Genomic DNA, 244,592 nt, shown 5'->3' with positions numbered 1-244,592 from the left:
ATTTGATCCCACAAATGAAGGTGAAGTGTTAACACTCTTCTCATCCTGCTTCTCTACTACCTCTCCTCTTGAGCCTATACCCTAACAAGTAAGTAAATCTCTGTCTCCTGTGCTCATCCCAACCTTAACTAACATCTGTAATCTCTCTCTCTCTCTCTACTGGTATCTTTCATTCACTGTTCAAGCATGCACTGATTACTCCCATTCTAAAAAAACAAAATTCTGACCCTAACTCTCTCTCAAACTACCGTCCCATCTCTCAGCTCCCATGTCTCTCTCTACTTGAGAGACTTGCCTACACTCGCCTCACACTTTCTTAAATCACACAATTTATTTGACCCACTTCAGTCAGGCTTTCGTTCCCAACACTCCACAGAGACAGCACTGAGGAAAGTAGTGAATGATCTGGTCACTGCGAAGTCCAAAGGTCATTACTCACTTCTTATTCTTCTAGATCTCTCTGCTGTTTTTGACACTGTTGACCATTTTTTTCTCATACAAACACTACAATCCCTAGGTCTTCAAGACACTCTCCTCTCTTGGTTCCTATCCTACCTATCTAATCGCTTCTTCAGTGTTTGCTTCTCTGAATCCACCATCTCTTTGTTACCTCTTTCAGTTGGAGTACCAACTGAATCTCAATCTATACCCCATCTCTTGGGAAACTAATCAGCTCTTTTGAATTTCAGTATCATCTGTATGCAGATGATACTCAAATCTACCTATCCTCCCCAGATTTGTCACCATCTGTATTGGGCCGTGTCACTGAGTGCCTTTCTGCTGTTTCATCTTGGATGTAATCTCGCACCTCAAACTTAATATTTCCAAAACAGAATTACTTATACTTCCACCGGCCAATAGTATTTACCAACCTGATATCTTTTTTTTTTTTATAAACTTTTTATTGAGACATCATTGAAATCGCATTATACATTGTAGATGTACAAAGTGTGCACAATACAATATTATAAGAGGATTACAGTTAGAGGTTATATAGCAATTTCACATATAGCATACCACAGGGACTTTTGCATTAAAAGCAAGTGATCTGTATCTATAGGGGGAGCCGCCACAGTTGTCCATTCCTAAACCAAAGATAGAGGCTGATCCTGCGCAGCCATTCTAGTTAAATACCACGTAGTGTTCTTGAGGCTGTTATGAACGTGTAGCCGTGTAGTGGGGGGCAGAGTGGATATATAAGATTCCCAGAGATTGAAGAACTTGGCTACCTGGTTACCTCTGTCAACAATAGCCTCCACCCAGTCCATCCTGAATATATGGTGAAGTTTACTCAAAAATAATGGTATCTGTGGTGGCGTGCTATCCCACCACCCTTGTAAAATAGTTTTTTTCCTGGCCGCACTAAGGGCTATCAGTAGTTTTTTACATTCCGGTGGCATGCGAAGAGTGGGATCAATGATACCCAGAACTGCCCATTCAGGAGTAATGGGCACATAGGTTATTAAATTAGCCTCCGCATACCTCCTAATGAGATGCCAAAAATATTGTACAATCCCACAAACAATGATATGTGTCAGCCTCACTCTGGTGGCATCTTGGGCAAGAGTGTGTTTCCGACGTTCCCATATGGTAACGACGTAGCAGGGATAGATAAGTGTTATGATACACATTAAGAAATAATTCAGTGTACATGCTTGCTGGGAGGACCTTTCGGGAGTATAGTAGTGCTTTTTCCATTGTTGGTATGGTCAATCCAGGAAAATGAGCCAACAATTTGGACATGCCACCCGTCACAGTAGCGTGATCTAATATTGTCCTCAAAAAAGTGTAATGTATGGATATGGCCTTGTGTTTCAGTACTGGGTGCTGTAGGAGGCTGTCTAGAGGGTTAGTCGAATCCCCCTCCGCAAAATGTGTAAGGATATGCCTAACGTAAAATTGTGTTTGCATAAATGGAAGGGGGGACGAGACCACCACATCATGTTTCGTTGAAACCTCTGAGAAGGTGAGCAGATGGTGGTCCTCCACCGATACCAATGACCGCATCGATATTATACCAGCCTCCCCCCATGTTATAAAGGGCTGGGCAGCCATGCCATCCAGAAACTCTGGGTTTTTAATTACGGCAAGTGTAGGGAGTAGTATTGATTCAATTTCGCGTTGTGGCGCAATATATGCCACATTTTCCTAGTAGACCACAGAAGTGGGTTAGACAGTCCGGGATCTCCCAATCGTGTTGATGAAGAAAACAAGTCAGACCCACGTGCCAAAAAATTCTGTTCGAAGGATGTGTTTGTATATACAGAGCTATTTTGCAGCCAATCTCTCAAGTGTCTCAGAAGCGCAGCATGGTTATAAACAACATCTGGAAAGTTAATACCGCCATTGGATTTGGGTTGAGCAAGTTTATGCAAAGCAATACGTGCCCGGGCACCCTTCCATATAAAGGTTCTGATTAGCTTGTTAATCGTTTGGACGTCCAGTTTGGTCAGCAGTACGGGAAGTGTTTGCAGTGGATATAATATGCGCGGTATAGCCATTTTTAGCAGGTTAGCCCTGCCTAGATATGACAGTGGAAGACGTTCCCATCCCTTGATATCGTCAGTTAGAGTATGTATGGCCTTACTGACATTGAGTTTGTAAAGTTCAGACAGATAGCGTGGCACCATAACCCCCAAATATTTAATATGAGTGGACACCCAATGCAAGGGAAAGTGTGAGGACCAACTCGGACATGTCACTACCATATAACAATAGCGCTTTAGATTTGTCCATATTGATACTAAAACCTGAAATGCGGCCAAATGATTGGATCATGTCAAGGATCAAGTCAAGGGAAGGCTCAGGGTCAGATATATACAGAAGGATATCGTCCGCAAAAGTGGACAGCTTAATTTCCTGTCCACCCACCTTTATACCCCGAAAATCTGACCAATCTTACAGTGTCCTAAGCAATGGATCGAGGGCCAGATTAAATAGCAGCGGCAACAGAGGGCATCCCTGATGGGTATCCCTTTCCAACAGGAACCGTTGGCCCCTGATTCCATTTATCAATAAAGAGGCAGATGGTCTGTCGTAGATGTATCGTACATAATTAATAAAGCCCGTATCAAAGCCTCTTTTCTCCAACACAGTAAACAAATGGGGCCACAAGACCATGTCAAAGACCTTATTGGCATCAAGGCTAAGGAGCATGTTCGAGTCTGCACATGGAAACTGGGATGCCGTCACCGCCATACGTATTGCTTTAACCGCATGTATACTAGTTACAAAACCCATTTGTGTTGTGGTGAGTATATCAGGAAGAATGGACTGGAGCCGCGTCACCATTATCTTGGCCAGTAGTTTGTAATCAACATTTAATAGACTGATTGGTCTGTATGAGGAGAGAAAATTGGTGTCCCTAGCCGGTTTGGGGATAAGTGTAATAAATGCCTCATTAAATAAAGGTCCTTTCATGTATAGCTTGAAACAATTCCAGTAGGGCAGGGACAATCTGGGCCTGTAACATGCGGTAGTAATCTCCCGACAGGCCATCTGGACCCGGAGATTTACCATGAGGTAACTTGGAGATAACAGTGTTCATTTCCTCCGTCGTTATTTTTCCTACAAGAGCTTCTCTCTGGTCTCGAGTAAGAGGGGGCAATACCTCATCTGTTAGCAGCTGGGATTGTATATCAGTATCTGTTTGTGTCGAGCTAAACAAGGATTGGAAATAGGATTGAAATTGTTCCACTATTTCCTGAGATTTGGTGATAATACAACCAGACCTGGGGTGGTGTATAGTGGTAATAACATGTCGTTTTTTGGGAGGCCAGGAAATGACCGCCAGTAATCTACCAGCCTTATTGCCCCATCTATAAAATTTATTCTTGGTAAAGTCTAAGGAGTGTTTTGCCTGGGTGGCTAAATAAGCTTCAAGCATGCACCTAGCCTGCTTGTACTCAGTAAGAGTAAGCCCTGTTGGAGTGGAAGTGTATGTTTGAAAAGCCGTGGACATTGCCTCTTTTAACGCAGTGTATTCCAATTTGGATTCCCTTTTTTTCCAGGAGACATAACTAATAATATGACCCCTTATCACTTCCTTAGAGGCGTTCCAAAAGGTATCAGGTCTAACCCAGTAATCTATATTTTCATCTACATAATTAGTCCAATGGTATGTGAGGTACAATTTGAAATCCTCCGAGTCTGCCAAGTATTGTGGGTATCTCCAAATACGATCAGTCGAGTGCATATGGGGGGGGGGTTAATGCCAGCGTGACAGGGGCATGATCAGAGATCAATATGTCAAGTATATCCACCACAGCAACCTGGGATATTAAGTTATCAGCAATTAAGAACCTGTCAATACGAGACAACGTTCCATGTGCCAGTGACAAATGGGTATGTGTTTTGTCGGTTGGATGTAACAATTGACCGAAAGTGACCTCACCGCTGAGCAGAAAGTTCCCACCATTGGTTACAATGGAGCGCATAGGCGCTACATTGTAACACTGCCGCGTGCTGCCTGTCAGTCAGTACAGGAGCACACAGCCGATCAGAAGGGTGCCACAACGTGGCGCTCCCTGATTGGCTGATGGAACCCACTTAGACAGAAGTCAGAGTGGGTTTCTGGCAGTCGGGGAAAGGGGACCCATGTGAAAACATGGGTCCCCTTTCAGTGCGTGGCTCGGGTCTCCGTTTTTTAATTTTAATCAAGTACCTGGATTACAAATGGATTTTACGAGGAGCCTGGTGAGTATAATTTATTCAACAGGTACCCCAAGGATTCTACTGGACAAGAGGACCGACCTGCGTGGGGGCATAGGTAAGTATGTATGTATGTTTGTGTGGATGTATGTAATAAAACTTTACTTTCAAGGTGTGTGTGTCTTGTCTTTTTTGGGGTATTTTTTTAGTAATAGTACTACAGGTACCAGCGGGCCCGTTTTTCCGCCGCATGCTGGTACTTGTGGTTCTCCAAGTACCAGCATGTGGGGGAGGCTTGCTGGGACTTGTAGTACTGCTACTAAAAACAATATCTTTACATTTTAAACAAAGGCTATCAGCCCCCCATCCGCAGCCCATTGGATGGGGGGCACAGCCTCGGGCTTCACCCCTGGCCCTTGGGTGGCTGGGGGGGACCCCTTGATTGAAGGGGTCCCCACTCCCCCAGGGTACCCCGGCCAGGGGTGACTAGTTGGGTAGTTAATGCCATGGCCGCAGGGCACTATATAAAAGTGACCCCCGGCTGTGGCATTATCTGTCCAGCTAGTGGAGCCCGGTGCTGGTTTTAAAAATACGGGGGACCCCTACTCTTTTTGTCCCCCGTATTTTTGAAACCAGGACCAGGCGCAGAGCCCGATGCTGGTTGCTTAAATATGGGGGAACCCCTGTAATTTTCGCCCCCATATTTCTGTAACCAGGATCGGTTCAAAGAGCCCGAGGCTGGTTATGCTTAGGAGGGGGGACCCCACGCAATTTTTTTAAAAAAAATTAACAGTTTCCCACCCCTTCCCACTGATATACAGGCACGGATCTCATGGATCCGTGCATGCCTATCCAATCACGGCTCAAAAAAGCAGGTCTGTTTTTTTTAGCACTTTTTTACGAGTTTTTAATTTTTCACGGCAGTGTTTTTTTTTTTTTGCTTTGCACTTCTTAGTAAATGACCGAGATTCATACTTAAACAGCCGCGTTTTGACCGATGGTGTATTCATTCGTAATTTTTTTCTTGGAATTCCCAAAAAATACGAATGCCCTCATCACTGCCGTGATTTGAGTTTAGTAAATTACCGAGATGACACTTTGAAGAAAAAACGGCATCTCGGTTAAAAATCGGGACCTTAGTAAATATACCCCCCTGTTTCCATAGCCTCTGTTCTCCTCAAACCTTTGTCTGTCCTACCATAAGGCGACACCTTCTGGCTCTGTATTGGGTGGGTTACATTAAAGGGGCTGACTACAGAACACTTTCAGATAGACCTACTTTAACATGTCCAGGCATGTCCTCTAGCACACAATAGATGTTAACTAAATGAACCTTAATTAATCTGATTGTGTGGCCTGGAATCCATTGTGTGGGGAAGAATGAGGGGGGTGTATGGACTGACATCTGAGACTGGCTGTATCTCCAACAGTAAACAAACAGGTTATCAAAGCAGTCACATGGGGGGGGGGGGACGACGACATTATTTTACAAACTATAATACAATAACCAGTACATTCATATATACAGGTATACATCTTCATATGCATTCTGAACAAAACATCAGGCTAGACATATTTTTCCCTGATAAACACAAACACATATAACAGAGGGATAATGTTTCACAATAGTATGTGATGTCCAGTTCTATTGGGAATCCAGGCAGCATGCTGTATAGGTGATAACCAAGTTCTGGCTTGTCTCTTTACACTAACGCACTGAATCCAGAAACAGGCTGGCAAAAAGTACTCAAGAGCCAGCTGGGGCTGCGTACGTTACACTGTCTTCCATCCTCTTGGATTGCCGGAACTTCGGGACTCAGGACTGGATCCTCCTCACAACAGATACGAGTCTACGAGGATGGGGAGCTCTCACCCAAGGTGCGCAGTTCCAGGGAAGGTAGTCTGCCCAGGAGGCCCTTCTTCCATTCAACATTCTGGAACTTCGGGCTATCCACAATGCTCTGCTTCAGGCGTCTCCTCTACTAAGGGATCGGGCAATTCAGGTGCAGTCAGACAATGCCACGGCGGTGGCATATATAAATCGACAAAGAGGGACAAAAAGCAGGGCCTGCATGCGAGAAGTGTCAAGAATACTCCTTTGGGCAGAAAAACATGCAAGAGCGTTGTCCACAATCTTCATTCCGGGAGTGGACAACTGAGAGGTGATCCTCCTAAGCCGCCACGACCTCCACCCGGGGGAGTGGGGATTATACCCTCAGATGTTCCAACTGATCGACAGGTCGGATTGCCCACAGATCGACTTGATGGCCTCTCATCTCAACAATATAGCAATTAATGTTCTATTAAAAAACATTAAAGGAGCGCTGTTTACAGATCAAAAATCATTTAATAATAAATAAAAATGATTTTTTATCTGTAAACAGCGCTCCTTTAATGTTTTTTAATAGAATATTAATTGCTATATTCTTGTATCAGGCATCCAGGTGCCCTTTAGGAGCTGCTATTATATTGCTTAATTGTCAATCAGGTGTGCTTTTTAAAGTTTACATTTTTTAAAAATTCCAGCGCCCGATATAAAGGAGTAGGGACCCTCAGGCGAACGCAGTGGATGCACTGACTTATCTTTGGCCTTACCAGCTGGTCTACCCGTTTTCTCCGATCCCTCTGATCCCGAGGGTGCTCAAGCGGATCAGACATCAAAGAGAGGAAGCAATCTTGATTGATCTGGATTGGCCCCGAAGGGCGTGGTACACGGCTATTCTGGACATGACTGTACAGGACCCTTGGCCTCTACCACTAAGGGATCTTCTTCAATAAGGACCCTTCGTCTACCTGGACTTACGGCTGCTTAGTTTGATGAAATGGAAGTTGAGCGGAACAGCCTAGCTCACAAAGGGCTTTCCAAAAAGGTCATTGCCACTATGGTACAAGCCAGAAAACCTGTGACGTCAAAACACTATCATAATATCTTGCGGAGATATGTCTCTTCCACTTAGGAAGGTTCCTGTTTCCTGCAGCCTGGAGTAGATAAGGGCTTACGTCTGGGATCCATTAAGGTCCAGATTTCAGCTCTTTCCATCTTCTTCCAGAAGAAGTTGTCTCTCTTGACGGAAGTTCAGACCTTCTTGCAAGGGGTGCTTTATATACAACCTCCCTTTGTGCCCCCTATAACACCTTGGGATCTAGATGTTATGTTACGTTTTCTACAGTCTTCCAGGTTTGAACCTCTGGTGATGGTAGAAGACAAGTACCTCACGTGGAAGACGGTGATGTTACTGGCCCTGGCTTCTGCTAAGCATGTCTCAGAATTGGGGGCCTTGTCGTGCAAAAGTCCATACTCATACTCGACAGCAGTTCAACCTATTGTGATTCTGTCAAGTTCTGGCACTGCTTCTATTCCAGATGCATTGGATGCTGTATGAGCCTTACAGGTCTATGTCAAAAGGACGGCTCACATCAGAAAGATGGATTCCTTGTTGCTGCTGTATGATGCACGTAAAATGGGTTGCCCTGCTTCAAAGCAGGCCATTGCTCATTGGATTAAGCTTACTATCCAACAGGTTTATGTGTCGGCAGCCTTACCGGTTCCACAGTCTCTGAAGGCCCACTCTAATAGATTGGTGGGTTCTTCCTGGGCGGCTGCCCGTGGAGTCTCGGCCCTACAACTATGCCGAGCTGCTACCTGGTCGGGGACTAACACCTTTGTGAAGTTCTACAAATTTGATACCCTGACCAAAGAGGATACCCAGTTTGGGCAGGCGGTGTTGCAGTGGTCTCTGCACGTTCCCGCCCGTTCTGGAAACTTTGGGACATTCCCATCATACTAATTCTGTCCACAATATCCCTTATGGACTACAAGAAAAGGATTTACCGTTAGGTATATTAAAATCCTATTTACTCCCTTGGTCTGCGCGATACTGCCCTCTCCTGGCTGTCCTCCTACGTTTCTGACGGTTCCTTCCGTCCCCCCGTCCCCCACTTCCTCTAGCAGTCAGTGTCCCCAAGGTTCTGTTCTGGGCCTCTCCTTTTCTCTAGCTAAACATCCTCTTTATCTCTTCCTGAATGTCCCAGCGCTTTCTTAAACTTATGTGTAACGCTGAGCTGATCATCTTCCCTGCCTCCCGCATAAATTCTCCTCCCATAATTATCTATTGATGGCACTACTATCGCCTCTAGCCCCCAAGTGCGCTGTCTTGGAGTAATCCTCGTCTCCTACCTCTCCTCCACACCACACATTCAGCACCTCTCACAGTACTGTCATTTCCATCTCAAAAATATTTCAGACCCATTCTCATCCAGAATGCTACTAAAACCCTCATCCACTCACTGGTCATCTCCAGATTGGACGACTGTAATCTCCTTTATGGCATCTCTGACATACGCCTCTCTCCACTCCAATCTATCCTCAGTGCTGCCGCCCATCTCATCTTCCTCACCAAACGTACAACATCCACCTCCCCTCTCATGCAGGACCTTCACTGGCTCCCCTTCCCTTTCAGAATACAAATCAAGCTTCTCACATTCAAAGCCCTCACCCACTCTTCTCCCTCTTGCATGTGTGACCTCATCTCTCTGTACACTACCACCCGTCCTCTTCTCTCTGCTAATGCTCGCTGCCTCTCCTGCCAACTGATTACCTCCTCCCGGTCCTACCTATTTTGCACGTGCTCTCCCCATCTTACTCTTCACAAAACTTCAAATGGGCTCTCAAGGCCCACTTCTATACCAAACCCAGCCAACTGTCCTCCTAACCCTCTTATCCGCGCTCAGTCTTCCGTTTCTATGTCACCCTGGTGTGTTAGCCCTATCTACAGTAATAATACAGGGACATGACTGGGGAGGTGAGGGGATCTGGGAGTGTCACAGTGACATCACTTATATCTATAGTAATAATACAGGGCATGACTGGAGAGGTGAGGGAATCTGGCAGTGTTTACAGTGATATTGATGTCTCCCCCATTTTGCAGGGTTGCAAAGTAGTGAAGAAGACATCTGTTGAGTGTGAGACACCCAGCAGCCATCCCCGTATGTCAGGTGGACTGAGCAGAACTAAGAGCCCCATCACGGTGCCTCCACCTCACTCACTGATACACGAGAGGCACAGTGACCAGAAGATCCTATCAGCTACTGACTGGAGAAGTGACTGCTGGGAATGGGACATTATACAGTAACACTGGGGGACGTGTCTGTGTGATGACTAGAGAGGTGACTGCTGGGAATGGGGCATTATCCAGTAACACCAGGGGACGTGTCTGGGTGATGACTGGAGAGGTGACTACTGGAAATGGGACATTATACAGTAACACCAGGGGATGTGTCTGGGTGATGACTGGAGAGGTAACTGCTGGGAATGGGACATTATACAGTAATACCAGGGGACGTGTCTGGGCGATGACTGGAGAGGTAACTGCTGGGATTGGGACATTCTACAGTAACACCAGGGGACGTGTCTGGGTGATGACTGGAGAGGTGACTACTGGGAATGGGACGTTATACAGTAACATCAGGGGACTTGTCTGGGTGATGACTGAAGAGGTGACTGCTGGGAATGGGACATTATACAGTAATACCAGGGGACGTGTCTGGGTGATGACTTCTGTAATAAGTGTTTATTACTCACCTGTGCTGATATCTGTTGGGATCTCCTCCTCCTTACACTGCTAATCACCCCTCACATACGTCTCTACTTCTCCCTCTATATCTTCTGCGTATATGGAACGTATGGTGTAACTAGATCTGACTCCTGTCACTCTCGCCAGTAATAATGTTACTTATACATTTCCTTTTCTGTATATGTAACGTATGGTGTAACTAGATTGGACTCCTGTCATTCTCACCAGTAATAATGTTACTTATATAATTCCCCTTCTGTATATGGAACGTATGGTGTAACTAGATCTGACGCCTGTCACTCTCACCAGTAATGTTACTTATACATTTCCCCTCCTGCATATGCAAAGTATGGTATAACTAGATTGACTCCTGTCATTCTCACCAGTAATAATGTTACTTATACATTTCCCCTTATGTATATGTAACGTATGGTGTAACTAGATCTGACTCCTGTCATTCTCCCCAGTAATAATGTTACTTATACATTTCCCCTTCTGTATATATAACGTATGGTGTAATTAGATCTGACTCCTGTTATTCTCACCAGTAATAATGTTACTTATACATTTCCCCTTCTGTATATGTAATGTATGGTGTAACTAGATCTGACTCCTGTCATTCTTACCAGTAATAATGTTACTTATACATCACTTTCCTCCCAATAGAACTCACAGAACTTTACACTCACATTTACACAGAGCACAAGATACACAATAAGTAGAACAGAATAAAGACCTCAGCATGTGGGATGTATATTTAGGAAGTGAAGGAACATTAATGAAACATGTGAGTAACAGTCATCAGTCTGTTTGTGGTCTCCAGGGTGGAGGTCTCTTGGACTGTGCGAGGCAGCAGGTTCCATGGTCAGGGCTGCATAGCTAACAGATCAACCACAAATGAAATACGGCAGATTCTTGGTACTGCTGGTAACAGTCTGAGGGGAAGAGGTAGGGAATTCCAGAGAAAGGGAGCAGCACGTGAAAAATCTTGGATAGGAGTGGGAGGAAGTAATCAGAAGACAGGCGGGTCGGCGTGCATTAGCACATGGACCTGTTTCGCTAGGACCGAGTCACAGCCAACTGGCATCACCGACACCTGGAGCTCAGCTAGACATTTAGTATTGGTATTGTTTTCAGTACCCGGAGCAAAGACAGGTTATCTGCATAGTAGAGGTAAAGGAGGACATGACGTCTTATTATTTCACCCAGTAGCAGCATGTATATTGTTAAAAAAAAAAAAACACAGGACATAGGATAAAACCTGAAGGAACAATGCAGGGAAATGGTGAAGATGAGTATACTCCAGATTAAAATGGTTCCCCAGCTGTGTGATGTCTACTGTGTCCAACAAGAGCTGATTTATTAATCACTCAGAGCATGCAAATGGCTTCACACCTCTGTGAGTTCTCTCATGTTGAACAAGATGTGATTTCCGTATAAACCCTTTCCCACACTCCGAACATGAAAATGGCCTCTTACCTGTGTGATTTCTCTCATGTCTAACAAGATGTGATTTCTGTATAAACCCTTTCCCACACTCAGAACATGAAAATGGCTTCTCTCCAGTGTGACTTCTCTCATGTGTAACAAGATATGACTTGAGTGAAAAACCTTTTCCACACTCAGAACATGAAAATGGCTTCTCTCCAGTGTGACTTCACTCATGTTGAACAAGATTCCATTTCAGTAAAAAACATTTCCCACACTCAGAACATGTAAATGGCTTCACTCCGGTGTGACTTCTCTCATGTATAACAAGATATGACTTGTGTGAAAAACCTTTTCCACACTCAGAACAAGAAAGTGGCTTCTCTCCAGTGTGACTTCTCTCATGTTGAACAAGATTCGATTTCAGTGAAAAACATTTCCCACACTCAGAACATGTAAATGGCTTCTCTCCGGTGTGACTTCTCTCATGTCTAACAAGAGTTGATTTCTGTGCAAAACATTTCCCACACTCAGAACATGAAAATGGCCCCTCTCCGGTGTGATTTCTCTCATGTTGAACAAGACATTTGTGTGAAAAACGTTTTCCACACTCAGAACATGAAAATGGCTTCTCTCCGGTGTGACTTCTCTCATGTTGAACAAGATTCGATTTCAGTGAAAAACATTTCCCACATTCAGAACATGTAAATGGCTTCACTTCAGTGTGACTTCTCTCATGTATAACAAGAAATGACTTGTATGAAAAACCTTTTCCACACTCAGAACAAGAAAATGGCTTCTCTCCGGTGTGACTTCTCTCATGTATAACAAGAAATGATTTCCGTGTAAAACATTTCCCACACTCACAACATGTAAATGGCTTCTCTCCGGTGTGACTTCTCTCATGTCTAATAAGAGTTGATTTCAGTGCAAAACATTTCCCACACTCAGAACATGATAATGGCTTCTCTCCGGTGTGACTTCTCTCATGTCTGATAAGAGTTGATTTCACTGCAAAACATTTCCCACACTCAGAACATGAAAATGGCTTCTCTCCGGTGTGACTTCTCTCATGTTGAACAAGATGTGATTTCCGTGTAAAACATTTCCCACACTCAGAACATGAAAATGGCTTCTCTCCGGTGTGACTTCTCTCATGTTGAACAAGATGTAATTTCCGTGTAAAACATTTCCCACACTCAGAACATGTAAATGGACTGTCACCTATGTGAGTTTTCTGATGTATGACATAATTTGATTTGGATGTAAAACATTTCCCACACTCAGAACATGAAAATGGCTTCTCTCCGGTGTGACTTCTCTCATGTTGAACAAGATGTGATTTCCGTGTAAAACATTTCCCACACTCAGAACATGAAAATGGCTTCTCTCCGGTGTGACTTCTCTCATGTTGAACAAGATGTAATTTCCGTGTAAAACATTTCCCACACTCAGAACATGTAAATGGTCTGTCACCTATGTGAGTTTTCTGATGTATGACATAATTTGATTTGGATGTAAAACATTTCCCACACTCAGAACATGAAAATGGCTTCTCTCCGGTGTGACTTCTCTCATGTTGAACAAGATGTGATTTCCGTGTAAAACATTTCCCACACTCAGAACATGAAAATGGATTCTCACCTGTGTGACTTCTCTCATGTTGAACAAGATGTGATTTCCGTGTAAAACATTTCCCACACTCAGAACATGATAATGGCTTCTCTCCGGTGTGACTTCTCTCATGTTGAACAAGATGTAATTTCCGTGTAAAACATTTCCCACACTCAGAACATGTAAATGGACTGTCACCTATGTGAGTTTTCTGATGTATGACATAATTTGATTTGGATGTAAAACATTTCCCACACTCAGAACATGAAAATAGCTTCTCACCGGTGTGACTTCTCTCATGTTGAACAAGATGTGATTTCCGTGTAAAACATTTCCCACACTCAGAACATGAAAATAGCTTCTCTCCGGTGTGACTTCTCTCATGTATAACAAGAAATGATTTCGGTGCAAAACATTTCCCATGGTGCAGCTATAGAACAGGAAAACACTGTATCTACTTTCAGAGCTGTAACAGATGCACCAATATCAGAGTGATCAGGAGAACATTTCCCAGGATCAGAGAGATCAGCTGATAGAGCTGGATGTACAATTGGGGTAATGAGATTAGTTCCTGGAGAATCCTGTCTACTGTCATCTTTTATTTCACAATCCGGGGATAACATTAGATGTCCTTCTGAGATATTCCTGCATGTGTGTCCATCTGCTGGAAATAAAATACATTTTGGAAATGTGAATTTTCATAAAACAATTAAAATCTGGTAAAGATCATGATCAAAACTGGAAAATTACTATAAAATGAGTAGACAAGACCCAGGGTGTTACATGGTACAATATATAATTCTCTAACAGACACTGTATCCAGTACTGTATTTCTGGGATTGCTTTTATATTTATCTTGAAAATAATACTAGGAAGCTTGGACAGGAGTGTTACTAACACTGAGAGAACATGTGGTATTACTAGAGGTGACATAGGCTGTGCAGTAATATAACATCACCTGTGCATACATTTAGGTAACACTGAGATCATGTGGGATTACTAGAGGTGACATGGGTTGTGCAGTAATATAACATCACCTGTGCATACATTTAGGTAACACTGAGATCATGTGGGATTACTAGAGGTGACATGGGCTGTGCAGTAATATAACATCACCTGTGCATACATTTAGGCAACACTGAGAGATAATATGGGATTACTAGAGGTGACATGGGCAGTGCAGTAATATAACATCGCCTATGCATACATTTAGGTAACACTGAGATCATGTGGGATTACTAGAGGTGACACGGGCTGTGCAGTAATATAACATCGCCTGTGCATACATTTAGGTAACACTGAGATCATGTGGGATTACTAGAGGTGACACGGGCTGTGCAGTAATATAACATCGCCTGTGCATACATTTAGGTAACACTGAGATCATGTGGGATTACTAGAGGTGACATGGGCTGTGCAGTAATATAACATCGCCTGTGCATACATTTAGGTAACACTGAGAGATCATGTGGGATTACTAGAGGTGACATGGGCTGTTCAGTAATATAACATCTCCTGTGCGTACATTTAGATAACACTGAGAGATCATGTGGGATTACTAGAGGTGACACGGGCTGTGCAGTAATATAACATTACCTGTCCATACATTTAGGCAACACTGAGAGATAATATGGGATTACTAGAGGTGACATGGGCAGTGCAGTAATATAACATCGCGTGTGCATACATTTAGGTAACACTGAGATCATGTGGGATTACTAGAGGTGACATGGGCTGTGCAGTAATATAACATCACCTGTGCATACATTTAGGCAACACTGAGAGATAATATGGGATTACTAGAGGTGACATGGGCTGTGCAGTAATATAACATCGCCTGTGCATACATGTATGTAATACTGAGATCATGTGGGATTACTAGAGGTGACATGGGCTGTGCAGTAATATAACATCACCTGTGCATACATTTAGGCAACACTGAGAGATAATATGGGATTACTAGAGGTGACATGGGCAGTGCAGTAATATAACATCGCGTGTGCATACATTTAGGTAACACTGAGATCACGTGGGATTACTAGAGGTGACATGAGCTGTGCAGTAATATAACATCGCCTGTGCATACATTTAGGTAACACTGAGAGAAAATGTGGGATTACTAGAGGTGACCTGGGATGTGCAGTAATATAACATCGCCTGTGCATACATTTAGGTAACACGGAGATCATGTGGGATTACTAGAGATGACATGGGCTGTACAGTAATATAACATCGCCTGTGCATACATTTAGGTAACACTGAGAGATCATGTGGGATTACTAGAGGTGACATGGGCTGTGCAGTAATATAACATCACCTCTGCATACATTTAGGTAACACTGAGATCATGTGGGATTACTAGAGGTGACATGGGCTGTGCAGTAATATAACATCGCCAGTGCATACATTTAGGTAACACTGAGATCATGTTGGATTACTAGAGATGACATGGGCTGTGCAGTAATATAACATCGCCTGTGCATACATTTAGGTAACACTGAGATCATGTGGGATTACTAGAGGTGACATTGCATGTGCAGTAATATAACATCTCCTGTGCATACATTTAGGTAACACTGAGAGATCATGTGGGATTAATAGAGGTGACATGGGCTGTGCAGTAATATAACATCGCCTGTGCATACATTTAGGTAACACCGAGATCATGTGAGATTACTAGAGGTGACATGGGCTGTGTAGTAATATAACATCGCCTGTGCATACATTTAGGTAACACTGAGAGATCATGTGGGATTACTAGAGATGACATGGGCTGTGCAGTAATATAACATCGCCTGTGCATACATTTAGGTAACACCGAGATCATGTGGGATTACTAGAGGTGACATGGGCTGTGTAGTAATATAACATCGCCTGTGCATACATTTAGGTAACACTGAGAGATCATGTGGGATTACTAGAGATGACATGGGCTGTGCAGTAATATAACATCGCCTGTGCATACATTTAGGTAACACTGAGAGATCATGTGGGATTACTAGAGATGACATGGGCTGTGCAGTAATATAACATCTCCTGTGCATACATTTAGGTAACACTGAGATCATGTGGGATTACTAGAGATGACATGGGCTGTGCAGTAATATAACATCACCTGTGCATACATTTAGGTAACACTGAGATCATGTGGGATTACTAGAGATGACATGGGCTGTGCAGTAATATAACATTGCCTGTGCATACATTTAGGTAACACTGAGATCATGTGGGATTACTAGAGGTGACATGGAGTGTGCAGTAATATAACATCACCTGTGCATACATTTAGGTAACACTGAGAGATCATGTGGGATTACTAGAGGTGATATGGGCTGTGTAGTAATATAACATCGCCTGTGCATACATTTAGGTAACACTGAGATCATGTGGGATTACTAGAGGTGACATGGGCTGTGCAGTAATATAACATCGCCTGTGCATACATTTAGGTAACACTAAGAGATCATGTGGGATTACTAGAGGTGATACGGGCTGTGCAGTAATATAACATCGCCTGTGCATACATTTAGGTAACACTGAGAGAACATGTGGGATTACTAGAGGTGACATGGGCTGTGCAGTAATATAACATCTCCTGTGCATACATTTAGGTAACACTGAGATCATGTGGTATTACTAGAGATGACATGGGCTGTGCAGTAATATAACATCGCCTGTGCATACATTTAGGTAACACTGAGAGATCATGTGGGATTACTAGAGGTGACATGGGCTGTGCAGTAATATAACATCTCCTGTGCATACATTTAGGTAACACTGAGATCATGTGGGATTACTAGAGATGACATGGGCTGTGCAGTAATATAACATCTCCTGTGCATACATTTAGGTAACACTGTGCGAGAACAATCCAGTTGAAAAGGACGTGAGTGAAATCTTCCGAACTGAAGCGTCACCATTGTGCCTAAGAGACGAATGCACAAATGTACTGAGACTGTGCGTGGCTTGAGCACTAATTGTACCAGATGACGAATAATCTGTACTTTCTGTTCTGGTAGGTAAATTCTTAGATTTACCGTATCGAGAATCATACCTAGGAATTGAAGTCGTTGAGACGGAATTAGATGTGATTTCTTGAAGTTGACTGAACTAGTCCATTGTACGTTAGCAACGCATGTTGGAGGAGCATCTGTTAAGACGGAGCTTTGATGAGCAGATCGTCCAAGTACGGAACTATTATTACTCCCAGGGATCTGAGATGAGCTATCATCACAGACATCACTTTGGTGAATACCCGAAGAGCTGACGAGAAGCCAAACGGTAGAGCCTGAAACTGGTTATGGTTCTGCCGTATTGCAAAACGCAAGAACCTCTGATGAGGTGGCCAAATCGGAATGTTTCAGTACGCATCCTTGAGATCTAGCGTAATCATGAATTCCTGTGGCTCTAAACCTGCAATTACTGACTGCAGAGATTCCATCTTGAATCTGTAGTGAGTGACGTACTGATTGAGACCCTTTAAGTTCAATATTGGCCTGACGGAGCCATCCGGCTTTGGTACCACAAACAGACTGGAATAATAACCCTGACCATGTTGTTGTACAGGGACCGGAATCAAAATTGCTGAATCTAGCAGGGACTGAATGGCAATTTGCAGAACCGCCCTCTTGTCGTCCAACAGAGGCAGTCCTGTCTTGAAAAACCGCAGTGGCGGGAGACAGTCGAACTCTATTTTGTAACCTTTAACACTAAATTCCGGATCCACCCATCTGTGGATGTCTGGAACCACACCAAATGGAATGTCTGAAGGTGTGCTCCCACAATTGGAGATCTGAAATGGGCTGGGATCCCGTCATAGCACTGGCTTGTCGGTGACCTTAGCATCCTGACGACTGGTGTTGGTTTGTTGGAAACCACGTGCTCGTCTACCAGGCGTGGCTGTTCCTTTACCTTGGCCTCGAAAGGGCTGAGGTCTAAAGGATTTGAACGCCGGGCCAGAGTATTTCCGTCTAGGTACTGTTGGAGGCAATGGTAGGAAAACAGACTTTCCTCCAGTGGCCTCAGAAATCCATTTGTCCAATTCAGGACCAAACAACTTCTCACCACCATAAGGTAACACCACTATACTTCTTTTGACCTCTGCCTCTGCTTGCCAAGAACGCAGCCAGAGTGCTCGTCGTGCTGTAACGAGCGACGATGAAAGGCGAGAAGTGAGCTGACAGACGTCAGTAGAAGCTGTACATAGATACTCAGCAGCTTCACAGATTTGGTCAGCGAGAAGTATAAGGTGATCGTCATGTAAGGCAAACTCGAGTTCTGTTATCCATACCATTAGCGCCTTAGTTACCCAAATGCCAACCAACCCAGGTCTAAGCAACACTCCTGCTGCTATATACATGGATTTTAGCATAGCTTCTATTTCACGGTCTGAAGGGTCTTTAAGCGTAGTAGCAGTTGGTACTGGTATGGTTAATTTCTTCGTAACTTTTGACACAGACGAATCCACCAATGGCGAATTCTCCCATGTAGATGTCACAGACTCTGGAAACGGGTAACTGGACTTAAATCTGCGAGGTGTAGAAAACCCTGTTTAACCATCTTATTAAGAGATTCTGAAACAGGAAAACACATTGGAGATCTCTGTCGTTTAGTAAAGACGACTTCATCATTTGTCAGAGGCTCCTCAGTTTCTGTAAACTTCAGAGACTGACGTACCGCTCTGATGAGATTATCAATGTCTGGGCTGTCAAAATCTTCAGTATCTGACTGCTTGTCCACCTCGCCCTCCTCACTGTCATCTTGCGCAGTGAGGTCAGGCATAGAATCATCAGAATGCAACATAGCAGAAACTGGTAAATCATAAGACAAATTTAATTTTTCCCTTCTATTCAAAATGGACTTGGACCTTTGGCAAGGCTGAGACCCCTCCGGTAGTTCTGGCGGTCTCACCCTAGACTCAGATCTTGCCGCTTCCTGCACTTGTCGAGCGGCGGGCAATTCTGATTGCAACCCAGCAATGACATCTGTTAGCATAGCCCATGGAGGGTTGGGAAATGAAACCGGCTTTGAAACCGGAGCGGAAATCGTATTCGTAGCTGAAATCACAAAACATACTGTACATGTGGTAGACCCATCCGGTAACACACTCTTACAGACATTGCAGTGAAACTGCTTTTTAGTTTTTGCTGGTGTCTTACTCATTATGCAGACATTACAATATACAAAGACAGACAACTTGCACGACTCAGTAAAATAGTACTAAGGTGTGTCTATATATATATATATATATCTGGGCAAGTGCAGTGCACGTGGCCAGTACTATATGAAATCTGATCCCAAATTCCCACTAACACCCCTGCGCCTCCGGTGGAGTAGTGTTGTAGGACAGGATCTTCCAAACTGAAAGAGAAACAGGATTGAACAGGAAGCATGGTTAAAATGGCCCCCATGCCATGCTTACACTAATAATCACAGGTCAGGTTATAACACACATTTAAAGTCTACAACCTGTAACCAACTGCATTAAAAAGCAACCCCGTTACTATAGGCTTAAAAGCCAATGTAATTATACCACAACCCCTGCAGCCTTGCCTTTCCATGTAAACATACTCTCTCCCCCCCTTTGCAGCCGCGCTGCTGTGAGAAGACTCGTCCCCCCCTCCCCACTGTACTCCGAGTACCGTCGTGATCCGGAGATCTTGAAGGGAGCCACTACGCTCCCTACCCTGTTGCCGCCATCTTCACATCGGCTCCACGCTTGCCAGGGGCCGATGACTCTTCAGCTCTGCAAGGGGTTGGCGGCATGCTGCTGGGGTGAGCGTTCCCCTGCGGCTGGCAGCGATCTATCCCCTCTGGAGCTCAGTGTCCAGTCAGCGGAGATAGTGGCTCAGACCCCGCAGGGCGGACACTGCTCCCCCAATCAGTCCCTCGATGCAGGGAGGCTGTTACCAGCAGCCTCCCTGTAATAAAACAAACTCTAAAATTTTTTTTACTACAGAAGCTCAGTAGAGCTCCCCTAGCTGTGACCGGCTCCTCCGGGCACATTTTCTAAACTGGGTCTGGAGGGGGGGTCCTGGTGTGAGGAGCCAGTCCACACTGTTGGACTCTTGGGGTGCCGGTGGCTCCTGGTGGGCCCGTCTATGCCCCATGGTACTAATATGGACCCCAGCATCCTCTAGAACGTAAGAGAAAAGTGGTTTATATACAGACCGGCGTGTGCTAATAGTGACACTCTCAGGGCATGTAATACCATAGGCAGGGGTACTGCGAACACACAGTGACATGATGTGAGGGGGAGAGCAGGAGTATAATAGGGGCTGATGGGTCCTGATGTATGAGATACACCAGAGAGAGTGGGGAGGAGACTGGTCAGATCTCTGGGCTGGTAACACACAGTGACATGATGTGAGGGGGAGAGCAGGAGTATAATAGGGGCTGATGGGTCCTGATGTATGATATACACCAGAGAGTGTGGGGAGGAGACTGGTCAGATCTCTGGGCTGGTAACACAGTGACATGATGTGAGGGGGAGAGCAGGAGTATAATAGGGGCTGATGGGTCCTGATGTATGATATACACCAGAGAATGTGGGGAGGAGACTGGTCAGATCTCTGAGCTGGTAACACAGTGACATGATGTGAAGGGGAGAGCAGGAGTATAATAGGGGCTCTTGATGTATGAGATATACCAGAGAGTGTGGGGAGGAGACTGGTCAGATCTCTGGGCTAGTAACACACAGTGATATGATGTGAAGTGGAGAACAGGAGTATAATAGGGTCTGATGTCTCCTGATGTATGAGATACACCAGAGAGTGTGGGGAGGAGACTGGTCAGATCTCTGGGCTGGTCAGTGGCATGATGTGAGGGGAGAGCAGGAGTATAATAGGGGCTGATGGCTCCTGATGTATGATATACACCAGAAAGTGTGGTGAGGAGACTGGTCAGGTCTCTGGGCTGGTAATACACAGTGACATGATGTGAGGGGGAGAGCAGGAGTATAATAGGGGCTGATGGCTTCTGATGTATGAGAGACACCAGAGAGTGTGGGGAGGAGATTGGTCAGATCCCTGGGCTGGTAACACACAGTGACATGATGTGAGGGGGAGAGCAGGAGTATAATAGGGGCTGATGGCTCCTGATGTATGAGATACACCAGAGAGTGTGGGGAGGAGACTGGTCAGATCTCTGGGCTGGTAACACACAGTGACATGATGTGAGGGGAGAGCAGGAGTATAATAGGGGCTCTTGATGTATGAGATATACCAGAGAGTGTGGGGAGGAGACTGGTCAGATCTCTGGGCTAGTAACACACAGTGATATGATGTGAAGTGGAGAACAGGAGTATAATAGGGTCTGATGTCTCCTGATGTGTGAGATACACCAGAGAGTGTGGGGAGGAGACTGGTCAGATCTCTGGGCTGGTCAGTGGCATGATGTGAGGGGAGAGCAGGAGTATAATAGGGGCTGATGGCTCCTGATGTATGATATACACCAGAAAGTGTGGTGAGGAGACTGGTCAGGTCTCTGGGCTGGTAACACACAGTGATATGATGTGAGGGGGAGAGCAGGAGTATAATAGGGGCTGATGGCTTCTGATGTATGAGAGACACCAGAGAGTGTGGGGAGGAGACTGGTCAGATCCCTGGGCTGGTAACACACAGTGACATGATGTGAGGGGGAGAGCAGGAGTATAATAGGGGCTGATGGCTCCTGATGTATGAGATACACCAGAGAGTGTGGGGAGGAGACTGGTCAGATCTCTGGGCTGGTAACACACAGTGACATGATGTGAGGGGAGAGCAGGAGTATAATAGGGGCTGATGACTCCTGATGTATGAGATACACAAGAGAGTGTGGGGAGGAGACTGGTCAGATCTCTGGGCTGGTAACACACAGTGACATGATGTGAGGAGGAGTATAATAGGGTCTGATGGCTCCTGATGTATAAGATACACCAGAGAGTGTGGGCCGGAGACTGGTCAGATCTATGGCTGGTAACACACAGTGACATCATGTGAGGAGGAGAGCAGGAGTACAATAGGGGCTGATGGCTCCTGATGTACGAGATACACCAGGGAGTGTGGGGAGGAGACTGGTCAGATCTCTGGGCTGGTAACACACAGTGACATGATGTGAGGGGGAGAGCAGGAGTATAATAGGGGCTGATGGCTTTTGACTTCCCCACTGGGAAAATACATACTCCTCATTAGTTTGTACTGACAGAGGAGGGTGTAGGATAAGAGATTGTTGTAGTGACTGAGCAAGGAGAATATGTGACTCTTTTCTGTAATAAGTGTTTATTACTCACCTGTGCTGATATCTGTAGGGATTTCCTCCTCCTTACACTGCTGATCACCCCTCACATACGTCTCTTCTTCTCCCTCTATATCTTCTGCCTTCATATCAGTCACATACGTCTCTTCTTCTCCCTCTGTATCTTCTGCCTTTATATCACTCACATACGTCTCTTCTTCTCCCTCTATATCTTCTGCCTTTATATCAGTCACATACGTCTCTTCTTCTTCCTCTATATCTTCTGCCTTTATATCAGTCACACACGTCTCTTCTTCTCCCTCTATAGCTTCTGCCTTTATATCAGTCACATACGTCTCTTCTCCCTCTATATCTTCTGTCTTTATATCAGTCACATACGTCTCTTCTTCTCCCTCTATATCTTCTGCCTTTATATCAGTCACATATGTCTCTTCTTCTCCCTCTATATCTTCTGCCTTTACATCAGTCACATACGTCTCTTCTTCTCCCTCTGTATCTTCTGCCTTTATATCAGTCACATACGTCTCTTCTTCTCCCTCTATATCTTCTGCCTTTATATCAGTCACATACGTCTCTTCTTCTCCCTCTATATCTTCTGCCTTTATATCAGTCACATACGTCTCTTCGTCTCCCTCTATATCTTCTATTTTAATATCAGACAGACGTTCTACCTAAAAAAAACAAAAAACACTATAATGACATTTGCATACAGTCAGACTAGACTGAGGTGAAACAGTATAATATCAGTGTATAAGACACACAGCTCCTCTACAGATCATATAGTGATGGTCACTTTGGTATATTGGGGAGACCCTAAATCCCACCTACCTGATCCTCCTGTGGGATTCTGTGATTCTCCTCTGTACAGTCCTGGGAATACAGAGGACGGGGACATCTCTCTGGGGTATCTCTGTTACTGGGTCCATCTGTAGGAGACACACAGTGACTGAGTACAGTGTATATATGTGATTATCAGATAATGTGTGTATATAGGGGACCCCATACCTGCTCTCCCCTGTACAATACATGACAATCTCCTCTTACCCAGTGATGTGAGGAGCCGGTGATTCTCCATCATCATGTCCTTGTACAGACCCCTGTGTTCTTCCATACACTCCCCCTCCTGCATGGAGACATGGACACCTTATAGGCACCTGACACACACAGTGATAGAGTCATCACCCAGACACATCCCCTGGTGTTACTGTATAATGTCCCATTCCCAGCAGTCACCTCTCCAGTCATCATCCAGCCACGTCCCCTGGTGTTACTGTATAATGCTCCAATCCCAGCAGTCACCTCTCCAGTCATCACCCAGACACGTCCCCTGGTGTTATTGTATAATGTCCCATTCCCAGCAGTCACCTTTCCAGTCATCACCGAGACACATCCCCCGGTGTTACTGTATAATATCCCATTCTCAGCAGTCACCTCTCCAGTCATCATCCAGACATGTCCCCTGGTGTTACTGTATAATGCCCCAATCCCAGCAGTCACCTCTCCAGTCATCACCCAGACTCGTCCCCTGGTGTTACTGTATAATGACCCATTACCAGCAGTCACTTCTCCAGTCATCACCCAGACACATCCCCCGGTGTTTCTGTATAATGCTCCATTCCCAGCAGTCACCTCTCCAGTCAGCAGCTGAATGATCTTGTTGGTGAGTTCCAGGATCTTCTAGTCATTGTGTCTCTCATGTATCAGTGAGTGAGGTGGAGGCACTGTGATGGAGCTCTATGTCCTGCTTAGTCCTCCTGACACAGGAGGACGGCTGCTGGGTGTCTCATACTTACAGAATGTCTTATTCACTACTGTGTAACCCTGCGAAATGGAGAAGACATCAATATCTCTAAAAACTCCCAGATACCCACACCTCCCCGGTCATGTCACTGTATTATTCTTATAGATATAAGTGACGTCACTGTGACACTCCCAGATACGTGCACCTCCCCAGTCATGTCATATTATTATTATTATAGATATAAGTGATGTCACTATCATGCTCTTAGACCAGCTCACCTCCCCAGTCATGTCCCTGTATTATTACTATAGATATAGGTGATATCACAGTGACACTCATAGAGCCCCTCACCTCCCCAGTCATGTCCTTGTATTATTACCATAGATATGTGATGTCACTGTTATGCTACCAGATCCCCTCACCTCACCAGTTATGTCCCTGTATTATTTCTATACGTATAAGTGATGTCACTGTGACACTACCTGGTCCCCCTCACCTCCCCAGTCATGTCTCTGTATTATTACTATTGATATAAGTGATGTCACTGTGACATTCCCAGATCCCCTCACCTCCCCAGTCATGTCTCTGTATTAATACTATAGATATAAGTGATGTCAAAGTGACACTACCAGACTCCCTCACCTCCCCAGTCATGTCCCTGTCTTATTACTATAGATATAAGTGATGTCACTGTGACACTCCCAGATCTCATCACCTCCCCAGTCAAGTCCCTGTATTATTAATATAGATATGTGATGTCACTGTAACACTCCCAGATCCTCTCAGCTCCCCAGTCATGTCCCTGTATTATTACTATAGGTATAAGTGATGTCACTGTGACACTCCCAGATCTCATCACCTCCCCAGTCAAGTCCCTGTATTATTAATATAGATATATGTGATGTCACTGTAACACTCCCAGATCCTCTCACCTCCCCTGTCATGTCCCAGTATTATTACTATAGGTATAAGTGATATCACTGTGACATTCCAAGGTGTGTGATATACATTTGCTTCATACTGCTCCAATTATCATCTGTTACACATGCCTGTGATATTATGGTCTCTGCTTTAATATATCCTAGAATGTAAGCAATATTTTCAATCTCCACAATTACATATAATAATAATAATAATAATAATAATAACAACACTAAAGGCTGCACCCCAGTATAAAAATAATAACATGTCTTTATTAACAGGACACCAGATTGCTCCTCCCGTACAATAATAATAATAACAGGACACCACAGGCTGCTTACCCTGTATAATAATAACAGGAAACCAGAAGCTGCTTCTCCTGTATAATAATAATAATTACAGGACACCAAATGCTGCTGCTCCTTCTGTATAATAATAATAATAATAATAACTGGGTTCCACAGGCTGCTCCTCTTGTATTATAATAATAACAGGACACCACAGGCTGCTACTCATGTATTATAATAATAACAGGACATCAAAGGCTGCTCCCCCTGAATAATAATAATAATAATAATAATAACAAAACACCAGAGACTGTTCCCCCTGTATAATAATAATAATAATAATAATAACAACAACACCAACAAGACACCACAGGCTGCTCCCTCTGTATAAAAATAACAACAACAAGACACCACAGGCTGCTTCCCCTGTATAATAATAACAACAAGACACCACAGGCTGCTTCCCCTGTAAAATAATACTAATAACAATAGGACACCAAAGGCTGTTTCCCTGTATAATAATAATAATAATAATAATAATAAAAGGACACCAAAAGCTACTCCCCCTGAATAATAATAATAACAACAACAACAGGACACTACTGTTATGATTCCAGTACTTCTGACCAGAGGAGATCTTATGACAGAGGCCAGAGTACTGGAAGGAAATGCTGGTTACGGGAGCGGGAAAGCCTAGTAACCCCTGGCGCCCTAACTCCGTTGTCTCGCCCGTGTAATCAGAAATCCCCTGCGAGACTATGGTTGCTTGAGCCCATGGCAGCCGCGTTTGAAGGGCGGATTATGTCTGCCCAACTCCGATGCCCCCTCAGGTCTTAATGGGAGACAAAGGGAAATCCGAGACAGGGTGATAACAAGGGGCCCTCTGACTAAGCAACCAGGCCAGGGGCTACAAGCTAACTAACTTAAACCAGAAGTATGTGCGGACAAACTGCCAGGGAAAAGGACAACCAAAAATCCACTAATCCGTTACTCCTATCCAGCACCGCTGGATAACAGAGTGGATTTGTGGGAGCGGAATCCTCCGCAAAAGCTCCGAAACACAATATAACCAAATAATAAATAGTAAGCGGTCAAGCCACAACACACGGCTACGCCGCGACTCACGAACACCACAGGATGTTAAAGGTGCTCGGTCTGGACTCCAGGAAAAGATGACAACTTCCGAGTACTGGACCACTGAGGACAGGAACGACCGGATAGAACAGGACTGGAAAACTCTCTGCAACTGACACAGCAAGCAGGAAGCTATTACCGGCGTCTGTGAGAAGTCCTGAGAGTGCCTTTAAATGGGAACCCTCCAATCAGGAGCCAGACAGGGCTAATTACAACATGCCGTGCAGCTGCATGCTGCACGGCCAGGAACCAGTGAGGTGATTAACTTAGACCCAGCAAAGGGGAACGCGGTCCGACAGTGGCGTCCCCGTTGCTAGGGTCTGTGCGGCTCCGTGCGCCCGGCGTCTAGCGTTGCTAGGGAGCCGGCGGCTGTCCGCATGCGGCGTCCCTAGTTGCTAGGCGTCGGGCCGCACTGACGAGCGGACCCTCGGCGCCTAACAGTACCCCCCCCCCTTGAGGAGGGGTCAAGGAACCCCTAAGGCCAGGTTTCTGAGGAAATTCTCGAAAAAATGCCCTCGAGCCTCGGGGCATGGAGATCCTGATCCAGGACCCAAGACCTTTCTTCTGGACCACAACCTCTCCAATGCACCAGAAAATAAAGCCGACCCCGGGACAACTTGGAATCGAGAACCTTCTCCACCAAGAACTCCTGCTGACCCTGTACATCTACTGGTGATTTCCCCTGAGAGACCTTTCGAGGAAATCTACTGGAAGAAACGTATGGTTTCAACAAGGAGCAATGGAACGTATTTCCTATCCGGAGAGTTCTTGGTAAACGTAACCGGAAAGCAACTGGATTGATTTTTTTTATAATATGAAATGGTCCAATAAATTTGGGGCCCAATCTGGCTGAGGTTTGTCGAAGTTTAATGTTGCGAGTCGACAACCATACCCTATCTCCAACTTTAAAAGTGCAAGGCCGCCGGAGCCTGTCAGAAAAAATTTTCTCCCGAAATGCCGCTTTTCTGAGAGCAAGGTGCACTTTTCTCCAAATGAGTCTGAGATGAGAGGTCAAGGTCAGCGAGGAGACAGAGGAATGTTGAAAAAAGGAATTAGCCCTGGGGTGAAAACCGAAAACTGTAAAAAATGGAGACACATTGGTGGAGGAATGACAGGCATTGTTGTAAGCAAACTCCGCCAAAGGAAGAAACTCGGACCAATCATTTTGGAGTTTGGCCGAGTACAAACGCAAATACTGTTTTAATGATTGATTAACTCGCTCAGTCTGCCCGTTGGATTGGGGATGGTAGCCGGACGTTAAAGACAATTTCATCTTTAATGAGGCACAAAAAGACTTCCAAAATTGTGCAATGAATTGTGGACCCCGATCAGAAACAATATCAGTGGGTAATCCATGGAGTCTGAAAACATGGCGGAGGAACAAAACTGCCAATCCCTGGGCAGATGGCAGTCGGGGAAGAGCAATGAAATGGGCCATCTTGCTAAAACGGTCCACTACTACCCATATGACTCGGCATCCGGCTGACAGAGGGAGGTCTACCACAAAATCCATGGAAATATGAGACCATGGCCCGAGAGGAACATTTAAGGGCATAAGTTGACCGATAGGCAAGGAACGGGGAACTTTATGCTGTGCACAGACTTGACAAGGAAAAACAAACTCCTTAATGTCTTTGGAAAGACCAGGCCACCATACTGAGCGGGAGACTAATTCCAAAGTCTTAGAGATCCCCGGATGCCCGGCAACTTTGCTATCATGAAACTCAGTCAAAACAGTTGCTCCTTAAAACTCAGGGACATAAAGACGACCAGCAGGAGTATTTCCAGGAGCTTGATGTTGAAGCTGCTTTAACTGGGTGAATAAATCTTGTGTGAGACCTGCCCGAATGACTGAAGACGGAAGTATGGGAGTAACAGGACTGTTATCATGAACTGGAAGAAAACTGCGTGACAGGGCATCCGCCTTGGTATTCTTGGAACCTGGCCTGAAGGTGATAAAAAACTTGAAACGAGTAAAAAATAAAGCCCAACGAGCCTGCCGGGCATTCAGCCGCTTAGCTGATTCGATGTACTGAAGATTTTTGTGATCAGTCAAAACTGAAATGGTATGTGTTGCTCCCTCAAGCCAATGCCTCCACTCCTCGAAAGCCCATTTAATAGCCAGTAATTCCCGGTTACCAACATCGTAGTTGGATTCAGCAGAAGAGAATTTCCTGGACATAAAGGCACAAGGATGTAATTCTAGAGAGTCCGGATCCTTCTGAGACAGGATAGCCCCTACTCCAACCTCCGAGGCATCAACCTCAACAATGAAAGGCAATTATGGGTTGGGATGTCTGAGGACTGGGGCTGAGATGAAGGCTTGTTTCAAGGCCTGAAAAGATACTTCAGCTTCACGTGACCAGTTGGTTGGATCCGCTCCCTTCTTAGTCAGTGCCACAATGGGAGCAACCAGGTCGGAAAAAGAATGAATAAATCTTCTATAATAATTCGCAAACCCTAAAAAGCGCTGAATTGCTTTTAAGTTGGTGGGTTGCGCCCAACTAAGGATGGCTTGGAGCTTCTTTGGTTCCATACAGAATCCCCGAGGGGAAATAATGTACCCTAAAAAGGATACCTCCGTGGCATGAAATTCACACTTCTCCAGCTTGGCATATAGGTAATTTTCACGTAATTTTTGAAGAACCTGACGCACCTGGGTAACATGTTGTTCAATAGAGTCAGAATAGATCAAGATATCGTCTAGACGACTACGAATTTTCCAAGAAAATCACGGAGCACATCGTTAATGAGATCCTGGAAAACTGCCGGAGCGTTAGACAGGCCGAATGGCATAACCAGATACTCGTAGTGACCCGATTGAGTACTGAATGCCGTTTTCCACTCATCTCCTGACTTGATTCGGATGAGGTTATACGCTCCTCTCAGGTCAATCTTAGAAAAAATCACAGCCGAACGTAGCTGATCAAAGAGGACAGAAATCAGCGGCAAAGGGCAAGTATTTTTTACTGAGATCTTATTCAAGGCTCTAAAGTCAATGCAGGGTCTGAGTGATCCATCTTTCTTCTCCACAAAGAAGAAGCCTGCACTTAAAGGGGATTTAGATGGCCTGATAAATCCTTTCCCTAGGCTCTCTTTAACATACTCATTCATGGCCACAGTTTCTGGTCCGGACAATGCATATAACCTTCCCTTTGGCAATGTGGCACCAGGAATTAGCTCAATAGCACAATCATAAGGCCGATGGGGAGGCAGAATGTCCGCATTGCCCTTGGAAAATACATCAACAAAATCCTGGTATTCCACAGGAATGGGTGCGGGAATGACAGCAGCAATTTTGAGGGGAAGCGTAATACATTCCTTATTACAGATGGTACCCCATTGTGAGATCTCCCCCGACTGCCAATCAATGATGGGATTATGAAAGGCCAGCCAAGGGTGACCCAGAACCACTGGAACTGCTGGGCAATGGGTAAGGAAAAATTCAATTTTTTCGGAATGAAAAGCTCCTACCGAAAGTAGAACAGGGGGTGTACAGAGAGAAATAACCCCATTGGATAAGGGACTCCCATCTAAACCATGCATGGTGATATGCCTACCCAAAGTTAACTGAGGAATACCTAAGGCCTTGGCCCACGTTAAGTCCATAAAGTTCCCTGCAGCTCCACTGTCAACGAAAGCCGACACCGAAGAACAGAGGCTGCCAAAGGAAACTTTAGCTGGGACTAACAGGGAATTATTCGAGGAGATAAGCTGCAGACCAAAGTGAACCCCCTCACAATTCACTTGGTCGAGGCGTTTCCCGACTTGTTCGGACAATTACGGGCAAAATGTCCTTTACCCCCACAGTACAAACAAAGCCCAGAATTTTGCCTTCTGGTTCTTTCTTCAGGAGACAGCTTGGAGAGACCCATCTGCATGGGCTCCTCTATGTCCACAGGAATGGAAAAGACACAAGGGGTAGACCCGACAGGTGCTCCTTTTTCAGCCCTCCGCTCTCTGAGACGACGATCAATCTTAATAGAAAGCTCCATGAGTTTATCGAGAGTCTCAGGAGCGGGATACTGAAGGAGACTGTCTTTTATAGACTCAGATAAGCCGAGGCGAAACTGACTGCGCAGGGCTGGGTCATTCCATCCACAGTCGTTCGACCAACGGCGAAACTCCGTACAATAAATCTCTGCGGGATTCCTACCCTGTCTGAGAGCACGTAACTGACTCTCGGCGGATGCCTCTCTATCAGGGTCATCATACAATAGCCCTAAAGACCCCAGAAAGGCGTCTACAGACAACAATGCCGGATCCTCTGTTCTTAAACCAAAAGCCCAGGTCTGGGGATCCCCCTGAAGTAAAGAAATAATAATTCCGACCCGCTGAGATTCCGTACCTGAGGAGACTGGTCTTAAACGAAAATAAAGTTTACAAGACTCTTTAAAATTAAAAAACTGCTTCCTATCACCAGAAAAACGGTCAGGCAAATGCATTTTCGGTTCAGGAACGACCCTCGGGGAAGTCCGTAAAAGATCTTCCTGTGACCTCACCCGAAGGGAAAGATCCTGAACCATCTGAGTAAGTTCTTGAATCTGGCTAACTAGAAGCTGGCCAGGATTTGGCCCTAAACCAGTGGGATTCATGAGGCCGACAAATCTTCTAAACTGAATAAGGGAAAAAATCAAACCCTGTTTAATTTTAAGTTTTGGTCTGGCCGGTAATAATGTTATGATTCCAGTACTTCTGACCAGAGGAGATCTTATGACAGAGGCCAGAGTACTGGAAGGAAATGCTGGTTACGGGAGCGGGAAAGCCTAGTAGCCCTAACTCCGTTGTCTCGCCCGTGTAATCAGAAATCCCCTGCGAGACTATGGTTGCTTGAGCCCATGGCAGCCGCGTTTGAAGGGCGGATTATGTCTGCCCAACTCCGATGCCCCCTCAGGTCTTAATGGGAGACAAAGGGAAATCCGAGACAGGGTGATAACAAGGGGCCCTCTGACTAAGCAACCAGGCCAGGGGCTACAAGCTAACTAACTTAAGCCAGAAGTATGTGCGGACAAACCGCCAGGGAAAAGGACAACCAAAAATCCACTAATCCGTTACTCCTATCCAGCACCGCTGGATAACAGAGTGGATTTGTGGGAGCGGAATCCTCCGCAAAAGCTCCGAAACACAATATAACCAAATAATAAATAGTAAGCGGTCAAGCCGCAACACACGGCTACGCAGCGACTCACGAACACCACAGGATGTTAAAGGTGCTCGGTCTGGACTCCAGGAAAAGATGACAACTTCCGAGTACTGGACCACTGAGGACAGGAACGACCGGATAGAACAGGACTGGAAAACTCTCTGCAACTGACACAGCAAACAGGAAGCTATTACCGGCGTCTGTGAGAAGTCCTGAGAGTGCCTTTAAATGGGAGCCCTCCAATCAGGAGCCAGACAGGGCTAATTACAACATGCCGTGCAGCTGCATGCTGCACGGCCAGGAACCAGTGAGGTGATTAACTTAGACCCAGCAACGGGGAATGCGGTCCGACAGTGGCGTCCCCGTTGCTAGGGTCTGTGCGGCTCCGTGCGCCCGGCGTCTAGCGTTGCTAGGGAGCCGGCGGCTGTCCGCATGCGGCGTCCCTAGTTGCTAGGCGCCGGGCCGCACTGACGAGCGGACCCTCGGCGCCTAACAACTACAGGCTGCTCCCCCTGTATAATAATAACAACAACAGGACACCACAGGTTGCTCCCCCTGTATAATAATAATAATAATAACAGGACACCACTGGCTGCTCCTCCTGTATAATAATAATAATAATATCAGGACACCACAGAATGCTCCTCCTGTATTATAATAATAATAATAATAATAATAATAATAACAATAATAATAAAATAACAGGACACCACAGGCTGCTCCCCCTGTTTAATAACAGGACACAAAAAGAAATAAATCTGCACAGAATATAACAATTATTTTACAATGAATTAGAAGTATTATCGTTAAACCAACATGAAAGCCTACTAGAATGATACATTCAGCAAACGGTTGGTGGTGCTCCCGGAAGATAGTTATGACAACTATGAAACAACAAAGTATGGTCCTTTAAAGAGAACAAAGGACCAAAAAAAAGCAACTATAAGCCTTTTCCTGGGCACACTTGAAAACCTGAAAAAAAATTTGGGAAATTATGAAATTATTAAGACATAACTTTTATTAATGTATACTTTAAGAGAAGACGAGAGCTGGCATCAATAATTAAAGAACATGGGTGTTCACATGTACTAATGTACCTGTTATGGGCAGAATAATGATTTAAGTGAGCGAAAATAAATAAAACCTCATTCACAAAGATAAATCATACAGATCCTCTATGATCGGATTTTTATATGAGTGAGGTCACTACCTCGAGTCCGATATACAGGTACACCACCGATTTTACGGCAACCGATGATCCGGAACCTTTTTTAATCAGGACAATTTTGATTTGTCCGGATTAAAGGGGGTTAGGGACATCCTTTAATCTGGAACATTTTCTGTGCATGGGCGTAACACGCAATACGCGCAAGTGTCATTGGGAACAGCTTCCACGGACACTGCAGGTGACACAGCAAGCATCAGTGGGGCTGTTATGGCGTCCACATGGGCGGAACACACAGCCTGAGCCTGATACCTGTTTTGCTTATAAACAGTTTTGCATACACTATTGTGTTTATTCATTAATTAATATACTGTAGCATATATTTTACTAATTATTGCTTTAGAAATGTTCTGAAGGTGCAAAATTAGTTTCCACCGTTAATCCGGCAAAATCGATAATCCGGCATGGCACTGGAACCGAGGATGCCGGAAAATCGGTAGTGTACCTGTAATCTGATAAATGCTGTAACCTGTGACCAGGTTAATGCACTGGGTCCCAAAGTGTTTTAACTGCTGGAGAGTAAAATACCTACGGTACCTAGTATTACCTGGTGGTTCCCCATCCAGGTACTGACCAGGCCCTGCAGTGCTTGGGTTCCAAGATCAGACGAAAATACAAACTCCCTCTCCCACCAGCCCAGGAAGAGGTTGGCGTACATCGGGGCACAAGCTCCCCCCATCGCTGTTCCTCTTACCTGGGTGTAGAATAGGTTGTTGATAGTGAAATAGTTCTTGTTTAATACACATTGAAGAAGTTGGAACAGAAAATAAGATTTTACTTACCGATAAATCTATTTCTCGTAGTCCATAGTGGATGCTGGGACTCCGTAAGGACCATGGGGAATAGCGGCTCCGCAGGAGACAGGGCACAATAATAAAAGCTTAAGGATCAGGTGGTGTGCACTGGCTCCTCCCCCTATGACCCTCCTCCAAGCCTCAGTTAGGATACTGTGCCCGGACGAACGTACATAATAAGGAAGGATATTGAATCCCGGGTAAGACTCATACCAGCCACACCAATCACACCGTACAACTCGTGATCTGAACCCAGTTAACAGTATGATAAATACAAAAGGAGCCTCTGAAAAGATGGCTCACAACAATAATAACCCGAATTTTTGTAACAATAACTATATACAAGTATTGCAGACAATCCGCACTAGGGATGGGCGCCCAGCATCCACTACGGACTACGAGAAATAGATTTATCGGTAAGTAAAATCTTATTTTCTCTGACGTCCTAGTGGATGCTGGGACTCCGTAAGGACCATGGGGATTATACCAAAGCTCCCAAACGGGCGGGAGAGTGCGGATGACTCTGCAGCACCGAATGAGAGAACTCCAGGTCCTCCTCAGCCAGGGTATCAAATTTGTAAAATTTAGCAAACGTGTTTGCCCCAGACCAAGTAGCTGCTCGGCAAAGTTGTAAAGCCGAGACCCCTCGGGCAGCCGCCCAAGATGAGCCCACTTTCCTTGTGGAATGGGCTTTTACTGATTTTGGCTGTGGCAATCCTGCCACAGAATGTGCAAGCTGAATTGTACTACAAATCCAACGAGCAATCGTCTGCTTAGAAGCAGGAGCACCCAGCTTGTTGGGTGCATACAGGATAAACAGCGAGTCAGATTTTCTGACTCCAGCCGTCCTGGAAACATATATTTTCAAGGCCCTGACAACGTCAAGCAACTTAGAGTCCTCTAAGTCCCTGGTAGCCGCAGGTACCACAATAGGTTGGTTCATGTGAAATGCAGAAACCACCTTAGGTAGAAATTGAGGACGAGTCCTCAATTCCGCCCTGTCAGAATGAAAAATTAAGTAAGGGCTTTTATATGATAAAGCCGCCAATTCTGACACACGCCTGGCTGAAGCCAAGGCTAAGAGCATCGACACCTTCCATGTGAGATATTTTAAGTCCACAGTGGAAAGTGGTTCAAACCAATGTGACCTTAGAAAACTCAACACAACATTGAGATCCCAAGGTGCCACTGGAGGCACAAAAGGAGGCTGTATGTGCAGCACCCCTTTTACAAATGTCTGGACTTCAGGTACTGAAGCCAGTATTTCTGGAAGAAAATCGACAGGGCCGAAATTTGAACCTTAATGGACCCTAATTTTAGGCCCATAGACAGTCCTGTTTGCAGGAAATGAAGGAAACGACCCAGTTGAAATTCCTCTGTAGGGGCCTTCTTGGCCTCACACCACGCAACATATTTACGCCAAATGCGGTGATAATGTTTTGCGGTTACGTCTTTCCTGGCTTTGACCAGAGTAGGGATGACTTCTTCTGGAATGCCTTTTTCCCTCAGGATCCGGCGTTCAACCGCCATGCCGTCAAACGCAGCCGCGGTAAGTCTTGGAACAGACAAGGCCCCTGCAGTAGCAGGTCCTTTCTTAGAGGTAGAGGCCACGGTTCGTCCGTGAGCATCTCTTGAAGTTCCGGGTACCAAGTCCTTCTTGGCCAATCCGGAACCACGAGTATAGTTCTTACTCCTCTCCTTCTTATGATTCTCAGTACTTTTGGTATGAGAGGCAGAGGAGGGAACACATACACTGACTGGTACACCCACGGCGTTACCAGAGCGTCCACTGCTATTGCCTGAGGGTCCCTTGACCTGGCGCAATATCTGTCCAGTTTTTTGTTTAGACGTGACGCCATCATGTCCACCTTTGGTTTTTCCCAACGGTTTACAATGAGGTGGAAGACTTCTGGGTGAAGTCCCCACTCTCCCGGGTGAAGGTCGTGTCTGCTGAGGAAGTCTGCTTCCCAGTTGTCCACTCCCGGAATGAACACTGCTGACAGTGCTATCACATGATTTTCCGCCCAGCGAAGAATCCTTGCAGCTTCTGCCATTGCCCTCCTGCTTCTCGTGCCGCCCTGTCTGTTTACGTGGGCGACTGACGTGATGTTGTCCGATTGGATCAACACCGCCTGACCCTGAAGCAGAGGTTTTGCTTGACTTAGGGCATTGTAAATGGCCCTTAGTTCCAGAATATTTATATGAAGAGATGTTTCCATGCTTGACCACAAGCCCTGGAAATTCCTTCCCTGTGTGACTGCTCCCCAGCCTCTCAGGCTGGCATCCGTGGTTACCAGGATCCAATCCTGAATGCCAAATCTGCGGCCCTCTAGTAGATGAGCACTCTGCAGCCACCACAGGAGAGACACCCTTGTCTTTGGCGACAGGGTTATCCGCTGATGCATCTGAAGATGCGAACCGGACCATTTGTCCAGTAGATCCCACTGAAATGTTCTTGCATGGAATCTTCCGAATGGAATCGCTTCGTAAGAAGCCACCATTTTTCCCAGGACCCTCGTGCACTGATGCACTGAGACCTGGCCTGGTTTTAGGAGGTTCCTGACTAGCTCGGATAACTCCCTGGCCTTCTCTTCTGGGAGAAACACCTTCTTCTGGACTGTGTCCAGAATCATTCCTAGGAACAGTAGACGTGTCGTTGGAATCAGCTGCGATTTTGGAATATTTAGAATCCACCCGTGCTGACGTAACACTACCTGAGATAGTGCCACTCCGACTTCTAACTGTTCCCTGGTCCTTGCCCTTATCAGGAGATCGTCCAAGTAAGGGATAATTAAGATGCCTTTTCTTCGTAGAAGAATCATCATTTCGGCCATTACCTTGGTAAAGACCCGAGGTGCCGTGGACAATCCAAACGGCAGCGTCTGAAACTGATAATGACAGTTTTGTACTACAAACCTGAGGTACCCTTGGTGAGAAGGGTATATTGGGACGTGGAGATAAGCATCTTTTATGTCCAGAGACACCATATAGTCCCCTTCTTCCAGATTCGCTATCACTGCTCTGAGTGACTCCATCTTGAATTTGAACCTTTATATGTAAGTGTTCAAAGATTTCAGATTTAAAATTGGTCTCACCGAGCCATCCGGCTTCGGTACCACGAACAGCGTGGAATAATACCCCTTTACCTGTTGTAAGAGGGGTACCTTGATTATCACCTGCTGGGAATACAGCTTGTGAATGGCTTCCAAAACTGCCTCCCTGTCGGCGGGAGACTTTGGTAAAGCAGACTTCAGGAACAGATGAGGGGGAAACGCCTCGAATTCCAGTTTGTACCCCTGCGATACTACCTGTAGAATCCAGGGATCCACTTGCGAGTGAGCCCACTGCGCGTTGAAATTCTTGAGACGGGCCCCCACCATGTCTGAGTCTGCTTGTAAAGCCCCAGCGTCATGCTGAAGACTTGGCAGAAGCAGGGGAGGGCTTCTGCTCCTGGGAAGCGGCTGCATGGTGCAGTCTTTTTCCTCTTCCTCTGCCCTTGGGCAGAAAGGAGTGGCCTTTTGCTCGCTTGTACTTATGGGAACGAAAGGACTGAGTTTGAAAAGACTGTGTCTTTTTCTGCTGATGTGAAGTGACCTGGGGTAAAAAGGTGGATTTTCCAGCCGTTGCCGTGGCCACCAGGTCCGATAGACCAGCCCCAAATAACTCCTCCCCCTTATACGGCAATACCTCCATGTGCCGTTTGGAATCTGCATCCCCTGACCACTGTCGCGTCCATAATGCTCTTCTGGCAGAGATGGACATTGCACTTACTCTTGATGCCAGGGTGCAAATATCCCTCTGTGCATCACGCATATATAACAATGCATCCTTTAAATGTTCTATAGTTAACAAAATATTGTCCCTATCCAGGGTATCAATATTCTCAGTCAGGGAATCCGCCCATGCGACTCCAGCACTGCACATCCAGGCTGAGGCGATTGCTGGTCGCAGTATAACACCAGTATGTGTGTATATACTTTTTAGGATATTTTCCAGCCTCCTATCAGCTGGTTCTTTGAGGGTGGCCGTTGCCAGGGGACGGTAACGCTTCTTGTTTAGATAAACGTGTGAGCGCCTTATCTACCCTAGGGGTTGTTTCCCACCGCGCCCTAACCTCTGGCGGGAAAGGATATAGTGCTAATAATTTATTAGAAATTAGCTGTTTTTTATCGGGGGAAACCCACGCTTTATCACACACCTCATTAATTTCATCTGACTCAGGAAAAACTATTGGTAGTTTTTTCACACCCCACATAATACCCTTCTTTGTGGTACTTGTAGTGTCAGAAAGGTTCAATGCCTCTTTCATTGCCGTGATCATGTAACGTGTGGCCCTACTGGACATTACGTTTGTCTCGTCACCGTCGACACTAGACTCAGTATCTGTGTCTGGGTCTGTGTCGACCCACTGAGGTAACGGCCGTTTTAGGGCCCCTGACGGTGTCTGAGACGCCTGAACAGGCACTAATTGATTTGCCGGCTGTCTCATGTCGTCAACAGTTTTTTGCAAATTGCTGACTTTATCACTTAATTGTTTAAACACAATCATCCAGTCAGGTGTCGACTCCCTAGGGGGTGACATCACTAACACAGGCAACTGCTCCGCCTCCACCTCATTTTCCTCCTCATACATGTCGACACACGCGTACCGACACACAGCACACACACCGGGAATGCTCTGATAGAGGACAGGACCCCACTTAGCCCTTTGGAGAGACAGAGGGAGAGTCTGCCAGCACACACCCAGCGCTATATATATATACAGGGATAACCTTATATAAGTGTTAATCCCTTATAGCTGCTGTTTTTTATAGTTATCTGCTGCCAAAATGCCCCCCCTTCTCTTTTTTACCCTGATTCAGAAGCAGGACTGCAGGGGAGAGTCAGGGAGCCGTCCTTCCAGCGGAGCTGTGAGGGAAAATGGCGCTTGTGTGCTGAGGAGATAGGCTCCGCCCCTTCACGACGTCCTTATCTCCCGCTTTTTCTGTGTAAAATGGCAGGGGTTAAAATACATCCATATAGCCCAGGAGCTATATGTGATGTATTCTTTTCGCCACCTAAGGTATAATATTGTTTTATTGCGTCTCAGGGCGCTCCCCCCCTAGCGCCCTGCACCCTCAGTGACCGGAGTGTGAAGTGTGCTGAGAGCAATGGCGCACAGCTGCGGTGCTGTGCGCTACCTTAGTCTGAAGACAGGATGTCTTCTGCCGCCGATTTCACCGGACCTCTTAATCTCTTCTGGCTCTGTAAGGGGGACGGCGGCGCGGCTCCGGTGACCCATCCAGGCTGTACCTGTGATCGTCCCTCTGGAGCTAATGTCCAGTAGCCTAAGAAGCCCAATCCACTCTGCACTCAGGTGAGTTCGCTTCTTCTCCCCTTAGTCCCACGATGCAGTGAGCCTGTTGCCAGCAGGACTCACTGAAAATAAAAAAACCTAAACTAAACTTTTATTCTAAGCAGCTCAGGAGAGCCACCTAGATTGCACCCTTCTCGGCCGGGCACAAAAATCTAACTGAGGCTTGGAGGAGGGTCATAGGGAGAGGAGCCAGTGCACACCACCTGATCCTTAAGCTTTTATTATTGTGCCCTGTCTCCTGCGGAGCCGCTATTCCCCATGGTCCTTACGGAGTCCCAGCATCCACTAGGACGTCAGAGAAATTGGTGAAAATCATCCATTCCCTACATTCTCAGAAAGTATTCTACCGCTTGGATGCCAAGGTCATGTTTGATGCTTGTATATAACGCCTCAACATCAAGGCTCATGAGGAGATGTGTTTCTTCCAAATGTATATCACTGATCTTTCTGAGGACATCAGTTGTATCACTGGTATATGATGGGAGTTCTAAAACGTAGTCCCTAAGATGTGTGTCCAAAAATGTGCAGGCTCTTTCTAGTAGGCCGCCGTTTCCTGAGACTATGGGCCGACCAGGGGGGTCCCGGAGATCCTTGTGGACCTTTGGTAAAAGGTAAAATGTAGGTACTCGAGGATTATCTACCGTTAGATAGTCCTGCTCTGACTTAGGCACTTATAGTGCCTTCGTGATATGCCCTGTTTATGATATTCATATAGAGTTTAGTGTACCTTTCTGTAGGGTCAAAAATACTCTTCTGGTAGCACGATTGGTCGTCCAGGTGTTTCTTGGCTTGTTTGAGATATAATTCTGTTGGCCAGATCACAACATTTCCTCCTTTATCCGATGGTTTCAGAACTACGTCGGTCCAGGTTTTGATCTCCTGGAGCGTCCTCCGTTCGTTCGGTATCAGATTATCTGCAGGGTGACGGTATTTCTTATTCAGATATAATCTGTCCAAATCCCGTGTAACAAGTTCGGGAAAACTTTAACCTCTGGGCATAAGGAATCCTTGGGAAAAAGATGGATTTTTTCTTCAGCAAGGGTCTCGTTTGTTGTGTAGTGGGAATTGATTCATTAGGGTCAGCAAGTTCCTCCAATGTGGCCAGAGCTAGCCTTTCTTGTGACGATAGATTTTCCAAGTCAGAGGGGGATTCCGATGTTCCTGTTCTCTCTGTAAAACATTTTACATGTAATTTCCGGTTTGCTCACTGTACTAGATCCAGGTCTTTATCTCTTACCCATCCTACATATCTAACTCTCCCCCCCCCCCCCCCACCCACACACTTATTCAGAATCCCCTAATTATCCATTTTGGTAATTAATTTTTATTATCTATCTTTTTTCCTTTTTCCCCTCCTCCTTTTCTCCCCCCTAACAACCCCCTTTCCCCCCCACCTTTCCCTTTCTTTCCCCCCACCCCCTTTTTCCCAAACCCCCCCCCCTGTAGGTACATCACACCTACAATTCCTCCGGATTTAATATAAATAACCATATCTTGCTCCTAATAAATGACACCTAATCTGACATGTATTCATAATCTGCAATCCCTGTAATTGATACGTTTCACTTTATACTCACCATACAAAAACTATTTTTTTAAATCTCATATTTCCCCCTTTTTTATTTTATTAATTTTTAATTATTAATTTCCTTTTTAAGTTGTATTTTTTATTCTTATTTCATATATATTAATTTTCAATATAGGATTTACTATCCTCATTTTCTGTTCTCCAAACTTAATCAGTTTAGCTGGATAACAATTTAATTATACTCTTAATGATATACTGCTTAATCAATTAGTTCTAACTTGTTGAAATCTATTCTCAACCTCAGGTGATGTAGCTAACTTAGATGCTTTCCCTACCTCTCCCACTAAGTTATAGGCTGCGCCCTTACATAAATACTGGCAGTGGGGAACTCCGAGAGCAGGCGATCATGTGATCAAGCTCTCGGAGCGAAACGTGCGTCACTTCCGGTTCCAGTGCCCGAACTTCCGGTCACACAGACCGCGGCCGCCTCACTCCTCGATTCCTGCACTGTCCACCAGTCTGAGGGTCTCCTGAACAGGTTGGGTAAGGAAACTGGTTCTCCTTGCCCAAACCACAGCTCCCCCGTGTTCTCCCATAAGGTCCACCATATGCTTCCCCGGCTAACAGGTGAAAGCTGATTATCTCCTGTTATGTAATGTATTTAGACTCTTATATTTTTTGTGCATAACATCTCTTTTTTTGGTGCATGATTACTGGGTAAGGGGTGAGAAAGAGGCTGCAACTGTAATTACTATACTAAAACCAATATCAGAGAATGAATTGTACTGTAGACACTTTTTTTTTTTTATTGTTTTGATTATTGTGGGCACCACAAAGCCCTCCTGTTGCTCAGGCTATTTGAGAGCATAACTGCAATAGAGTTTGAGTTTGGGAATCCTAACCCCAAGACCCCACAGTCATTATTACTGCCTCAAATCACCACTGACTAGATCCCTCAGCAACAATCTAGCAATTTATTGTATTAACTTGGTATTTATTCTGTGATTGACATTCTGGGTCCCAATACAATCGGTCAACGGTGCGCCTAGGAGACAGACTTACCTACGGTCAGACCGCACTGAGTATGCCCAAACTCGTCTGATCTTGGAACCCAAGCACTGCAGGGCCTGGTCAGTACCTGGATGGGGAACCACCAGGGAATACTAGGTACCGTAGGTATTTTACTCTCCAGCAGTTAAAACACTTTGGGGCCCAGTGCATTAACCTGGTCACAGGTTACAGCATTTATCAGATTATATCGGACTCGAGGTAGTGACCTCACTCATATAAAAATCCGATCATAGAGGATCTGTATGATTTATCTTTGTGAATGAGGTTTTATTTATTTTCGCTCACTTAAATCATTATTCTGCCCATAACAGGTACATTAGTACACGTGAACACCCATGTTCTTTAATTATTGATGCCAGCTCTCGTCTTCTCTTAAAGTATACATTAATAAAAGTTATGTCTTAATAATTTCATAATTTCCCAAATTTTTTTTCAAGTTTTCAAGTGTGCCCAGGAAAAGGCTTATAGTTGCTTTTTTTTGGTCCTTTGTTCTCTTTGAAGGACCATACTTTGTTGTTTCATAGTAACAGGACACCACAGGCTACTCCCCCTGTATAAAAATAATAACAGGACACCACAGGCTGCTCCCTCTGTATTATATTATGATTATTATTATTAACAACAACAACAACTGGACACTACAGGCTGCTCCCCCTGTATAATAACAACAACAACAACTGTACACCACAGGCTGCTGCCCCGGTAAAATAATAACAGGGCACCACAGGTTGCTCCCCCTGTATAATAATAATAATAACAGGACACCACAGGCTGCTCCTCCTTTATAATAATAATAACAGGGCACCACAGGCTGCTCCTCCTGTATAATATTAATAACAGGACACCACAGGCTACACCCCTTGTATAATAATAATAATAATAACAACAACATGACACCACAGGCTGCTCACCCTGCATAATAATAACATCAATACACCACAGGCTGCTCCTCCTGTATAATATTAATAACAGGACACCACAGGCTGCTCACCCTGCATAATAATAACATCAATACACCACAGGCTGCTCCTCCTGTATAATAATAATAACAGGTCACCACAGGCTGCTCACCCTGCGTAATAATAACATCAATACACCACAGGCTGCTCCTCCTGTATAATATTAATAACAGGACACCACAGGCTGCTCACCCTGCATAATAATAACATCAATACACCACAGGCTGCTCCTCCTGTATAATATTAATAACAGGACACCACAGGCTGCTCACCCTGCATAATAATAACATCAATACACCACAGGCTGCTCCTCCTGTATAATAATAATAACAGGTCACCACAGGCTGCTCACCCTGCGTAATAATAACATCAATACACCACAGGCTGCTCCTCCTGTATAATATTAATAACAGGACACCACAGGCTGATCCCCCTGTATAATAATATCAGGACACCACAGGCTGCTCCCCCTGTATAGTAATAATATCAGGGCACCACAGGCTGCTCCCCCTGTATATTAATAATAACAGGACACCACAGGCTGCTCCCCCTGTATAATAATAATAATAATAATAGGACACCACAGGCTGCTCCCCCTGTATAATAATAATAATAATAACAGGACACCACAGGCTGCTCCCCCTGTATAGTAAGACGCCATTACCTGATCTCCACGGACACTGGGAGGCTGCAGCAGTCGATGAAAACACACTTCCGGTATGTGGAACGCACAATCCGGAAGTAAGGTGGAACGCACAGGCTGAAAGTAGTGTATGATTGGCAACGGCTGCTACCTGGTTACTGGCCCCTCCCCTCCTCCACACCACCCACAGCCCAGCACTCTGTAAACCTTCTTACCATACATGTACTCAGTGCAGGAGGCCGGCGGCCATTTTCTTGTAGACCAGAACGGCAGCAGCTGCAGCAGCAATAGGTTCCCTGGCCGTGTAGTGACGTCAGGAGCGGCGGCCATTTTCCCCTGGTCTGAGCTCCGCCTTCCTTCTATCATTCCCACAAGGCAGCAGGAGCAGAGAGCAGCCATTGCTGTGTCTGGCAGCAGGTAATGATATTATTATTATTATTCTATAGGCTGAGCAGCTCTGGTGTCAGGTTCTGTACTACAGGGGGAGCAGCCTCTGGTGCCTTGTTATAGTGCAGCTGGAGCAGCCTCTGGTGCTGCATTATCCCTGTACAGGTGGCTGACACTCTAGTGTCCTATTACTGTAATACAGGTGGCGCAGACCCCGCCGTTACCGTAATACAGGGGACGCAGACCCCGCAGTTACCGTAATACAGGTGGAGCAGACCCCTCCGTTACCGTAATACAGGTGGCGCAGACCCCGCCGTTACCGTAATACAGGTGGCGCAGACCCCGCCGTTACCGTAATAAAGGTGGCGCAGACCCCGCCGCTGCCGTAATACAGGTGGCGCAGACCACGCCGTTCCCGTAATGAAGGTGGCGCAGACCCCGCCGTTACCGTAATACAGGTGGCGCAGAATCCGCCGTTTCCGTAATACAGGTGGCGCAGACCCTGTCGTTACAGTAACACAGGTGGAGCAGACCCCGGCGTTACCGTAATACAGGTGGCGCAGACCCCGCCGTTTCAGTAATATATTTGTCTCAGACCCCGCCATTACCGTAATACAGGTGGTACAGACCACACCGTTACCGTATTACAGGTGGCGCGTATCCTTCCGTTACCGTATTACAGGTGGCACAGATCCCACCGTTACCATAATTGTATACACGGGACATTACAGGTGTTGTGTCCAGTGGCATTGTGCTGTACAGGGGGAGTGGCCTGTGTTGTCATAATATACAGAGGTAGCATCCTGTACTGTCATAGTATACAGGGGGAGCGGTCTGTGTTGTCATAGTATACAGAGGTAGCATCCTGTGCTGACATAGTATACAGGGGTAGCGGCCTGTGTTGCCATAATATACCGGGATAACATTTTGTATTGTCACAGTATACAGGAGGAGCCGCCTGTGTTGAAATAATATACAGGGGTAGCATTCTGTGTTGTCATAATAGACAGGAGGAGCAGCCTGTGACATCCTACTCTACAGGAGGAGGAGCCTATGGTGCCCTGTTGTTGTTATTATTATTATTATACAGGAGGAGCAGCCTGTGGTATCCTGTTATTATTATTGTACAGGGAGAGCAGCCTGTGGTGTCCTGTTATTATTATTATTATTATTATTATTATTATACAGGGGAAGCAGCCTGTGGTGTCCTATTATTATAATTATACAGGGAGAGCAGCATGTGGTGTCCTGTTATTATACAGGAGGAGCAGCCTGTGGTGTCCTGTTGTTATTATACAGGGGAAGCATTATTATTATTATTATTATTATTATTATAGAGGGGGAGTAGCCTGTGGTGTGCAGTTATTGTTGTTATTATTATTATTTTTATAATACAGGAGGAGCAGCCTTTGTTGTCCTATTATTAATATTATAAAGAAGGAGTAGCTAGTCGTGTCCACTTATTATTATACAGAGGCAGCAGCCTGTGGTGTTTTGTCATTATTATTATTATTATTATTATTATTATACAGAAGGGAGCGGCCTGTTGTGTCCTATTATTATTATTTTTTTGCAGATGGAGCAGCCTGTGGTGTCATTTTATTATTATTTTAAAGGAAGAGTAGAATGGGGTTTCCTGTTGTTGTTATTAGTATAATACAGGGGGAGCAGGTTTTTGTGTATGGTTATTATTATACAGGGACAGCAGCTTGTGGTGTCCTGGTATTATTATTATTATTATTATTATTATTATTATACATTGGGAGTGGTGGTGATATCACAGTGACATCACTTATATCTATAGTAATAATACAGGAACATGACTGGGGAGATGATGGGGCCTGGGAGCATCACAGTTACATCACTTATATCTATAGTAATAATACAGGCACATGACTGGGGAGGTGAGGGGATCTGGGAGCATCACAGTTACATCACTTATATCTATAATAATAATACAGGGACATGACTGGGGAGGTGAGGGGATCTGGGAGTGTCACAGTTACATCACTTATATCTACAGTAATAATACAGGGACATGACTGGGGAGGTGAGGGGGATCTGGGAGTGTCACAGTAACATCACTTATATCTATAGTAATAATACAGGGACATGACTGGGGAGGTGAGGGGATCTGGGAGTGTCACAGTTACATCACTTATATCTATAGTAATAATACAGGGACATGACTGGGGAGGTGAGGGGATCTGGGAGTGTCACAGTGACATCACTTATATGTATAGTAATAATACAGGGACATGACTGGGGAGGTGAGGGGACGTTGGAATGACACAGTGATTTCACTTATATCTACAGTAATAATACAGGGACATGACAGGGGAGGTGAGGGGATCTGGGAGCATCACAGTGACATCACTTATATCTACAGTAATAATACAGGGACATGACTGGGGAGGTGAGGGGATCTGGGAGAGTCACAGTTACATAACTTATCTGTAGTAATAATACAGGACTAGTGTTCACTCCAGAAATAGTGTTAGGCAGGGTCCTGGACTGCGGTGGCATATGTGTGCGCGTACGGCAAAGTCACGCGCGCATCCGAAAAGGTTCGTTGCCATGTAAAATAGGGTTCGTGGCCATAAAACATAATTTAAGTGGGTGGTGCAGCCCACAGACGTTACTGCAGGGGATGTGGGCGGCCGGCATCGTCACTGTTGGAGACGTTCCCAGCACCTACGATGTGCTGGGCTTTCCCCAAGCTCTCTCCACTAGCATGAATGGATGCCGTGCGCACGCGCAAGGCATCTTTACATGCTGAGAAGGCAGGAAGCGGACAGCAGTTTTATCAGGATGCCGCAGAAAGGGCAGGACGGATTTTGCCCTTAAAAAATCGGGCAGGGCGTGGCGCCCAGCTAAAACAGCCTATCTTGAACACTAAGGGACATGACTGGGGAGGTGAGGGGATCTCAGAGTGTTCAGTAGCATAATTTATATCTCTAGTAATAATACATGGATTTGACTGGGGAGTTTAGGGGATCTGGGAGCATCATAGTGACATACCTTATACAGGGACATGACTGAGGAGGTGAGGGGGTTTGGGAATGTGACAGTGACATCAGTTATAGATATAGTAATAATACAGGGACATGACTGGGAAGGTGAGGGCATCTGAGAATGTCACAGTGACATCACTTATATCTCTAGTAATAATACAGGGACATAACTGGGGGGTGAGGGGGATCTGGGAGCGTCACAGGGACATCACTTATATCTCTAATAATAATACAGGGACGTGACTGGGGAGGTGAGGGGATCTGGTAGCGTCACAGTGACACCACTATAATAATAATGGGACATGACTGGGGGGTGAGGGGGTCTGGAAGTGTTGCAGTTACATTACATATCTATATTAATAATACAGGGACATGACAGGGAAAGTGAGGGGATCTGGTAGTGTCACAGTGACATCACTAATATCTATAGTAATAATACAGGGACATGACTGGGGGGGTGAGGGGATCTGGGAGTGTCACAGTGACATCACTAATATCTATAGTAATAATACAGGGACATGACTGTGGAGGTGAGGGGATCTGGGAGTGTCACAGTGACATCACTAATATCTATAGTAATAATACAGGGACATGACTGTGGAGGTGAGAGGATCTGGGAGTGTTACAGTGACGTCACTTATATCTGTAGTAATAATACAGGGACATGACTGGGTAGGCGAGGGGGATCTGGGAGCGTCACAATAACATCACTTATATCTATAGTAATAATACAGGGACATGACTGGGGAGGTGAGAGGATCTGGGAGCGTCACAGTGACATTACTTATATCTATAGTAATACAGGGACATGACTGGGGAGGTTAGGGGATCTGGGAGCGTCACAGTGACATCACTTATTTATTTTTCATCCACTAGGGGGCACTGTAGTAGTCTTGGGATATGGACAGTGTGTTAGCAGATATAGACACATTTAAATATTTAAATGTGTAACCCTCTTCCTCCCTCCATACTTCCAAGATGCCTCAGTGTTTGTTTTTTTTGCCTTCATCAGGGAAGGTCACAACCGGGAGTCATTGCAGGGTTTACTTTTACTTTTTCTAAATATTTTTTCTTGTATCAATCACACTCCCTTCCCAGCTTATTAAGAAGTGTGGGTCCGGGAGTGTGTGCTGCTGTTGTGCAGGGAAGGCTTGTTGGTGCTTAGACACAGAAGCCTCCCATAGACCTTCATCAGCGTTAGCTGATTCAGCCATGGCTGCAGGAGCTGATGGAGCTTAGAGAGAAGCCCCGTCAGAACCTCCCCATTACACTGAGGTAAGGAGCGGGTGGTCAGCTTATGCTGCCGCCGCTCTGTTGGACCTGTTTGTTGCTGTGATTGTGGGGCAGTTAGCTCCTGCTGCCGCCCCTCCATGTGCGGGGAACGTGTTTTGCACGAGCTGCTTACTAAGGTATAGCTTTACTGGCTCAATCTCCCCCGCTTCCTGGCTGCCACCAGCGGTCAGACACATACTGCCACTGGGCTCCTGTGTCGCTCCACACCAGCCTGCTCCCTGGCACCAGGCAGCACAGCTCCAAACAGCGCTGCCCTCTACAATCTGCCCCTGTAGACAACTGGGAAGCGGCTCCCAGCAGAGGTCACATAATGCTGCCGCTGGGCACCTGTCAGGCTACACCTCGTGGCTCCAGAGAAGCGGCTCCCGGCAGCGCAGCTCCCAGCAGCGGACAGATCACACTGCTGCCACTGGACGCCCGTCACATCACACATCTACCCCGCTCTCCGGCTTCCACCAGCGCAAAGACCACGGTGGGTAGCTGCTGCAGGGCACCGTCACTCAGAGCCGGCACTTGGTATACAATGCGAGGGGGTGTGGGTGGAAGAAGCTAGGCGCGGCTCACTGCTTTAAGCATTGGGCGAGGTCATGGCGGTCCCTAGTTCAGCGGTTCCCCTAAATATAAGGGATGGTTTCCAGGGCTATAAGGGACATAGGCTATTATGCCTAGGTTATTAGTGCTTTTTGGGTGTACATGGGTTTTACATCTAGGGTATAGTCAGATGTCTATATGTTTATAAAAAAAAAAACACATGCTGGGACGCCGTTTTCACACAAAGGTTACACACCTACTTCCTGCTTCTTCCTACAGCAATATGTCAGTCCTACAACACTCGGCCACTGGAGGGGGCAGGGGTGTTTAGTAGAGATGAGCGGGTTCGGTTTCTTTGAATCCGAACCCGCACGAACTTCACTTTTTTTTTCACGGGTCCGAGCGACTCGGATCTTCCCGCCTTGCTCGGTTAACCCGAGCGCGCCCGAACGTCATCATGACGCTGTCGGATTCTCGCGAGACTCGGATTCTATATAAGGAGCCGCGCGTCGCCGCCATTTTCACACGTGCATTGAGATTGATAGGGAGAGGACGTGGCTGGCGTCCTCTCCATTAGAATAGATTAGAAGAGAGAGAGAGAGAGATTGTGCAGACAGAGTTTACCACAGTGACCAGTGCAGTTGTTTGTTTTAAGTTAACTTTTATTTAATATAATATATCCGTTCTCTGCTATATCCGTTCTCTGCCTGAAAAAAATGATACACAGCAGTCACACAGTGTGACTCAGTCTGTGTGCACTCAGCTCAGCCCAGTGTGCTGCACATCAATGTATAAAAGCTTATAATTGTGGGGGAGACTGGGGAGCACTGCAGGTTGTTATAGCAGGAGCCAGGAGTACATAATATTATATTAATTTAAAATTAAACAGTGCACACTTTTGCTGCAGGAGTGCCACTGCCAGTGTGACTAGTGGTGATCAGTGCCTGACCACCAGTATAGTAGTATATTGTTGTATACTATCTCTTTATCAACCAGTCTATATTAGCAGCAGACACAGTACAGTGCGGTAGTTCACGGCTGTGGCTACCTCTGTGTCGGCAGTCTGCACTCGGCAGGCAGTCCGTCCATCCATAATTGTATTATATACCACCTAACCGTGGTATTTTTTTTTCTTTCTTTATACCGTCGTCATAGTCATACTAGTTGTTACGAGTATACTACTATCTCTTTATCAACCAGTGTACAGTGCGGTAGTTCACGGCTGTGGCTACCTCTGTGTCGGCAGTCGGCAGGCAGTCCGTCCATCCATAATTGTATTATAATATATACCACCTAACCGTGGTTTTTTTTTCATTCTTTATACCGTCATAGTCAGTCATACTAGTTGTTACGAGTATACTACTATCTCTTTATCAACCAGTGTACAGTGCGGTAGTTCACGGCTGTGGCTACCTCTGTGTCAGCACTCGGCAGGCAGTCCGTCCATCCATAATTGTATTACAATATATACCACCTAACCGTGGTTTTTTTTTCATTCTTTATACCGTCATAGTGTCATACTAGTTGACTTGTTACGAGTATACTACTATCTCTTTATCAACCAGTGTACAGTGCGGTAGTTCACGGCTGTGGCTACCTCTGTGTCGGAACTCGGCAGGCAGTCCGTCCATCCATAATTGTATTATAATATATACCACCTAACCGTGGTTTTTTTTTCATTCTTTATACCGTCATAGTGTCATACTAGTTGTTACGAGTATACTACTATCTCTTTATCAACCAGTGTACAGTGCGGTAGTTCACGGCTGTGGCTACCTCTGTGTCGGCAGTCGGCAGGCAGTCCGTCCATCCATAATTGTATTATAATATATACCACCTAACCGTGGTTTTTTTTTCATTCTTTATACCGTCATAGTGTCATACTAGTTGTTACGAGTATACTACTATCTCTTTATCAACCAGTGTACAGTGCGGTAGTTCACGGCTGTGGCTACCTCTGTGTCGGAACTCGGCAGGCAGTCCGTCCATCCATAATTGTATTACAATATATACCACCTAACCGTGGTTTTTTTTTCATTCTTTATACTGTCATAGTCATACTAGTTGTTACGAGTATACTACTATCTCTTTATCAACCAGTGTACAGTGCGGTAGTTCACGGCTGTGGCTACCTCTGTGTCGGCAGTCGGCAGGCAGTCCGTCCATCCATAATTGTATTATAATATATACCACCTAACCGTGGTTTTTTTTTCATTCTTTATACCGTCATAGTCAGTCATACTAGTTGTTACGAGTATACTACTATCTCTTTATCAACCAGTGTACAGTGCGGTAGTTCACGGCTGTGGCTACCTCTGTGTCGGCACTCGGCAGGCAGTCCGTCCATCCATAATTGTATTACAATATATACCACCTAACCGTGGTTTTTTTTTCATTCTTTATACCGTCATAGTGTCATACTAGTTGTTACGAGTATACTACTATCTCTTTATCAACCAGTGTACAGTGCGGTAGTTCACGGCTGTGGCTACCTCTGTGTCGGAACTCGGCAGGCAGTCCGTCCATCCATAATTGTATTACAATATATACCACCTAACCGTGGTTTTTTTTTCATTCTTTATACTGTCATAGTCATACTAGTTGTTACGAGTATACTACTATCTCTTTATCAACCAGTGTACAGTGCGGTAGTTCACGGCTGTGGCTACCTCTGTGTCAGCAGTCGGCAGGCAGTCCGTCCATCCATAATTGTATTATAATATATACCACCTAACCGTGGTTTTTTTTTCATTCTTTATACTACCGTCATAGTCAGTCATACTAGTTGTTACGAGTATACTACTATCTCTTTATCAACCAGTGTACAGTGCGGTAGTTCACGGCTGTGGCTACCTCTGTGTCGGCACTCGGCAGGCAGTCCGTCCATCCATAATTGTATTACAATATATACCACCTAACCGTGTTTTTTTTTTCATTCTTTATACCGTCATAGTGTCATACTAGTTGACTTGTTACGAGTATACTACTATCTCTTTATCAACCAGTGTACAGTGCGGTAGTTCACGGCTGTGGCTACCTCTGTGTCGGAACTCGGCAGGCAGTCCGTCCATCCATAATTGTATTACAATATATACCACCTAACCGTGGTTTTTTTTTCATTCTTTATACCGTCATAGTGTCATACTAGTTGACTTGTTACGAGTATACTACTATCTCTTTATCAACCAGTGTACAGTGCGGTAGTTCACGGCTGTGGCTACCTCTGTGTCGGAACTCGGCAGGCAGTCCGTCCATCCATAATTGTATTACAATATATACCACCTAACCGTGGTTTTTTTTTCATTCTTTATACCGTCATAGTCATACTAGTTGTTACGAGTATACTACTATCTCTTTATCAACCAGTGTACAGTGCGGTAGTTCACGGCTGTGGCTACCTCTGTGTCGGCAGTCGGCAGGCAGTCCGTCCATCCATAATTGTATTATAATATATACCACCTAACCGTGGGGTTTTTTTCATTCTTTATACCGTCATAGTGTCATACTAGTTGTTACGAGTATACTACTATCTCTTTATCAACCAGTGTACAGTGCGGTAGTTCACGGCTGTGGCTACCTCTGTGTCGGAACTCGGCAGGCAGTCCGTCCATCCATAATTGTATTATAATATATACCACCTAACCGTGGTTTTTTTTTCATTCTTTATACCGTCATAGTGTCATACTAGTTGTTACGAGTATACTACTATCTCTTTATCAACCAGTGTACAGTGCGGTAGTTCACGGCTGTGGCTACCTCTGTGTCGGCAGTCGGCAGGCAGTCCGTCCATCCATAATTGTACTATAATATATACCACCTAACCGTGGTTTTTTTTTCATTCTTTATACCGTCATAGTCAGTCATACTAGTTGTTACGAGTATACTACTATCTCTTTATCAACCAGTGTACAGTGCGGTAGTTCACGGCTGTGGCTACCTCTGTGTCGGCACTCGGCAGGCAGTCCGTCCAACCATAATTGTATTATATACCACCTAACCGTGGTTTTTTTATACCACCTAACCGTGGCAGTCCGTCCATAATTGTATACTAGTATCCAATCCATCCATCTCCATTGTTTACCTGAGGTGCCTTTTAGTTCTGCCTATAAAATATGGAGAACAAAAAAGTTGAGGTTCCAAAATTAGGGAAAGATCAAGATCCACTTCCACCTCGTGCTGAAGCTGCTGCCACTAGTCATGGCCGAGACGATGAAATGCCAGCAACGTCGTCTGCCAAGGCCGATGCCCAATGTCATAGTACAGAGCATGTCAAATCCAAAACACCAAATATCAGAAAAAAAAGGACTCCAAAACCTAAAATAAAATTGTCGGAGGAGAAGCGTAAACTTGCCAATATGCCATTTACCACACGGAGTGGCAAGGAACGGCTGAGGCCCTGGCCTATGTTCATGGCTAGTGGTTCAGCTTCACATGAGGATGGAAGCACTCACCCTCTCGCTAGAAAAATGAAACGACTCAAGCTGGCAAAAGCACAGCAAAGAACTGTGCGTTCTTCGAAATCCCAAATCCACAAGGAGAGTCCAATTGTGTCGGTTGCGATGCCTGACCTTCCCAACACTGGATGTGAAGAGCATGCGCCTTCCACCATTTGCATGCCCCCTGCAAGTGCTGGAAGGAGCACCCGCAGTCCAGTTCCTGATAGTGAGATTGAAGATGTCAGTGTTGAAGTCCACCAGGATGCGGAGGATATAGGTGTTGCTGGCACTGGGGAGGAAATTGACCAGGAGGATTCTGATGGTGAGGTGGTTTGTTTAAGTCAGGCACCCGGGGAGACACCTGTTGTCCGTGGGAGGAATATGGCCGTTGACATGCCAGGTGAAAATACCAAAAAAATCAGCTCTTCGGTGTGGAGGTATTTCACCAGAAATGCGGACAACAGGTGTCAAGCCGTGTGTTCCCTTTGTCAAGCTGTAATAAGTAGGGGTAAGGACGTTAACCACCTCGGAACATCCTCCCTTATACGTCACCTGCAGCGCATTCATAATAAGTCAGTGACAAGTTCAAAAACTTTGGGTGACAGCGGAAGCACTCCACTGACCAGTAAATCCCTTCCTCTTGTAACCAAGCTCACGCAAACCACCCCACCAACTCCCTCAGTGTCAATTTCCTCCTTCCCCAGGAATGCCAATAGTCCTGCAGGCCATGTCACTGGCAATTCTGACGATTCCTCTCCTGCCTGGGATTCCTCCGATGCATCCTTGCGTGTAACGCCTACTGCTGCTGGCGCTGCTGTTGTTGCTGCTGGGAGTCGATGGTCATCCCAGAGGGGAAGTCGTAAGACCACTTTTACTACTTCCACCAAGCAATTGACTGTCCAACAGTCATTTGCGAGGAAGATTAAATATCACAGCAGTCATCCTACTGCAAAGCGGATAACTGAGGCCTTGACATCCTGGGTGGTGAGAAACGTGGTTCCGGTATCCATCATTACTGCAGAGCCAACTAGAGACTTGTTGGAGGTACTGTGTCCCCGGTACCAAATACCATCTAGGTTCCATTTCTCTAGGGTTGCGATACCGAAAATGTACACAGACCTCAGAAAAAGAGTCACCAGTGTCCTAAAAAATGCAGCTGTACCCAATGTCCACTTAACCACGGACATGTGGACAAGTGGAGCAGGGCAGGGTCAGGACTATATGACTGTGACAGCCCACTGGGTAGATGTATGGACTCCCGCCGCAAGAACAGCAGCGGCGGCACCAGTAGCAGCATCTCGCAAACGCCAACTCGTTCCTAGGCAGGCTATGCTTTGTATCACCGGTTTCCAGAATACGCACACAGCTGAAAACCTCTTACGGCAACTGAGGAAGATCATCGCGGAATGGCTTACCCCAATTGGACTCTCCTGTGGATTTGTGGCATCGGACAACGCCAGCAATATTGTGCGTGCATTACATCTGGGCAAATTCCAGCACGTCCCATGTTTTGCACATACCTTGAATTTGGTGGTGCAGAATTTTTAAAAAAACGACAGGGGCGTGCAAGAGATGCTGGCGGTGGCCAGAAAAATTGCGGGACACTTTCGGCGTACAGGCAGCACGTACAGAAGACTGGAGCACCACCAAAAACGCCTGAACCTGCCCTGCCATCATCTGAAGCAGGAGGTGGTAACGAGGTGGAATTCAACCCTCTATATGCTTCAGAGGTTGGAGGAGCAGCAAAAGGCCATTCAAGCCTATACAACTGACCACGATATAGGAGGTGGAATGCACCTGTCTCAAGCGCAGTGGAGAATGATTTCAACGTTGTGCAAGGTTCTGCAACCTTTTGAACTTGCCACACGTGAAGTCAGTTCAGACACTGCCAGCCTGAGTCAGGTCATTCCCCTCATCAGGCTTTTGCAGAAGAAGCTGGAGACATTGAAGGAGGAGCTAAGACAGAGCGATTCCGCTAGGCATGTGGGACTTGTGGATGGAGCCCTTAATTCGCTTAACAAGGATTCACGGGTGGTCAATCTGTTGAAATCAGAGCACTACATTTTGGCCACCGTGCTCGATCCTAGATTTAAAACCTACCTTGGATCTCTCTTTCCGGCGCACACAAGTCTGCTGGGTTTCAAAGACCTGCTGGTGAGAAAATTGTCAAGTCAAGCGGAACGCGACCTGTCAACATCTCCTCCTTCACATTCTCCCGCAACTGGGGGTGCGAGGAAAAGGCTCAGAATTCCGAGCCCACCCGCTGGCGGTGATGCAGGGCAGTCTGGAGCGACTGCTGATGCTGACATCTGGTCCGGACTGAAGGACCTGACAACCATTACGGACATGTCGTCTACTGTCACTGCATATGATTCTATCACCATTGATAGAATGGTGGAGGATTATATGAGTGACCGCATCCAAGTAGGCACGTCACACAGTCCGTACTTATACTGGCAGGAAAAAGAGGCAATTTGGAGGCCCTTGCACAAACTGGCTTTATTCTACCTAAGTTGCCCTCCCACAAGTGTGTACTCCGAAAGAGTGTTTAGTGCCGCCGCTCACCTTGTCAGCAATCGGCGTACGAGGTTACATCCAGAAAATGTGGAGAAGATGATGTTCATTAAAATGAATTATAATCAATTCCTCCGCGGAGACATTGACCAGCAGCAATTGCCTCCACAAAGTACACAGGGAGCTGACATGGTGGATTCCAGTGGGGACGAATTGATAATCTGTGAGGAGGGGGATGTACACGGTGATATATCGGAGGATGATGATGAGGTGGACATCTTGCCTCTGTAGAGCCAGTTTGTGCAAGGAGAGATTAATTGCTTCTTTTTTGGTGGGGGTCCAAACCAACCCGTCATTTCAGTCACAGTCGTGTGGCAGACCCTGTCACTGAAATGATGGGTTGGTTAAAGTGTGCATGTCCTGTTTATACAACATAAGGGTGGGTGGTAAGGGCCCAAGGACAATTCCATCTTGCACCTCTTTTTTCTTTTATTTTTCTTTGCGTCATGTGCTGTTTGGGGAGGGTTTTTTGGAAGGGCCATCCTGCGTGACACTGCAGTGCCACTCCTAGATGGGCCCGGTGTTTGTGTCGGCCACTAGGGTCGCTAATCTTACTCACACAGCTACCTCATTGCGCCTCTTTTTTTCTTTGCGTCATGTGCTGTTTGGGGAGGGTTTTTTGGAAGGGACATCCTGCGTGACACTGCAGTGCCACTCCTAGATAGGCCCGGTGTTTGTGTCGGCCACTAGGGTCGCTTATCTTTCTCACACAGTCAGCTACCTCATTGCGCCTCTTTTTTTCTTTGCGTCATGTGCTGTTTGGGGAGGGTTTTTTGGAAGGGACATCCTGCGTGACACTGCAGTGCCACTCCTAGATGGGCCCGGTGTTTGTGTCGGCCACTAGGGTCGCTAATCTTACTCACACAGCTACCTCATTGCGCCTCTTTTTTTCTTTGCGTCATGTGCTGTTTGGGGAGGGTTTTTTGGAAGGGACATCCTGCGTGACACTGCAGTGCCACTCCTAGATGGGCCCGGTGTTTGTGTCGGCCACTAGGGTCGCTAATCTTACTCACACAGCTACCTCATTGCGCCTCTTTTTTTCTTTGCGTCATGTGCTGTTTGGGGAGGGTTTTTTGGAAGGGACATCCTGCGTGACACTGCAGTGCCACTCCTAGATAGGCCCGGTGTTTGTGTCGGCCACTAGGGTCGCTTATCTTTCTCACACAGTCAGCTACCTCATTGCGCCTCTTTTTTTCTTTGCGTCATGTGCTGTTTGGGGAGGGTTTTTTGGAAGGGACATCCTGCGTGACACTGCAGTGCCACTCCTAGATGGGCCCGGTGTTTGTGTCGGCCACTAGGGTCGCTAATCTTACTCACACAGCTACCTCATTGCGCCTCTTTTTTTCTTTGCGTCATGTGCTGTTTGGGGAGGGTTTTTTGGAAGGGACATCCTGCGTGACACTGCAGTGCCACTCCTAGATGGGCCCGGTGTTTGTGTCGGCCACTAGGGTCGCTAATCTTACTCACACAGCTACCTCATTGCGCCTCTTTTTTTCTTTGCGTCATGTGCTGTTTGGGGAGGGTTTTTTGGAAGGGACATCCTGCGTGACACTGCAGTGCCACTCCTAGATGGGCCCGGTGTTTGTGTCGGCCACTAGGGTCGCTTATCTTTCTCACACAGTCAGCTACCTCATTGCGCCTCTTTTTTTCTTTGCGTCATGTGCTGTTTGGGGAGGGTTTTTTGGAAGGGACATCCTGCGTGACACTGCAGTGCCACTCCTAGATCGGCCCGGTGTTTGTGTCGGCCACTAGGGTCGCTTATCTTTCTCACACAGTCAGCTACCTCATTGCGCCTCTTTTTTTCTTTGCGTCATGTGCTGTTTGGGGAGGGTTTTTTGGAAGGGACATCCTGCGTGACACTGCAGTGCCACTCCTAGATGGGCCAGGTGTTTGTGTCGGCCACTAGGGTCGCTGAGCTTAGTCATCCAGCGACCTCGGTGCAAATTTTAGGACTAAAAATAATATTGTGAGGTGTAAGGTGTTCAGAATAGACTGAAAATGAGTGTTAATTATGGTTATTGAGGTTAATAATACTATGGGATCAAAATGACCCCCAAATTCAATGTTTTAAGCTGTTTTTTAGGGTTTTTTGAAAAAACCACCCGAATCCAAAACACACCCGAATCCGACAAAAAAAATTCGGTGAGGTTTTGCCAAAACGCGGTCGAACCCAAAACACGTCCGCGGAACCGAACCCAAAACCAAAACACAAAACCCGAAAAATTTCAGGCGCTCATCTCTAGTGTTTAGTAGGTGGCACAGTGACCATCATAGATTTCCTCTATGACACAGTGCGGTGCACGTGGTATTATAGACACTACAGTTATTTTCACTGAGTTGTGCGGACGTTGTCTCACTGTATTATTGTCTGTCTGTCTGCATGACAATATGAGAAACAGCAGCTTGTCTGTGATAACTGTGAGAATGCCTGATTTGCAGTCAGAGTTGTCCGCTGCACGAAAAGACCGTGAGGCGGCTGAGTCTGATTCACGGATAATACCGTGTGAGCAGCCAATGTGGGCTCAGGATGTTTCTAGAACTTTGCTGGGTTACAAAGTCCATGTATAGTTCAATTTCTAAGAATGGTCATCGTTTGTCTCGTAATCACATTCTGACGATTCAATGCCACATCTGATATCTCAGCATTGGGTCAGGAGTCAGATAGTGAGGTCACTAATAGCCCGAGCTATGATGATCTCATTAGAGCAGTATGCCAGCTGCTAGGTTGCACTGAAACATATGAGGTTTTATTGCTAGCAGACTATGGGCGACTGTGTGTTTTTCTTATTCATATCTCTTACTAAGCAGTTAATAGAAGCATGGCTAAATACAGTTAAACACTTTTCTGGGACAAAGCGATTTCTGTCTAAATATCTTTTCCCACAGGCTATGACAACTAAATCGCCATCGGTGGAGTCTTCAGTTTATAAACTTTCACTAAAATTAACTATTCCAGTCCCAGGTGCAGCTACGCTTAAATACCCCTCGGAGAGTAAGCTGGAGGCCATGCTAAAATCCATGTATACAGCAACAGGGGTGATGCTTATACCTGTTTGAGTTGGAGTTTGGGTTAACAAGGCTGTAGTTGCATGAAACAGCTCAGGTTAGGCCTACAACAGGGTTTTTCCTCAGACCAGCTTATATTTCTTACCGATCAGTGCTTTTCAATATCTTTATTGGTGACATTGCAAATGGGATTAAAGGGAAAGTATGCCTTTTTGCAGATGACACAAAGGTATGCAACAGGGTAGACACACCAGGTGGGGTAAAACAAATGATTGAGGATCTAGGTAGACTAGAGGAATGGTCAAGAGTCTGGCAATTACAGTTTAATGCCAAAAAATGCAAAATCATGCACTTGGGTCTCAAAAATCCTAAAGCTAAATACAGTATTAATGGCACTATACTGGAAACTACTGAGGAGGAAAGGGATCTAGGAGTCACTATTTCAGATGACTTAAAGGCAGGTAAGCAATGTAACAAGGCAATGAGGAAGGCTAGTCAGATGCTTGGCTGCATTGGGAGAGGAATCAGCAGCAGAAAGAAAGAAGTAATAATGCCACTGTATAGGTCATTGGTACGGCCTCATCTAGAATACTGTATTCAGTTCTGGAGGCCATATCTTCAAAAGGATATTAATACATTAGAAACTGTACAAAGGAGGGCAACTAAAATGGTGCATGGCCTACATCACAAAACATACCCAGAAAGACTAAGAAATCTCAATATGTATAGTTTGGAGCAGAGAAGAGAAAGGGGGGACATGATAGAAACTTTCAAATATATGAAGGGTTTTAACAAAGTCCAGGAGGGAAACATTCTCCAAATGAAGAGAAGCAATAGGACACGAGGACATGCACTGAGACTGGAGGGGGGGAGGTTCAGGGGAAATTTGCGGAAAAATTATTTCACAGAAAGGGTAGTGGACAAGTGGAATAGCCTCCCATCAGAGGTGGTAGAGGCTAAGACAGTAGAGCAATTTAAACATGCATGGGATAGACATAAGGATATCCTTACAAAGAAATAAGGAACAAATAAGGTTAGTGATAATAAAAAAAAAAATAATATATAAAAAAAAAAAAGGGGCAGACTAGATGGGCCAAGTGGTTCTTATCTGCCGACAAATTCTATGTTTCTATGTTTCTATGATCACATTTGTGAATTGGTTGAGTATTTAGGTACGGCTTCGTTGGACGTTGGACAAGTTTGTTCTCGGCTTGTGGCCCGACAGCCGCTGTGGTTGCGTTCTTGACAGGCCGCCATGCAGAGGGACGTGATTTTCAACAAACCACTAACCATCGTCAGGACTCAAGCCAGTGGCATGACGGGCTTCCAGCCCATCTCTGCTCTTCAGTTGTGGGAGCACACCTTCAGAAGTTTCCCTTCGCGTAGTTTCAGACATCACAGATGGGGGGATCCGCAGTTTTGTTTTAAGAGGTTTCAATGAGTTTGACTGTCTATCACCGATGCAGTTTTTCAAGACAGGTCTGCCTGTGTCAGCAGACAAGTGGGCAGGTCTGCAGACCGCTGTTCAGTCTCTCGTACATTCATCAGTTTTGGTTCAGGTTCCAGTACACCAACAAGGTCAAGGGTTTTATTCCAATCTTTTTGTAGTATCAAAGCCGGATGGCTCAGTCAAACCAATATGGAACCTAAAGGGGTTCAATCGGTACGTCACTACACATTCAAGGTGGAATCCCTACGGTCAGTGATTGCAGGTTTAGAACCACAGCAATTCATGATTTTGCGGGATCTCAAGGATACGTACTTACACATTCCAATTTGGCCACCACATCCGCATCTGGCGTACTTAAGTTTGCAGTACGACTAGCGCCTCGGGTATTCACAAAGGTGATGTCTGTGATGATAGTTCATCTCAGATCCCTGGGAGTGATAATCGTTCCATACTTAAATTACCTTCTCATCAAGGCTTCGTCTCAGCAAATTCTTTAACATGCCTTACTGTTGTACAGTGTACTAGTTCAGTATGGTTGGATTGTCAAAGAATTCAGTTTTAGGAATGATTCTGATTACGGTGGATCAATGCATTTACCTGTCACAACAGAAAGTACATGCTATTCATCATCTAGTACTGCTAGTGCTCAAACCACGGACAGTCTCGGTGCATTTGTGCATTCGACTGGTAAGACAGATGGGGGCATCTTTCAAAACACTCCAGTTCGGAAGATTTCACTCAGGTCCTTTTCAACTGGATCTTCTCGCACAGTGATCTGGCTCTCATCTACAAATTCATCAGATGGTTCGCTTGTCTCCAGGACAATATCATGTGGTGATGTCCGGCCCAATTGAGGATTCAAGCAACCTCTCGCATGGCCATGCGACTTTGAGTCCATCCCCTTTTTGTTGATGTATGCAACTTCTGTTGCGTTGTCCAACTGAACCTGAACAGTCTGAAACAGGAGCAAGTGAACTGCCTGACGCAGAGTGTTGTAAATTGCCCTGAGTTCCAGGACACTGATTGCCAGTAATCCTGTGATAATGAGCTGCTGAAACTGGCTTCCTAACACGTAACATGGTTGATATAACCAACTGTGGAATGCCCTCTCGTCTTGAAAGTGGTCTCAACAGCCACCCCATAAAACGCAGTCGCGCTAAATCGGGGTAAAAGAACGACCCCTGCTGTAGTATAACTTGTAAAACAGTATTTCTCTCAGCCTTAGCTTCGGCAGGGCGTGTTGCACAATTGGGTGCCTTGTCATGCAAGCCACTGTATCTGGTATTTCATACTGACAGAGCGGAACTTTGGACAAATCACGCTTTTCTACCACAGGTAATATCTTCTTTCACATCAATCAACCAATCACAGTTCCTGTTTTTCAGAAGATTCGGGTACTCCAGCTACATTGGATGTGGTACGTGCACTCCGCGTTTATGTAGCCCGAACATCAACTGTACATATAACGATACTTTGTTTGTTCTCTATGATGCAGTCAATATAGGTTGGCCAGCTTCCAAACAGACCATGGCCAGATAGATTAACCTGACCATTCGTCAGGTACACTTTCATGCTAGTCGATGGGAACGTCATGGGCAGCAGGCCTTAGAGCTTCTACGACACAACCTTGCCATGCAGTTACATGGCCATCAGTGCAGACGTTTGTGCGCTTTTACAAGTTTGATAATTCTGCGGCATCAGCTTCTAGCTTTGGCCGTCTAGTGTTACTGGTGCCAAACAGCTCTTCCACCCAAGGGGGAAACTTTGGTAGGTCCCAAAAGTACTCCAGTGATCCCTAGTGGATTAGAAAGAAAACAGGATTTTGATACTTACCAGATAAATCCTTTTCGTTGCACCCACAGGGGCACTGGACACCCACCCAGAGCAGTTTCACCTGGCTGGTGGTCAGTTCAGTAGTTCTTATGGTAACACATTTTCACCGACCTGTTCAAATGTGAAGGTGATTGTTATCTATTGTTGTGTCAACTTTCTAATTGTCCGTTATGTATCACTACTCTTGTGGCTCCACATACAAAATCTCAGTGCAGGAAAAAGGTTTGAAGTCTGGAATTGGATAATTCTGATGATGGACGCAAGTCTCAAAGGTTGGGGAGCAGTGGTCCAACATTGTCAGTTTCAGGGTCTATGTTCAGACCGAGAAAGATTACTGTTAACCACTGTCCTGGAACTCTGGGCAATTTACAACGCTCTGCGTCAGGCAGTTCACTTGCTCCTGTTTCAGACTGTTCAGGTTCAGTCAGACAACGCGACAGAAGTCGCATACATCAACAAAAAGGGGATGGTCTCAAAGTCACAAGGCCATGCGAGAGGTTGCTCGAATCCTCAATTGGGCCGAACATCACCACGTGATATTGTTGGCGGTCTTCATTCCAAGAGTGCACAACTGGGAAGCAGATTATCTCAGTCGGCAGGATTTTCCTCCAGGAGAATGGGCCTTACATCCAGAAGTGTTCCAGATGTTAGTCCAACGGTGGAGTTACCCAAAGGTGGATCTAATGGCTTCTCGCCACAATCATCAGACAGATATGTGTCCAAAACAAGAGATCCAAAGACAGTGGCAGTGATTGCTCTCACCATAGCGTGGCCGTATAGCCTTGTGTATCTATTTCCATTTCTCCAGCTTCCTCGGTTGCTAAAGTGGATCAAACGATAGTCCACGACCGTCATACTAGTGGCGACTCGTTGGCCTCGGAGAGTGTGGTTCTCGGATCTCCATGGTCTACTCGCAGATGATCTCTGGCTGATCCCGCTATGTCCAGACCTACTACAGCAGGGGTTGTTCCTTTACCCCGATTTAGCGTGGCTGCGTTTTACAGGGTGGCTGTTGAGACTACTTTCAAGATGAGAGGGCATTCCACAGTTGGTTATACCAACCATGTTACGTGCTAGGAAGCCAGTTTCAGCAGCTCATTATCACAGGATTTGGCGAGCGGTTGGTGTGAAGCTAGGATGTTTCCGACATATTCTTTCAAGTTATCCCATCTTTTGCTCTTTTTACAGACGGGGTTAGATGAAGGACTATGTTTCGCGACACTAATGGTGCAGGTCTCTGCCTTGTCAGTTTTCTTTCAAAGGCGTTTCGCTCTTTTGCCAACAGTTCACAATTTCCTGCAAGGTGTCCTTAGAGTTCAACTTCCATTCATTCCACCTACAGCTCCATGGGTCTTGAATGTAGTTTTGCATGTTTTTGCTGTCAAGTTTTGAACCCTTGCAACTCGTGAATGGTAAGTTTATAACATGGAAAACCATGTTTCTCCTAGCCTTAGCTTCAGCAAGGTGTGTTGCACAATTGGATGCCTTGTCATGCAAGCCACTGTATCTAGTATTTCATACTGACAGAGCAGAACTTTGGACAAATCCTGCTTTTCTACCACAGGTAGTATCTTCTTTCACATCAGACAGCTCTTCCGCCCAAGGGGGAAACTTTGGTACATCCCAAGAGTACTCCAGTGACCCCTAGTGGCTTAGAAAGAAAACAGGATTTTGATACCAGATAAATACTTTTCGTTGCACCCACAGGGGCACTGGACACCCACCCAGAGCAGTTTCACCTGGCTGGTGGTAAGTTCAATAGTTCTTATGGTAACACATTTTCACAGACTTGTTCAAATGTTAAGGTGATTGTTATCTATTGTCATGTCAACTTTCTAATTGTCTGTTATGTTGTGTCAACTTTATAGTTGTCCGTTATGTTATAATGTTATATGTAATTCTCCGTTGTTCATCCTCTCTGTCGCTCCTATTTGGCTCAGCAAAAAAACAATAAGGCATCTTGGGAGTATGGAAGGGGAAGGAGGGTTACACATTTAAATGTTTAAATGTGCCTATCCCTGCTATTGCACCGTCCATATCCCAAGAGAACTCCAGTGCCCCCTGTGGATTCAAAGAAAATAATTTATCTGGTAAGTACCAAAATCCTATTTTCTCTGACGTCCTAGTGGATGCTGGGAACTCCGTAAGGACCATGGGGATTAGCGGCTCCGCAGGAGACTGGGCACAAAAGTAAAGCTTTAGGACTACCTGGTGTGCACTGGCTCCTCCCCCTATGACCCTCCTCCAAGCCTCAGTTAGATTTTTGTGCCCGGCCGAGAAGGGTGCATTCTAGGAGCTCTCCTGAGTTTCTTAGAAAAAGTTTAGTTTTAGGTACACAGTTTACAGAGCCAGAAGCAAGAAGAGGTCCGGAAAATCGGCGGCAGAAGACATCAGTCTTCACCAAGGTAGCGCACAGCACTGCAGCTGTGCGCCATTGCTCCTCAGGCACACTTCACACTCCGGTCACTGAGGGTGCAGGGCGCTGGGGGGGGGGCGCCCTGAGCAGCAATAAAAACACCTTGGCTGGCGAAAATACATCACATATAACCCCCAGGGCTATATGGATGTATTTTAACCCCTGCCAGAATACAGCAAAAAGCGGGAGAAAAGTCAGCCGAGAAGGGGGCGGAGCCTATCTCCTCAGCACACGGGCGCCATTTTCCCTCACAGCTCCGCTGGAAGGACGTCTCCCTGACTCTCCCCTGCAGTCCTGCACTACAGAAAAGGGTAAAACAAGAGAGGGGGGCACTAATTAGGCGCAGTATTCATAAACAGCAGCTATAAGGGGAAAAACACTTCTATAAGGTTATCCCTGTATATATAGCGCTCTGGTGTGTGCTGGCATACTCTCCCTCTGTCTCCCCAAAGGGCTAGTGGGGTCCTGTCCTCTATCAGAGCATTCCCTGTGTGTGTGCTGTGTGTCGGTACGATTGTGTCGACATGTATGAGGAGGAAAATGGTGTGGAGGCGGAGCAATTGCCTGTAATGGAGATGTCACCCCCTAGGGAGTCGACACCTGAGTGGCTGAGCTTATGGAAGGAATTACGTGACAGTGTCAGCTCTTTACAAAAGACGGTTGATGACATGAGACAGCCGGCTACTCAGCTTGTGCCTGTCCAGGCGTCTCAAAAGCCATCAGGGGCTCTAAAACGCCCGTTACCTCAGATGGCAGATACAGACGCCGACACAGATACTGACTCCAGTGTCGACGATGAAGAGACGAATGTGACTTCCAGTAGGGCCACACGTTACATTATTGAGGCTATGAATTTTTTTTTACATATTTCTGATAATACAAGTACCACTAAAAAGGGTATTATGTTTGGTGAGAAAAAACTGCCTGTAGTTTTTCCTGCATCTGAGGAATTAAATGAAGTGTGTGATGAAGCGTGGGTTTCCCCCGATGAAAAACTGATAATTCCTAAAAGGTTATTAGCATCATACCCCTTCCCGCCAGAGGATAGGGCACGTTGGGAAACACCCCCTAGGGTGGATAAAGCGCTCACACGTTTGTCTAAACAGGTGGCACTACCGTCTCCTGATACGGCCGCCCTTAAGGAACCTGCTGACAGAAAGCAGGAGAATATCCTAAAATGTATATACACTCACACGGGTGTTATACTGCGACCAGCAATCGCCTCAGCCTGGATGTGCAGTGCTGGGGTGGCTTGGTCGGATTCCCTGACTGACAATATTGATACCCTAGATAGGGACAGTATATTACTGACTATAGAGCATTTGAAAGATGCATTTCTATATATGCGTGATGCACAGAGGGATATTTGCCAACTGGCATCAAGAGTAAGTGCGCTGTCCATTTCTGCCAGAAGAGGGTTATGGACGAGGCAGTGGTCAGGTGATGCTGATTCCAAAAGGCATATGGAAGTATTGCCTTATAAAGGGGAGGAGTTATTTGGGGTAGGTCTATCAGACCTGGTGGCCACAGCAACTGCTGGGAAATCCACATTTTTACCCCAGGTAGCCTCTCAACATAAGAAGACGCCGTATTATCAGGCGCAGTCCTTTCGGCCCCATAAGGGCAAGCGGGCAAAAGGCTCCTCATTTCTGCCCCGTGGCAGAGGGAGAGGAAAAAGGCTGCAGCAAACAGCCAGTTCCCAGGAACAGAAGCCCTCTCCCGTTTCTGCCAAGTCCTCAGCATGACGCTGGGGCTTTACTAGCGGACTCAGGCACGGTGGGGGCCCGTCTCAAGAATTTCAGCGTGCGGTGGGCTCACTCACAGGTGGACCCCTGGATCCTTCAAATGGTATCTCAGGGGTACAAATTGGAATTCGAGACGTCTCCCCCTCGCTGTTTCCTAAAGTCTGCTTTACCGACGTCTCCCTCCGACAGGGAGGCGGTATTGGAAGCCATTCACAAGCTGTATTCCCAGCAGGTGATAATCAAGGTACCCCTCCTGCAACAGGGAAAGGGGTATTATTCCACGCTGTTTGTGGTACCGAAGCCGGACGGCTCGGTGAGACCTATTTTAAATCTGAAATCCTTGAACACTTACATACAAAAGGTTCAAATTCAAGATGGAGTCACTCAGAGCGGTGATTGCGAACCTGGAAGAAGGGGATTATATGGTGTCTTTGGACATCAAGGATGCTTACCTCCATGTCCCAATTTACCCTTCTCACCAAGGGTACCTCAGGTTTGTGGTACAGAACTGTCACTATTAGTTTCAGACGCTGCCGTTTGGTTTGTCCACGGCACCCCGGGTCTTTACCATAGTAATGGCCGAAATGATGATACTCCTTCGAAGGAAGGGAGTTTTAGTTATCCCTTACTTGGACGATCTCCTGATAAGGGCAAGATCCAGGGAACAGTTGGTAGTCGGGGTAGCACTATCTCAAGCAGTGTTGCGGCAGCACGGTTGGATTCTCAATATTCCAAAATCGCAGCTGATCCCGACGACACGTCTTCTATTCCTAGGGATAATCCTGGACACAGTCCAGAAAAAGGTGTTTCTCCCAGAGGAGAAAGCCAGGGAGTTATCCGAACTAGTCAGAAACCTCCTAAAACCAGGCCATGTGTCAGTGCATCAATGCACAAGGGTCCTGGGAAAAATGGTGGCTTCCAATCCCATTCGGCAGATTCCACGCAAGAACTTTCCAGTGGGACCTGCTGGACAAATGGTCCGGATCGCATCTTCAGATGCATCAGCGGATAACCCTGTCACCAAAGACAAGGGTGTCTCTCCTGTGGTGGTTGCAGAGTGCTCATCTTCTAGAGGGCCGCAGATTCGGCATTCAGGACTGGGTCCTGGTGACCACGGATGCCAGCCTGCGAGGCTGGGGAGCAGTCACACAGGGAAGAAATTTCCAGGGCTTGTGATCAAGCCTGGAGACATCACTTCACATAAATATCCTGGAGCTAAGGGCCATTTACAATGCCCTAAGCCAAGCAAGACCTCTGCTTCAAGGTCAGCCGGTGCTGATCCAGTCGGACAACATCACGGCAGTCGCCCACTTGAACAGACAGGGCGGCACAAGAAGGAGGGCAATGGCAGAAGCTGCAAGGATTCTTCGCTGGGCGGAAAATCATGTGATAGCACGGTCAGCAGTGTTCATTCCGGGAGTGGACAACTGGAAAGCAGACTTCCTCAGCAGGCACGACCTCCACCCGGGAGAGTGGGGACTTCACCCAGAAGTCTTCCACATGATTGTAAACCGTTGGGAAAAACCAAAGGTGGACATGATGGCGTCCCGCCTCAACAAGAAACTCGACAGGTATTGCGCCAGGTCAAGGGACCCTCAGGCAATAGCTGTGGACGTTCTGGTAACACCGTGGGTGTACCAGTCAGTGTATGTGTTCCCTCCTCTGCCTCTCATACCCAAGGTACTGAGAATTATAAGATGGAGAGGAGTAAGAACTATACTCGTGGCTCCGGATTGGCCAAGAAGGATTTGGTACCCGGAACTTCAAGAGATGCTCACAGAGGACCCGTGGCCTCTACCTCTAAGAAGGGACCTGCTCCAGCAAGGACCCTGTCTGTTCCAAGACTTACCGCGGCTGCGTTTGACGGCATGGCGGTTGAACGCCGGATCCTAAAGGAAAAAGGCATTCCGGAAGAAGTCATTCCTACCCTGATCAAAGCCAGGAAGGATGTGACCGCAAAGCATTATCACCGCATTTGGCGAAAATATGTTGCGTGGTGCGAGGCCAGGAAGGCCCCAATGGAGGAATTTCAACTGGGTCAATTCCTGCATTTCCTGCAAACAGGAGTGTCTATGGGCCTAAAATTAGGATCCATTAAGGTTCAGATTTCGGCCCTGTCGATTTTCTTCCAGAAAGAACTGGCTTCAGTTCCTGAAGTTCAGACGTTTGTCAAGGGGGTGCTGCATATACAGCCTCCTTTTGTGCCTCCAGTGGCACCTTGGGATCTCAATGTAGTTTTGGGGTTCCTAAAATCACATTGGTTTGAACCGCTTAAATTTGTGGATTTGAAATATCTCACATGGAAAGTGGTCATGCTGTTGGCCCTGGCTTCGGCCAGGCGCGTGTCAGAATTGGCGGCTTTATCTTATAAAAGCCCTTACCTGATTTTTCATACGGACAGGGCAGAATTGAGGACTCTTCCTCAATTTCTCCCTAAGGTGGTTTTAGCGTTTCTCCTGAACCAGCCTATTGTGGTACCTGCGGCTACTAGGGACTTGGAGGACTCCAAGTTGCTGGACGTTGTCAGGGCCCTGAAAATATATGTTTCCAGGACGGCTGGAGTCAGAAAATCTGACTCGCTGTTTATCCTGTATGCACCCAACAAGCTGGGTGCTCCTGCTTCTAAGCAGACTATTGCTCGTTGGATTTGTAGTAAAATTCAGCTTGCACATTCTGTGGCAGGCCTGCCACAGCCAAAATCTGTAAATGCCCACTTCACAAGGAAGGTGGGCTCATCTTGGGCGGCTGCCCGAGGGGTCTCGGCTTTACAACTTTGCCTAGCAGCTACTTGGTCAGGGGCAAACACGTTTGCAAAATTCTACAAATTTGATACCCTAGCTGAGGAGAACCTGGAGTTCTCTCATTCGGTGCTGCAGAGTCATCCGCACTCTCCCGCCCGTTTGGGAGCTTTGGTATAATCCCCACGGTCCTTACGGAGTTCCCAGCATCCACTAGGACGTCAGAGAAAATAAGAATTTACTTACCGATAATTCTATTTCTCGTAGTCCGTAGTGGATGCTGGGCGCCCATCCCAAGTGCGGATTGTCTGCAATACTAGTACATAGTTATTGTTAACTAAATCGGGTTTATTGTTGTTGTGAGCCATCTATCCAGAGGCTCCTCTGTTATCATGCTGTTAACTGGGTTCAGATGACAAGTTGTACGGTGTGATTGGTGTGGCTGGTATGAGTCTTACCCGGGATTCAAAATCGTTCCTTATTGTGTACGCTCGTCCGGGCACAGTATCCTAACTGAGGCTTGGAGGAGGGTCATAGGGGGAGGAGCCAGTGCACACCAGGTAGTCCTAAAGCTTTACTTTTGTGCCCAGTCTCCTGCGGAGCCGCTAATCCCCATGGTCCTTACGGAGTTCCCAGCATCCACTACGGACTACGAGAAATAGAATTATCGGTAAGTAAATTCTTATTATCTATGGTAATAGTACAGGGACATGACTGTGGAGGTGAGGGGATATTTACAGTGATATTTATGTCTCCCCCATTTCACAGAGGTGTGAAGAAGACATCTGGTGAGCGTGAGACACCCAGCAGCCATGCTCATGTGTCAGGAGGACTGAGCAGGTCCCAGAGCCCCATCACGGTGCCTCCACCTCACTCACTGATACATGAGAGACACAGTGACCAGAAGATCCAGGAACTCACTAACAAGATCATTCAGGTGCTGACTGGAGAGGTGACTGCTGGGTAATGGGGCATTATACAGTAACACCAGGGGACGTGTCTGAGTGACTGCTGGGAATGGGACATTATACAGTAACACCAGGGGACATGTCTGGGTGATGACTGGAGAGGTGACTGCTGGGAATGGAACATTGTACAGTAATACCATGGGGTGTGTCTGGGTGATGACTGGAGAGGTGACTGCTGGGAATAGGACATTATACAGTAACACCAGGGGGCGTGTCTGGGTGATGACTGGAGAGGTGACTGCTGGGAATGGGACATTATACAGTAACACCAGGGGACGTGTCTGGGTAATGACTGGAGAAGTGACTGCTGGGAATGGGACATTATACAGTAACACCAGGGGGGGTGTCTGGGTGATGACTGGAGAGGTGACTGCTGGGAATGGGGCATTATACAGTAACACCAGGGGATGTGTCTGGGTGATGACTGGAGAGGTGACTGCTGGAAATGGGGCATTATACAGTAACACCAGGGGATGTGTCTGGGTGATGACTGGAGAGGTGACTGCTGGGAATGGGACATTATACAGTAACACCAGGGGATGTGTCTGGGTGATGACTGGAGAGGTGACTGCTGGGAATGGGACATTATACAGTAACACCAGGGGGCGTGTCTGGGTGATGACTGGAGAGGTGACTGCTGGAAATGGGGCATTATACAGTAACACCAGGGGATGTGTCTGGGTGATGACTGGAGAGGTGACTGCTGGGAATGGGACATTATACAGTAACACCAGGGGATGTGTCTGGGTGATGACTGGAGAGGTGACTGCTGGGAATGTGGCATTATACAGTAACACCAGGTGACGTGTCTGGGTGATGACTGTATCACTGTGTGTGTCAGGTTCCTATAAGGTGTCAGGATGTCACTGTCTATGTCTCCATGCAGGAGGGGAAGTATATTGAGGAACACAGGGGTCTGTACAAGGACGTGATGATGGAGAATCACCGGCCCCTCACATCACTGGGTAAGAGGAGACTGTCATGTATTGTACAGGGGAGAGCAGGTATGGGGGCCCCCTATATACACACATCATCTGATAATCACATATATACACTGTACTCAGTCACTGTGTGTCTCCTACAGATGGGCCCAGTAACAGAGATACCCCAGAGAGATGTCCCCGTCCTCTGTATTCCCAGGATTGTACAGAGGAGAATCACAGGATCCCACAGGAGGAACAGGTAGGTGAGATTTAGGGTCTCCCCAATATACCAAAGTGACTGTCACTATATGATCTGTAGAGGAGCTATGTGTCTTATACACTGATATTATACTGTTTCACCTCCGTTTAATCTGACTGTATGCAAATGTCATTATAGTGTTTTCTCTGACGTCCTAGTGGATGCTGGGTACTACGTAATGACCATGGGGTATAGACGGGCTCCGCAGGAGACTGGGCACTCTTAAAAGAAAGATTAGGTACTATCTGGTGTGCACTTGCTCCTCCCTCTATGCCCCTCCTCCAGACCTCAGTTAGTATCTGTGCCCGGCCAGAGTTGGTTGCACACTAGGGGCTCTCCTGAGCTTCCTAGAAAATAAAGTATTTGTTAGGTTTTTTATTTTCAGTGAGATCTGCTGACAACAGACTCACTGCTACGAGGGACTGAGGGGAGAGAAGCGAACCTACCTGCTTGCAGCTAGCTTGGGCTTCTTAGGCTACTGGACACCATTCGCTCCAGAGGGATCAAACACAGGCCCAGCCTCGGTCGTCCGGTCCCGGAGCCGCGCCACCGTCCCCCTTGCAGAGCCAGAAGACAGAATGCGAAGTTGAAAATCGGCGGCTGAAGACTCCGGTCTTCATTAAGGTAGCGCACAGCACTGCAGCTGTGCGCCATTGCTCCCTCTGCACACCACACACTCCGGTCACTGATGGGTGCAGGGCGCTGGGGGGGGGGCGCGCCCTGGGCAGCAATTAGAGTACCTTACATGGCAAACCGCACATAATACAGTTTTAATAAGCTGTATATGTGCATTAACCCCCGCCATTATACATAAAAAACGCGGGAGAAGCCAGCCGATGAAGGGGCGGGGCTTCTCCGCACACCGGCGCCATTTTCTACGGCTGTGTCGACATGTTTGATGAGGAAACTTATGTGGAGGTGGAACAGGTGCCGATAAGTGTGATGTCACCCCCTGCGGGGACGACACCAGAGTGGGTGGATATGTGGAAGGTATTAACCGACAGTGTCAACTCCTTGCATAAAAGGTTCGATGACAATACAGCTTCTCAGCCCGTGCCTGCCCAGGCGTCTCAAAGGCCATCAGGGGCTCAAAAACGCCCGCTACCTCAGATGGCAGACACAGATGTCGACACGGAGTCTGACTCCAGTGTCGACGAGGACGAGACTAATGTACAATCCACAAGGGCCATCCGTTGCATGATTACGGCAATGAAAAATGTGTTGCACATTTCTGACATTAACCCAGGTACCACTAAAAAGGGTATTATGTTTGGGGAGAAAAAGCAACCAGTGGTTTTTCCCCCATCAGATGAGTTGAATGAAGTGTGTGAAGAAGCGTGGGGTTCCCCCGATAAGAAACTAGTGATTTCTAAAAAGTTACTGATGGCGTACCCTTTCCCGCCAGAGGACAGGCTACGTTGGGAGACATCCCCTAGGGTGGATTAGGTGCTCACACGCTTGTCAAAAAAGGTGGCACTGCCGTCTCAGGATACGGCCGCCTTAAAGGAGCCTGCTGATAGAAAGCAGGAGGCTATCCTGAAGTCTGTATATACACACTCAGGTACTATACTGAGACCTACAATTGCTTCAGCATGGATGTGTAGTGCTGCAGCAGCTTGGTCCGATACCCTGTCAGATAATATTGATACCCTAGACAGGGATACTATTTTGCTAACCATAGAGCATATTAAAGACGTAGTCTTATATATGAGAGATGCACAGAGGGATATTTGCCGGCTGGCATCTAGAGTTAATGCAATGTCCATTTCTGCCAGAAGAGTATTATGGACTCGGCAGTGGACAGGTGATGCTGATTCTAAAAGGCGTGAGGAATTGTTTGGGGATGGTCTCTCGGACCTAGTATCCACAGCGACAGCTGGGAAGTCAATATTTTTACCTCAGGTTTCCTCACAGCCTACGAAAGCACCGTATTATCAGGTACAGTCCTTTCGGACACAAAAAGGCAAGCGGGTCAGAGGCGCTTCCTTTTTGCCCAGAGGCAGGGGAAGAGGGAAAAAGCTGCACCAGACAGCCAGTTCCCAGGAACAAAAATCCTCCCCCGCTTCCTCTAAGTCCACCGCATGACGCTGGGGCTCCACAGGCGGAGCCAGGTGCGGTGAGGGCGCGTCTCCGGAACTTCAGAGACCAGTGGGTTCGCTCACAGGTGGATCCCTGGGTTCTGCAAGTGGTATCTCAGGGATACAAGCTGGAGTTCGAGTTCACTCCCCCTCGCCGTTACCTCAAATCTGCCTTCCCGGCTGCTCCCAAAGAAATGGAGGTAGTACTGGACGCTATTCACAAGCTGTACCTCCAGCAGGTGATAATCAAGGTACCCCCCCCCCCCCCCTTCAACAGGGGCGGGGTTACTATTCCACAATGTTTGTGTTACCGAAACCAGACGGTTCGGTGAGACCCATCCTAAATTTAAAATCCTTGAACACTTATATAAGGAAGTTCAAGTTCAAGATGGAATCGCTCAGGGCAGTTATTGCAAGCCTGGAAGAGGGGGATTTTATGGTGTCATTGGACATCAAGGATGCATACCTGCATGTCCCCATTTACCCACCTCACCAGGAGTACCTCAGATTTGTGGTACAGGACTGTCATTACCAATTCCAGACGTTGCCGTTTGGTCTGTCCACGGCACCGAGGGTATTTACCAAGGTAATGGCTGAAATGATGATACTCCTTCGAAAGAAGGGAGTTATAATTATCCCGTACTTGGACGATCTCCTGATAAAGGCGAGGTCCAAGGAGCAGTTGCTAGTCAGCGTAGCACTATCTCAGGAAGTGCTGCATAAGCACGGCTGGATTCTGAATATCACAAAGTCGCAGCTGATTCCTGCGACGCGTCTGCTGTTCCTGGGTATGATTCTAGACACAGAACAGAAGAAGGTGTTTGTCCCGGAGGAGAAAGCCCAGGAATGATCATCTCTGGTCAGGGACCTCCTGAAACCAAAACAGGTGTCGGTGCGTCACTGCACGCGAATCTTGGGAAAGATGGTAGCTTCTTACGAAGCCATTCCCTTCGGCAGGTTCCATGCGAGGATCTTCCAGTGGGATCTATTGGACAAGTGGTCCGGATCGCATCTTCAGATGCATCGGTTGTCAGCAGTGTTCATTCCGGGAGTGGAAAACTGGGAAGCAGACTTTCTCAGCAGACACGACCTCCACCCGGAAGAGGTGGGGACTTCATCCAGAAGTCTTAAAGCTGATTGTACACCGGTGGGAACAACCACAGGTGGACATGATGGCGTCACACCTCAATAAAAGGCTAAAAAGATATTGCGCCAGGTCAAGGACCCTCAGGCGATAGCTGGGACGCTCTGGCGACACCGTGGGTGTACCAGACGGTTTATGTGTTCCCTCCTCTTCCTCGCATACCCAGGGTACTGAGGATAGTAAAAAAGAGAGGAAGAATTCCAGCTGGGTCGATTCCTGAACTTTCTATAGGCAGGGGTGACTATGGGCCTAAAATTGGGGTCCATAAAAGTCCAGATTTCGGCCCTGTCTATTTTCTTTCAGAAAGAACTGGCTTCACTGCCTGAAGTTCAGACGTTTGTTAAGGGTTTGCTGCATATTCAGCCACCTTTTGTGCCTCCGGTGTGGCACCTTGGGATCTCAACGTGGTGTTGGATTTCCTGAAATCACATTGGTTTGAGCCACTTCAGACCGTGGAGTTAAAATATCTCACGTGGAGGGTGGTCATGCTGTTGGCCCTGGCTTTGGCCAGGCGGGTGTCAGAATTGGCGGCTTTGTCGTTTAAAAGCCCATATCTGATTTTCCCTATGGACAGGGCAGATCTGGGGACTCGTCCCCAGTTTCTCCCTAAGGTGGTATCAGCGTTTCATTTGAACCAACCTATTGTGGTGCCTGCGGCTACTAGGGACTTGGAGGATTCCAAGTTGCTGGACGTAGTCAGGGCCCTGAAAATCTATGTTTCCAGGATAGCTGGAGTCGGAAAGTCTGACTCGCTATTTATCCTGCATGCACCCAACAAGCTGGGTGCTCCTGCTTCGAAGCAGACTATTGCTCGTTGAATCTGTAGCACGATTCAACTTGCACATACCGTGGCTGGACTGCCACATCCTAAATCTGTAAAAGCCCATTCCACAAGGAAGGGGGCTCTTCTTGGGCGGCTGCCCGAGGGATCTCGGCTTTACAACTTTGCGAGCTGCTACTTGGTTGGGTTCAAACACGTTGGCAAAATTCTACAAGTTTGATACCCTGGCTGAGGAGGACCTTGAATTGCTCATTCGGTGCTGCAGAGTCATCCGCACTCTCCCGCCCGTTTGGGAGCTTTGGTATAATCCCCATGGTCCTTACGGAGTACCCAGCATACACTAGGACGTCAGAGAAAATGAGAATTTACTCACCGGTAATTCTATTTCTCGTAGTCCGTAGTGGATGCTGGGAGCCCGTCCCAAGTGCGGACTCTCTGCAATACATGTATATAGTTATTGCGTAACTAAAGGGTTATTGTTATGAGCCATCTGTTAATGAGGCTCATTATTGTTTCATACTGTTAACTGGGTATAGTTATCACAAGTTGTACGGTGTGATTGGTGTGGCTGGTATGAGTCTTACCCTGGATTCCAAATCCTTTCCTTATTATGTCAGCTCTTCCGGGCACAGTTTCCCTAACTGAGGTCTGGAGGAGGGGCATAGAGGGAGGAGCCAGTGCACACCAGATATAGTACCTAATCTTTCTTTTAAGAGTGCCCAGTCTCCTGCGGAGCCCGTCTATACCCTATGGTCCTTACGGAGTACCCAGCATCCACTACGGACTACGAGAAACAGAATTACCGGTGAGTAAATTCTTATTTTTTCACCTCAGTTTAAACTGACTGTATGCAAATATCATTATAGTGGTTTTTTTTTTGTGTTTTAGGTAGAACGTCTGTCTGATATTAAAACAGAAGACATAGAAGAAGAAGAAGTGACTGATATAAAGGTAGAAGATATAGAGGGAGATGAAGAGACGTATGTGACTGATATAAAGGCAGAAGATACAGAGGGAAAAGAAGAGACGTATGTGACTGATATGAAGGCAGAAGATATAGAGGGAAAAGAAGAGACGTATGTGACTGTTATTAAGGCAGAAGATATAGAGGGAGAAGAAGAGACGTATGTGACTGTTATAAAGGCAGAAGATATAGAGGAAGAAGACGAGACGTATGTGAAGGGTGATCAGCAGTGTAAGGAGGAGGAAATCCCTACAGATATCAGCACAGGTGAGTAATAAACACTTATTACAGAAAAGAGTCACATATTCTCCTTTCTCAGTCACTACAGCAATCTCTTATCCTACACCCTCCTCTGTCAGTACAAACTAATGAGGGAAATGTATCTGCCCAGTGGGGGAGTCAGGAGCCATCAGCCCCTATTATACTCCTGCTCTCCTCCCCTCACATCATGTCACTGTGTGTTACCAGCCCAGAGATCTGACAAGTCTCCTCCCCACACTCTCTGGTATATCTCATACATCAGGAGGCATCAGCCCCTATTATACTCCTGCTCTCCCCCTCACATCATGTCACTGTGTGTTACCAGCCCAGAGATCTGACCAGTCTCCTCCCCCCACACTCTGGTGTATCTCATACATCAGGAGCCATCAGCCTCTATTATCCTCCTGCTCTCCCCTCACATCATGTCACTGTGTGTTACCAGCCCAGAGATCTGACCAGTCTCCTCCCCACACTCTCTGGTGTATCTTATACATCAGGAGCCATCAGCCCCTATTATATTTCTGCTCTCCCCCTCACATCATGTCACTGTGTGTTACCAGCCCAGAGATCTGACCAGTCTCCTCCCCACTCTCTCTGGTGTGTCTCATACATCAGGAGCCATGAGCCCCTATTATACTCCTGCTCGCCCTTCACATCATGTCACTGTGTGTCACCAGCAGCCATACTGTTTGCTAGCAGTACCTATGCCTATGGTATTACATGCAAGGTATTTCCTGAGAGTATCACTATTAGCACACGCCGGTCTATATATAAACTCCTTTTCTCCTGCAGGGTTCACAGCAGTATCCACAGGATATACATTGGGATATGAGGTAACGTCAGCATATTGGCACCAATGATCAAAAGCTTTCCGCCTCCCGGAATGCAACGGGCCAGTCCCCTATATCCCTGCTTTCTGGCTTAGGCAATTCAGTTTTTTTGTTGGTGTGGCAGGAGCCGGACAACGATCTTTGGGTTGCTGATTTTGGCAGCCCTAAGCTTATTTCATTTATTTTTATAGTCTTACATTTCTTAAGCGAGTTTTCTGAAAAGCATCTTACACGTACCTCAGAAAGAGTTACTCCAACAACTCCCCGCCAGGTCGCAACAACACTAACCCACGTGTACAGTGCTGTTTCGGCGGAAGTCTGTGTTGGATGTACTAGCAAGTCCAGCTGACGTTAACAGGCTGTGGCCGGAGCACGGGAAGAAGGTAAGGCGTCAGTTCCGCATAGCGTGGGGGGGGGGGGACTACCGAACAGTTGCTGATGCGGCTGCCACCTCGGTACACCAGTGCTAGGTTCCAGGGATCATAGACTCCAGGGATTAGTGTGAGGCCTGGGTCCCTGGGGTTTAAGTCAGCAGTGGGGAGTAAGACGCTCCCCTGGTCACCCCTCCCCCGGTTCATGACCAGTTTCCTCCGAGTTTCCTGCCATGAACTGATTTGCTGCTTCCGTCTGAGATGCTGTGTTTCTAAAGGACCCAATCGCAGCATAGGCGCCTGTGTGACTGGTGCATTTGTCTTCACTTGGGCGTCTATGTTCACTGTTGTGTGCACTTGGAGTTTGTGTACACTATTTGCGTCTGGATCCACTCAGCATTCACTAATGTATTGGGTACGAGGAGTTGGATAAGTGCCTGATGCATATGAGTCTGTAAACTATTGCCGTTTCTTTCGCTGTGTGACTGAATACGTTAAGTTTCCTATATAAGGTAATGCAGTAATATGGTTCTCCTACATACTTGAAATGTATCTGTAGTTGGTGATGTGCTCATGTTGCTTATTATACTAATGTATAACTTGTGACTGATTGCTAGTGTGATTGCTGACTTTACTATTTCTGTCATGTATACAGATCCTCAGTGCTGGTGCAAGGCAGGGAGGAATCGGATTGCATGTCACTTTAGCAAGCTATTAATTGATTTCAGTCACAAATTGTGTAGTTAACACCATACAAATGTGTGATTTGTTTATCATGTCTAAGAGCAGCAAGGGTGAGGAGGATACACTCTCCACAGCAGCACCAACACTGATTTCATGTTTGTCCTGCAAAGCTGGGTTAACCTCTCAGGATCTGGTGCAGAATGGATTATGTGCAAATTGTTTTAGCTTTCACCAAAGCCTCCTGAATAATCCTAGGCAGGCACACGTTCAGATGGAACCCCCATGGGCTACGTTTGCACAGACATTATTTGGTGTAGCTGAGCGCATAATGCCAGCTCCTATACCAATGATAGGTTACCCTGTTAACCCTTACATGCAACATTCCCCCTGGGTTTTATCACATCCAGTCCAGGAATCTGCAGCCTTTCAACTAAAACGGACTGAAAGGCCTGTGGAAGGTAACATGAAACTACATCTTCACAGTCTACACATGTTTCAGATGGGGACACTTCGGAGGATGAGGATTCCTCGCATTCTGGGTCTGCATACAGAGACGAGGATGAAGGTCCCAGCTCAGTGGATATACCTGAGCTAATTAGTGCTGTGAAAGCCTTTCTATCCTTATAGGAGGCAGCAGAGCCCTTTGTTAAAATCCAATGCTCCTGTGTTTAAACATCCCAAAACAGTCAGAACTGAATTTCCGGGGTTAGAACAGCTGACGGAGATTATGCAAGAGGCTTTGGTCACACCCAGTAAGAAGTTTAGAATTTCATGGAAATGGAATTCCCATTATCCTCTTCCAGCTGGGGACTGTTTAAAAAGGGAGTGGCTCCCAAAGTAGATACACATGTCATTCGATTGGTTCGAAAATCTAGATTACCTCTGCCTTCAACATCATTATATGATTGTTACGGATAGAAAAATAGATGTTTTTTTAAAAACAATCTTCTCATTGTCTGGGGTAATTGTAAGACCAGCCATAGCTTCAGCCTGGATGGCAAAAGCAGTGGCGGCCTCGGCTGATGCATTGGAGGATGATGTCTCATTGGCATCTAGAGAGCAAAACTCCCATATTGCACATGTTTATGGAAGAAGCAGCCTTGGACATGAGTACTATTGTCTCTCAAGCATCAGCCTCAGCAGTAGCAGCTCACAGAGCGGTCTGGCTACGTACATGGAGAGCTGACTCCGAGTCCAAGGAGGTTCTAGAGTCTTTACCTTTTATTGGAGATATTCTTTTTGGTAAAGAATTAAACAGTATTTTGTAGTCAGAGGCAGACTCCAAGAATGTGAAGTTTCCTTCAACCCACAAATCCAAACCTAGGTTTCCAGCTTTTCGGCCCTTTCGGACCCAGGGAAAAGCAAAAGGGAAGGGTTATGGCAAACAGTCCCAATCTGACAAGTCTGGTAAGACTAAAAAGCAATTAGCAGAGGGCCTGCTTCCAAGCCAGAAGATAAACCGTCAGCTTGATGGTGTGGTCCTCCACCTGGGGGACTCCAGGGGGGTGGGAGGCAGACTTCATCATTTTGCACAGATCTGGCAGCAGTCCACCACAGATGCCTGGGAGCAAGAAGCGGTTTCTCATGGTTATGCGTTTGCCTACAAGAAACACCCTCCACAAAGGTTCTTTTGTACCAGCCCATCTTCCGTAGAAACGAAGGCCAGGGCCTTACAACAGGCAGGTCAGAAGTTGCTTCAATCTGGGAGGATAATTCCAATTCCCTGTGCGCGCGCAACAAGGACAAGGTTTCTATTCCAACATGTTTCTAGTTCAGAAGCCAAATTGGTCATTCCGGCCCATACTCAATCTCAAGGTGCTGAACAAGTACATTTGGGTGCCTCTGTTTCATATGGAGACTTTACCTTCCATTATTTTGGCCATGGAGCTGGAGGATTTTATGGTATCCCTTGATATCCAGGATGATTACCTGCATGTTCCTATAGCACTGTTTGCTATCCTCCAGCAACACTTTCAGTTTCAGGCCCTACCATTTGGACTGGCTACAGCTCCCAGAGTGTTCACCAAAATTATGATGGTAATGGCGGCTTATCTCCGTCGACAAGGGATAAGGAGTTTTCCATACCTCTACGACCTATTAATCCTGGTGCAGTCTCAGGAATTGCTTCAGTGTCACAGTTGACTCATAAATTGGGCAAAGTTGTCCCTGGTTCCAACGTATGACTCACTTGGGGGCTGTATTGAATTCTGGTCTTCAGAGAGTGTTTTTACCTCTGAACAAAATGACCACAATACAGTCAAGGATTCAGGAGCTGCTACAGAGTCAAAGGGTATCCATTCACGCAGCTATGCGTGTGATGGGATCAATGGTGTCGACATTCGACATGGTGGAGTATGCTAAATTCCAAGTGGAATGGGTTATATCAGATAATAAAAACTCAGACTATGGTCCTTCCTCTGTAAGTACGGAGGTCATTAGCCTGGTGGCTACAGACATCCCATCTGGACAAAGGAAGACCCTTTCGGATCTCAGATTGGGAGGTTCTGACAACGGATGCCAGTCTTCAGGGCTGGGGAGCAGTGTCAGAAAAATGTTGCTTCCAGGGGCAGTGGACCAAGGAAGAAAGTTGCCTGCTAATAAATATATTGGAACTTCGGGCCATATATATGGCACTCATTCAGGCAAAGGACTTTCTGTGGGGGAAACCAGTTCAAATTCGCTCGGATAATGCAATGGCAGTAGCGTACCTCAATCATCAGAAACTCGCAGCCAAAAGGCAATGAAGGAGGTGAGCCACACGTTACGGTGGCACTAGGAAGCGGAATTTCTCAGTCGACATGCCATTCATGCAAACGAATATGGCATGCTTATATTCAATGGTGCAGTGCCAGGAAATTTGACCCTAGGTCTTTCAGAGTTCCCAGAGTCCTAGCATTCCTTCAGGCAGCAATAGATAAAGGTCTACAGGTGGCTTCCTTGAGAGTTCAGGAGTCAGCATTGACGGTGTGGTTTCAAAAGAAAAATGCTAACCTGCAGGATGTTTGCACTTTTTTCCAAGGAATGCTTCACATCCAACCTCCATTTGTTCCTCCTACAGCGCCTTGGGATCTAGGTATAGTCCTAAAGGTGCTTCAAATTGTTCCATTTGAACCACTGACGTAAGTGGATCTTAAATGGTTGACAGCTAAGATTCTCTTTCTACTCTGCTATTGCCTCAGCTAGAAGAGTTTTAGATTTTGCGACATTGTTGTGTTGCCCTCTTTTTCTGATATTTCACCCAGACAGAGCGGTTCTCAGAACCAAATCTGGTTATCTTCCTAAGTTGGTGTCTAAATTCCACCTTAACGAAGAAATTGTAGTCCCAGCCTTCCAAGGGCCAGATCTTTCTGCGGGAGATGCATCTTTGGACGTAGTCCGGGCTTTAAGGGTCTACGTGGATCGTACCAGTGCCATCAGAAAGACAGACACTCTTCATTTTCTACGGATTTCACGAGAGGATTGGCTGCTGACAAGCAAACACTGGCGAGGTGGCTTCGGATGACGATTCAGAAGCATATTCTCAAGCTGATATCCCTAATCCAGCTAGTGTCTCTGCTCACTCTACTCGTAAGGTAGGTCTGTCATGGGCAGCACAACGTGGTGCTTCAGCAGAACAGATATGTAAGGCAGCCACATGGTCTTCCATTAACACATTCATTAGACATTATGCCTTTGATACCTTTGCCTCTCAGGATGCTACATTTGGGCAAAGGATTCTCCTTTCCAATCTGGAGCGCCCCCTCCACGAAATTGATTTGGGACATCCCAATGTATATTCTGTGGATATTACTGTGGACCCTACAGGATAATTATGTAGTTATGGTAGACTTACTGTTGATAACTCTATTTCTCCTTGGTCCACTGTATCCACAGGGATCCCACCCTGACACACCTGATTTGAGGACCCTTACACTTACTAACCTCTTCCTTCTTGTACGGAAGTGTGTGCATGTGTCTTCTTCTCGCCTGATTAGGGCTCTCTATGATGCTCCTGCCTTGAGCTTTGGAAAACAACTGAATTTCCTGAGCCAGGAGGCGGGGATATAGAGGACTGGCCCGTTGTATTCTGGGAGGCCAAAAGCTTTTGATCATTGGTTCCAATCCGCTGACCTCATATCTCAATGTATATCATGTGGATACTGTGGAATTAGGAGAAATAGCGTTATCGACAGTAGGTCTACCATATCTACATATATTTCTGGCATGGTGCGGCTGCTTGCTGGGGCACATGCTCAGGGTTACTCATGCCACATGATACAAAGCTTAGGAAATATCTGGTGCAGCCCCTGTCATGTATTCACATGCTCCTGTAGCAGCCGGCCTCAGGGAATTGGCTAATGAGCGGCTCCTGTTACTGAGTTGGCAGCATCTGAGTCTTGCTACCGTCGCCTTAGGTATATAATAAATTTATTGAGCTTGTGTGTGGGAACCAGCATTCAGAGTCCTGCACATTCCCTGCTGATTACCTGCCCCCTGGCACTTGGATGACGGCCTTCTGATCCATGGCCTTAAGGACACACCAATGGTTCCTAATGGAAGTATCTTCAGGAGCGTCCACGTCTAAGTAGGAGGACAGGGCCTCTTGCAAAAACTCTAGTGCCTTCAGCATCCATTAATATATAATCCTGGAATCTCCAAGGTGGTAAAGGAGGAGTAGCGGGAAAAGGCGACCAGGACCCTATCAGAGGGGTGTGATCAGACCATGAAATTACTGTCGGTAGAAAAATTCAAGTGACCAGGTTCTGGGATACAATGTGATAAATATGGAGACTGACACAGGACATTTCATAAAGGATAAGCATTTATTTCTCTAAGTTACAACAATGAGAACCTGGAAATAACAAGTTATACTCAGTTACAATAATAGGAAGAACAAATTAGATACTCAGCTCTTATCTCAGATGTTTCATGATCTGTCCCAGATGATGGTCATCAATTACGTAGTTTAAACAATATAGTTCAGTCGCCCCCAGGGTCCCCCTTTAATAACATCATTTATCTTATCCTGGACAACTGTCCCCTTTCACCTACTTATGTATACAATATTCCAAACATCTTACTAGACACTTTCCATCTGAGATACTGATAATAGGAAGATATATCTATTATAATCAGCCAGCCTAAAAGCTGTGTATATTCTTCCCACTAATCCTAATAAAATGAACATATATAGAGCAGTGAGGACATACATAAACAAAATGGAGATACACATGGACAAAATGGCATCTAAAAAGTAGTAACTAATTGTGAGGATACGGATTCTCAGATCACTCAGGTAAACAGTTTAGTAAAGTGGCAAATGCCCTTTATTGTAAATATACACACACAGTACACTAAAACAGTAACTATTACATGCCAGGATGGTATCTCACTAGGTCCCCACAATAGTATAGGATTACAGATGTATGCGGGAGTATCTATATAGCAGAGCCACCAAGTCTGCACTCCCAGGAAAAGCTTGTCATCCAGTGTCCACAATGCGTCTAGACAATCCTCACTCAGCACACTGGCAGCCTCGTCCTCAGTGCATGTCCAGTAGCCTTTTTGAAACAAGAGGATAACAACCATGCTTCTAGGCCTCAGCACATTGGAAGCGCTATCCTACCAGTAGCTTTCAGAAGCAATACACCTCATTCCTCTCAGGTCAAGAACTCCACACTCTCTGACCTTCTGGCCAGATCTCACCTCAGAAGAGCCTACTCCTCTTGCCTCCCCTGTCTTTTTATCACTCAAGCTGGTCAGTCAGGAGGTCACAGAGGACGAGACGAGGTATCTGGGCTCCTGTACACAATGGGGTATATAGGATCAGATTACCTGCAGCTCCATACAGAAACTGTTTACTACTGAACCTACTCCTAATCACATCTGATTGTATAGCTAGGGGACTTACATTACAATGAACTGATGTAACTAATGGAAACTACTGAGGAGGAAAGAGATTTAGGAGTCACTATTTCAAGTGACTTGAAGGCAGGAAAGCAATGCAACAAAGCAATGAGAAAGGCAAGTCAGATGCTTGGTTGCATAGGGAGAGGAATCAGTAGCAGGAAAAATGAAGTGATAATGCCACTGTATAGGTCATTGGTACGGCCCCATCTGGAATACTGTGTCCAGTTCTGGAGACCCTATCTCCAGAAGGATATAAATACATTACAGAGTGTACAAAGGAGGGCAACTAAAATGGTGCATGGCCTACATCACAAAACTTACCCGGAAAGGCTAAAAGATCTTAACATGTATAGTTTGGAGGAGAGAAGGGAAAGGGGAGACATGATAGAAACTTTCAAATATATAAAGGGTCTTAACAAAGTTCAGGAGGGAAACATTCTTCAAAGGAAAAGACGTATTAGAACTCGAAGGCATACATTGAGACTGGAGGGGGGGAGGTTCAGGGGAAATTTAAGGAAAAATTACTTCACAGAAAGGGTAGTGGATAAGTGGAATAGCCTCCCATCAGAGGTGGTAGAGGCTAAGACTGTAGGGCAATTTAAACATGCATGGGACAGGCATATGAATATCCTTACAAAGAATCAAGGTTAAAAAAGGGTTGAGATTGCCTAAAGGATAAAATAAAAAACGGACTAGATGGGCCAAGTGGTTCTTATCTGCCATCAAATTCTATCAAATTCTATGTTTCTATGTAACTATGTTACTAACACTCTGGCATACAATCACACACATTGCACACAGTATAACCAAATAACCTGCATATTCCTAATATAACAGATAAAACATAACTGTACAATATAATAACACAATACAATACAATATTGCCTAGCATATGACTAATAACATAATGGCAATTAGTGGAGTCCATGGTTAGGAACAGGGCTAGGAAAGTAACCGCGTGTATTTCACCACTGTGCGACACAATGTGTCGTCACACTATCACCCCATAATGAAATATATTAATGCAAGGGATCAATTGTAATGACCTAGAAGGAGGTCTATTCTCTAATATGACCTGTGTACAGCAGAGTAATAAATGTAATCACGCACACCTGGATGTCTAACTCTCCGAGTGTTATAGAGGTCAGATTCAGCTAATAAAGGGAGCATGAGGAAGCTAAGGAACGGGCGGCATTACTGGTCTGTTCATCAGTAGTGGAGGATCTATCAAGATGAGGGTCTGTAGCAAGAGTAACATCTCCCATAAGGAGAAGTGCAATTTCTTGTAGCTTTTGAAAAACAATATATAAGAAATTGGGGCTGTCTGGCATTAGCGGCATAGAGAGAAGTGAGGGTGACATATTTATAATGGATTTTCCCAACTAGAATTCAATATCTACCATTGCAATCCACCCACTTGCTTTCCAGGTGATAGGGGCAGGATCTATTAGAAAGGATGGCTACACCACAGGAGATATAGCAAGTTATTGGTAAACTGAGGGGCAGAGTGCAATGGAACATGTGATTCCTGAATGGCTACCACCGCCGCCTTCTGGTCAGTGAAATATTTTATTGCAAGACGTCTCTTATGAGGAGAATTAAGACCTTTTACATTAAGAATTAAAAACGTCACCATGATAGAGATCAGATCTTGGTATGAAACATCTAGGATCATCTGTGTAAAGTCCAATAGAGTCTGTAGGGCGTGTGCATACTTCAAACTATCATAACAGAAAAAATAAAATAGGGAACAAAAATGGAAGACAAACAGAAATAGCGTCCATAAAGGAGCTAGAGATTCCGTCACTAGGGTACCGTGACAGAAAGGTAGAAAAAGGTGGCGGTCGGGCCTAAAAGGGAAACCCACCGACTACCCCAAGTAGCCATGCGAGAGTGCAAAATCTAGTCATCATAGTAACAACTGTACAAAGAAATATCAAATCTCAATGTAACCAATGTGTCCAAAGGAGGTAAAGGCCAGGAACATGGCCTGATATTCAATTTAGGTTCTACCAACACCTTTATAAGGGCAACAGGATGTTAGACGAATCAGTCATGCTTTGCCTGAACACCCAAACATTCTAGAAAGGTATTATGAAACGTAAGACTAGAAAGTATATCAGACCATATACTATATAGCAATTAAATAGCACAGGAAATAAAGAGAAACAGACACGCTTTAAACCCATAATAAGAATAAATAAATCTGACCCAAAAATAGATCCATGCCCAGTAACTTAGTCCCAGTTGGCACATGTTACAGTAGGAAACAAACTCTGAGTGTCTCTTGCAGTCTTACAACTTAGCATATTGCTTCAAGACGGAAGTCAACTCATCCGGGATTGGTTTAGGTAAAGTGTCATGAAGGACTGTCAACAGAAAAATCCCACATTTTCAGAATAGCAGGGCCATCCTCGGGTGAAGGTATCACTGTGAAGGTGCCATTTCGCATCACAATAATCTTAGTAGGAAAGCCCCATTTGTATTGCACATTTCCTTGGGTGGAATAGACGCCTTTTGGCCAGCGTCACAGAAGAAATATCTGGAAATATCTGCAGATTATCCAGACACTCGGCTGTGGATGAGGAAGACAAAGCAGACTAGAATGTGTTCTTTTATATGAAGAAAGTGGACCCTGAGCAGAGTGTCCCTCGGTGCTTGGATAGGGGTCTGTTTGGGCTTTGGGAGTCTTCAGTGGAAGCTTCTGAATAGAGGACCGTGGCATGATCATAAAGCTCAGAATTTGTAACAGAATCCGTCATGCCCATTATTCTGATATTATTTCTCCGAGACCTGTCTTCTAAATCAATTACTTTATCACGAATAGAGACCGGGTCTTCCTGAAGGGTGTCATGTGCTGAAATCAGATCTTTGTGAGACGCAACAATCTCTTTCATCTTAGTCTGTACGAGTGCCAATCTCACTGATACCGGACCTCAAAGCTTGAATATTAGAGTTAAATTCTGAGGTTATTTCAGTCCTTAAATGTAGATAACACAGAATGTATAGAGCATAGAGTAACAGGACCATCTAGTGTGTCTTAAGATGTTTTCAGCCATTACAGCTGGGCTGTGCGTCTGACAGACAGAGAGGGGGGGTTGCAAATCCCACCCCTACATTTCCCTTCAGCACACAAAAAAATTACCTGTAACCATACCTGAACCTATCTGGTAATAGAAATTCAGAGAATAAGTTTACACATGTTTAAGCTGCTGCGTCACTTCACGGCTTCTTCGATGTCAGCAGTCCTAACACTACATAATGGCAGTGCCCACATAGTGCCATGTAATTTGTCACAGTAGGCCTCATGATAAAGGCTATTACTAAAACACACCCAGACAGAGAGCTAACTTGCCCAGGAGCCACCCCCAGGATCTCCCATGGGTACTACAAGGAACAGCATGCCTTCCAAATACTGCTCCCATTCAATGCCTCTCGCACACAAGCAGACAAACAATGGTAAATGCTCGATCATTCCTGGAGATAATTATGTATCAGGTACTGGAAAGGGGCAGGGTTCACAGACAAACAGACAGAGAGGGGGGGTTGCAAATCCCACCCCTACATTTCCCTTCAGCAAACTAAAAAATGACCTGTAACCATACCTGAACCTATCTGGTAATAGAAATTCAGAGAATAAGTTTACACATGTTTAAGCTGCTGCGCCACTTCACGGCTTCTCCGATGTCAGCAGTCCTAACACTACATAATGGCATTGCCCACATAGGGCCATGTAATTTGTCACAGTATGCCTCATGTGCGTCTGACAAGAAGAAGCAGATGATGTTGTAGCGGTCTTAGAAGGACCACCTGAATTTGAGGTACCAAAGAGATGGACAGGTGGGCCAATTTGGTACCTTTTAACCTTTTTTGGAGGCATGTTAAGCCGGCTACAAAGAGACGGACCTCTCAGAGATAGGAAAATACAAACGATCTATAAATAAAAGGAGTACGCTGTTAGGAGGTTACATCAAGATGACACAGTTCAAAATGACATTCTTAGTCGGGATGACAGGGGTAGCCGAGCCAAAATTTCAAGTAAACATGATGTAATGCAACTCAAATAACACAGTAATGACCGAGAAATTCCACTAGAGGTCAGCGTGATGTCAAAGTCAGAAAAATGTCTCAATGCACGTTGCCATATTTGCACCGCACACTGGTCCGTGCTGCGCATGCGTACGCTCTCCCGTGGAAGCGCATACCCGCAATAGCGTGCACTCGCACGCGCAGTATGCGCATTTACGGTAGAGTTTATGTGATCGTAGCGTGCGACTCATTAGTTACAAATGTTCACAATTAATGTAGTTTATAGATCATGTTCCCCTCAATAGTTTCTGTAAGTTTGGTTTAGATAGAATGTCCCTGAGCGGAGGAATCCCTCTTTGTATTGCACGAAGGGTCTAACAGGAGTCATACAGCAGTGTTTGGTACCCATCGGAAGAGTATCTAATTAGCAATATTCCGGTGTTGGTTTGGAGCGTATTAATCGCTCGTGCGAATAGTTATGGACATAAGAAGTTTATGTCCATTCCTATGATTTGCACATACTCAGGTATGCGGCGGGAAACCCAGTTCCCCACCCACCTGAGCTGTTGGAAATCAGCACAGCCCACCTGTATGAATCAACCTATGACCTTTGGTTACAGTACAGGGCCGAATTCCTGTGTCCAATAAACTGTAGGATTGTAGGGACTAGGAGATTGCATTGTGTGTGGGGCATAAATAGGCAGACCGACCACATCCAGCTCTCACTCTCTCATCAACGGTTATCTGCTGATAATCGGGAGCTGGATATCGAGGCGCTGGCGATCATACCCTTTGTGCGTAAGTTCTCTCCATAATCATTGTCTTTCTGCGAGCCAATCTCTCTCTCTCTCTCTCTATCTCTCTCTCTCCTCTTTTTCTCTTAAATACCTTATAGTATTATAGTATTGTATCGTATTGCATTTAGGTCAGTGTAGTATTGTCTTTCTGTATTTATTGTTTAGTTCTGTGGTTAGGAAGTCTCTGTTATATTGTAGTGTATCATATGTACTGTTATCCCCTTTTACAAGTATATTAGACATAATACAGTTAATAGGCCTTGGAAACCTAAACCAGTATCTGTGTATTTACTATAGTGTTAAGTGTTCACTTGAGCGTCGGTGACGCTCAAACAGCTTTGTAGATAGTCAGGTTACACAAGGTTGCATTTACACCCTGTATTCACATTAAGGTATTCTGTGTGTTTCATCGGTATAAGGTTTAACATAAAGGTATAGTGTTGTGAGCGTCTGCACCGCTGGTGACCTCCTCGTGGTCTCTAGCGTATGCTACGTTACAGCGAATCTTTCCCCTAGACATAACCAATAACGTGTCCTGTGATCACTGGGCCGTGAGCGAACGTGACGCTTGAGCGTCTCGCCTACGGCTGAGCGATCGTTACGCAAATAGCGTATCATTACGGTACTTCTTAAGTAAACAGCGTACAGTGTTCTTAGCTTCATAAGGGTTGTTTATACGACAAAGGAATTTAGCATTGTCAATTGCGGGCTCGTCCGGTCCTTTTCACATCTGCACTAGGTAGATCAGCAGACATTATCCCCCAGCAAAAGGGTGGGAGGTTGTCTCGCAGTTGCTGACGGGATAAGCGTCTGCTTCGCTTAGGTAAAGAGTGCTGAAGGAATCCGGTAACCGGAAGTAAGAACAAAACGCTTGTGTCTTTTTAAAACTGTTTATTTTTCTTTTGTCTTGCGTACGCACGCATATATCTGCATTTCTATTTCATTTTTTTCGTATATCACTATTCCTGTTTGCCAAATTTTATAGTTGATAGAAAGGGCTAAAAGGAGATTTGCTGTTATTTAATAGTAGAGGTAATAGTTAAAGTATAGAACAAACACACGGTTTGTCTGAGATACAAGGCAGTCAGTGTGGATTGCGGTAGATGATCAGGGATCATCTACATTGATAAATAAATATATTGTGTTACGGTGGATCCTTTGCATTGCGTACACGTGTCGCTAACAAAGACTAGCGTACGCAATCCAAAAGGCAGACGCACGCAGCGTTCATTACGCAACGTAGCGTCTGGTTACGCCCACGTAGCCCAAGTCACGAAAAGCGATAATTAGCGCAAAGCGATAATTAGCGCAAAGCGATAATTAGCGCAAAAGCGATAAGTAACGCACAGCGGTAGATAACGCGAAGCGGTAAATAACGCAAATCTGTTTTTAGAAAATCTGAAATTTAGTTTAACAGATCCTGCTCCTAATTGGTAACACTCTTGGCCTGAAGACAATTTCTGCGCAGAAATAGATATAGAAACAAAAGTGTACATGTGTTGAGTGAGTGTGTTTTGTATACAAAAGTTTATATAACTTTAAGGTGGAACCAAAAGGAAAGTCGGGTACTCGTTAAGGAACATACGTGTAAGTGACATATACGGTGGCCAGGGAGGCATCTCTGGTTAAATAATATTTGAGCATTAGAGTATAGCGGACCATAAGGTAACAAGACCAGGAGGTCATAAGGAACAAGACCAGGAGGTCGTAAGGTAAAAGGTCCGCTATAAAAGTCCAGTGGCACAACGCCTGGGGTGTTGGTGCAGAACCCATATAGGCCATACAAGCTCTGGTTGAAGGAATCGCAGCCGAAAACATCGATTCCATTGATCTTTCAGTACATGACAAGTAGTGCTCGTATACTGAACGATTGGACCGCACGTTATTGTGTGCAGTAGTTAGTAATCTGACCTAATACCATTAGAGTAAAGTGGTCACAAACGCTATCTGTACATTCTGACGTGATTTGTGTAATTTTTTATTTTTGGAAGGGAAGTTCGCTGGTCACTCAGGAACTATCTAACAACCCCAACTTTACTGGAAAGAGTAAGTGTCCTGCGGGTAACCCTCATATGTTCCAGTAAACTAAAGGTTCACAGGGGCCCTGGGTTGGGTACCACAGCTCTGGTTTACAGTGATTGCGGCACAGGCCAACGTGGGCGAGAAGTAAGTGGGGTACTTGATAAACCACCACCGCCGGCCTGCCCAAGGACATCTTGGTTTGTTTGTAAGGGTTCGCTGAAAACCTTGAGATAAAAGATCCAAGGAGGAATAAGCAACGCCTACAGATTATGGGGGCCATTTGTTCCGGTAGGGGGCGATCAACCCAGGTTCAGGTTGATTCGGAGGACCGACCAATTGGGTCGGCAAGATACATTATGTGTGAAAAATACGGTAGTCACACAGAGGTTTTATGTGATGAATGGCAAAGAATGACTGTACAAGACAGGGACAAGTTCCCAAGAATAGGTAGCTTCAGTCCAGAGGTGTTACAAAATTTAAGGAGGAGGATAAGTCTCGTTGAACTAACGAAGAGACAAAATAAACATTATGAATATTTACAGTTATGGCAACAGGAAAGTGAATTACAAAGAGAGTCTATTGACTTTTCTGACTCTTATCTTGAGAGGAGAGACATGGCATCGGGAGAGGAGTTGATTGCGGAGAGAAAAGCACAAGGGTGGAACAATAAAAACGCTCTTAGCAACTGTAATATAGATTATAAGAATAAGTGTAATAAATGTAACAATGATTATTGTAATACTGTTGAATGTACAACTATTAACCTGTGCCAGTTGCACCCCATGTCAAACCTCCCTCAGGAATACAAACAAGACAGTGAGCCCAGAACGATGTCAGCACCTCTTCCAACAACCATCACAGAAGCCATCCAGGTGGACACGACCAAATGGGTAAAGGCAATAATCGAACCCCCTAACGGAGGGTCAGGTGAGGTCGTGTCCACAGGTACGTACAATGTTTCATATCACGCACAAACAGATGTACCCCATATTGTAAGGCCAACACAAGATGATGGAACTGAGCTCAATCTGGCCAGGGTGATCTCAGTCCCCAATGGGAAGACTGACGATCAGGGAATCATTCCCGTCAAGGACAGTGCAATGCGCTGTCTCTTGTCCCGGACCGAATTGAGATCAATTGTGTCTGAATTTCCTGATCCTAGGAAAAATCTAGCCAAATGTCAAAGGTTTATAAAAGAACTAGGAAACGCCACAGAACCCACCAACAAAGAGTGGCGGACAGTGCTGAGGGCATGTTTGCCCTACAGGGTTGACCCTGAAAAGTTCATTGCTGATTGTAAATTAAACACAGAGGTACCTTGTACGGAGGAACACAATCAGGAATGTATTAGGCAGATTAACCGACAGTTAGGAATATATTTCCCAGCTGCTGTCAAGTGGAATGAAATTTTCTCCATAAGACAAAACGAAAGGGAAAATGTTTCTAATTATTTCAATCGAGCACTGCAAATAATGGCTGGAAACACTGGGATCACGGACATCAAGACAAATGCACAACATAGAAGAATAGCGGTTAAGGTATTAATGAATGGTTTAAAAGATGAATTAAAAACAAGGGTACAGACCACCAACCCAAACTGGAGAGATATCTCGGTGACTGCACTAAGAGAGGCCGTCATCAATCAGGATCAGAATATCACCAGATACAGAGAGTCACAAAGAGATAAGTTAATGGCAGCAAAAATACAGGCCCAAACCACAAGACCACCCCAACAAAAGCCCCACACCCCTGCGAGAAATCCAGATATGGTAGTCTGTTACCATTGTCATAGAAAGGGACACATTGCAAGAGATTGTAGATCACGAGAAAGACAACGACATAATCATGGTATCCAAGGAACCAGGTAGGTACAGGGAAAGCGGTTGAGGGTGATGAGCATCCAAACGTTTGAGGAGGCATCAAATCAACCAAAACCCCAGGCCATTGGCACATGGAGGAACTTAAGGAGTTGTGATCTGTGCAAAAGAGAACTGCAATAACCCACATAAAGTTAGACCCCCTAGACATGAAAATGAGCAAAAGTTATGACACACCAAATTACAAGCAGGGATCATATAGGAAGAATTTTGGGCCACACCCATAATATATAGCTAGGAAAGGTGATTATTAGGAATGGAGGCAAGCCTGAGGTAACGGTTAATAAATTGGGAGGTCATTCACTGAAGACACAGGAATGACCAGGTTAAACGTTGTAAATGTATTTGTGAAAAATGTTTTTTCTTTCTCTCTCTATCCCCATCTCTGACGATTATTGGTAAGAATTCAAACATTGCATATTCGCTTGGTCCTTGCAGAAGTCTACCAAACCCCAGCATGACCTATCCACCACAATGTATTCTGGCCAGATACAGACAGTGGAATAATGCAAGTGCTGGTGGGGAGGGACTGCTCAAGGAAACCATTAGACACGTAGATACGACAGCCTAATAAGTCTGACAATGTTTTTCTAATGCTAACAATGTTTTCTTAATGTTGACAATGTTTAAAAATGTTTTGTTTCTCTTTTCTCATTGGTGGTTATTGTCGAGTTATGTAATGTATATATGCACATGAATTGTTCTCTATCTCTTTTGTTTTTTTGTTGTCTCTCTCTTCCCACTCATGTTTCCATGGTTTAAAGATGGTATGTCACCCCTAAGTGTTAACCAATGGTAATGCCAGATTTTTGCTCCTTACAGAAAGATCGTCGGTTAGGAAGGAATATTGCATCACCAGAATGATCGTTTTTGAAGACTGAGAGACAACACCTTTGAGAGGACAGCAGAACAAGAAGAACAACAAGATGAGAGAACTTATTATCGTAACGAGTTCTCTCCCCCTCAAACTGATTTTCTTATACCCCATTTACAAATTTCTTCTTTTCTCCTCCTGTAAGATGGACTTGCCCCAAGAGACTGTGATATGGATTTTTCCCGTTAACCATGATGTTGACCAGAGCAGTCTGTTTCGGTGAGAGTACCAGTGAGGTCGAGAAAGGATCCAGAAAGGTCCTGATGACTGAGACGGAGGTGTAAAATTCCAATAGCAACCCAATCACCAAGCAAAGGCGAGTACCGGGCACGATCTAACAACCATGTTATTTGTAAACAACTGTGAAGGAATGTTAGTTCAAAAAGAAAGTTGTATCTGTAGGCTCTGTAACAAAGTAATGCCAATCCAGTTTTAATATCCATATGGACCGGCATCCATTGAGTGACTATCACTCTCTAGTGGGTAGCGTGTTAAACCAAACAGATTGTTGGGTATGCTCTCAAGTACCTCAGGGACACAGCAAATCAGGGCTAGTACCATTTCCTTTAACGTTAGGGGAGGTACTTGAGCTAAGTGGTGGGAGACCGGTGGACCGGAGGTTTAACATCTCCAGCCCTCCTAGTTTGAAGCTCCACCAATACCATGTGGATAGGTCCCTCATATGTTTTAACATCTCCAATCCCAGAAAACCGGGAAATTGGGAAGTGTCATGGAGCAACCTTACCATGACCTTTTCACACAGAACAGATAGAATGCCTACAGATACAGAGCTCGTACGCCACATAGCCAGTAGAGGAAAATCTTTCCGGTATCGATATACCTTAGGAAATAGGATTACTAGAGTTGGAGAGGTATCACCAGGATACTGTGCACATATCGTACAAACTGATACGTGCATTAGACAGATGGAAGAATTAGGGTCAGGAGATTTCACCTGGAAGGTTTGTAACATGGTCATGTCCTTCTCCGTCCCTTATGTTCTCCCCGATGATGCATATTTCATATGCGGGAGAAAGGCGTACAAGTGGCTTGCCCCAAACTCTGAAGGATTGTGTTATATTGGAAAAGTATTGCCTGAAGTAATGACTGTTACACATGACAAAATGAAGGACATACACCGTGGTGCCCAAACTCCTTATACTCACACTCACTACGAGCACCTTGTTAAAAGACAACTGTCAGAAAGGTTAGAGCATCCGGCCTCTGATCTTATCCATGAATCCACCGGGATTCAGGTTCTGGTAGCGTTAGATTTCACTCGCACCGCTCGAGGTGTGATGAATTATAGATACATTTCCGCACTCGCCAATTTGTTAGATAATATCACTGAAATGTATGATGACACGTTTAGATACACTGGAAGAGAACTTCAAGCTTATAAAACAGAACTAGTTCAGCATAGGATGATTCTTAATTATCTTACAGCAGTAACAGGCGGATATTGTGTTACATTGGCAACACAGTACGGCATAAAGTGTTGCACGTATATCACAAATAGCACCGAGGATCCGGTAGAGGTCATAGACCAAAAGATGGACGATATTCTGCAATTAAAGTGGGAATTTCGTCGAAAACACAATCTCACCCTTGCTGCTGTAGGTAATGAGCTGACTGGTTGGGTGTCATGGTTGAACCCGCGAAATTGGTTCTCCGGTTTAGGAGACTGGGCTCAAGGAGTCATAATGGATGTTGGAAAGTTTCTCCTATGTATTTTGGGTGTCGTTATATCGTTTGGATTGATATTTAGATGCGGGCAGGCTTTGATGAGGTGCAAGCAAAGTACGAAAGTGATGAGCTTAAGGAGTGAGGAAACTGTAATTAACCTGGATTTGATTTATGACCCAATGATAGAAACCAGAATGTGATGATGTAATGAGTATACGGTCCGTCTTTCACCCATTTCTATGTTTTCCTCCGAGGTACAAAGACCCACGTAGACGAAGGATTTGATGAGCCAAGGGGCCGACAACGGAAAGATGGAAAGAAGAAGAGCAGACGACCTGATATACAAGATTTTGATGGACAATGCCATGGGTACCCCAGTTTCCCTAGGAACTTTAAAATCACGCTAGCCCAACATTTTTTGTAAATCCATGGACGTTGTTTGCTTTACTCACGATTTATGAGCAAAAGCACAAAGAAGAAGACTCCAATCAACCGACACCAATCAAGACCCCAATCGACGAACGTACATTAGCCTGACATAGAATATCATTGCATTTTTCGTAAGTGTTCTTTATCTTCATCTCTGCAACCCTCAGGTAATAACACACATAGTCGATAGGGAATACAGGCACAGATAGCAGCAACCACATACCCCCCCCCAATTCATGTATCATCAACTAAAATGTGCATCCCCATTGTGTTACAACCACAGCCGAAATGAGCTCGGTAGAGTTTGACAGCCCATCCACAGACCTGTACCACAGGATAAGAAGGAATTCAAATGTATACTTCGCAATACCTCGAAGCTTGATTTACCACACGTACGGCACGATGATACATGACCCTCCAAACATGGACTCATACACACATGCTTCTACTTTCTCACTAGGTCATACCCTCTTCACACCTACTCCATTCTTCTTCCTTTCCCCACCATGGAAATCAATTAACCCCTGACTTACATTTTTCTCCTTAAATATTTTGTGGCAGTTATTATTGACTGCCAAAGGGTGGACTGTCAAAGTCAGAAAAATGTCTCAATGCACGTTGCCATATTTGCACCGCACACTGGTCCGTGCTGCGCATGCGTACGCTCTCCCGTGGAAGCGCATACCCGCAATAGCGTGCACTCGCACGCGCAGTATGCGCATTTACGGTAGAGTTTATGTGATCGTAGCGTGCGACTCATTAGTTACAAATGTTCACAATTAATGTAGTTTATAGATCATGTTCCCCTCAATAGTTTCTGTAAGTTTGGTTTAGATAGAATGTCCCTGAGCGGAGGAATCCCTCTTTGTATTGCACGAAGGGTCTAACAGGAGTCATACAGCAGTGTTTGGTACCCATCGGAAGAGTATCTAATTAGCAATATTCCGGTGTTGGTTTGGAGCGTATTAATCGCTCGTGCGAATAGTTATGGACATAAGAAGTTTATGTCCATTCCTATGATTTGCACATACTCAGGTATGCGGCGGGAAACCCAGTTCCCCACCCACCTGAGCTGTTGGAAATCAGCACAGCCCACCTGTATGAATCAACCTATGACCTTTGGTTACAGTACAGGGCCGAATTCCTGTGTCCAATAAACTGTAGGATTGTAGGGACTAGGAGATTGCATTGTGTGTGGGGCATAAATAGGCAGACCGACCACATCCAGCTCTCACTCTCTCATCAACGGTTATCTGCTGATAATCGGGAGCTGGATATCGAGGCGCTGGCGATCATACCCTTTGTGCGTAAGTTCTCTCCATAATCATTGTCTTTCTGCGAGCCAATCTCTCTCTCTCTCTCTCTCTATCTCTCTCTCTCCTCTTTTTCTCTTAAATACCTTATAGTATTGTATCGTATTGCATTTAGGTCAGTGTAGTATTGTCTTTCTGTATTTATTGTTTAGTTCTGTGGTTAGGAAGTCTCTGTTATATTGTAGTGTATCATATGTACTGTTATCCCCTTTTACAAGTATATTAGACATAATACAGTTAATAGGCCTTGGAAACCTAAACCAGTATCTGTGTATTTACTATAGTGTTAAGTGTTCACTTGAGCGTCGGTGACGCTCAAACAGCTTTGTAGATAGTCAGGTTACACAAGGTTGCATTTACACCCTGTATTCACATTAAGGTATTCTGTGTGTTTCATCGGTATAAGGTTTAACATAAAGGTATAGTGTTGTGAGCGTCTGCACCGCTGGTGACCTCCTCGTGGTCTCTAGCGTATGCTACGTTACAGCGAATCTTTCCCCTAGACATAACCAATAACGTGTCCTGTGATCACTGGGCCGTGAGCGAACGTGACGCTTGAGCGTCTCGCCTACGGCTGAGCGATCGTTACGCAAATAGCGTATCATTACGGTATTTCTTAAGTAAACAGCGTACAGTGTTCTTAGCTTCATAAGGGTTGTTTATACGACAAAGGAATTTAGCATTGTCAGTGATCACAGACGTGAAGTACTCAGCACAGAGAGACACAAATGGAAAAATATATTCAGTGAATAAATCCACAAAATAATATACTGTGAGGTTGTAATCAGAGTGTAATGAGCTGTACTCAGACGATACTTGATACTGTGCTCTGCATGTAGACTGAGAGGAAGTAGATTATAGTGGTACCATATAAATAGAAGGTAGTTTCACCTCCAGGCAAATGCCTCAATTTAGTGTAGTGACCCCGGTCCAGCCATCACAACACTTTTTTAGCAGCTTATATCAATTTTACACCTTATTGAAGGCAGAAGTCAAAGCATGCGATGGCCGGGCACCAGGATCCAAAATGACAGTCATCTCACTTCCCAATATCACCGCCGGGCTCCACTGACTATGGGCAGCCCGTTCTGTCCCCAGCAGTAGCGGAATCTGCGCACCCGTGTGAGTGTGAGAGCAAGTGATCCCGACTGAGCGAAAAGCGCCTTCAAGTCAGGTGTCAGGAGCGTGCAGGAAAACTTGGGCACACTTAGCCCCAGAATACAGCCTGTGGCATCAGCGGCGTCACTAGGCTGCGGCAGTGAACGGTGCCCGGAGGGAGCGGCTTTAGGGCAGTAGGAGTGGTGGACCTAATAGATTGGGTCTTGGTACCAGCGGCGGCTAAGAGATATCAGGTAGGTTAGATAAGAAGCCACTTAGTGAGGAGATCTCCATAAAGCACGCCTGGATGGACCACACCCCTCTTTTTTATTATTTTATATACTAACAGGGGTGACAGGTGTGGTACATCCCTGCAAAGGCAGATCCAATCTCTTTCTCATCAGACTCTGCTGTCTTCCCTGCACTCTCACTCAGATGTTCACTGCTGCCAGTAGCACACGTATGAGAAGCAGAAGTATGGCTGCAGCTGTATAGATTCTGATATGTAATTCTCTGTATCATACTTACCGTACACACATCATCCTTATTACTATGGAGAGTATAGAGTTAAGACACTGATGATGGGGTGTAACAGTGTATTATAACCTATCAGATGATGATGATTACAGTGTATTATATGGTGTATTGCATGTAAAATACCTTGTTCCACACACCTACTCTGCTGTAGCAATATACCTTATATAAGGGTGAGTAACACATGTACAGGCTTACCAGCGTATGAGCACACACATAAAGGAATGCTACCTTACCAATGCTTCCAGGAGTAACGTTAGGAGACATTTCTCTGATCTATCAACTCATATGACTGATGTTATTGTTCATCTAGAGTCTACGATATGTTCCCCATCTATTGTTTTACATTGGTGCTGACATAGGACTTGGCGAGTGACTACATCTCTATTGATGTTTCATGGTTAGTTATAAGAGAGAGGTATATCTAAGTCTTATTATAATATTATATTTGTTATTGTGAGTATTCTCAGGAGGGTGGACACAATGATAGTCTGAGACACAATATTATAAAGCCTTCATTAAAAGTTATGTTTTATTATACCCACACATTTACAATTAAGTGTCCCAGAGAGTCGTCTTATCCTATTGTTTACAAGATTAATATTGTTACAAAAAATGTCACATTTCCATAATGTATTTTATTTCCAGCAGATGGACACACAAGCAGGAATATCTCAGAAGGACATCTAATGTTATCCCTGGATTCTGAAATAACCGATAACGACAGTAGACCGGATTCTCCAGGAGATAACCCCATTACCCCAATGATACATCCAGCTCTATCAGCTGGTCCTTCTGATCCTGGGAAGTGTTCTCCTGATCACTCTGATATTGGTGCATCTGTTACAGCTCTGACAGTAGATACAGTGTTTCCCTGTTCTATAGATGCCAAATGTTTTACACAGAACACAAAGCCTATTAACCCACACACAGGTAAGGCAGGTGGAAGGCCACTGATATGTTCAGAGTGTGGGAAATGTTTTACATACAAATCACATCTTGTTATACATCAGAGAAGTCACACAGGTGAGAGGCCACTGACATGTTCTGAGTGTGGGAAATGTTTTGCACGGAAATCACATCTTGTTATGCATCAGAGAAGTCACACAGGTGAGAAGCCGTTTCCATGTTCTGAGTGTGGGAAATGTTTTACACGCAAATCAGATCTTGTTAAACATCAGCAAAGTCACACAGGTGAGAAGCCGTTTCCATGTTCTGAGTGTGGGAAATGTTTTGCACACAAACTATATCTTGTTAGACATCAGAGGAGACACACAGGTGTGAAGCCATTTTCTTGCTCTGAGTGTGGGAAATGTTTTACACAGAAATCACAACTTGTTACACATCAGCAAATTCACACAGGTGAGAATCTGTTTTCTTGCTCTGAGTGTACGAAATATTTTACACGGAAATCAGATCTTATTACACATCAGCGAAGTCACACTGGTGAGCAGCCATTTCCATGTTCTGAGTGTGGGAAATGTTTTGCAGACAAATCAAATCTTACTAAACATGAAAGAAGTCACACAGGTGAGAAGACATTTTCATGCTCCGAGTGTGGGAAATGTTTTACATGGAAATCACAACTTGTTACACATCAGCAAAGTCACACAGGTGAGAAGCCATTTCCATGTTCTGAGTGTGGGAAATGTTTTGCACACAAACCAGATCTTGTTAGACATCAGAGAAATCACACAGGTGAGAAGCAATTTTCTTGCTCTGAGTGTGGGAAATGTTGTTTAAGTAAATCACATCTTGTTACACATCAGAGAAGTCACACAGGTGTGAAGCCATTTTCTTGCTCTGAGTGTGGGAAATGTTTTACACAGAAATCACAACTTTTTACACATCAGCGAAGTCACACAGGTGTGAAGCCATTTTCTTGCTGTGAGTGTGGGAAATGTTTTACACGGAAATCAAATCTGGTTAGACATAACAGAAGTCACACAGGTGAGAAGCCATTTTCTTGCTCTGAGTGTGGGAAATGTTTTACACAGAAATCACATCTTGTTATACATCAGAGGAGTCACACAGGTGAGAATCTGTTTTCTTGCTCTGAGTGTACGAAATGTTTTACACGGAAATCAGATCTTATTACACATCAGCGAAGTCACACTGGTGAGAAGCCATTTCCATGTTCTGAGTGTGGGAAATGTTTTGCAGACAAATCAAATCTTACTAAACATGAAAGAAGTCACACAGGTGAGAAGACATTTTCATGCTCCGAGTGTGGGAAATGTTTTACACGGAAATCACATCTTGTTTCCCATCAGCAAAGTCACACAGGTGAGAAGCCATTTCCATGTTCTGAGTGTGGGAAATGTTTTGCACACAAACCAGATCTTGTTAGACATCAGCAATGTCACACAGGTGAGAAGCAATTTTCTTGCTCTGAGTGTGGGAAATGTTGTTTAAGTAAATCAGATCTTGTTAGACATCAGAGAAGTCACACAGGTGAGAAGCCATTTTCTTGCTCTGAGTGTGGGAAATGTTTTGCATGGAAATCAGATCTTGTTAAACATCAGAGAGGTCACACAGGTGAGAGGCCATTTCCATGTTCTGAGTGTGGGAAATGTTTTGCACGGAAATCAGTTCTTGTTATACATCAGAGAAGTCACACAGGTGAGAAGCCATTTCCATGTTTTGAGTGTGGGAAATGTTTTGCACGGAAATCAGTTCTTGTTATACATCAGAGAAGTCACACAAGTGAGAAGCCATTTCCATGTTCTGAGTGCGGGAAATGTTTTGCACACAAATCAGATCTGGTTAGACATAACAGAAGTCACACAGGTGTGAATACATTTTCTTGCTCTGAGTGCGGGAAATGTTTTGCACACAAATCAGATCTGGTTAGACATAACAGAAGTCACACAGGTGAGAAGCCATTTTCTTGCTCTGAGTGTGGGAAATGTTTTGCATGGAAATCAGATCTTGTTAAACATCAGAGAAGTCACACAGGTGAGAATCAATTTTCTTGCTCTGAGTGTGGGAAATGTTGTTTAAGTAAATCAGATCTTGTTAGACATCAGAGAAGTCATACAGGTGAGAGGCCATTTCCATGTTCTGAGTGTGGGAAATGTTTTGCACGGAAATCAGTTCTTGTTATACATCAGAGAAGTCACAAAGGTGAGAAGCCATTTCCATGTTTTGAGTGTGGGAAATGTTTTGCACACAAATCAGATCTGGTTAGACATAACAAGTCACACAGGTGTGAAGCCATTTTCTTGCTCTGAGTGCGGGAAATGTTTTACACAGAAATCACATCTTGTTACACATCAGAGAAGTCACACAGGCATTTCCATACTCTGAGAAATAAGCTTTTGTTGCACACAATAGACCACGCAGGTGAGAAACCATTTTGATCTTCTTGAGTATACTTATCATTGCCATGTAATGTTCCTCAAGATTCTGTCCTATCTCTTATGCTTTTTGCAATATACATACAACAGGTCCTTCTGATAGAAGCTCACCAACAAAGGGCAGGGCTACAGCTCAGCTTTGCAAACCAAACAGACTTAAGCTTGGGGGTTCAGAGTAACAAAATGCTGATCATGTGCGGAATCTTGGGGGTAAATTTACTAAGATGGGAGTTCTATTTAAGATGGGATGTTGCCAATAGCAACCAATCAGATTTCAGGTATTATCTTCTATAAGGTGCTAGATAAATGAGAAGTAGAATCTGATTGGTTGCCATGGGCAACATCCCATCTTAAATAGAACTCCCATCTTAGTAAATTTCCCCCTTGGTGTCCTGGATGGTGGAGTGATACTTGGGGGGTATTCAACTGTTTGAAAAGTCAGGTGTTTGTTTTTTCCTATCTACTAGACCGGAAAAAACACCCCCAACCAACTTTTCAAACAGTTGACTTCCACGCTTAGACATCAAATATCAGCCACAATCAGATCCTCATCTGAGGAACATAGCCAGACTCCAGCACTTATTTCCCTCAGAAGATCTACCTACAGTCATACATGTATTTTTTATCTTCACACATAGACTACTGCAATGTCCTCTACCTGGGTCTCCCAGCAAAAGAATTGCACCGCTTGTAGCTTGTACAGAATGCAGCAGCCAGGCTGTTACCTAACCAGCCCGTTCCTGCCACATAACACCCATTCTCTGCTCCCTTCACCGGCTGCCTGTAAGATGGTGACTCTATTACATAATCTTACTGACTCTCCCAGCCCTACATGACCAGGGTCCAAGGTACCAGAAGCAGCGCCCTGTTCGGTTCCATCTGCAGATGAAGGACTGTAACTAGCAGTATCAATTCCCCAAGCAGTGCTGAGATGTCGGGTAGGCGGCACCTTTGCATTAGTGGGGGCTGCTGGAGCAGTGTCTACATAGGTAATATTGTCTCCAAGCAGCGCTGAGGTGTCAGGGGAGACAGGGCGGATGGCTGCAGTGCGGTACCAGGGGCTGCTGGAGGCAGTGTCTATGTGGGTAATCATGTCCCAAAAAAGAGCTAAGGTGTCAGGGAGACAGCGGGTGGCAGTAGTGGAAGGAGACAGGGTGGTGGCAGTAGAGGGGTAGACAGGGCAAGTGACCGTAGTGGGGGGATACAGGGCGGTGGCAGTAGTGTGAGAAGATGGGGTAGTGGGAGGAGACAGGGCAGGTGGTAGTAGTGGGGGAGACGGCGAGTGGTAGTAGTGGGGGGGAGACAGGGCGGATGGCCGCAGTGCAGTACCAGGGGCTGCTGGAGGCAGTAAAGAGGTGTATGGGTCTCGCACAGAATCAGTTGATAATTAGACTTAATGATGATTATGCTTCCTTATTTCTAATTAATCCCTTGTATGTGTTACTGTTATTTGCTGTGTCAGCCTTTATGTGTGTTCTGTGTAATAATCCTGAAAGTAGTGCTGCTACCGATCTCATATCATTTGTAGTAACTTGGAAAAGATGAGATATGAGGTGCACTCTGGAAGCTTATAGGGGGTTAATCAGAGATGAACGCAGATGTGACATCATGCAGCCCCTGAAAAATGGTCCTAGCCCACCCGCGTTAACCCCTCAGGGATGTGACCGCAATGTGTGCATGTATATATTACCACCACCAGCAAACTGTTGCGAGACGCTATTGCGGCTGGTTCTGAATGACCCCCATAGGCTGTTGTGCAGAGTAAAGTATTTTTTAAGTTTAAAATATAGAGAAAAATCTGTGTATTAAAAATATGAAATAAAGTTGTTTAAAAACAAAAGATTTCCGTTGAGTCTTTTTATGTGTCTGTATTATCTTATTTCCAGATAATTGTCGCTATGGTGACAGAAACAATTTCCTGTTAATGTGTCACTTGTAGTGTTACTTTTGTGTCCACATAATATCAGTGTTGCTGTGTATAAATATCCCGTCTGGTGTGTAAAGGTGGGTACACACGTTGCCATTGTGACTGTGCAATTTCCCTTGAACTGGCCGGAGCCCAGAACCACCAATAGTGACTATGTACTTGTGATTGTGGCTATGTCTGATTGTGTGCTCGTGTGAATAGTGGGGTGTATATAGATATCTTATTTTTTTTTAAATAAATGATGTCTGTTCAAAGGTTCAGTTTTTTTTTTTTTTTTTTACTTGTAGGTGAATTAGGGTTGTTGTATTGTCGAAGTCAAAAATATTACATACACACCACATGCAAACACCAAACCGAGTGGCCTCTGCGTGCGCGTAGTCACCATGTGTACGCATCCACGCACGCTACGCACACTGGTTCACGTATTGACACGTGGTATGAGTATATACGGTAGCATACGCAATCGCACAGAAAAGCCACAAAGACATATTCAATATTCTATTTATATAGTGCATAATTTACACATAGTCTCCACACACATTTCCAGCAAGTTACATATACTCAAAGGATAGAATAACAGAGTCATTCAGGATGTGAGGGGATGGAGTAAGGTTAGTACTTAGTGCTTGGTATCCAGATGTGCAGTATCTTGAGATCTACATTCCGGTTGCTATTTGCAGTTTATAGCATGTTTCTGTGCATAGATATGTGCAGAATTGTACTATTCACAAATACTGTAAATACTGTACTCTTGATATTCGGCGGGAACCAGGGGTGAACACCTGCAAGTACACCTGGACCGGACCAAGCATCACCCATTCATTTAAACCAACCTATGACCCCTCATGTACTGTAAATGACCTGCCCTTTGACCTATGAAAGAAGCGCTTACACTTCCCATTGTACTGTATTTGGACACATTGTATAAAGAGAGTCCTCCTGACTAGGCTCAGTCTATTCTCTGAAGGTCATCTTGCTAAGACTGACTGAGGACCGGATCCGGGAGCGCTGGTGAACAAACGTATGTACTATTGGTTGTAGCTCTTCTCTGTAATATTGTATCTTATCTGTATATTTTGAGTAAATACTGTTGATGTGTTGGACCACAACATTACATGTAACTACTGGTGTCGCATTCCATTGTTTGGGGATAAGGTGTAGTCAGCCACACGGGTCACTGCATTGTGCGCATAGCGTGTTGGCGTGTATATGCAACGTGCATACATATCTTAGCGGTTATTTGCTTACGTTATGTGGCTGCAGCGGCCCGAACCACAGTGTGATACAGTATTGCTTTTCCTTGTAAATTAATCAAACTTTACAGTATTTAAATAAACTTATCTGACCCTTGCCTGGAAACGTCCATGTATGAAGGTATGGGAGATACCTGCTGCTGTCCCTTCTACTTACATTTGGGAGGTCCGGTTGTTTTGCGGGAATTAGCAGCAAATAGTAAATGATACATTGGCTCCATAACGTCTCGCTGACCCTCTGATTATTACAAAAATATGTTACACAAAATGACATTTGCATTACCAACCATTAATTAAACAAGAAAAACACAACACAATAAAAAAAAATGATACACAAAAAATAGAAGAAAATCACCAATTCTGGTCTGGATTCATTGACTCTATCAGGAGAACAAGAGACTTCTTAAAAAGGACTATGCCAACAGCAACCAGTAGAGGAATCAGGCGTATCCCACAGAATATCAGTGCTGCCACCAGTGTTCGCAAAAACGCGCTATAGCGCGTTTTTTACCCGGTATTGATGTTCAGGGACTCACTTTTCCAACATGCGCGAGTCCTCTGGGACGCGCTCCGCTGCAGCCAATCCCTAGCCTGGCAGATTGATTGGCGTGACGGCACGGCGCCGGCGGCAGGCTTTAAAAACAGGAGGTGGAGCCTTGCCGCCAGTCAGGACATGATAGAGCAGCTCCGTGGCAGCGATCCTCTGTGACGGTGGGTAACAGTCGGCTGGGGAGGGGGTTTGGCTTCTGAGTGCTACCAGTGGTCCGTGGCCAGGGAGAGAGGGGTTGGGTGCTCCGCGATCTCATGGTAGAGATTAGCTTTAAGCGGTTACTAGTGGCGTGGGGAGAGGGGGGCTGTCTGTTCCCGCGGTGGGGGCTGGTTCAGGGACGGCATTACAATGAGTCTCACTGACTCATTAAATGCCGCGACCAGCGCTGCGCCTGTTCGCCCGCCCACCACCAGTGCCCCAGAGCCCGTGTGTTAAAACGGCCACTGCACAGCCAGTCACTCGTGTCCTGTCTCCCGACCAGTAAAAGGTCCGCTCTCCTCCTCCCACTCAAATGCTGCCTGTGTCTTACTGTACTTATTTTACTAATCTAAACTCCCCCTCTATTGTGCTGACACGGACACCGGGCTGGAAGGGGAGGACAGGAGCCGCTCTCTCAGCCCTTGCCTACTTCTATTACACCCCTGCATACCTCCCAACTTTCAAGGATTGCCAAGAGGGACTTCGGCACCCAGCGCCGAAAAGGGGGCGTGTCTACATAAAACAGGCGTGTCTTTGCATAAAGGGGCGTGGCCTTGCGGCAATTCCACGATCGCAAGCCACGGCCCCCGTTCTGGTTACTATGGCCCATGGGGGCATGGCCAGCGCTCAGTGAGCTGCTGGCATGCCCCCAGTACCTCTGTCTCCATGAATAGAAGCTGTGTGCACATGCGCACAGCGTCTATTCACTCTGCTCTGCTGTGAGTGCAAGAGCCTCCCAACTGTCCCTCCCCTGCCCCCACCGTGGGACACTGCTGCCCACAGATGGGACAGCGGGACCATCTCACGAAAATCGGGACAGTTGGGAGGTATGCCCCTGTCCTGACCGTCCCCAGCGCCAAAAGTCCGTCGAAGGAATGTGCAGAGGCACTGGCAGCCATGTCCATGTACATTAACAGCCCCAGATTATATACACCACTGACTTCAAGCAATGTGACAGTAGTAGAAGCCCCTCTCTCAATCACTCCCTTTCCTCTGCCTCCATCTATCCCCTCCTTCCTTTCTCTCTGTCCGTCTCGTTCTCTCTCTGTCCGTCTCGTTCTCTCTCTGTCCGTCTCGTTCTCTTTCTGTCCGTCTCGTTCTCTCTCTGCTCGTCTCCTCGTTCCCTCTCTCTCTCTGTCCGTCTCCTCGTTCCCTCTCTCTCTCTGTCCGTCTCCTCGTTCCCTCTCTCTCGCTCTCTCTGTCCGTCTCCTTGTTCCCTCTCTCTCTCTCTGTCCGTCTCCTCGTTCTCTCTCTCTCTCTGTCCGTCTCCTCGTTCCCTCTCTCTCTCTCTGTCCGTCTCCTCGTTCCCTCTCTCTCTGTCCGTCTACTCGTTCCCTCTCTCTCTCTGTCCGTCTCCTCGTTCCCTCTCTCTCTCTCTCTGTCCGTCTCCTCGTTCCCCCTCTCTCTCTCTCTGTCCGTCTCCTCGTTCCCCCTCTCTCTCTCTCTGTCCGTCTCCTCGTTCCCCCTCTCTCTCTCTGTCCGTCTCCTCGTTCCCTCTCTCTCTCTGTCCGTCTCCTCGTTCCCTCTCTCTGTCCGTCTCCTCGTTCCCTCTCTCTCTCTCTGTCCGTCTCCTCGTTCCCTCTCTCTCTCTCTCTCTGTCCGTCTCCTCGTTCCCTCTCTCTCTCTCTGTCCGTCTCCTCATTCCCCCTCTCTCTCTCTGTCCGTCTCCTCGTTCCCCCTCTCTCTCTCTCTCTGTCCGTCTCCTCGTTCCCTCTCTCTCTCTCTGTCCGTCTCCTCGTTCCCTCTCTCTCTCTCTGTCCGTCTCCTCGTTCCCTATCTCTCTCTCTGTCCGTCTCGTTCTCTCTCTGTCCGTCTTGTTCTCTCTCTGTCCGTCTCGTTCTCTCTCTGTCCGTCTCCTCGTTCCCTCTCTCTCTGTCCGTCTCCTCGTTCCCTCTCTCTCTGTCCGTCTCCTCGTTCCCTCTCTCTCTCTGTCCGTCTCCTCGTTCCCTCTCTCTCTCTGTCCGTCTCCTTGTTCACTCTCTCTCTCTGTCCGTCTCCTCGTTCCCTCTCTCATTCCCTCTCTCTGTCTGTCTGGTTCCCTCTGTCCGTCTCCTTCCCTGTCTCTCTCTGTCCGTCTCCTTCCCTCTCTCTCTCTCTGTCTGTCCCGCCCCCTCTCTCTGTCCGTCTCTCTTCTCTGTCACCACACTGTCAGTCTCCCCCCTCTCAGTCAGTTTCTCTCTTTCCCCTACACCCACCTCACTCTCTTCCCACTACACCCACTGATTGCAAAATATGCGCTATAGCACGTTTTACGCACTACAAGCGGAGAGGTCTCTAAGTGACCAGTGCGTCTCTGCTAATAATACTGTTTCAATGCCTCTCTTGCCATCAAATCACCACTGGTAGCTTCTCCCCATTCAATCGCGCTGCCCGCATCTTCTCCCCATTTAAAGTGTATAACGTGCTCTGCCTGGCTCAGTGTGTGTATAGGTGGGTCTACCTGGTGAAATGTATATAACGTGCTCTGCCTGGCGCAATGTATATAACGTGCTCTGCCAGGCGCAATGTGTATAGCTGGTTATACCTGGCGCAAAGTGTATTATGTGCTTTGCCTGGCGCAAAGTGTATAACGTGCTCTGCCTGGCACAATGTGTATAGGTGGTTCTGCTTGGTGCAATGTGTATAATGTGCTCTACCTGGCGCAATGTGTATAATGTGCTCTGCCTGGCACAATGTGTATAACGTGCTCTGCCTGGCACAATGTGTATAACGTGCTCTGCCTGGCACAATGTGTATAACGTGCTCTGCCCGGCACAATGTGTATAACGTGCTCTGCCTGGCACAATGTGAATAACGTGCTCTGCCTGGCACAATGTGTATAACGTGCTCTGCCTGGCACAATGTGTGTAGGTGGTTCTGCTTGGTGCAATGTGTATAATGTGCTCTACCTGGTGCAATGTGTATAATGTGCTCTGCCTGGCGCAGTGTGTGTATAGGAGGTTCTACCTGGTGCAATGTGTATAAGCGGCACTACTGTGTGGTGTAATGTAAATTGGCACTATTATGTGGCCAAGCCCCTTCCCCACAAAGCCAGACGCCTAAGTTTTTGTTTTGTTGTTGTGTTTTTATATTTGAATCATTAATAAGATTAATAAGAACCTTCATTCCGATGGCACCCACAAAAGGACAGTTAGGACCCTAATTTTTAAAGGTGAGGGGTCCCTGGGACCCACTTTTTTTTCGGCTCAGCGCGATCACTGCTGCCACCATACATTGGGGAGAGAAGATGAAGTGCAGATTTCTGAACAGTGCTTTTAGAAGGAACACAAGAAGTGCATAGATCACAATGATCAGAAGTCCTGGACACTGAGGTCAAGAAACCAACGCTGTGGTTCTAATGACCTCAATGCAGATTACTTGGAGCAAGAGACTAGGGTAAGGGCAACAACATTTTTTTTAAACAATTAAAAATCCGGTTTGAAAATAAAAAACAAATTTAAAAAACGAGGATCGTCCAGTACAGAGGACTGTGTACTCAGCATGTCTAAGTACATACCACTGGACGACACGCTGGAATGGAAGGAGGGGGTGGGCTGTATGGGTCCTTGCGTAAAATAGCTAATCTGTTGAGGAGGGTTTCCCGGCACATAATGCATGGGTTGGTGATGTGGGTGCACATTTGGGAGACAGCACATGGCAGGTGGTGTTATCTCACACGTCTCAACAAGAGATTCATCATTGTGCATGAGGTAGCATCAAGAACCAGACACTTGCAGATCTTTTGATCCTCCTTCATCAGTCGCATCTCCACCTCAATGTAATTGGCAACAGATTGCTCCAAGTCCGGAGACCTATATAGAACCTCATGAGTAAAAAACTCTGCATGAGTAAAAAACTGTTGTGAGCTGGGCGGGGCAGAAGTGGTTTTTCGGATGACCTCCACTGTTTTGGGGGTCATTGCTGTGGCGTTGGGTCATCCACTTCAGTTGCCTCACTCATGGAAGGCTTCACTTCCAGCTCCGGTGTAATATTCTGCAATATAAAACAAAAATGAACTCCATGTAAAAATGTGTGTGTACAATACAATACAAATGTGTGTGTACTTACCAGATCCAGACTCTCCGATGCCTCCTCTTCCACAAGAGTGGGAGAATCCGGATCCAGATTACACTGTGACCTTAGTCTTGGCTCTTGCTCTAAAGTGAATTTCATGAGGTGATAATACCACAGCGTTGGCTTGTAAACCTCATCTGTCCCAGCTCCAGAATGTTGTGATTCCATGTACTTCTTGTAATCCTACAAAAACACTGGAAATTTGCGATGTTCTTCTTTACCTAATCTAGGTCTGCAGCGCTGTTCCTGGCTCTACTGTATCTGATCAGCTGGTCATATGCCCGATTCCTCTGTGTCCTGTTGGCATAGTCCACACTAATTACACACCACAGGCACCCGTTCTCGTGATACAATTCAATGAATCCAGACCAGAATTTGTGATTTTCCCCTGCTGACATATCTGTGGGAAAAATATTATACACAATTTATCTACAAAGTACAAGTGTAATGTACACACCTGTGTCACACAACCTGTATAGTAATGCACAAACAGCAACTTGAATTGTGAGCACACAGCTGAAAATTAAAACAAATCTGCAGCACCGTTACACATTATTACACACCGTTATGCACATTACACATTATTACACACCGTTATGCACATTACACATTATTACACACTGTTATGCCCATTACACATTATTACACACCATTATGCCCCTTGCACATTATACCACACAGCATAATGCCCATTACACATTATTACACATCCATAATGCCCATTATACATTATGCCACATACCATAATGCCCATTACTTATGCCACATCCCGTAATGCCCCTTACACATTATTACACATCCATAAGGCCCATTACATATTATGCCACACACTGTAATGCCCATTACACATTATTACACACCGTAATGCCTGCGATCGCTTTCATCGTAGAAGCCATCGCTCTCCGGCGACCCCTGTTACCCTGCAGCAACACGCCTGCGCATTGCAATGTGTTGCTGCCCTGTCACCGGGCAGCAACACGCCTGCAAATTGTGGGTTACACGCTTGCGCAGTTCAGACCCGATCGTACTACTGTGAGAAAATACAGCATGTGAACAGGTCTGAATGAGGATCATGGTGCGATATGTGCTAATTTTTTTACCATTGTGACTATATAGTCATCGCACCGTGTGTAATGTATACAGCTTTATTCCTTCTACACGAACAGGGAAAGAAAGGTTCTACATAATATCTGTATTCAGAAGGCTACAGCCAGACGCAGGACAGCAGTACTACATGAGATGATGAGCAGTAATCTATATGTTCCCAGAAATTCCCCTGAGATGACAGGACACATGGATAATGTCCCTGATCAGAGGGTAGAACTGTCAAATACTGTGTCAGAGACAACTTTCTAAAGGTATATATATATATTCCTGGACAGTATGTATATACACGGGTATGTATACATGATACCCAGATGATTCTATATAATCACAATATAACGGTGATTTCATATTCATCATTATCTTATCTATTATATTCACCCATTCTGTATTCAGCATATATAGGAAAGTATAGTCATATGAAAATGACAATATTCTATAGCGCAGTCTAGAAATCCCGCTGCATTACATTAGGTAGATACGAGTCACCCGTCTCATACATGCACAAAATACTACCATATGTATATGCACTTAGAGACGTTACAACACAGATATACTTAGCACCCTGTTATTCTTGGGATGCCACAAATCCACAATCCATCCATCATATCGCTCCAGACATATGAAAAATAAACACAACAATAAAAATAATATAGTGCAGTATTTCTGATCACAAATGTCCTAAAGTATAGCCACTTGGTGTACAGAGCAGGGAATACACTGTGAACCCGTTTCCAAGAGGTTTTCTTCCACCAATCGTTGCTCCCCTTCAATCAACAGGAAAGACACCACGTGTACCACCAATACATATATGTGCTGACATTGAGGGTAATTCCAAGTTGATCGCAGCAGGACATTTTTTAGCAGTTGGGCAAAACCATGTGCACTGCAGGGGGGGCAGATATAACATGTGCAGAGAGAGATAGATTTGGGTGAGTTCAATCTGCAATCTAAATTGCAGTGTAAAAATAAAGCAGCCAGTATTTACCCTGCACAGAAACAAAATAACCCACCCAAATCTAACTCTCTCTGCAAATGTTATATCTGCCCCCCCTGCAGTGCACATGGTTTTGCCCAACTACTAAAAAATATCCTGCTGCGATCAACTTGGAATTACCCCCATGGAGCTTACTTGTAAGACAACTTGGTAAAAGTGCATACAGGTATCTTTTCCCTTTCCTCTCCTCCGGTGTTTATGGCTTACACTGCATAAGTAATTATCCGAATGTCAAATGCTTAAAATATTGATATTTAAAAAATATTAAAATATAAAAAGATACAGGGACATTTTCATCTTTTTCTCATCAGCTCCAAACGGTCAGATTATAACATCGTCACCATTCCCTGGAGAGTGGAATCCCGGGATAATCTCACCCTCCTGATGGTTCTAGACCAACAATGTGCTGGCAAGGCTGATGTACTCTGTCCTGTTTGTCACCACTCCCGACGCGTTTCCACGCTCCTGGCGTCTTTGTCAAGGAATGGTGACAGACTAACATTCATGCAATTTATACCTAGTGGACGGAAAGGAGTCACCGGAAGTAGCCATTTTTTATGTGACACATATGTAACTTCCCTATTATGTCCAACTTCCATACTACGTCATTGGGCATTTACTCATTATAAAAATACATCCCAAAATATTATTTTATAAAATCTGTATTATAAATATAGATAGATTTTTAATCCCTAAAACTTCTTAAACATAATGGCGATTATATGACGTTTTTCTTTCCCCTCATCTTAGGGCGGACGTTACGTCTTTAGTAACATCTATTTGGCTCCTATCTCCACTTCCTCCATTGGGACAAGAATATCATCTCAATCAATGCCATACTGGTGGAAGTGAGGTCAGTCCTTAATCCTTAACTAAGGGTGGAAGTGAATACTCCTCCATATTATAATAGGGGTGAGCCGGTCAATACCTAAAAAAAAAATGATAATAGATATATGGGCGAGTGTAGAACGGTATGCCGGCGGCCAGGCTCCCGGCGACAAGCATACCTGTGCCCGACCGACGGCATACCGACAGTGTGGCAAGCGCAAAGGAGACCCTTGCGGGCATGGTGGCATGCTACATGTGCCACGCTATTTTATTCTCCCTCCAGGGGGGTTGTGGACCCCCATGAGGGAGAATAGCTGTCGGTATGCCGGGTGTCGGGATCCCGGCGCCGGTATACTGTGCGCCGGGATCCCGACATTCGGCATACTGAAGACCACCCATATGGGCAAGTATGACGTTCTTCTTATAGTTCAACTAAGGGCATAAATTATATCAATAAGTCCTTCTATTTAATACTAGATTCCTCTTCCTCCATTGAGACGGAAGTTCCATATCGATGAATCACACTGGCGGAAGTGACGTCACTCCCTGACTAAGGGCGGAAGTGACATCACTTCCCCCCCCCCCCCATCCCTTACTAAGGGCAGAAGTGATGTCACTAACCCACATCTTACTAATGGGGGAAGTGGTGTCACTCCCTCCATCCCTTACTAAGAGTGGAAGTGACATCACTCCCCCATCCCTTACTAAGGGCGGAAGTGATGTCACTAACCCATCCCTGACTAACAGCGGAAGTGACATCACTCCCCCATCCCTGACTAAGGTCGGAAGTGATATCACTCCCCCATCCCTGACTAAGGGTGGAAGTGATGTCACTCCCCCATCCCTGACTAAGGGCGGAAGTGACATCACTCCCCCATCCCTGACTAAGGGCGGAAGTAACATCACTCCCCCATCCCTGACTAAGGGTGGAAGTGATGTCACTCCCCCATCCCTGACTAAGGGCAGAAGTGATGTCACTCCCCCATCCCTGACTAAGGGCAGAAGTGATGTCACTCCCCCATCCCTGACTAAGGGCGGAAGTGACATCACTCCCCCATCCCTGATTAAGGGTGGAAGTGATGTCACTCCCTCATCCCTGACTAAGGGCGGAAGTGGTGTCTACTCCGTGTTTTGATAAGAACAAACTTATCATAACAGAAGAAAGAGTATTATTGCCCATTTTGTTTTAAAAGCGGAATAAATCACAATTTCTATAGGGATAATGACAAAATAATAAAAAGCAAAAACGCATACCAATTCGCTATGTGATAAGAATCACAGTAATAAACCATTGGATATATATGTAAAATTAATACATTCAAAAGGGTCCTTACTGCTTTATACATATTCACTAAAAGATGAGTATATATAGATCCTATTAATAAAAAATATAAAAAGGATCACCTAACTACACTACTCCTAGAATACAGCTAATAAAATCTGTATATGCTAATTCAGAAAGAGGTTTGAGAGTCTCGTGATTCCACTCTCTCACATGTATCATTTATTAATAAATTCACAAAAACCATTTGATTTCGAAATCATGATTTAATCCCAGTGGTTGTAAGGTTTTAAAATAAAAAATCATCCTCGTTTCATTTTTACGTAATCTATTATCTCTATCGTTTGCTCTCCAATTATTCTTTGTAATCGCTAATCCACAAAAATTCTTCATTCCTTTTAATGATTGATTGTGGATCTTCTTAAAATGTAATGAGAATGGATGTCCTTCATTACCCTTATCAATATTACGAGTATTTTCTGCCCATCGTACTTTTAATGCTCTCTTCGTTTTACCTACATATAATTTATTACACGTGCACTCAATCATATAGACTGCATAGTTGGTGTGGCAAGTAATAAAATCCTTACATTTGAATACACCCATAGATGTTTCTATTTCAGTTAACTTGGTGTTTTTATTAGGACATGCTTTACATAACTTGCAATCACCACATCTATAGAAACCTTTATTTCAGGGTAAAAATCTAGTTCTATCCATCGGGAGGGAACTCTGAACAATTTTATTCTTAATTGTGGGGGCGCTTTTGTAAATAAATTTCAGCTTTTCTGGTAGGATGGATTTTAAGGTTGGATCTTTTAATAGGGTGGTCCAGTTTCTTCTTCCTACTTGTTCCACCTTTTTATATTGTCGATTGAATTGAGTGACAAAAGCCAACCCATCACTTTCATCTTTATCTAAGGTAACTTTCTCCTGGGATAATAACATATTCCTATCATATCCTTCCACCTCTTTAACTGTTTTATTTAATTTATTTTCATCATATCCTTTTTGCTCGAATTTTGAAACCATATCTGAGGCTTGTTCCTGAAAGTTATTTAAGTTGGAGCAGTTCCTTCTTAATCTAACCATTTGCCCCGTAGGTATATTTTGTAACCACTGTGGCACATGGCTAGTATCCGATCCAATATACGTGTTAGAATCTGTGGGCTTACTATAAGTACTGGTAACATATGAATTGCTTATGCAGAAAGTCAGATGTATGTTGACATTGTTCTCATTTAGATGTGCACAAAAGGCATTAAGACTATTTCTATTTCCCCTCCAGATGAAGAGAATGTCGTCTATGTACCGCCACCATTGCACCAAGGGAATCATTCCGAGTTGTTCGCTAGCAGATTTCGGTCACAGCTATCAGGAAAAAAAATGGCAATACTGCGCATGCGGCACAATGTGCACGCGCGTCATACTATTACAACAAACGATGTAGTTTCACATATGTGTGAGGCGCGTGAGATAACACTTGGGATAAGGTTGGTTTATTATCCTCGCTGTGCTATCGCCCCTCGGTGTCTGATGCCGGTAGTCTGGCTTGTTAAAGCCTTTGTTGTGTAATGATTGACATCTGCCAATGAAATGCAATATCCTGAACCGGTTCTGGAACCTTTACTTATGATTATATGAAATGGAGGAGGCATACATATACAGTGTATTAATGCAGAAATCACTATTGTATGAATCACTTATATAAAGTACCGTGGTGCAAAATCATTCAGTTCATGTGAAAGTTCCGTGCACTCAGCATCTAATGCGGAGATGAATGAGATATCCAATGATCACTATCGGTGCTAGAGACCGGCGTCCCGTATCTCTACAGTGGCTACAAGTCTGTGTAATCTTGAGCGCTACCCCGGGAGCTTGCGTCCTGCACCTGGCTCGTTGCTGCCTGGGGAGGGAATGAGCTGGCTTGGGCTCTGCAGAACCTTTTGACGGACACCCCCCCCCTCACTTGCAGAGACATAGAAACATAGAAACATAGAATTTGTCGGCAGATAAGAACCACTTGGCCCATCTAGTCTGCCCCTTTTTTTTTTATATATATTATTTTTTTTTTATCACTAACCTTATTTGATCCTTATTTCTTTGTAAGGATATCCTTATGTCTATCCCATGCATGTTTAAATTGCTCTACTATCTTAGCCTCTACCACCTCTGATGGGAGGCTATTCCACTTGTCCACTACCCTTTCTGTGAAATAATTTTTCCGCAAATTTCCCCTGAACCTCCCCCCCTCCAGTCTCAGTGCATGTCCTCGTGTCCTATTGCTTCTCTTCATTTGGAGAATGTTTCCCTCCTGGACTTTGTTAAAACCCTTCATATATTTGAAAGTTTCTATCATGTCCCCCCTTTCCCTTCTCTGCTCCAAACTATACATATTGAGATTTCTTAGTCTTTCTGGGTATGTTTTGTGATGTAGGCCATGCACCATTTTAGTTGCCCTCCTTTGTACAGTTTCTAATGTATTAATATCCTTTTGAAGATATGGCCTCCAGAACTGAATACAGTATTCTAGATGAGGCCGTACCAATGACCTATACAGTGGCATTATTACTTCTTTCTTTCTGCTGCTGATTCCTCTCCCAATGCAGCCAAGCATCTGACTAGCCTTCCTCATTGCCTTGTTACATTGCTTACCTGCCTTTAAGTCATCTGAAATAGTGACTCCTAGATCCCTTTCCTCCTCAGTAGTTTCCAGTATAGTGCCATTAATACTGTATTTAGCTTTAGGATTTTTGAGACCCAAGTGCATGATTTTGCATTTTTTGGCATTAAACTGTAATTGCCAGACTCTTGACCATTCCTCTAGTCTACCTAGATCCTCAATCATTTGTTTTACCCCACCTGGTGTGTCTACCCTGTTGCATACCTTTGTGTCATCTGCAAAAAGGCATACTTTCCCTTTAATCCCATTTGCAATGTCACCAATAAAGATATTGAAAAGCACTGGTCCAAGTACAGATCCCTGGGGTACTCCACTGGTAACATTTCCCTCCTGTGAATGCACTCCATTTACCACAACTCTCTGTTTTCTATCCTTCAACCAAGATCTTATCCATTCAATAATCCTAATATCCAATCCCAAACTTTCAAGTTTATTTAGCAGTCTGCGATGTGGAACTGTGTCAAAAGCCTTACTAAAGTCAAGATAAGCTATATCCATGGCTCCACCTTTATCCATCACTTTAGTCACACAATCAAAAAAGTCAATAAGATTTGTTTGACATGATCTCCCCCCAGTGAATCCATGCTGTTTGGGATCCAGTAAATTGCCGGATTTGAGATGATCTACAACTCTTTCTTTTAAGAGTGTTTCCATCAATTTCCCTACTACTGATGTAAGACTCACTGGTCTGTAGTTGTTTGCCTCTTCCTTGCTTCCACTTTTGTGCAGTGGGACTACGTTTGCTCTTTTCCAGTCCCCTGGAATTTCTCCTGTAGCTAATGACTGGTTTTGTTCTCCTTTGAGTGCCTAATGACCTTTTGTTCTCCTTTGAGTGCCACCCATCTGTCCTTTCTGCTTGCGATGTTCCTTACTGTGCTGGTTCCATTTTTATACACCCGGCACCAGGGCTTCTTAGGAGTATCAGTGTCCTTAATATCTGTTCTTCTGGGTGACTTTGTGTCTGTTTTGTTACGATTCCTGTACTCCAGACTGGAGAAGATCTTATGGCAGAGATCTGAGTACAGGAATGAAATACAGGTTGTGGGAGCTGGAAAGCCTAGTAACCCCTGGCACCCTAACTCCGTTGTCTCGCCCGTGTTATCAGAAATCCCCTGCGAGACTATGGTTGCTTGAGCCCATGGCAGCCGCGTTCGAAGGGCGGATTATGTCTGCCCAACCCCGATGCCCCCGCAGGTCTTAATGGGAGACAAGGGGAAGTCCGAGACAGGGTGATAACAAGGGGCCCTCTGACTAAGCAACCAAGCCAGGGGTTACAAGCTAACTTAACTAAATCAAAAGGTATGTGCGGACTAGCCGCCAGGGAAAAGGACAACCAAAGATCCACTGATCCGACACTCCTATCCGGCACCGCTGGACACCAGAGTGGATCTTGTGGAAGCGGAATCCTCCGCAAAGCTCCAGAACACAATATAAACAAAATAATAAATAATAGCGGACAAGCCGCAACACACGGCTGCGCCGCGACTCACGAACACCACCAGATGTTAAAGGTGCTCGATCAGACTCCAGGAACAGATGGTAACTTCCGAGTACAGGATCACTGAGAACAGGAACAAACGAACAGACCGGGACTGGGAACTCTCTCTGCAGCAGAATCAGGCAAACAGGAAGCTATCACCGGCGTCTGTGAGGAGTCCTGGGAGTGCTTTTAACAGAGAGTCCTAATTAAACAATCCAGAGCAGCTGGCCCACTGCATGATTCCAACTGACAAAATGCAATCAGCAGCCAGGTGAGGCTGAACACATGGAACAAGCTGCAATAACACAGACTAACCAGCGGCAGCAGACAAGAGCATACTAAAACAGAGCAACAGGAAATCCTGGCATGCAAGACAACTTAATAAACATGAAATACCTAACAAAAATGCAAAACAGGAATGAGCCACAGCCGTGGCTCATAACATTACCCCCCCCTTGAGGAGGGGTCAAAAGACCCCAAAATTCAGACTATCCAGAACAAGGGATACAAAAAAAAAAAACCTGACACATTGGTCTAACAGACCAGAAAACAAAAAACAAGCTGTAGCAACAACTTGTAACAGTGCCCTCCCCTTGATGGTGGCCACTGGACACAAGACAAGGAAAAAAAAAAATCTCTTTTTTTTTTTTTTTTTTTTAATCAAGGCAAGAGTCAAAAATTATTTCTTTTTCTTCTTCTTCTTTTTACAAAGCTCTTTAGGTCTGACCAAGGTAATTCCCCAAACATTGTCTGAACTGACGGTACCACCCAGCAAGGCTGCGTTCAAATCAGAGACAGGTCTCTTACCCTTGGGAGCTGAACTTTCTGGTAAAGTACTATTATTAGAAGAAGAAGTCAGAAAAGCACATCCTGCAGTCAAAGCAACGGGCTGGGACTCTTGTGCCGAGTTTACAGTATTTGGTGGACTCTCAGCAGACAAGACGGGTGACTTAGAGGAACCTGAACCAATTTCTTTGGAACCGTATCTTTTAACAATTGCATCACAGAATGCTTGGGGATCCTGAAGAATGGGATCTTCAGCTTTCATTAGGCTGGTTGCCCACTCAGAAGGCTCTCCTCTAAAAGAATAAATCAGATAGAGCCCAAGGTTTTCTGAAGTGATGCCCAGAAATGGTCTAGACAACATAATAGTGTAATAGTGTTTGAAAAGCGCCATAAATTGGGCGAAGTCCCCATCAAAGGTTATGGATGTTGAAATATCAGAGTCCGGATCTGTTTCCTTTTCATCTGACTGACTGGAGTGCTTTGCTAAGACCTGGTCACTATTGACCTTACTCGAGGCTGAGACTCTCTGAACCCCACCCGGGGCTGAGACTTTCTGAACCCCACCCGGGGCAGTGACTTTCTGAACCCCACACGGGGCAGTGACTTTCTGAACCCCACACGGGGCAGTGACTTTCTGAACCCCACACGGGGCAGTGACTTTCTGAACCCCACACGGGGCAGTGACTTTCTGAACCCCACCCGGGGCAGTGACTTTCTGAACCCCACCCGGGGCAGTGACTTTCTGAACCCCACCCGGGGCAGTGACTTTCTGAACCCCACCCGGGGCAGTGACTTTCTGAACCCCACCCGGGGCAGTGACTTTCTGAACCCCACCCGGGGCAGTGACTTCCTGAACCCCACCCGGGGCAGTGACTTCCTGAACCCCACCCGGGGCAGTGACTTCCTGAACCCCACCCGGGGCAGTGGCCTCCGGGAACCCCGCTGGGGCAGTGGCCTCCGGGAACCCCGCTAGGGCAGTGGCCTCCGGGAACCCCGCTAGGGCAGTGGCCTCCGGGAACCCCGCTGGGGCAGTGGCCTCCGGGAACCCCGCTGGGGCAGTGGCCTCCGGGAACCCCGCTGGGGTCAGCACCTCGGATTCTTTTACTGGGACCGGGCCGTTGGCCTCCCTGACTGGGATCGGGCCACCGGCCTCCCTCTCTGAGTCGATAATTATCGAAAGTTCTTCCGTGACTATGACTTCCGGGACTTTTGCTGAAGCAATAACGTTCAGATCCTCCACTAATGCTATGCTTCTTAAGTTCTTTCCTGGGGAAGCGACTTCTAGACCCTTCTTTGGGGCTGCGTCTCTCGAGACCCCACTTGGGGATATTATTTCAAAGATCCCTTCTGGGGTTTTGCTTCTCGAGTTCCCTTCAAGAACTATGGTTTTAGATACCCTTTCTGGGGTTGCGCTCCTCAAGTCCCTACCTGGGGTAACAGCTTCTGAGACCCCTTCTGGTATGGAAACCTGAGCTACAATATTTGATTTCCCTCTATAAGCTTGGGTATCGGGTACCGCTCCAGCACTCTGGGCATCGGGTACCGCTCCAGCACTCTGGGCATCGGGTACCGCTCCAGCACTCTGGGCATCGGGTACCGCTCCAGCACTCTGGGCATCGGGTACCGCTCCAGCACTCTGGGCATCGGGTACCGCTCCAGCACTCTGGGCATCGGGTACCGCTCCAGCACTCTGGGCATCGGGTACCGCTCCAGCACTCTGGGCATCGGGTACCGCTCCAGGACCCTGGGCTACGGGCACCGCTCCAGGACCCTGGGCTACGGGCACCGCTCCAGGACCCTGGGCTACGGGCACCACTCCAGGACCCTGGGCTACGGGCACCACTCCAGGACCCTGGGCTACGGGCACCACTCCAGGACCCTGGGCTACGGGCACCACTCCAGGACCCTGGGCTACGGGCACCACTCCAGGACCCTGGGCTACGGGCACCACTCCAGGACCCTGGGCTACGGGCACCACTCCAGGACCCTGAGCTACGGGCACCACTCCAGGGACTTGCAACTCCGCTTCCACAGGAACCTCAAGAGAGGAGAGAAACATTCTCTTTTGATTCCTGAATCTATAATGGGGCTCCCTTGCCCAAGGACCCCAATTATAGGACAGAGAGCTTTTTTGTGTGGGTTGTGTGACAAGTACCTCTGCCACAGTAGAGACAGGAGTAGGTCTTGTATCATGACTCAACTTGGACAGAGGGCAAGACTCGTCACCACACTTTGGCTTGCGCAACTCACAGGTCTGCAGATAATGGCCTAAACCCCCACAATATAGGCATAAGTTTAAGTTTCTGCGACGCAGACGCTCCTCTTCTGAGAGCCTGGGCCGCAGAAAACTTTTAAACTTTTTCTCTTCAATTAAACCAGAGGATTCTCTTGTCACCATACTGTGAACAAGAGTCTCTTTAGAGATAGATGTACTCTCAACGACTTCTGGCAAAATAAGCAAGATTTTAGTCAGAAGGTTTTGCAGTTGCTTTAGGGATTGCTGAAAAGCTTCTAGTCGCTCTGGTCTCAAAGCACTGAATACAGAGTTCAGGGCTGCAAGAGATGCCTGCAGGGCTTGCATAGTAGACATAGGAGGAATAAAAACTAGACAAGACAAGACAAGGCAAGACAAGGCTAGGCAAGGCTAGGCAAGGCAAGGCAAGGCAAGACTAAATTTTGCTAAACAAATCAAGACTTTTTTTTTTGTATTTTTTTTTTTTAAAACACCGGACTGGATTCTAAACACCGGACTGGATTCTAAACACCGGACTGGATTCTAAACACCGGACTGGATTCTAAACACCGGACTGGATTCTAAACACCGGACTGGATTCTAAACACTGAATTCTATACAGGACTGGATTCTAAACACCGGATTGGATTCTGCACACTGAATTCTAGACAGGACTGGATTCTAGACTAGACACTGGACTGGGCCAAAAAAGAAAAAAAGTTTTATTTCTTTTTTGTGGTAGGGCCGGTGATAATGTTACGATTCCTGTACTCCAGACTGGAGAAGATCTTATGGCAGAGATCTGAGTACAGGAATGAAATACAGGTTGTGGGAGCTGGAAAGCCTAGTAACCCCTGGCACCCTAACTCCGTTGTCTCGCCCGTGTTATCAGAAATCCCCTGCGAGACTATGGTTGCTTGAGCCCATGGCAGCCGCGTTCGAAGGGCGGATTATGTCTGCCCAACCCCGATGCCCCCGCAGGTCTTAATGGGAGACAAGGGGAAGTCCGAGACAGGGTGATAACAAGGGGCCCTCTGACTAAGCAACCAAGCCAGGGGTTACAAGCTAACTTAACTAAATCAAAAGGTATGTGCGGACTAGCCGCCAGGGAAAAGGACAACCAAAGATCCACTGATCCGACACTCCTATCCGGCACCGCTGGACACCAGAGTGGATCTTGTGGAAGCGGAATCCTCCGCAAAGCTCCAGAACACAATATAAACAAAATAATAAATAATAGCGGACAAGCCGCAACACACGGCTGCGCCGCGACTCACGAACACCACCAGATGTTAAAGGTGCTCGATCAGACTCCAGGAACAGATGGTAACTTCCGAGTACAGGATCACTGAGAACAGGAACAAACGAACAGACCGGGACTGGGAACTCTCTCTGCAGCAGAATCAGGCAAACAGGAAGCTATCACCGGCGTCTGTGAGGAGTCCTGGGAGTGCTTTTAACAGAGAGTCCTAATTAAACAATCCAGAGCAGCTGGCCCACTGCATGATTCCAACTGACAAAATGCAATCAGCAGCCAGGTGAGGCTGAACACATGGAACAAGCTGCAATAACACAGACTAACCAGCGGCAGCAGACAAGAGCATACTAAAACAGAGCAACAGGAAATCCTGGCATGCAAGACAACTTAATAAACATGAAATACCTAACAAAAATGCAAAACAGGAATGAGCCACAGCCGTGGCTCATAACATGTTTCTCCAACGCGTTTCAGCTTGCTGGCCTTCCTCTGGGAGTCTGTGTGATACACTGTTCTCTGGCATAAGTGAGGATAAGTAGCCATCTTGTGTGTGGGAGCATTTACTGTTGGTACTTCCTACTTACATTGTGATTGTTTTTTCTAGATGTCAATCAATGGTTCTACTGTGGATTGGTTATTACTACTTGGATTGTGATTGGTTTTTCTAGATGGCAATCAATGGTTCTTCTAGTGTTGTAGATTTCTTGATACAAGTAAATCACTGAAACTGTTTGCTACTAGATGTCACATGTTATACATAAATCCCTGATGTTCTTGCAGTCTGGGTTGAACATTGCATGTGAATATGTAACAGAAGACTATATTATGTTCCTCCAATAAGTGTGAATGGAATAAAATAGTCTAATTTTGTGCCTGTATTCTGTATAAATGTATTATTCCTATCAGAAAGGTGTTACCTGGGTGTTATATATATAGTTACTTGGATACTAGTGGGCTTAGAGAGAGTTTTTGAACCCAGGATATAAAGATATTATCTTCATATACAAATTATGGATCGTACTTCATTGTCCTGGTTGAGGCCTTTGGGTGTTCGGGTCACCATGTGGACTATCATACGCAGTTCCTCCCTGTTGATGGTGAGTATGTAGTAGGGAGGCCAATCCCGGGATCGGGATCCCGGGATTTGGGCCCAAAAATGTTGGGATTTGAATCCCGGGATTGTAGCATCCAATCCCGGGATTATACTGCGCATGCTCGGGAGGGTGGGCGTAATTAATACTACTTACTAATATTAGGCGGGTGGCAGCCATGAACAAGTTGAACGCGGCGGCACTTCAAATGTAGCGCCGACCGCCAGCCAATCAGAGCTGGCGGAACGGCAGCCAATCAGGGAAGTTGCAGCGACAGCCAATCAGGAGCGACTGATGTGGCCGCTTTCCTGATGGGCTACCGGTCCACCAGCTCTGGTTGGCTGGCGGCCGGCGCTTCATTTGAAATGCCACCACGTTCAGTGTGCTCATGGTTGCCGCCCGCCTAATAGTAAGTACTATTACTTACACCCACCCTCTCTCCCTCCGTGCAGTCAGTGGTGCTCCCTACAGCCTTCCTCCCTCCCGCACCGCTACTAACCCTCCCTGCCGCGACCTACACCCTCCCTCCTGAGTCCCGCACCACTACCTACACTCTTCCTTCCTCCCGCATAGCTACCTACACTCTCCCTACCTCCCGCACTGCTACCTACACCCTCCCTTCCTCCCGCACTGCTACCTACACCCTCCCTACCTCCCGCACTGCTACCTACACACTCCCTACCTCTCGCACCGCTACCTACACCCTCCCTCCAGCGCTGCTCCCTACAACTTTCACTGATCCCTACTGCAATCCCGGGATTGACCGTTTTTCAATCCCGGGATTGAAAAAACGGCCCAGGATTGGCCTCCCTAGTATGTAGTCACCCCCTCTCCAGTTTTTCTTAACCTCCTTCTGCCCTGTGACCTTGAGTAGTGTGAGATTTGATTCATGATGTTCTTTGTAATGTAAGGAAAGTTGATGTTCTTCCGAACCTTTTTCTAATATTCCGTATGTGTTCGTTTATTCTCATTTTGAGTGGTTGTATAGTCCTTCCTATGTATTGTTGCGGGCAGGGACATTCTAACATATATATAATGCCCTTGTTGTGACATGTTAAGTTGTCCTGTGTGTTACATTTTGTGGAATGGGAAAAGAGGATTTTGGTACTTACCGATAAATCCATTTCTCTGAATCCACTCGGGGACACTGGAACAGCTTATACAGTAGGGGTGTGAAGCTTGCAACCGGAGGTGTGGCACAATCTAAAAATTAGCATTGTCTGCACAGCCGGCTCCTCCCTCTTCATGCTCCACATCCCTCAGTTTGGAAAGTTTGACAGAGAGAATAGGACATGAGACTCCAAACCAAGGGTGAGGAGCCCACTGTACAACAAATCAAACAGCATCCAAGAACTCTTTAACAAGAACCTTGAACACAGCAGGTTGACAGCACCAAGGCGGGCATCCAGTGTCCCCGAGTGGATTCAGATAAATGGATTTATCGGTAAGTACCAAAATCCTCTTTTCTCTTTCATCCACTAGGGAACCCTGGAACAGCATTATACAGTAGGGGACATCCCAAAGCTACTCCCAAGGGTGGGAGTGCTATTAGTGGCCTGCAAAACTAAGCGTCCAACTTAGAATCTCTGGACGCAAACGTCTCAAACTTGTAGAATCTTGTAAATGTGTGTGCTGATGACCACGTTACCGTTATGCAAAGCTTAGTAGTAGAGGCGCCTCTGGCAGCCGCCCATGAGGCACCCATGGATCTAGTGGTATGGGTACCAACCTGAATCGGAACTCATTCACCACAGGATACATAAGTCTGCCTAATGGTAAGACTAAGCCATCTGGCCAGGGTCTGTTTAAATGCTGGCCAACCCTTCTTTGGACCATCATAAAGATCAAACAAATGGTCCGACTTTTGGATGGACAACGTAACCTGTACGTACTGTCAAAGTCAGAAAAATATCTCTATGCACACTGCCATATTTGCACCTCATTCAGGTCCGCGCTGCGCATGCGTACGCTCTCCCGTGAAGGCGCATACCCGCAATAGAGTGCACTCGCAGGCGCACGATATGCTTATTTACGGTAGAGTTTATGTAATCGTAGCGTGCGACTCATTCGTTACATATTTTCAGTATTAATGTATTTTGTAGATCATGGTCCCTTTGATAGATTCTGAAAGTTTGGTTAACATAGCATGTTCCTGAACGGAGGAATCCCTCTTTGTATTGTACGAAGGGTCTAACAGGAGTCATACAGTGGTGTTTGGTACCCATCGGAAGAGTATTTAAATAGCAATATTCCGGTGTTGGTTTGGAGCGGATTAATCGCTCGTGCGAATAGTTATGGACATAACAAGTTATGTCCATTTTCTATTATTTGTTCTTATTTAATCATGCGGCGGGAAATCTAGTATCCCACCCACCTGAACAGTTGGAAACAGTCACAGCCCACCTGTATGAATCAACCTATGACCTTTTGTTATGGTACAGAGCCGAATTCCTGTGTCCAATGAACAATGGGATTGTAGGGACCATTGGATTGTATTGTGTGTGGGGCATAAATAGGCAGGCCGATCATATCCAACTTCACTCTCTTCAACGGTTCTCATTGCTGATAATTGGGAGCTGGATATCGAGGCGCATGCGATCGTTTCCCCTTGTGCGTAAGTGTTTCTCCGCAATTGTATTTGTCTTCTTGTGATATTGAGCCAATCTCTCTCAAATCTCTCTCTCTCGTCTTCTCATCTTCTCTTATTTCTCCTTAAACTTAACTGTATTGTATTGTATTGTATTTCCTGTATAGTTATCTGGTTAGTTGGTTTATGTTATATTGTAGTGTATCATTTGTACTGTGTTTCCCTTTTACAAGTATAATAGACTTAATACACATAATAGGTTTCGGACCCTAAGCCCAGGTATCTGTGTATTCTTTATAGTGTTAAGCATTTCCTGAGCGTCGGTGACGCTCAAGCAGCTTTGTAGTTAATCAGGTTACACCAGGTTGCACTTACACTTTGTCTCTACACTAAAGTATACTGTGTATTTCGTTGTTAAAGGTATAGGTATAAAGGTTTAACGTTGTGAGCGTCTGCGCCGCTGGTGATCTCCTCGTGGTCCCGAGCGTCCGCTACGCCATAGCGAATCATTACGTTAGTTAACAACCAATAGCGTGCCTGCCTGTGATCTCTTGGCCGTGAGGTAACGTGACGCCTGAGCGTCTCGATCACGGCTAAGCGATCGATACGCAACTAGCGTACCCTTACGGTACTTCTTACGTAGATAGCGTAGAGTGTTCTTAGACCTCATAAAGGGTTATAAGTACGATAAATAATTTAGCTTTATCAATTGGCGGCTCGTCCTGTCCTTCACATATCTGCACTAGGTAGATCAGCAGACATTATCCCTCAGCAAAGGGCGGGAGATTGTCTCGTAGTGCTGACGGGATAAGCGTCTGCTTCGCTTAGATAAAGAGTGCTGAAGGAATCCGGGAACCGGAGGTAAGAACAAAACGCTAGTGTCTTTTAAAACTGTTTATTTATTTTTCTGTCTTGCGTACACACGCACGCACATATATATATCTGCATTTTCTTTTCATTTTCGTATATCACTATCCTGTCTGCCAGTTTTATAGTTGATAATAGTGCTAAAAGAGATTTGCTGTTATTTCATAGTTTAAGAATAGAGGTAATATAGTTAAAGTGTAGACAAACACATAGTTTGCCTGGGAGATAAGGCGAAGTCAGTGTGGTTGTGCGGTAGATGATCAGGGATCATCTACATTGATAAAAGTATAAATTGTGTTACGGTGGATCTTTGCTTTGCGTACACGTGTCCCTAACAAAAGACTTGTGTACGCAATCCAAAAGCAGATGCACGCAGCGTATATTACGCAACGGAGCGTCCGGTTACGCCCACCTAGCTCAAGTCACGATAAGTTGATTTTTAACGCAAAGCAATAAATAACGCAACGCGAAAAGTAACGCAAAGTGGTAAATAGCGCAACAGGCGATAAATAACGCAAGTCTATTTTTGGTGTCCGAAATTTAATTAACAGATCCTGCTCCTAATTGGTAACACAGCTGGGCTAAAGAAAAAATTTCTGCGCAGAAATAGAAATAGAAGCAAAAGTGTACATGTGATGAGTGAGTGTTTTCATACATTTATATAATTTGGAGGTTGAACCAAAAGAAATCACCGAGTACTCGTGAGGAACATACGTGTAAGTGACATGCACGGTGGCTAAGGAGGCATCCTTGCTTAAACATACAATTTGAGCATTAGAGTATAGCGGACCAGGAGGTAACAGACCAGGAGGTCATACGACAGCAGACCAGGAGGTCATAGCAAACCAGCAGGTTCAGGTACAGTAGACAAGGAAGTCCGCTATACAGTCCAGAGGCACAACACCGAAAAGGGTTGGTGCAACACCCATATAGGCCATACAAGCTCGCTGAAGGAATTCGCAGCCGCAATTTTCGATTCCAATTGGTCTTTCCATACATAAGTTTAGTTGCTTATGTACTGAACGATTGTACCGCACGTAATTGTGTGCATTAGTTAGTAATCTGACCCAGTACCATTAGAGTACAGGGGTCACAAACGCTATTTGTACATTCTGACGTGATTTGTGTAATTTTTTATTTTTACAAAGGGAAGTTCGCTGGTCACTCAGGAACTATCTAACAACCCCACCTTTACTGGAAAGAGTAAGTGTTCTTCGGATAACCCTCGCATGTTCCAGTAAACAAAAGGTTTATAGGTGCCCTGTGTCGAGTACGCCAGCACCATATCGGTGTGATCAGGTCGTATTGGTCGGCGTGGGCGAGCGAGTGAGGTGCTCGGTAAACTTCACCGCCTACCTATCGTGAATATTTTGGTTTTCTGTAAGGGTTCGCTGAAAGACCCTGATATAGAGATCAGAGGTAGAGCAAGCAACGCCTGCAGATTATGGGGGCCAGTTGTTCAGGAAGGGGGCGATCAACCTCGGTTCGGGTTGACCCTGTAAACCGTCCAGTAGGATCGGCCAGGTATATAATGTGTGAGAAATATGGAAGTCACACAGAGGTTTTATGTGATGAATGGGAGAGAATGACGGTACAAGACCGGGAGAAATTCCCCAGAATAGGTAGCTTCAGCCCAGAGGTGTTACAAAATTTAAGGAGGAGGATATGTCTCATAAAATCAACAAAGAGACGAGTTCAGCATTATGATTATTTACAGTTGTGGCAACAGGAAGGTGAGATACAGAGAGGTTTGGCTCAGGCGGCAGGATCTGGCTCTAACAGAAAACTGATTGCCACGGCCCCGCCGCCACCATATATATCGGGAGAGAAGTTGATTGCGGAGAAAGACGCACTAAGGTGTAACACACAATCACTTAGTAACCATGTAAATGTTAATGATAATGTAAACCCATTAACCCATGCAAGTATTAACCCGTGCAAGTTGTACCCTGTTTTGAACTTTCCTCAGGAGTGTGATCAAGAGGACGAAGCGGCAACAATTTCAGCGCTCTCTCTAGCGGCTACCATAGCAGAGACCACAGTAGGCACAGCTCTACCCACGAGATTAGCAAAGGCCCCTAGCGGAGGGATAGGTGAGGTCGTATCGACTGGTAAGTACGGCACCATGCATTATACTGAAACAATTTCACCACAAGCTGTAGAACCGACACAGAATGAGATTGTTAGAGTTAACCCTGTTAGAGTAATAGCAGTTCCCAATGGGAAAACAGATGTATCAGGAGCCACGCCCATAAGGAACATTGCCATGTACAGCCCATTTTCCCGAATGGAATTAAGGACCATAGTGTCTGAATTCCCTGACCCTAGAAAAGATTTAGTTGCCAGCCAAAAATACATCACAGACCTAGGAAACACTTTAGAGCCCAATAATAAAGATTGGCAGATATTGCTAAGAGCTTGTTTACCCTCCAATGTCGACTCAGCTCAATTCTTAGCTGATTGTAGACTAGACCTGGATGTACCTCTTACAGATGTGTACAACAAAGATAACGTGAAAACGATAAACTTACAGTTAAAGGAGTATTTCCCAGCAGTTGTTAAATGGAGCAAAATATTCTCCATTAAACAAAAGGAGTCTGAAACGGCAGCAGAATATTTTCACCGGGCACTATTAGAAATGGCAAAGTACACTGGTATAGAGGACATTAGGACCAATCCTAACCATCAAGAAGTAGCAGTATCTGTACTGATGGATGGTTTAAAGGAAACATTAAAGGCAAGGGTGCAGACCACGCAACCATGTTGGCGAGGTCTGTCAGTGTCCACTTTGAAAGAGGCTGCGATTGATCACGACCGAAACATCACTAGACACAGGGAGTCGCAAAGTGATAAGTTAATGACAGTAAGTATACAGGCCATGACTACAAAGCAGCCTGCGTATGTACCACCAAACCAGAAGGGTAAGTCAACTGTGGTAACATGTTATTTTTGTCACAAACAGGGACACTATGCACGAGATTGTAGATCAAGAAATATGCAAAACTCTTACCAACCCCCTAGACAATGACATGACACACGACATTGGGAGCAGGGTCCACAGAGATGGAGTTATGAGCCACATACAGGGGAAACAAAAAGATATCCTCCGAACAGAGATTGGCATGCCCCTGGTAGTTCCCAGCTATCTCCCTCACAAGTAGTTGCTGCCAGCGGGATTTAGGCAGGTCACCATACCCAATAGGGGTGTGGCCATACCTGTAATCTGCAGCCAGTAAAATTGATTGCCAATCTTGGAAGTGAACCCGAGATCGCAATTAATGTAGCTGGTAAAACTTTAAACTTTCTTGTAGACACAGGGACGGCCAAGTCAGTGATAAATTCGACAGTGGGCATGAGAACCACTGGTAGGACAATTCCAGCCATGGGAGTAACAGGAGTAGTCCAGCACTACCCTGTTAGCAAACCAGCCGAGATTACAATAGGGCCTTTGCATACCAAGCATTCCTTTTTGCTGGCTGCATCGGCACCAACCAATCTCCTGGGAAGAGACTTACTGTGCAAAATGGGGTGCGTCATTTATTGTACTCCTGAAGGTGTATTCTTGGACATACCTGAGAATCACGCTCAGGAAGTGCGAGACATGTTAGACTCCCCATCAAAATTAATGTCACATACCATTATGACAAATAGGAATCCATCCCAAGTAGAAGAGATGACATCTCAGATACCAGAGTCACTTTGGACAAAAGACGGACAAGACACTGGATTAATGGCAAATGTAGCTCCAGTAGTTGTACAAGTAAAAGATGGTAGGATAGCTCCAAAAATCCCACAGTATCCTCTGAAGCCAGAGGTGGAGTTAGGAGTTTTCCCAGTAATAGAGCGCTTGCTACAACAGGGCATTTTGGTAAGAACGTCCAGCACTGCAAATAGTCCCATCTTCCCTGTTAAAAAGAGTGGAGGGAGGGGTTACAGGCTAGTGCAGGATCTAAGGGGGATTAACAAAATAGTTGAGAGTCAGTTCCCCGTAGTGCCAAATCCAGCTGTCATCCTTATGCAAATCCCTCCCACTGCCAAATTTTTCACTGTTATTGACCTCTGCTCCGCTTTCTTTTCGGTACCTCTGCACCCTGACAGCCAATATTTGTTTGCATTCACATACAGAGGAGTCCAATACACGTGGACTCGATTACCCCAAGGTTTCATAGATAGTCCAAGTATATTTTCCCAGGCTTTGCATGATTGTTTACAGTCTTTCCAACCAGAGAGTGGATCAGTATTGATACAGTATGTGGACGATCTACTGCTGTGTTCAGATTCACTGGAAGCATCTCTGAAGGATACGAAACAGCTTCTGTTTCATCTTTCAGAGACAGGACACAAGGTTTCCAAAGACAAGTTGCAATTATGCCAAACTAAGGTAAAATATTTGGGACACTGTCTAACACAAGGACTGAGACACCTGACCGCTGATAGAATCCAAGCAATTAGAGACATGACTCTGCCACAAACCCAGCAACAGATCAGAACATTCTTAGGAATGTGTGGGTATTGCCGTAATTGGATCCCAGGGTTTTCCATTTTGGCGTTACCTTTGCAAGAAATGGTCTCCTCAAACAAACCTGATCGGATTTCGCATACAGACGAGTCTGAGATGGCATTTGAGAGACTCAAACAGTGCCTAACGCAGGCACCAGCATTAGGTATGCCAGACTATGGGAAACCCTTTGAACTATACGGAACAGAAAGTGCTGGTTGCGAAGATGTCGTGCTAGGCCACAACCTCACAATCCATACGCCACATGCAGTATCAGCCTTATTGAATTCTGCCCAAACCAGACACGTCTCATCAGCGCGGTTTACAAGATGAGAATTGGCACTAATGGCCCCCGTAAACATCACCATAAGGAGATGCAGTGCATTAAATCCTGCAACATATCTCCCAGGTGTGCCTGGTCAGGCACAAAGGGTGGAAGCTGAGAGTGATGGGGAAGGAGGATTTAATACAAAGGAAGATACACATGATTGTATGGAATATTTGACCCAAAATTTTACCGCAAGGCCTGACATCAGTGACAACCCACTGGAAGACGCAGAACTCACGTTCTACACGGACGGTAGTTGTCATAGACAGTCAGACTCGGGAGACTTGTGTACTGGATACGCAGTCGTAGATGACCAAGACACCATAGAAGCGGAACCGCTAGGCCCACCTCACTCAGCCCAGGTTGCTGAACTGGTCGCCCTAACCAGAGCATGTGAATTGGCTAAGGGTAAGTCAGCCAATATCTACACCGATTCTAGATACGCGTTCGGGGTAGTCCATGATTTCGGAGCCCTATGGCGCCTCAGAAATTTCATGACGGCAGCTGGTACACCGGTAGCGCATGCAGCTCACATAAAAAGGCTTCTAACAGCGATACAGGAACCCGACAGAGTGGCTGTTATCAAATGTAAAGCACATACATATAGTCAAGACCCAGTATCACTTGGTAACAGCCGAGCAGACGAAGCTGCTAAGTTAGCAGCTGCTACCCCCATACAGACAGACACCACACAACTGATGGTATTTAATACCATCAACACACAGAAGTTGTGTGAAATGCAGAATTTGTGTTCCACACAGGAAAAGGCAGTCTGGAAGGCAAAGGGATATGGCCAGGAGTCCTCAGGGCTCTGGACGGATGGACATGGTAAACCAGTGGCCCCCAGGACATACCTTCCGTGTCTGGCTGAAGCAGCTCACGGGCTGACTCATCTAGGCAAGGAGGGGATGTGCAAATTGGTAAGAGCATATTGGTGCGCCCCAGGATTCTCCTCTCATGCGAGTAAAAGAGCAATGTCATGCCTTACTTGTTTGAGAAAGAATATTGGAAAAGCAATACCTACAGAACCATCCCATATCCCACCTGCCGGCGGCCCTTTCCAGGTAATCCAAATTGACTTTATACAATTACCCCCTTGTCGGAATTTGAAATATGTACTTGTTTGTATAGATGTTTTTTCGAATTGGGTCGAAGCATTTCCTGCGGCTACAAATACCGCTATGTTTACAGCTAAGAAAATTGTGCAGGAATTTGTATGTAGATATGGTATCCCTAGAATAATCGAAAGTGATAGGGGTACCCATTTTACAGGTGATGTCTTTCAAGGAATGTGTAAGTTGATGGGAATTGATAGCAAGCTGCACACTCCGTACCGTCCACAGGCGAGTGCGAAGGTCGAAAGAGTGAACAGCACTATTAAAAATAAATTGAGTAAAGTGATGACAGAGACAGGATTGACATGGCCAGAAGCTTTACCCATTGTTTTGTACAGTATCAGAACCACTCCCAGGTCCCCTCTTAATCTGTCCCCTGTTGAAATCTTGTTTGGTCGACAACCGCATGTCATGATCAACCCTCAGGATGATTTGAAATGTAACAATGAAGTAACTGTAAAGTACTTGATTAACATGAGTAAACAGTTGAGGAATCAAAATGATAATCTGAAGTTGGTGATTCCTGATCTACCTGATAGTAATTGTCATGACATTGAACCAGGGGATTATGTAATGATAAGAAATTTTCTACGCTCAGGTTGCCTTATTGACAGATGGGAAGGACCATACCAGGTCTTATTGACTAGCACTACAGCATTGAAGGTTGCTGAAAGAGAGACTTGGGTCCATTCATCCCACTGCAAGAAGGTTGCTGATCCAGAGAAGTCCCGTGATAAGGAACAGACGGTAGAGGTTGTATCACTGGAGTGTCTGTTCCAGGAGGACTGAGGCGGCACCTGAGCCTTGAAGACCAAGAGCTGTTGTCGACTCCCCACTCCCTTTTATTGTTTTTCTCCACTTCCCATCCCCTCTCCCTTGAAATTTCTTTTTCCCCCTTCTCATTCTTCTCCATTTCCTCCTCAAAGATGGACTTGCCCCAAGAGACTGTGATCCGGAGTTTCCTGTTGACCATGATGTTGACCAGAGCAGTCTGTTCCGGCGAGAGTACCATGGAGGTCGAGAGAGGTTCTGGAATGGGTCCTGATGATAAAGATGGAGGCGTAGTTTTCCAAGATCAACCTAACCAACAAGCAAAGGCGAGTATCAGAAAACGATCCGATAGCATTGATCATAGAAGAAATTGTGACGGATTGTTAGCTGAAGAAAACTGTATCTGTAGGCTTTGTAACAATGTCATTGAGGATGGGTGTATAAAGAAATGCCAATCCAGTTTTAATATTCATATGGACCGGCATCCATTGAGTGACTATCACTCTTTAGTGGGTAATGTGTTAAACAAAACAGATTGTTGGGTATGCTCTCAAGTACCTCAGGGACATAGCAAATCAGGGCTAGTACCATTTCCTTTAACGATAGGGGAGATACTTGAGTTAAATGGTGGGAGACCGGTGGACAGGAGGTTTAATATCTCCAGCCCTCCTAGTTTGAAGCTCCACCAATACCACGTGGATAGGTCCCTATTATGTTTCAACATCTCCAATCCCCGAAAGCCGGGAAATTGGGAAGTGTCATGGAGTAACCACACCATGACCTTTTCACACAGAGCAGATAGAATGCCTACAGATACAGAGCTTGTACGCCACATAGCCAGTAGAGGAAAGTCTTTCCGGTATAGGTACACCTTAGGAAATAGGATTACTAGAGTTGGAGAAGTATCACCAGGATACTGTGCACATATCGTACAACCTGATACGTGTATTAAGCAGATGGAAGAATTAGGATCAGGAGATTTCACTTGGAAGGTGTGTAATATGGTTCTGTCCTACTCCGTCCCATATGTTCTCCCCGATGATGCATATTTCATATGCGGGAGAAAGGCGTACAAGTGGCTTGCCCCAAACTCTGAAGGATTGTGTTATATTGGAAAAGTATTGCCTGAAGTGATGACTGTAACACATGATAAAATGAAAGACATACATCGTGGTGCCCAAGCTCCTTATACTCACACTCATTACGAGCACCGGGTTAAAAGACAACTGTCAGAAAGGTTAGAGCATCCGGCCTCTGATCTGATCCATGAATCCACCGGGATTCAGGTTCTGGTGGCGTTAGATTTCACTCGCACCGCTCGAGGAGTGATGAATTATAGATACATTTCCGCACTCGCCAATTTGTTAGATAATATCACTGAAATGTATGATGACACGTTTAGATACACTGGAAGAGAACTGCAAGCTTATAAAACAGAACTGGTACAGCATAGAATGGTTCTTAATTACCTCACAGCAGTGACAGGCGGATATTGTGTTACATTGGCAACACAATACGGTATAAAGTGTTGCACGTATATCACGAATAGCACCGAGGATCCGGTCGAGGTCATAGACCAAAAGATGGACGATATTCTCCAATTGAAGTGGGAATTTCGCCGAAAACACAATCTCACCCTCGCTGCTGTAGGTAATGAGCTGACTGGTTGGGTGTCATGGTTGAACCCGCGAAATTGGTTCTCCGGTTTAGGAGAATGGGCTCAAGGAGTCATAATGGATGTTGGAAAGTTTCTCCTATGTATCTTAGGTGTTGTCATATCAATTGGCTTGATATTTAGATGCGGTCAGGCTTTAATGAGGTGCAAACAAAGTACAAGAGTGATGAGTTTGAGGAGTGAGGAAACTGTAATTAACCTGGATTTGATTTATGACCCAATGATAGAAACAATGACGTGATGAAAATGCGATTATACGGTCCGTTTCTTTCACCTGTTTTTCTGCTTTTTCTCCAAGATAAAAAGACCCCCTTGGACGAGGAAGTTGACGAGACGCTATACAGACAACGGATTGACCAAAGAAGAAGTTTTGACCATTTGAGAAACGGACATTTGATGAACTTTGCCAAGGATCCCCAGTTTCCCTAGAATTTTTAAACTTACGCTAGCCCAACATTTTCTGTACATCTAATGGCATTGACAAAGCTTATTGCTCACGCCTAAATGAGCAAAACAGCGCAAAGAAGACGACTTTCAACTGATACCGAACAAAACTTCAACGACAGATGTACATTAACCTGACATAGAATACCACTGCATTTATCCATAAGTGTTCTTCATCTTCATCTCTATAACCCTCAGGTAATGACACACATAGTCGATAGGGAATACAGGCACAGATATCAGCAACCACATACTTCCCCCATTCATGTATCATCAACTAAAATGTGTTTCCCCATTTTGTTACAACCACAGCCGAAATGAGCTCGGTAGAGTTTGACAGCCCATCCACAGACCCTTAATACGGGATAAGAAGGAATTCAAATGTATACTTCGTAATACCTCGAAGCTTGATTTACAACACGTACGGCACGATGATACATGACCCCCCAAACATGGACTCATACACACATGCTCCTGCTATCTCACTAGGTTATACCCTCTTCACACCTACTCCTCTCTCCTCCCCTACCCAACCATGGAAATGAATTAACCCCTGACATATATTTTTCTCCTTTTGAAATGTTTTAGAAAGTGGCAGTTATTATTGACTGCCAAAGGGTGGACTGTCAAAGTCAGAAAAATATCTCTATGCACACTGCCATATTTGCACCTCATTCAGGTCCGCGCTGCGCATGCGTACGCTCTCCCGTGAAGGCGCATACCCGCAATAGAGTGCACCCGCAGGCGCACGATATGCGTATTTACGGTAGAGTTTATGTAATCGTAGCGTGCGACTCATTCGTTACATATTTTCAGTATTAATGTATTTTGTAGATCATGGTCCCTTTGATAGATTCTGAAAGTTTGGTTAACATAGCATGTTCCTGAACGGAGGAATCCCTCTTTGTATTGTACGAAGGGTCTAACAGGAGTCATACAGTGGTGTTTGGTACCCATCGGAAGAGTATTTAAATAGCAATATTCCGGTGTTGGTTTGGAGCGGATTAATCGCTCGTGCGAATAGTTATGGACATAACAAGTTATGTCCATTTTCTATTATTTGTTCTTATTTAATCATGCGGCGGGAAATCTAGTATCCCACCCACCTGAACAGTTGGAAACAGTCACAGCCCACCTGTATGAATCAACCTATGACCTTTTGTTATGGTACAGAGCCGAATTCCTGTGTCCAATGAACAATGGGATTGTAGGGACCATTGGATTGTATTGTGTGTGGGGCATAAATAGGCAGGCCGATCATATCCAACTTCACTCTCTTCAACGGTTCTCATTGCTGATAATCGGGAGCTGGATATCGAGGCGCATGCGATCGTTTCCCCTTGTGCGTAAGTGTTTCTCCGCAATTGTATTTGTCTTCTTGTGATATTGAGCCAATCTCTCTCAAATCTCTCTCTCTCGTCTTCTCATCTTCTCTTATTTCTCCTTAAACTTAACTGTATTGTATTGTATTTCCTGTATAGTTATCTGGTTAGTTGGTTTATGTTATATTGTAGTGTATCATTTGTACTGTGTTTCCCTTTTGCAAGTATAATAGACTTAATACACATAATAGGTTTCGGACCCTAAGCCCAGGTATCTGTGTATTCTTTATAGTGTTAAGCATTTCCTGAGCGTCGGTGACGCTCAAGCAGCTTTGTAGTTAATCAGGTTACACCAGGTTGCACTTACACTTTGTCTCTACACTAAAGTATACTGTGTATTTCGTTGTTAAAGGTATAGGTATAAAGGTTTAACGTTGTGAGCGTCTGCGCCGCTGGTGATCTCCTCGTGGTCCCGAGCGTCCGCTACGCCATAGCGAATCATTACGTTAGTTAACAACCAATAGCGTGCCTGCCTGTGATCACTTGGCCGTGAGGGAACGTGACGCCTGAGCGTCTCGATCACGGCTAAGCGATCGATACGCAACTAGCGTACCCTTACGGTACTTCTTACGTAGATAGCGTACAGTGTTCTTAGACCTCATAAAGGGTTATAAGTACGATAAATAATTTAGCTTTATCAGTACATCCACAGAGCTCTTACAAAGGCCAAAGACATGTCCCCATCTGCAACTCCATGAAAAGATGGGACCGCAATTGGCTGGTTCACATGAAAATCCCGAAACGACCTTAAGAAGGAACTCTTACATGATAAGGCTCCCAACTCAGGGACCCTTCTGGCCGAAGCTAGGGCAAGTACTAACGTGACCCTCCAAGAGAGATATATAATCTCTGCTCTCTCCAAAGCCTCAAAGGTTGTTGATTTTAAATATCCCAACACTAAGTTTAGGTCCCACGGAAAAGAGGTTGTATCCTCAGAACCCCTTGCAAGAAAGTTTGAACGTCCTGTAAGGATGCTAAACGCTGTTGAAATAGAATGGAGAGAGACGGAAACTGCTTCTGTAAAGAACCTAATTTTAGCCCTCCATCTAAAACAGGTTTGGAGGAAACTTAGAAGTCAGGATAAGTGGAATTCTTTCGAATCCCACTCCCGATCCTAACACCAGTCCATGTATCTCGTCCATATTCTGCAGTAGTGCATGGCCGTGACTAGCTACCGAGTGGCTATAATCGTAGGAATGGCTGCTCTTTATATCCCTGTGTTTAAGATCCGGGTTAAACGCAGCTTGTTCAGGTCTGGGTGGAGGAACAGCCCCTGAGATAGCAGGACTTCTCTCTGAGGTAACCTCCTGGATTCTTTCGCTCATAGCCCCGGAAATTCAGAGTACCAACTCCTGCGTGGCCAATCGGGCGCTATTAGAATTTCCTAACTCTCTTTCCCATTTCGCCCTAACTAGAACTCTGGGTAAGTTGGAAAAATGTAAACCCTTCTGCAACACCAAGGAAGTGTCAGTGCATCCACTCCTTCTGCTGCTGGATCTCTCATGCTGGCCAACATACCTGTGCAGCTGATGGATTATTTCAAGAGGCCTACCGCCTTCTCAATTTCTGGATGCATGTCCTGGCGACTAAGCTAATCTGCTTCCCAGTCCTACATTATTGAAAGCATGATGATGTGCCTTTCTACCTACAATGAGATCTTTGTGGCTACTTCTAATGCCATCTTGCTCCTTGTTCCGTCTTGACGACTTATGTACACCGTCATTGTGAAATTATCTGACTGCATCTTCAAGTGACGGCCCATCACTAGGTCTTCGGCTAAGAGAAGTTGCATTGTAACTGCACTCAGCTTGAGAAAGTCTATGGGTAGACTGCTCTTGTGACATTCATCTTGTCCTGAAACTAATGTTCCTCTAGGGCAGCACGCCCATATCTGAGACTGGCATCTGTTGTGAGGATCTTCCATTCCCAATTGCCGAATCTGTTACTTGCTGCGAAATTTATCTACAACTACCACCACTATTAGGGTCTGCTGCACTGTAAAGCCTCCAAAGACAGCACCATTCTCCGGAGAAGTTGTACACAGCGGTGTAGGAAACCTTCTGTGCCTGTAGTACCGGAGCCACCAACCTGTGTATGTCCTGGATCTTGCTACTGTGTTCAAGATGAGGCCTAGAAATTGAATCTTTTGAGTTAGCCTTAGGTCGGATTTCTTGAAATTTACAATCCACCTATGCTGAGTGAGACATTTATGAGTCGTGTCAGCTGCGATATAGAAACCAGTGCGAACCTGCTGTCACGATCCGGATACTGAGACACCATTTCCCTTCTGGATGTACGTCCTCCATAGGCCTCTGCTGCCACTCCTGTCTCGCTGGGCGCATGTTATTCTGCTATTGCGGCCTACATCGCAAGTGTTGCACCTTTCCTATAGTACTTAATTCCCCTTCTTTGTTTGTTCATGGGCGCAGCCATGTTAGACTCCAGTCACATGACATTATTCCTCCTATCCACGGTGCTGGAGCCTTGTCATAATTGCTCAGCCAATCCCTGCTATACAGCAGGTATAAATATCCGGTCCCAGCTCCCAAAAGATTGTCAGTGCTTTCATTGTCAACAGTGTTTCCAGCCTACAAGCTTCACTACAGATTTTCTCCTGCAATTCCATTCTGCAGATCAGCCTGACTTCCCTGGTGATTACACTCTGCAGTGTAACCCGACTCTCCAGTGTTAACCCCCTACAGCCTACTTTGGATTCCTGTGTTTGAACTTTTTGCTTTGCAGTAATCATCCTTCATTCTTCAGTTCCTACGCACTCCAGTTTCATTCCTCATCTTCCAGCGAACCACAGCTTCATTCCTCATCTTCCAGCGAACCCCAGCCTCACTTATTGTTTACAGGACTTTCTTCCATATTCCAGGTTACTGGCCTTTACCGGTGACTTTATATTATTCTTTTGCACGTTATTTGACTTTTTATTTAATAAAAGCACTTAAGGAATTCCCAGTTGTCGTGGTCACGCCCTCGGGCATTCTTTGCTGCTGTCAATACGCATGTCCAGGAGTCACATAGCTCCTCCTAAATTTAAGTACCCGTCAGCCCCTACAACTGAGGCTCCCAGTCACGGTCCCCAGCCCTCAGTTGTGACAGTAAGCACTGACCTAATGGATCCAGCCGGAGACCAGGCTCAAGCGCTTAGGCTGATACAAGAACTGGCAACACGCCTTGAACGTCAGGAGGCTGCTGTAGGCCATGTTGGTCACTGTCTCCAGGACCTCTCCTCCCGGCTGGATGAAATTCAAGCGGCCCTCCGTGGATTAGGGGCGTCCAGTGTGTCGACTCCAGCGCCTCTGGTGGTGTCCCCACCCACCATACCTGTTCCTGCTCCCTATCTTCACTTGCCAACTCCTGCTAAATATGATGGATCCCCTAAAGCCTGCAGGGGTTTCCTAATCCAGTGCGAGATCCAATTTGAATTGCAACCCAGCAGTTTCCCTACTGACCGCATTAAGGTGGCATACCTTATTTCTCTACTCACTGGTGCCGCTCTAGACTGGGCCTCACCTATATGGGAAAGGTCTGATGTCTTGTTGTCATCCTATGCCAACTTTGTGGCAACGTTCAGACGAATTTTCGATGAGCCAGGTCGAGTGACATCAGCTTCCTCAGAGATCCTTCGACTGCGTCAGGGGACGCGAACTGTCGGTCAGTATTTGGTGCAATTCCAGACCTTGGCATCTGAAGTCTCCTGGAATGATGACGCTCTTTATGCAGCCTTTTGGGGAGGGCTATCCGAGCGTATCAAAGATGAGCTCGCTGCTAGAGACTTGCCTTTAACTTTAAACGAGCTCATTTCCCTATGCACTAAGGTCGATTTACGGTTCCGTGAAAGGGCTGTTGAACGAGGAAGATCCACATTTCCCAGGATTCCTACGGTTTCCATTCCTCGTCAGCCATCTCCGTCTCGGGAGGAACCTATGCAGATAGGTTACTCTCGTTTATCTCAGGCAGAGCGTAGTAGACGTCTCGCTGAGCGTCTCTGTTTGTATTGTGCCGAATCTTCTCACGTTATCAAGTCCTGTCCCAAGCGTCCGGGACAACCTCAAGTCCTAGCCCACCAACGAGAAGGTCAGCTAGGAGTGACGAATTTCTCTCCATTTCCAAGTAACTGCAATCTCTCAGTTTCTCTGCAGGTGGCTCCGCGTACAAAGAATCTCACTGCCTTATTGGATTCTGGAGCAGCCGGAAACTTTATTACAGAGAGGTTCGTTAAGCAGTGGTCTCTTCCCACTGAGAGACTGTCATCACCGATATCTCTAACTGCCGTGGATGGCAGTAGGATTCCTGAGGCGGTGATTACCTCCAAGACCCTACCTATCCGTCTGAAGGTAGGGGACCAGCATACAGAGTTGATTTCTTTCCAGGTTATCCCCAGGGCCACCCATCCTGTGGTCCTAGGCCTTCCATGGCTACGTCTGCATAATCCTCAAGTTGATTGGAAGTCGACCCGTATCCTGGCATGGGGTCCTTCCTGTTCAGAGACCTGTATCCAAAAAGAGCTTCCAGTTCGCATATCCTCCTACAAGTCTTCTGATGTCCCGTCTCCTCTGTGCCAAGACTCCAAGCTACAGTTTTGTCCAGGGTCACCGAATCACAAGGCTGATGCTCTTTCCCGCTCTCGGGAGCAAGAAAATGAGTCTGAGTCTACTGACAAGCATTGTATTGTTGATCCAGTGGCGTTCTCCGCAGTGAGTATGGACTCTATGCCCCCGCCAGGGAAAAATTTTGTGAAGCCGGCTTTCAGGAGGAAGCTCTTGCATCGGGCTCATTCCTCTCGCTTTGCCGGACACGTGGGCATACGCAAGACCTTAAAATTCGGCTCCAGGTCAAATTGGTGGCCGACCCTAAAGAAGGACATTGCTGAATTTGTGGCCTCCTGCCCGAAATGTGCCTGGCACAAAGTATCCCACCAGTTACCCACTAGGCAACTGGTTTCCTTGTCTGATCCTCATCGTCCGTGGTCTCATCCCTCGATGGATTCTGTCATGGATTCCCCACTTCCAAGTTGGTACAAGTCTTCATCCAGAAGTTCCATTCCAGATGGCCAGGTAAACTTAAGAAGTGTCCTGGGGCCACTCCTAAAAGGGGGGGTACTGTCACGATCCGGATACTGAGACACCATTTCTCTTCTGGATGTACGTCCTCCATGGGCCTCTGCTGCCACTCCTGTCTCGCTGGGCACATGTTATTCTGCTACTGCGGCCTACATCGCAAGTGTTGCACCTTTCCTATAGTACTTAATTCCCCTTCTTTGTTTGTTCATGGGCGCAGCCATGTTAGACTCCAGTCACATGACATTATTCCTCCTATCCACGGTGCTGGAGCCTTGTCATAATTGCTCAGCCAATCCCTGCTATGCAGTAGGTATAAATATCCGGTCCCAGCTCCCAAAAGATTGTCAGTGCTTTCATTGTCAACAGTGTTTCCAGCCTACAAGCTTCACTACAGATTTTCTCCTGCAATTCCATTCTGCAGATCAGCCTGACTTCCCTGGTGATTACACTCTGCAGTGTAACCCGACTCTCCAGTGTTAACCCCCTACAGCCTACTTTGGATTCCTGTGTTTGAACTTTTTGCTTTGCAGTAATCATCCTTCATTCTTCAGTTCCTACGCACTCCAGTTTCATTCCTCATCTTCCAGCGAACCACAGCTTCATTCCTCATCTTCCAGCGAACCCCAGCCTCACTTATTGTTTACAGGACTTTCTTCCATATTCCAGGTTACTGGCCTTTACCGATTGTGAACCTAATTATCACGTGTGACTTTATATTATTCTTTTGCACGTTATTTGACTTTTTATTTAATAAAAGCACTTAAGGAATTCCCAGTTGTCGTGATCACGCCCTCGGGCATTCTTTGCTGCTGTCAATACGTATGTCCAGGAGTCACATAGCTCCTCCTAAATTTAAGTACCCGTCAGCCCCTACAACTGAGGCTCCCAGTCACGGTCCCCAGCCCTCAGTTCTGACACCTGCTCCTTGAGCAATGAGAGTCATCTGGAATGGCCGGGAGTGATGTTTGAGAGCTGGCCTAGATCAGCAGATCATCTAGATAAGGTATGATTGTGACCTCTAACAGTCTTATATTTGCAACCGTTATCACCCTGATCTTTGTAAAAACTTCTCGGGACTGATGATGCATGGAATGGTGAGGCCCCAACTGGTAATGACCTTTCACCAGTATGAATGGTAAGTTAGCTTGGTGTGGAGTCCAAATCAGGATAAAAAGGAACGCATCCCTTATGTCTATAGACACCCTGAACTCCTCCGGGTCTACGCCTGCAATGACCGATTGGATTGATTCCACCTTGGATCTGTAGGCCGTTAGAAACTGGTTAAAAAAAAAAATATTAAAATTGAGTATTAGTCTGTTCCTCCCTTGAGAGTAGGGATGTGTGTAACAATGACTGAATTTACTGTCAGCAATGCATTTTCGTGTGAATGGCATGACCGCTTGTGTGTTGTCAAGATCTACTTTTAATCTAGGGAGATAAACCCTGTTGATACAAAATTCTCTTTTCAAGTCTCGGACCCGGTCTCCCTTAGCCGTTCCAACCCTTACCCCCCATAGGAGGTCCAAGGTGAAATGTGTAGAGACCAGATTACTGGCTGTTGGGAACAGTCGTTATCCGAGACTCCTTCAGCATAACATTGAGCGTCAGACTAGTAGAATCATGGACCAGAGTGACTTCCACTGTTGGTATAGTTCTATGATACTTGGTAGGCAGAAGATCTGATTCTTCTGAATTTCATTTGACCAAGAAAAGTTTCCCCTCCCAGGGAAATCACTTTCCAGCCCGGTAACTATAGCCTCTGTACAGAAACACAAACTACCTAGGTCCATGTGAGAAGGCCTTGCAAACAGAAGTTGGATTCCCATGTCAATTCCAACCTACATACGACCCGTCTTTTTCAGTGGGACTGCAATAATTTAAGAAAGTCCCGTGAACAGAATAGGCAGGGGTGAGGCCACCCTCGTTATGGGATCCTTTCCCCTTCTGTGGAATCCAAAATTCGGTTTGTTAACTCTCAGATATGCTGTGCTAGGCACAATCTGTATTTGTGGAAGCATTTACTGCCTGTATTTATTTACGCTAGTATCGGTACCCTCTTCGGTATGAGAGACAGCCCCTTGTTCCACTCCTACTCTAGGGTAGGAAGGGGTGTTATTATAGGTTTCTGCCATTTTGTTATACCCGAGTGATGGAGTCATTTTATTTATGAATTCCTCCTTCCTCATTGCTTCAGATGGGCTCGCAGCCATACTCAAATGTTGAAATACATGTCAGGTCTTGTTTTCCTAACCCTGACGTGTCACTGCCCCCGGTTGTGTGTCCATAGTGAGCTGTCGCACACCCCATGGCTGTTAACTTTAGTGCTAATTTATTTAAGCAACCAAAGCAATCCTTGTGGTCTTATTTACCTTAAATAAACATATACAAAGCGCTCAGCCGATCTTTACCTATTAGAAAAGGCGAAGAAAGACTGTAGAAATATTTGGAGCGTTGAACAATATTTTCAAACAGCGAGAAATCTTTTTTTATTTCTGGTATAAAATAAATAATTAATATAAATACTCATTCAACTGTCACCCACAAGACCGCCAACTGTTGTACAGATAGAGTTGTACTGGGTGACAATATCAAACGCTCCCTTCTCCTCCAGACCTGTCATCAGTGTCCATTGGAGGTATTATACATATACACCCACACACACATAAATACATATATATATGTACACATACACGAACATATAATTAGATGGACACAAAGGTAACTGGAGTTACCCTGCTGGTAGTAAATCTTAGCGTTCTTGGTTTGTGCATTGGATGCTGAAAATGCACCTTCCACACAATACCTTGCCTGTCATCTTTATAATAGGCAACGGAATACGTTGTAGATGACGGGAACAAACGTCCAGATGATTCATCTGGCTGGATTTCCTGAGAGATAGCAAGAAAGAGAGAAAACCAAAAACAGTTATGTTAGACAACAGCCTCATTGCAACCCCCGCACGCCCAGCTGTGGTTCAGATCTGAGGTCGGGGCTGATATCCAGCCGTTCCCTGTATTTTCCCAGGATCTTTGTGTTAGAAGTCCTTTGGAAATATATAAAGTATAAACATGCTTGATTTAAAATGACATGGAAATCCTCTGCATCACACACCTATCTACAAGCAACCATAAGAGGAGGTGTATTTCTATACTGACCCCTCCCCCTATTCTAACCGGTCAAGAAATATGGCTCCACTATGGGGGGCGCATAGCTTCCCCTGTTTTGCATCTTGGCGCCTCTTAGCTTTTTTTAAAGATTGCGACCACTGAAATATTACATACAGATCATTACATTTAACCCCCAGCGCCTTCCTGTCCTGGCCCCAGACTCCTTAAATAACATTGGAGCACTGGAGACACACACCTGGGTCCATATATGCAGTCAATCTACACTTGAGCCACTGAGCATACCTGTCAGCGCTCAGGCTCTCCGCTCCCAACCGCGTATTGCCCCTCAAGCCGGGTTCCCCACCACCTCTTCCCGGACCCTCCACGTGACTGCCGGTGGAAGTAAGCAGAGCTGTGAAGAGATCCAGCCATGCACTGTTCGAGCGGCTTAGCAAGAAACTGTGGGTGCTGCAGCTGGCAGCCGCAGCATACCTATACCAGTCTGACACAGAGCCGGAGGGTGGAGAGTAGGAGTGGGGGACGCCGCCATGCTAGCCTGTCCGGATCTGGAGGAGGTAGGGGTAGTGGTGGATGCTGCGCTGCTAGTCTGCCTGGCTATAAAAAGTTAAGAGTCATAGGCAGCAGCGCAACTTCTGTATAACCTTTCCTTCAGATATACAAACTATCTACTCATAGTAATGATGCGTCGGATTCTTCCTGTGGAGATAGATCCCTTTAGCAGGGATCCTTGTCTCTCTATACTTAAGACTCTTGTCCCTCTTTTGTTAGGTGGATGCAGCCTGTCTTTCTTCTTCTGGGAAAGCCTGCACCAGCCTCTAATTTAGGAGGGATTGGTCCTGTCTTCCCTCAGTATAGCCTGCACCAGCCTATGATTTAGGAGGGATTGGTCCTGTCTTCCCTCAGTATAGCCTGCACCAGCCTATGATTTAGGAGGGATTGGTCCTGTCTTCCCTCAGTATAGACTGCACCAGCCTATGATTTAGGAGGGATTGGTCCTGTCTTCCCTCAGTATAGACTGCACCAGCCTATGATTTAGGAGGGATTGGTCCTGTCTTCCCTCAGTATAGCCTGCACCAGCCTATGGATTTAGGAGGGATTGGTCCTGTCTTCCCTCAGTATAGACTGCACCAGCCTATGATTTAGGAGGGATTGGTCCTGTCTTCCCTCAGTAAAGCCTGCACCAGCCTATGATTTAGGAGGGATTGGTCCTGTCTTCCCTCAGTATAGCCTGCACCAGCCTCTGATTTAGGAGGGATTGGTCCTGTCTTCCCTCAGTAAAGCCTGCACCAGCCTATGATTTAGGAGGGATTGGTCCTGTCTTCCCTCAGTAAAGCCTGCACCAGCCTATGATTTAGGAGGGATTGGTCCTGTCTTCCCTCAGTATAGACTGCACCAGCCTATGATTTAGGAGGGATTGGTCCTGTCTTCCCTCAGTATAGCCTGCACCAGCCTCTGATTTAGGAGGGATTGGTCCTGGCTTCCCTCAGTATAGCCTGCACCAGCCTATGATTTAGGAGGGATTGGTCCTGTCTTCCCTCAGTATAGACTGCACCAGCCTATGATTTAGGAGGGATTGGTCCTGTCTTCCCTCAGTATAGACTGCACCAGCCTATGATTTAGGAGGGATTGGTCCTGTCTTCCCTCAGTATAGACTGCACCAGCCTATGATTTAGGAGGGATTGGTCCTGTCTTCCCTCAGTATAGACTGCACCAGCCTATGATTTAGGAGGTATTGGTCCTGTCTTCCCTCAGTATAGCCTGCACCAGCCTATGATTTAGGAGGGATTGGTCCTGTCTTCCCTCAGTAAAGCCTGCACCAGCCTATGATTTAGGAGGGACTGGTCCTGTCTTCCCTCAGTAAAGCCTGCACCAGCCTATGATTTAGGAGGGATTGGTCCTGTCTTCCCTCAGTATAGCCTGCACCAGCCTATGATTTAGGAGGGATTGGTCCTGTCTTCCCTCAGTATAGACTGCACCAGCCTATGATTTAGGAGGGATTGGTCCTGTCTTCCCTCAGTATAGACTGCACCAGCCTCTGATTTAGGAGGGATTGGTCCTGTCTTCCCTCAGTATAGCCTGCACCAGCCTCTGATTTAGGAGGGATTGGTCCTGTCTTCCCTCAGTATAGCCTGCACCAGCCTATGATTTAGGAGGGATTGGTCCTGTCTTCCCTCAGTATAGCCTGCACCAGCCTATGATTTAGGAGGGATTGATCCTGTCTTCCCTCAGTATAGCCTGCACCAGCCTATGATTTAGGAGGGATTGGTCCTGTCTTCCCTCAGTATAGACTGCACCAGCCTATGATTTAGGAGGGATTGGTCCTGTCTTCCCTCAGTATAGCCTGCACCAGCCTATGATTTAGGAGGGATTGGTCCTGTCTTCCCTCAGTATAGACTGCACCAGCCTCTGATTTAGGAGGGATTGGTCCTGGCTTCCCTCAGTATAGCCTGCACCAGCCTATGATTTAGGAGGGATTGGTCCTGTCTTCCCTCAGTATAGCCTGCACCAGCCTATGATTTAGGAGGGATTGGTCCTGTCTTCCCTCAGTATAGACTGCACCAGCCTATGATTTAGGAGGGATTGGTCCTGTCTTCCCTCAGTATAGACTGCACCAGCCTATGATTTAGGAGGGATTGGTCCTGTCTTCCCTCAGTATAGACTGCACCAGCCTCTGATTTAGGAGGGATTGGTCCTGGCTTCCCTCAGTATAGCCTGCACCAGCCTATGATTTAGGAGGGATTGGTCCTGTCTTCCCTCAGTATAGACTGCACCAGCCTATGATTTAGGAGGGATTGGTCCTGTCTTCCCTCAGTATAGACTGCACCAGCCTATGATTTAGGAGGGATTGGTCCTGTCTTCCCTCAGTATAGCCTGCACCAGCCTCTGATTTAGGAGGGATTGGTCCTGGCTTCCCTCAGTATAGCCTGCACCAGCCTATGATTTAGGAGGGATTGGTCCTGTCTTCCCTCAGTATAGACTGCACCAGCCTATGATTTAGGAGGGATTGGTCCTGTCTTCCCTCAGTATAGACTGCACCAGCCTATGATTTAGGAGGGATTGGTCCTGTCTTCCCTCAGTATAGACTGCACCAGCCTATGATTTAGGAGGGATTGGTCCTGTCTTCCCTCAGTATAGACTGCACCAGCCTATGATTTAGGAGGTATTGGTCCTGTCTTCCCTCAGTATAGCCTGCACCAGCCTATGATTTAGGAGGGATTGGTCCTGTCTTCCCTCAGTAAAGCCTGCACCAGCCTATGATTTAGGAGGGACTGGTCCTGTCTTCCCTCAGTAAAGCCTGCACCAGCCTATGATTTAGGAGGGATTGGTCCTGTCTTCCCTCAGTATAGCCTGCACCAGCCTATGATTTAGGAGGGATTGGTCCTGTCTTCCCTCAGTATAGACTGCACCAGCCTCTGATTTAGGAGGGATTGGTCCTGGCTTCCCTCAGTATAGCCTGCACCAGCCTATGATTTAGGAGGGATTGGTCCTGGCTTCCCTCAGTATAGCCTGCACCAGCCTATGATTTAGGAGGGATTGGTCCTGTCTTCCCTCAGTATAGCCTGCACCAGCCTATGATTTAGGAGGGATTGGTCCTGTCTTCCCTCAGTATAGACTGCACCAGCCTCTGATTTAGGAGGGATTGGTCCTGGCTTCCCTCAGTATAGCCTGCACCAGCCTATGATTTAGGAGGGATTGGTCCTGGCTTCCCTCAGTATAGCCTGCACCAGCCTATGATTTAGGAGGGATTGGTCCTGTCTTCCCTCAGTATAGCCTGCACCAGCCTATGATTTAGGAGGGATTGGTCCTGTCTTCCCTCAGTATAGCCTGCACCAGCCTATGATTTAGGAGGGATTGGTCCTGTCTTCCCTCAGTATAGACTGCACCCGCCTCTGATTTAGGAGGGATTGGTCCTGTCTTCCCTCAGTATAGCCTGCACCAGCCTATGATTTAGGAGGGATTGGTCCTGTCTTCCCTCAGTATAGCCTGCACCAGCCTATGATTTAGGAGGGATTGGTCCTGTCTTCCCTCAGTATAGACTGCACCAGCCTATGATTTAGGAGGGATTGGTCCTGTCTTCCCTCAGTATAGACTGCACCAGCCTATGATTTAGGAGGGATTGGTCCTGTCTTCCCTCAGTATAGCCTGCACCAGCCTATGATTTAGGAGGGATTGGTCCTGTCTTCCCTCAGTAAAGCCTGCACCAGCCTATGATTTAGGAGGGATTGGTCCTGTCTTCCCTCAGTAAAGCCTGCACCAGCCTATGATTTAGGAGGGATTGGTCCTGTCTTCCCTCAGTATAGACTGCACCAGCCTATGATTTAGGAGGGATTGGTCCTGTCTTCCCTCAGTATAGCCTGCACCAGCCTCTGATTTAGGAGGGATTGGTCCTGGCTTCCCTCAGTATAGCCTGCACCAGCCTCTGATTTAGGAGGGATTGGTCCTGTCTTCCCTCGGTATAGACTGCACCAGCCTATGATTTAGGAGGGATTGGTCCTGTCTTCCCTCAGTATAGCCTGCACCAGCCTATGATTTAGGAGGGATTGGTCCTGTCTTCCCTCAGTAAAGCCTGCACCAGCCTATGATTTAGGAGGGATTGGTCCTGTCTTCCCTCGGTATAGACTGCACCAGCCTATGATTTAGGAGGGATTGATCCTGTCTTCCCTCAGTAAAGCCTGCACCCGCCTCTGATTTAGGAGGGATTGGTCCTGTCTTCCCTCAGTAAAGCCTGCACCAGCCTATGATTTAGGAGGGATTGGTCCTGTCTTCCCTCAGTATAGCCTGCACCAGCCTATGATTTAGGAGGGATTGGTCCTGTCTTCCCTCAGTAAAGCCTGCACCAGCCTATGATTTAGGAGGGATTGGTCCTGTCTTCCCTCAGTATAGACTGCACCCGCCTCTGATTTAGGAGGGATTGGTCCTGTCTTCCCTCAGTATAGACTGCACCAGCCTATGATTTAGGAGGGATTGGTCCTGTCTTCCCTCAGTATAGACTGCACTAGCCTATGATTTAGGAGGGATTGGTCCTGTCTTCCCTCAGTATAGCCTGCACCAGCCTATGATTTAGGAGGGATTGGTCCTGTCTTCCCTCAGTATAGACTGCACCAGCCTATGATTTAGGAGGGATTGGTCCTGTCTTCCCTCAGTATAGACTGCACCAGCCTATGATTTAGGAGGGATTGGTCCTGTCTTCCCTCAGTATAGACTGCACCAGCCTATGATTTAGGAGGGATTGGTCCTGTCTTCCCTCAGTATAGCCTGCACCAGCCTATGATTTAGGAGGGATTGGTCCTGTCTTCCCTCAGTATAGCCTGCACCAGCCTATGATTTAGGAGGGATTGGTCCTGTCTTCCCTCAGTATAGCCTGCACCAGCCTATGATTTAGGAGGGATTGGTCCTGTCTTCCCTCAGTATAGACTGCACCAGCCTATGATTTAGGAGGGATGGGTCCTGTCTTCCCTCAGTATAGCCTGCACCAGCCTCTGATTTAGGAGGGATTGGTCCTGTCTTCCCTCAGTATAGCCTGCACCAGCCTATGATTTAGGAGGGATTGGTCCTGTCTTCCCTCAGTATAGACTGCACCAGCCTATGATTTAGGAGGGATTGTTCCTGTCTTCCCTCAGTATAGCCTGCACCAGCCTATGATTTAGGAGGGATTGGTCCTGTCTTCCCTCAGTAAAGCCTGCACCAGCCTCTGATTTAGGAGGGATTGGTCCTGTCTTCCCTCAGTATAGACTGCACCAGCCTCTGATTTAGGAGGGATTGGTCCTGTCTTCCCTCAGTATAGACTGCACCAGCCTATGATTTAGGAGGGATTGGTCCTGTCTTCCCTCAGTATAGACTGCACCAGCCTATGATTTAGGAGGGATTGGTCCTGTCTTCCCTCAGTATAGACTGCACCAGCCTATGATTTAGGAGGGATTGGTCCTGTCTTCCCTCAGTATAGCCTGCACCAGCCTATGATTTAGGAGGGATTGGTCCTGTCTTCCCTCAGTATAGCCTGCACCAGCCTATGATTTAGGAGGGATTGGTCCTGTCTTCCCTCAGTATAGCCTGCACCAGCCTCTTATTTAGGAGGGATTGGTCCTGTCTTACCTCAGTATAGCCTGCACCCGCCTATGATTTAGGAGGGATTGGTTCTGTCTTCCCTCAGTATAGACTGCACCAGCCTCTGATTTAGGAGGGATTGGTCCTGTCTTCCCTCAGTAAAGCCTGCACCAGCCTATGATTTAGGAGGGATTGGTCCTGTCTTCCCTCAGTATAGCCTGCACCAGCCTATGATTTAGGAGGGATTGGTCCTGTCTTCCCTCAGTAAAGCCTGCACCCGCCTCTGATTTAGGAGGGATTGGTCCTGTCTTCCCTCAGTATAGCCTGCACCAGCCTATGATTTAGGAGGGATTGGTCCTGTCTTCCCTCAGTATAGACTGCACCAGCCTATGATTTAGGAGGGATTGGTCCTGTCTTCCCTCAGTATAGACTGCACCAGCCTATGATTTAGGAGGGATTGGTCCTGTCTTCCCTCAGTATAGACTGCACCAGCCTATGATTTAGGAGGGATTGGTCCTGTCTTCCCTCAGTATAGCCTGCACCAGCCTATGATTTAGGAGGGATTGGTCCTGTCTTCCCTCAGTAAAGCCTGCACCAGCCTATGATTTAGGAGGGACTGGTCCTGTCTTCCCTCAGTAAAGCCTGCACCAGCCTATGATTTAGGAGGGATTGGTCCTGTCTTCCCTCAGTATAGCCTGCACCAGCCTATGATTTAGGATGGATTGGTCCTGTCTTCCCTCAGTATAGACTGCACCAGCCTCTGATTTAGGAGGGATTGGTCCTGTCTTCCCTCAGTAAAGCCTGCACCAGCCTATGATTTAGGAGGGACTGGTCCTGTCTTCCCTCAGTAAAGCCTGCACCAGCCTATGATTTAGGAGGGATTGGTCCTGTCTTCCCTCAGTATAGCCTGCACCAGCCTATGATTTAGGAGGGATTGGTCCTGTCTTCCCTCAGTATAGACTGCACCAGCCTCTGATTTAGGAGGGATTGGTCCTGGCTTCCCTCAGTATAGACTGCACCAGCCTATGATTTATGAGGGATTGGTCCTGTCTTCCCTCAGTAAAGCCTGCACCAGCCTATGATTTAGGAGGGACTGGTCCTGTCTTCCCTCAGTAAAGCCTGCACCAGCCTATGATTTAGGAGGGATTGGTCCTGTCTTCCCTCAGTATAGCCTGCACCAGCCTATGATTTAGGAGGGATTGGTCCTGTCTTCCCTCAGTATAGACTGCACCAGCCTCTGATTTAGGAGGGATTGGTCCTGGCTTCCCTCAGTATAGCCTGCACCAGCCTATGATTTAGGAGGGATTGGTCCTGGCTTCCCTCAGTATAGCCTGCACCAGCCTATGATTTAGGAGGGATTGGTCCTGTCTTCCCTCAGTATAGACTGCACCAGCCTATGATTTAGGAGGGATTGGTCCTGTCTTCCCTCAGTATAGACTGCACCAGCCTATGATTTAGGAGGGATTGGTCCTGTCTTCCCTCAGTATAGACTGCACCAGCCTCTGATTTAGGAGGGATTGGTCCTGGCTTCCCTCAGTATAGCCTGCACCAGCCTATGATTTAGGAGGGATTGGTCCTGTCTTCCCTCAGTATAGACTGCACCAGCCTATGATTTAGGAGGGATTGGTCCTGTCTTCCCTCAGTATAGACTGCACCAGCCTATGATTTAGGAGGGATTGGTCCTGTCTTCCCTCAGTATAGACTGCACCAGCCTATGATTTAGGAGGGATTGGTCCTGTCTTCCCTCAGTATAGCCTGCACCAGCCTATGATTTAGGAGGGATTGGTCCTGTCTTCCCTCAGTAAAGCCTGCACCAGCCTATGATTTAGGAGGGACTGGTCCTGTCTTCCCTCAGTAAAGCCTGCACCAGCCTATGATTTAGGAGGGATTGGTCCTGTCTTCCCTCAGTATAGCCTGCACCAGCCTATGATTTAGGAGGGATTGGTCCTGTCTTCCCTCAGTATAGACTGCACCAGCCTCTGATTTAGGAGGGATTGGTCCTGGCTTCCCTCAGTATAGCCTGCACCAGCCTATGATTTAGGAGGGATTGGTCCTGGCTTCCCTCAGTATAGCCTGCACCAGCCTATGATTTAGGAGGGATTGGTCCTGTCTTCCCTCAGTATAGCCTGCACCAGCCTATGATTTAGGAGGGATTGGTCCTGTCTTCCCTCAGTATAGCCTGCACCAGCCTATGATTTAGGAGGGATTGGTCCTGTCTTCCCTCAGTATAGACTGCACCAGCCTATGATTTAGGAGGGATTGGTCCTGTCTTCCCTCAGTATAGACTGCACCAGCCTCTGATTTAGGAGGGATTGGTCCTGTCTTCCCTCAGTATAGCCTGCACCAGCCTATGATTTAGGAGGGATTGGTCCTGTCTTCCCTCAGTATAGACTGCACCAGCCTATGATTTAGGAGGGATTGGTCCTGTCTTCCCTCAGTATAGACTGCACCAGCCTATGATTTAGGAGGGATTGGTCCTGTCTTCCCTCAGTATAGCCTGCACCAGCCTATGATTTAGGAGGGATTGGTCCTGTCTTCCCTCAGTAAAGCCTGCACCAGCCTATGATTTAGGAGGGATTGGTCCTGTCTTCCCTCAGTAAAGCCTGCACCAGCCTATGATTTAGGAGGGATTGGTCCTGTCTTCCCTCAGTATAGACTGCACCAGCCTATGATTTAGGAGGGATTGGTCCTGTCTTCCCTCAGTATAGACTGCACCAGCCTATGATTTAGGAGGTATTGGTCCTGTCTTCCCTCAGTATAGCCTGCACCAGCCTATGATTTATGAGGGATTGGTCCTGTCTTCCCTCAGTAAAGCCTGCACCAGCCTATGATTTAGGAGGGACTGGTCCTGTCTTCCCTCAGTAAAGCCTGCACCAGCCTATGATTTAGGAGGGATTGGTCCTGTCTTCCCTCAGTATAGCCTGCACCAGCCTATGATTTAGGAGGGATTGGTCCTGTCTTCCCTCAGTATAGACTGCACCAGCCTCTGATTTAGGAGGGATTGGTCCTGGCTTCCCTCAGTATAGCCTGCACCAGCCTATGATTTAGGAGGGATTGGTCCTGGCTTCCCTCAGTATAGCCTGCACCAGCCTATGATTTAGGAGGGATTGGTCCTGTCTTCCCTCAGTATAGACTGCACCAGCCTATGATTTAGGAGGGATTGGTCCTGTCTTCCCTCAGTATAGACTGCACCAGCCTATGATTTAGGAGGGATTGGTCCTGTCTTCCCTCAGTATAGACTGCACCAGCCTCTGATTTAGGAGGGATTGGTCCTGGCTTCCCTCAGTATAGCCTGCACCAGCCTATGATTTAGGAGGGATTGGTCCTGTCTTCCCTCAGTATAGACTGCACCAGCCTATGATTTAGGAGGGATTGGTCCTGTCTTCCCTCAGTATAGACTGCACCAGCCTATGATTTAGGAGGGATTGGTCCTGTCTTCCCTCAGTATAGACTGCACCAGCCTATGATTTAGGAGGGATTGGTCCTGTCTTCCCTCAGTATAGCCTGCACCAGCCTATGATTTAGGAGGGATTGGTCCTGTCTTCCCTCAGTAAAGCCTGCACCAGCCTATGATTTAGGAGGGACTGGTCCTGTCTTCCCTCAGTAAAGCCTGCACCAGCCTATGATTTAGGAGGGATTGGTCCTGTCTTCCCTCAGTATAGCCTGCACCAGCCTATGATTTAGGAGGGATTGGTCCTGTCTTCCCTCAGTATAGACTGCACCAGCCTCTGATTTAGGAGGGATTGGTCCTGGCTTCCCTCAGTATAGCCTGCACCAGCCTATGATTTAGGAGGGATTGGTCCTGGCTTCCCTCAGTATAGCCTGCACCAGCCTATGATTTAGGAGGGATTGGTCCTGTCTTCCCTCAGTATAGCCTGCACCAGCCTATGATTTAGGAGGGATTGGTCCTGTCTTCCCTCAGTATAGCCTGCACCAGCCTATGATTTAGGAGGGATTGGTCCTGTCTTCCCTCAGTATAGACTGCACCAGCCTATGATTTAGGAGGGATTGGTCCTGTCTTCCCTCAGTATAGACTGCACCAGCCTATGATTTAGGAGGGATTGGTCCTGTCTTCCCTCAGTATAGCCTGCACCCGCCTCTGATTTAGGAGGGATTGGTCCTGTCTTCCCTCAGTATAGCCTGCACCCGCCTCTGATTTAGGAGGGATTGGTCCTGTCTTCCCTCAGTATAGCCTGCACCAGCCTATGATTTAGGAGGGATTGGTCCTGTCTTCCCTCAGTATAGCCTGCACCAGCCTATGATTTAGGAGGGATTGGTCCTGTCTTCCCTCAGTATAGACTGCACCAGCCTATGATTTAGGAGGGATTGGTCCTGTCTTCCCTCAGTATAGACTGCACCAGCCTATGATTTAGGAGGGATTGGTCCTGTCTTCCCTCGGTATAGACTGCACCAGCCTCTGATTTAGGAGGGATTGGTCCTGTCTTCCCTCAGTATAGACTGCACCAGCCTATGATTTAGGAGGGATTGGTCCTGTCTTCCCTCGGTATAGCCTGCACCAGCCTCTGATTTAGGAGGGATTGGTCCTGTCTTCCCTCGGTATAGACTGCACCAGCCTATGATTTAGGAGGGATTGGTCCTGTCTTCCCTCAGTATAGCCTGCACCAGCCTATGATTTAGGAGGGATTGGTCCTGTCTTCCCTCAGTATAGACTGCACCAGCCTATGATTTAGGAGGGATTGGTCCTGTCTTCCCTCAGTATAGCCTGCACCAGCCTATGATTTAGGAGGGATTGGTCCTGTCTTCCCTCAGTAAAGCCTGCACCAGCCTATGATTTAGGAGGGATTGGTCCTGTCTTCCCTCGGTATAGACTGCACCAGCCTATGATTTAGGAGGGATTGGTCCTGTCTTCCCTCAGTAAAGCCTGCACCCGCCTCTGATTTAGGAGGGATTGGTCCTGTCTTCCCTCAGTAAAGCCTGCACCAGCCTATGATTTAGGAGGGATTGGTCCTGTCTTCCCTCAGTATAGCCTGCACCAGCCTATGATTTAGGAGGGATTGGTCCTGTCTTCCCTCAGTATAGCCTGCACCAGCCTATGATTTAGGAGGGATTGGTCCTGTCTTCCCTCAGTATAGCCTGCACCCGCCTCTGATTTAGGAGGGATTGGTCCTGGCTTCCCTCAGTATAGCCTGCACCCGCCTCTGATTTAGGAGGGATTGGTCCTGTCTTCCCTCAGTATAGCCTGCACCCTCCTCTGATTTAGGAGGGATTGGTCCTGTCTTCCCTCAGTATAGCCTGCACCAGCCTATGATTTAGGAGGGATTGGTCCTGTCTTCCCTCAGTATAGCCTGCACCAGCCTATGATTTAGGAGGGATTGGTCCTGTCTTCCCTCAGTATAGACTGCACCAGCCTATGATTTAGGAGGGATTGGTCCTGTCTTCCCTCAGTATAGACTGCACCAGCCTATGATTTAGGAGGGATTGGTCCTGTCTTCCCTCAGTATAGCCTGCACCCGCCTCTGATTTAGGAGGGATTGGTCCTGTCTTCCCTCGGTATAGACTGCACCAGCCTCTGATTTAGGAGGGATTGGTCCTGTCTTCCCTCAGTATAGACTGCACCAGCCTATGATTTAGGAGGGATTGGTCCTGTCTTCCCTCGGTATAGCCTGCACCAGCCTCTGATTTAGGAGGGATTGGTCCTGTCTTCCCTCGGTATAGACTGCACCAGCCTATGATTTAGGAGGGATTGGTCCTGTCTTCCCTCAGTATAGCCTGCACCAGCCTATGATTTAGGAGGGATTGGTCCTGTCTTCCCTCAGTATAGACTGCACCAGCCTATGATTTAGGAGGGATTGGTCCTGTCTTCCCTCAGTATAGCCTGCACCAGCCTATGATTTAGGAGGGATTGGTCCTGTCTTCCCTCAGTAAAGCCTGCGCCAGCCTATGATTTAGGAGGGATTGGTCCTGTCTTCCCTCGGTATAGACTGCACCAGCCTATGATTTAGGAGGGATTGGTCCTGTCTTCCCTCAGTAAAGCCTGCACCCGCCTCTGATTTAGGAGGGATTGGTCCTGTCTTCCCTCAGTAAAGCCTGCACCAGCCTATGATTTAGGAGGGATTGGTCCTGTCTTCCCTCAGTATAGCCTGCACCAGCCTATGATTTAGGAGGGATTGGTCCTGTCTTCCCTCAGTATAGCCTGCACCAGCCTATGATTTAGGAGGGATTGGTCCTGTCTTCCCTCAGTATAGACTGCACCAGCCTATGATTTAGGAGGGATTGGTCCTGTCTTCCCTCAGTATAGACTGCACCAGCCTCTGATTTAGGAGGGATTGGTCCTGTCTTCCCTCAGTATAGACTGCACCAGCCTCTGATTTAGGAGGGATTGGTCCTGTCTTCCCTCAGTATAGACTGCACCAGCCTATGATTTAGGAGGGATTGGTCCTGTCTTCCCTCAGTATAGACTGCACCAGCCTATGATTTAGGAGGGATTGGTTCTGTCTTCCCTCAGTAAAGCCTGCACCAGCCTATGATTTAGGAGGGATTGGTCCTGTCTTCCCTCAGTATAGCCTGCACCAGCCTATGATTTAGGAGGGATTGGTCCTGTCTTCCCTCAGTATAGCCTGCACCAGCCTATGATTTAGGAGGGATTGGTCCTGTCTTCCCTCAGTATAGCCTGCACCAGCCTATGATTTAGGAGGGATTGGTCCTGTCTTCCCTCAGTATAGACTGCACCAGCCTATGATTTAGGAGGGATTGGTCCTGTCTTCCCTCAGTATAGCCTGCACCAGCCTCTGATTTAGGAGGGATTGGTCCTGTCTTCCCTCAGTATAGCCTGCACCAGCCTATGATTTAGGAGGGATTGGTCCTGTCTTCCCTCAGTATAGACTGCACCAGCCTATGATTTAGGAGGGATTGGTCCTGTCTTCCCTCAGTATAGCCTGCACCAGCCTATGATTTAGGAGGGATTGGTCCTGTCTTCCCTCAGTAAAGCCTGCACCAGCCTCTGATTTAGGAGGGATTGGTCCTGTCTTCCCTCAGTATAGACTGCACCAGCCTATGATTTAGGAGGGATTGGTCCTGTCTTCCCTCAGTATAGACTGCACCAGCCTATGATTTAGGAGGGATTGGTCCTGTCTTCCCTCAGTATAGACTGCACCAGCCTATGATTTAGGAGGGATTGGTCCTGTCTTCCCTCAGTATAGACTGCACCAGCCTATGATTTAGGAGGGATTGGTCCTGTCTTCCCTCAGTATAGCCTGCACCAGCCTATGATTTAGGAGGGATTGGTCCTGTCTTCCCTCAGTATAGCCTGCACCAGCCTATGATTTAGGAGGGATTGGTCCTGTCTTCCCTCAGTATAGCCTGCACCAGCCTATGATTTAGGAGGGATTGGTCCTGTCTTCCCTCAGTATAGCCTGCACCAGCCTCTTATTTAGGAGGGATTGGTCCTGTCTTCCCTCAGTATAGCCTGCACCAGCCTATGATTTAGGAGGGACTGGTCCTGTCTTCCCTCAGTATAGCCTGCACCCGCCTATGATTTAGGAGGGATTGGTCCTGTCTTAACTCAGTATAGACTGCACCAGCCTCTGATTTAGGAGGGATTGGTCCTGTCTTCCCTCAGTATAGACTGCACCAGCCTATGATTTAGGAGGGATTGGTCCTGTCTTCCCTCAGTATAGACTGCACCAGCCTATGATTTAGGAGGGATTGGTCCTGTCTTCCCTCAGTATAGCCTGCACCAGCCTATGATTTAGGAGGGATTGGTCCTGTCTTCCCTCAGTATAGACTGCACCCGCCTATGATTTAGGAGGGATTGGTCCTGTCTTCCCTCAGTATAGCCTGCACCAGCCTATGATTTAGGAGGGATTGGTCCTGTCTTCCCTCAGTATAGACTGCACCAGCCTCTGATTTAGGAGGGATTGGTCCTGTCTTCCCTCAGTATAGCCTGCACCAGCCTATGATTTAGGAGGGATTGGTCCTGTCTTCCCTCAGTATAGACTGCACCAGCCTCTGATTTAGGAGGGATTGGTCCTGTCTTCCCTCAGAAAAACCTGCACCCTCCTTTTATGTAGGTGGGATTGGGGCAATCTTAAAAAAATAAAAATCTTTATGGAGCAGTAGCTTCCTTCTGTGCTTCTTTCCTCCTAGCACAATTTTTCTGAGGGATGTGGGGCGTGAAGGGGGAGGAGCCAGATGTGCAGACAATGCTAATTTTTAGATTGTGCCACACCTCCGGTTGCAAGCTTCACACCCTACTGTATAATGCTGTTCCAGTGTCCCCTAGTGGATGAAAGAGAAACAGACATTACTGTTTGGGTAGGTGTGGTGCTTCTAGCTTTTGTTGTCTTGCTCCCATGCAGTTCCCATAGTGGTAGAAGACCCCTTTTTATGTGTTCCGTCTATAGTAGTTTGTGTTTTGTTTTTGGTGGTACGCGGCTGTGTACCGGCTTCTTCTTAATGTCTGGTGATTTCAGGAACACTACTTTTGGAGGTATGATATCTGCTAGTGTGTCATCTTGAAGTATCGGCAAGTGTTTATCTTTTTAATATGATTTGCTTGTTTTATGTATTGTGTTATGAAAAGGATCTCTTCTATTTTCTGTTCTGGTCTCTTTTTGTATTGTAGGAGGGGAGGTCTATCATTTCCCTTACCCATGGTATATGCCGTCTGTACCTTTTCTGTATTATACTGTTTCTCTCTAAATTTTAAACTTCGTTCTTGTCCTTGTGTCTCATAATCGCTGACTCGGGAGCAGTTCCTCCTGAGTATTTTGAATTGTCCTACTGGGATACTGTTCAACCAGTTTGGGTGGTGGCAGCTGGAGGTTAGCATGAAGCTACGGACGTCCACTGGTTTGTTGAACGTGTTAGTATGTATTTCGTTATCTGTGATGAATATGTAAATATGTCATTAGTACCACAGTGTTCGTTTCTTGACCTCATTGTCCCGGACTTCTGATCATTGTGATCTATGCACTTATGTTCCTTCTAAAAGCACTGTTCAGAAATCTGCACTTTATCTTCTCTCCCCCATGTATGGTGGCAGCGCTGATATTCTGTGGGATACGCCTGATTCCTCTACTGGTTACTGTTGGCATAGTCCTTGCTAAAAAGTCTCTTGTTCTCATGATAGAGTCACTGAATCCAGACCAGAATTGGTGATTTTCTTCTATTTTTTTATATATATAAAGTTTTTTTTGAAAAATAAAAATTTCTTGTTTAATTAATAGTTGTTAATGCAAATGTCATTTTGTGTGACAAATGTTTATAAGAATCAGAGGGTCAGAGAGACGTTATGGAGCCAATGTATCATTTGATATTTGCTACTAATTCCCCCAAAACAACCGGACCTCCCAAATGTAAGTAAAAGGGACTGCAGCAGGTATCTCCCATACCTTCATACATGGACATTTCCAGGCAAGGGTCAGGTAAGTTGGTTTTTTTCAAATACAACAACCCTAATTTACTTACAAGTAAAAAACATTTGAACAGACATAAATTATTTAAAACCAACAAATAAAACTATTTCTTTACACAGAGAGACCCCCCCCCCCCCCCCCCATAATATCATCCCACTATTCAAATTATTTGTCAAAATCGGACACAGCCAAAATCACACCGGAAATCTTTTGATTTCAAACTACTTTAATTCATATCTTTAATTCACTTATTTTTGTCTATCTATATTTTAAACTTAAAAATACTTCACTCAGCAGTTGCTGGTGGTGGCAAAATGCACATGCGCAGCGGCCGCGTGGACACACATTGCGGTCACATGCCTGAGGGGCGAAAGCGAGTGGGCCGGTACCATTTTCCGGGGAGGCTGTGTGATGTCACATCTGCGTTCATCTCTGATTAACCCCCTATAAGCTTCCAGAGTGCACCTCATATCTCATATTTTCCAAATTACTACAAATGATGAGATCGGTAGCAGCACTACTTTCAGGATTATTACACAGAACACACATAAAGGCAGCCCCTGATACTGCACTGCGGTCATCCACCCTGTCTTCCCCCTCTACTGCCACCGCCCTGTCTCCCTCTACTGCCACCGCCCCGTCTCCCCCCACTACTGCCATCCGCCCGTCTCCCTCTACTGCCACCCACCCCGTCTCCCCCCACTACTGCCACCGCCCGTCTCCTTCCACTACTGCCACCGCCCCGTCTCCTTCCACTACTGCCACCCGCCCCGTCTCCTTCCACTACTGCCACCACCGTCTCCCCCCACTACTTCCACCCACCCTGTCTTCCCCCACTACTGCCATCTGCCCTGTCTCCCCTCACTACTGCCACCCACCCTGTCTCTCCCCCACTACTGCCACCCACCTTGTCTCCACCCTACTGCCATCCACCCCATCTGCCTCCATTACTGCCACCCGCCCCGGCACCCTCCATTACTGCCACTGCCCTGTCTCCCCCCCCACTATTGCCACTTGCTCTATCTCCCTCCATTGCCACCCGCCCTGCCTCCCCTCCACTGCAACCCACCATCTCTCCCCTACTACTGCCACCGCCCTGACTCTCCCCACTGACACCCACCTGTCATCCGACATCCAATCACTAGTTGGGGATTTATGGTACTACTAACAGTCCTTCATCAACAGGTGGAAGTAACCAGGGCGGTAAGGAGGCAGAAGCTGCTTCTGGTACATGGACCCTGGTCATGTAGGGCTGGGAGAGTCAGTAAGATTATGTAACAGATCACCATATTACAGGCAGCCGGTGAAGGGAGCAGAGAATGGGTGTTATGTGGCAGGAACGGGCTGGTTAGGTAACAGCCTGGCTGCTGCATTTTGTACAAGCTACAAGCGGTGCAATTCTTTTGCTGGGAGACCCAGGTAGAGGACATTGCAGTAGTCTTTGCGTGATGATACAAGTGCATGTAAGACTGTAGGTAGATCTTCTGAGGGAAATAAGTGCTGGAGTCTGGCTATGTTCCTCAAATGAGGATCTGATTGTGGCTGATACCTGATGTCTCCGTGTCACTCCACCATCCAGGACACCAAGATTCCGCACATGATCAGCATTTTGTAACTCTGAACCCACAAGCGTATGTCTGGTTGGTAACAAAGCTGAGCTGTAGTCCTGTCCTTTGTTGGTGAGCTTCTATCATATGAATCTGTGTCGCCAGGACTGAGTCACAGCCAACTGGCATCACCCATACCTGGAGCTCAGCTAGACAACCATTTAGGATTGGTACTGGGTTCTCAGTACCCGGAGCAAAAGACAGGTCATCTGTATAGCAGTGGCAGATGAGGACATGACATCTGATTATTATACCCAGTGATAGCATGTACATTGCAAAAAGCATAGGAGATAGGATAAGAACCTTTAAGAACAATGCATAGCAATAAGTAGTATACTGCAGAAGACTAAAATGGTTCCTCACCTCAGTGATGTTTATTGCGTGTAACAAGAGCGGATTTATTTCTCAGAACATGGAAATGGCTTCTCACCTGTGTTCAACTGTTAGTTCATAACTTATGAGATGATTTAGATTCAAAGCATGCATGCAGATGGTTAATGGAAAAACTGATTAGTAATTAATACTCAGGGATTTCTGTCCAGAGAATATTTCAACTCCACAGTCCAGAGTGGCCACGCTATATAATTAAAACCCAGCACAACGTGTCTTCAGACCAGGCAACCAATTTAGGGAGTGACGTCTCACTCTTAATAGTTACCACTCCGGTCCTCACGTACAAGTGCTGGATGCAACAGATCAACGCCGTGAATGGCACTCCTCTTACGCGTTTCTCCGCCTGTGTGCAGATCGGCGGCTTCTTCCATTATTCATTCATTATTCTTTGGAAGAAGCCGCCGATCTGCACACAGGCGGAGAAACGCGTAAGAGGAGTGCCATTCACGGCGTTGATCTGTTGCATCCAGCACTTGTACGTGAGGACCGGAGTGGTAACTATTAAGAGTGAGACGTCACTCCCTAAATTGGTTGCCTGGTCTGAAGACACGTTGTGCTGGGTTTTAATTATATAGCGTGGCCACGCTGGACTGTGGAGTTGAAATATTCTCTGGACAGAAATCCCTGAGTATTAATTACTAATCAGTTTTTCCATTAACCATCTGCATGCATGCTTTGAATCTAAATCATCTCATAAGTTATGAACAGTTGAAGATTGTTGCATGATACTAAGTGAGCATCTTTAACATCTTTGAGCTTGTTTCCATCTGGCAAAAGTTACGAACTGGCAGTTAATTATTGCTCTAAGATTAAGTAGCAGCTTTTAACACCTCCAAGCTTTGCTCTGTTTGCAAATACAAATGTGTGGAACTTCACTGATTATTACTGCAGTAAATAAGTTGATCAACTGATAAGTGGCCACGGGGTTAATTATATTTTAAAAGTACTTTTTAATATACCAGCCGTGTTATTAATGTTGTCTGTGTAATGTCTAATAAATGTTATATGTTTTAAGTTATACTGATCAGGACAGCGCTTCATTTTATCTTTTGTTGTTTCTGCATTTTTGGGAGGTAACAGTGACCTCTTAAGTGAAGCAGCAATCCTTGATCAGGTGTATTGATAATAACATCCCAGATCTTTTAATTATTTGCGCCCAGGTGCCGTCCCCTTTTTTTCTCACCTGTGTGACTTCGCTGATGTGTAACAAGTTGTGATTTTTGTGTAAAACATTTTCCACACTCAGAGCAAGAAAATGGTTTCTCACCTGTGTGACTTCTGTGGTGTAAAACAAGGGTATCCGGACTCCAGGTCGACAGCACAAAGGTCGACAGACTTTAGGTAGACACCAATTGGTCGACACACATTAGGTCGACAGGGTCAAAAGGTCGACAGGGTCAAAAGGTCGACAGGAACAAGGTCGACATGGAAAAATGTCGACATGAGTTTTTCATGATTTTTTTCTTTTTTTGAACCTTTTCATACTTAACGATCCACGTGGACTACGATTGGAACGGTAAAGTGTGCCGAGCGAAGCGGTAGCGGAGCGAAGGCACCATGCCCGAAGCATGGCGAGCGAAGCGAGCCATGCGAGGGGACGCGGTGCACTAATTCGGGTTCCCGGTCACTCTACGAAGAAAACAACACCAAAAAAACAAAAAACTCATGTCGACCTTTTTCCATGTCGACCTTTTTCCTGTCGACCTTTTGACCTGTCGACCTTTTGACCCTGTCGACCTAATGTGTGTCGACCTAAAGTCTGTCGACCTTTGTGCTGTCGACCCTGAGTCCCAGACCCAAAACAAGAGCTGAATTGTGTGCAAAACATTTCTCACACTCAGAACATGGAAATGGTTTCTCACCTGTGTGACTTCTCTGATGTTTAACAAGAACTGATTTGTGTGCAAAACATTTCTCACACTCAGAACATGGAAATGGCCTCTGACCTGTATGACTTCGCTGATGTGTAACAAGTTGTGATTTCTGTGTAAAACATTTCCCACATTCAGTGCAAGAAAATGGCTTCTCACCTGTGTGACTTCTCTGATGTATAACAAGATCTGATTTGCATATAAAACATTTCCCACACTCAGAACATGGAAATGGCCTCTCACCTGTATGCCTTCTCTGATGTGTAACAAGTTTTGATTTCCGGATAAAACATTTCCCGCACTCAGAGCAAGAAAATGGCTTCTCACCTGTGTGACTTCTGTGATGTATAACAAGGTCTGATTTGCATGCAAAACATTTCCCACACTCAGAACATGGAAATGGCCTCTCACCTGTATGCCTTCTCTGATGTGTAACAAGTTGGGATTTCCGGATAAAACATTTCCTGCACTCAGAGCAAGAAAATGGCTTCTCACCTGTGTGACTTATGTTATGTCTAATAAGATCTGATTTGTGTGCAAAACATTTCCCACACTTAGAACATGGAAATGACTTCTCACCTGTGTGACTTCGCTGATGTGTAACTAGTTGTGATTTCCAGGTAAAATATTTTCCACACTCAGAACATGGAAATGGCCTCTCACCTGTGTGACTTCGCTGATGTGCAACAAGTTGTGATTTCCGGATAAAACATTTCCCGCACTCAGAGCAAGAAAATGGCTTCTCACCTGTGTGACTTCTGTTATGTCTAATAAGATCAGATTTGTGTGCAAAACATTTACCACACTCAGAACATGGAAATGACTTCTCACCTGTGTGACTTCGCTGATGTGTAACAAGTTGTGATTTCCAGGTAAAATATTTCCCACACTCAGAGCATGGAAATGGCCTCTCACCTGCCTTACCTGTCTGATGGGTAATAAGCTTTGTGTTCTGTGTAAAACATTTGGCATCTATAGAACAGGGAAACACTGTATCTACTGTCAGAGCTGGAACAGATGCACCAATATCAGAGTGATCAGGAGAACATTTCCCAGGATCAGAGGGACCAGTTGATAGAGCTGGATGTATAATTGGGGTAATGGGGTTTATCTCCTGGAGAATCCTGTCTACTGTCATTATCTTTTATGTCACAATCCGGGGATAACATTAGATGTCCTTCTGAGATATTCCTGCTTGTGTGTCCATCTGCTGGAAATAAAACACATTATGGAAATGTGACATTTTCTGTAACAATATTAATCTTGTAAACAATAGGAGAAGACGACTCTCTGGGGCACTTAATTGTAAATGTGTGTGTATAATAAAACATAACTTTTACTGAAGGCTTTATAATATTGTGTCTCAGACAATCATTGTGTCCACCCTCCTGAGAACACTAACAATAACAAATGTAATATTATAATAAGACTTAGATATATCTCTATCTTGTACTGGTAACTAACCATGAAGTATAAATGGAAATGTAGTCACTCGCCAAGTCCTATGTCAGCACCAATGTAAAACAATGGATGGGGAACATATCGTATGAATTGGAGATTCTAGATGAACAATAATATCAGTCATATGAGCTGATGGATCAGAGAAATGTCTCCTAACGTTACTCCTGGAAGCATTGGTAAGGCAGCATTCCTTTATGTGTGTGCTCATATGCTGGTAAGCCTGTACATGTGTTACTCACCCTTATATAAGGTATATTGCTACAGCAGAGTAGGTGTGGCACAAGGTACTTTACATGCAATACACCATATAATACACTGCAATCATCATCTGCTAGGTTATAATCCACTCTTACACACCCATCATCAGTGTCTTACCTCTATTCTCTCAATAGTAATAAGGATGATGTGTGTACGGTAAGTATGATATAGAGAATTACATATCAGGATCTATACAGCTGCTGCCATACTTCTGCTTCTCATACATGTGCTACTGGCAGCAGTGAACATCTGAGTGAGAGTGCAGGGAAGACAGCAGAGTCTGATGAGAAAAAGATTATATCTGCCTTTGTAGGAATGTACCACACCTGTCACCCCTGTTAGTATATAAAATAAATAAAAGGGGCGTGGCCTGAGTCCATCCAGACGTACTTTCTGGAGTTCTCCTCACTAAGTGGCTTCTTATCTACCTGATAGCTCTCAGCCGCTGCTGGGACCAAGACCCAATCTATTAAGTCCTTCACTCCTCCTGCCCTAAAGCCGCACACTCTGCTCACTCCGGGCACTGTTCACTGCCGCAGCCTAGCGCCGCCGCTGAAGCCACATGCTAAATTTTGGAGCTAAGTGCGCCCAGTCTTTCCCACATGCTCTGGCCACCTGACTTGGAGTCGCTTTTGACTCAGGTGGGAGCGCTTGCTCTCCCGCTCACTACTGCTGGGGCCAGAACGGGCTGCCCACAGTCACCGGAGCCCGGGAGTGATATTGGGAAGTGACATGGCTGCTATTTTGGATCCTGGTGCCCGGCCATCGCATGCTTTGCCTTCAATAAGGTGTAAAATTGTTATAAGCTGCTAAATAATTGTCCTGACGGCTAGACCGGGGTTACTACACTAAACTGAAGCATTTGCCTGGAGGTGAAACTGCCTTCTATTTATATGGTACCACTATAATCTACTTCCTCTCAGTCTACATGCAGATCCCAGTATCAAGTATCGTCTGAGCACAGCTCATTACACTCTGATTACGACCTCACAGTATATTATTTTGTGGATTTATCCACTGAATATATTTTGCCATTTGTGTCTCTCTGTGCTGAGTACTTTACATCTGTGATCACGCTGACATCTAGTGGAATTTATTGGTCATTACTGTGTTATTTGAGTTGCATTACATCATGTTTACTTGAAATTTTGGCTCGGATACCCCCGTCACCCCGACTAAGAATGTCATTTTGAACCGAGTCATCTTGATGTAACCTCCTGACAGCGTACTACTGCTCCTTTTATTTATAGATTGTTTGTATTTTCCTATCTCTGAGAGGTCAGTCTCTTTGTAGTCAGCTTACCATGCCTCCAAAAAAGGTTAAAAGGTACATCAGCCCCACCTGTCTATCTCTTTGGTACCTCAAATTCAGGTGGTCCTTCAGAGACCGCTACAACATCATCTGCTTCTTCTTGTCAGATGCACAGCCCAGCTGTAATGGCTGAAGACGTCTTAAGACACTCTAGATAGTTCTGTTACTCTACGCTCTATACATTCTATGGTATCTACATTTAAGGACTGAAATAACCTCAGAACTTAACTCTAATATTCAAGCTTTGAGGTCCGATATCAGTGAGATTGGCACTCGTACAGACTAAGATGAAAGAGATTGTTGCGTCTCACAAAGATCTGATTTCAGCACATGACACCCTTCAGGAAGACATGGGGGTAAATTTACTAAGATGGGAGTTCTATTTAAGATGTGATGTTGCCATAGCAACCAATCAGATTCCAAGTATTATGTTCTAGAAGGTGCTAGATAAAAGAGAACTAGATTCTGATTGGTTGCTATGGGCAACATCCCATCTTAAATAGAACTCCCATCTTAGTAAATTTATCCCATGGTCTCTATTCGTGATAAAATCACTGATTTAGAAGACAGGTCTCTGAGAAATAATATCAGAATAATGGCGTTCCAGAATCTCTTATAAATGCTGAGCTTTAGGATTATGCCACGGTTCTCTTTTTAGAAACTTCCACCGAAGGCTTCTGCCGTGGACCTTCTTATTGATCGGTTCCATAGACTCCCAAAGTCCAAACAGGCCCCAATCCAAGCTCTGAGGGACACTCTGCCCAGGGTCCACTTTTTTTTATATTAAAGAACACATTCTACAGGCTGCTTTGTATTCCTCATCCACAGCTGAGTGCCTGGATAATCTGCAGATATTTCCAGATATTTCTCCTGTGACGCTGGCCAAAAGGCGGCGGTGGTAGCCACTCAGGAATCACATATTCCATTGCACTCTCCCCCTCAATTTACCAATAACTACCCAACATGCTCTATCTCCTGTGGTGTAGACATCCTTTCCCATAGATCCTGCCCCTTTCACCTGGGCAGCAAGTGGGTGGATTGCAATGGTAGATTTTAGATTCTAGTTGGGAAAATTAATTATAAATATGTCACCCTCACTTCTCTCTATGCCCCTAATGCCAGACAGCCCCGATTACTTAGAGAGAGAAGGCCGTCATCCAAGTACCAGGGGACAGGTAATCAGCCGGGAATGTGCAGGATTCTGAATGAGGGGGGAGAGCAGGAGTATAATAGGGGTTGATGGCTCCTGATGTATAAGATACACCAGAGAGTCTGGGGAGGAGACTGGTCAGATCTCTGGGCTGGTAACACACAGTGACATGATGTGAGGAGGAGAGCAGGTGTATAATAGGGGCTGATGGCTCCTGATGTATGAGATACACCATAGAGTGTGGGGAGGAGACTGGTCAGATCTCTGGGCTGGTAACACACAGGGACATGATGTGAGGAGACCAGGAGTATAATAGGGGCTGATGGCTCCTGATGTATGAGATATACCAGAGAGTGTGGGGAGACTGGTCAGAGCTCTGGGCTGGTGACACACAGTGACATGATGTGAGGAGGAGGAGGAGTATAATATGGGCTGAAGGCTCCTGATGTATGAGATACACCAGAGAGTGTTGGGAGGAGACTGGTCAGATATCTGGGCTGGTAACACACAGTGACATGATGTGAGGGGAGAGCAGGAGTATAATAGGGGTGATGGCTCTTGACTCCCTCACTGGGAAAATATATATTCCTCATTAGTTTGTACCGACAGAGGAGGGTGTAGGATAAGAGATTGCTGTAGTGACTGAGCAAGGAGAAACTGTGACTCTTTTCTGTAATTAGTGTTTATTACTCACCTGTGCTGATATCTGTAGGGATGTCCTCCTTCTTAGACTGCTGATCACCCCTCACATACGTCTCTTCTTCTCCCTCTATATCTTCTGCCTTTATATCAGTCACATACGTCTCTTCTTCTCCCTCTATATCTTCTGCCTTTATATCAGTCACATACGTCTCTTCTTCTCCCTCTATATCTTCTGCCTTTATATCAGTCACATACGTCTCTTTTTCTCCCTCTATCCTCTTCTGCCTTTATATCAGTCACATACGTCTCTTCTTCTCCCTCTATATCTTCTGCCTTTATATCAGTCACATACGTCTCTTCTTCTCCCTGTATATCTTCTGCCTTTATATCAGTCACATACGTCTCTTCTTCTCCCTCTAAATCTTCTGCCTTTATATCCGTCACATACGTCTCTTTTTCTTCCTCTGTATCTTCTATCTTAATGTCAGTGAGACATTCATCCTAAATAGCCCACAAAACAATATACATTAATAATAGTATATTAATAGTATAATAGTGTATAAGACACACACAGCTGCTCTACACATTATATAGTGACAGTCACTTTGGTATATGGGCGAGACCCTAAATCCCACCTACCTGATCCTCCTGTGGGATCCTGTGATTCTCCTCTGTACAATCCTGGGAATACAGAGGACGGAGACATCTCTCTGGGGTATCTCTGTTACTGAGTCCATCTGTAGGAGACACACAGTGACTGAGTACAGTGTATATATGTGATTATCAGATGATGTGTGTATATAGGGGGTCCCCATACCTGCTCTCCCCTGTACAATACATGACAGTCTCCTCTTACCCAGTGATGTGAGGGGCCGGTGATTCTCCATCATCACGTCCTTGTACAGACCCCTGTGTTCCTCTATATACTCCCCCTCCTGCATGGAGACATAGACAGTGACATCCTGACACCTTATAGGAACCTGACACACACAGTGATACAGTCATCACCCAGACACATCCCCTGGTGTTACTGTATAATGTCCCATTCCCAGCAGTCACCTCTCCAGTCATCAACCAGACACGTCCCCTGGTGTTACTGTATAATGCCCCATTCCCAGCAGTCTCCTCTCCAGTCATCACCCATACACATCCCCTGGTGTTACTGTATAATGTCCCTTTTCCAGCAGTCACCTCTCTAGTCATCACCCGGACACGTCCCCCAGTGTTACTGTATAATGTCCCATTCCCGGCAGTCACCTCTCCAGTCATCACCCATACACATCCCCTGGTGTTACTGTATAATGTCCCATTCCCAGCAGTCACCTCTCCAGCCATCTCCCATACACATCCCCTGGTGTTACTGTATAATTCCCCATTCCCAGCAGTCACATCTTCAGTCATCACCCAGACACATCCCCTGGTGTTACTGTATAATGTCCAATTCCCAGCAGTCACCTCTCCAGTCATCACCCAGACACGTCCCCTGGTGTTACTGTATAATGTCCCATTCCCAGCAGTCACCTCTCCAGTCATCACCCAGACACGTCCCCTGGTGTTACTGTATAATGTCCCATTCCCAGCAGTCACCTCTCCAGTCATCACCCAGACACATCCCCTGGTGTTACTGTATAATGTCTCATTCCCAGCAGTCACCTCTCCAGTCATCACCCAGACACGTCCCCCGGTGTTACTGTATAATGTTCCATTCCCAGCAGTCACCTCTCCAGTCATCACCCAGACACGTCCCCTGGTGTTACTATATAATGTCCCATTCCCAGCAGTCAACTATCCAGTCAGCAGCTGAATGGTCTTGTTGCTGAGTTCCAGGATCTTCTGGTCACTGTGTCTCTCATGTATCAGTGAGTGAGGTGGAGGCACCGTGATGGTTCTCTGGGACCTGCTCAATCCTCCTGATACACAAGGATGGCTGCTGGTTGTCTCACGCTCACCAGATGTCTTCTTCACACCTCTTTGAAATGGAGACGACATAAATATCACTGTAAATACGCCCAGATCCCCTCACCTCCAGTGAAGTCCCTGTATTATTACTATAGATAATAGGATTTTGGTACTTACCAGATAAATACCTTTCTTTGAATCCACTAGGGGGCACTGGAGTACTCTTGGGATATGGACGGTGCGATAGCAGGGATAGGCACATTTAAAATTTTTAATGTTTAACCCTCCTTCCCCCTCCATATTCCCAAAATGCCTTAGTGTTTTTTGCCTAGCCAAATAGGAGCGACAGAGAGGATGAACAACGGAGAATTACATATAACATTATAACATAACGGACAACTAGAAGTTGACACGACAATAGATAACAATCACTTTAACATTTCAAGTCGGTGAAAATGTGAACTATTGAACTTACTACCAGACAGGTGAAACTGCTCAGGGTGGGTGTGCAGTGCCCCCGTGGATGCAAAGAAAATAATTTATCTGGCAAGTACCAAAATCCTGTTTTCTTTTTCATCCACTAGGGGTCACTGGAGTACTCTTGGGACGTACCAAAGTTTCCCCCTTGGGCGGGAGAACTGTTTGGTACCTGTAACAGTAGACGGCCAAAGCTAGAAGCTGATGCCGCAGAATTCTCAAACTTGTAAAAACGCACAAATGTGTGCACTGATGACCATGTAGCCGTACAGCAACGTTGCGTCGTAGAAGCTCCACGACCTGCTGCCCATGACGTTCCCACAGAACACATGGCATGTGCTGAAACAGATGCAGGTGGTGTTAGACTAGCATGAAAGTACACCTGACGAATGGTCAGGTTAATCTATCTGGCCAAGAATTGATTGGAAGCTGGACAACCTATCTTGACTGTATCATAGAGAACAAACAAAGTATCCGTTTTATGTACTGTTGATGTTCGGGCTACATAAACGCGGAGTGCGCGTACCACATCCGAAGTAGCTGGAGTACCTGAATCTTCTGAAAAACAGAGACTACGATTGGTTGCTTGATGTGAAAGAAGATACTACCTGTGGTAGAAAAGCGGGATTTATCCAAAGTTCCGCTCTGTCAGTATGAAGTACCAGATATGGTGTCTTGCATGACAAGGAACCTAATTGTGCAACACGCCTTGCCGAAGCTAAGGCTAGGAGAAAATAGGAATTTAATTACATTGCGGTAAATCCTTTTCTCATATGCCCCTTCTACCAGACTCAGTCTAGAAACTGTGCCCGAGGAGACAGACAACTTCGAGAGAAGGATGTTACACAGATAGTGGCGAGATTCACACCAGCTCACACATACAAGGCAAACAAGCCTGAAAACTCAGTAACAGCTAAAACATTACTGAAATCAGTAAAGAAACAAAGTACTTACCTAAGAACAAAGCAGTACTGAACCATAGAACCACTGCAGGATAACGAAGCGCTGGGCGGGTGCCCAGCATCCTCTACGGACTACGAGAAAATAATTTACTGGTAGGTAATTAAAATCCTATTTTCTCTTACATCCTAGAGGATGCTGGGGTCTACATTAGAACCATGGGGATGTACCAAAGCTCCCAGAATGGGAGGGAGAACGTGCAGGCTCCTGCAGAACTGCTTGACCAAACTTGAGGTCCTCAGAGGCCAAAGTATCGAACTTGTAGAACTTGGCAAACGTGTTCGACCCAGACCAAGTAACTGCTCAGCAAAGCTGCAAAGCCGAGACACCCCAGGCAGCCGGTCAGGAAGTACCCACCCTACGAGTAGAGTGGGCTTTAACAGATTTTGGGCACGGCAAGCCTGCCATAGAATAAGCATGCTGGATAGTGAACCTGATACAGCGAGAAATTGTCTACTTAGAAGCAGGACACCCAATTTTCTTGGGATCATGCAGGACAAACACAGAGTCCGATTTTCTGTGATGAGCAGTCCTCGTCACATAGATCTTCAAAGCCCTAACAACATACAAGGACTTTGAAGCAATTTAGGAGTTAGTAGCCACTGGCACCACAATAGGTTGGTTGATATGAAAAGCCGACACAACCTTGGGAAGGAACTGTTGACGCGTCCTGAGTTCCGCCCTATCTTCATGGAAGACCAAATAGGGGCTTTTACAGGACAAAGCCCCCAATTCCGACACACGTTGTGCAGAAGCCAAGGCCAACAACGTGACAGCCTTCCACGTGAGAAACTTGACCTCAACCTCCTGTAAAGGCTCAAATCAATCCGACTGCAGGAAATGCAACACCACGTCAAGATTCCATGGTGCCGTCAGCGCCACAAAGGGAGGCTGGATGTGCAGAACCCCTTTAAAAAAAGGTCTGAAGCTCAGGGAGGACAGCCAATTGTTTCTGGAAGAAAATGGATAAAATCGAACTCTGAACCTTTAGGGATCCCAACCTCAGGACCATATCCACACCTGCTTGCAGGAAAAGGAGAAACCGTCCATGTTGAAACTCCACCACAGGAAATTTATTGGATTTACACCAAGACACATACTTTTTCCAAATTCGATGGTAATGTTTAGACGTTACTCCCTTCCTAGCCTTTATCAGGATAGGAATAACCACGCTCGGAATACCCTTCCGAGCTAAGAGCTGGCATTCAACCTCCATGCCGTCAAATGTAGCCAGGGTAAGTCTTGATAAGCAAACGGCACATGTTGCAGAAGATCCTCCCGAAGAGGAAGAGGCCTTGGATCTTCCAGCAGATCCGCGTACCAATCCATCCTTGGCCAGTCTGGAGCAATGAGGATCGCCTGAACCCTTGTTCTTTTTACAAGCTTTAGAATTCTTGGAATGAGTGGAAGTGGAGGGAACACATACACTGACTTGAACACCCGCTGCGTTACCAGGGCATCCACTGCCACTGCTTGTCGGTCTCTCTGTACTGTACAGGTACTGTACCTGGAACAGTACCTCTGAAGCTTCTTGTTGAGGCGGGAGGCCATCATGTCTATTTGAGGTACACCCCAACGAATTCTTACCTCCTCGAACACCTACGGGTGGAGGCCCCACTCTCCTGGATGGAGATCGTGTCTGCTGAGTTAATCCGCTTCCCAGTTGTCCACTCCCGGAATGAAGATTGCTGACAGCGCTACTGCATGCCTTTCTGCCCAGAGGAGGATTTTTGTCACTTCTGACATTGCAGCTCTGCTCTTCGTTCCGCCCTGCCGGTTTAAGTAGAACATCGTCGTTACATTGTCCGACTGCATTTGAAAGGTCTGATCTTGCAGAAGCTGTGCTGCTTGTAGAACACGCCTCTTAGCTCCAGGATGTTTATTGGAAGAAGGGATTCCTGACTTGACCACCTTCCTTGGACAGTTTCCCCTTGGGTGACTGCTCTGCAACCTCTGAGACTTGCATCAGTGGTTAGAAGATCCAGTTCTGAACCCCAAACTTGCGGCCCTCCAGAAGGTGAGGCAGTTGCAGCCACCAGAGGAGTGAAATCCTTGCTTTCGGCGACAGAAGTATCCTCTGGTGCATGAGTAGGTGAGATCCCAATCACTGGTCTAGGAGATCCAGTTGGAATGACCGAGCATGACATTTTCTGTACTGTAGAGCCTCGTAAGAGGCAACCATTTTCCCCAGAAGGCGAATGCACTGATGGACCGATATCCGGGCAGGCTTCAAGACATCCCAGACCATGGACTGTATCACCAACGCCTTCTCCACCGGTAGAAACACCCTTTGCACCTCCGTGTCGAGGATCATCCCCAGGAAAGACAATCTCCTTGTCGGCTCCAAATGGGACTTTAGAAGGTTAAGGATCCAACCGTGCTCCCTGACCAGATGACTCATGAGAGCAATGGACTGTAACAACTTCTCCCTGGACGATGCCTTTATCAGCAGATCATCCAGATATGGAATTATGTTCACTCCCTGTCTCTCGGAGAACCATCATCTCTGCCATCTCCTTGGTGAAGACCCTCGTGCCGTGGAGAGACCGAATGGCAGTGCCTGGAACTGATAGTGATTGTCTAACAGTGCAAACCTGAGATAAGCCTGATGCAGCGGCCAAATGGGAATGTGATGGTACGCATCCTTGATATCTATGGACACCAGAAACTCCCCCTCCTCCAGACCTGAGGTCACTGCCCTCAGAGACTCCATTTTGAAGTTCAAGTTCAAAATTGGCCTGACCGAACCATCCGGTTTCGGTACCACGAAAAGGTTCGAATAGTAACCCTTGTTTTGCTGATGAGGTGGAACTGGAACAATAACCTCTGACTTTTCCAATTTTTAGACGGCTTCCTGTAGAATAGCCCTGTCTGTCAGTAAAGCTGGCAAGCCTGATTTGAAGAATCGGTGAGGTGGGAGATCTTGAAATTCCAGCTTGTACCCCTGGGACACAATATCCTGCACCCTGGGATCCAGGCTGGACGACACCCAGACGAGTCTCGCTCCCACCCGTCCATCCTCCAGGCTGCGCGGTCCACCGTCATGCTGAAGATTTTGATGTACCAGAAGCCGGCTTCTGCTCATGGAAACCTGCAGGTGTAGGTTTTTTGGATTTTGCACGACCTCCTCTAAAGAAGGTGGTAGGAGGTTTGGACTTTTTAGTCTTAGCAGCCCGAAAGGAATCTGAGACAAAACATTACATTCCTGGGAACAGGAAATGGACTCTTCTGGAGAAGAAGCGTCCTCTGTAGCATAAGACACAGAATCCCTGGACATGGTTATGTGAGAAACATAAACCCACACTCACACAGGAAAATGTCAGACACAGTTTCCCCCCAAATCCTTCAGAGAAGCACAGAGCTTGGAACCAGCGCACACGCAGCGCTTCCCTAGGTAGAGACAATGGGGGTCATTCCGAGTTGATTGCAGCCAGCAATTTTTTGCTGCTGGTGCGATCAACTAATCCACGCCTATGGGGGAGTGTATTTTAGCTTAGCAGGGCTGCGTTCACTTGTGCACCCCTGCTAAGCTAAAAAAGTTTCCAGCAACCTAGGAGTAAGGCTGGATCTACTTATTTATTATTTATTAGCAGTTTCTTATATAGCGCAGCATATTCCATTGCACTTTATAATTAGAACAACAATTATAGAACAAAACTGGGCAAAGCAGATAGACAGACAGACAGAGGTAGGAAGGCCCTGCTTGCAAGCTTACAACCTATAGGGAAATAGGCATTGATACACAAGGATAGATGCTACCTGTCACATAATGGTTCCCCAGGTTGCTAGGTTCTTAATGGGTTGTATATATGATCACCCAGCAATGTTGGAAGACAAAATGTGAGGTTATGTGGACTGTACAGAGGGGATGTAACTGGATAGAGAAGCATTGAAGGTTTTGTGTGTGGGACTGAAATTTGGTAGGCTTGTCTGAAGAGATGAGTTCTCAGAGAACGTTTAAAGGTTTGGAGACTAGAGGCGAGTCTTATTGTGCGTGGGAGTGCATTCCACAGAGTGGGTGAAGCCGGGGTAAAGTCCTGTAATTTTGAGTGGGAACAGGTAATACATGTGGATGAGAGACGCAGATCTTGTGCAGAGCGGAGAGGTCTGATAGGGAGATATTTTGAGATGAGTGAGGAGATGTATGATGGTGCAGTTTGGTTAATAGCCTTGTATGTAAGTAAAAGTATTTTATATTTAATACGGTAGAATACCGGTAACCAATGGAGGGACTGACAGAGCGGATCAGCAGACGAAGAACATCTGGCGAGGAAGATTAGCCTCGCAGCTGCATTTAAAATGGATTAAAGTGGTGATAGCCTATGTTTGGGAAGACCAGTAAGGAGACTATTACAATAATCAATGCGGGAGATGATGAGTGCATGGATTAGAGTTTTTGCAGTATCTTGAGTAAGATAAGGGCATATTTTGGATGTTTTTAAGGTGAATGTAACATGATTTAGAGACAGATTGAATGTGTGGAACAAAGGACAGTTCAGAGTCAAGGTTGACACCTAGGCAACGAGCTTGTGGGGAGGGGTGGATAGTTGCATTGTCAACAGTTATAGAGATATCAGGTTGGTAACTACTCTTAGCTGGTGGGAAAATAATTAATTCGGTATTGGAAATGTTGAGTTTGAGGTGGCGAGATGACATCCAAGATGAAATGGCAGACAGGCATCCAGTGACACGAGCCAATACTGGTGGTGACAAATCTGGGGAGGATAGGTAGATTTGAGTATCATCAGCGTACAAATGATACTGAAATCCAAAGGAGCTGATTAGTTTACCAAGAGAGGAGGTAAAGATTGAGAAAAGCAGAGGATCTAAGACTGAGCCTTGCGGTACTCCAACTGATAGAGGTAGAGAAGAGGAGGTAGAATCAGAGAAGTGAACACTGAAAGAGCGATTAGATAGGTAGGATGAGAACCAGGAGAGTGCTGTGTCCTGAAGACCTAGGGATTGTAGTATTTATTTGAGCAGAGAGTGGTCAACAGTGTCAAAAGCAGCAGAGAGATCTAGAAGAATGAGTAGTGTGTAATGGGCTTTAGATCTAGCAGTGACTAGATCAGGTATTCCCAACCGCGGTCCTCAAGGCACACCAACAGTGCAGGTTTTAGTGACATCCAGGCTTCAGCACAGATGGTTAAATCAAAATAACTGAGCTACTAATTAAGTCACCTGTGCTAAAGCCTGGATATCGCTAAAACCTACACTGTTGGTGTGCCTTGAGGACCGTGGTTGGGAAACAATGGACTACATCATCCACTACTTTGGTCAGTGCCATCTCTCTGGAGTGTTGGGCATGAAAGCCTGACTGAAGTGGGTCCAATAAGTTGTGCGAGTTAAGAAAGTGTGTAAGGCGAGTGTAGGCAAGCCTCTCAAGTAGCTTGTGCGACAGATCCAGCGATGTTCCTCCCGGCTTTGACGTCAGATATCCGCCCTCCGTTTGCCTGGAAACACCTGTGTTCGGATGACCACTCCCAGAAAATGGCATCCAACTGTGAGTATCCGCCCCGGACCGCCTCTCCACTGTCAATCTTCCTGCGTTCAGCGCTACGTCTGGGGAGGCGGTGACTGACTCACCACCGGAATTCTGGCTCTGTTAGGGGGTGGCGGCATACTGCGGGAGAGTGCGGTCGCCTGGGGCAGCTAACGATCATCACCCTCAGGAGCTCAGTGTCCTATCATCGGAGATAGTGGCTCAGACCCCGCAGGGCGGACACTACTTGCCCCCTAAGTCCCAAGAAGCAGGGAGGCTGTTGCCAGCAGCCTCCCTGTGCCTAAATTACTTCAAGAAAACAATAAAACTAAAGAAGCTCTCAGAGCTCCCCTAGCTGTGACCGGCTCCTCCGGGCACATTTTCTAAACTGAGTCTGGTAGGAGGGGCATAGAGGGAGGAGCCAGCCCACACTATGAAACTCTTAAAGTGCCAATGGCTCCTAGTGGACCCGTCTATACCCCATGGTACTCATGTGGACACCAGCATCCTCTAGGACGTAAGAGAAACACGGTTTTCCAAGTTATAAACTTAACATGCACTTTTGCAAGGGTTCAAAACTTGACTGAAAAAAACATACAAAACTAGATTCAAGTCCCATGGAGCTGTAGGTGGAATGAATGGAGGCTGAACTCTAAGGACACCTTGCAGGAAATTGTGAACTGTTGGCAAAAGTGCCAAACGCCTTTGAAAGAAAACTAACAAGGCAGAGACCTGCACCGTTAGTGTCGCTAAACGCAGTCCTCCATCTAACCACGTCTGTAAAAGAGCAAAAGATTCGGAAACATCCTAGCTTCACACCAACCTATATAAGCTAGCCAAATCCTGTGATAATGAGCTGCTGAAACTGGCTTCCTAGCACGTAATATGGTTGGTATAACCAACTGTGGAATGCTCTCTCGCCTTGAGAGTGGTCTCAACAGCCACCCCGTAAAACGCAGCCACGCTAAATTGGGGTAAAGGAATGACCCCTGCTGTAGTAGGTCTGGACATAGCGGAATCAGCTGGAGGAAAATCCTGACTACTGAGATAATCTGCTTTCCAGTTGTGCAGTCCTGGAATGAAGACCGCCAACAATATCACGTGGTGATGTTCGGCCCAATTGAGGATTTGAGCAACTTCTCGCATGGCCATGTGACTTCGAGTCCCTCCTGGTTTGTTGATGTATGCGACTTCCGTTGCGTTGTCCGACTGAACCTGAACAGTCTGAGACAGGAGCAAGTGAACTGCCTGACGCAGAGCGTTGTAAATTGCCCTGAGTTCCAGGACACTGATTGACAGTAATCTTTCTCGGTCTGAACATAGACCCTGAAAATGACAATGTTGGACCACTGCTCCCCAACCTTTGAGACTTGCGTCCGTCATCAGAATTATCCAATTCCAGACTCCGAACCTTTTTCCCGCAGTGAGATTGTGTATGTGGAGCCACAAGAGTAGTGATACTCTGGCCCTGGAGACAAGCGCACCATCTGATGAATTTGTAGATGAGAGCCGGATCACTATGCGAGAAGATCCAGCTGAAAGGGACCTGAGTGAAATCTTCCGAACTGGAGTGTTTTGAAAGATGCCCCCATCTGTCTTACCAGTCGAAATGCACAAATGCACCGAGACTGTCCGTGGTTTGAGCACTGGCAGTACTAGATGACGAATAGCATGTACTTTCTGTTGTGACAGGTAAATGCGTTGATCCACCGCAATCAGAATCATTCATAAAATGTAATTCTTTGACACGTGACACGACTTGATTTATTATTTTTTTTAAAGTTGACAATCCATCCGTACTGAACTAGTACACTGTACAACAGAAAGACATGTTTATGAAGTATTTGTTGTGACAAATACTCTATTCCTCGTTTTGACTCTGCCTCGGCCTGTCAAGAACGAAACCACAGTGGCTGTCGGGCCGCAAGCCAAGAATAAACTTGTCCGACATCCAACGAAGCCGTAACTAAATACTCAACCAATTCACAAATGTGATCGGTAAGAAATATAAGCTGGTCTGAGGGAAAACCCTGTTGTAGGCCTAACCCGAGCTGTTTCACCCATGCAACTACAGCCTTGTTAACGCAAACTCCAACTCAAACAGCTATAAGCATCACCCCTGTTGCTGTATACATGGAATTTAGCATGACCTCCAGCTTACTCTCCGAGGGGTCTTTAAGCGTAGCTGCACCCGGGACTAGAATAGTCAATTTTAGTGAAAGTTTAGAAACTGAAGACTCCACCGATGGCGATTTAGTTGTCATAGCCGGTGGGAAAGGATATTTAGACAGAAATCGCGTTGTCCCAGAAAAGTGTTTAACTGGATTTAGCCATGCTTCTATTAAATGCTTATTCAGAGATATGAATAAGAAAAACACAGTCGCCCATAGTCTGCTAGCAATAAAACCTCATATGTTTCAGTGCAACCTAGCAGCTGGCATACCGCTCTAATGAGATCATCATAGCTCGGGCTATTAGTGACCTCACTATCTGACTCCTGACCCAATGCTGAGATATCAGATGTGGCATTGGATCATCAGAATGTAATTATGAGACAAACGATGACCAGTCTTAGAAATTGAACTATACATGGACTTTGTAACCCAGCAAAGTTCTAGAAACATCCTGAGCCCACATTGGCTGCTCACACGGTATTATCCGTGAATCAGACTCAGCCGCCTCATGGTCTTTTCGTGCAGTGGGCAACTCAGACATTCTCACAGTTATCACAGACAAGCTGCTGTTTCTCATATTGTCATGCAGACAGACAGACAATAATACAGTGAGACAACGTCCGCACAACTCAGTGAAAATAACTGTAGTGTCTATAATACCACGTGCACCGCACTGTGTTCTAGAGGAAATCTATGATGGTCACTGTGCCACCTACTAAACACCCCTGCCACCTCCAGTGGCCGTGTGTTGTAGGACTGACATATTGCTGTAGGAAGAAGCAGGAAGTAGGTGCGTCCCAGCATGTGCATCTGACTATAACCTATGTACCCCAAAAAGCACTCATAACCTAGGCTTAATAGCCTGTTCTGTCCCTTATAGCCCTGGCCACCATACCTTATATTTAGAGGAACCGCTGAACTAGGGACCGCCATGACCTCCCCCAATGCTTAAAGCAGTGAGCCGCACCTAGCTTCTTCCACCCATACCCCCTCGCATTGTATACCAAGCACCGGCTCTGAGTGATGCTGCCCTGCAGCAGCAGCAGATACCCACCGTGGTCTGTGCACTGGTGGAAGCCGGAGAGCGGGGTAGATGTGTGTCGGGCGTCCAGCGGCGGCAGTGTGATCTGTCTGCTAATGGGAGCTGCGCTGCCGGGAGCCGCTTCTCTGGAGCTGCGAGGTGTAGCCTGACAGGTGCCCAGCGGCAGCATTATTTGACTACTGCTGGGAGCCGCTTCCCAGTTGTCTAGAGGGGCAGATTGTAGAGGGCAGAGGCAGCTCTGTTTGTAGCTGCGCTGCTGGGTGCCGGGGAGTGGGGAGGTGTGGAGCGACACAGGCGCCCAGTGGCAGTATGTATCTGACCACTGGTGTGAGCCAGGAAGCGGGGGAGATTGAGCCAGTAAAGCTATACCTAAGTAAGCAGCTCGTGCAAAAAACGTTCCCCGCACATGGAGGGGCGGCAGCAGGAGCTAACTGCCCCACAATCACAGCAACAAACAGGCCCAACGGAGCGGCGGCAGCATAAGCTGACCACCCGCCCCTTACCTCAGTGTAATGGGGAGGTTCTGACGGGGCTTCTCTCTAAGCTCCATCAGCTCCTGCAGCCATGGCTGAATCAGCTAACGCTGATGAAGGTCTATAGCGGGTCTTCTCTGTCTAAGCACCAACAAGCCTTCGCTGCACAACAGCAGCACACACTCACGGACCCACGCTTCTTAATAAGCTGGGAAGGGAGTGTGATTGATACAAGAAAAAATATTTAGAAAAAGTAAAAGTAAACCCTGGAATGACTCCCGGTTGTGACCTTCCCTGATGAAGGCAAAAAAAAAAACACTGAGGCATCTTGGAAGTATGGAGGGGGGGAAGAGGGTTACACATTTAAATATTTAAATGTGCCAATATCTGCTAACACACTGTCCATATCCCAAGAGTACTACAGTGCCCCCTAGTGGATGAAAAATAAGTGATGTCACTGTGACGCTCCCAGATCCCCTAACCTCCCCAGTCATGTCCCTGTATTACTATAGATATAAGTAATGTCACTGTGACGCTCCCAGATCCTCTCACCTCCCCAGTCATGTCCCTGTATTACTATAGATATAAGTGATGTCATTGTGACGCTCCCAGATCCCCCTCTCCTACCCAGTCATGTCCCTGTATTATTACTACAGATATAAGTGACGTCACTGTAACACTCCCAGATCCCCTCACCTCCACAATCATGTCCCTGTATTATTACTATAGATATTAGTGATGTCACTGTGACACTCCCAGATCCCCTCACCTCCACAGTCATGTCCCTGTATTATTACTATAGATATTAGTGATGTCACTGTGAGACTCCCAGATCCCCTCACCTCCACAGTCATGTCCCTGTATTATTACTATAGATATTAGTGATGTCACTGTGACACTCCCAGATCCCCTCACCCCCCCAGTCATGTCCCTGTATTATTACTATAGATATTAGTGATGTCACTGTGACACTACCAGATCCCCTCACTTTCCCAGTCATGTCCCTGTATTATTAATATAGATATGTAATGTAACTGTAACACTCCCAGACCCCCTCACCCCCCAGTCATGTCCCATTATTATTATAGATATAAGTGGTGTCACTGTGACGCTACCAGATCCCCTCTCCTCTCCAGTCACGTCCCTGAATTATTATTAGAGATATAAGTGATGTCCCTGTGACGCTCCCAGATCCCCCTCACCCCCCAGTTATGTCCCTGTATTATTACTAGAGATATAAGTGATGTCACTGTGACATTCTCAGATGCCCTCACCTTCTCAGTCATGTCCCTGTATTATTACTATATCTATAACTGATGTCACTGTCACATTCCCAAACCCCCTCACCTCCCCAGTCATGTCCCTGTATAAGGTATGTCACTATGATGCTCCCAGATCCCCTAAACTCCCCAGTTAAATCTATGTATTATTACTAGAGATATAAATTATGCTACTGTGACACTCTGAGATCCCCTCACCTCCCCAGTCATGTCCCTTAGTGTTCAAGATAGGCTGTTTAAGCTGGGCGCCACGCCCTGCCCGATTTTTTAAGGGCAAAATCCGTCCTGCCCTTTCTGCGGCATCCTGATAAAACTGCTGTCAGCTTCCTGCCTTCTCAGCATGTAAAGATGCCTTGCGCGTGTGCACGGCATCCATTCATGCTAGTGGAGTGAGCTTGGGGAGTGGAGTGAGCTTGGGGAAAGCCCAGCACATCGTAGGTGCTGGGAACGTTTCCAACAGTGACGCTGCCGGCCGCCCACTTCCCCTGCAGTAACGTCTGTGGGCTGCACCACCCACTTAAATGATGTTTTATGGCCACGAACCCTATTTTACATGCCAACGAACCTTTTCGGATGCGCGCGTGACTTTGCCGTGCGCGCACACATATGCCACCGCAGTCCAGGGCACTGCCTAACACTATTTCTGGAGTGAACACTATCCCTGTATTATTACTACAGATAAGTTATGTAACTGTGACTCTCCCAGATCCCCTCACCTCCCCAGTCATGTCCATGTATTACTAATAAAGATATAAGTGATGTCACTGTGACTCTCCCAGATCCTCTCACCTCCCCAGTCATGTCCCTGTATTATTACTATAGATAAAAGTGATGTCACTGTGATGCTCCCAGATCCCCCTCATCACCCCAGTCATGTCCCTGTATTATTACTATAGATATAAGTGATGTCACTGTGATGCTCCCAGATCCCCTCACCTCCCGTCATGTCCCTGTATTATTATTGTAGATATAAGTGAAATCACTGTGTTATTCCAACGTCCCCTCACCTCCCCAGTCATGTCCCTGTATTATTACTATAGATATGTGATTTCACTGTGACACTCCCAGATCCCCTCACCTCCCCAGTCATGTCCCTGTATTATTACTATAGATATAAGTGATGTCACTGTGATATCACCACCACTCCCAATGTATTATAATAATAATAATAATAATAATAATAATAATAATAATAATAATACCAGGACACCACAAGCTGCTGTCCCTGTATAATAATAACCATACACAAAAACCTGCTCCCCCTGTATTATACTAATAACAACAACAGGAACCCCATTCTACTCTTCCTTTAAAATAATAATAAAATGACACCACAGGCTGCTCCATCTGCAAAAAAATAATAATAATAGGACACAACAGGCCGCTCCCTTCTGTATAATAATAATAATAATAATAATAATAATAATAATAATGACAAAACACCACAGGCTGCTGCCTCTGTATAATAATAAGTGGACACGATTAGCTACTCCTTCTTTATAATATTAATAATAGGACAACAAAGGCTGCTCCTCCTGTATTATAATAATAATAATAATAATAACAACAACAACAATAACTGCACACCACAGGCTACTCCCCCTGTATTATAATAATAATAATAATAATAATAATAATAATAATAATAATAATAATGCTTTCCCTGTATAATAATAACAACAGGACACCACAGGCTGCTCCTCCTGTATAATAACAGGACACCACATGCTGCTCTCCCTGTATAATAATAATAATAATAATAGAACACCACAGGCTGCTTCCCCTGTATAATAATAATAATAATAATAAATAACTGTACACCACAGGTCGCTCCCTCCGTATAATAACAGGATACCACAGGCTGCTCCTCCTGTATAATAATAATAATAATAACAACAACAACAGGACACCATAGGCTCCTCCTCCTGTAGAGTAGGATGTCACAGGCTGCTCCTCCTGTCTATTATGACAACACAGAATGCTACCCCTGTATATTATTGCAACACAGGCTGCTCCTCCTGTATACTATGACAAGACAAAATGTTATCCCTGTATATTATGACAACACAGGCCGCTCCCCCTGTACAGCACAATGCCACAGGACACAACACCTGTAATGTCCCGTATATAGAATTACGGTAACGGTGGGATCTGTGCCACCTGTAATACGGTAATGGCTGGGTCTTGCGCCACCTGTATTACGAAAACGGCGGATTCTGCGCCACCTGTATTACGGTACCGGCGGGGTCTGCGCCACCTGTATTACGATAACGGCGGGGTCTGCGCCACCTGTATTACGGTAACGGCGGAGTCTGCGCCACCTGTATTACGGTAACGGCACGGTCTGCGCCACCTTCATCACGGGATCGGCGGGGTCTGCGCCACCTGTATTACGGCAGCGGCGGGGTCTGCGCCACCTGTATTACGGTAACGGCGGGGTCTGCGCCACCTGTATTACGGTAACGGCGGGGTCTGTGCCACCTGTATTACGGTAATGGCGGGGTCTGTGCCACCTGTATTACGGTAACAGCGGGGACTGCGCCACCTGTATTACGGTAATGGCGGGGTCTGTGCCACCTGTATTACGGTAACGGCGGGGCCTGAGCCACCTGTATTACAGTAATAGGACACTAGAGTGTCAGCCACCTGTACAGGGTTAATGCAGCACCAGAGGCTGCTCCAGCTGCACTATAACAAGGCACCAGAGGCTGCTCCCCCTGTAGTACAGAACCTGACACCAGAGCTGCTCAGCCTATAGAATAATAATAATAATATCATTACCTGCTGCCAGACACAGCAATGGCTGCTCTCTGCTCCTGCTGCCTTGTGGGAATGATAGAAGGAAGGCGGAGCTCAGACCAGGGGAAAATGGCCGCCGCTCCTGACGTCACTACACGGCCATTGCTGCTGCCGGACTGGTCTACAAGAAAATGGCCGCCGGCCTCCTACACTGAGGACATGTATGGTAAGAAGTATTACAGAGGGCTGGGCTGTGGGTGGTGTAGAGGAGGGGAGGGGCCAGTAACCAGGTAGCAGCCCTTGCCAATCATACACTACTTTCGGCCTGTGCGTTCCACCTTACTTCCGGACTGTGCGTTCCACATACAGGAAGTGAGTTTTCATCGACTGCTGCACCCTCCCAGTGTCCGTGGAGATCAGGTAATGGCGTCTTACTATACAGGGGGAGCAGCCTGTGGTGTCCTGTTATTATTAATATACAGGGGGAGCAGCTTGTGGTGCCCTGTTATTATTAATATACAGGGGGAGCAGCCTGTGGTGCCCTATTATTATTAATATACAGGGGGAGCAGCCTGTGGTGCCCTGTTATTATTAATATACAAGAGGAGCAGCCTGTGGTGTCCTGTTATTATTATTATACAGGGGGTGCAGCCTGTGGTGACCTGTTATTAATATTATACAAGAGGAGCAGCCTGTGGTGCCCTGTTATTATTATTATACAGGAGGAGCAGCCTGTGGTGCCCTGTTATTATTATTATACAGGGGGAGCAGCCTGTGGTGCCCTGTTATTATTATTATACAGGAGGAGCAGCCTGTGGTGTCCTGTTATTATTTTACCGGGGCAGCAGCCTGTGGTGTACAGTTGTTGTTGTTATTATACAGGGGGAGCAGCCTGTAGTGTCCAGTTGTTGTTGTTGTTATTATTATTATTATTATTATTATTATACAGGAGGAGCAGCCTGTGGTGTCCTGTTATTATTTTTATACAGGGGGAGTAGCCTGTGGTGTCCTGTTATTATGAAACAACAAAGTATGGTCCTTCAAAGAGAACAAAGGACCAAAAAAAAGCAACTATAAGCCTTTTCCTGGGCACACTTGAAAACGTGAATTTTTTTTTGGGAAATGATGAAATTATTAAGACATAACTTTTATTAATGTATACTTTAAGAGAAGACGAGAGCTGGCATCAATAATTAAAGAACATGGGTGTTCACATGTACTAATGTACCTGTTATGGGCAGAATAATGATTTAAGTGAGCGAAAATAAATAAAACCTCATTCACAAAGATAAATCATACAGATCCTCTATGATCGGATTTTTATATGAGTGAGGTCACTACCTCGAGTCCGATATAATCTGATAAATGCTGTAACCTGTGACCAGGTTAATGCACTGGGCCCCAAAGTGTTTTAACTGCTGGAGAGTAAAATACCTACGGTACCTAGTATTCCCTGGTGGTTCCCCATCCAGGTACTGACCAGGCCCTGCAGTGCTTGGGTTCCAAGATCAGACGAGTTTGGGCATACTCAGTGCGGTCTGACCGTAGGTAAGTCTGTCTCCTAGGCGCACCGTTGACCGATTGTATTGGGACCCAGAATGTCAATCACAGAATAAATACCAGGTTATATTCGTGCAATAAGTTGATACAATAAATTGCCAGATTGTTGCTGAGGGATCTAGTCAGTGGTGATTTGAGGCAGTAATAATGACTGTGGGGTCTTGGGGTTAGGATTCCCAAACTCAAACTCCATTGCAGTTATGCTCTCAAATAGCCTGAGCAACAAGAGGGCTTTGTGGTGCCCACAATAATCAAAACAATAAAAAATAAAAAAGTGTCTACAGTACAATTCATTCTCTGATATTGGTTTTAGTATAGTAATTACAGTTGCAGCCTCTTTCTCACCCCTTACCCAGTAATCATGCACCAAAAAAGAGATGTTATGCACAAAAAATATAAGAGTCTAAATACATTACATAACAGGAGATAATCAGCTTTCACCTGTTAGCCGGGGAAGCATATGGTGGACCTTATGGGAGAACACGGGGGAGCTGTGGTTTGGGCAAGGAGAACCCGTCTCCTTACCCAACCTGTTCAGGAGACCCTCAGACTGGTGGACAGTGCAGGAATCGAGGAGTGAGGCGGCCGCGGTCCATGTGACCGGAAGTTCGGGCACTGGAACCGGAAGTGACGCACGTTTCGCTCCGAGAGCTTGATCACATGATCGCCTGCTCTCGGAGTTCCCCACTGCCAGTATTTATGTAAGGGCGCAGCCTATCACTTAGTGGGAGAGGTAGGGAAAGCATCTAAGTTAGCTACATCACCTGAGGTTGAGAATAGATTTCAACAAGTTAGAACTAATTGATTAAGCAGTATATCATTAAGAGTATAATTAAATTGTTATCCAGCTAAACTGATTAAGTTTGGAGAACAGAAAATGAGGATAGTAAATTCTATATTAAAAATTAATATATATGAAATAAGAATAAAAAATACAACTTAAAAAGGAAAAAAATTAGTAAAATAAAAAAGGGGGAAATATGAGATAAAATAAAAAATTGTTTTTGTATGGTGAGTATAAAGTGAAAAGTATCAATTACAGGGGATTGCAGGTTATGAATACATGTCAGATTAGGTGTCATTTATTAGGAGCAAGATATGGTTATTTATATTAAATCCGGAGGAATTGTAGGTGTGATGTACCTACAGGTGGGGTTTGGGAAAAAGGGGGTGGGGGGAAAGAAAGGGAAAGGTGGGGGGGAAAGGGGGTTGTTAGGGGGGAGAAAAGGAGGAGGAGAAAAAGGAAAAAAGATAGATAATAAAAATTAATTACCAAAATGGATAATTAGGGGATTCTGAAAAAGTGTGGGGGGGAAAGAGATAAAGACCTGGATCTAGTACAGTGAGCAAACCGGAAATTACAACTTTTTGCACGGAAATTATCATTAACAAAAATTTTTCCAGAGAGAACAGGAACATCTGAATCCCCCTCTGACTTGGAAAATCTATCGTCACAAGAAAGGCTAGCTCTGGCGACATTGGAGGAACTTGCTGACCCTAATGAATCAATTCCCACTACACAACATACGAGACCCTTGCTGAAGAAAAAATCAATCTTTTTTCCCAAGGATTCCTTATGCCCAGAGGTTAAAGTTTTCCCGAACTTGGTTACTCGGGATCTGGACAGATTATATCTGAATAAGAAATACCGTCACCCTGCAGATAATCTGACACCGAATGAACGGAGGGCGCTCCAGGAGATCAAAACCTGGACCGACATAGTTCTGAAACCGTCGGATAAAGGAGGAAATGTTGTGATCTGGCCAACAGAATTATATCTCAAACATGCCCAGAAACAACTGGACGACCAATCATGCTACCAGAAGAGTGTTTTTGACCCTACAGAAAGGTACACTAAACTCTATATGAATATCATAAACAGGGCATATCACGAAGGCACTATAACCAAGTCAGAGCAGGACTATCTAACGGTAGATAATCCTCGAGTACCTACATTTGACCTTTTACCAAAGGTCCACAAGGATCTCCGGGACCCCCCTGGTCGGCCCATAGTCTCAGGATACGGCGGCCTACTAGAAAGAGCCTGCACATTTTTGGACACACATCTTAGGGACTACGTTTTGGAACTCCCATCATATACCAGTGATACAACTGATGTCCTCAGAAAGATCAGTGATATACATTTGGAAGAAACACATCTCCTCATGAGCCTTGATGTTGAGGCGTTATATACAAGCATCAAACATGACCTTGGCATCCAAGCGGTAGAATACTTTCTGAGAATGTGGGGAATGGATGATTTTCACCAATTTCTGTTACAACTTCTTCAATGTGTATTAAACAAGAGCTATTTCACTATCAACAACCTCTTCTACACCCAGGTAAGAGGAACAGCGATGGGGGCAGCGTGTGCCCCAATGTACGCCAACCTCTCCCTGGGCTGGTGGGAGAGGGAGTTTGTATTTTCATCTGATCTTGGAAGCCAAGCACTGCAGGGCCTGGTCAGTACCTGGATGGGGAACCACCAGGGAATACTAGGTACCGTAGGTATTTTACTCTCCAGCAGTTAAAACACTTTGGGACCCAGTGCATTAACCTGGTCACAGGTTACAGCATTTATCAGATTACAGGTACACTACCAATTTTCCGGGAAATCCTCGGTTCCAGTGCCGTTCCGGATTATCGATTTTGCCGGATTAACGGTGGAAACTAATTTTGCACCTTCAGAACATTTCTAAAGCAATAAATAGTAAAATATATGCTACAGTATATTAATTAATGAATAAACACAATAGTGTATGCAAAACTGTTTATAGGCAAAACAGGTATCAGGCTCAGGCTGTGTGTTCCGCCCATGTGGACGCCATAACAGCCCCACTGATGCTTGCTGTGTCACCTGCAGTGTCCGTGGAAGCTGTACCCACTGACACTTGCGCGTATTGCGTGTTACACCCATGCACAGAAAATGTTCCGGATTAAAGGATGTCCCTAACCCCCTTTAATCCGGACAAATCAAAATTGTCCGGATTAAAAGAGGTTCCGGATCATCGGTTGCCGGAAAATCGGTGGTGTACCTGTATATCGGACTCGAGGTAGTGACCTCACTCATATAAAAATCCGATCATAGAGGATCTGTATGATTTATCTTTGTGAATGAGGTTTTATTTATTTTCGATCACTTAAATCATTATTCTGCCCATAACAGGTACATTAGTACACGTGAACACCCATGTTCTTTAATTATTGATGCCAGCTCTCGTCTTCTCTTAAAGTATACATTAATAAAAGTTATGTCTTAATAATTTCATCATTTCCCCAAAAAAATTTCAAGTTTTCAAGTGTGCCCAGGAAAAGGCTTATAGTTGCTTTTTTTTTGTCCTTTGTTCTCTTTAAAGGACCATACTTTGTTGTTTCATAGTTGTCATAACTATCTTCCGGGAGCACCACCAACCATTTGCTGAATGTATCATTCTAGTAGGTTTTTATGTTGGTTTAACGATAATACTTTTAATTCATTGTAAAATAATTGTTATATTCTGTGCAGATTTATTTCTTTTTGTGTCCTGTTATTAAACAGGGGGAGCAGCCTGTGGTGTCCTGTTGTTTTATTATTATTATTGTTGTTATTATTATTATTATAATACAGGAGGAGCATTCTGTGGTGTCCTGATATTATTATTATACAAGAGGAGCAGCCAGTGGTGTCCTGTTGTTGTTGTTATTATTATTATTATTATTATTATTATTATTATTAATAATATTATACAGGGGGAGCAACCTGTGGTGTCCTGTTGTTGTTATTATTATACAGGGGGAGCAGCCTGTAGTGTCCTGTTGTTATTATTATTATTCAGGGGGAGTAGCTTTTGGTGTCCTTTTATTATTATTATTATTATTATTATTATTATTATTATTATTATTATTATTATACAGGGAAACAGCCTGTGGTGTCCTATTGTTATTAGTATTATTTTACAGGGGAAGGAGCCTTTGGTGTCTTGTTGTTATTATTATTATACAGGGGAAGCAGCCTGTGGTGTCTTGTTGTTGTTATTTTTATACAGAGGGAGCAGCCTGTGGTGTCTTGTTGTTGTTGTTGTTATTATTATTATTATTATTATACAGGGGGAACAGTCTCTGGTGTTCTGTTGTTGTTATTATTATTATTATTATTATTATTATTATTATTCAGGGGGAGCAGCCTTTGGTGTCCTGTTATTATTATTATACATGAGTAGCAGCCTGTGGTGTCCTGTTATTATTATAATACAAGAGGAGCAGCCTGTGGAATCCAGTCATTATTATTATTATTATTATTATTATTATTATTATACAGGAGGGCCAGCCTGTGGAACCCAGTTTTTATTGTTATTATTATTATTATTATTATTATACAGAGGGAGCAGCAGCATTTGGTGTCCTGTAATTATTATTATTATACAGGAGAAGCAGCTTGTGGTTTCCTGTTATTATTATACAGGGAAGCAGCCTGTGGTGTCCTGTTATTATTATTATTGTACGGGAGGAGCAATCTGTGGTGTCCTGTTAATAAAGACATGTTATTATTTTTATACTGGGGTGCAGCCTTTAGTGTCATTATTATTATTATTATTATTATTATTATTATATGTAATTGTGGGGATTGAAAATATTTCTTAAATTCTAGGATATATTAAAGCAGAGACCATAATATCACAGGCATGTGTAAAAGATGATAATTGGAGCAGTATGAAGCAAATGTATATCACACACCTTGGAATGTCACAGTGATATCACTTATACCTATAGTAATAATACTGGGACATGACTGGGGAGGTGAGAGGATCTGGGAGTGTTACAGTGACATCACTTATATCTATATTAACAATACAGGGACTTGACTGGGGAGGTGATGAGATCTGGGAGTGTCACAGTGACATCACTTATATCTATAGTAATAAGACAGGGACATGACTGGGGAGGTGAGAGGGTCTGGGATAGTCACTCTGACGTTATATATATATATATATATATATACATATACACCACAGTTGTTAACTGCGCATGGGATATTACTCTCAGTCCAAATTCAAATAATCAGTCCTTTTCTTTTTATCGGTGTACGTGCTGCCAATTCCTGAAAAGCGGATCCACCGGCTAGGTACATGTGAAAAAGCAGAAAAAAGGAAGGCGCACAAATGAGCAAAGTTTGAAATATTTACTAATAAAAAAGTAAAAGCTCACATACATCGAGGTAAATTAGTACCGGCTCCCTCCTCCAAAACCCCACAGGAAACGTCTCCGGATCGTGCCCAGCAGTGATTCAGACGGGGAACTTAAGTGGTTTGCATTCGGCTGTGCTTTCATCCACGCACTCGGTCACAGAGCATGCGGCCGCTTGTTCGGTACTTGGTGTAGATGTCCCGACCGGTTTCGTCGTAATAGACACGCCCCCTGACGAAGTCTATTACGACTGGAGAGGTGACTGCCGGGAATGGGACATTATACAGTAACACCAGGGGACGTGTGTGGGTGATGGCTGGAGAGATGACTGCTGGGAATGGAGCATTATACAGTAACATGTATAATGTGTCTGGGTGATGACTGGAGATGTGACTGCTGGGAATGGGGCATTATACAGAAACACCGGGGGATGTGTCTGGGTGATGACTGGAGAGGTGACTGCTGGTAATGGTGCATTATACAGTAACACCAGGGGACGTGTCTGGGTGATGACTGGAGAGGTGACTGCTGGGAATGGGGCATTATACAGTAACACCAGGGGACGTGTCTGGGTGATGACTGGAGAGGTGACTGCTGGGAATGGGACATTATACAGTAACACCAGGGGATGTGTCTGGATGATGACTGTATCACTGTGTGTGTCAGGTGCCTATAAGGTGTCTATGTCTCCATGCAGGAGGGGGAGTATATGGAAGAACACAGGGGTCTGTACAAGGACGTGATGATGGAGAATCACCGGCCCCTCACATCACTGGGTAAGAGGAGACTGTCATGTATTGTACAGGGGAGAGCAGGTATGGGGTCCCCTATATACACACATCATCTGATAATCACATATATACACTGTACTCAGTCACTGTGTGTCTCCTACAGATGGGCCCAGTAACAGAGATACCCCAGAGAGATGTCCCCGTCCTCTGTGTTACCAGGATTGTACAGAGGAGAATCACAGGATCCCACAGGAGGATCAGGTAGGTGGGATTTAGGGTCTCCCCAATATACCAAAGTGACTGTCACTATATGATCTGTAGAGGAGCTGTGTGTATTATACACTGATATTATACTGTTTCACCTCAGTCTAGTCTGGCTGTATGCAAATGTCATTATAGTGTTTTTTGTTTTGTTTAGGTAGAACGTCTGTCTGATATTAAAATAGAAGATATAGAGGGAGAAGAAGAGACGTATGTGACTGATATAAAGGCAGAAGATATAGAGGGAGAAGAAGAGACGTATGTGACTGATATAAAGACAGAAAATATAGAGGGAGAAGAAGAGACGTATGTGACTGATATAAAGAAAGAAGATATAGAGGGAGAAGAAGAGACGTATGTGAGGGGTGATCAGCAGTGTAAGGAGGAGGAGATCCCTACAGATATCAGCACAGGTGAGTATAAACACTTATTACAGAAAAAAGTCACATTCTCCTTCCTCAGTCACTACAACAATCTCTTATCCTACACCCTCCTCTGTCAGTACAAACTAATGAGGAATATGTATTTTCCCAGTGGGGAAGTCAGAAGCCATCAGCCCCTATTATACTCCTGCTCTCCACCTCACATTATGTCACTGTGTGTGTTACCAGCCCAGAGATCTGACCAGTCTCCTCCCCACACTCCCTGGTGTATCTCATACATCAGGAGCCATTAGCCCCTATTGTACTCCTGCTCTCCCCCTCACATCATGTCACTGTGTGTTACCAACCATAGATCTGACCAGTCTCCGGCCCACCCTCTCTGGTGTATCTTATACATCAGGAGCCATCAGACCCTATTTTACTCCTCCTCTCCTCATGTCACTGTGTGTTACCAGCCCAGAGATCTGACCAGTCTCCTCCCCACACTCTCTGATGTATCTCATACATCAGGAGTCATCAGCCCCTATTATACTCCTGCTCTCACCCTCACATCATGTCACTGTGTGTTACCAACCCAGAGATCTGACCAGTCTCCTCCCCACACTCTCTGGTGTATCTCATACATCAGGAGACATCAGCCCCTATTATACTCCTGCTCTCACCCTCACATCATGTCACTGTGTGTTACCAGCCCAGAGATCTGACCAGTCTCCTCCCCACACTCTCTGGTGCATCTCATACATCAGGAGCCATCAGCCCCTATTATACTCCTGCTCTTCCCTCACATCATGCCACTGACCAGCCCAGAGATCTGACCAGTCTCCTCCCCACACTCTCTGGTGTATCTCATACATCAGGAGCCATCAGCCCCTATTATACACCTGCTCTCCCCCTCACATCATGTCACTGTGTGTTACCAGCCCAGAGATCTGACCAGTCTCTTCCCCACACTCTCTGGTGTATCTCATACATCAGGAGCCATCAGCCCCTATTATACTCTTGCTCTCCCCCTCACATCATGTCACTGTGTGTTACCAGCCCAGAGATCTGACCAGTCTCCTCCCCACACTCTCTGGTGTATCTCATACATCAGGAGCCATCAGCCCCTATTATACTCCTGCTCTCCCCCTCACATCATGTCACTGTGTGTTACCAGCCCAGAGATCTGACCAGTCTCCTCCCCACACTCTCTGGTGTATCTCATACATCAGGACCCATCAGCCCCTATTATACTCCTGCTCTCCCCTCACATCATGTCACTGTGTGTTACCAGCCTAGAGACCTGACCAGTCTCCCCACACTCTCTGGTGTATCTCATACATCAGGCGCCATCAGCCCCTATTATACTCCTGGTCTCCCCCTCACATCATGTCACTGTGTGTTACCAGCCCAGAGATCTGACTAGTCTCCTCCCCACACGCTCTGGTGTATCTCATACATCAGGATCCATCAGCCCCTATTATACTCCTGCTCTCCCCCTCACATCATGTCACTGTGTGTCTCCAGAAGCCATACTGTGTGCTAGCAGTACCCCTTCCTATGGTATTACATGCCCTGAGAGTGTCACTATTAGCACACGCCGTTCTGTATATAAACCACTTTTCTCCTAACGTTCTAGAGGATGCTGGGTTCCATATTAGTACCATGGGGCATAGACGGGCCCACCAGGAGCCACCGGCACCCCAAGAGTCCAACAGTGTGGACTGGCTCCTCACACCAGGACCCCCCCTCCAGACCCAGTTTAGAAAATGTGCCCGGAGGAACCGGTCACAGCTAGGGGAGCTCTACTGAGCTTCTGTAGTAAAAAATTTTTTAGAGTTTGTTTTATTACAGAGAGGCTGCTGGAAACATCCTCCCTGCATCGAGGGACTGAGGGGGGGGGTCAGTGTCCGCCCTGCGGGGTCTGAGCCACTATCTCCGCTGACTGGTCACTGAGCTCCAGAGGGAATAGATCACTGCCAGCCGCAGGGGAACGCTCACCCCAGCAGCATGCCGCCAACCCCTTGCAGAGCTGAAGAGTCATCGGCCCCTGGCAAGCGTGGAGCCAATGTGATGCTAAAATCCATGTATATAGCAGCAGGAGTGTTTCTTAGACCTGGGTTGGTTGGCATTTGGGTAACTAAGGCGCTAATGGTATGGATAACAGAACTCGAGTTTGCCTTACATTACGATCACCTTATACTTCTCGCTGACCAAATCTGTGAAGCTGCTGAGTATCTATGTACAGCTTCTACTGACGTCTGTCAGCTCACTTCTCGCCTTTCATCGTCGCTAGTTACAGCACGACGAGCACTCTGGCTGCGTTCTTGGCAAGCAGAGGCAGAGGTCAAAAGTATAGTGGTGTTACCTTATGGTGGTGAGAAGTTGTTTGGTCCTGAATTGGACAAATGGATTTCTGAGGCCACTGGAGGAAAGTCTGTTTTCCTACCATTGCCTCCAACGGTACCTAGACGGAAATACTCTGGCCCGGCGTTCAAATCCTTTAGACCTCAGCCCTTTCGAGGCCGAGGTAAAGGAACAGCCACGCCTGGTAGACGAGCACGTGGTTTCCAACAAACCAACACCAGTCGTCAGGATGCTAAGGTCACCGACAAGCCAGTGCTATGACGGGATCCCAGCCCATCTCAGATCTCCAATTGTGGGTGCACGCCTTCAGACGTTCCATTTGGTGTGGTTCCAGACATCCACAGATTGTTGGATCCGCAATTTCGTGTTAAAGGTTACAAAATAGAGTTCGACTGTCTCCCGCCACTGCGGTTTTTCAAGACAGGACTGCCTCTGTTGGACGACAAGAGGGCGGTTCTGCAAATTGCCATTCAGTCCCTGCTGGATTCAGCAATTTTGATTCCGGTCCCTGTACAACAACAAGGTCAGGGTTATTATTCCAGTCTGTTTATGGTACCAAAGCCGGATGGCTCCGTCAGGCCAATATTGAACTTAAAGGGTCTCAATCAGTACGTCACTCACTACAGATTCAAGATGGAATCTCTGCAGTCAGTAATTGCAGGATTAGAGCCACAGGAATTCATGATTACGCTAGATCTCAAGGATGCGTACTTACACATTCCGATTTGGCCACCTCATCAGAGGTTCTTGCGTTTTGCAATACGGCAGAACCATAACCAGTTTCAGGCTCTACCGTTTGGCTTCTCGTCAGCTCTTCGGGTATTCACCAAAGTGATGTCTGTGATGATAGCTCATCTCAGATCCCTGGGAGTAATAATAGTTCCGTACTTGGACGATCTGCTCCTCAAAGCTCCGTCTTAACATATGCGTTACTAACGTACAATGTACTAGTTCAGCACGGTTGTATTGTCAACTTCGAGAAATCACATCTAATTCCGTCTCAACGACTTCAATTCCTAGGTATGATTCTCGATATGGTAAATCTAAGAATTTACCTACCAGAACAGAAAGTACAGATTATTCGTCATCTGGTACAATTAGTGCTCAAGCCACGCACAGTCTCGGTACATTTGTGCATTCGCCTCTTAGGCACAATGGTGGCGCTTCAGTTCGGAAGATTTCACTCACGTCCTTTTCAACTGGATGTGCTCGCACAGTGGACATGATCTCTCAGTGTTACCTAAATGTATGCACAGGTGGTGTTATATTACTGCACAGCCCATGTCACCTCTAGTAATCCCACATGATCTCAGTGTTACCTAAATGTATGCACAGGCGATGTTATACTACTGCACAGCCCATGTCATCTCTAGTAATCCCACATGATCTCAGTGTTACCTAAATGTATGCACAGGCGATGTTATATTACTGCACAGCCCATGACACCTCTAGTAATCCCACATGATCTCTCAGTGTTAGTAACACTCCTGTCCAAGCTTCCTAGTATTATTTTAAAGATAAACATAAAAGCAATGCCAGAAATACAGTACTGGATACAATGTCTGTTACAGAATTATATATTGTACCATGTAACACACTGGGTCTTGTCTACTCATTTTATAGTAATTTTACAGTTTTGATCATGATATTTACCAGATTTTAATTGTTTTATAAAAATTCACATTTCCAAAATGTATTTTATTTCCAGCAGATGGACACACAAGCAGGAATATCTCAGAAGGACATCTAATATCATCCCTGGATTGGGAAATAAAAGATGACAGTAGACAGGATTCTCCAGGAACTAATCTCATTACCCCAATTATACATCCAGCTCTATCAGCTGATCCCCCTGATCCTGGGAAATGTTCTCCTGATCACTCTGATATTGGTGCATCTGTTACAGCTCTGAGAGTAGATACAGTGTTTTCCTGTTCTATAGATGCCAAATGTTTTACACAGAACACAAAGCTTATTGCACATCAGCCATCTAAGGCAGGTGAGAGACCATTTCCATGTTCTGAGTGTGGGAAATGTTTTGCACGGAAATCATTTCTTGTTATACATGAGAGAAGTCACACCGGAGAGAAGCTATTTTCATGTTCTGAGTGTGGGAAATGTTTTACATCCAAATCATATTTTGTCATACATCAGAAAACTCACATAGGTGAGAGTCCATTTACATGTTCTGAGTGTGGAAAATGTTTTACACGGAAATTACATCTTGTTCAACATGAGAGAAGTCACACCGGAGAGAAGCCATTTTCATGTTCAGAGTGTGGGAAATGTTTTGCACTGAAATCAACTCTTATCAGACATGAGAGAAGTCACACCGGAGAGAAGCCATTATCATGTGCTGAGTGTGGGAAATGTTTTACAGTGAAATCAACTCTTATTAGACATGAGAGAAGTCACACCGGAGAGAAGCCATTTACATGTTCTGAGTGTGGGAAATGTTTTACACAGAAATCATTTCTTGTTATACATGAGAGAAGTCACACCGGAGAGAAGCCATTTTCTTGTTCTGAGTGTGGAAAAGGTTTTTCACACAAGTCATATCTTGTTATACATGAGAGAAGTCACACTGGAGTGAAGCCATTTACATGTTCTGAGTGTGGGAAATGTTTTTCACTGAAATCGAATCTTGTTCAACATGAGAGAAGTCACACCGGAGAGAAGCCATTTTCATGTTCTGAGTGTGGAAAACGTTTTTCACACAAATCATGTCTTGTTACACATGAGAGAAATCACACCGGAGAGGGGCCATTTTCATGTTCTGAGTGTGGGAAATGTTTTGCACAGAAATCAACTCTTGTTATACATGAGAGAAGTCACACCGGAGAGAAGCCATTTCCATGTTCTGAGTGTGGGAAATGTTTTTCACTGAAATCGAATCTTGTTCAACATGAGAGAAGTCACACTGGAGAGAAGCCATTTTCTTGTTTTGAGTGTGGAAAAGGTTTTTCACACAAGTCATATCTTGTTATACATGAGAAAAGTCACACCGGAGTGAAGCCATTTACATGTTCTGAGTGTGGGAAATGTTTTTCACTGAAATCGAATCTTGTTCAACATGAGAGAAGTCACACTGGAGAGAAGCCATTTTCTTGTTCTGAGTGTGGAAAAGGTTTTTCACAAAAGTCACAACTTGTTACACATGAGAGAAGTCACACTGGAGAGAAGCCATTTTCTTGTTCTGAGTGTGGAAAAGGTTTTTCACACAAGTCACATCTTGTTACACATGAGAGAAGTCACACAGGTGAGAGGCTATTTTCATGTTCTGAGTGTGGGAAAGGGTTTATACGGAAATCACATCTTGTTACACATGAGAGACGTCACACAGGTGAGAAGCCATTTTCATGTTCTGAGTGTGGGAAAAGTTTTATACAGAAATCACATCTTGTTCAACATGAGAGAACTCACAGACGTTTGAAACCATTTGCATGCTCTGAGTGATTAATAAATCACCTCTTGTTGGACACAGTAGACATCACACAGGTGGGGAACCATTTTAATCTTCTGGAGTATACTCATCTTCACCATTTCCCTGCATTGTTCCTTCAGGTTTTATCCTATGTCCTGTGTTTTTTTTTTTACAATATACATGCTGCTACTGGGTGAAATAATAAGACGTCATGTCCTCCTTTACCTCTACTATGCAGATAACCTGTCTTTGCTCCAGGTACTGAAAACAATACCAATACTAAATGTCTAGCTGAGCTCCAGGTGTGGGTGATGCCAGTTGGCCGTGACTCAGTCCTAGCGAAACGGGTCCATATGCTAATGCACGCCGACTCGCTGTCTTCTGATTACTTCCTCCCACTCCTATCCAAGATTTTTCACATGCTGCTCCCTTTCTCTGGAATGCATTACCTCTCCCCCTCAGACTGTTACCAGCAGTACCAAGAATCTGCTGTAATTCATTTGTGGTTGATCTGTTAGCTATGCAGCCCTGACCTTGGAACCTGCTGCCTCACACAGTCCAAGAGACCTCCACCCTAGAGACCACAAACAGACTGATGACTGTTACTCACATGTTTCATTAATGTTCCTTCACTTCCTAAATATACATCCCACATGCTGAGGTCTTTATTCTGTTCTACTTATTGTGTATCTTGTGCTCTGTGTAAATGTGAATGTAAAGTTCTGTGAGTGCTATTGGGAGGAAAGTGATGTATAAGTAACATTATTACTGGTGAGACTGACAGGAGTCAGATCTAGTTACACCATACGTTACATATACAGAAGGGGAAATGTATAAGTAACATTATTACTGGTGAGAGTGACAGGAGTCAGATCTAGTTACACCATACGTTACATATACAGAAGGGAAATGTATAAGTAACATTATTACTGGTGAGACTGACAGGAGTCAGATCTAGTTACACCATACGTTACATATACAGAAGAGGAATGTATAAGTAACATTATTACTGGTGAGAATGACGGGAGTCAGATCTAGTTACACCATACGTTACATATACAGAAGGGGAAATGTATAAGTAACATTATTACTGGTGAGAATGTCAGGAGTCAGATCTAGTTATACCATACGTTACATATACAGAAGGGGAAATGTATAAGTAACATTATTACTGGTGAGAATGTCAGGAGTCAGATCTAGTTATACCATACGTTACATATACAGAAGGGGAAATGTATAAGTAACATTATTACCGGTGAGAATGACAGAAGTCTGATCTAGTTACACCATATGTTCCATATACAGAAGGGGAAATGTTATATCACCTGACAGAGACTTCGTATCTAACAATAGAGACCCTTGTATTTAGATATCCAGAACTTAATTACATTTTATGAGGGTTTTATGTCAGGAGAAAGAGGACATGATAATGAATATCTGATGGATCTTTGCTTTGGACAAACAACATGCCATGATGAACAAGAATGACCTTTATGCTGACAAGGACTATTGAGAAGCCCAATTGATGTGACTAGGAGATCCAAGACTCATGGAGCCAGTCTGCCATCTTCAGGAGAAGATCGGCTGTGCAATTAGCTCAGCTGACCATATTTGGCACTTCCGGTTATTCACCATCAATCAATCCATGTTCCCCATGATATCTAGATGTATGCCCAATTGATTAATCAGTTATGAATTATTGTATAATCATGTACTATATATATATATATATATATATATATATATATATGTAAGCCTGAAATGCCCTGAAGGCACAGGTATCATTGATGAAGTCTGTCTTGGGTCACGTTTCTCTGCACAGAATTATAGGCGTGGCCTCTTATTTGATAATAAATTCTATATGCTGAATATCATCGCAACGGAGACTTCCCAATTCTTTTTATGATAAATCGACATTATGATTTGGGGACAACATCCGATTAACTTCGACCCGCTTCTACGACAGACCACCTTTCCCAGGTGTAACAGACAAAGGGGACATCAGCCGGCTGCTCTCAGAGCTACCTATACCTTTTTATTATATATAATACCTGTACCCTTACTCTGCTGCCTCTGGTCAAAGTATTCTGTGGCTGCTGGGACGCTGGTTATACTGAACTCGGAACAGTTGGTGAGTTCTTGCGATCCATATTCATGCATAAGTAACACATTACGGTACTGTTATGTCTTTTACATGATTTTATTCTCTCGTCTCTCTCTGCACTGTTTATCAAGGCACTGATAGTACTGCATAGTATGCGTATACCATTGAGATAAAGGGAAATTGCCTCATCCTAACTGATGCCGCTGTATTATTATGTTATTTGATAGTCTAAAGTACATAGATAAGATATTGTAGGATTTATGCCGGCTTGAATAGAAAAGTGAGTTTAGTTTTGGATTTTGATGTTGTTTTAGTTCCGGAATAGTATTCCCTGTGAAGGAGTAAGGGAATAGAGAAGTGAGTCACTTGTTGATATAACGTATAGTTTGGCATCACAAATTTCTGAAAGACGCTCACACGCTGTCTATTTGAGACTCTTTGTGGCCACAGAGAGAAGTCCAGGCGACAAATTGGGAGAAATAATATACTGTGTTGTTGAAAAATGGGAAGTGACTCTTCAGAGAGTAATGACAGTACTGCTGCTAATTGTATGTTCAGCCTTTATGGACAACCGTGTGTCCAGTATGTGTCTAAGTGGAATGACATCACACAGGATGAGACGGTACCATTTCCTAAAATGGGCAGTTTTGACCCCGTAGTACTTCAATGCCTTGAGAAACGGGTAAAGTCAGTTATAAAACCTAATGAGCGCATTAAACATTTGCAAGTTTTAGATTTATGGAAAAAGGAAATGTATAACTGGACTGCAGATAATGTTAAAGTTAACCTCTGTATTGACACATGTACTGACACACCAAACCCACATAGTAAGTTACTCCTGCTGTACAGCCTTCGTACATACCTCCACCAGCACAGGACGCCCAGGGCTCTGCCTCTCCTGTACTATCCACAAGCACGTAACAACACATAGTCCACCTACGGCACATGGCTCTGACCAAAGAAGCCCACACCAAGAACAAGATGGTGACACAGAACAAGACATTGACATATTACAGGAAAATCTTACACCTTGGGGTATATTTACTAAGCTCCCGATTTTGACCGAGATGCCGTTTTTTCATCAAAGTGTCATCTCGGTCAATCTCGGTCATTTACTAAACACTAATCACGGCAGTGATGAGGGCATTCGTAATTTTTTGCTAGTTCAGGTAAAAAATTACGAATGAATACACCATCGGTCAAATTACGCCTGTTTAAGTCTGAATCTCGGTCATTTACTAAGCAAAAAAGCACAAAACACTGCCGTGAAAAATTACAACTCGTAAAAAAGTCCTAAAAAAAAACAGACCTGCTTTTTTTATCCGTGATTTGAGATGCATGCAGGGATCCATGAGATCCATGCATGTATATCAGTGGGAAGGGGTGGGAAAGTGTTTTTTTTTGCAAAAAAAATTGCGTGGGGTCCCCCCTCCTAAGCATAACCAGCCTCGGGCTCTTTGAGCCGATCCTGGTTGCAGAAATATGGGGGGAAAAATGACAGGGGTTCCCCCATATTTAAGCAACCAGCATCGGGCTCTGCGCCTGGTCCTGGTCCCAAAAATACGGGGGACAAAAAGAGTAGGGGTCCCCCGTATTTTTAAAACCAGCACCGGGCTCCACTAGCTGGACAGATAATGCCACAGCCGGGGGTCACTTTTATACAGCGCCCTGCGGCCGTGGCATCAAAAATCCAACTAGTCACCCCTGGCCAGGGTACCCTGGGGGAGTGAGGACCCCTTCAATCAAGGGGTCCCCCCCCCCCAGCCACCCAAGGGCCAGGGGTGAAGCCCGAGGCTGTCCCCCCCCATCCAATGGGCTGCGGATGGGAGGGCTGATAGCCTTTGTTGAAAAATAAAAGATATTGTTTTTAGTAGCAGTACTACAAGTCCCAGCAAGCCTCCCCCGCATGCTGGTACTTGGAGAACCACAAGTACCAGCATGCGGCGGAAAAACTGGCCCGCTGGTACCTGTAGTACTACCACTAAAAAAATACCCAAAAAAACACAAGACACACACACCGTGAAAGTATAATTTTATTACATACACACATACATACATACTTACCTTATGTTCTCACGCAGGTCGGTCCTCTTGTCCAGTAGAATCCAAGGGGTACCTGTTGAAGAAATTCTACTCACCAGATCCAGTGGTCCAGGCTCCTCGTCAAATCCAGGCATAATCCACGTACTTGAATAAAACAAAAAAACGCTTGCCCGACCACGAACTGAAAGGTGACCCATGTTTGCACATGGGTCACCTTCCCCCGAATGCCAGAAACCCACTTTGCCTTCTGGCTAAGTGTGTTTCTTCAGCCAATCAGGGAGTGCCACGTTGTAGCACTCTCCTGATCAGCTGTGTGCTCCTGTCTTCACTGACAGGCAGCACACGGCAGTGTTACAATGTAGCGCCTATGCGCTACATTGTAACCAATGATGGGAACTTTCTGCTTAGCGGTGACGTCACTTTAGGTCAACCGCAGGGCAGAAAGTTCCCATCATTGGTTACAATGTAGCGCATAGGCGCTACATTGTAACACTGCCGCGTGCTGCCTGTCAGTGAAGACAGGAGCACACAGCTGATCAGGAGAGTGCTACAACGTGGCACTCCCTGATTGGCTGAAGAAACACACTTAGCCAGAAGGCAAAGTGGGTTTCTGGCATTCGGGGGAAGGTGACCCATGTGCAAACATGGGTCACCTTTCAGTTCGTGGTCGGGCAAGCGTTTTTTTGTTTTATTCAAGTACGTGGATTATGCCTGGATTTGACGAGGAGCCTGGACCACTGGATCTGGTGAGTAGAATTTCTTCAACAGGTACCCCTTGGATTCTACTGGACAAGAGGACCGACCTGCGTGAGAACATAAGGTAAGTATGTATGTATGTGTGTATGTAATAAAATTATACTTTCACGGTGTGTGTGTCTTGTGTTTTTTTGGGTATTTTTTTAGTGGTAGTACTACAGGTACCAGCGGGCCAGTTTTTCCGCCGCATGCTGGTACTTGTGGTTCTCCAAGTACCAGCATGCGGGGGAGGCTTGCTGGGACTTGTAGTACTGCTACTAAAAACAATATCTTTTATTTTTCAACAAAGGCTATCAGCCCTCCCATCCGCAGCCCATTGGATGGGGGGGGACAGCCTCGGGCTTCACCCCTGGCCCTTGGGTGGCTGGGGGGGGGGACCCCTTGATTGAAGGGGTCCTCACTCCCCCAGGGTACCCCGGCCAGGGGTGACTAGTTGGATTTTTGATGCCACGGCCGCAGGGCGCTGTATAAAAGTGACCCCCGGCTGTGGCATTATCTGTCCAGCTAGTGGAGCCCGGTGCTGGTTTTAAAAATACGGGGGACCCCTACTCTTTTTGTCCCCCGTATTTTTGGGACCAGGACCAGGCGCAGAGCCCGATGCTGGTTGCTTAAATATGGGGGAACCCCTGTCATTTTTTCCCCCATATTTCTGCAACCAGGATCGGCTCAAAGAGCCCGAGGCTGGTTATGCTTAGGAGGGGGGACCCCACGCATTTTTTTTTTTAAATTTACATTGTTTAATTTATTTAAAAAAAAAAAAAAACCTCAGCACGGATCACACAAATCCGGCTGAGATTGATTGTAAAAAAAAAAACGGCAGTGTTTTTCTAATCACTGCCGTAAAATTAGGTAAAAAAACACGAATGACATCGACATCGGATGCAAAGAAAAACACGAATACGACAGCTTAGTAAATCAGTCGTAATCAATTCAAAAAGTTGCAGTTTTACACTGTCGATGTCATTCGTGATTGAACTTTGACCTTTTTTCCGAAAATACGAATCTTAGTAAATGTACCCCCTTGTCTCTATAATATCTGATGACTCTTCTGCTTCTTCTGTCTCCCATCCATCTGCTAACTCCCCTGATTTCTATCAGCTTCTGCTTCCTAAGCTTTCCTATGCTACTCCACCAGTGACCTCTCCTGTATATATAAGTGGTAATCAAGCATGTCTCAATGTCACCAGTATACAGGACATATTGCACAGTCCATAAGAACACTCAGAGATGGACCCAGGTTTAATTACAGAATACTAAATAACAGGACAGCGTGTATTCCATCGCATAGGGACAAGAGAAATCATTGAGACAGTCACGATCAGCTTGCAGCGTACACCATACAAGTGCCTACAGACCAAGCCATCATGGATACTGACAGTGAGACCAGAGCACTGAATACTATGCACACAATGAAATTACCGGGTAGGGCAGAAGTGAAAGGTGAAGGAGATACCGTTGTAATCCCGGCTGTTCCAGCTTCTTCAGTTGAGGTCAGTTACCCACTATCAAAAACTGACCTGTTAAGTGTAAAAACTGGATTCCCAGACCCGAGGAAAAACTCTAATGCCACTTGTAGGTACCTCTCACAGGTGTATTATGTACATAAGTTTACTTGCAGAGATCTAAAACAGATATTATATACTTTACCTGCGGATTTAGCAGAATCCCTCACAACCAGTATTGATCTCTCTGCAAATGATTATGGTGACCCAACTAAAGGAAAGATAGATGCACTTAATGCTAAGCTGCGTGACCTATACCCACCAGTCCCATAATGGGACATTTTGTTCACAATCAAACTGTTATGACCCACGGCAGTGGTTATGTATTTTATGTTGTAATCCTGTTTCTGTTCCCCTTGGCTTATATGGAGTGTCCGGAGTCCACCCTTCAGGAGAGGGTACTGTTATGACCCACGGCAGTGGTTATGTATTTTATGTTGTACTCCTGTTTCTGTTCCCTTTGGCTTATATGGAGTGTCCAGAGTCCACCGTTCAGGAGAGGGTACTGTTATGACCCACAAGCAGTGGTTATGTATTTTATGTTGTACTCCTGTTTCTATTCCCCTTGGCTTATATGGAGAGTCCGGAGTCCACCCTTCAGGAGAGGGTACTGTTATGACCCACGGCAGTGGTTATGTATTTTATGTTGTACTCCTGTTTCTGTTCCCCTTGGCTTATATGGAGTGTCCGGAGTCCACCCTTCAGGAGAGGGTACTGTTATGACCCACGGCAGTGGTTATGTATTTTATGTTGTACTCCTGTTTCCGTTCCCCTTGGCTTATATGGAGTGTCCAGAGTCCACCCTTCAGGAGAGGGTACTGTTATGACCCACGGCAGTGGTTATGTATTTTATGTTGTACTCCTGTTTCTGTTCCCCTTGGCTTATATAGAGTGTCCGGAGTCCACCCTTCAGGAGAGGGTACTGTTATGACCCACAAGCAGTGGTTATGTATTTTATGTTGTACTCCTGTTTCTGTTCCCCTTGGCTTATATGGAGTGCCCGGAGTCCACCCTTCAGGAGAGGGTACTGTTGGGACCCACAAGCAGTGGTTATGTATTTTATGTTGTACTCCTGTTTCTATTCCCCTTGGCTTATATGGAGAGTCCGGAGTCCACCCTTCAGGAGAGGGTACTGTTATGACCCACGGCAGTGGTTATGTATTTTATGTTGTACTCCTGTTTCTGTTCCCCTTGGCTTATATGGAGAGTCCGGAGTCCACCCTTCAGGAGAGGGTACTGTTTTGACCCACAGCAGTGGTTATGTATTTTATGTTATACTCCTGTTTCTGTTCCCCTTGGCTTATATGGAGAGTCCGGAGTCCACCCTTCAGGAGAGGGTACTGTTATGACCCACGGCAGTGGTTATGTATTTTATGTTGTACTCCTGTTTCTGTTCTCCTTGGCTTATATGGAGTGTCCGGAGTCCACCCTTCAGGAGAGGGTACTGTTATGAGCCACGGCAGTGGTTATGTATTTTATGTTGTACTCCTGTTTCTATTCCCCTTGGCTTATATGGAGAGTCCGGAGTCCACCCTTCAGGAGAGGGTACTGTTATGAGCCACGGCAGTGGTTATGTATTTTATGTTGTACTCCTGTTTCTGTTCCCCTTGGCTTATATGGAGAGTCCGGAGTCCACCCTTCAGGAGAGGGTACTGTTATGACCCACGGCAGTGGTTATGTATTTTATGTTGTACTCCTGTTTCTGTTCCCCTTGGCTTATATGGAGAGTCCGGAGTCCACCCTTCAGGAGAGGGTACTGTTATGACCCACGGCAGTGGTTATGTATTTTATGTTGTACTCCTGTTTCTGTACCCCTTGGCTTATATGGAGAGTCCGGAGTCCACCCTTCAGGAGAGGGCACTGTTATGAGCCACAGCAGTGGTTATGTATTTTATGTTGTACTCCTGTTTCTGTTCCCCTTGGCTTATATGGAGAGTCCGGAGTCCACCCTTCAGGAGAGGGCACTGTTATGACCCACGGCAGTGGTTATGTATTTTATGTTGTACTCCTGTTTCTGTTCCCCTTGGCTTATATGGAGTGTCCAGAGTCCACCCTTCAGGAGAGAGTACTGTTATGACCCACGGCAGTGGTTATGTATTTTATGGTGTACTCCTGTTTCTGTTCCCCTTGGCTTATATAGAGTGTCCGGAGTCCACCCTTCAGGAGAGGGTACTGTTATGACCCACGGCAGTGGTTATGTATTTTATGTTGTACTCCTGTTTCTGTTCCCCTTGGCTTATATGGAGAGTCCTGAGTCCACCCTTCAGGAGAGGGTACTGTTATGACCCACAGCAGTGGTTATGTATTTTATGTTGTACTCCTGTTTCTGTTCCCCATGGCTTATATGGAGTGTCCGGAGTCCACCCTTCAGGAGAGGGTACTGTTATGAGCCACGGCAGTGGTTATGTATTTTATGTTGTACTCCTGTTTCTGTTCCCCTTGGCTTATATGGAGAGTCCGGAGTCCACCCTTCAGGAGACGGTACTGTTATGACCCACGGCAGTGGTTATGTATTTTATGTTGTACTCCTGTTTCTGTTCCCCTTGGCTTATATGGAGTGTCCGGAGTCCACCCTTCAGGAGAGGGTACTGTTTTGACCCACAGCAGTGGTTATGTATTGCACCAGCAGAGATAAAGGAGAGATATGGTGACTAAATCAAAGCAAAAATAAGATTTTACTCACCAGTAAATCTATTTCTCGTAGTCCGTAGTGGATGCTGGGGACTCCGTAAGGACCATGGGGAATAGACGATCTCCGCAGGAGACTGGGCACTCTAAAGAAAGATTTAGGACTATCTGGTGTGCACTGGCTCCTCCCCCTATGACCCTCCTCCAAGCCTCAGTTGGGAACTGTGCCCGGAAGAGCTGGCACAATAAGGAAGGATTTTGAATCCCGGGTAAGACTCATACCAGCCACACCAATCACACCATATAACACGTGATGGGAACCCCGGTTAACAGTATGATAACAATGGAGCCTCTGAATAGATGGCTCGCAATAACAACCCGAGTTTTGTAACAATAACTATGTACAAGTATTGCAGACAATCCGCACTTGGGATGGGCGCCCAGCATCCACTACAGACTACGAGAAATAGAATTACCGGTGAGTAAATTCTTATTTTCGTTGACGTCCTAGTGGATGCTGGGGACTCCGTAAGGACCATGGGGGTTATACCAAAGCTCCCAAACGGGCGGGAGAGTGCGGATGACTCTGCAGCACCGAATGAGAGAACTCCAGGTCCTCCTCAGCCAGGGTATCAAATTTGTAGAATTTTGCAAACGTGTTTGCCCCTGACCAAGTAGCTACTCTGCAAAGTTGTAAAGCCGAGACCCCTCGGGCAGCCGCCCAAGATGAGCCCACCTTCCTTGTGGAATGGGCTTTTATTGATTTAGGCTGCAGTAATCCCACCGCAGAATGCGCCAGCTGAATAGTGCTACAAATCCAGCGCGCAATAGACTGCTTAGAAGCAGGAGCACCCAGCTTGTTGGGTGCATACAGGATAAACAGCAAGTCAGTTATTCTGACTCCAGCCTTCCTGGAAACATACATTTTCAGGGCCCTGACTACGTCCAGCAACTTGGAATCCTCCAAGTCCCTAGTAGCCGCAGGCACCACAATAGGTTGGTTCAAGTGAAAAATTGAGACCACCTTCGGGAGAAACTGAGGACGAGTCCTCAATTCCGCCCTATCCATATGGAAAATCAGATAAGGGCTTTTACAAGACAAAGCCGCCAATTCTGAAACCCTCCTGGCCGAAGCCAGGGCCAACAGCATGACCACTTTCCACGTGAGATATTTTAAATCCACAGTCTTAAGTGGTTCGAACCAATGTGATTTCAGGAATTCCAAAACCACATTGAGATCCCAAGGTGCCACTGGGGGCACAAAAGGAGGCTGAATATGCAGAACTCCTTTGACAAAGGTCTGAACTTCAGGCAATGAAGCCAGTTCTTTCTGGAAGAAAATCGACAGAGCCAAAATCTGGACCTTGATGGACCCCAATTTGAGGCTCAACGTCACTCCTGCTTGCAGGAAGTGCGGGAATCGACCCAGTTGAAATTCCTCCGTCGGGGCCTTCATGGCCACACACCAAGCAACATATTTCCGCCAAATGCGGTGATAATGTCTTGCGGTGACATCCTTCCTGGCTTTGATCAGGGTAGGGATGACTTCATCCGGAATACCCTTTTCCTTTAGGGTCTGGTGTTCAACCGCCATGCCGTCAAACGTAGCCGCGCTAAGTCTTGGAACAGACAGGGTCCCTGCTGCAGCAGGTCTTGTCTGAGCGGCAGAGGCCAAGGGTCCTCTGCAAGCATCTGTTAGGCGCCGGGGTCCGCTCGTTGGTGCGGCCCGGCGCCTAGCAACCAGGGACGCCGTGCGCGTACAGCCGCCGGCTCCCTGGCAACGCTAGATGCCGGCCGCACGGACCCTAGCAACGGGGACGCCACTGGCGGACCGCGTTCCCCGTTGCTGGGTCCATTTTAAATTAGTAAGGGCACCTGTTTCCTGGCCGTGCAGCAAGGCAGCTGCACGGCATTTAGTCCAATCAGCCTCTAAACAGCTGAATGGAGGACTTCCTGTTAAGTACACTCCCAGGGCTTCTCACAGACGCCGGTAATAGCTTCCTGCATGCTGTATCTGTTTGCTGAGAGTGTTTCCAGTCCTGCTGTATCCGGTCGTTCCTGTCCTCAGTTGTCCTGCACTCGGAAGTCGTCATCTGTTCCTGGAGTCCTGACTGAGCACCGTTAAACATCCAGTGGTGTTCGTGAGTCGCGGCATAGCCGTGTGTTGCGGCTTGGCCGCTTTATTACTTATTACTTATTATTTGCGTTTCGGAGCATTTTGCAGAGGATTCCGCTCCCACAGATCCACTCTGGTATCCAGCGGTGCTGGGTAGGAGTATGGACTAGTGGATTTTGGTTGTCCTTTTATCTGGCAGTTTTTCCGCGCATACTTTAAGTTGGGTTAGTTAGCTTGTTGCCCTTGGCCTGTTGTTAGTCAGAGGTCCTCTTGTCATCATCCTGCCTCGGATTTCCCTTTGTCTCTCACTAAGACCGGGGGGCACCGGAGTTGGGCAGACATAATCCGCCTTTCAAACGTGGCTGCCAGGGGCTCAAGAAACCATAGTCTCGCAAGGGATTTCCGATGGCATGGGTGAGACAATAGAGTTAGGGCGCCAGGGGCAACTAGTCTTTCCTGCTCCCGTAACCAGCATTCCCTTCCAATACTCTGGCCATTGTCATAAGATCTCCTCCGGTCAGGAGTACTGGAATCATAACATTATTACCGGCCATACCAAAACTTAAAATTAAACAGGGTTTCATTTTTTCCTTATTCAGTTTTGTAAGAGTTATCAGCCTCATGAATCCCACAGGTTTAGGGCTAAATCCTGGCCAGCTCCTAGTCAGCCAGATTCAAGAACTTACTCAGATGGTTCAGGATCTTTCCCTTCGGGTGAAGTCGCAGGAAGATCTTTTACGAACTTCACCGAGGATAGTCCCTGAACCAAAAATGCACTTGCCTGACCGTTTTTCTGGTGATTGGAAGGAGTTTTTTAATTTGAAAGAATCCTGTAAACTTTATTTTCGTTTAAGACCGATCTCCTCAGGTACTGAATCTCAGCGGGTCGGAATTATTATTTATTTGCTCCAGGGGGATCCTCAGACCTGGGCTTTTGGTTTAAAAGCAGAGGATCCGGCACTGTTGTCAGTAGACGCTTTTTTTGGGTCTTTAGGGCTTTTGTGTGATGACCCTGATAGAGAGGCATCTGCTGAGAGTCAGTTACGCGCTCTCAGACAGGGTAGAAATCCTGCAGAGGTTTATTGTACAGAGTTTCGCCGTTGGTCGAACGACTGTGGCTGGAATGACCCAGCCCTGCGCAGTCAGTTTCGACTCGGCTTATCTGAGTCTATAAAAGACAGTCTCCTTCAGTATCCCGCTCCTGAGACTCTCGATAAACTCATGGAGCTTTCTATTAAGATTGATCGTCGTCTCAGAGAGCGGAGGGCTGAAAATGGAGCACCTGTCAGGTCTACTCCATGTGTATTTTCCATTCCTGAGGACATAGAGGAGCCCATGCAGATGGGTCTCTCCCGGCTGTCTCCAGAAGAAAGAGCCAGAAGGCAAAACTCTGGTCTTTGTTTGTACTGGGGGGTAAGGGACATTTTGAACGTAATTGTCCGAACAAGTCGGGAAACGCCTCGACCAAGTGAATTGTGAGGGGGTTCACTTTGGTCTGCAGCTTATCTCCTCGAATAACTCCCTTTTAGTCATAGAAACATAGAATTTGTCGGCAGATAAGAACCACTTGGCCCATCTAGTCTGCCCCTTATTTTTTTTTTTTTTATCACTAACCTTATTTGATCCTTATTTCTTTGTAAGGATATCCTTATGTCTATCCCATGCATGTTTAAATTGCTCTACTGTCTTAGCCTCTACCACCTCTGATGGGAGGCTATTCCACTTGTCCACTACCCTTTCTGTGAAATAATTTTTCCGCAAATTTCCCCTGAACCTCCCCCCCTTCAGTCTCAGTGCATGTCCTCGTGTCCTATTGCTTCTCTTCATTTGGAGAATGTTTCCCTCCTGGACTTTGTTAAAACCCTTCATATATTTGAAAGTTTCTATCATGTCCCCCCTTTCCCTTCTCTGCTCCAAACTATACATATTGAGATTTCTTATTCTTTCTGGGTATGTTTTGTGATGTAGGCCATGCACCATTTTAGTTGCCCTCCTTTGTACAGTTTCTAATGTATTAATATCCTTTTGAAGATATGGCCTCCAGAACTGAATACAGTATTCTAGATGAGGCCGTACCAATGACCTATACAGTGGCATTATTACTTCTTTCTTTCTGCTGCTGATTCCTCTCCCAATGCAGCCAAGCATCTGACTAGCCTTCCTCATTGCCTTGTTACATTGCTTACCTGCTTTTAAGTCATCTGAAATAGTGACTCCTAGATCCCTTTCCTCCTCAGTAGTTTCCAGTATAGTGCCATTAATACTGTATTTAGCTTTAGGATTTTGAGACCCAAGTGCATGATTTTGCATTTTTTGGCATTAAACTGTAATTGCCAGACTCTTGACCATTCCTCTAGTCTACCTAGATCCTCAATCATTTGTTTTACCCCACCTGGTGTGTCTACCCTGTTGCATACCTTTGTGTCATCTGCAAAAAGGCATACTTTCCCTTTAATGCCATTTGCAATGTCACCAATAAAGATATTAAAAAGCACTGGTCCAAGTACAGATCCCTGGGGTACTCCACTGGTAACATTTCCCTCCTGTGAATGCACTCCATTTACCACAACTCTCTGTTTTCTATCCTTCAACCAAGATCTTATCCATTCAATAATCCTAATATCCAATCCCAAACTTTCAAGTTTATTTAGCAGTCTGCGATGTGGAACTGTGTCAAAAGCCTTACTAAAGTCTAGATAAGCTATATCCATGGCTCCACCTTTATCCATCACTTTAGTCACACAATCAAAAAAGTCAATAAGATTTGTTTGACATGATCTCCCCCCAGTGAATCCATGCTGTTTGGGATCCAGTAAATTGCCGGATTTGAGATAATCTACTACTCTTTCTTTTAAGAGTGTTTCCATCAATTTCCCTACTACTGATGTAAGACTCACTGGTCTGTAGTTGTTTGCCTCTTCCTTGCTTCCACTTTTGTGCAGTGGGACTACGTTTGCTCTTTTCCAGTCCCCTGGAATTTCTCCTGTAGCTAATGACTGGTTGAATAATTCTGTCAATGGTGCTACCAGCACCTCTTAAGTTCTTTTAATATCCTTGGATGTATCCCATCTGGCCCCATAGATTTGTCCACTTTCAGCTTTGAGAGTTCTGTTAGGACCTTCTCCTCTGTAAATGTACTTGTTTCATTTTCCTGAATATCCCTGCAACTTAACTGTGGCCCCTTCCCCTCTCTTTCAGTAGTAAATACAGAGCAAAAATAATCATTAAGATGATCTGCTATTAATTGTCTCCTTCAACAAGACTCCCAGTGTCCGTCTTTAGTTTTATAATACCGCCTTTTGTTTTTCTCTTTTCGCTTATATACCTATAAAAAGTTTTGCCTCCTTTACCCACTGACTGGGCCATTTTCTCCTCAGCTTGTGCCTTTGCACATCTGATTACCTTCTTTGTCTCCTTCTGTCTAACAAGATATATCTTTTTGTCTTCATTATTTTGTGTCTGCTTATATTTCCTAAAAGCCATCTTTTTTGCTCTCACAATATTTGCTACTTCTTTTGCAAACCACACTGGCTTCCTTTTCCTTGTGTTTTTCCTAACAGTTTTGATACAAAGGTCTGTTGCCTTCAATATTGCACATTTTAATGTTTTCCACCTCTCCTGCACTGTTTCCAAGTTCCTCCACTCTGCCAAAGAATCGCTTACACATTTTCCCATCCCTACAAAATCAGCCTTCCTAAAATCCAACACCTTTGTTTTTGTATGGGACGAGTCAGTCTCTGTCTTAATGCTGAACCATACTGCTTGATGATCACTGGATCCCAGGTTTTCACCCACTTTTACGTCCGATAATCTGTCTCCATTTGTAAGTATTAAGTCTAATATTGCGTCTTTCCGAGTGGGCTCCCTCACCAATTGGTGGAGGGATGCTCCCTGAAGGGAATTTAAAATGTTCCTACTTCTAGTGGAACTAGCAACAGACACCTCCCAGTTTACATCAGGAAGATTAAAGTCTCCCATGATTATTACCTCTCCTTTTAATGCCATTTTAGTTATGTCCTGCAATAGGTTCTTGTCAAGTTCCTCTTCCTGACCTGGTGGCCTGTATATCACGCCAATACGAATAATCAACTTTTCCCCTGTTTCTATGGTCACCCAAAGGGCCTCAGTTTTTTCTTCAATACTTTGTATTAATGTAGTATTTATGGCATTTTTTACATACATTGCTACCCCTCCTCCGATTTTTCCAATTCTGTCCTTCCTAAAGAAAGTATATCCCGGTATATCTATGTCCCAGTCATGATTTTCATTGTACCATGACTCTGTAATTGCCACAATGTCTAGATCATCCCTTGTCATTATTGCAGTTAGTTCTGGGATTTTATTTCCTAGGCTCCTAGCATTTGCACACATAGCTTTTAGAGTTTTGTTTGTGCTTTTTCTGTTCCTAGCTATGTTCTTCTCTCTTCCTATTTTTATTTGGTTTTGATCTGAATTATCTTCTGTTGCTGTGGATATGCTTCCTATTCCCTTTGCCTGCAGAAAAAATACCTCTGTGTTGGAGGAGCAGATTTCTTTATTCCTATTTGGTTCACTGCCCCCCTTTGTTAGTTTAAATAGTTCTTGATGAAGCATCCAAACTGTTCAGTTAGTATGTCGTTCCCCTTGAAGATGGGTGCAGGCCGTCACTTTTGTATAAGCTCCTATCTTGCCAGATGGTGTGACTATGGCCTATAAATCCAAATCTCTCCTCATTGCACCATGTCCTTAGCCAAACATTGAAGTTTCTGATGCAATGAGTTCTGTCTTCCCCTCTGTGTACTGGCAATACTTCTGAAAAAGATACAGTGGTTGCCACATGCTTCAGAGCAGTCCCTAACTTCCTAAATTCATCTTTTACGGCCATGAGTTCAGCATTTGCCAGGTCATTTGTCCCTAGGTGGACAATGACATCCACCTCCCCATCTTTTCTTGCTGCCTTTACAATTCTTAGCATGCGCTCTTTATCCCTTGGAGCTGTGGCTCCAGGTAAGCACCTTACTTGTTTCTCTACTTCATTTGCATTTCCCAGATGTATTCCTCTAATAATGGAATCTCTCAAGAGAAGTGCAGTCCTTTTGGAGATTCAATTTTCCTGTTCCATTTCCTGTTCCTATAGTTGGTAGATGTCCCCATATCCTCCTGTTCTGTAGTGCCTCTATTAGTTGTATCTTCCAGCCCTGCAAGAGTAGCATACGAGTTTTGCAGGGTCGCCGCTTGTGGGAGGTGTCTGTGTCCCTCTGGAAATCTCTGCCCTTGAGAGCCCACAGTAGTCCAGGCAGAATGTCTACTGGTGGCTCTCTGAGGCAGTGGAGGCTTCAAAGACACAGACATCCTACAAATCTCAGCATGCAGTTTTGCTATCTCCTCCTTCAACAGAGAAAAGTGCTCACAGATTGGACAGCAGCTGAGTCTCCACGCTGCCTCTTTCCAAACAAATGCTTTACATACATTGCACTGCACAAGGCCAAACATTGTATCAGATGTTAATGGTATTGCAAATTTGTGTGTTACTTGGTGTATTTTAAAACTCACCTGTTGCTGTATTCTAACTCACCTGCTGCTGTTTCAAACTCACTTAATAAGCCAAGCCTCACTTTATAATGCACGCCTCTCACAAAGAGCACGCTCTCTGAGTCTCAGCTAAAGTTTCCTTTGGTAGCCTCAGTTCTTCGGTGTCGGCTTTTGTTGACAGTGGAGCTGCAGGGAACTTTATGGACATAACGTGGGCCAAGGCCTTAGGTATTCCTCAGTTAGCCTTGGGTAGGTGTATCACCATGCATGGTTTAGATGGGAGTCCCTTGTCCAATGGGGTTATTTCCCTCTGTACACCCCCTGTACTACTTACGGTAGGAGCTCTTCATTCCGAAAAGATCGAGTTTTTGCTTACCCATTGCCCAGCAGTTCCAGTGGTTCTGGGTCACCCTTGGCTGGCCTTTCATAATCCCACCATTGATTGGCAGTCGGGGGAGATTTCACAATGGGGTACCATCTGTAATAAGGAATGTATTACGTTTCCCGTCAGAATAGCTGCTGTTATTCCCGAACTCATTCCCGTGGAATACCAGGACTTTGTTGATGTGTTTTCCAAGGGCAATGCGGACATTCTGCCTCCCCATCGGCCTTATGATTGTGCTATTGAGCTAATTCCTGGTGCCACATTGCCAAAGGGAAGGTTATATGCATTATCCGGGCCAGAAACTGCGGCCATGAATGAGTATGTTAAGGAGAGCCTAGGGAAAGGATTTATCAGGCCATCTAAATCCCCTTTAAGTGCAGGCTTCTTCTTTGTGGAGAAAAAAGATGGATCACTCAGACCTTGCATTGACTTTAGAGCCCTGAATAAGATCTCAGTTAAAAATACTTATCCTCTGCCGCTGATTTCTGTCCTCTTTGATCAGCTGCGTTCGGCTGTGATTTTTTCTAAAATTGACCTGAGGGGAGCATATAACCTCATCCGAATCAAGTCTGGAGATGAGTGGAAGATGGCTTTCAGTACTCAGTCGGGTCACTACGAGTATCTGGTGATGCCGTTCGGCTTGTCTAACGCTCCGGCAGTTTTCCAGGATCTCATTAACGATGTGCTCCGTGATTTTCTAGGAAGATTCGTGGTCGTTTACTTAGACGACATCCTGATCTATTCTGACTCAATTGAACAACATGTTACCCAGGTGCGTCAGGTTCTTCAAAAATTACGTGAAAATCATCTATATGCCAAGCTGGAGAAGTGTGAGTTTCATGTCACGGAGGTATCCTTTTTAGGGTACATTATTTCCCCTCGGGGATTCTGCATGGAACCTAAGAAGCTCCAAGCCATCCTTAGTTGGGCGCAACCCACCAACTTAAAAGCAATTCAGCGCTTTTTAGGGTTTGCGAATTATTATGGAAGATTTATTCATTCTTTTTCCGACCTGGTTGCTCCCATTGTGGCACTGACTAAGAAGGGAGCGGATCCTACCAACTGGTCACGTGAAGGTGAGTTATCCTTTCAGGCCTTGAAACAAGCTTTTGTCTCAGCTTCAGTCCTCAGACATCCCAACCCAGAATTGCCCTTCATTGTTGAGGTTGATGCCTCGGAGGTTGGAGTGGGGGCTATCCTATCTCAAAAGGATCCGGAGTCTCTGGAACTACATCCTTGTGCCTTTATGTCCAGGAAATTCTCATCCGCTGAATCCAACTACGATGTTGGTAACCGGGAGTTACTGGCTATTAAATGGGCTTTCGAGGAGTGGAGGCATTGGCTTGGGGGAGCAACACATACCATTTCAGTATTGACTGACCACAAAAATCTTCAGTACATCGAATCAGCTAAGCGGCTGAATGCCCGGCAGGCTCGTTGGGCTTTATTTTTTACTTGTTTCAAGTTTATTATCACTTTTAGGCCAGGTTCCAAGAATACCAAGGCGGATGCCCTGTCACGCAGTTTTTTTCCAATTCATAATAACAGTCCTGTTACTCCCATACTTCCGTCTTCAGTCATTTGGGCAGGCCTCACACAAGATTTATTTACCCAGTTAAAGCAGCTTCAACATCAAGCTCCTGGAAATACTCCTGCTGGTCGTCTTTACGTCCCTGAGTTTTTGAGAGCTACTGTTTTGACTGAGTTTCATGATAGCAAAGTTGCCGGGCATCCAGGGATCTCTAAGACTTTGGAATTAGTCTCCCGCTCAGTATGGTTGCCTGGTCTTTCTAAAGACATTAAGGAGTTTGTTTTTTATTGTCAGGTCTGTGCACAGCATAAGGTTCCCCCTTCCTTGCCTATCGGGCAACTTATGCCCTTAAATTTTCCTCTCAGGCCATGGTCTCATATTTCCATGGATTTTGTGGTAGACCTCCCTCTGTCAGCCGGATTCCGAGTCATATGGGTGGTAGTGGACCGTTTTAGCAAGATGGCCCATTTCATTGCTCTTCCCCGACTGCCATCTGCCCAGGGATTGGTTGTTTTGTTTCTCTGCCATGTTTTCAGACTTCATGGGTTGCCCACTGATATTGTTTCTGATAGGGGTCCACAATTAATTGCACAATTCTGGAAGTCTTTTTGTGCCTCATTAAAGATGAAATTGTCTTTAACATCCGGCTACCATCCCCAATCCAACGGGCAGACCGAGCGAGTTAATCAATCATTAAAACAGTATTTGCGTTTGTACTCAGCCAAACTCCAGAATGATTGGTCCGAGTTTCTTCCTTTGGCGGAGTTTGCTTACAATAATTCTTGTCATTCCTCCACTAATGTGTCTCCATTCTTTTCAGTTTTTGGTTTTCACCCCAGAGCTAATTCTTTTTTTCAACATTCTTCTGTTTCCTCGCTAACCTTAACCTCTCATCTCAGAGTCATTTGGAAAAAAGTGCACCTTGCTCTCAGAAAAGCGGCATTTCGAGAGAAATTTTTTTCTGACAGGCTCCGACGTCCTTGCACTTTTAAGGTGGGAGACAGGGTATGGTTGTCGACTCGTAACATTAGACTTCGACAAACCTCAGCTAGATTGGGCCCCAAATTTATTGGACCATTTCATATTATTAAAAAAATCAACCCAGTTGTTTTCCAGTTACGTTTACCAAGAGCTCTCCAGATCGGAAATACGTTCCATTGCTCCCTGTTGAAACCATACGTTTCTTCCAGTAGATTTCCTCGGAAGATCTCTCAGGGGAAATCACCAGTAGATGTACAGGGACAACAGGAGTTCTTGGTGGAGAAGGTTCTCGATTCCAAATTATCCCGGGGTCGGCTTTATTTTCTGGTGCACTGGAAGGGCTATGGTCCAGAGGAAAGGTCTTGGGTCCTGGATAAGGATCTCCATGCCCCGAGGCTCAAGAGGGCATTTTTTCGGGAATTTCCTCGGAAACCTGGCTTTAAGGGGGGGGGGGGTACTGTTAGGCGCTAGGGTCCGCTCGTCGGTGCGGCCCGGCGGACCGCGTTCCCCGTTGCTGGGTCCATTTTAATTCGTAAAGGCACCTGTTTCCTGGCCGTGCAGCAAGGCAGCTGCACAGCATTTAGTCCAATCAGCCTCTAAACAGCTGATTGGAGGACTCCCTGTTAAGTACACTCCCAGGGCTTCTCACAGACGCCGGTAATAGCTTCCTGCATGCTGTATCTGTTTGTTGAGAGTGTTTCCAGTCCTGCTGTATCCGGTCGTTCCTGTCCTCAGTTGTCCTGCACTCGGAAGTCGTCATCTGTTCCTGGAGTCCTGACTGAGCACAGTTAAACATCCAGTGGTGTTCGTGAGTCGCGGCGTAGCCGTGTGTTGCGGCTTGGCCGCTTTATTACTTATTACTTATTATTTGCGTTTCTGAGCTTTTTGCGGAGGATTCTGCTCCCACAGATCCACTCTGGTATCCAGCGGTGCTGGGTAGGAGTATGGACTAGTGGATTTTGGCGTTTTTTCCGCGCATACTTTAAGTTGGGTTAGTTAGCTTGTTGCCCTTGGCCTGTTGTTAGTCAGAGGTCCTCTTGTCATCATCTTGCCTCGGATATCCCTTTGTCTCTCACTAAGACCGGGGGCCACCGGAGTTGGGCAGACATAATCCGCCTTTCAAACGTGGCTGCCAGGGGCTCAAGAAACCATAGTCTCGCAAGGGATTTCCGATAGCACGGGTGAGACAATAGAGTTAGGGCGCCAGGGGCAACTAGTCTTTCCTGCTCCCGTAACCAGCATTCCCTTCCAGTACTCTGGCCATTGTCATAAGATCTCCGGTCAGGAGTACTGGAATCATAACAGCATCTCTTGTAGTTCCGGGTACCAAGCTCTTCTTGGCCAATCCAGAACCACGAGTATAGTTTTCACTCCTCGCCTTCTTCTTATTCTCAGTACCTTGGGTATGAGCGGTAGAGGAGGAAACACATAAACCGACTGGTACACCCACGGTGTCACTAGAGCGTCCACAGCTATCGCCTGAGGGTCCCTTGACCTGGCGCAATATCTTTTTAGCTTTTTGTTGAGGCGGGACACCATCATGTCCACCTGTGGTCTTTCCCAACAGTTTACCAGCATTTGGAAGACTTCTGGATGAAGTCCCCATTCTCCCGGGTGGAGGTCGTGCCTGCTGAGGAAGTCTGCTTCCCAGTTGTCCACTCCCGGAATGCTAACACATGATTCTATGCCCATTGGAGAATCCTTGTGGCTTCTGCCATCGCCATCCTGCTTCTTGTGCCGCCTAGTCTGTTTACATGAGCGACCGCCGTGATGTTGTCTGATTGGATCAGTACCGGCTGGTTCTGAAGCAGGGGCCTTGCCTGGCTTAGGGCATTGTAAATGGCCCTTAGCTCCAGGATATTTATGTGAAGAGAAATCTTCTGATCTGACCACAGTCCTTGGAAATTTCTTCCCTTTGTGACTGCACCCCAGCCACGAAGGCTGGCATCCGTGGTCACCAGGACCCAGTCCTGTATTCCGAATCTGCGGCCCTCTAGTAGATGAGCCCTCTGCAGCCACCACAGCAGCGACACCCTGGTTCTTGACGATAGGGTTATCCGCTGTTGCATCTGGAGATGGGACCCGGACCATTTGTCCAACAGGTCCCACTGGAACGTCCTTGCGTGGAACCTTCCGAATGGAATTGCTTCGTATGAAGCTACCATTTTCCCCAGGACTCGTGTGCATTGATGTACCGACACTTTTCCTGGTTTTAGGATGTCTCTGACTAGAGATGACAACTCGTCGGCTTTTTCCACTGGAAGAAACACTCTTTTCTGGTCTGTGTCCAGAATCATTCCCAGGAACAGAAGACGTGTCGTCGGGACTAGCTGTGACTTTGGAATATTGAGAATCCAGCCGTGCTGTTGTAGCACTTCCCGAGAAAGTGCTACCCCCACTACCAACTGTTCTTTGGACCTCGCCTTTATCAGGAGATCGTCCAAGTACGGGATAATTGAAACTCCCTTCTTGCGAAGGAGTATCATCATTTCGGCCATTACCTTGGTAAAGACCCTTGGTGCCATGGATAACCCAAACGGCAGCGTCTGGAACTGATAGTGACAGTCCTGTACCAGGTACTCCTGGTGCGGAGGGTAAATGGGGACATGCAGGTACACATCCTTGATGTCCAGGGAGACCATGTAATCCCCCTCCTCCAGGCTCGCAATAACCGCCCTGAGCGATTCCATCTTGAACTTGAACCTTCTGAGATAAGTGTTCAAGGATTTCAAATTTAAGATGGGTCTCACCGAACCGTCCGGTTTCGGTACCACAAACATTGTGGAATAGTAACCCTTTCCTTGCTGAAGGAGGGGTACCTTGACAATCACTTGTTGTGAATACAGTTTTTTAATAGCCACCAACACTGCCTCCCTGGCAGAGGGAGTTGCCGGTAGGGCAGATTTTAGAAAACGGCGGGGGGGGGGGGGGGGGGGGTTGCGTCTCGAATTCCAGCCTGTACCCCTGAGATACTACTTGAAGGACCCAGGGATCCACCTGTGAGAGAGCCCCCTGTGCACTGAAATTCCTGAGACGGGCCCCCACCGTTCCCGGTTCCGCCTGAGCATCCCCAGCGTCATGCTGTGGACTTACCGGACGCAGGGGAGGAATTCTGCTCCTGGGAACCAGCTGTGTGCTGCAGCTTTTTCCCCCGTCCTCTGCCCCTCGGCAGAAAGGATGAGCCTCTAGCCCTCTTGCTTTTCTGGGGCCGAAAGGACTGTACCAGATAATACGGTGCTTTCTTTTGCTGCGGGGCAGCATGTGGTAAAACGGTCGATTTCCCAGCAGTAGCTGTGGAAACGAGGTCTGAAAGGCCCTCCCCAAAAAGTTCCACCCATTTATAGGGTAAAACTTCCATGTGCCGCTTTGAGTCTGCATCACCTGACCATTGCCTAGTCCATAACCCCCTTCTGGCGGCAATGGAGATAGCGCTTATTCTTGATGCCAGCCGGCAAATATCCCTCTGTGCATCACGCATGTATAAGACGGCATCTTTTATATGCTCTATTGTCAGCAAAATATTGTCCCTATCCAGGGTATCAATATTATCCGACAGGGAATCTGACCACGCAGCAGCAGCACTGCACATCCAAGCTGATGCAATCGCTGGTCGCAATATAATGCCCGTGTGTGTGTAAATAGGAAGCAGGAAGCTACCCTAAAAGCTATCAGCAGGTTCCTTCAGGGTGGCCGTATCCGGAGACGGTAGTGCCACCTTCTTTGATAAGCGTGTCAGCGCCTTATCTACCCTAGGGGGTGTTTCCCAATGTGACGTTTTAAAATGATCAATTTCTTATCGGGGGAAGTCCATGCTTCCTCACACACCTCATTTAATTCCTCAGATGCAGGAAAAACTACAGGTAGTTTTTTCTCACCAAACATAATACCCTTTTTTGTGGTACCTGGGGTATTATCAGAAATGTGCAAAACATTTTTCATTGCCTCAATCATGTAACAGGTGGACCTATTGGAGGGTACACTAGTCTCATCATCGTCGACACTGGAGTCAGTATCCGTGTCGACGTCTGTATCTGTCACCTGAGGTAGCGGGCGTTTTAAAGCCCCTGATGACATTAGAGATGCTGGAACAGGCACAAGCTGTGTAGCCGGCTGTCCTATGTCGTCAAACCTTTTGTATAAGGAGTTGACACTTTCACGCAATTCCTTCCATAAGTCCAACCACACAGGTGTCGACCCCGCAGGGGGTGACATCACATTCACAGGCATTTGCTCCGCCTCCACATCATTTTCCTCCTCATACATGTCGACACAGCAGTACCGACACACAGCAGACACACAGGGAATGCTCTTACTGAGGACAGGACCCCACAAAGCCCTTTGGGGAGACAGAGGGTGAGTATGCCAGCACACACCAGAGCGCTATATATCACAGGGATATCACCTATAAAAACGTGTTTTCCCCTTATAGCTGCATAATATATTTATACTGCGCCTAATTTGTGCCCCCCCTCTCTTTTTTACCCTTTTCTGTAGTGCAGGACCGCAGGGGAGAGCCAGGGAGCTTCCTTCCAGCGGAGCTGTGAGGGAAAAATGGCGCCAGTGTGCTGAGGGAGATGGCTCCGCCCCTTTTTCGGCGGGCTTTCTCCCGCTATTGTAAAAGTTCTGGCAGGGGTTAATAAACACCTATATAGCCCCTGGGGCTATATATGGTGCCAGTTCGCCAGCCAAGGTGTTAATATTGCTGCTCAGGGCGACCCCCCCCCAGCGCCCTGCACCCATCAGTGACCGCAGTGTGTGGTGTGCATGAGGAGCAATGGCGCACAGCTGCAGTGCTGTGCGCTACCTTGGAGAAGACAGTAGTCTTCAGCCGCCGATTTTCCGGACCTTTTTGCTTCTGGCTCTGTAAGGGGGACGGCGGCGCGGCTCCGGGAACGGACGACGAGGTCGGGTCCTGTGTTCGATCCCTCTGGAGCTAATGGTGTCCAGTAGCCTAAGAATCCCAAGCTACCACCACTTAGGTAGGTTCGCTTCTTCTCCCCTTAGTCCCTCGATGCAGTGAGCTTGTTGCCAGCAGGTCTCACTGAAAATAAAAAACCTAACATATACTTTCTTCCTAGGAGCTCAGGAGAGCCCCTAGTGTGCATCCAGCTCGGCCGGGCACAGAAATCTAACTGAGGCATGGAGGAGGGTCATAGGGGGAGGAGCCAGTGCACACCAGATAGTCCTAAATCTTTCTTTAGAGTGCCCAGTCTCCTGCGGAGCCCGTCTATTCCCCATGGTCCTTACGGAGTCCCCAGCATCCACTAGGATGTCAGAGAAATAAGCTTTATTAACAATGAAACAGACATACAGTGATATATATTAACTAATGTGAATTAAAAACACAAGTTAAGAAATGCCATATAACAGTGATTATGAGTCCAGAGTTATATATGTGAACTTCCCTCAAATTAATGTGTCTTTTGGTAATCTATGTGTGTTAGCTAACATTGTTCTCAAAACTCCAATGTTAAATTATGGAATGAATCATATAGGGAGCTGGCTCTAAAGAAAGCATTGTAACCCTAAATTTCATTTAACCCCCTAGGGGAAATAGTTCCCAGGGTATAAATCCATCTGGATTCTTTTTGTAACAGCATCCTGTCCCTGTTACCGCCCCTGAGGGATTTAGGTACATGGTCTATTAGAATCGCCCTAATTGAGGCAACGCCATGTTTGCCCTCTAAGCAGTGCCTTGCAAATGGTTGATCACTTTGGTTCTTTTCATGGGCCTTTTTAATGGCACTGCGATGAAGGGCCATCCTCTCCCTAAATTGACGAATAGTCTTGCCCACATAGGCAAGACCACAGGGACAAGTTAAAAGGTATATTACATGTGTAGTTGTGCAGGTAAGTCTGTGCCGGATTTTAATTTTTTGACCACTATGTGGGTGGTTAAATGTTGCTCCTGTAATAAGAGTATTACAGGTAGCACACCCTAGACATTTAAAACATCCCTGTTTTTGTCACAGAAAATAGGACTGACTAATCTTAGTAAGGTTAGAAACATCAAGTTTCATAACATAATCCCCTAGATTTTTGCCACGTGTGTGGCAAGGCATGAGACGAGTTTCTGCTAATGTGGACAATACCTGATCAGTCTGTATGATTGGCCACATTTGTTTTGCTTTCTTAACCACCCGTTTACTTGCGGTCGTATATTTATTGACCCAGGTTAGTTTTTTAACCCCCGAAACCCTATTTCTAATTTTGGGTGTGAGAGCCTGATCCCGTGGCATATTAAGAACCCTTGTCTTTGACGCCTGTAATGCTTTCATTGGATATCCACGCTCTGCAAATTTACTCAACGTTATCCAATGCCACTATGGTTTCTGCTGGGTCTGAGGTAATTCTTCTAACCCGCAGCAAACTAACCTATTGTCCATCAGTTTACTTTAAAAACAGTTTATCAGAGTAAAATAAAACCAACAGAACAGTTGAACAGACAAAATTTAATTAAAACCAACAAATGATAAAACTATTTAATTACACAGAGACCCCCCCCTTCCCCCCGTAATATCATCCCACTATTCAAATGCGCTGTCAAAATCGGACATAGCCAAAATTGCACCAGAAATATTTTGCTTTTAAACAACTTTATTTCATATCTTTAATACACATATTTTTGTCTGTATTTTAAACTTAAAAAATACTTTACTCTGCACAACAGCCTATGGGGGTCATTCAGACCCATCCGCAATAGTGGCTCGCAGCAGTTTACCCGGTGGTGGCAAAATGCACATGCACAGCGGCCGTGCAGACACACACATTGTGGTCGCATCCCTGAGGGGTGAACGCGGGTGGGCCGGGACCATTTTCCAGGAGGGGGGGGGGGGTTGCGTGATGTCACATCTGCGTTCATCTCTGATTAACCCCCTATAAGCTTCCAGAGTGCACCTCATATCTCATATTTTCCAAGTTACTACAAATGATATGAGATCGGTAGCAGCACTACTTTCAGGATTATTACACAGAACACACATAAAGGCTGACACAGCAAATAACAGTAACACATACAAGGGATTAATTAGAAATAAGGAAGCATAATCATCATTAAGTCTAATTATCAACTGATTCTGTGTGGAACACATACACCTCTTTACTGCCTCCAGCAGCCCCTGGTACTGCACTGTGACCACCCGCCCCATCTCCCCCCACTATTGCCATCCACCCCATGTCTCCCCCACTACTGCCACGCACCCTGTCCTCTCCCCACTACTGCCACCCACCCTGTCTCCCCCCACTACTGCCACTGCCCTGTCTCCCCCCACTACTGACATCCACCCGTGTCTCCCCTACTACTGCCACCTGCCCTGTCTCCCCTACTACTGCCGCCCGTCCCATCTCCCCCCACTATTGCCATCCACCCGTGTCTCCCCTACTACTGCCACCTGCCCTGTCTCCCCGCTCTGACACCTCAGCCCTGCTTGCAGATGTTTACCCACATAGACATTGCCTCCAGCAGCTCCCACTACTGCCACCCACCCTGTCTCCCTCCTCAGCCCTGCTTGGGGACGTTTACCCACATACACATTGCATCAAACAGCTCCTACTACTGCCCGCTGCCCTGTCTCCCTCCTCAGCCCTGCTTGGGGACAGTTACCCACATAGACATTGCCTCCAGCAGCTCCCACTACTGCCACCCACCCTGTCTCCCTCCTCAGCCCTGCTTGGGGACGTTTAACCTCATAGACATTGCCTCCAGCAGCTCCTACTACTGCCCCCTGCCCTGTCTCCCTCCTCAGCACTGCTTGGGGACTATATTACCCACATAGACATTGCCTCCAGTAGCCCCCGCTACTGCCACCCACCCTGTTTCCCCTGACATCTTAGCACTGCTTGGGAATTTATGGTACTGCTAACAGTCCATCAACAGATGGAAGAAACCCAGGCAGTACGGATGCAGCAGCTGCTTCTGGTATCATGGTCATGCAAGGCTGGGAGTCAGTAAGATTACTTAATAGAGGGTCTAAATTCAGTAAAGATAGCAGATGCTGCTAATTAGCAATCCTTTTCCTAGCGTGCTAGGGGCCGCCCATCGCAAGGCCACCCAGCATGCTGACCACCGCCTACCCCCTTGATGAAACAGAAATTGCGATTGCCTCACAATTTCTGCTTTATCGTAGAAATTAGTGAAGCCTCCTGCTGCCGCTGCTTGCGCAGGAGGCCCGCTGCATTTTTCTTGATCATGGCGGCTGCATGTGATGTCACACAGCCGTGATCATGCCCGTCTGTCCTCCGTTCGCGCCACACTGCCCCCGCACCGATCCGTCTCCTCCCTGGAAATGGAGCATTGCCCGCCCACCCCCGTGACTGCCTCTGCCTGACAGGCAATCACATTTTCTGCGTCCCCTCTGCAGAAAATGCAGGTGCATGCACGGGATGGGCGCAGTGGATGCGCCCGCAATTTTTCAATAATTCCGTTTGGATCACACACTGCGATCAAACCTGAATTAGGCTCCGAGTCATCATCTTACAGGCAGCCAGTGATGGGAGCAGAGAATGGGTGTTATGTGGCAGGAACGGGCTGGTTAGGTAACAGCCTGGCTGCTGCATTCTGTACAAGCTACAAGCTCAGTAATTCTTTTGCTGGGAGACCCAGGTAGAGGACATTGCAGTAGTCTGTGCGTGATGATACAAGTACATGTATGACTGTAGGTAGATCTTCTGAGGGAAATAAGTGCTGGAGTCTGGCTATGTTCCTCAGATGAGGATCTGATTGTGGCTGATACCTGATGTCTAAGTGTCACTCCACAATCCAGGACACCAAGATTCTGCACAGGATCAGAATTTTGTAACTCTGAACCCCCAAGTGTAAGTCTGGTTGGTTTGCAAAGCTGAGCTGTAGCCCTGTCCTTTGTTGGTGAGCTTCTACCATATGGACCTGTTTCACAAGGACTGAGTCACAGCCAACTGGCATCACTCACACCTGGAGCTCAGCTAGACAACCATTTAGGATTGGGACTGGGTTCTCAGTGTCTGGAACAAAAGACAGATCATCTGCATAGCAGTGGTAGATGAGGACATGACATCTGATTATTTCACCATGCAGTAGCATGTATATTGAAAAAAGCATAGGAGATACGATAAGAACCTTGAAGAACAACGCATGGCAATGATGAGTATACTCCAGAAGATTAAAATGGCTTCTCACCTGTGTGTCTTCTCTGGTGTGTAACAAATTGTGATTTGTGTGTAAAACATTTCCCACACTCAGAACATGGAAATGGCTTCTCACCTGTGTGACTTCTGTGATGTACAACAAGAGCTGATTTGTGTGCAAAACCTTTCCCACACTCAGAGCATGGAAATGGATTCTCACCTGTGTGACTTTGCTGATGTCTAACAAGATGTGATTTCTGTGTAAAACATGTCCCACACTCAGAGCAAGAAAATGGCTTCTCACCTGTGTGACTTCTGTGATGTATAACAAGAGCTGATTTGAGCGCAAAACATTTCCCACACTCAGAGCATGGAAATGGATTCTCACCTGTGTGACTTTGCTGATGTGTAAGAAGATGTGATTTCTGTGTAAAACATTTCCCACACTCAGAGCAAGAAAATGGCTTCTCACCTGTGTGACTTCTGTGATGTATAACAAGAGCTGATTTGAGTGCAAAACATTTCCCACACTCAGAGCAAGAAAATGGCTTCTCACCTGTGTGACTTCTGTGATGTATAACAAGAGCTGATTTGAGTGCTAAACATTTCCCACACTCAGAGCATGGAAATGGCTTCTCACCTGTGTGACTTTTCTCATGTTTAAAAAGATCTCTTTTGTGTGCAAAACATTTCCCACACTCAGGACATGGAAATGGCTTCTCACCTGTGTGACTTCTCTGATGTGTAACAAGTTCTGATTTCTGAGTATAACTTTTCGTGCACTCAGAGCAAGAAAAAGGCTTCTCACCTGTGTGATTTCTCTGATGAATAACAAGATGTGATTTGTGTGCAAAACATTTTCCACAGTCAGAACATGGAAATGGCCTCGCACCTGTGTGACTTCGCTGATGTCTAACAATATCTGATTTCAGGGCAAAACATTTCCCACACTCAGAGCAAGAAAATGGCTTCTCACCTGTGTGACTTCTGTGATGTATAACAAGTTGTGATTTCCGGGCAAAACATTTCCCACACTCAAAGCAGGAAATTGGATTCTCACCTGTGTGACTTCTGTTATGACTAACAAGATCTGATTTTTGTGCAAAACATTTACCACACTCAGTACATGGAAAAGGCTTCTCACCTGTGTGACTTCTCTGATGTTTAACAAGTTGTGATTTCCAGGCAAAACATTTCCCACACTCAGAGCAAGAAATTGGATTCTCGCCTGTGTGACTTCTGTTATGACTAACAAGATCTGAATTTTGTGCAAAACATTTACCACACTCAGGACATGGAAATGGCTTCTCACCTGTGTGACTTCTTTGATGTCTAGCAAGTTGTGATTTTTGTGCAAAATATTTCCCACACTCAGAACATGGAAATGGTGATGTACCTGTGTGACTTCTCTTATGTGCATCAAGAGTTGATTTGTATGTAAAACAGTTCCCACACTCAGAACAGGAATATGGTTTCTCACCTGTATGTATTCTCTTATGTATTACAAGTTGTGATTTATATGTAAAACATTTCCCACACTCAGAACATGGAAATGGATTTTCACCTGTGTGACTTCGCAGATGTGTAACAAGTTGTGATTTCCAGGTAAAACATTTCCCACACTCAGAACATGAAAATGGCTTCTCACCTGTGTGATTTCTGTTATGACTAACAAGATCTGATTTATGTGCAAAACATTTCCCACACTCAGGACATGGAAATGGCCTTTCACCTGTGTGACTTCGCTGATGTGTAATAAGTTGTGATTTCTGGGTAAAACATTTCCCACACTCAGAACAGGAATATGGTTTCTCACCTGTATGTATTCTCTCATGTGTAACAAGACCTGATTTGTATGTAAAACATTTTCCACACTCAGAACATGGAAATTGCTTCTCATCTGCCTTAGCAGGCTGATGGGTAATAAGCTTTGTGTTCTGTGTAAAACATTTGGCATCTATAGAACACAGAAACACTGTATCTACTCTCAGAGCTGTAACAGATGCACCAATATCAGAGTGATCAGGAGAACATTCTCCAGGATCAGGGGGATCAGCTGATAGAGCTGGATGTATAATTGGGGTAATGGGATTATCTCCTGGAGAATCCTGTCTACTGTCATTATCTTGTATGTCACAATCCGGGGATAACATTAGATGTCCTTCTGAGATATTCCTGCTTGTGTGTCCATCTGCTAGAAATAAAACACATTATGGAAATGTGAAATTTTCTGTAACAATATTAATCTTGTAAACAATAGGAGAAGACGACTTTCTGGGACACTTAATAGTAAATGTGTGTATTAAAACCATAACTTTTAATGAAGGCTTTATAATAATGTCTCCTAATATTACTCCTGGAAGCATTGGTAAGGTAGCATTCCTTTATGTGTGTGCTCATACGCTGGTAAGCCTGTACATGTGTTACTCACCCTTATATAAGGTATATTACTACAGCAGAGTAGGTGTGGAACAAGGTATTTTACATGCAATACACCATATAATACCCTGTAATCATCATCATCTACTAGGTTATAATCCACTGTAACACCCCCATCTTCAGTGTCTTACCTCTATTCTCTCACTTGTAATAAGGATGATGTGTGTACGGTCAGTATGATACAGAGAATTACATATCAGGATCTATACAGCAGCCACCATACTTCTGCATCTCATACGTGTGCTACTGGCAGCAGTGAACATATGAGTGAGAGTGCAGGGAAGACAGCAGAGTCTGATGAGAAAGAGATTGGATCTGCCTTTGCAGGGATGTACCACACTTGTTAGTATATAAAATAATAAATAAGAGGGGCCTGAGTCCATCCAGACGTGCTTTCTGGAGTTCTCCTCACTAAGTGGCTTATCTACCCTCCTTGATAGCTCTCAGCCACCGGCTGGGACCAAGACCCAATCTATTAAGTACCCCACTCCTCCTGCCCTAAAGCCGCTCACTCTGCTCAGTCCGGGCACCGTTCACTGCTGCTGCCTAGTGACACAGCTGAAGCCATGGGCTGTATTCTGGGGCTAAGTGCGCCCAGTCTTTCTTGCACGCTCCGCGCTTTTGCCTCAGGTGGGAGCACTGGCTCTTGCTACTGCAGGGGGCAGAATGGGCTGCGCACAGTCACTGGAGCCCCTTGGAAAGTGAGGTGATGATCAAGCACTCTTGCTCCATTGCCCTTTCTCCGAATTCCACTAGCCGATCTGCTTAGGTATCCGTGTCGCCCCCCAGGGATGTTGGACCTTCGGCCCTGCTAGGTATGAAACATGGCTGCTGCTAGTAGAGAGGGTGGGGCTTGTGGGTCTCACCGGTTCTGTACAAAGGTCCACTGGTAGGCCGCCCTCTTTGATGCCAACGCCCTTAGCACTCTCTACCTCCACCAAGCTCACGAGTGCCGCCCTCATGATGCTTCTGGACGTGTTGAAAAAGGATATCCACACCCTTCTCCTGATACACGATCTCCAGATCATCCTTAGACATTCCGCTGAAGTCCGCCATCTTGTGCGTTCTCCTGCGCTGCAGTTACTCCTCTCCTAACTCGGCTTCTCCAATCAGGTGACTGAAAAGTCACCTAAGATTATCCCACCGCTATGCCAGCAATTTCTGTGACCGGACGGTTCTGTATGAAAGCCCTCGCATCCTGCCCCAGTCACGGAATGGATGTTTAGGTCACACGGGATCTGGCCACTTAGGAGATTCCCACTTACCATCAGTAACCACCTATTACTGACTCCACCCACTGCGCAGTGGGTGGGTACTACGCTGCCACCAGATTCTTTGTTGCCATGGAGTCTGGAACCATGGTACTGCTCTGTATGCGTCGACACGCTGTCTTACCACACCTGCATGGTGTTGACAAATCACTACTAGTCACTGGACTAGGCCTCCACACAATAGCTGGTGGGAGGCGGATCTTGGAGATGCTGAGTGGACCCTGGACAGCCGTAAAACTGAACTATGTTTGGCATAGCACTGCAGGTCACAAGATGAAGCGGTCGTCTTGAGGCAGATGTTTATTCACCCAAACAGTCTTAAAAAAGACACTTCCCTATTGCTAGGGGCAACAGCAATACAGCAAAATGTTTACAGCAGAGTGAAAATGGTATAATACCTCTGGAGGCTCAGAGGCCTCCTCTTTTTTTCTTACTCCAATACACATACCACAGGGGGTAAGTCCACCGTGCTGTTCTCAACCAATCATTGTTTACCCATGTGATGTGCATGCCTTGGCCACATGCACAGCTAACATTGTCCTCTGTGGACGGTGGGGAGTAGTCACTCTCCTTTGACCGTCCCATCCTGGAGGGTTGTTATCCGCCCTGGTGACGTTCAGTCTAGGCAGGGGGAAGCTTTCTCATCTAAACTACTTCCATGAATCTGCCCGGGTTCCCAGCTCACCATCTCCAGCCTAAACTTGGGCTCCAGAGATGGGAGGCCTAGATCCCCGGTTAGGGTTTCCTGCCCACCGAGGGTGATCCCTATGGAGCTCCAGAAAACCATTCAGCTTGTTTTAAAGCTGAGCTGCTCCTCTCTCTCCCCATGATACTTCCATGTGGGAGGCTAGAGAGGAAGGCATTCCATTTTTGGGGAAAAGTACTGGAGGAATCCATCTGCCGGCACAGTAATGAATTCCCCCCTCCTGGGACACACAACCAAGTAAGTTCATTTCACTTTAAATACAATTCAAGTACACTATACACATTGTTGCTTAAATATACACTGAGCCAGTGCCCTGCACAGGCTCCAAATACACAGGCACTGCAGTGCCTCACCATACTATTATATATATATATATATATATATATATATATATATATATATATATATATACATACATACACACATATATATACACATACATATATACACACACACAGTGTTCGCAAATGTATTTTGCCCAGATCAGAGGATGGGGACTCACTTTTCAAAAACGTGTGGGTCCCCGAAAGACGCGCTGCACTGCTGCCAATTCCTGGCTCTCAATTGACTGCGCTTCCTGCCTGTAAAAGAGGAGGTGGAGCCTTACCACTACCAGTCCTCTGATTGTGCCTTCCCCTCCTGGTCACATGCAGCCGCGGATTCACACGGGGGCCGGGCAGAGAGTGAAGACGGCTCTACGGCTGCTCTACGCTGTGCTGCGGGCGGGAGGTGAGCGCCGGTGACAGCGTAAGTGCTATGGGGTAGGGTAAGTAGCCTAGGAGCGGGTGGCTGAACTTGGGTGGTGGCTTTCATTGCATGCCTTGTGTGTCTTCTGGGAGTGTCATGGGCTTGTAGCCCGACCTCAGTGGTTGTTTCAGGCGTCCACTACAGTAAGTTTCCCTGATATTCCCAGCGCCATTCACAACTAGACCAAGCTAAGAATCTATGAGAATATAACATGAATCTACTGTGCAGGCACTGCTGCTACCTGTGGTGCACCCGCTACTTCTGGGATCATCCTGTCAAGCTGCCTAAAACGTCTGCTTCAGTCAAAAGCATTTATACAAGTTATCTGAGCCAGGGGTACATCATATAAGGCTAGAAATGAGAAACCACACCGGCATCCCAATCGCAGCACTGCCGACACCTAACACCCCCATACCCAAAGCCTAACCTCCCCCAGCAGTGCCTAAACCTAACCTCCCCTTACCCACAGCCTAACCTCCCCCCAGCAGTGCCTAAACCTAACCTCCCCTTACCCACAGCCTAACCGTTACCTCCCCCCAGCAGTGCCTAAACCTAACCTCCCTTACCCACATCCTAACCCTAACCTCCCCCCAGCAGTGCCAAAACCTAACCCCCCTTACCCACAGCCTAACCCTAACCTCCGCCCAGCAGTGCCTAAACCTAACCCCCTTACCCACAGCCTAACCCTAACTTCCCCCCAGCAGTGCCTAAACCTAACCCCCCTTACCCACAGCCTAACCCTAACCTCCGCCCAGCAGTGCCTAAACCTACCCCCTTACCCACAGCCTAACCCTAACCTCCCCCCAGCAGTGCCTAAACCTAACCCCCCTTACCCACAGCCTAACCCTAACCTCTGCCCAGCAGTGCCTAAACCTACCCCCCTTACCCACAGCCTAACCCTAACATCCCCCCAGCAGTGCCTAACCCTAACCTCCCTTACCCACAGCCTAACCCTAACCTCCCCCCAGCAGTGCCTAAACCTAACCCCCCTTACCCACAGCCTAAATCTAACCCGCCCCCTTAGTGCCTAACCCTATCCCCCCTTACTGCAGCCTAACCCCATACCCTATACCGCCCCCCTGGGTGTGCCTAAACCTATCCCCCCTCCCGCACGCTAAACCAACACTTTTGTAGCGTCTAAGGCCCTCATTCCGAGTTGATCGCTCGCTAGCCATTCTTTGCAGCGCAGCGATCAGATAGTCGCCGCCTATAGGGGAGTGTATATTCACTTTGTAAGTGTGCGATCGCTTGTGCGGCGGAGCGTTGCAAAAACATTTTGTGCAGTTTCTAAGTTTCTAAGATCATTTCTGTCTTTTTGGAGCCGGAATTGACGTCAGACACCCGCCCTGCAAACGCCTGGACACGCCTGCGTTTTCCCAAACACACCCAGAAAACGGTCAGTTGCCACCCACAAACGCCCTCTTCCTGTCAATCACCTTGCGACCAGCGTTGCAAATGGATTCTTCGTTAAATCCATCGCTCAGCAACGATTCGCGTTGTACCCGTGCGATCCACCTGCGCATTGTGGTGCATACACATGCGCAGTAGTAATCTGTTCACTGTGCTGCGAAAAACTGCAGCAAGCGATCAACTCGGAATGACCCCTAAATCCAGTCTGGGGCTTCTATTATAGCAGCACCATAAACCCATTACATATATTAAATGTATTATTTACTAATGTGTTTAGAAGCATTTATTGTCCTGATTTTAATCATATAAATGTTCTACCTGCTGCAATGTGTATAACACGCTCTACCTGCTGCAATGTGTGTAACGTGCTCTACCTGGTGTAATGTGTATAACGTGCTCTACCTGCTGCAATGTGTATAACCTGCTCTACCTGGTGCAATGTGTATAACGTGCTCTACCTGCTGCAATGTGTATTACGCGCTCTACCTGGTGCAATGTGTATAACGTGCTCTACCTGCTGCAATGTGTATAACTTGCTCTACCTGCTGCAATGTGTATAACGCACTCTACCTGCTGCAATGTGTATAACGTGCTCTACCTGCTGCAATGTGTATAACGTGCTCTATCTGGTGCAATGTGTGTAACGTGCTCTACCTGCTGCAATGTGTATTACGCGCTCTACCTGGTGCAATGTGTATAACGTGCTCTACCAGCTGCAATGTGTATAACGTGCTCTACCTGCTGCAATGTGTATAACGTGCTCTATCTGGTGCAATGTGTATAACGTGCTCTACCTGCTGCAATGTGTATAACGTGCTCTACCTGCTGCAATGCGTATAACGTGCTCTACCTGCTGCAATGTGTGTAACGTGCTCTACCTGCTGCAATATGTATAACGTGCTCTACCTGCTGCAATGTGTGTAACGTGCTCTACCTGCTGCAATGTGTATAAAGTGCTCTACCTGGTGCAATGTGTATAACGTGCTCTACCTGCTGCAATGTGTATAACGTGCTCTACCTGCTGCAATGTGTATAACGTGCTCTACCTGCTGCAATGTGTATAACGTGCTCTACCTGGCGCAATGTGTATAACGTGCTCTACCTGCTGCAATGTGTATAACGCGCTCTACCTGCTGCAATGTGTATAACGTGCTCTACCTGCTGCAATGTGTATAACATGCTCTACCTGGTGCAATGTGTATAACGTGCTCTACCTGCTGCAATGTGTATAACGTGCTCTACCTGCTGCAATGTGTATAACGTGCTCTACCTGGTGCAATGTGTATAACGTGCTCTACCTGGCGCAATGTGTATAACGTGCTCTACCTGCTGCAATGTGTGTAACGTTCTCTACCTGCTGCAATGTGTATAACGTGCTCTACCTGCTGCAATGTGTATAACGTGCTCTACCTGCTGCAATGTGTATAACGTGCTCTACCTGGTGCAATGTGTATAACGTGCTCTACCTGGCGCAATGTGTATAACGTGCTCTACCTGCTGCAATGTGTGTAACGTTCTCTACCTGCTGCAATGTGTATAACGTGCTCTACCTGCTGCAATGTGTATAACGTGCTCTACCTGCTGCAATGTGTATAACGTGCTCTACCTGCTGCAATGTGTATAACGTGCTCTACCTGCTGCAATGTGTATAACGTTTTCTACCTGCTGCAATGTGTATAACGTGCTCTACCTGCTGCAATGTGTATAACGTGCTCTACCTGCTGCAATGTGTATAACGTGCTCTACCTGCTGCAATGTGTATAACGTGCTCTACCTGCTGCAATGTGTATAACGTGCTCTGCCTGCTGCAATGTGAATAACGTGCTCTGCCTGGTGCAATGTGTATAACGTGCTCTACCTGCTGCAATGTGTATAACGTGCTCTACCTGGTGCAATGTGTATAACGTGCTCTACCTGCTGCAATGTGTATAACGTTTTCTACCTGCTGCAATATGTATAACGTGCTCTACCTGCTGCAATGTGTATAACGTGCTCTACCTGCTGCAATGTGTATAACGTGCTCTACCTGCTGCAATGTGTATAACGTGCTCTACCTGGTGCAATGTGTATAACGTGCTGTACCTGCTGCAATGTGTATAACGTGCTCTACCTGCCGCAATGTGTATAACGTGCTCTACCTGGTGCAATGTGTATAACGTGCTGTACCTGCTGCAATGTGTATAACGTGCTCTACCTGCTGCAATGTGTATAACGTGCTCTACCTGCTGCAATGTGTATAACGTGCTCTACCTGCTGCAATGTGTATAACGTGCTCTACCTGCTGCAATGTGTATAACGTGCTCTACCTGCTGCAATGTGTATAACGTGCTCTACCTGCTGCAATGTGTATAACGCGCTCTACCTGCTGCAATGTGTATTACGCGCTCTACCTGGTGCAATGTGTATAACATGCTCTACCTGCTGCAATGTGTATAACGCGCTCTACCTGCTGCAATGTGTATTACGCGCTCTACCTGGTGCAATGTGTATAACGTGCTCTACCTGGCGCAATGTGTATAACGTGCTCTACCTGCTGCAATGTGTATAACGTGCTCTACCTGCTGCAATGTGTATAAAGTGCTCTACCTGCTGCAATGTGTATAACGTGCTCTACCTGCTGCAATGTGTATAACGTGCTCTACCTGGTGCAATGTGTATAACGTGCTCTACCTGGTGCAATGTGTATAACGTGCTCTACCTGCTGCAATGTGTATAACGTGCTCTACCTGCTGCAATGTGTATTACGTGCTCTACCTGGTGCAAAGTGTATAACGTGCTCTACCTGCTGCAATGTGTATAACGTGCTCTACCTGCTGCAATGTGTATAACGTGCTCTACCTGCTGCAATGTGTATAACGTCCTCTACCTGCTGCAATGTGTATAACGTGCTCTACCTGCTGCAATGTGTATAACGTGCTCTACCTGCTGCAATGTGTAGAATGTGCTCTACCTGCTGCAATGTGTATAACCTGCTCTACCTGCTGCAATGTGTATAACGTGCTCTACCTGCTGCAATGTGTATAACGTGCTCTACCTGCTGCAATGTGTATAACGTACTCTACCTGCTGCAATGTGTATAACGTGCTCTACCAGGTGCAATGTGTATAACGTGCTCTACATGGTGCAATATGTATAACGTACTCTACCTGCTGCAATGTGTATAACGTGCTCTACCTGGCGCAAAGTGTATAATGTGCTCTACCTGGTGCAATGTGTATAACGTGCTCTACCTGGTGCATTGTGTATAACGTGCTTTACCTGCTGCAATGTGTATAACGTGCTCTACCTGCTGCAATGTGTATAACGTGCTCTACCTGGTGCAATGTGTATAGCGTGCTCTACCTGGTGCAATGTGTATAGCGTGCTCTACCTGCTGCAATGTCTATAACGTGCTTTACCTGCTGCAATGTGTATAATGCACTCTACCTGATGCAATGTGTATAACACGCTCTCCCTGGTGCAATGTGTATAACGTGCTCTACCTGGCGCAATGTGTATAACATTCTCTACCTGGCGCAATGTGTATAATGTGCTCAACCTGGTGCAATGTGTATAATGAGCTCTACCTGATGCAATGTGTATAACGTGCTCTGCCTGCTGCAATGTGTATAATGTGCTCTACCTGGTGCAATGTGTATAACGCGCTCTACCTGCTGCAATGTGTATAACTTGCTCTACCTGCTGCAATGTGTATAACGTGCTCTACCTGGTGCAATGTGTATAATGAGCTATACCTGGTGCAATGTGTATAACGAGCTCTACCTGCTGCAATGTGTATAATGTGCTCTACCTGGTGCAATGTGTATAATGAGCTATACCTGGTGCAATGTGTATAACGTGCTCTACCCGGTGCAATGTGTATAACGTGCTCTACCTGGTGCAATGTGTATAACGTGCTCTACCTGCTGCAATGTGTATAACGTGCTCTACCTGCTGCAATGTGTATAACGTGCTCTACCTGCTGCAATGTGTATAACGTGCTCTACCTGGTGCAATGTGTATAATGAGCTCTACCTGGTGCAATGTGTATAACGAGCTCTACCTGGTGCAATGTGTATAACGTGCTCTACCTGCTGCAATGTGTATAACGTGCTCTACCTGCTGCAATGTGTATAACGTGCTCTACCTGCTGCAATGTGTATAATGTGCTCTACCTGTCGCAATGTGTATAACGTGCTCTGCCTGGCGCAATGTGTATAAGCAGCACTACTGAGTGGTGCAATGTGAATTGGTACTATGATGTGGCCACGCCCCTTCTCAACGAAGTAATTCCCCTAAATTTTTACTGCACGCGCTCCGCGCACACTGACTTTGCTTTTCGCTATGGGAGGGGGAGCACCAATTCACTTTCTGACAAAATATTTAGTTACATGTCTGGTGCAGAGTGTCCGGTATAGCTACACAGCCCAGCAGCACTGTCACCCCCCCCCCCCCCCCCTCCCCCTTGCAGCACTGTCACCCCTCCTCCCCCTTGCAGCACTTTTGTAGTGTTCAAATCAAGTCTGAGTTTTTATATTTAAATCATTAATAAGAACCTTAATTCCGTTGGAAACCAGAAAAGGACAGGTAGGACCCCAACTTTTAAAAGTGAGGGGTCACTGGAACCCACTTTTTTGGGGGCTCATCGCGATCACTCCCTGGAGCGCTGAGGTGCCGGGAGCATAGCTCCCGGACCCCAGCGCCCTACTACTACCCGCCGCATAGGGAGCCGGTTAGCCTGGACCCCGTGAGCAGCGCACATCCCTGCAGCCATACGGTCAAGCTGCTCCCACAACAGCTCAGTGGGGTTGAGATCTGGTGACTGCACTGGCCACTCCATTACAGACAGAATACCAGCTGCCGGCTTCTTCCATAAATAGGTCTTGTATAATTTGGAGGTGTGCTTTGGGTCATTGTCCTCTTGTAGGAAAATATTGGCTCCAGTCAAGCGCTGTCCACAGGGTATGGCATGGCGTTGCAAAATGGAGTGATAGCCTTCCTTATTCACAATCCCTTTTACCTTGTTCAAATCTCCCACATTACCAGCACCAAAGCAGCCCCAGACCATCACATTACCTCCACCATGCTTGACCGATGGCATCAGGCACTCTTCCAGCATCTTTTCACTTGTTCTGAGTCTCACAAATGTTCTTCTGTGTGATCCAAACACCTCAAACTTCGATTCATCTGTCCATAACACTTTTTCCTCTGTCCAATGTCTGTGTTCTTTTGCCCATATTAATCTTTTCCTTTTATTGGCGTTTTCTTTGCCACTCTGCCTAGAAGGCCAGCATCCCGGAGTCACCTCTTCACTGTAGACATTGACACTAGTGTTTTGCGGGTACCATTTAATGAAGCTGCCAGCTAGGACCTGTGAGGCATCTGCTTCCAGTTAGGACCTGTGCGGCGTCTATTTATCAAACTAGAGACTCTAATGTACTTGTCTTCTTGCTCAGTTGTGCACCGGGGCCTCCCACTTCTCTTTCTACTCTGGTTAGAGCCTGTTTGTGCTGTTCTCTGAAGGGAGTAGTACACACCGTTGTAGGAAATGTTCAGTTTCTCAGCAAGTTCTCGCATGGAATAGCCTTCATTTCTAAGAACAAGAATAGACTGTTGAGTTTCACATGAAAGGTCTCCTTTTCTTGCCACTTTCAGAGTATAATCGAACCCACAAATGTAATGCTCCAGACACTCAACTAACTCAAAGATAGCCCAGTGTTATAGCTTCTCTAACGAGCAAACCCATTTTCAGCTGTGCTAACATAATTGCACAAGGGTTTTCTAATCATCCATTAGTCTTCTACCACGATTAGCAAACACAATGTACCATTAGAACACTGGAGTGATGGTTGCTGGAAATGGACCTCTATACACCTCTGTAGATATTCCATTAAAAACCAGACGTTTGCAGCTAGTACAGTCATTTACCATATCAACAATGTATAGTGTATTTCTGATTAATTTAATGTTATCTTCATTGAAAAAAACTGTGCTTTTCCTTAAAAATAAATAAATGTCTAAGTGACCCCAAACATTTGAACGGTAGTGTATGATCTGGTGCATCTGAAGATGTGAACCGGACCACTAGCTCAGGAGATCTAATTGAAATGTTCTGGCATGGAACCTTCCATACTGGATCGCCTCGTATGAGGCTAACATCTTTCCCAACAATCTTATGCAAAGATGGATGGAGACCCGATTCGTCGTAGAACTGCTCGGACCATATCCTGGAGCGTCCTTGCCTTGTCCTCTGGGAGGAACACTTTCTGAGCCACTGTATCCAGAAACATTCCCAGGAACAGGAGCCACTGAGTAGGCTCCTGTTCCTGGGAATGTTCCTCAGAAGTAGGGACTTCTGTAAATTGAAGATCAACCCATGATGTGACAGAAGCTGAATAGTGCGGCCTATATTGAGCAATAGAAGCTCCCTGGATCTCACCTTTATCAAGAGCTCGTCTAGGTAAGGGACAATATTGATCCCCTGGACTCGGAGCTGGAACATCATCTCCGTCATCACGTTTGTAAAGACCCTTGGAGCTGTGGCCAGGCCGAAGGGTAGCGCCTGGAACGGGTAGTGATCATTCAAGCAGGGCAAACCGTAGGTAAGCCTGGTGAGGCGGTCAAATCGAGATATGGAGATAAGCATCCTTTATATCAAACAAAACCATGAACTCCTGTTCTTCCAGACCCGCAATCATTGCTCACAAGGATTCCATTGTGAACTCGAAAACCTTTAGTGAAGGATTCAAGGATTTTAGATTCAAAATAGGCTTTAACGAAACCGTCCGGTTTTGGTGCCACAAACAGGATGGAGTAGTAACCCAATCCCTGATATTGTAGTGGCACTGGAACAATGACTTGGGACTGGGCCAACTTTAGTATGGCCTGTTGCAGCGTTACTCGTGTATCCTGCAAAACTAGTAAACTTGATTAGAAAAATTGTTGGGGAGCAGCACTGCTGAACTGCAGCTTGTAGCCAAGAAATTAGGTCCTTTAGCCAGGCATCCTGGCAGGAGCTTTCCCAGATGCGGCTGAAGTGACGCATGTCAGTGTCCGGAGCCTTACCTCCGGCGCGGTCTCATGGGTGTTGCACGGAGCTGCTTGCAGTGGGTCCTTGGGCGCATGTGCGGCTTCCGGAGGTCAGGGGCCGGTGACCCGGATGCTGCGGCGGGTAGTTGCTGCAGCAGAGCCCTCTGGTGGTGAATCTGTCTCAGGAAGTCAAGGCCGGAGCTGGGTTAGCTTAAGTGCTGCAGCTGAGAATGTCCCCAGTGCTGGGGGTGGCCATGTTGGAGACCTGAGATCTGCCAATGAAATCCACACTCTGTATCCAGCCAATCCAGTGTAGTCTTCCCTTATAAAAGGGAGACTGGCTCAGGGAGAGAGTGCCAGTGCTTCAAGTTACTTTCCTGTGAAAGTTGCTACAGCTCTGTGCTCCCAGGCTGCTCCTGGTTCCCCGGTTCCCATCATCTGTCCATGACCTATCACTGCTGCAGTCCTGTCGCTTAACCCGGTGCCACTCGTGGAGGCGCTCACGGGGCTCCCGGTCGTAAAGGGGCTTCGGGTTCTAAACGTTGGTTCCTACGAGCGTCTCGCAAGCTCAAGCCACAGTCTTTGCTTCTTCCAGATTTGAGTTTTCAGCCTCGCTTTCCAAGCCCAAGCTACAGTCTTCATTTCTTCAAAGTCAGAGTTTCTCAGCCTCATCTACCAGTCACAAGCCACAGTATTTCAGCTCTTCAAAAACCCAGTCTCCTTCAGCCTTGTCTACCAACCACAAACCACAGTTTTTCAGTTCCGCAATACCGGTGATCTTCAGCTCCATTCCTCACCTCGTTTAATCATAGACTTCAGTTCATTATTCCGTGTCTTTCAATTCCTCAAGTATCGGTGTACAGTTGTTTCTTCATTAAAAACACAGTTATTCTTCTACAGAGTTCTCATTCTTTTTATGCCCTCCAGCCAACTCTAACACCCACTAGTCCTCCACCTCATGAGGAAGAACTACATTCAACCTCCTTGTCTACTTCCTACACAGTCAGCTGTCCTCCCAGCCCAAGCTCGATTGTTAGAACCCCCAATCCCCGCCAACGCAGTCGAGATCACACCCCGAGAATCCCTCAGGGTTGGGGGGGGGGGGGGGGCACCATCATGCCAAGGCCCTAGTGGAAGCTGAACTGGTGCTTTGTTACCGAGAACCTGCGGCGGCTGGTTTTCTTGTTTTGCCTCTGGTGCCTCTCACTCATTTGAGGTGCCAACGGCTCTTGATCTGAACCTGGCAGTCCGAAAGGACTGGGTAAGACCTCGCGGGGTGGGAACGCCTAGCCAGTGGGGCCCCAGAGGGGAGAAACGTGGATTTACCCACAGTAACCTTTGAAATCCATGTATCCAACTCAACCCCGAATAGCCACTCCCCTGAGAAAGGAAGAGACTCCACACTCTGCGCTTGGAATCTGCGTCCGCTATCCACTGATGCAGCCACAAAGTTCTGCGCGCCGACACTGCCATGGCAGTAGTCCTAGAGTTAATAGCACCTATTCCCTTGAGAGAGTCACACTGGAGGCGTGCAGTGTCCTGAATGTGCTTTATGAGAGTCACCAGGGACGTATATCTCCAGCAAGGCTTCCTTGAATTTGACTCGCCCATGTATGAATGGCATGTGTCATCCGGCAACCCGCTATCACAGGTCTTTGTGATACACCAGCTGCTGTGTAAATAGACTTTAATGTAGTCTCTATTTTCCTATCCCCAGGGTCCTTTAATGCAGAGGAGCCAGGGACTGGTAATAGCACTTTCTTTGATAGGCGAGAGACTGATAAGTCTACTGCCGGGGGCTCTCCCCAGTGTTTCCTACCATCAGGAGCAAATGGGAAAGTGTGCAGAAACCGATTTGTCACCTGGTATTTTTTATCAGGATTTTTCCAGGTTAACTTAAACATGTCATCTAGTTCCTTAGAATCAGGGAAAGTGACACTAGTTTCTTTTTCTGTGCTAAGAAAAACGACCGCTGTACGGCAGCGTCTTCCAAAGGGACTTTTATCACATCCCTGATAGCAAGTATAAGGGGCTCAATACCCTGTGCAGAAGGTAAATCCTCTTAATAGGATCCCATTCCTCCCCCTCCTCCTGTACCTCGTCCTCAGATTCTGAGAGTAAATCGTGCAGCCCACAACTATATGGACCTGAGCTAGGGGGGGGGGGGACGGACGGACTGTTTATTATCGGCCTTTGCAGCTAGGTCTGCTACAGCCTGCTGATTATTAGCAGTGAGCTGGGATGACATGTCTGCCATCATGGTTTTTATGTCACTGAGCCAAGATGGCTCCTGACCCTCCCCCCAAGTCTCCTCACTAACTTGGAAGGACTGGCTGCATTGTTCACATGAGTGGGAAC

At 46.0% G+C, this 244,592-nt stretch overlaps 2 protein-coding genes, 1 long non-coding RNA gene and 3 pseudogenes across 3 annotated transcripts in view; 2 read left to right on the top strand and 4 right to left on the bottom strand.

The window, feature by feature from the left end:
* Positions 1-10,952: 10,952 nt before the first annotated feature.
* LOC134983754 (oocyte zinc finger protein XlCOF6-like) lies at positions 10,953-19,259 on the bottom strand (annotated as a pseudogene).
* Positions 19,260-23,329: 4,070 nt separating this feature from the next.
* On the bottom strand, positions 23,330-24,317 carry LOC134983768 (uncharacterized). Its single transcript, XR_010191679.1, has 3 exons — positions 24,129-24,317; positions 23,544-23,622; positions 23,330-23,425 (listed from the first exon to the last, which is right to left on the bottom strand). It is a non-coding gene; the product is annotated as an uncharacterized LOC134983768 (long non-coding RNA).
* Positions 24,318-41,688: 17,371 nt separating this feature from the next.
* LOC134983771 (5S ribosomal RNA) lies at positions 41,689-41,807 on the top strand (annotated as a pseudogene).
* A 27,559-nt stretch (positions 41,808-69,366) lies between these two features.
* On the top strand, positions 69,367-200,361 carry LOC134983753 (uncharacterized). Its single transcript, XM_063949396.1, has 8 exons — positions 69,367-69,661; positions 70,579-70,657; positions 70,777-70,878; positions 75,770-76,108; positions 99,187-101,765; positions 101,985-102,069; positions 189,091-190,185; positions 198,477-200,361. Exons 1-8 carry the CDS (start codon positions 69,416-69,418, stop codon positions 200,024-200,026), a joined length of 6,075 nt encoding a protein of 2,024 aa, XP_063805466.1. The 5' UTR covers positions 69,367-69,415; the 3' UTR covers positions 200,027-200,361.
* On the bottom strand, positions 187,558-187,676 carry LOC134983770 (5S ribosomal RNA; annotated as a pseudogene).
* A 26,492-nt stretch (positions 200,362-226,853) lies between the features above and the next one.
* Positions 226,854-244,592, bottom strand: part of LOC134983759 (oocyte zinc finger protein XlCOF6-like) — a 19,704-nt gene continuing 1,965 nt past the window's right edge. Inside the window, exon 3 of the mRNA XM_063949400.1 lies at positions 226,854-230,847. Within this exon, the coding sequence (XP_063805470.1) occupies positions 228,689-230,847 (2,159 nt within the window). The 3' untranslated portion in view covers positions 226,854-228,688. The remainder of the gene's footprint in view (positions 230,848-244,592) is intronic.

Source organism: Pseudophryne corroboree (genome assembly GCF_028390025.1).
Source record: "Pseudophryne corroboree isolate aPseCor3 chromosome 3 unlocalized genomic scaffold, aPseCor3.hap2 SUPER_3_unloc_23, whole genome shotgun sequence".
Taxonomy (NCBI): Eukaryota; Metazoa; Chordata; class Amphibia; order Anura; family Myobatrachidae; genus Pseudophryne; species Pseudophryne corroboree.
Note: the sequence above shows the minus strand (reverse complement) of the source record. Positions and strands in the feature narration are given on the sequence as shown.

What these genes read in the sequence shown, in the direction of transcription:
- LOC134983753 (XM_063949396.1), top strand. Translation starts at nt 69,416, where the DNA reads ATGGTAATAGTACAGGGACATGACTGTGGAGGTGAGGGGATATTTACA. An exon ending in TCACTAACAAGATCATTCAG is followed by an intron (nt 69,662 to 70,578) that starts GTGCTGACTGGA and finishes GTCTCCATGCAG; the next exon opens with GAGGGGAAGTATATTGAGGA. An exon ending in CTTAAGCTTGGGGGTTCAGA is followed by an intron (nt 102,070 to 189,090) that starts GTAACAAAATGC and finishes AAATTTTTCCAG; the next exon opens with AGAGAACAGGAACATCTGAA.